Genomic DNA, 288,358 nt, shown 5'->3' with positions numbered 1-288,358 from the left:
CACAAACCAAGGAGTCAGGTCCAACAACATTGAGCTCCACATACAGTGGAGCCAAAGGTTTTTTGTTTGTTTTTGTTTGGTTTGGTTTCTCTTTATTCTCTGTCTTTCTTTTTATATTCTCTTATTGTTATCTTTTATTTTAGTCTATTTTTTCGCTTTCTCTTTACTTTTGAAATTTTTTATTTGTTTTCTTTTTCTATTCTATATTTTATTTTAAACAGTATTATTGTTTTTAAATTATAATTATTTTCTTTCTTTTTTTTTGTTATACTTATTCACGTCTTTCTTTACTTTCATATTCTCATTTCTTTTCTTTCTCCATTAATTCTTTTAGTCTCATGTCTTTTTCATATTCATGTGTGTATGTGTTTTATAGTATTTTTCTGTTTTTTTTTTTAAATTATTGTTATTATTTGGTTATTTTTGCATTCTTTTGGTTTGGTCTAGTTCTGTCTTGTTTTGTTCTGTCAGCAGCTGTATCATAGTTGACATGACATGGTTGGGATTGAGTCTCACAGAAAACAAGCCTGAGGGCTGAACCCACCCACAAATGGGATAACAGCTATCAGGAGCAAAATTAAACAAGAGAGCCCACATAACCCCACAAGGTTCATTCCTAGAGCACCCAGCTCAAAATATCAAGGAGACTGCACCACTGGGTCCCCCCCAAAGCCTCCCCACTAAGGCTGGGAGGCATAGCAGTCTTATTTGATACACAGAAAAAAACATAAAGGAACAGCAAAAATGAGGAAACCAAAAACAGGCCTCAAAATGAAAAAATAAATAAATAAAAGGGGAATCTCCAGAAAAAGAGCTAAGTGAAATGGAGGCAAGCAATTTATCAGATAGAGTTCAAAGTAATGGTTATAAGGATGCTCAAATAACTTAGTGAAAACTACAAGGAACTTAATCAGAACCACAAGAAACTTAGTGAGAAGTACAATAGCATGAAAAAAATATATAGAAACCGTGAGTAAAAATTAGTTGGCAATGAAGAATGATATAGCTGAAATAAAGAATGCTATGGAAGAAGTCAATCAATAGTAGATTAGAAGAAGATGAGAACCAAGTCAGTGAATTAAAAGGCAAGGTAGAAAAATTTACTCAATTAGAGCAGTGAAAAGAAAAAATACCGTAAAAGCATGGGGACAGTGTAAGGGAACTGTGATACAACATGAAATGGAACAAAAGTTGCATCATAGGAATACCAGAGGGAGTAGAAAGTGAGCAAGTGATAAGAACTTATTTGAAGAAGTATTGACAGAAAACTTCCCCAACCTGGTGAAGGTAAAAGTCATATAAGTTCAGGAAGCACAGAGAGCTCCAATTAAAATGAATACAAAAAACCCACAGCAAGACACGTCATAATTAAAATGGCAAATGTCAAAGAAAAATAAATAATTTTAATGGCAACAAGAGAGAGATACTCAGTTACTTACAAGGGAGCTCCCATAAAGCTGTTCTACTGATTTCTCAATGGAAACACTACAGGCCAGAAGATAATGACATGAAGATTCAAACCATGAAGACTATTTTATCAACCAAGGCTATCATTCAAAATTAAAGGTAAAATAAAAAGCTTCTCAGACAAAAAAAAAAAAAAAAAAAGGCTAGAGAAGTTTACTACCACCATACCAACATTGTAAGAAATGCTGAAGGGACTATTGTGAGAAGAAGAAGAAATATATAGAGAGAGGAACATAAGCATTGAGAATAAAAATGGCAGTAAATAAGTACCTATCAATAACAACCTTAAATGTAAATGAATTAAATGCTCTAAACAAAAGACATAAGGTAGCTGAATTAATTTAAAAAACAAAAAAACAAAAACATGATCCATCTATATATACTGTCTGCAAAGGAGCCACCTCAGGAAAAAAAAAAATTTCATATGAGATGAAAATGAAGGTTGAAAAATTTTTTTCTATGGAAGTGGAAATGATAAAAAAGTTAGGGTAGATATATTCATTTCTGACAAAATAAACTTCAAAATGAAGGCCATCAGAAGAGACAACAAAGGTTACTGCATTATACTAAAGGGATAATTTCAACAAGAGAATATAACCCTAGTAAACATATATCCACCCAATATAGGAACATCAAAATATATTTAAAAACTCCTGGAGGACTTTAAGGGTGAGATCAACAGCAATATAATCATAATAGAGGACTTTAACACCCCACTGACATCATTGGATAGATCTTGCAGACAAGATATCAACAAGGATACAGTGACATTGAACAACACAATATATCAGATGGATTTAATTGATATTCACATAACATTTCATCCAAAAGCTGCATAATATACATTCTTCTCAAGTACACATGGAACATTCTCAAAGACAGACCACATGTTAAGACACAAAATAAATGTTTACAAGTTCAAGAAGATTGAAATCATATCAAGTATCTTCTTGGATCACAATGGCATGAAACTAGAAATTAACTACAACAAAAAACTCTAAAACATTCATACACTCACAGGCTAAATAGCATGTTATTAAACAATGAATGGGTTACCAATGAGAACAAGGAAGAAATCAATAATTACCTGGAAACAAATGAAAACAAACATGTAACAACCCAAAATCGATGGGACACAGCAAACGGAATCCTGAGATAGAAGTTCATACCATTATAGGCCTAACTAAAGAAACAAGAAAAAGCTCGAATAAATAATATAGCATTACAACTAAAATAATTAGAAAGAGAACAATAAGGAAAGCCCAGAGTAAGTAAAAGGAAGGAAATAAAAAGTATCAGAGCAAAAATAAATGACTTAGAAACTAAAAAACACACAAACGATTCAATGAAACAAAAACCTGGCTCTTTGAAAGGACAAACAAGATTGATGAGCCTTTAGCTGGACTCATCATAAAACAAATAGAAAGGACCCAAATAAATACAATCAGAAATGAAAGAGGTGAATTGACACCTGACACCACAGAAATATAAAGGATTTTAAGAAAATACTATGAACAACTATATGTCAGCACAATGGACAACCTGGCCAAAATGGACAAATTCCTGGAAATATACAATCTTTCAAAACTCAATCAGAAGAATCAGAAAACATGACTAGGCTGAGAATAACTGATGAAATTGAAATAGTAATCAAAAACTCCCAGCAAACAAAAGTTCTTGACTGGATTGCTTCACAGGTGAGTTTTACCAAATATTCAAAGAAAAACTAACACTTATGCTCCTCAAACTATTCAAAAAGTTCAAGAGAAGGAAAGACTTTCAAGCTTTTTTTTTTTTTTTTTTTTAATGAGGCCAGCATTATCCTAATTCCTAAACCAGGTAAAGACCCTCAAAGAAAGAAAAGTATAGGCCAATATCCCAGATGAACATAGATGCTAATATCCTCAACAAAATATTGCAAATCAGAACCAGCAACACATTAAAAAGATCATACATATGACCAAGTGGCATTTTTTTCCAGGGATGCATGGCAGATACAATATTTGTAAATCAATAAATGTCATATACCACATAAACAAAATGAAGGGTAAAATCACACAATCATATCAATAGATGCAGAAAAACATTGACAAAACCCAGCACCCATTTTTATTAAAAACTCTTATCAAAGTGGAAATAGAAGGATCATATCTCAACATAATAAAGAACATATATGAAAAATTTACAACCAACCTCATACTCAATGGGTAAAGACCAAAAGCACTTTCTTTAAAAACAGGAAGAAGACAGGGATATTTACTTTCACCACTCTTATTCAACATAGTATTGAAAGTCCTTGCCACAGCAGACAAGAAGAGAAAATTAAAGGCATTGAAATTGAAAAGGAGGAAGTAAAACTGTCATTAATTCACAGATGATATGATATTGTACATAGAAAACCCTTAAGTCTCCACCCAAATACTACTAGATTTAATAAATAAATTTGGCAAAGTAACAGGATACAAAATTAACACTCAGAAATAAATGGCATTTTTATGCACCAATAATGAACTCTCAGAAAGAGAACCTAAAAAAAAAAAATCCCATTTATCATTTCATACCTAGGAATAAACTTAACCAAGGAGGTAAAAGACCTATACTCAGAAAACTGTAGGACACCGAAAAAAGAAACGGATGAGGATTCAAACAACTGGAAGCATATACCAGGTTCATGGATTAGAAAAATTAACATCATTTAAATGTCTATACTACCCAAAGCAATATATAGATTCAACACAATTATTAAAATACCAGTGGCATATTTCACAGATCTAGAACAAATATTTCAAAAATTTATATGAAACCAAAAAAGACCCCGATTAGCTGCAGCTATCTTGAGAAAGAACAGCAAAATTGGAGGGATCACAAAATCAGATATCAAACTATACTACAAAGCCATTGTAATCAAAACAGTCTGATACTGGCACAGGAACAGGCATATATCTCAATGTAACAGAACAGAGATCTCAGAAGTTGACCCGTGTTATTACAGTCAATTAATTTTTGACAAAGGAGGCAAGAGTATACAATGGAATAAAGACAATCTCTTCAATGAATGGTGTTCATAAATTGGACAGGTACTTGCAAAAAAATGAAACTAGACCACCAACTTACATCATACACAAGAATAAACTCAAAACTCAAAATCAATAAAAGACTTAAATGTAAGTCACATAATCATAAAAGTTCTAGAAGAAAACATAGGCAGTAAAATCTCAGCCATCTCACATAGCAGACTTTTCACTGATACATATCTTGGGGTAAGAGAAACAAAGGAAAAAATAAACAAATGGGACTACATCAAACTAAAATGCACAGCAAAAGAAACCGTAACAAAAATGAAAAGGAAACCCACCGTATGGGAGAACATATTTGTCAATGATACATTTCATAAGGGGTTAAATTTCCAAAATATATGAAGAACTCATACAACTCAACACAAGAAAGACAAACAATACAATTAAAAATGGGCAAGGGACTGAGTAGGCACTTCTCTAAAGAGGACATACAGATGGCCAAGAGACATATGAAAAAAATGCTCAACATCACTAAACATCAGAGATGCAAATTAAATGACAATGAGTTATCACTGCACATCTTCCAGAATGGCCACCATCAATAAATCAACAAACAACAAGTGCTGGTGAGGATGTGGAGAATAAGGAACCCCAGTACACTGCTTTTGGGAATGCAGACTGGTGCAGTCTCTATGGAAAACAGTATGGAATTTCCTCAAAAAATTATAAATGGAACTGTTGTTTGACCCAGTGATCCCAATTCTGGGACCATATTCTAAAAATCCCAAATGCCAATCAGAAAGAACATATGTATCTCTATGTTTATAGCAGTGTTATTTACAATTGCTAAAATCTGGAAACAGCCCAAGTGCCCACCAGTAGAGGAGTGAATAAAAATGTTGTGGTATATTTACACAATGGAATACTATGCGGTTATAAAAAGAAGTACCTCTTATGCTTTGCAACAGCATGGATGGACCTGAGAACATTATGCTAAGTAAAATAAGCCAGTTAGAGAAATAAACATATCACATGATCTCAATTATCTGTGGAATCTAATGAACAAAATAAACTGACAAAGTAAATAGGTCCAGTGGCATAGATGCATAGAACAGACTGACAGATCTCAGAAGGGAGTAGGGTGGGAGGGCTGGGAAGAGATTGACCAAAGAATTCAATGCATATATGCATTGCCCAAAAATACAAACAGTAGTGTGGTAAAGGCCTGAGGTGGGGCTGTGGTTGGGGGCTGGGGGATATGGGGGATAATACAGTACATCTGTAATAGTGTCAAAAATAAAATAAAAATGTAAAAAAAAATGAATTATCAAGGGCAAAGAAAAAAGAAAATGCCTCTATTTACATACCCAATATTATATTTATTTTCACATTCTGCACAACTTTGCTGTCACAAAAAGAGGTATATTTATCTTTTAAATGAAATTTATTATTTTGTAAGAATTCTATATATTTTCCTTTTTATCAATAATACACCATGGATATTTTTCCAAGTCAACTCATCATTTTAATAACTTACTAACATTTACTGTGCACTACACAATAGTTTATCTAACCAATGCCTTATTTTCTTTATCTTTAACACATTTACTTTGTTGCTTTTCTCTTTCATCCCCCAAATGGCCAGGCAATTATTACAATCCTATTTTTGACAGTTTCAAATTTTGAAGTTATACATCCAAATTTATTCGAATGACTTTTATAAAAACAAAACAAAACAAAAAAAACATTTCTCTGTCAATGCAAACCATTTTCAGTAGGCTCTTCCATAAGAAATTTATAATATTTTATTTCCCTTTACTACTCCCTCTTGATGTCTAATGTTTTTCTTAAATATTCGAGAAAATGTCCAGAGCTAATATACGGTGATATTAACACTACAAAACTTAGTCCTCACGTTTTTAAAACATATTTATTTTGTTCTTTTCCATGCATGTTATATTAGCAGGTGTCAAACCACTAAATCGCACACATGCAAATCTGTTTATTGTCTTCCAATAATTAGTCGTAGATTTTTTAAGTAATGCTGATTCTATTTTCTACCTAAAAGTCATTTATTTTTTCTTTCTAGAAGCTGTCAAAAATTTTTCTGTATTTTTGATATGAAAGTTTTATCCTATAAGAATACTTAGGCAGTAAGCTGCTTGACATCTGTCCTGTTGATGATTTTTTGGATCTGACTCCAAAAGCAAACTCAACAAAAACAAAACTAAACGCGTGGGACTACATCAGACTAAAAGCTCTACACAGCAAAAGACATCATCACAAAATGTAAAGGCAGCCTAAAGAATTGGAGAACCCTTGTGCATGATTGGTGGGGATGTAAATTGTTGCTACCACTATGGAAAACAGCATGGCAGTCCCTCAAAAAATTAAAAATAGAACTACCTTATGATTCAGTCATTCTACTTCTAGGTATTTATCTGAGAAAACAAAAACACTAAGTCAAACAGACATATGCACCTCCATGCTCATTGTAGCATTGTTTACAATGGCCAAGATATGAAAACAAAGTGTTCATCAATGAATGAATGAATAATGGATAAATAGAATACTATTCAGGCATAAAAAATAATGAAATCTTGCCATTTGTGACAACATGGATGGATCTTGAAGTCATTATGCTAAGTAAAATAAATCAGAAAGAGAAGACAAATTCCATATGATCTTACTTACATATGGAATTAAAAAAGAACAGCTAGAGATTCCAAAATGGCGGCAGAGGGAACAGAGCCACACAGACCGTCTCCCAGGACCAAACTGGAATTACAACTAAAGCACAGACAAATCAACAGGAAATATCAACAGAAAAGCAGCTTGGAGGACCATATAATGAGGGACACGGACTCGATCCCGGTAGGCTTGCGAAGGCGCGAAACGGGGCTGGGAGCCCACGGTCGGCAGCCCAGCAGTGGCCTCAGCTGGGAGCAGCGCCCTCGGGTCACACTCCCAGGCGGCCCCACAGCGCAGCCGGGACAGAGGCTGAAACAGCCACAGCCACTCACCTTGGGCTCCGGCGGAGGGAGGGCGGACTGGACTGGAACTGTGTCGGGACACTCGGGGTTTGGAGGGCGCTCAGAGCTTTTGCTGAGTTGCAGCCACGCAGGACGGTGGGCACATTGCTCCTTCCCAGGGCTCTGAGAGAGGCAGCAGCCCCTCCCTCGGAGATCCAACCCCACCCTGTGGGCCATTGAAGTGCTAATTGAGGCTCATTAACAACCAGCATCTGCCCCACCCTCGTGAAAGCCCCTTATGCGGAGAACCTGAGCGAGTTATTCAATCAACTAACAACTCAAAACTCTTCAAGTAACCTGGACTGCTAGCCTCCAGGCAAAAAGTTAGAGGATAACAGTACCATTCCTGGGCTAGCAACTCTAACCAGGAAAAGTAAGACTTGACAATGGTGTTTAACGTGGGTTCTACATCACTCATCTAAACACAGGAGAGGGAGCCACAAACAGCAGAACACCAACACCCACAGGGAAAACTTGGCAGGCTCTCAGAGTCTTGATTACCTCTTCAATTTCCTTAGTTGTTTTTGGTCTGTTCAAGTTTTCTATCTCTTCCCGGTCCAGTTTTGGGGGACTGTGTGTTTCCAGAAATGTGTCCATTTCACTTAGATTGTCGAATTTGTTGCCATATAGTTGTTCATAGTACCTCTTAACGATCTTTTGTATTTCTGTGGTGTCAGTTGTTATCTCTCCTGTTTCATTTCTGATTTTGTGCATTTGGGTTCTCTCTCTTTGTTTCTTGGTGAGTCTAGCTAAGGGTCCATCAATCTTGTTTATCTTTTCAAAAAACCAGCTCTTTGTTTCATTGATCCTTTGAATTGTTTTTTTGGTCTCTATGTCATTTATTTCTGCTCTGATCTTTATTATTTGCTTCCTTCTACTTGCTCTGGGGTTTTCTTTTTGTTTGGTCTCTAGTTCTTTAAGTTGTGAAGTTAGATAATCTATTAGAGATTTTTCTTGTTTTTTGAGGTAGGCCTGTAGTGCTATGAACTTCCCTCTCAGAACTGCTTTCGCTGCATCTCATAGATTTTGTGTTGTTGTGTCTTCATTTTCATTGGTTTCCAGGAAGTTTTTGATTTCTTCCTTGATCTCCTCGGTGACCCATTCATTGTTTAATAACATGCTATTTAGCTTCCATGTGTTCAAATGTCTTTGTGTGTTCTTCTTGCAATTGATTTCTATTTTCATGCCATTGGGATCTGAGAAGATGCTTGATATGATTTCAGTCTTCTTGAACTTGTAGAGACTTAGTTTGTGCCCTAACATGTGGTCTACCTTTGAGAATGTCCCATGTGCACTTGAGAAGAATGTGAATTCTGTAGTTGTGGGGTGTAATTCTCTGTAGATATCTATTAAATCCATTTGGTCTAGGGCTTCATTTAGAGTCTCTGTTTCCTTGCTAATTTTTTGTCTAGAGAATCTATCCATTGATGTCAGCGGGGTGTTGAAGTCCCCTGCTATCAATTTCTCTTCTGAAGCCCTCCAGAAGATTTTTAATATATTTTAGTGCTCCTATATTGGATGCATATATGTTTATCAAGGTTATATCTTCCTGTTGGATAGATCCTTTCAGTATTATGTAGTGGCCTTCTTTGTCTCTAGTTATGGTCTTCATTTTGAAATCTATTTTATCAGATATCAGTATTGCTACCCCAGTTTTTTTTTTTTCTTTCCATTTGCTTGGAAGATTTTTTTCCATCCCTTCATTTTCAATCTATGTGAGTCTTTTGTTTTGAGGTGGGTCTCTTGTAAACAAATATAGATGAGTTATGCTTTCTTATCCAATCAGCTACTCTGTGTCTTTTTATGGGAGCATTCAGTCCATTTATATTTAAGGTGATTATTGATATGTCCTTATTTATTGCCATTTTTGTTTAGTGTGGTTCTATTTTTCTTCCCATTTCTCCTGCTAATTACAGCAGTCCTTTTAACATTTCTTGCAGTGCTGGTTTGGTGCTAATATATTCCCTTAGCCTTTTTTTTTGTCTGGGAAACTCTTTATTTGACCTTCTATTTTGAATGATAGCCTTGCTGGATAGAGTAGTCTTGGATTTAGATCCTTGTTTTTTCATGACCTTGATTACTTTATGCCATTCCCTTCTGGCCTGTACTGTTTCTGTTGAGAAGTCAGCTGAGAGCCTTATGGGGTTTCCTTTGTAGGTAACCTGTTGCTTATCTCTTGCTGCTTTTAGGATTCTCTCTTTGTCTTTAATTTTGGCATTTTAATTACTATGTGTCTTGGTGTGGGTCTGTTTGGGTTCTTCTTACTTGGGACTCTCTGTGCTTCTTGAACTGGAATGCCTTCTTCCTTCACCAAATTAGGGAAGTTTTCTGTCACTATTTCTTTGTATATATTCTCTAACCCTTGCTCAGTTTCTTCTTCTTCTTCGGGGACTCCTATGATGCGAATATTATTACGTTTCCATGGGTACCACAGTTCTCTTAAGCTGTCTTCCTGTTTTTTAATCGTGTTTTCCCTTTGGTTTTCTGATTAGTTGATTTTTTTCTACCCTGTCTTCTAATTCATTGATCTGGTTGTCAGCTTCCTCTACTCTGCTTTTTAGACCTTCCAATGTGTTTTTCATTTCTGATATGTCATTCTTCATTTTATCCTTGGTGGTTTTTAATTTCCAACTGGTTGATTTTCAACATTTCTATGTCTTTATTCATGATGCTCATGTCCTTACACATGCTGTTGAGCTTCCTCAAGATCGTGGCTCTGAATTGTAGTTCTGTTAACTTGCTTAACTGCACCTCATTTATCTTATCTTCGGTAGAGGTCTCTTGTTCTTTCATTTGGCTTTTGTTTCTGTGTTTCACCATTTTGGCTATCACAGTGGGCTTTGGAGTCTGCCAAATTTTCCCTGTGGGTATTGGTGTTCTGCTGTTTGTGGCTCCCTCTCCTGGGTTTGGATGAGGCAGGGAGGACCCACTTTAAACACCACTGTCAAGTCTTAGCTTTCCTGGTTAGTGTTGCTAGCCCCGGGAATGGTAGCTATCCTCCAGTTTTTGGGTTTTTTTTTTTTTTTTTTTTTGCCTGGAGGCTATTAGTAGAGGTCACCTGAAGAACCTTGGTTTCTGAGTTGCCTGAAAAACTCCCTCAGGTGCTCAGTGTAAGAGGATTTCCCAAGGGTGGGGCAGATGCTGGTTGTTTATGGGCCTCAATTAGCATTTCAATGGCCACCAGGTGGGGTTGAATCTCTGAGGGATGAGCCACCACCTCTCCCCAGGGCCCTGGGAAGGAGTAAGATGACCACAGTCCTGTGTGGCTGCACTCAGCAAAAGCTCTGAGCACCTCCCAAAATCATGTTTTCCTTTTGGTTTTCTGATTGGTTGATTTTTTTCTATCCTGTCTTCTCATTCACTGATCCGGTCCTCAGCTTTCTCTACTCTGCTCTTTAGACCTTCCAATGTGTTCTTTATTTCTGATATGTCACTCTTGTTCTCTTCCTGGTGGTTTCTAATTTCCAATTGGTTTATTTTCAGCATCTCTATGTCCTTACTCATGCTGTTGAGCTTCCTTAAGACCATGGTTCTGAATTCTATCTCTGTTAACATGCCTAACTGCTCCACATTGATATCGTCTTCAGTGGAGGTCTCTTGTTCTTTCATTTGGCTTTTGTTTCCGTGTTTCACCATTTTGGCTATCACAGTGGGCTTTGGAGCCTGCCAAGTTTTCCCTGTGGGTATTGGTGTTCTACTGTTTGTGGCTCCCTCTCCTGGGTTTAGATGAGAGAGGGAGGAACCAGGTTAAACCTTAGTGTCAAGTCTTACTTTCCTGGTTAGAGTTGCTAGCCCAGGAATGGTACTGTTATCCTCTAGCTTTTTGCCTGGGGGCTAGCAGTCCAGGTTACTTGAAGAGTTTTGAGTTGTTAGTTGATTGAATAACTCCCTCAGGGCTCTGTGTAAGGGGATTTCCTGAAGGTGGGGCAGATGCTGGTTGTTAATGAGCCTCAATTTACATTTCCATTGCCCACAGGGTGGGGTTGAATTTCTGATGGAGGGGCTGCAACCTCTCCCCAGCGCCCTGGGAAGGAGCAATGTGCCCACTGTCCTGCGTGGCTGCAACTCAGCAAAAGCTCTGAGCGCCCTCCAAATCCCGAGTGTCCCCACACAGCTCCAGTCCAGTCTACTGTCCCTCTGCCAGAGCCCAAGGTGAGTGGCTGTGTCTATTTTAGCCTCTGTCCCGGCTCTGCGCTGTGGAGCCACTTGGGCATTTAACCTGAGGGTGCTGCTCACAGCTAAAGCTGCTGCTGAGCTCCCCACTGTGGGCTCCCAGCCCCTGTCTCGTGCCTTTGCAATCCTAGCAGGGTCGAGTCAGTGTCCCTGGTTATATGGTCCTTGAAAGTTGCTTTTTTGTTGCTTTTTCCCATTGATTTGTCTGTGTTTTAGTTGTATTTCCAGTTTGGTCCTGGGGGACGGTCTGTGTAGCTTTCATTCACTCCACTGCAAATGAGCAGTTGGATGAAGAGTATATAGGACAAAGTATAGCCCTGGCCGGTTTGGCTCAGCGGTTAGAGCGTCCGCCTGCGGTCGGGAGAGACCCGGGTTCGGTTCCCGCTAAGGGCATGTACCTCGGTTGCAGTTTGTCCCCGGCCCTGGTTGGTCGTGCGGGTGGCAGCCACTCGATGTGTCCCTTTCACGTCGATGTTTCCTTCTCTCTCTCTTCCTCTCTCTCCCTCCTCTATCTGTACAAAAAATGGAAAAATGTCCTCGGATGAGGATTAAAAAAAAAAAAAAAAAAAGTATAACGTGGAGCTTCTGTCCTCATGGAGTTTGGGTACAAGGATGTATTCTGGCTTGCCAACCTGCTTATGGTATTAATAACAAACAATTAAAGGACAAGAAAAAATACAAAATAATTTTTAATGCGAAAGCATCACTGTGGCCAGTTTGGCTCAGTGGTTAGAGTGTTGCCCCAAGGACTGAAGAGTCTCAGGTTTAATTCTGGGTCAAGGGCATCTACCTGGGTTGTAGGTTTCATCCCTAGCCCAAATTGTGGCACGCACAGGAGGCAACCAATTAATGTGTCTCTTTCACGTCAATGTTTCTCTCTCTCTCTCCCTCTCCCTCCCTTCCTCTCTTCCACCCTCTCTGAAAAATCAATAGAAAAAATGTACTTTGGTGAGGATTAACAAAAGAAAAAAAAAAAAAGAAACTACAAATAGAGAAAAAGTATGGAATAAGTTGAGATGAATAAATGGAGAAGAAATGGATGGTGGATAGAATTAAAGGAAGAAAAATTGACAGAAAGAAAAGAAAGTGAAGAGAAACCATAAAATGACACCGAACAGAAAAGAATAGAAAGGGAAAGAGGGAAAGTAAAAATACAAATATCTGTTAATTTAAAAAGGAGAAGGAAGAAAGAGAAGAAAGTTGAGAAAAATGGCGAGAACCTATAGTATGTAATACTAGTATGTCTTTAGAAATTAACTTTGTTAAAATATTTTTAAATTATATTAAAATCAATTCCTTAAAATTTAGTAAAGTTTAATAGTAGCACAAGACCATGGCAATAATATTAACTATTCTAAATTAAGGATGAAATATCAGAAATGGATAGAAATTTCTTCCATGAAAAATTCAATGAAACTCTTGACTGAATGGAGAATAAAAAATGTAGAAAGCTAGTAAAAAATGACTAAAGTTATATTATTCTATTGAATAATTAATCATCTAGAAATAACATATTTTGTCAAGTTGCAATTATTACTTTTAGATACTGAGGCACACTTCATAAACTGAAAGAATAATACACAAATGGTATTAGGGGCATACAGAGTCTACTCTGTTTCTGAATATGTCTAACATCTCCCAAAATATTCATGTAATGGAAGAATCTAGGCCATTAACTTTACTATCACAGATCAGAATGATTTAAATAAAATTAAGGAAAATAGAAGAGATCTATACAAAGGGAAGAGTGCATTTCAATTAAACTTCAAAGTCTATCACTCTGTAACAAAGTAAGAAACCATCTCCCCTATGTATTATGAGATTAGGATAAAATAATTAATGTGAAATCTTTGAATATAAAAATCTTCTGTAAAACCAAATGTTACAATGGCTAAGAAATAAATTTTGAGGAGAAATTTAGAATGTTTACTACACAAGATAACTGAACTGAACAAAAGATAAATAAATTACCATGTGGTCATTACACAGAACACTGATGGCTTATTGGAACTCTGAATCAAACTTCCGATGCATTGCTCATTCATTTCTAATTAATGATAGTAAAAAGAAATATTTTGAAATAACTCAAGTTTAATTTAAAAACTAAGAGCGTTGAAAGATCCTGTGGAATATCTGTCATCTGTGATGGGTACAGGAATATTTTTGAAGCATCCTTCTTGATACATTTGTTGCACCAATAAAATACCACAGAAATTGTATTTAACTTGAAGTTAAGTTTGGTTCCTGTGAATCATGATTTATAATATGGCATGTAGAATTAACAAGAAAATCATGCAGAATATACACAAAGAAAGCCATAAACCAATCAGGAGACTCTATTTTTGAGTCAGTACCAAGTGATCCATAAACTTGGGGAAAGTGTCCCAAATAAAAATTATTATCCTAGCAAAAGAAAGTGTCATTGTTAGAAACATAATAGAAGAGTCTACTACATGAAACCATCTAATGAAATCACAAACCATGTCTTTTTGTTTTGAAATTATGTAAAACTTGCTGAGTTTTTAAGACAGAAAATGAAAACCCAAGAATAAAATCTCATAAGCTTTACTAAACTAATTAATACCAGACAAGTTAAGTTCATCAATTCCAGATCTGTGTGGTAGATTGCATCATTGTTCTGCTCTATTATTCCCCTCCCTTTTAGTCTCTGAATAAAGAAATGGTGATATAACACCCACCTGGGGCAAGTGAAGATATGCATACACATCCAGACTCTGGTATTAGGCAGGTGACTTCCGTTGGCATAGGAATGTACTTGAGTCGACATCTACCAGGTCGGAACAGAAGCTTTGAGATGGTTTCTGCCCGCTGTCTTGATTTTCCCCTTCAGAATGACTTGCCCCAGTAAGAGCTCCCCCTCTACCCCAGTCGTCGAATGGAAACCTGTGATGCAGAGCAGCCGCCACGCTGCCATAGAGCAAGACAGAAGAGGAAATGTTTGTAAGTCATTGCCTTACAAGAAAAAAAAATAACCCTACTGTTAAAACCCGCGCTGTGCCCTCTCTTTTCAAGAAAAGGAGCAGAGAACAAAGTTCAGTCCACAATGGGAAGGAACATAACGAAAAGAAAACCAACAGGGGCTTTGCAGCAGCAACTGTCCTGGGCCCCCGCTGTCGATGCTTAGATGCTTCGGTGAGCCCTGACCCGGGGCTGCCCAAGGCAACGCAGTGCTACTTTGCCCTTGTGTTTTTGAGCTTTTAAACATTAAAACAGTTCCTTTGGGGGAAAAAATATAAACATAAATAAATACATTAATTAATTAAATAAATAAAACCCACCACTAATATTTCCAGGTTTCCCTACACCTCACCAATCACTTTTTCAAAACACACTGATACCCAGGATCCTGGAAGACCCAACGTGAAAATGTGAAAGTCACCTCGAAAGTCACTCCAACCTCTGCTTCTGAGACTTTAAAGGACACACACAAATTTCAGTCTGAAAAGTGAATTGCAAAACCCAGATTCAAAAATATACAGCCCACATGTGCACTGGCTACAACTTAGAACGAGATGTGAGTTCCCTTTCCCCCTCTGCCGGACATCAGGCCGAGTTCTTGGGCACCCCTGAAGGGCGGTCTCCTTTCTGCTTCCAAAGCGGCCTGTCAGCTGCAGCCTCGGCCACACCCCTGTGCTCCCAGCGTGCTGGGCGCAGCAAGGGCCTTGCTCAGAGAGCGAGATTCGGATCCTCAGGACCCCAGGACTTCGGTAAGGACCCTTCGAGGAGCGAGGAACTGCTCCCCAACTTTGTGTCCACTGGTACCTCGGTCCTGAAGCAATTATTCTTGGCCCATAGTGTCCCTTGTGAGTAGTTTCATCACTTTTCACCTTGAGAAACTTCGACACTATATGAATAAATGAGAGGGAGAAAGTCAAGGGAAACCTTTAATTTTTCTAATAGTCTAAGTTATTAAGTTCAAGAAATATTTTGAAGTTATTTCTATGACACATTTAGATATTAAAGTATCATTTAAATAATGGAAATTGTTTTAATGGCACCTTTTGGTAAAAAATAAATAAATAAAGATAACCCTATATGTAGTCCTGTATTATTAAAAATATTTTTCCTTTATTGATTTTTAGAGAGAGAGGGAGAGAGAGAGAGATGGAAACATCGGTGAGAGAGAATATCGATTGGCCACCTCCTGCATGCCCCACACTGGGGATCGGGCCCACAACCTGGGCATATGCCCTGACCCGGAATCGAACCGGTGACCTCTTGGTGCATGGGTCAAAGCTCAACCGCTGAGCCACACCAGCCTCGGCAACTATCATTTACTTTTAATTACCAAAGAAATAAAGATAAAAGCAGAGATGATGGCTACTTGGACCTATCTCTTTCCTGACTTTAATGCATTATTGGAGTGGGAATGGAATTACTATTTTTATTTCTATGAATTTAACAGTTTTATTAAAACATAATTCAGATACCATTCAAGTTCACTCACTCAAGGTGTACAGCTGAGACAGTTTTAACATACCATAGTAGTGTGTGACTGTAACCACAATTTCAGTAACATTTTTGTTATTCCCTAAATGTCTATTCTGGACATTTTTTATAATCTGAATCACACAATGCAATCTTCTGTTACCGGCTTCTTCCACTTAGTATGTTTTCCAGGTTCATCCATACTGTAGCATGTATCAGTACTTCAGCTTTTCAGAGCTGAATAATATTCTCTTATATTGTTATACAACATTTTATTGATCCATCTATCAATTAATAAATGTTTCAGCTGTTGATACATTTGAGCTATTCTGAATACTTCTATTATAAATACTTTATACAAGTCTTGTGTGAAAATACATTTTCATTCCTCTTGGAGTACTAAAAGAAGAAATGTCCCGCATCCTGGTTAATCTTACTGTTTGTCTTTTTTATTATGGCCTTTCTAGAAGGTATAAATGGCATTGCACAGTGTTTTTCCTTCGTATCTCCTTAATGGATAATAATTTTGAGCCGCTTACCAAGTACTTACTGGTCATTTGTATATTCTTTGGAGAAATATCTATTCATAGCTTTTGCCTACTTTTAATTGGGTTATTTGTCTTTCCACTACTGAGTTGCAAGAGTTCTTTATATATTCTGGATAAAAGCCCCTTATCAGATTCATAATTTGCAAATCGTTCCCCCCATTCTGGATGTTGTCTTTTCACTTGATGGTATAATTTGCAGCACAAATGTTTTTACTTTTAATAAAACCAGGTTTGTCTATTTTTTCATGTGTTGGTTGTGATTTGCCTAACTCAAGATCACAAAGATTTACTCTTATGTTTCCTTCTAAGAGTTTTGTAGTTTGGGCTCCTATATCGAGGTCTATGATTAATTTTAAGTTAACTTTTGTGTATGGTACAGAGAAGGGTCCAACTTCAATGTTTTGTGTTTGTTCATACATTTCATCTAAATTACCTATTTGTCAGTATCTAGTGGCTCCTGGTGTTCCTTTATAATCCTTTTATTTCTGTAAGGTTGGTCATGATGTTCACTTTTTCACTCCTAATTTAGGAATTTCAGTCATCTTTTTTTTTCTTGGTCACTTTATCCTTTTTTGTGTCTTTTCCTGATCTCCCTGTTAAACTTCTGGCTGGTCTGCCTCTATTTTCACACCTGGTTCTTACCCACCACTAATTGCAGTTGATTTCTCTATTATTTTTACAACACCTGGGTGCAAAGTATTCCACAGTTGGACCTACTTACACCCCAACTCTTTAATGGGTAGTCCTCAGGGCTACTCGGGGGCTTCCTCGAACCCCAGGACGGCCTTCTCTCTGTTTTGTTTTCCATTAAATTTCTAGTGGGTCTTTTATTTAGCTTTTTGCTATAAAAAGCTACCGGCCTTACTTATTACCAGGATATCTATTGTTTTCGACAGTGCCCTTAGGCATGATTTTTGCCATAATCTCTTCCAAATGAGTCTCCTTAGGAAGAGCGAGGATCTCTGCCTAACAGCCTGCCTCTCCTCCTGGGCACACGCGTGCCCGACTGCTCCGAAGCTGGAGGCAGAGACAGCAGCCTTCTCGGGTTGTGACACGTCCGGTTGACGAGCACTGGGGAGGGGCTGTAACCCTTGGTCTTCTCAGCTCTCCTTTCCCAGCGTGGAACCTGCACCCACAAGCAAGCTAAGCTGGGAGAGAAACGGTCCAGTATTCTTGGCTGGTGACACCTGGGGTAGAGCTCCCACCACAGAGGCCGTTGCTATGTGAAAAGCCCTCAACCTCTCAGCCACACTTGCCTGGAAAAGGTTATGCACACAGATGGAGGGAAGGGCTTGAGAACCTGGAGGTCTGTCCCTCCTGGGGAGAAAGCAGCGGCCTGGGCTGGGAACTGGAGGTGGAGGAGGCCCTCTTCTTGGTCGCATTCGTCCAGAGCAGGGGTCCATCCTACGAGCTGCACGGAGTGGCAAGGGAGAGGCATGGACCAAGTTTCCAGACTCTTGCAGTTCTTACCAAGATTTAGTAGATTTTCATGAATAAATGTTTCTCCATTTGTTGTATGTCCTTTGGACAATTTCCAGAAACTTGAAATGATAATTTTAAAGTAACTTTCACTATTTATGGTTGTTTCTTTGGGGAAAGCAGCTGCAGAGATCCGCATATCATCATTCCAATACTTTTTCTATGTATGTGAACATTTATCTCTCCTTTTAAATTTTCTATTTGTTTTATGATGTAAGTAATATGTCAATTTTCTGCATATAATATACAATATGTTCATAAATATAAAAATAAATATACTGGTTGCTCAAAAAAATTTTTTTTTATTGACAAATGCTCAATATGTTTGGAGAATTAACTCCTGGATTTTTCAATATACTACTTTGGATATATTTAGCTTTTCCATTGGGGAATCATGGCAAGTGCTCTGGATTCTCATCACCTGCAGCATGAAACTATCCCAGGTCTTTCTTTCTATGCCAACAAAAGTCCTGGTTCTGAGGTCATGTTAATTTTGGCAATTTTGGCAATTAAAATACATTAATCAGTTTTAAATTCTTTGACATAAATATATAAACAACCTCTCCTGGATAGTATAGATATTTTTAGAGGAACACTTTTTAAGTGAACAAATAAAACGGGTTCAGCTGCCTGCTGCAACGAAAGCCAAACTTGTGAGGTAGGTGCAGCAGGTGCTGGTGCAAAAGTAAAGAGCCAAACGACCTGAGAGAATGATTGATTCCTATCTCAAAGACCCACCTCTCTTCCTGCTCAAGTCCAGCCTTCTTACAGGGATAGGGAAGGGAGGGCATTTATTTTTCTATCTAATTATCTTGCTAGATTTTGACACGCGTGGGCCCTGTCCATTCATACATCTAGCTGTTGGCATGCTCAGTGAGGGAACCTCTTCTTGCTGCTCTCTTGGCCAAGAGGGGAGAGCCCCCAGGACTCCTTAGCTATCGACAGCAACAGTTCCCGCTTCAAAACTCTGCATCCTTGAAATCTTACAGGAGTCAATGGATAAAGGTCTCATCTTCCGTCGTTTCTTCTTGCTGTCGAAGGGCATAGTCTTATCTGTCTCTGGGTCCGAATCTTCATACGAGCTACTACAAGAAGAGGGGCCGAGAACAGAGGGAAGTCTTTCCATGAGGGAGAAAGATGGCAACATGCGTGGTGTGGAGAGGAAGGCACTGCTGGAAAAGCAAAGCCGTAGACTGCCTCACATTTCAAGAGATGGTGTTGCCGATGGGATTCCAAAGAAAACCCATTGTTGAGACAAACAACCAGTGTACGCTGAAGGGCATGCCTAGCAGTGCAAGGGGATCAGTGAAATCAGCAACAGGAGAGACTAAAGAACCCCCATTATGTAATCTGAGTGGGGCTTTGGTGGCACACCCAATAGCAGCATAAATTTGCTGAGGAAGCCACTGTCTGGGAAACACAGAATAATATAAAAAGCAACATTGTCACTTAGCTTTGGGAGACACTGTCCCTTTCTGAGAGAGGAAGTGCAGATCCAGGGTCCCTTGCGGTACCAATAGCAGCAGCAAGATCAGGGCCCTCCTCAGGCAGTGCCCGCTTTGTCTGTGTGTGGCGGATTCAAGGCTTGATTCCTGCGCGCTCTAGGAAAGAGTCTGTTGTCAGCAGGACGTCATGAGGACCGTCCATTGCTCAGCTAAGTGCTATTCAGGACCTTGAATCTTCTAGGTCTTTAGTAAGACAGTCTGCTGGCTGGAACCAGCGTGAGGGTCCATCAGGCGAATAGATGGACATGTAATGAGCAAACTTGTTGGTGTTTGTCCTGGATGCTGGACGTATTGTTTGGTTTTTGAATCATGTTGAAATCTAAAGGGGGGTGTTCCTAAAACAGAAACTTGGAAGGGTCTTCCATAAACTATTCCAAAGGGTTTAATTTAAGCTGGCTTCAAGGCCCTACCCGAATGCAGAGCAAGGCAATAGGCAGTACCTGGCCCATTTTAAATGTGTTTCTTGGAATATTTTCACCAGGATTTTATTTATTGTGTGGTTCATTTTCTCAGTCTTCCTCATAGATTGGGGTCTCCAAGATGCATGTAGTTTCCATGGAAACTATAGTGCCTGTCCTATCTTCTGGAAGATTCCTGAAGTGGATGTTGGTCCGTTGCTGTGAATGCTCTAAGGAAGTCCCAACCTCGGGGTTATTTCTTTGAGTAGAAGTTTTGTGACCTCAATTGCCTTCTCAGTTTTAGTGGGGTATGCCTCTACTCATCCAGAAAGAAACAGCTATAAAACTAATACAAACTTAAACTTTCCTTATGGTTATTTTTAAAATATTTTTTATTGATTGACTTTAGAGAGGAAAGGAGAAAGAGAGAGAGATAAACATCGATTAGAGAGAACATCAATTGGCCGCCTCCTGCATGTCCCCACTGGGGATTTGGCCCACAACCTGGGCATGTGCCCTGACAGGGAATCAAACCGGAGGACCTCTTGGTGCAGGGGTTGGTGCTCAACCACTGAGCCGTACTGGCTGGGCTCTTTACAGTTTTGGGCATCTGTGTAAAGTCAACGTGGCAGTTGTCAAATGAATATATCCCCTTATATTGTACTATTATTTCTGCTGGGGAATGTTCTATCTTAGGATTGTTTTCAGCACATGTCTGACAGGCTTGGATCATCTTCTGAATGATCCTTTGTAAATGAGGGCCCTTCAAATGTGACCTAATGTGATCCATTAAAACATCCCTTCCATTATGAGTCTCTTCATGTTGGTGTTTAGGGATGGTATATACTAGAACTTCAGGGAGTGAGATCATACCACGAGTGTGTTGATCTTCCATACAGAGTCAGGGTCAGTGTCAGAAAGTCCCTACTCATGGGACAATTCCTCATCTTGTTCTGTGTACTGCAATGGGGTTTAAATTCTGATAAGTCTAGGTGGGGAGTTAAATCCCAAGAAGTGGTGGCCCTCAGGCAGCTCGTCCTGCTGCTTTATTGGCAGTTTGGTTTCTCTGGCTTGTTTGGAACAGATTTTGGGTGTTCTGGGCAGTGCATTATGGCCATCTGGTTCAGTAGATTCACTGCCTCTTGCGGTTTTAAAATGTCTTTTGCATGTTTGATATTTGTATTCCCCAAGGTTAAGAGCTCTCTTTTTTGTATGTTGCCCAATTGACACGGACTACCATGAAGTATACTTTGAGCCAGTGTAGAAGTTAACACTTTTCCCTGGGATAATTCTTAAGCTCTGGTGAGGGCTTTCAGTTCAGCCTTTTGGGCTGCAAGGTCTTGGACTTCTATTACTGTGTCTGTGGTAACCACTGGTTACCAGGCTTGTCATTGACCATTCTCCTTGAAGCTGCTCCCATCGGTATGTAATTCCCAGGCAGGTTTTGTCGGCAGCGGGTCCAATAGATCTGGTCTGCTTGAATAAACTTTGTCAATGATCTCTAAGCAATCATGTTGAGGGTCTGAACTTTCCTCTGAGTTTGGGAGTAGGGTGGTCTTGTGAGATGATAATTTATATCCTTTTACCAAATGATTCAGGACTGTGATGGTGTTGAGCAAGTAGTCTTTGTAAGTATTTCTAGCTATTAGTAAGTTATCTACATATTGTAGAAGAATTCCCAATTTCAATGGAATATCCCTTAAATCTTTTGCTAATATTTCTCCAAATATGGTCAGGGAATTCTTAAATCTTTGTGGCAACACAGTCCAAAGTATTGGAGGGTGGCTTTAGTTTCTAGATCCTGCCACTCAAAGGCAAATAGTAGTTGAGCTTTTCATCTATTGAGATGCAGAAGAAAGCATTCGTTAAATCTAGAACTGAAAACCATTTGCTGTCCCCAGGCACTGTGGTCAACAAAGTATAAGGGTGGGGCACCCTAGGATGAATGTCCTGGACAATGTCATTTATGGCCCTAAGTTCCTGTACAAATCGATATTCATTAAAGTGAGGCTTTTTGACTGGAAAAATGGGAGTGTTATAATAGAGAGATTGGCCTGGTTGAATTAATCCTGATTTTAAGAATTTCTGCAATATTGTTTGAATTTTCTCTATAGCTTCCTTTTTAAGGGAGTATTGATTCTTTCATGGAATCTGTACCCCTTCTTTTAGGTTATTTTTTCAGGTTGGATGTTAACCACCCTAGTTGGTGTTTTGTCAGCTCAATCAACCTGCTCGTAGATCTTGGGTCAGAAGAGTTCACCTCCTGGTCCTTCCAGGCAAGTTAGGAGTACCTGGAGCTGGAGAGCATGTTCTAGTAGTACTCCTAAACATAAGTGCTGCTTCTCAGGGGAAAGGGGTATTTGTGCATGCAGTGTACAGAGTAATTTAGCTCAACAATGGAATGAGCAGTCTGCCATGTACAGAAACTAGGCGTAAGTTTTTGATCCCCAAGCTGGCATTTTAGAGGTTGAAGGAACTCTTGGTTTTGTAATTGTCCAGTCACTATTATAACTGTCACTGCAACTGAGCTTTTCTTGGTTAGTTTTGTACCTGAGTGTGTAGCTCCCTCATCTATGAGGAAGTCAACTAGCTTGTTCCCCCCTGGCAGTTGTACCTGGGGCTCCTGTGGGGAAATAGTAATAGGTCTGAGCTGTCTAGGGAGCCCTTGGCCTCCTCATGTGTCATCACATTTGTCATTCCTTTCTACATTTCTCAGAGAGGGTTTCTATCCTCTTATTTTTCTTTTTGAGTTCTGGCAGCCCCCCTCCAGTGCCTTCCTCTTTACCATGGGTGCATTGATTGGCACCTGGTGGGTCTCTTTTCCTTTTCCTCTTGTGTCCCTTCTCTCCTTCTGGTTCCCGTACTGTCTCTAAGGAAGACAGTGGCCTGCTTTAACTTCCTTGTGTCCTGGCCACGGTAAACTTTAAAGGCTCTGTCCACAAGCTGTGAGGGACTCATTCCCAATGCCCCATTTCAACATTGGAGCTCCCTTCTAATATCCAGGATACTTTATCCAATAAAAGTCATGTTTACCATCCAGATATTTTTTAGTGCTTGTGGGTCAGCATCAGTGTGCTTTCCATAGGCCTGATAGATCCTTTCTAAAAATTCAGAAGGATCTTCATTTGGTTTCTGCTGTAAGGCCTGTATCATACACAGGCTTGTTTGTTTAGGCATCCCTTTCTTATGTCCTTCCAATATGCCCCTTTTGTAATATTCTGGGTAGGCTAGGTCCCCATGATTTGGGTCCCAGTAGGGCTCTGTCAATGGAATTGCCCTGGCTGGCTGGAGGTCCCATTTGGATTCTCTTGATGAAGGTGATGAGCCTCTTCATTAGCCTTATTTATAGCTAGCTGCTTTTCACCCCCACACCCCTATTAGCATGATGATAAGGAGACCCTTTACATTTGTCACCACCATTTGGATGGTGAGTGGGAAAGATGGAGTTGTAAAGATCTGCCATTTTCTGAGACTCCTCCCTATATGAAGGATTGAAATTCTTCCAGTTTGGTAAACCTGAAGTAGACAAGGGAGTATGGACCCAGTAGTGGCCAGTGAGCTGGACTTCCTGGTTTATTCTGCTTATAGGTTATCACCTCAGAGGTAATTGTCTTGCCCCAGATAGGGATGCTGCCTGGCCAAATTGGGTGCCCTGTCAGGTCTTTGGGGGGGAGGCCATTCCTTCATCATATAGTGGTGGGGCCGTCATCCCTCTGGGCCTTATCTCGGGGGCATCCAGCAGTGGGGGGGTGGGGTGGGTGGAGAAAATCCTCCTGTTGCTAATCCTGGGTCTCCTGGGTTCAGACTTGTTTCCTCATTTTCCTTTTCTTCCTATGTCCTACTATCAGGGAGGGGTTTGAAGCCAATTCCCTTCTCTGCATCATTAGGTTGTTTCTTTTCTTTACCAAATCCTTATTGTGTAAAGGATAATGACTGGACATGGGTATTTTGTCCCATCTCCCTAACCATTGGCAAAACAGTTCCAACTGTATGATGGTGTAGTCATTCAGGGAACCACTGAGGGGCCATTTCCCCCCATAGTCTAAAGTACACATAGGCCAAGCAATATAACGATAAAAAACCAATTCCTTCTTAATCATTGTAATAGCTGTACATGGATCAATCTGCTAAAAATTTGGCCCACTGGGCTCCTTTCAGGAGTCAAACGAGAACAACTCCTGGTGGCACAAAAGTACAAACCCCAAACTATAACCATAGCAAGACCCCCGACAGAAGGAAAACATACATATAAAACCTAGATCCATAGTTCCATTATTCCAAACAAGCACTCACAAGCAAGTCTTAGCATCTTACCTCCTGCCAACCGATACTGTAAGCAGTCCTAAGTGGACTCAGATGGCATGAAGCCCAAGTGGCACAAAACCCGAGTGATGCCAAGTCCAAGCAGCAGAATCAGAGAAGTGCCAGTGTGCACTCTGGTTCTACTGACCCAGTCTTGGAGTTCATCTGCTTCCCCCAGAAAACCATTTCCTCTTACCAGCCAAGTGCTTCAGGTGGCTGATGCCTTGAGAAGTGCAGGGAAATTCCCCAAGAAAAGTTCTCAGCAGCTGCTGGAAAATCCCCACAGTACTGCTCCCCCAGAGTCAGCCTGCCACAGGCTGCTGGGACCCCCGCCTGAGCTCTCAGGACTTACCAAGATCTAAGCTGTCCCCACAGAGTCACTAAAAACTTAACAGAACAAAACAAACAAACAAAAAAATGGATATTTGGCTGCCTGCTGCAATAAAATTCAAACTTGTGAGGCAGGTGCTGGTGCAAAAGGAAAGAGGTTTTATTCAGGAGCCACATAACCTGGGAGAATGGTGGACTCCCATCTCAAAGATGATCTCTCTTCCTGTTCAAGCCTGCATTCTTATAGGGTGAGAAAGGGGAGGGCTTTTCTTTTTTCTATCCAGTTATCTTGCTAGTTTTTGGCATGCTGGGGTCCGGTCTACTCATCTTTCTAACTTTGGCACACTCAGTGTAAGAACCTCACCCCTGTCACCCTCTTGGCCAATGGTGGGAAACTCCCCAGTGCTTCCTGATTGTCTACAGTAGCAATTCACATTTTTTTTCATTATACTGACTGCAAAATATGGAGAAAATTATCAATATATCCTTGATAATATATCTCAACCCATATCAATCTTATTTGTGAAAGTACATTTTTTTAAAAAGATGGTTGTCATCATCATCTATGAGGTAGAGAATAATTAATGAAAAATTTCAATGGACTTTTCTTGAAATGTAGTCTGAGACTTGTAAATATTTCTGACTCTTAATTACTCATTTGCTACTTAAAATATATTTTTAACCATCCCAGCCTCGTTATCTCCATTTGTTTCCAAATATGTTAACATATCTCCATTTTAAAAATCATAAAACATACCAGTATGGTACATTCATCACACATCTTCAAATACCCATATCATTTCCCAGACACAAAACTGTTAAAACTAAGTCACTCTTTTGTGTGGATACCAATGGATAAATACATGGTTGACATAAACAATCATTAACAGGAAAACTATATGACATATAATCGCAATTAAAGGAAACTCTCCTGGTTTTACACACACACACCACACACAGTAAAAGCAGATTTTTAAAAAATGTTTTAAGGTTTTTAAAATAATACTTATTTTTAAAAAGTTAACATGAGCCATGGCCAGTTTTGCTCAGTGGTTAGAGTGTCGGCCCGAGGACCAGAGAGTCCTGGGTTCAGTTCCCGCTAGGGGCATGTACCAAAAAGAAAGAAAAAAAAAGTTAACATGTGCATATAATAGGAAACTGAAAAGCACAAGAAGCAAAGAACAAAGTCATCCATAACCATAGCAGTTTACAGTTTGATATGTCTTTCTAGGCCCCCTGTGAATCTACACAACTAAGCTTTCATTTTTTATGTAATTAAGATCATACAGTTATGAATCATGCTGTTTGTTTGTTTGCTTGTTTGTTTGTTTGTTTTAATCCTCACTGGAGGCCTTTTTCCCATTTTTTTGTTCAGGTAGAGTGGGAGGAAGAGAGAGAGAGAGAGAGAGAGAGAGAAACATCGATGTGAGAAGGACACATTGAGTGGCTGCCACCCTCCTGACCAACCAGGGCCAGGGACAAACTGCAACTGAGGCACGTGCCCTTAGCAGGAACCAAACCCAGGTCTCTTTGGACTGCAGGCTGACACTCTAACCACTGAGCAAAACCGACCAGGGCTGAATCATGCTTTTTTACACATCATGAATATTTACCATTTCAAAGTCCCAAAACTACATGGATTTTTTTTTTCTTTATTGATTTTTTAGAGAGAGAGGAAGGGAGAGGGAGAGAGATATAGAAACATCAATGAGAGAAAACATCGATTGTCTGCCTCCTGCATGCCCCCAACTGGGGATTTGGCCCAGGACCTGGGCATGTGCCTTGACCTGGAATCTAACTGGCAACCCCTTGGTGCATGGGTCCATGCTCAACCACTGAGCCACACCTGCTGGGCTACATGAGTATTTTGATGACCAAAAATACACTACACCAACTAATCTGGAAGAAAAAGTATATATATAAATATATATAATCTTGACTTTCTTTGTGACAAAAAATTTAATAAAGGACAAAAATAGCAACAGATCTCTAGAGATAAAGATATTGGCAAAGTTACAATTAAAACACTGCATTCCTGCCCAGCTGCTGTTAGTTGGTTGGAGGTCAAGGGTTGGATTCCCAAGTCAGGGCACATACGGGCTTTATCCCCAGTAGGAGGCATGCAGGAGACAGCTGTACATTTTGATGGATGTTTCTTATCCATGTTCCTATCTTTCTCCGCCTCTCCCTTCTTCTCTCTGAAATCAATAAAAACATAGTTTATAAAATACTGCATTCACTTAATGTTCAATTAAAAATAAGACACAAAGCAACGGAGTATACAAGATACAATGCTTCTAAGAGAATTCATTATGATTTGTACTTTTAAAATATTAGCAAGGAGGCAAGTTTCAGAGTCTTGAAAGTAACAGATCAGCACTCGCTATTTCGCTATTTCGGAGCGCAACTCAAAGAGCTTACGTGCAACTCTGTCTCCACAGTCAGGAGTGTTTGCGCGTCCCGAGGGGCCGCTCCCAGCAGCAAGAGGCCTTCTTTTCAGGATGTCTAGGAGGACTGAGTTGCTTCAGAAGTCAGGGGGATTCGCAAGAAGCAGAACAGGAAAGACCCCAGAGCCTCGCAAATGCAAGCCTCTCCCCACCCCACCCCCAGCAGGCTGCCGGAAACGCAGAGGCTGGAAGGCGCTCACTCCTCGACGGTAAGACTTCAAGCTGGGAATCAGGACTCCGCCTGGGCTCCAAGCCGCGATGCCTTAGGACCGGGGAGAAAAGGTGGAAGGACCCCAAGCCGGCGGCAGAAGAGGAAGTGGGTGGGAGCCGAGCTGGGGTCCAGGACAATGCCCCAGCCCAGTGACCCTCGCGCGTGCACGACCACAAGAGACTGCGGGCGGCGGGTGCGAGGCCTGAGCGGCGCCGGGTGCGCGAAAGGCCCGCGGCAGGCACTTGGCAGGAGGGGCGTGCAGGGGGTAGGCAGGGAATGGAGGGGCGGGGGTGCTGGAGGGGCGAGCAGGGGGTAGGCGGGGAATGAAGGGGCGGGGGTGCTGGAGGGGCGAGCAGGGGGTAGGCAGGGAATGAAGGGGCGGGGGTGCTGGAGGGGCGAGCAGGGGGTAGGCGGGGAATGAAGGGGCGGGGGTGCTGGAGGGGCGTGCAGGGGGTAGGCAGGGAATGAAGGGGCGGGGGTGCTGGAGGGGTGAGCAGGGGGTAGGCAGGGAATGAAGGGGCGGGGGTGCTGGAGGGGCGAGCAGGGGGTAGGCGGGGAATGAAGGGGAGGGGGTGCTGGAGGGGCGTGCAGGGGGTAGGCAGGGAATGAAGGGGCACGGGGTGCTGGAGGGGTGAGCAGGGGGTAGGCAGGGAATGAAGGGGCGGGGGGTGCTGGAGGGGCGAGCAGGGGGTAGGCGGGGAATGAAGGGGCGGGGGTGCTGGAGGGGCGTGCAGGGGGTAGGCAGGGAATGAAGGGGCGGGGGTGCTGGAGGGGGGAGCAGGGGGTAGGCAGGAATGAAGGGGCGGGGGTGGCTGGAGGGGGCGAGCAGGGGGGTAGGCAGGGAATGAAGGGGCGGGGGTTGCTGGAGGGGCGAGCAGGGGGTAGGCAGGGAATGAAGGGGCGGGGGTGCTGGAGGGGCTCAGCAGGGGGTAGGCAGGGGAATGAAGGGCGGGGGTGCTGGAGGGGCGTGCAGGGGGGTAGGCAGGGAATGAAGGGGCGGGGGGTGCTGGAGGGGTGAGCAGGGGGTAGGCGGGGAATGAAGGGGCCGGGGTGCTGGGGGGGTGAGCTGGGGGTAGGCGGGGAATGAAGGGTCGGGGGTGCTGGAGGGGTCGAGCAGGGGTAGGCAGGGATGAGGGCGGGGGTGCTGGAGGGGTGAGCAGGGGGGTAGGCAGGGAATGAAGGGGCGGGGGTGCTGGAGGGGCGAGCAGGGGGTAGGCAGGGAATGAAGGGGCGGGGGTGCTGGAGGGGCGAGCAGGGGGTAGGCAGGGAATGAAGGGGCGGGGGTGCTGGAGGGGCGTGCAGGGGGTAGGCAGGGAATGAAGGGGCACGGGGTGCTGGAGGGGTGAGCAGGGGGTAGGCAGGGAATGAAGGGGCGCGGGGTGCTGGAGGGGCGTGCAGGGGGTAGGCAGGGAATGAAGGGGCACGGGGTGCTGGAGGGGCGAGCAGGGGGTAGGCGGGGAATGAAGGGGCGCGGGGTGCTGGAGGGGCGTGCTGGGGGGTAGGCAGGGAATGAAGGGGCACGGGGTGCTGGAGGGGCGAGCAGGGGTAGGCAGGGAATGAAGGGGCGCGGGGGTGCTGGAGGGGCGTGCAGGGGGTAGGCAGGGAATGAAGGGGCACGGGGTGCTGGAGGGGCGAGCAGGGGGTAGGCGGGGAATGAAGAGGAGGGGGTGCTGGAGGGGCGTGCAGGGGGTAGGCAGGGAATGAAGGGGCACGGGGTGCTGGAGGGGCGTGCAGGGGGTAGGCAGGGAATGAAGGGGCACGGGGTGCTGGAGGGGCGAGCAGGGGGTAGGCGGGGAATGAAGGGGAGGGGGTGCTGGAGGGGCGTGCAGGGGGGTAGGCAGGGAATGAAGGGGCACGGGGTGCTGGAGGGGCGTGCAGGGGGTAGGCAGGGAATGAAGGGGCGCGGGGTGCTGGAGGGGCGAGCAGGGGGTAGGCAGGGAATGAAGGGGCACGGGGTGCTGGAGGGGCGAGCAGGGGGTAGGCAGGGAATGAAGGGGCACGGGGTGCTGGAGGGGCGAGCAGGGGGTAGGCAGGGAATGAAGGGGCGGGGGTGCTGGAGGGGCGTGCAGGGGGTAGGCAGGGAATGAAGGGGCACGGGGGTGCTGGTAGGCGGGGAATGAAGGGGCGCGGGGTGCTGGAGGGGCGCGCGGGGTGCTGGAGGGGCGTGCAGGGGGTAGGCAGGGAATGAAGGGGCGCGGGTGCTGGAGGGGTGTGCAGGGGGTAGGCAGGGAATGGAGGGGCGGGGGTGCTGGAGGGGCGAGCAGGGGGTAAGCAGGGAATGGAGGAGCGGGTGTGCTGGAGGGGCATGCAGGGGGTAGGCGGGGAATGAAGGGGCGAGGATGTTGGAGGGGCGAGCAGGGGGTAGGCAGGGAATGGAGGGGCGGGGGTGCTGGAGGGGCATGCAGGGGGTAGGCAGGGAATGAAGGGGCGGGGATGTTGGAGGGGCATGCAGGGGGTAGGCAGGGAATGGAGGGGCGGGGGTGCTGGAGGGGCATGCAGGGGGTAGGCAGAGAATGAAGGGGCGGGGGTGCTGGAGGGGCGAGCAGGGGGTAGGCAGGGAATGGAGGGGCGGGGGTGCTGGAGGGGCATGCAGGGGGTAGGCAGGGAATGAAGGGGCGGGGATGTTGGAGGGGCGTGCAGGGGGTAGGCGGGGAATGAAGGGGCGCGGGTGTTGGAGGGGCGAGCAGGGGGTAGGCAGGGAATGAAGGGGCGGGTGTGCTGGAGGGGCATGCAGGGGGTAGGCGGGGAATGAAGGGGCGCGGGGTGCTGGAGGGGCGAGCAGGGGGTAGGCAGGGAATGAAGGGGCGCGGGTGTTGGAGGGGCATGCAGGGGGTAGGCGGGGAATGAAGGGGCGCGGGGTGCTGGAGGGGCGCGCGGGGTGCTGGAGGGGCGAGCAGGGGGTAGGCAGGGAATGAAGGGGCGGGGGTGCTGGAGGGGCGCGCGGGGTGCTGGAGGGGCGAGCAGGGGGTAGGCAGGGAATGAAGGGGCGGGGATGTTGGAGGGGCGTGCAGGGGGTAGGCAGAGAATGAAGGGGCGGGGGTGCTGGAGGGGCATGCAGGGGGTAGGCAGAGAATGAAGGGGCGGGGGGTGCTGGAGGGGCATGCAGGGGGTAGGCGGGGAATGAAGGGGCGGGGGTGCTGGAGGGGCGTGCAGGGGGTAGGCAGAGAATGAAGGGGCGGGGGTGCTGGAGGGGCATGCAGGGGGTAGGCAGAGAATGAAGGGGCGGGGGGTGCTGGAGGGGCATGCAGGGGGTAGGCGGGGAATGAAGGGGCGCGGGGTGCTGGAGGGGCTCGCGGGGAGGTGGAGGGGCGAGCAGGGGTGGGACGTGGAAGTACCCACGACTCCTGGAAGGACCGGGGCTGTCGCACGAGGGGCAGAGGGACGCGGGGGTCTGAAGGGCTTCGAGGGTGCTGGGGACGGGGCGCAGGGGCTTCCGCCAGGCGCCCGATGGGGCCACGAATAGGGGGCGCCGGTGCTGGTCTGGCTGGCATCGCCCCGACTCCCTGCTGAGGGGCTGCCCCGGGGACAGGGAGTAGCCGGGGCGAGTTCCACGGGGCTCTCTGGCCCCCGCCTCCTCTCGGCCCGAGTCAGTGGCGCCCAGAGTCCGGGCGGGAATGTGGGCACCTGAGGCTGGGGGAGCTGCTCCCCCTCCCCGGAGTGGAGCTGTCGCCGTGGTCGTGGTCGCTGAGAAAGGAGCACGAAGCCAAGGCCCACGCTGTCCGGAGAGAAGGCAGTGGCCATCTGTCTGTAATGAAGGGAGATACTTCGGCTGTTTGCGCCCCTGGACCCCAAGAGGTACGGCAGGTGCAGAGAATGGGGGCACGATCCCCCACTTCGCTTTCAGTTCCAAAATCTCCGGGTCTTTCGTTCTCTTCCAATCCCCTAAACCATCCCTCGGTTGTGAGGCTTCTCTGTTCCCTTCTAGCCTTTCTCTGAACCCCCTACCGCCCCCCCCCCCAGGGTCCCCTACGCTGCCTTCTTCCCCCGCATCTTCTCTGCCCCCGAGGTTTCCTTTCTTTGCGGTTCCCGGGCTCCCGGGGAAATTTGCGGAGTGTGATTTAGACAATTTGGACTGTCTTTGCCCTGAAGACTTTGCTAATTGATTTGCCTTCTGACAGGACTTAAATAACTGTGTGTGTGTGTGTGTGTGTGTGTGTGTGTGTGTGTGTGTTGGCGGGAGGTAGGAAGTGGGGAAAGAGAGAGAGTGAGAGAGAGAGAAAGAGAGAAGAAAGAGAGAAAGAGACTGAATTTGTTTTCTGTAAATTGATTTTACCCAAAACAGTACCTGTCCCTGGCATGGAGTCAGCAGAGTGCCCGAGCCGAATCGTGCAAAGTTGCACAGGGCTTTCTGGGGCCCTTTAGGGGGAAACAAAGATCCCTAAAATCACAGAGGACTCACGTCCTCAATGGGATTATAGCTTGATGATCCTCACCCTATTATACCCACTAGTCCCTTAAATACCTTTGGTTGGTATTTACATATTTGCATGTTATCACTTGATTAAATCATAGTTAGGAAGTTGATAATAGCACTACTGGATAGTCTGGTGTTTCTGAATATTGGTACAATAACGATGAATGTTGTACAGGTAGAGTTCATAGCAATGGCATTCTACCTGCATGTGTGGGATTTTGTATTAATGTTGCTGGGTTTCCTTGAAGTGTGTAAGTCTGTGTTTGTAAAATGATGGAATTGCATTTTCTTAAAAGCAATTCTTTTTTTTTTCTTTTTTAAAAAATATGGCTCTTCTTGTGCTTTTCTTCCTTTAATGTGAGCAGGTTATTAAAAATTGTGAAAAATAGATTGTACAATATTATTCAGAAATATACTTAAGCTCGTCTCTGGGTTTTGGGTAATGAAATATTTTGCTAACAGGTTTAGTGTTTCTGGTATTAAAACTTCCTCTTGAGAAAATGTGCTTCCAGCCCTGGCCGGTTTGGCTCAGCGGTTAGAGCGTCGGCCTGCGGTCCTGAGAGACCGGGGTTCGATTCCCGCTAAGGGCGCGTACCTCGGTGGCAGTTTGTCCCCGGCCCTGGTCGGTTGTGTGGGTGGCAGCCACTCGATGTGTTCCTTTCACATCGATGTTTCGCTCTCTCTCTCTGTTCCTCTCTCTCCCTCCCACTCTACGTGAACAAAAAATGGAAAAATGTCCTCGGGTGAGGATAAGGGAAGGAAGGAAGGAAGGAAGGAAGGAAGGAAGGAAGGAAGGAAGGAAGGAAGGAAGGAAGGAAGGAAGGAAGGAAGGAAGGAAGGAAGGAAGGAAGGAAGGAAGGAAGGAAGGAAGGAAGGAAGGAAGGAAGGAAGGAAGGAAGGAAGGAAGGAAGGAAGGAGGAAGGAAGGAAGGAAGGAAGGAAGGAAGGAAGGAAGGAAGGAAGGAAGGAAGGAAGGAAGGAAGGAAGGAAGGAAGGAAGGAAGGAAGGAAGGAAGGAAGGAAGGAAGGAAGGAAGGAAGGAAGGAAGGAAGGAAGGAAGGAAGGAAGGAAGGAAGGAAATGTGCTTCCAAAATTATTCACAAAGAGGCATCCACTTCGCATGTGTAAAAATATCATACAATAAGCTTTTAAAATGATAGAATAGTTATGCTTTCAGTATTTTACTTTCCTTTTTTCTAGAATTTTATTGTTAGAAAGTGGTTTATATGGCCATGATAATCATAGCATAATAACCCAAATATTTAATTTTCTAAAGACTTAGGTGATGATGCTCTGTGATTTTTAAAAACGCCCATTTCATTATGTCTTTTGTAGTTAAATGTATATGAAGTAAACACACTGTTGTATATTCTGTGGTACAAATACAGTGTTATCTGTATGACATTCTTTGTTAGAAGTATAGTTGTATATAATTTTCTGAACATGACACCTAAATTAGGAAACAAAAAATCTACATATACCAACTTGTCTTTTTAGCATATCAGTTTATTGTATATGAGGGAAATACTTGTGCTGGAATAAGAGACACAGGAAAAGTAAGGGGACAGTAATTGACACTGCCTAAGTATTTTAAGGTCATGGCCCCTTTGAAAATCTCGTCATAGTAATAGATCTGCTATCCAGAAATACACCCAGATGTGTGTACCTAATCTGGACTGGATTGCAAGAGGTTCACATGTAGCTGGGCTTGGTTGCTGTACACAAAAAACCTGGAATCATTACACTATAACAAAATTATAACTACCTTAATAATTACATTAGTAACAAAATTACATTAATAGCTCAACTGAAAAGTAGCATGAACCAGGTATTAATATATTAAAAGCTACTTATGCCCTGGCCGGTTTGGCTCAGTGGTTAGAGTGTCGGCCCATGGACTGGAGAGTCCCGGGTTTGGTTCCCACTAAGGGTAGGTACCTCGGTTCCAGTTTGTCCGCAGCCCCGCATCGATGTTTCTCTCTCTTTCTCCTCCCCCCCCCTTCCTCCTGCTCTATCTGAAGATAAATGGGAAAAAAAAATGTCCTTGGGTGAGGATAAAGAAAATAAATAAATAAAATAAAAGCTACTTATAATTTTTGTCTAGTAGACTTTAATATTTACTGTTAAACTCTTTTTTCAAAAATAAGATACTGAATGAAAAAAATATAAAAAATTTATCTAAAACCATATCGCATTGAAAACAAAGGCCTAAGGACCAACCAGATATAAAATGGCTATGGCTATATAAACATTACCTTTTTATAAAAAATATCTATAGGAACCATTGCACCATTTAAGTGAAATTATGTGGACTGTGTTATAACTGAGGCTGCCTTGCCTTTGGGAAGCATGGTGATATATAGACATCTGGATTGCAAATGCCCCTTATAAATAAAGGACTGGTTGCATCCTCCCCTCCCCTTTTGCTAGGCTCTCCTGACCGATGGCCCTTTTTTAAAATTGAATTTAATGGGGTGACTTTGGTCAATAAAATTATGTGGGTTTCCAATACACAATTCTACAGGTCATCATCTGTATACTGTATTGTGTATTTACCACCTCAAGTCAAGTCTCCTTCCGTCACCATTTATCCCCCTTTACCCTCTTCTACCTCCCCCGTCATCCCTTCCAGCTGGCAGTCACCACACTGTTACTGTCTAGGGCTCTTCTTTTGTGTGTGTGTTTTGTTTTGTTTTTTGCTTACTCCCTTCACCCTTCTCACCCAGCCCACAACACCCTACCCTCCGATAGCTGTCAGTCAGTTCTCTGTATCCATGAGTTGGTCTCCACTTTATTACTTTATTTTGTTCATTAGATTTCACATATAAGTGAAATTATATGGTATTTGTCTTTCTCTGACTGGCTTATTTCACGTAGCATAATACTGCACAGGTCTGTCCATGCTGTCCCAAAAAGTAAGATTTTCTTTTCTATGGCTGAGTAGTATTCCATCATGTAAATCTACCACAGCTTTTTTTCCCACTCATCAACTGGTAGGCACAGGGCTACTACCAAATCTTGGCTAGTGTAAATAATACTGCAATGAACATATGGGTGCATATATTCTTCTGAATTAGTGTTTGGGATTTCTTTGGATTTATTCTCAGAAATGGTATTACTGGGTCAGAAGGCAGTTCCATTTTTATTTTTTTGAAGTAACTCCATACTGCTTTCCACAGTGGCTGCACCAGTCTGCGTTCCAACCAGCAGTGTGGAAGGGTGCCCTTTTCTCTACATCCTCACCAACACTTACTGTTCACTGATTTATTGATGATGGCCATTCTGCAGGTGTTAAGTGATATTTCTGATGATTGGTGATGTTGAGCATCCTTTCCTATGTCTGTTGGTCATCTGTATGTCCTCTTTGGAGAAGTGTCTATTCATGTCTTTTTCTCATTAAAAGAAAATTGATTGCTTGTTTTTTGGGTGTTAAATTTTGTAAATTCTTTATATATTTTGGATATTAGCCCCTCATTAGATATATCATTGGCAAATATGTTCTCTCATTCAGTGTATTGTCTTTTTATTTTTTGATGCTTTCTACTTTTTAAAAATATATTTATATTGATTTTTTAGAGAGAGAGGAAAGGAGAGAGAGAAACATTGATGTGAGAGAGAAACATCAATTGGCTGCCTTCTGCACACCCCCTACTGGGGATGGAGCCAGCAGCCCAGGCATGTGCCCTGACCAGGAATTGAACTAGGACCTCTCAGTCCATGGAACGATGCCCAATCCACTGAGCCACACTGGCTGGGTGATGTTGATGGTTTCTTTTGCTGTGCAAAAACTTTTTATCTTATCATAGTACCATTTTGTTTATTTTTTCTTTTGTTTCCCTTGCTTAAGGGGATATAGCAGAAAAAAATATTGCTATGAGAAATGTTCGAGATTTTACTGCCTATGTTTTTTTTCTAGAATGTTTATGATTTAGAGCCTAATGTTTAAGTTTTTATCCATTTGAGTGTATTCTTATGTGTGGTGTGAGAAGGGGGTTTAGTTTCATTTTTTTGCATGTAGCTGTCCAATTTATTTAATAGACAATCTTTACCCCATTGTATGTTTTTGCCTCCTTTGTCAAATATTAATTGACTATAAAGACATGGGTTTATTTCTGGTCTCTCTATTCTGTTCCATTGATCTGTTTTATGCCAGTACCATACTGTTTTGGTTACTATGGCCTTGCAGTATAGTTTGATATCAGGTAATGTGATTCCTCCAACTTTGTTCTTCTTTCTCAAAATTGCTGTGGCTATCCAGGATCTTCTGTGGTTCCATATAACTTTTTGGAATATTCTAGTTCTGTGAAATATACCATTGGTCTCTTCATAGAAATTGTGTTGAATCTATAGATTGCTTTAGGTAGTATGGGCATTATAATTATATTACTTCTTTCTATTCATGAACACAGTGTACACTTGCACTTATTTGTAAGGACATTTTTGGATATTTTGTTCAGATAGAATGGGAGGGAGAGAGAGAGAGAGAAACATTGACATGAAAGGGACACATCGAGTGGTTGCCACCCACACAACCCAACCAGGGCCGGGGACAAACTGCAACCGAGGTACATGCCCTTAGCGGGAACCGAACCCAGGTCTCTCCGAACCACAGGTCAACGCTCTAACCGCTGAGTCAAACCAGCCAGGGTAAGGTCTTTAGTTTTTTTTTTTTTCAGTGTCTTATAATTTTCTGAGTACAGGTGTTTTATATCCTTGGTTAAATTTATCCCTAGGTATGTTATTTTTTTAAGGAATGGTAAATGGGATTGTTTTCTTCATTTTCCCTTTTGATAGTTCATTATTGGTATATAAAAATGCAAATGATTTCTGGATATTTATTTTGTGGTCTGCTACTTTACTGAATTCATGAGTTCTAGTAGATTTTTGATGAAATCTTTAGGGCTCTTATATATAGTATGTCATCTGTAAGTAATGATAGTTTTACTTCTTCCTTTCCAGTTTGAATGTCTTTTATTTCTTCTTCATGTCTGATTGCTGTAGCTAGGACTTCCAATACTATGTTGAATAAGAGTGGTGAAAGTGGACATCCCTGACTTGTTTCTGATCTTAATGGAAGTACTTTTAGTTTTTGTCCACTAAGTATGATGTTAGCTGTAGGTTCATCTGTCATATATGGCTTTTATTATGTTGTGGTATGTTTCTTTTATTCCCCCCTTACTGAGAGTTTTTATCATAAATGGGTGCTGAATTTCATCAAATTCTCTCTGCATTTATTAATACAATTATGTAATTTTATCCTATATTTTGTTTATATGGCATGTTATATATATTCATTTGCAGTTATTGTACCAACCTTGCATTCCCAGAATAAATCCCACTTGATCATGATGAATGACCTTTTTAATGTATTGCTGGATCGGTTTGCAAATATTTTATTGAGGAATTTAGCATCTATGTTTATCAGGGATATTGGCCTGTACTTTTCTTTCTTTGTAGTTTGGAATTAGGATAATGCTGGCCTTGTAAAATGAGCTTGGGAGTCTTCTCACCTCTTGAATTTTTTGGAATAGTTTGAGAAGCATAAGTGTCAATTCTTCTTTGAATGTTTGTTAAAATTCACTTGTACAGCCATCTGTCCAGGGCTTTTGTTTGTTATGAGTGTTTTGATTACTGCTTCAATTTCACTAAATGTAATCTGTCCATTCAGATTCTCTGATTCTTTCTGATTGAGTTCTGGAAGATTGTATGTTTCTAGGAATTTATCCATTTCATTCAGATTGTCCAATTTGTTGGCACATAGTTGTACTTAATACTTTCTTACAATTCTTTGTATTTTTTTGGTGTCAGTTATTACTTCTCTGCTTTTATTTATTTGAGTCCTCTTTCTTTTGTTCTTGATGCAACTAGTTAAATGTTTGTCAATCATGTTTACTTTTTCAAATAACTAGCTGTTGGTTTCATCGACCTTTTATATTGTTATTTTAGACTCTGTTTTGCTTATTTCTGCCCTGATCTTTATTATTTCCTTCCTTCTACTCACTTTGGGCTTTGTTTATTTTTTTCTCTCTTTCCTTGAACTGTAAAGTCAGGTTATTTATTGCAGGCATTTTTGTTTCTTGAGATAGGCCTGTAATGCTATGGATTTCCCTTTTAGGACTACTTTCATTGTATCCCATATATTTGGGGTTTTTGTGGTCTCATTTTAATTTGTTTAAAGGTATCTTCTGATTTCTTCCTTGATTTCATTGTTGGCCTATTTGTTGTTTATTAACATGTTATTTAGCCTCCTTGTCTTTGTGTTTTAAAGGTGATTGATTTCTATTTTTATACCTTTATGTTCAGAGAAGATGGTTGGTAAGATTTCAGTCTTCTTAAATTTATTGAGACTTGTTTTGTGTTCTAATGTGTGGTCTGTCCTAGAAAATGTTCTATGTACAGTGATACCTCGGTTCTCGAACGCCTCGGTTTTCGACCAAATGGAGATTCGAGAAACTTTTGTCTCGCAATCCGAACAAATATTTGGAACTCGAACTTCCGAGATGAGCCGAGTTGAGCCGAATGGCGTTCATTCGGCCCAGCGCGCCTTGCTTGCGTCATCAGTGTGAGTGCAGAGAGAGAGTCACGCTTTGTGGAGTCACGCTTTCCTATTGGTTTCATTGCTTCGGTTCTCGAACAATTCGGTTCTCGACCGTCCTCCTGGAACGAATTATGTTCGAGAACCGAGGTATCACTGTACACATAAAAAGAATTTTTATATTCTGCTGCTTTGGGGTGAAATGCTCTGAAAATATAAAATAAATCCACCTAATCTAGTGTGTCATTGAAGGCCACCATTTTTTGTTGATTTTCTGTCTGGAAGATCTATCCATTGATGTCAATGGGGGTATGAAAATCCCTTATTATGTCTGTATTACTGTCAGTCTTTCCCTTTAGGTCCATCAAGATTTGCTTTGCAGCCCTGGCCAGTTTGGCTCAGTGGTTAGAGCATCAGCCTGTGGACCAGAGAGTCCTGGGTTTGGTTCCCGCTAGGGGCACATATCTTGGTTACAGTTCCTCCCCAGCCTGGTTGGGGTCGTGTGGGTGACAGCTGGTTGGTGTGTCTCTCTCACATTGATGTTTCTCTCTCTCTCTTCCTCCCTCTCTCCTTCCTGCTCTATCTGAAGATAAATGCAAAAATGTCCTCGGGTGAGGATAAAAAATAAAAAAAAAAGATTTGCTTTGCATATTTAGGTGTTCTTATGATGGTTGCATAAATATTTACAAGGGTTATATATTCTTGTTAGGTTGTTCCTTTTATGATTACGTAGTGTCCTTTGTTTTAAAGTCTATTTTTTTAGATGTAAGTATTTCTACTCCAGCTTTTTTTTTCCATTTCCATTTGCATGAAATATTGTTGTTCATTTCTTTACTTTTGGCTGTGCATTTTTTGTTCTCAGGTGGGTCTCTTGTGGACAGCATATATATATAAGTCTTGCTTTCCTATTCATTTGGCTACCCTATGTCTTTGACTGGAGCATTTAAGCCATTTACATTTAAAGTGATTATTTATACATTCATGCTTATTGTCATTTTATTCTTTTAGTTATGTTCTTGTTTTTTCTTGTGTTGTTGTTTTTTTTCTCCTTCTTTTTCTTCTACTTCTGAAAGTGGACCCTGGCCCTTTGACATTTCTTGTAATACTGGTTTGATGGTAACAAACTCCCTAGCTTTGTCTTGTCTGCAAAGCTCTTTATTTTTTCTTCAGTTTTAAATGATAGCCTTACTAGATAAATTAGTCTTGGTTGTAGGTCCTTGCTTTTTATCTGAGAAATCAATTGACAGCCTTATGGGAGCTCCCTTGTAGGTAACTAATTGCTTTTCTTTAGTGTCTTTAAGGTTCCCTCTTTGTCTTTAACCTTTGTAATTTTAATTGTGATGTATCATGGTGTGAGTCTCTTTGGGTTCATCTTGTTTGAGACTCTGCTCTTCCTGGATTTGTGTGTCTTTTTCCTCATCAGGTTAGGGAAGTTTTCAGTCATTATTTCTTCATATAGGTTCTTGATCCCTTGCTATCTCTCTTTTCCTTTTGATATTCCTATGATGTGAATGTAGTTATGTTTCATATTGTCCCATATAGTTCTCTTAAACTATTCTTATTTTTTTAAAAATTATTTTTGCTGCTCTGATTGGGTGTTTTTTTCTACCTGTCTTCCAAATCTCTTATTCAATACTCTGCTTCATCCAATCTACTGTTTATTCCTTCCAGTGTATTTTTTATGTCAAATATTGTATTCTTCATTTCTGACTGGTCTTTTTTATAGTTTCTATGTCCCTTTTCATGTTGTAGTTCTCACTAAGTTCCTTGAGCATCCTTATAACCATTATTTTGAACTCTATATTTAATAAATTGCTTGCCTCCATTTCATTTAGCAATTTTTCTGGAGAGTTCTCTTGTTCTTTCATTTGGGGCCTGTTCCCTTTTTTCCCAATTTTAGTTACTTCTTTGTATTTGTCTCTATGTATTATATAGATCTGCTATGACTCCCAGTCTTTCTTTGGGTGTGGCCTTAGTAGTAGTAGTAGGTATCCTGTAGGACCCACTGGCACAGTCTCCTTGATCACCTGAGCTGGGTGCTCTAGGAATGTCACTTCTCTGGGTTATGTTGTACCTACCTGTACTCAGGGATTACTACCTCTAGGCACCATCACCACCTTCTTCTGTGTTCAGACCTCATTGCCCCTCTAAAAGAAAACAAGTATCTTTTGGTTCTGAAGAAAAGAGATACCCTCCTTAAGTGGGAAGCAGTTACAGGAAAGACCCAGTACCCCTATTCCCTGAAAAAAATTCAGAGCCAAGATCCACGAGAGGAAAATATAGTATGCGGTTAGACAGACAAGATTAGAACAGGGGTGATAGGCCAGAAGCCCCCAGGTACAATTGACAGTGAAGAGTAAACCCATGAACTTTCTTGTACTGAAACAACCTATTTGGTTTTGAATAACAAACTGATGCAGAGAAGTTCCACCTCAGGTACAGTGACTGGCATTTCAGAAAAACCACAACAGCAGGCTTTTCTCAAGCCATTAGAGTGTCATCTGAGAGACCTTTAACTGACACATAGCTTTCTTTATATGCCAGACTGCCCAATTCCACTACTGCTTTGGGACTTACTTTGCAAGTCACATACTCAAGAGATTTTTCCTTCAGAGAGATAGCAGCTTCACCTCTATGTCCCACCGGAACATACACTCCAACTCTAGATGCTTTGTAAATGGTTTTTTTTTCTTAAATTGATTTGAGAAGAAGAGGAAGGGAGAGGGAGAGAGAGAAAAAACATCAATGTGAGAGAGAAAGATCAATTGGCGGCCCCAAACACACCCCCTGTGGGGTTGGAGCCAGCAATCCAAGCACGTGCCCCAATCTGGAATTGAACCAGTGACATTTTGGGAGCATGGGATGAAACTCAACCAACTGAGTAGCACTAGACAGGGCTCCAGATGTTTTAAACTTGATTGCTGCTTCTCCCTCACGGAAGAGCTGATGGAAGTTCCCCGCTTCCAGAAGACCCCATCAGAATGTCAAGGTCAGGGAAATATTCTGGTACAGGCTCAGACATGTGGCTCTGGTATGGGGGAACATAACCACCATTTTCCCTGAAATCTGAATGGAAGCTCCCTGTCACAGGAAACTTGGAGGTCTCATCTTCCTAATTCCGCCAAAAGCCCTTTCGGAAACATCCTTTCAGTGACTAAGTCTGATAACTGGCCGGCAGGTAGACGTGGATCTTGAGGTGCCTTGGAACATTTGCTGACCTGCCTGTGGGCCCTGCATTCCTAAAAAGCAGGCCTTTGAGTAAAGCCAGAACCTCTCATGTACAGCCATGCCGAGCAGAGGCAGCTGCAAACTATGGATTACCTGACATCTTGAATAGGTTGCTGAGAGCCAAACATGGACAGTTTCTGACATTGGCTAGCATCTAAGCATCACCTGAGGGTCTGGGAACTGGCATAGTAAACATTCAGCCTCAGACAACATAAGTGCAGGATCCAAATGGAGATCCCAGCAGGCACTAAACTCTGCAAAGATGAATTCAGCTGTGGGATTTTTTTTTTCTTTTTTTTAATTACTTTATTATTTTCTCTATTTTTTCTTTAATATTTGTAATTTTTCCTTTTCTTCATACACTCAGTTTTTTTTCTCATTCTCATTTTATCTTTTTTGATTTTTGCCCTTCTTTTATCATTTTCATTCTTTTCTTTTCTTATTGTTCTTATTTTTCTATTCTTTATTCTTATTTTGACTTTCCCCCCTTTCCTTTCATATTCTTTTTTCTTCCCCTTTTCCAACTCATAGTCTTTTTTTTCTTTTGTTATTCTTATTCTCTTTCCTAATCGTTTTTTATTTTGTGCTTGTTTTTGTTGTTGCTGTTGGGTCATTATTATTTTTAATTATTTTTTAAATGATTTTTCTTTATTGATTTTAGAGAGAGAGGAAGGGAGAGGGAGAGGGAGATAGAAACATCCATGAGAGAATATTGATTGGCCGCATCCTGCATGCCCCCCACTGGGGATTGGGCCCACGACCTGGGCATGTGCCCTGACTGGGAATTGAACTGGTGACCTCTTGGTGCATAGGTCAATGCTAAACCACTGAGCCACACCAGCTGGGCTGTTGGGTTATTTTGTATGTTGTTGTTCTGGTTCTTGTTTTGTTCTCTTTCACCAGCACCTGTAAAATAGCTCACACAGTGTGTGGGGTCGAGGCTCAGACTCAGCCAGCTTGAATGAAGATACCACCCACAAATGGAACAACAACAATCAAGACTCACTTACAACAGAAGAGTACAGATAACCCATACAAGGAACAGTCATAGAAAATCTATCTCAGCAGATCAACAGACTGGGTCCCAATGGACAGTTACTACAAAAGTTCACACTACAAAGACTGGAAGTCATAGCAGTTCTATATACTACATAAAATCAATCACAAAGAGACAACTAAAATGGAAAAACAAAGAAACAACCCCAAAATGAAAGAAATGGAGAAATCTCAGAAAAAAAGCTAAATGAATTGGAAGGAAGCAGTTAATCAGATGTACAGTTCAAGTAATGGTTATAAGAATACTCAAATAACTTAGTGGGAACTAAAAAGAAATTAATGGGAACTACAAGGAACTTTGTGGAAACTACATCAGCATGAAAAAGCACATAGAAACCATGAACAAGACCCAGTCAGAAATGAAGAATATCATATCTGACATAAAGAATACACCAGAAGGAAGTAAAAGTAGGCTGGATGAAGCAGGAGAAAGAATAATCATTTTGGTACACAAGGTAGAAAAAGACACCAATTAGAGCAACAAAAAGAAAAAAATAATTTAAAAAAATGAGAATAGCTTAAGAGGACATTGTGACAATGTGAAACATACAATTATCCTCATCACACGGGTACCAGAAGAAGAAAAATGTGAGCAAGGCATAGAGAATATGTTTGAAGAAATAATGACAGAAAACTTCCCCAACCTGTTGAAGGAAAAAGTCACACAAGTTCAGGTAGCATAGAGAGTCCCAATAAAATGAACCCAAAGAGACTAACACCAAGACACATCATAATTAAAATGGCAAAGGTTAAAAATAAAGAGAATATTAAAGACAGCAAATGAGAAACAGTTAGTTACCTATAAGGGAGTTCTAATAAGCCTGTCAGGTGATTTTTCAACAAAAATATTGGCATAAAATAATCAAAATAATGAAAAGCAATGACCTGAAACCAAGACTACTTCATCCAGCAAGGCTGTTGTAGAAAATTGAAAGTGAAATAAAGAGCTTCGCCCTAGCCGGTTTGGCTCAGCGGTTAGAGTGTCGGCCTGCGGTCCAGAGAGACCCGGGTTCGGTTCCCGCTAAGGGCATGTACCTCGGTTGCAGTTTGTCCCCGGCACTGGTTGGATCGTGCGGGTGGCAGCCACTCGATGTGTCCCTTTCACATCTATGTTTCTCTCTCTCTCTCTCCTTCTCCCACTCTATCTGAACAAAAAAAATGGAAAAATGTCCTCGGGTGAGGACAAAAAAAAAATAAAGAGCTTCCCAGACAAAAAAATAAATTAAAAAAAAGGCTAAAGGAGTACATTACCACAAAACCCATATTACAAGAAATGTTAAAGGGACTGCATTAAACAGAATAAAAAATCAAGAGAGAGAGGAATATAAGTATAAGGAAAAATGGCAATAAATAAGTATATATCTGTAATAGCCTTAAATGTAAATTGATTAAATGCTCTAATAAAAATAAATAGGGTAGCTGAATGGATAGAAAAGAGGATATAAAAAATATAATCTCTTGGCCAGAAGAAACCTACCTTGGAAAAAAGTTTCACACAAATTGAAAGTGAAGGGATAGAAAAAATGTTTCATGCAAATGGAAATGAAAAAAAAGCTGAAGTAGAAATATCATATCTGACAAAAATAGACTTCAAAACAAAGGCCATAACAAGAGACGAAGAACATCACTACCTAATACTAAAAGGATTCATCCAACAAGATTGTAAACATATATGCACCCAATATAGGAGCACCTAAATATATATATTTTAAAAATCCCTTGGTGGACTTCAAGGGAGACATTGGCAGCTATACAATTATAGCAGGGGACTTTAATACCCTACTGTCAGATTGATCTTCCAGACAAAAAATCTACAAGGAAACAGCAACCTGAAAAGACACACTGGACCAATAGGATTTAATCAATATTTACAGAACATTGCATCCCAACAGAGTAGAATATACATTCTTCTCAAGTGCACATGGAACATTCTGAAAAATAGACCACATGTCACACACAAAATAGGTCTTACCAAATTCAAGAAGATTGAAATCATACCAAGCATCTTCTTGGATCACAATGACATGAAAATAAAAATCAGCCACAAAAAAGAACTCAGAGCACTCAAATACGTGGAAGCCAAATAGCATGTTATTGAACAATGAATGGGTTACCAAGGAGCTCAAGGAAGAAATATAAAATTACCTGGGAATAATGAAACAAACACAAAGCAACCCCAAATTGATGGGACACAGCAAAAACAGTCCTGGGGGAAGTTCATAGCATTACAGACCTATATCTAGAAACAAGAAAAGTCTCAAATAAACAATCTAACTATACATCTGAAGGAACTAGGAATAGAGCAACAAAAAAAGCCCTGAGTATTCAGAGAAAGGAAACAATAAAGATCAGAGCAGAAATAAATGACATAGACACTAAAAAGACAATTTGAAAGAACAACGAAACCTAGAGCTAGTTCTTTGAAAACATAAACAAGATTGATGTAACTTTAGCTAGACTCACCAAGAAACAAAGAGAGAGGACCCAAATAAATAAAATCAGAAATGAAGGAGGTGAAGTAACAAATGACAACACCGTTGTAAGAAAATATTATGAACAACTAAATGCTAACAAATTGGACAACATGGGTGAAACAGACAAATTTCTGAAAACATAATCTTCCAAAACTCAATCAGATAGAATCAGAAAACCTGAATAGACTGATAACAACTAATGGACCAGATAGCTTCACAAGCAAATTTCACCAAACATTCAAAGAAGAACTAACACCCATACTCCTCAGACTATTCCAAAAAATTCAATAGGGGAAAGACTTTAAAACTCTTTTTACAAGGGTACCATTATTCTAATTAAAAACCAGATAAAGACACAACAGAGAAAGAAAAGTACTAGCCAACATCTCTGATGAACTTAGATGATAAAATCCTGAATAAAATATTAGCAAACTGAATCCAGCAATATATTAAAAAGGTCATATACCATAATGAAGTTGAATTTATTCTAGGATTGCAAGGCTAGTACAATATCCAAAAATCAATAAATGTGATGCATCACAAACAGAATGAACTATAACAATACATGATCATATTGAAAGATTTAGAAAAATTATTTGATAAAATTCAGCAATAAAAACCCTCAGCAAGGTGTGAATAGAGAAATCATACCTCAACAAAATAAAGGCCACATATGAAAAACTTACAGCCATATTATACTCATTGGGCAAAAACTGAAAGCATTTTCTTTAACACTGGAAATAAGACAGGGATGTCTGCTTTCACCACTCTTATTCAATATAGTACTGGAAGTCCTAGCCATAGCAATCAGACAAGAAAGAAAGAAGGAAGGAAGGAAGAAAGGAAGGAAGGGAGGGAGGGAGGGAGGGAGGGAGGGAGGGAGGGAGGGAGGGAGAAAGGGAATCCAAATTGAAAAGAGAAAGTAAAACTGTCATTATTCACAGATGACATGATATTGTATATAGAAAATGCTAAAAATTCCACTAAAAAACTCCTAGATCTAATAAATCAATTCTGCCAAGTAGCAGGATACAAAATTAATATCCAGAAATTTGTTGCATTTTCATTCACCAATAACCAACTCTCAGTGTTTTGTGTGGAACATGCCTATAATGTCTGGCCTTCCCTTTGCTCCTTTTCTGTTATTAATAACTAGTTAACTATGATGATATCACTTCTCCTTTAGAGAGAAGGAAACTCTTTGTAATCTTACAAAGAATAAATGGACGAAGGTCTCCATCTTCTTGTAACTTTTCCCGTTGTCAAGGGGCATAGCCCGGTCTATTCCAAGGCTCAGAGGTCCTCCCTGTCTGACAGAGGAAAGAGGAAGCAAAAGGGAAGGGGAGTCTTTATGCGGGGAAGAGGGATTTTGCAGAGTCCCAGCCATATGGTGTCCCTGAGAGGTGACATAAGTGACGTCCAGGAGGATGGCACTCTGGACAAGCTGCATTCTTGTTGCATTCTGGAAACGATAGACTTGGCAAGAAGGTTAAAAGGCAACATTCAAAAGTGAGGAGACTTAAAACAACTAAAGGTCTAGTGAGAGGTAAAAACCCACGTGGTAAATGGAAAGATTAACTCAATAGTGTCCCTGTTTAGGCTGGAGTCAGGGCTTCCCTAGGGGCAGGTGTGTCGCACCTGTCCGAAGCCCTCTGCCCATCATATTTAACTCAAGTTAAGCTAAGGGAAATATTCTTAGATTTCCCCCATGAGAAACTGTGGGTATTCTTTGTCTGAACCATTTGGGCAGAAAAGGGAAAGCAGTTTCTAGCAAAGTCAATTGACTGTCCAGAGTTTATTGACTCAAACATTAATCCAAACTGTTGAGTCTCATTTTCAGGACACGGAGATACCGACGGCTTCTAGTGAGGCTGGTACTGTGTGCATGAGCAATGAGGTCAATGAGAACATAAGCATACATTGTATGAAACAGAATCAAGAAAACAGAGCACAGAGGTTAATGCACACAGAAAGTCATAAACTAGTTGAGAAGACTCCCAGAGGCAAGGCTTCTGCCGCAATGAAATCACACAATAACAGTCTGATAGACTGTGCAGTCAGAACAGCCCTGGGGAAGCCATCGGGTGCTGAGGCCTGTAGCGCACACATAGAGCCAGTCTTGTAAACAAGGCTTTAAGACAGTTCATTGTACTGGAGTCCAGTATCCACACTGGACCATGGTAATTATCACTGAAACACAATCTTTCTCCTTAGGATTGCCCTAATTCTCAGAGACTGCCTCAAGTCCAGCTTTAGTTTAGCCTGATTGTTTACATAAAAATATTAAGAATTAAAATCTAATTGATAGGTTCTTTAAATCTGCTTTGCTGGAAATTTTGTAAGGAATCTTTGGATTGAGCTTAGTGGGCACTCAGCCCCTCAGGGTGAAGCCAAGCCAGGGTTGCCACCGAGCCTGCAATACCTGTAGGTTTGGGTCAAGTCCTCAGGTCCTTGAGGTCCCCAAAGGAGTCTTGAGGTTTCTTTCTTGCCAGCTTTCAGGAAATCAATCTGTTTCTTTCCTGGAAAGATTATCATGAACCATGTGCCTAAGCAAGGACCAGGCTCTTGACTGGCTTTGAAAGACACTCAGTTCCTTGAGGCTTTCCAGTAACATCCAGAATCCAGGCACGTCTCTTAGACATGGCTTCCCAGGCAATGCCTTGATGAATATGACCGCACTGTTTGGAACTGGTCTTACCGGATTTATGCAAAGAAATGTATTGTCATGATTCACTCATTAAGAACCTCCATATTCTGGTAACATTTAGAAACATAGGCTTTTTACTGGCAATGCACTGATACTTTAAGAGATATACTTCCATGGAGACGGGTGTATACAAAACTCACTGATTTAGTGAATCACAGGAGAATTGAATTCATTTGATTGGCTTAGATAGTTTAGGATCAGATAAGATCTATTTCTTAGAATCTGCATTCCAACAGATGGTTCAGATAAGAGTTCTTTGAGACCAGTATTAGCATTTCAGGGGTAGACAGTCCTTTCTTTGACAAACCCAGAATACAATTTCTTGTCAGAGTAGGCGCTCTCAAGGACTGGAGACTGTATTACTATTTATTTCAGGGAGGGGGGGGCGGGACACAAAGATTTCTTTTTTCCATCCTTTTAAGAAGGGGATCTGATAGCTGAGGGGAAATGTGATTTTCCCTGGGATTCATATACAACTCCCATTGCTAGTGTCTGTGTCCAGAGACTCTCACCTTATTCCTCCTGTCCAGGGTCTGGGAGCTTTCCAAGACAGTAATACATTTTCCCCAAGGTGTGTAGTTTACCCACAGTCACTGTTGATGTAGCACTGTTTCGATTGAGTTTATTTAGCTCCACATGGGTGATTCCGATGGCCTCTGACCTTACTGGAGGCTTTTACCCTTTACTGGCTTGGGTAGAAAAATGTTTGGCCTTTTAATTTGCCACTAATGGCTGGGCTAGCAACCTGTTATTGTTTCTTATGTTTCAAACAGCCTTGGTCCCTTAAGAGGCTTGGCAGTTTGAGACAGCTTCCCTTGAAAGAGGAACAAGTATTAATCTGACTGAACAGAGATTTAATATCCCAGGCCCTGGATTAAGTTTTGTTTCCAGTCAGTTTTCAAGATTAGGTAACAAAAACCTTTCATTTCACTGAGCACCTGTACATGTGAGGCTTTTTCTATGAGCTATGCCTGTGGAAGAAGCGTTAGTGACGAGCGATGTTTGCACGAACTGAAACATAGCAGTTGGGTCTGCAGTGGAAGCTCAGTGTCAGCAAAAGGAGTCCCAGTGCTTTCAGATCTATGGCCTGGTCACAACCTTTGTCCCCAGCAGCACCACTGTCAGAGGCAGGACTTCTGCCCCTAAACAATGTGTCTGCTAAGGTGATTACAACGACAGCTTTTGTCCTTAAGCAACATGGCTGTCATAGCAACAGTCTGGTCCCACCCCACAGCAAGGAGCAGGGGAGAAGGAGGGACCAGGGGAACTCACCTCTGAAGGAATACCTAGCTGGTGCCCCTCCCCCTCCCCAGCACACAGCCCTGGTGTCCAGGCCACAAGTCCTAAGCCTGCAGGGCTGCAGGAGAGAGAAATTTCCAGGTAGTGTTCTGGGGGGATCCAAGTGAGGTCTGAGCCGCCTGCACTCACGTTGTCTGCGCAAAGGGGGAAAGGCAGAGAGAGGCAGCAGGGAACTGAGCTGTGTTCCCACAGATCGGCTGGGCACTGTGGCTGAGAGACTCCCCCTCCTGCCCGCTGCAGGGGATGGAGACGAAGCTACTGCTACTGGGAGCTCTGGCTGGGGAATTGGCAGGGGCGGAGCTCTGTGCTCACAGCAGCAGCTTCAGCCGGCGTCCGTCCCCGCGTCCCCTTCCTCTTGGTGCTATGTGTCCACCAAAGTCAAGCCTGCCATGGCCGGTGCATGGGCGGTCAGAAGCAGGGGAGAGGGAGATGGCGCCTTAAGCCCCAGGCCAGGGTGCAGGCAGCCGCGAGGGCACACTGGCCCCGCCTCCTGCTTCCCTGGCGCCCATCTGCACTTGTTCTGCAGGAACATACGTCCTGGAACCAAGCCAGCAAGCGAAGGGTGTCCCAAGCCACGGTCAGGTGGGTGGAAACAGAGAAAACACAAACCACAGAAATGCAGGCGAAGTGTAGAGAGGTGGGGAAAGACAAGTCCTGAGACGGAGGAGAACTGGGGTGCTGGGCACAAACTCTGGGCAATACCGGGTTTGTGTGCTTCCCCAGCGTTTTCTGGAGGCTGTTGGGCTTTGGCACGGGGAACAGGGGACACCGCTTTCTCCTGGATCTGTGTCCCCAACAGCAGAAGCGATGTTGGGCAGAGAAAAGGAAGTGAAAAATCCAGACAACAACCAATATAGGAGACAGTGTGAGAAGTGAATCATCAAACTCCTAGGCTAGGGAGGGAGGCTTCTACAGCAGTCCAGGTGAGAGCTTCTTCCTTCCAGCGATGGCCAGGTGCAGGCGGGCGGCAAGGGCTGCAGGCGCACTGTGGTAGGAAAGGAGCAGAGAGGCGATGCCTTCCCCTCCTGCGGGGCTGCAGTCCTGACAGAGCCCCATCACTGGTCGCCATCCCCATTGCTAGTGGGAATAGGGTTCCTGGGGTGCTGCTGGAGGAAGCATTTCCGGAGGACCACAGGAGGATGAGAAGTGGTAGAGAGCGTTCTATTCGTGGAATTAGCCCCTGAGTTTGAAAGGCTCAGTTCCCTTGGTCCGGTCTTGAAAGAAGTGTAGCTGAGGTCTCAGTAAAGCTAGAGGCTAAGCCAGTGTCCGGAGTTTCTGTTCCACGTTGGAGCTGGGTCTGGTTCAGCACCAAGCCCGCAGCAGTCCGTCAGTCCATTTATGTGGGGTCCACAGGGCTGTGTGGGTGAATGCAGGGGAGCAGGCGCAAAAGAGTCATAAGCCCAGGGTCACGTGAGTCCCAAGTGGGCCAAGACCATAAGAGCACAAGAGCTTGAACTGCTCTGTTCAGGGAATTAAGGACCCAAATTTCCTCGTGCTTGCTGCGGCCACACCCATTCTGGCCAATGACCTCTGTTCCCAGATGTGACTGACATGCAGCACCTTCCCTGTCACCCCAAGTTTACTGGACACGCATCTCGTCCCTTTGCCCAGCCCCCTCCCTTCAGTGTTTGGCAGGGACCAGGCCTGGAACGTTTGGCCTCCCCTTTGCTCCTCCCTGGTCGATAAGCAGCTAATTACAGCGGCATCGCCCTTAGCCCGTGGGAAAGGACGCGCGGTGACAGACTGCACCTGGCAGACCAGTGTGAGGTCAGTGTTCACGCTGAAAGCGTTGCTTTCCTAACGTCGAAAACAACAGGCATCAGAACTCCATGGACACAAAAGTAGTAGAAAGTTCTCAAAACCAGCGTGAGGTTTGAGTAGGTGCCTGTCTGACAGGAGTAGCGAGAGAGGACCTGGAGCGGACAGCTCCGGCCCCGGGCAGTGTGCGCACCCCGAGGACAGGCCCTGAGCCCTGTTCAGAGGGCGGGAGAGGCAGGGCGCAGGGTCGGGAGAGGCAGGGCGGAGGGCGGGAGAGGCAGGGCGGAGGGCGGGAGAGGCAGGGCGGGAGAGGCAGGGCGCAGGGTCGGGAGAGGCAGGGCGGAGGGCGGGAGAGGCAGGGCGGAGGGCGGGAGAGGCAGGGCGCAGGGTCGGGAGAGGCAGGGTGGGAGAGGCAGGGCGGAGGGCCGGGAGCAGCAGGGCGCAGGGCGGGAGAGGCAGGGCGGAGGGCGGGAGAGGCAGGGCGCAGGGTCGGGAGAGGCAGGGTGGGAGAGGCAGGGCGGAGGGCCGGGAGCAGCAGGGCGCAGGGCGGGAGAGGCAGGGCGCAGGGCAGGCGAGGCCACGAGCAATTCCGGACAGGAACCCTGCGTCCAGAGGCAATATTTCCGTCATGGGCAAGTGTGGGACAGATTTTACATTATGATAAAAGAAAGAATGTAAACAACTGACTGAGAAGCAAAGTCTGAACAAACAAAAAACTCTGGGTCATGAGAAAAAATCCAATCCGACCCGAACATGTCCCTCCCTGCACAGCCCCTGAAGCAGCTGCAGAGACGGGAGCGGACAGCTCCGGGAGAGGACAGCTCCGGGAGAGGGCTCGCAGGAGAGGGGAGCAGTGGGCACTGATCCTGCCAGTCCTTGCCGTCCACATCCGGCCCTGTTCGCAATGCAGTCTTCCCTGCACAAGGGGGAGCTGTTCGCAGCAGTGGTCGTCAACCCTGCTGTCCTTTAGATCGTCCAGGAGCTTGGTAAACGCTGATACCTGGGCCCCTCCCTATTCAGACTAAGCCAGCAGCATCCTGGGGATGATCCTGGGCAGTGGTACCGTATGCGTCTCCCAGGTGCATGCTAACGTATGGCCACAGCTGAGACCCATAGCTCCTTGTGCCTGATCTCTCTGGCCTCATCTGTTCTTCGCCCCTACCATGTTCCAAACCTGGGCCTTGTTTGTTTCTTAAACATATTCCTGCCTCTGATCATTGCATTGGCCATCCCCTGCCTATATCCCACTATGCTCTGCTAATTTCATGATTGGCTCTTTCTCATTATTTCAGGTCATCTCACAAAGACCATTATATTTAAAATATTTTCCCATTACCTTATTTATTTTCCCAATGACTTTGCCACTATGGGAAGTGGTCTTGTGTATTTTCTCCCAACTAAAATATAAGCTCTAAGAATACAAGACGTCCTTGTCTTGTTCGTTAGGGCATCCTTAGTACCCAGAGAAGCGTTTAGCACTTCTAGGTGCTCGTTGGATCCAAAGCAGCAGAAGCAGCCCCACCAAAAGGATCCTGGTGGCCTTTCCATAAAGCTGACTCAAGTAAGGCAAACCAACTCAGCAGCCCAGAAAAAGTTTCAGAGTCTTTGATTCCATTAAATAGTCTCCATATTGCAATTGTAAGAATTTCCATACATCTACCTGAAAATGAAACTTTTCTAACTTACACAGGAACTGAATTTGTCACCTGTTCTAAAACAGAAACATAAAAGTAAATCAACAAACAAAAACAATTCATGTGTGTAACAGATAATTCTTGATGAATATTATCTAAGTAAATAACGATTGACAGACAACTGCTATTATCATTCATTCCATTATGCTATAATCATATTTCACCAAATCTATAATGGTTCTTTTTTACATTTAATAATTCTTAATTGGGTTGCATATTATAATCAGTGACATATTATAGTTTAATTTGCTGAGATATTTCCTTCCTTAGTGGCATATAAACAGTGGTGTTCTTAAATCATCAGTCTTAGCTTTGATAAAATATTATGGTACATGAGAAGGTCAAGGATTTTCTCCTGAGGTTTCCTAACATTACTATGCCTATACTTTTGTTACATGTAGAACTGCCATCTTAAATTTTCCCTGGTCTCTCATGCCAGGGTCTCTCATCCCTGGTTTCTCACTCTAACATTTGACCTCCCTAGAGCATCCGATAACACTGACTAGTTCCCTGATTCGTACATGCCACGTGGATCTCTGTAACTCATAAGTTCTCTTTGAACAACTAATGGCAGCAAGAATGTGAGGGCATTTGTGAGAACTCTTTGCTACCATGGTAGCATCACCCCTCATTCTTCCACTTATCAGGAACTAAGTACATGCCTGCACCACCACCATGTGCAAAAAAAGAAAAATTTTACATTATAGTATTGGTTTCACTAAAACTTGTATTTGATTATTCTGTTTCAAATGGTTAAATAGCAACTAAACAATTTTGAAGAAAAAAAAGGCAATTTCTTAACTAATGTTACTGAAAAATACAAGATTAGAGCTGATTTAGGCATGCCTTGATCCATGGACGCAAAATTACCATCAATTTTTCTCCATCTCTCAGTGCCTTCTGCTGTGAGGTCTTGTTTTCATGGCTGCTAACAAACCAGGCTCGAATCTCTATCCAGTTCTAGTTAAGTAGAAAGGAAAGTATGTCTTCCTGGTTACTGGAAGGAAAAAAAGGCTTGGGATTTGCTCTGCTTGAGCCTGACTGACTTGAATGGAGTCAATCTTAAGTAATCTCTGTGGCCAAGAGAATGCCATGCTCTGATTGGCCTGGCCTAAGTCACATGATCTCCCACTCAACTGGGAATGGTGTTGATTTGACTTGACTAAACTATGGACTGAAAATCTGTTAGGGATGTTTCCTCCAAAAGAAAATTTCAGTGTCATTACAAGAAGTAAAGTTAATGGATGTTGAGAAACGAACAAAAACCAAGCATGTATTTCTACCATCTGATTTGGCAATTACATTTCTGGGTATGTACTGAATGGAAATGAAAACAAGATCTTGAAGAGAGAACTACACTCCTAGGTCTATTGCATCATTATGCACAATAGCCAAAATAAGGAAACCACCTAAGTGCCCTTCAACAAATAAAAGGATAAAGAATATACACACACACAATGGAATATTGCTCAGCCCTGAGAAAGAAGGACATCTTACTATTTGTGACAACATGAATGGACCTTGAGCCCATCACGCTGAGATAAGGCAGACAAAGAGAAGAACTGTATATCACTTATATGCAAAATCTAAAACAGCCAAACCTGTTAAAACAAAACCAAAACGAAATAAAAAACCTCAACTAAGCATGCCTTTTGTATCAACATGTTCATTTATAAGACGGTTTTAAGCTTTTAATTTCTCATTTTTTAACACACAAAAAAATTTCTCCTTTTCATTTTTTTAAAATTTATCTTTATTATTCAATGTATTACAGATGTTCCTCATTTTCCCCCCATTGACCCCTCCTCCCAATCCCGCCCCCTTCCTGCCTTTCCCCACACTGTTGTCTATGTCCATTGGTTATGTATATATACATATAAGTTCTTTGGTTTATTTCTTCCCACCCCCCAAACCCCATTCCCTTTGAGGTTTGTCACTCTAACAACCAATTTGTACTTCTTAATCCCTTCACCTCTTTCAATCATTCCCCCAATCCCCCTCCCATCTGGCAAACAACAAAATTTCTCTGTATCTATGAGAATGTTTCTGTTCTGCTTGTTCATTTTGTTTGTAGATTCAATTGTTGATAGATATATATTCATTGAAATTTTATTTGTTCATATTTTTTATTATTTTCTTCAAGAAGACCCTTCAACATTTCATATAATAATGGTTTGGTGGTGATGAACTCCTTTAGCTTTTCCTTCTCTGGGAAACTCTATCTGTCCATCAATTCTAAATGACAGCTTTGCAGGATAGAGTAATCTTGGTTGTAGGTTCTTGCTTTTCATCACTCTGAGTATTTCTTGCCACTCCCTTCTAGCCTGCAAAGTGTCTTTTGAGAAATCAGCTGATAGCCTCATGGGAACTCCCTTGTAGGTAACTAGCTGCCTTTCTCTTGCTGCTTTTAAGATTCTCTCTTTGTCTTGAACCTTTTGCATTTTGATGATGATGTGTCTTGGTGTGGGCCTCGTGGAATTTATCTTGTTTGGGACTCTCTGTGCTTCCTGGACTTGTATGTCTGTTTCTTTCACCAAGTTAGGGAAGATTTCTGCCATTGTTGATTCAAATAGGTTTTCAATATCTTGTTCTCTATCTCCTCCTTCTGGCACCCCCAAGATGCGAATGTTGGCACGCTTGAAGTTGTCCCAGAGGCTCCTTACGCTATCCTCACTTTTTTGGATTCTTTTTTCTTTTTGCTGTTTTGATTGGGTGTTTTTTGCTTCCTTAATTTCCAAATTGATGGTTTGCTTCTTGGCTTTACCTACTCTAATACTGAATCTGTGTAAATTATTCTTTTTTTTATTTTATATTTTTTAAAATCTTTATTATTGGATGTAAAATGTATTACAGATGTTCCACATTTTTCCCCCATTGACCCCCTCCTCCCCACTCCCGCCCCCCTCCCACCTTTTCCCACACTATTGGCTGTGTCCATTGGTTATGCATATAAGTTATTTGGTTTATTTCTTCCTACCCCCCCAACCCCTTTCCCTTTGAGGTTTGTCAGTCTAGTAATGAATTTGTACTTCTTAATCCCTTCACCTTTTTCACCCATTCCCCCAACTCCCCTCCCAACTGGCAACCAAAAAAATGTTCTCTGTATCTATGAGAATGTTTCTGTTCTACCTGTTCATTTTGTTTGTAAATTCCATTGTTGATAGATATGTATTCATTGCCATTTTGTTTGTTCATACATTTTATCTTTTTCTTCAAAAAGACCCTTCATCATTTCATATAATAATGGTTTGGTGGTGATGAACTCCTTTAACTTTTTTTTGTCTGGGAAAGTTTTTATATGTCCATTGATTCTAAAAGACAGCTTTGCAGGATAGAGTAATCTTGGTTGTAGGTTCTTGGTTTTCATCACTCTGAATATTTCTTGCCACTCCCTTCTGGCCTGCAAAGTTTCTTTTGAGAAATCAGCTGACAGCCTCATGGGAACGCCCTTGTAGGTAACTAGCTGCCTTTCTCTTGCTGCTTTTAAGATTCTCTCTTTGTCTTGAACCTTTTGCATTTTGATGATGATGTGTCTCGGTGTGGGCCTCTTGGGGTTCATCTTGCTTGGGACTCTCTGTGCTTCCTGGACTTGTATGTCTGTTTCCTTCACCAAGTTAGGAAAGTTTTCTGCCATTATTGTTTCAAACAGGTTTTCAATTTCTTGTTCTCGCTCTTCTCCTTCTGGCACCTCCAAGATGCGAATGTTGGCACTCTTGAAGTTGTCCCACAGGCTCCTTACACTATACTTATTTTTTTTAATTCTTTTTTCTTTTTGCTGTTCTGATTGGGGATTTTTTGCTTCCTTATATTCCAAATCGATGGTTTGCTCCTTGGATTTACGTACTCTATTATTGAAGCTGTGTAAATTATTCATTATTTCAGTTAATGCCTCCTTCAATTCTAACTGTGTATCCATGATTTTTGACTGGTCCTTTGTTATGCTCTTGAGGCCCTCACTAAGTTCACTGAGGTTCTCACTAAGTTCATTGAGCATCCTTATAAGCAGTATTTTGAACTCAGTATTTATTAGGTTGCTTATCTCCATTTCACTTAGTTCTTTTATTGGGGTTTTGTTCTGTTCTTTCATTTGGGACCTGTTTCTTTGTCTCCTCATTTTGGCTGCCTCCCTGTGTTTGTTTCTGTGTATTACTTAATGAGAGGTATGGGGCTCGCTGAGACCAGATGCTGCTCGTTTGAAAGAATTTAGGAAAACCTGAAGCAGGATCCAAGACAGGCCAATCCGATGGTTAAGCAAGTGGCAACAGCTTGGGTGGGCCTGAAAGTTGTGTGGGGCGGGGCGGGGCCTCAGGGAGTCAGCAGGGCGGGGCTACCAGTGTGAGCCAGGTTGCTGGAGTCCCAGATATGGGGGCTGTCTGCCGCACCAGAGAAGGGCTCACCAAAGGAACAAAGGCCTCTGACACCACGTTTGTCCCAGAGAAAGCCCCCTCTCCAGCCCTCGCTCCAGTGCCAAACAGCTCAGTTCTTCCCTGTGTGTCTCTGGCGCCCCTCGAGCTGCCTCCCCTCCGAGCTTAGAGGGAGAGAGTCCGATAAGTCCGTGCGCGGCCCTTTAAGGAGCTGCCTGGGGCTCCAGCCGCCTCAGCCTCCCTGAGCCTCAGTCCCCACTGGTTTTCCAGCCAGAAGTGATGGGGATTCTCTTCCTGGCACTGGAACCCTGAGCGGGGCACCTGGTGTGGGACGGGGACCCCTCAGTCCTCAGGAAGGACCTTCCCAGCCGAGGTGTCCTCCTGATTTTTATCTGCCACACGTGGGTGTGGGACCAGCCCGTCCCCTCCGCCCCTCCTCACAGTCTGGATGCAGCTGCTGCTTTGATTCCATAGTTGTAGGACTAATATTCAGCTTGATTTCAGGTGGTTTTGAATGATGGTTGTTCTGTAGTTTAGTTGTAACTCTGATGTGGTTGTGGGAGGACATGATACCATGTTTACCTATGCTGCCATCCTGACCGGAGTCTCTCCTTTTTAAATATTACTGAACAAGGAGGATTTTTGTGTTGTAGTGGAGAAACTTGTGGAGTTGCAAGATCTTCTTGTTGCTGAAATTACACAGAATCCAATGCTTGACATCAGTGTTTTATTTTGTTCATGGTAAGCACCTGGGTTGAGTCATGTAGGTAATGTTTAGGCCAACATTCTTCATGTTTTCCTTCAATTGCAGTCCTCCTTTTTTTTTTTTTTTTTGTTATTCCTCATCTGAGGATATTTTTTTTCCATTGATTTTCAGAGAGAGTGGAAAGAACATAGGGAGGGAGGGAGGAGGAGGAGAGAGAGAGATACAGAAAGAGAGAGAGAGAGAGAGAGAGAGAGAGAGACATTGATGTGAGAGAGACATATCAATTGGTTGCCTCCTGCATACATCCCAACCATGGCCAGGGATCAAACCTGCAACCCAGGTACATGCCCTTGACCAGGACTCAAACCTGTGACATTTTGGTATGCAGGTTCACGTTCTAACCAGTGAGCAACACAACCCAGGGCAGTCCTTCTTTTCTAATTAAAAAAATAAGGACTCTGTGATCATTTGCTTATTGAGGTGTGAGTATACACAGTAGTTGTAATGATTTAAATCAAGTTATGTAAGAGTTCTGCACGGCCAGCTGGCAAACAGCAATGTCACTCGCTGAGAGAACAATGAAGAAGCAAGTTTGGGAAGAAGTGGGAGAAATGATACAGCCATGTTGTGTTTACACCTGATAAATTTTAAATATTTGTGCTTATAAGTCTTTAAACTGTTGGGATCCAAGCAACGTCATTGTTTTTTCTTCTTCCCTGCTGTTTGTTATCCTCCACTGTCTTCCCCCCCGGGGCCCCTGCTATAACCCTATGACCTCATGACAGCATTGCAGTTATCATGATCTCTAGTATCCATGTCCACATTTTCAGTAGAAAAAAAGATTTTTGAGAGAACAGAATTTTGAAGACTTATTAATAAACAGGGTTAGTATAGGAGGTCAAGAGCATAGGAGCTCTTAGGATGTGTCATGAGCAGAACAATGGTCAGAGAAGCAAGTCAATGTCAGCTACATGGGAATTCCAGTATCTTTAACTTTCAGACCATGAATGTATTCCTGTGTGTTTGTCAGAACTGTTCTATCTATCATCTATCTATCTATCTATCTATCTATCTATCTATCTATCATTGGTCTATTTACCCCATATTGAGGGAAGTTGTTGACAAATGATGTTGATTTGGATACCAGAAAGCAGAACTATAAGGGAAAAAAAGATAATTTGTTTGAGTGTATAAAAGTGCTATTGTATGGGCTGCATATAAAAGTTAATTACTAATTGAGCACATTAACAGCTAGGTATAACATTAACTCATAATGACCTTATCATTATTGTCTGTGTATCATTAAGTAAGCCAAAATGTCTTTATCACAAAGGATGAATGTCATAATCTGTGATTTGTGCATTTTATTTCTTTTTGATGAATTTGTTTTCAGCATTAAGAAATAATTGTAACAATAGATACCATTTATCTGTGTTTTACTATGGATCAAGCATCTTTTGTACATCATCTTATTTATTTACTACCCTTAAGGAGGGAGATGATATTATCCCCAACGTTAATAGCAAACAACAGACTGTTAAAGAAGAAATTAACTTACCTAACATTAAACAGCTATTAAGTGAAAAAGCTGAATTTAAAACTGAGCTGACCCCAAAGCCTGAAATTTTTGGCCATTTGTTTATATTATCACTAGGGAAAAAAGTGATTTAAGTAAGGAAGATTTAAAAATTAATACCATATCATATTAATCAGAATCAAACTATAAGACAGTAAACTGTCAAGACAGAGCGCCTCTCAGGAATCTGAACCTGACTTTCGGATCTAGGGAGCGGAGCCAAAGTCATCAACGCTGAAGACAAGATCCAGGAGCCAGGGTTGCAGCTCCTACCACAGAAATCAAGGAGAATCAGATTTCCTGTGGAGGGAAGGTTGCCTTTGGACTGGCATACCTGACCCCACCGCCGTCATGCCTACCTTACTCACGGGTTCGCCCCAGGGAATCTCTGCTTCCGTTCCCTGAAGCACCTCACGTGCAGCGTTTCATCCTTCAGGTCTGTCCAGGAGGCTTGGCGGGGAGCGTCCAACGCGCTCTGTGTCCTTGGTGCTGCTTCTCTTTCTCCTCTTTTCAAGCAGAAAAGTTTGTGTCTTTTTAAGGTTTTAGTTAGTGGTATCCAAACTTATTCCTGAGTTAATAAAAAAATAATAATAATGCTTAGAAAAGTTATGTGTTGACATTTACATGCTTATCAATTATGATTATGTATTATTACGTCAGTGTATTAAATACATGTGAAGTATGCACAAATACTGAAAATTTTTAAAGGTGGAATTAAATCGATCTGGTCAAATCACAGGAGATGATTGTTTCAAATGGCATGTAAATATGTCACTCGGATCTTGTAGAAGTAACAGTAAAGTGACGGAGGGCTGGAGACAGAACTGGCCGGCATTGTGGGTACAGGCAGGAAATGGGGCGGCCGGACGCTCAGGTGGAGAACGGGGACCACGAGATACTCTGCGTCATCATGGAAGAAGTGAGGATCTGAGTAGACTGAACTTTCCGAGGTGACCAAGGAAGAAACTGAAAGGAATGATGCAACCACGAAGCAAAAGGAGAAGAGGGCTACTGGATGATCCTGTGCAGGAATGAATCTGATAGGTTAAACCCAGAGAGAGCGATACAAGGTTATTTAAAGATGAGTAGTCAGTGTGAGAAGGAAAGTTTAAGTAGTGACCTCTGAGAGTGGAAGTAGTGATGGGCTGGGAGAAGCAGGGGACAAAGTTAGGGGTCGTTATTACAAGCTCTTCTGATGGCTTTCCTCTTTTACATGCACACATTTTGCTTTGGTAATTACTCCATGTGTGTCCTGTGATTCTGATCTGCACACGCCACAGTTTGAACCTCTGCTGCAGCTGAGACCACGGCCTGAGAAATCTGTGCTCAATGGAGTTACAGTATCTGGTCCCTATAAACTGTGCAGGGGTATGTTCCTGGGATAATACTTTTTAAATATCATGACCTTATTCAGTGATTATGAGTGGATAACCTTTGAAATTTCAGGTAGTACTCAGTTTTCTCTTATAACATTTTTTAAAAGAGTTTTTTTTCTTTTAGTCTTGTTTACCTATTATTTCTTCAGCAATCCAGCGGTTTATTTCCTCTGTCTTCCCTGGCAACAATGAATTAGCTCTGTGTACTAGAAACTGAGTCCTAAACTCCCCAAAACTGGTACCATGGTAATTAACTAGTTATTAACAATAGCAAGGGAGCAAAGGGAAGGCCAGACATTATAGGCACATCACTGGGGCGCTTCACCAGGAAGCTGCAACTTTGCACTCCCCAGGGGGCCACCAGTGTATTCCTTGCAAAGCACTAGGGGAAGGGATCCAACGAAGGAAAAATAGACACATGCCTAGTGAAGTTGGGGTGACTAGGGAACGTCTCTGTCCGTTGAACCTGGGGACAGAGATGGTTGGCCAGAATGTGCATGGTCACTGCAAACACATGGAAATTTGGAAATACATAATCCCCTAAACAAAGGAATCTCTCTCTCGTTGCGCTCGGTGTGCTTGGTTCGTGACTCTTGGTAAGTCTTGGCTGATGGGGCTCTTTTGCTCATGGCTCCCCTGATGGCCATGTGGCCTGCAGACCCCCCGTGCAACGGGCTGACAGACTGCAATGGGAAAACAAAGAGGAAGCTGGCCTGAGGCTGGATTGAACTGTGCGGGCACGGAAGGGAAACTGGACACTGGCTTTGCTTTTAGCTCTACTGAGCCCCAGCTACACTTCTTCTATGACTGGACTGAGAAATGGGACTTTGGAAACGCAGGGGTGTAATTCCAAGGAAGTAAAGCTTCCTCCCATATCTTATCCTCCAGTGTGAGTCTCAGAAATTCTTCTTCTTGGGATATCACAAGAAATCCACCCCCACTAGCAACCGGGGGAGATGAGGCTCTCTTCCCTCTGTTAACAAAAATATCATGAAATACCTACATTTAGTAGTCTAGAAATCAGTTTTATTTTTATTAATATGGCAATTCTAAAGAGAATATGAACTATCTTTGTTAAAATGTATGCACTTGGATGATCCCTATTTAAGAATAACCAGAGAATCTGAGTGAGAATCATCAAGGTAATTGCATTTCCCAGCAGAACCCTTTGGATTTTAGCTGTGTGTAGAATCCTCTGATCACTCACTTTGCTTACAGGAAAGGTGTGACCATCTATTTTGAAGAAGTGTAGCTACAATCGGAGGGACAAATAATTGGCAGAATATTTTTAAAAACATTCAAATGTATGCCTTCCAAAATAACTTTGTTTCGCATTTCATTTGCCCACTTTTATCACTGCCGTGCGGTATAAAAGCAGGTGCACACGAAGGCCATGCTGTCATTTGTGTACAGACCTCTCCTGTGCTGGGCAAGGAGCCCCCCGCTAGCAGAGAACAGGTGCGCAGACCTGTGGCGGCCATGTGAACACAAATAACTATGATATTTTGAAAATACATGAAAATCTGATGGTAACATGTGAATGGACTTAAAGTTACACAGTTCCCCAGCCCTGGCCAGTGTGGCTCAGTCGGAGCGCCATCCCGTGCACTGGAAGGTGGTGTGTTTGTTGCCAGGTCAGAACACACTTGGGCTGTGGGTTCGCTCTCCGTTCAGGGTGCGTACGGGAGGCAACCTATCAATGTTTCACTCTCACATCGACGTTTCTCTGTCTCCTTCTTTCTCTGAAAATGTCAATGAAAAACACCTCCTCAGATGAGGATAAAAAAAAAAGTTACACACTTCTCCAGTGAAAAAGATGGGAGGTAACACTACTCAGAGATATGGCCAGGCACCCAACGGCACAGTAAATTTTGTGTTTTCCTATGGAACCCAAAAAGCAAGGGACAGTGGAGATGGCCAACGTGCACTCATCAAGGTGCGTGTGCCCCTCAGGAACGGGCGCCCTATTCTGAGGGCTCGGCGAGGGCGTTAAGCAGGGACTGATATGGACAGGACAACCTGTTGTCGGCGTCCCTCGGGTGTCCCAGGAGTGAAGGTGGGGTGGGCAGGGCCTGGAACCGGGCAGCAGCTACCAGCTACAGCAGCGAGCTGGGCTTGACGGTGAGGCCCGGTCAGACAGGACCCAAGGCGGAGGCCCAGCAGGCGACACTGGGAGCTTAGTGGCTGGCCATCTTGTGTGAGGGAGGTCCCCACATCCATCTCTGTGACTTTGTGGCCAGAAACCAAGAGAGGAAGGATAGACAAGAGATGGCTTGGGGATTCAGTGAGTTGGTTTGGGAGGAAGCTGTGGTGTGGTTTGGGGAGATTTAGTGACAGGAGCTCACAGCTGCCATCAGTGCATAAAGTCACAGGAACTATTAGAGACGGGACGGCTGTCTACCCATCAGCTTCAGCTGGGCCCTGCACAGTCTAGTACCTGTGCTAGTCAATGTACACCCAGCCTTCACGGCAACGACTTTGAACTTCTCTGTTCTCCTCAAACTTGGAGCAATTTCACCCCTGTCACCACGCTACCATACCTCCCTCTTCATGTCAAAAACAAAAGTGATTTATTCAAAACTAACCATATCCCTGCCAGAAATGAACAATTCTTAGTAATTCTAAAAGCAACCTCTCAACCCAACTTCTCAAGCTGCACAGGTAGCAGCAGACTGTTGTCTGCCCCCAGGCAGAAAAGAAGAGGAGGAGGGCAGGAGGAGGGCAGGAGGAGGAGGAGGAGGAGGGGGAGGGCAGGAGGAGGGGGAGGCAGGAGGAGGGGGAGGAGGGGGAGGAGGGCAGGAGGAGGGCAGGAGGAGGAGGAGGAGGGCAGGAGGAGGAGGGGGAGGGCAGGAGGAGGGCAGGAGGAGGAGGGGGAGGGCAGGAGGAGGAGGAGGAGGGTAGGAGGAGGGGGAGGGGGAGGGCAGGAGGAGGAGGAGGGTAGGAGGAGGAGGAGGGCAGGAGGAGGAGGAGGGCAGTAGGAGGAGGAGGAGGAGGGCAGGAGGAGGAGGAGGAGAAGGGTAGGAGGAGGAGGAGGGCAGGTGGAGGGCAGGAGGAGGAGGAGGAGGAGGGGGAGGGCAGGAGGAGGAGGAGGATAGGAGGAGGAGGAGGGCAGGAGGAGGAGGAGGAGGGCAGGAGGAGGAGGAGGAGGAGGGCAGGAGGAGGAGGAGGGTAGGAGGAGGAGGAGGAGGAGGGCAGGAGGAGGAGGAGGGCAGGAGGAGGAGGAGGAGGAGGGTAGGAGAGGAGGGAGGAGGAGGAGGAGGAGGGAGGGTAGGAGGAGGAGGGCAGGAGGAGGAGGAGGGCAGGAGGAGGAGGAGGATAGGAGGAGGAGGAGGGCAGGTGGAGGAGGAGGAGGAGGGCAGGAGGAGGAGGAAGGCAGGAGGAGGAGGGCAGGAGGAGGAGGAGGGCAGGAGGAGAAGGAGGGTAGCAGGAGGAGGAGGAGGAAGGCAGGAGGAGGAGGAGGAGGAGGGCAGGAGGAGGAGGAGGAGGGCAGGAGGAGGAGGAGGAAGGCAGGAGGAGGAGGAGGAGGGCAGGAGGAGGAGGAGGGCAGGAGGAGGAGGAGGAGGGCAGGAGGAGGAGGAGGAGGAGGGCAGGAGGAGGAGGAGGGCAGGAGGAGGAGGAGGAGGGCAGGAGAAGGAGGAGGGCAGGAGGAGGAGGAGGGCAGGACTGCACACTGAGGGCGAGAGAGCAGGAGACAGGAGGAGAGAGGAGGCTGGACCCTCAGAGGACTTGGATGTGCGGACAGGTGGGAGCCAAAGGCTGGCAAAGCCACCTCGGTCCACGCCTCCCCGCCCCATACCCTCGCACAGACTCTCAGCCCAGTGGAATGGGAGGATTTCTGTGCGGCCTCCCGCAGCTCCAGGATGTTACAATTCGTTCAAATGATATGAGATGTGTGCCTGCGAGTTAGTTAAAACCTTTGAAGACACTGTTTTAATCATTTCAACTATTTTACAAAATTGAAAATATTTCTCTCTAAGTCATCCTCCTGAAGGATTAAAAGTAGAAGTTGACAATATTAAATCAATCTGTAAGTGGGAATATAAAAAGTCATCGTAGCCCTGGCCAGTTTGGCTCAGCGGTTAGAGCGTCGGCCTGCGGTCCGGAGAGACCCGGGTTCGGTTCCCGCTAAGGGCATGTACTTCGGTTGCAGTTTGTCCCCGGCCCTGGCTGGTCGTGCGGGTGTCAGCCACTCGATGTGTCCCTTTCACGTCGATGTTTCTCTCTCTCTCTCCCTTCCTCTCTCTCCCTCCCACTCTATCTGTACAAAAAAATGGAAAAATATCCTCGGGTAAGGATGAAAAAAAAAAAAAAAAGTCATCGCATATCATCATTGTGAAACGTTTTTTGTTAATAATTGATAGCTGTGCTATAATTTATGTCTAATTGAAATTTCATGATGTAATGTACAGAGAATTCATGAAATATTTTAAAATATCATATAATATATGCCTTATTAGTTGAAGTTGTATCAGCCTTTAAGGTCCACAGCTATTGTATAAGAAGCATCAAATTTCAAAATAAGTTAGAATATGAAGAAATAAAATAAGATAAAAGGTCTCCTGAGAATAAAATAAAATAAAAATTAAATATATGGATTATCATTACATTGTGTCTCATATTCAAGATTTAATACTAAAATACTGATTTCAAATCTATAATTTAGTTAGTTTTAGTTCAATCTGCTAACCAGGCTACATAAAAATGATACAAAATGAAAGATTAAAACAATTTAAAAAGGTAATATCTGTTCTACTTTCTTCAGGAACACTTTATAAAAATGGAATGATTTGTTATTCTTTTTAAATAAAGATATGACATAAAGATCACATTATTCCATTCACATAATTTGTTAGATATAATACAAATTTAGTTTACTAGAAAAAAATGCAATTTTAAGAGAGTTTATCTTCTGTTTACTATGATCATTATCGTAAGATTTTTTGCTCAAATATTAGAGTTTTTCATTTAAAAAGAGGCTTCAAGGAAGTAATTTTTAAAGAGTGACTATTGCATGATACACGGCTCACTTGGATGAGAACAGCATACAATTAATACAGATAAAGTTGTAAGTTCTAAATGTATGTTAATTTGAAGCGATTTTTAAGATTTTGTCAACATTAGATTCTACTGGAAACCATCTCAGAAGCTTTCTATTATTCATTTGAAATAAAGTTGATTTTGAAAAGTGGTATAAGGCTGTTACGATTCAGAGTTTAAACATTGGTTGTGTAGGAATTTTTTTGGCACAGTTATAACTGTGTCCTATAACGGGTGCTCAAACAAGTTTAAGCTGGTGTGAGCTGTGTATGTCACTGAGTAAAATTAGCTGCACGCCTGTTGCTGACGGGAGGGGATGAAACATGAGACCGCCAAGCACTTGAGAGCCTCTCTTTCCGGCTAGTTGGTGAGGCCAGTCGCCTGTCCCGCAGCGGTGGGAGCCGCTGAGACACTCCGTCTCCGTAGAACCTGAGCTGGTTGTGGTCAAGTCGCCAGTGTCCTTTTACTACGTCTAAGGTAAGCAATGTTTTTTCACTTGTATTTTATATTATTACAATGTACAACTTAAAAACCAAATATATGTAAGACTTCTTGATTTTTGTCCTTTATAGGTGACATAATAATTAATAAATAAAATGTAAAATGTTGAGTAAGTTTATTTCAAATGATTGATAAGTATCAACCGAATGTAGTTAACTTCTTATTTCATCTCTTTTAAGTTATTCAGATTGCTGATATGCTATATATTTTTAGTATAACTTGTATTTCTAATATTTCCATTTGTAAAATGCCATGATAGAATATGTATACCATCAAACATTTGTTTACTGTGGTTAAACTAGACAAGGTATAATCTTTAAGATCGCCTATTTCTAATTCTACTTTTAACTTTTTGTGAAGTTACATTGGGATTACATTTTTTCTATAGTTTTGTTATAGACATTAAAAAAACAGATTAAAATGAAAAAGGACAAAAGTCCAAGTCATTTGATAAATCGGGAATGAGCAAAACACCAATTTCAGCTTCCCAACTATTCTTGGAGTGAATAAAGGAAGACTATTTCTCTCTTTAAATCTGCAAAGAAATAAAGAGTTGTTCATCCCATATATATCAAAAAGTAAATGTGGACAGGGTAAAAGATAAACGTGTGCTACGCTGTGGCTTACAAAAGTTACCAGTTCTTTCGCTCTGTTTAGTAAGTTAACATGGGGCAATCCAAAAACAAGCTTTTAAAGGAAGGCATACAGAAAGATAATAAGGGAAAATATAGCTCAACTGGCTGAAAGATTTGCCAGCAGGATGAGTAACTCATTAGCACAAAAAGAACTACACAATGTACTGTGTTTATCTTTTGCTTATTTTCTTGGAAACATTGCCTGGAGGTAGGTACAAAGAGTCACACTTATAACGTTTCAAAACTAATGGTTCAAGTTGATATTGGTTTTATAGGTTCTAGAATCTATCTAAAGTTTTTTTTCAAACTCAAATGAAAAGTAATATTTTAATATATTTAAATATAAAATTCCAAAGACTAATAAATACAAGTTTCCAAAAAATGTTGGCTAAGTTTGCAGTTGAGATGCTGAAAATGATATTGTCCTATTTTGTCCTTTTAAAAATATACTTTCTAGTTATTACATGAAATTGCTAATATATCAGATATGAAAATCAAATAATAATGATAAATAATGATTGGGTCCCCATTTGGTTTAATCTTGCATACTTTGTAGGACCTATGGTTCTCCCCTGCTCCCTATTCTACTTGGCTCATCAAAGCTCCTTGCTGCTTCTCAACTAAGTCCAACATTGCTGTGGTTTCTTAACGAGAAGGAAAAACTAGTCTTCAGGCTGATTCTGCCGCTTTGCCGTTCCTTCCGAGCCTGCCTCTACCCTCAGAACCTGCTTCTGTGTTTCTGTCTGTCTTCTTTCCTCCTCTTCTCCTCTACCTGGCCAGCACCTGTCTCGCTTTATCATCCTCTGGACCAACCACAGGGCCAAATATTGCTATGATGTTCTCATTAGTATTGAAGAATTCCTCATTCCATACACTTGCCATTTCAGACTCCAACTTCATTTTTAAGCTTACATGTTATTGTACCTTAGAGAATTTTATGGGAAAATCGATACAGGAGTATTTAGTAATTTGTGGATTTGCAAACATCTCAAGCCTTCTCTCAAAACCCCTCTAACTGTCAGTCCAACCTCAGCATGACTGCTCTGCTGTACCACTGATGAGAAACGTGACCAGGGATTTCAAGGAGGGTTCTCTCTCTATTTCTTTTTTTTAATATTATTTTTGTTACAGATGTTTTTGTTTTTTTTCCCCCACTGACATCCTCCTCCCCATCCCATCCCCGGCTTTGTTGTCTGTGTCCAATGGTTATGCTTACATACATACAAGTGTTGTGGTTTATCTCTTCACTTCCCCCATCCACCCTGCTCTGAGGGCTGTCAGTCTGTACCCTACTTCCACATCTCTGGGTCTACTCTATTCCTCAGAATGCTATGTTCATTATATTCCACAAATAAGTGAGATCATGTGATATTTGTCTTTTTCTGCTTGGCTTGTTTCACTTAGGATAATACTTTCCAGGAACCTCCATGTCGTCTCAAAGGATAAAAGATCTTTTTTTCTTACAGCTGCATAGTATTCCATTGTGTATATGTACCACTGCTTTTCTATCCATTCGTCCACTGATGGACACTTGAGCTGTTTCCAGATCTTAGCTATTGTAAGCAGTGCTGCTACAAACATGGGGGTACATATACTCTTTCTGATTAGTGTTTCGAACTTTTTAGAGTATATTCCTAGAACTGAGATCACTGGGTCAAATGGCAATTCAATTTTTAATTTTTTGAGGTAACACCATAGTGTTTTCCACAGTGGCTGCACCAGTCTGCATTCCCACCAGCAGTGTACTAGAGTCCCCTTTTCTCCACACCCTCGCCAACACTTGTTGTTTGATGATTTGTTGATGGCGGCCATTCTGACACGTGTGAGGTGATACCTCGTTGTTGTTTTAATTTGCATCTTTCTGATGATTAGTGATGTTGAGCATTTCTTCATATGTCTCTTGGCCATTTGTATGTCCTGTTTGGGAGGTGTCTATTCAGTTCCTCTGCCGACTTTTTAATTGGATTCTTTGTCTTCCTTTTGTTGAGTACTATGAGCACTCTCTATATATTGGAAATTAACCCCTTATCTGATATATCATTGGCAATTATGATCTCCCATACAGTGGGTTGCCTTTCCATTTTGATAATTGTTTCTTTTGCTGTGCAGAAGCTTTTGAGTTTGATGTAGTCCCATGTGTTCATTTTTTCCTATGTTTCTGTTGCCTTAGGTGATGTATCAGTAAAAATTCTGATGCACATGATGTCCGAAATTTTGTTGCCTACATTTTCTTCTAGGATTTTTATGGATTTACAGGTTACATGTAATTCTTTTATCCATTTTGAGTTTATTCTTGTGTATGGTGTAAGTTGATGGTCAATTTTTTACATGTAGCTGTCCAATTTTCCCAACACCATTTATTAAAGAGGCTGTCCTTACTCCATTGTATGCTCTTGCCTCCTTTGTCAAATATTAATTGAGTACAGTGTCTTGGGTCCATTTTTGGTTTCTCTGTTCTGTTCCACTGGTCTATATGCCTGTTATTGTGACAGTACTAGCCTGTTTTGATAAGAGTAGCTTTGTAGTATAACCTGATATCTAGTATTGTGATCCCACCTACTTTGTCCTTCTTTTTCAAGATTGCTGTGGCCATTCAGGGTCTTTTTTGGTTCCATATGAACTTTTGAAGTATTTGTTCTAGTTCTGTGAAATATGTCATTGGTATTTTGATGGGGATTGTATTGAATCTATAGATTACTTTCGGAAATATGGACATTTTAATTATGTTAATTCTTCCAATCCATGAACAAGGTATGTGCTTCCACTTTTTTATATCTTCCTCTATTTCTTTTTTCAATATCCTGTAGTTTTCTGCAAATAGGTCCTTTACGTCTTTGGTTAAGTTTATTCCTAGGTATCTTAATTTTTTTTTGCTGCAATGGTAAATGTGATTGTTTTTTTAGGTTCTCTTTCTGTGAGTTCATTATTGGTGTATAAGAATGCCATCGATTTCTTGATGTTAATTTTGTATTCTGCTACTTTGCTGAATTCATTTATTAAGTCTAGTAGATTTTTGATGGAGTCTTTAGGGTTTTCTATGTATATCATGTCATCTACAAATAATGACAGTTTCAATTCCTCCTTTCCAATTTCGATCCCTTTTATTTAATTTTTTTTTACTGTGAATGTTGTGGCTAGGATGTCCAGTACTATGTTAAATAAGAGTGGCGAAAGTGGACATCCCTGTCTTGTTCCTGTTCTTAGGGGAAAGGCTTTTAGTTTTTGCCCATTGAGTATGATGTTGGCTGTTAAGTCTCTTATATATAGCTTTTATTATGTTGAGATATGATCCCTCTATTCCCACATTGCTGAGCGTTTTTATCGGAAATGGCTGCTGGATTTTGTCAAATGCTTTTTCAGCATCTATTGATATGATCATGTGGTTTTTATTCTTCATTTTGTTTACGTGGTGTATCACATTTATTGATTTGCGAATATTGTACCAGTCTTGCATCCCTGTGATGAATCCCACTTAGTCATGGTGAATAATTTTTTTGGTGTATTGCTGGATCTGATTTGCCAGTATTTTGTTCAGGATTTTGGCGTCTATGTTCATCAGGGATATTGACCTGTAGTTTTCTTTCTTTGTAGAGTCTTTTTCTGGTTTTAGAATTAGAATTATACTGGCTTCATAAAATGAGTTTTTTTGTTTGTTTGTTTGTTTTATTTTTATTTTTTTTTAATTTTATTTTTGTTACAGATGTTTCTCCCTTTTTACCCCATTGACATCCTCCTCCCCAGCTCCCGCCCCCCCCCCCCCCATCCCCGGCTTTGTTGTCCATATGCATTGCTTATGCTATATGCATATAAGTTCTGTGGTTTATCTCTTTTCACCCACCACCACCCCCTCTTCTGAAGGTTGTCAGTCTATACCCTAGTTCCGTGCTGCTGGGTCTTCCCTATTCCTCAGACTGTTATATTCATTATATTCCATATATAAGTGAGATCATGTGGTATTTTTCTTTTTCTGCTTGGCTTGTTTCACTTAGGATAATACTTTCCAGGTCCCTCCATGGCGTCTCAAAGGATAAGAGATCTTTCTTTCTTACAGCTGCATAGTACTCCATCTTGTATATGTACCACAGCTTTTTTATCCATTCATCTACTGATGAACATTTGGGCTGTTTCCAGATCTTAGCTATTGTAAATAGTGCTGCTATAAACATGGGGGTACATATATTCTTTCTGATTGGTGTTTCAGGCTTCTTAGGGTATATTCCTAGAAGCGAGATCACTGGGTCAAATGGAAGTTCAATTTTTAATTTTTTGAGGTAACACCATGTTGTTTTCCACAGTGGTTGCACCAGTCTGCATTCCCACCAGCAGTGCACTAGAGTCCTCTTTTCTCCACACCCTTGCCAACACTTGTTTGATGATTTGTTGATGGCGGCCATTCTGACAGGTGTGAGGTGATACCTCATTGTTGTTTTAATTTGCATCTCTCTGATGATTAGTGATGTTGAGTATTTCTTCATATGTCTCTTGGCCATTTGTATGTCCTGTTTGGAGAGGTGTCTATTCAGCTCCTCTGCCCATTTTTTAATTGGGTTCTTTGTCTTCCTTTTGTTTTGTTGTATGAGTACACTATATATTTTAGAATTTAACCCCTTATCTGATGTATCTTTGGCAATAAAATTTTTCTTGTTTCTTAAGGTAGGCCTGTAGTGCTATGGACTTCCCTCTCAGAACTGCTTTTGCTGCATCTCATAAATTTTGTGTTGTTGTGTGTTCATTTTCAATGGTTTCCAGGAAGTTTTTTATTTCTTCCTTGATCTCCTTGGTAACCCATTCATTGTTTAATAACATGCTATTTAGCCTCCATGTGTTCAAATGTCTTTGCATGTTTTTGTTGCAATTGATTTCTAGTTTCATGCCATTGTGATCTGAGAAGATGTTTGATATGATTTCAATCTTCTTAACTTGTAGAGACTTAGTTTGTGCCCTAACATGTTGTCTATCTTTGAGAATGTCCCATAGGCACTTGAGAAGAATGTGAATTCTGTATTTGTGGGGTGTAATTCTCTGTAGATATCTATTAAATCCATTTGGTCTAGTGCTTCATTTAGAGTCTCTGTTTCCTTGCTAATATTTTGTCTAGAGGATCTATCTAGTGGTGGCAAGGGGGTGTTGAAATCCCCTGCTTTGATTGTATTGCTCTTGATTTTTCCTTTGAAGTCCTTCAGAAGGTTTTTAATATATTTGGTGCTTCTATATTGGGTGCATATATGTTTATCAAGGTTATATCTTCCTGTTGGATAGATCCTTTCAATATTCTGTAGTGGCCTTCTTTGTCTCTAGTTATGGTCTTCATTTTGAAATCTATTTTACCAGGTATGAGTATTGCTACCCCAGCTTTTTTTTGCTTTCCGTTTGCTTGGAAATTTTTTTCCATCCCTTCACTTTCAACCTAGGTGAGTATTTTGTTTTTGGTGGGTCTCTTGTAAACAACATATAGATGAGTCATGCTTTCTTATCCAATCAGCTACTCTGTGTCTTTTTATCGGACCATTCAGTCCATTTACATTTAAGGTGATTATTGATATGTACTTATTTATTGCCATTTTTGTTTAGTTTGGTTAAATTTTTCTTTCTATTTCTTCTACTAATTACAGCAGTCCTTTTAACATTTCTTGTAGTGCTGGTTTGTCTGGGAACCTTAGCCTTTTTTTTTGTCTGGGAAGCTCTTTATTTGCCCTTCTATTTTGAATGACAGCCTTGCTGGGTAGAGTAGTCTTGGATTCAGATCCTTGTTTTTCATGACCTTGATTACTTCATGCCATTCCCTTTTGCCCTGTAGTGTTTCTTGTGAGAAGTCAGCTGACAGCCTTATGGGGGTTCCTTTGTAGGTAACCTGTTGCTTATCTGTTGCTTCCTTTAAGATTCTCTCTTTGTCTTTAATTTTTGGCATTTTAATTACTATGTGTCTTGGTGTGGGCCTGTTTGGGTTCTTCTTAGTTGGGGCTCTCTGTGCTTCTTAAACTTGAATACCTTCTTCCTTTACCAAGTTAGGGAAGTTTTCTGTCACTATTTCTTCAAATATATTCTCTAACCCTTGCTCATTTTCTTTTTATTTAGGGACTCCTATGATGCAAATATTGTTATGTTTTCAGCTGTCCCACAGTTCTCTTAAGCTGTCATCCTGTTTTTTAATTTTTTTTTTCCTTTTGGTTTTCTGATTGGTTGATTTTTTTCTACCCTGTCTTCTAATGCACTGATCCGGTTCTCAGCTTCCTCTACTCTGTTGTTTAGACCTTCCAATGTGTTCTTTATTTCTGCTATGTCATTCTTCATTTCTTCTTGGTGGTTTTTAATTTCCATTTGGTTGATTTTCAACATTTCTATGTCTTTACTCATGGTGTCAATGTCATTACACATGCTGTTGAGCTTCCTCAAATCATGTCTCCTCATTTTTCTCATCTTCGGTAGAGGTCTCTTGTTCTTTCATTTGGCATTTGTTTCTTTGTTTCACCATTTGGGCTATCTCAGTGGGCTTTGGAGCCTGCCAAATTTTCCCTGTGGGTGTCAGTGTTCTGCTCTTTGTTGCTCCCTCTCCTGGGTTTGGATGATCATGGGAGGACCCACATTAAACACCACTGTCAAGTCTTACCTTCCTGGGCAGAGTTGCAAGCCCAGGAATGGTTCAGTTATTCTCTAGCTTTATGCCTGAAGGCTACTAGTCGCAGTTACTTGAAGAGCCATGGGTTCTCAGTTGAAGGAAAAACTCCCTCAGGTGTTCAGAGTAAGGGGATTTCCCAAGGGTGGGGCAGATTGTGGTTGTTAATGAGCCTCAATTTGCATTTCAATGGCCCACAGGGTGGGGTTGAATTTCGAGGGAGGGCCCACCACCTCTCCCCAGAGCCCTGGAAATGAGTAAGATGACCACTGTCCTGTGTGGCCACAAGTCAGCAAAATCTCTGAGCACTCTCCTTATCCTGAGTGTCCCCACACAGTTCCAGTCTAGTCCACCCTCCCTCTGCTGGAGCCCAAGGTGAGTGGCTGTGGCTATTTTAGCATCTGTCCTGGCTCTGTGCTGTGGAGCCACTTGGGAGTTTAACCCAAGGGTGCTGCTCACAGCTAAGACCACTGCTGTCCATGGGTTCCAGCCCTCTTCTCATGCCTCTGCAATTCTATCAGGATCTAGTCAGTGTCCCTGGTTATATGGCCCTCCAAGCTGCTTTTCTGTTGCTTTTTCCTGACATATTGTCTTTATTTTAGTTGTAATTCCAGTTTGGTCCTGGGAGATGGTCTGTGTAGCTTCCATTCACTCCGCCACCATTTTGGAATCTCTCTGAGGAGGGCTCTCTTATGCCCAATGGGATTTGTGCATCAGCCTAAAGTGGGGTGCGGTGGAGATCCATTTGAGTACTTACAACAAAGAAGTAGCATGGATTTATTCTTTGGAAGTCACTCTGGTTGCCATGGAGAACGGATTAGCAGCATTAGAGAAGGGAGACAGGAGGAGGTGTAAGGCCAAAGATCACCCCAGCTGAGGACTGCAAAAGGAACTGACGAGAGAACTAGCAGGAAGAAGTCATGCTGTGGAGATGGGCACCTTAAAACCTAACCTCACTTCTGTGACTTTTAACTCTAGTGCAAACATTCTCAATTAGTTTGACTTGTGAGACATCTGAAAAGCATACTATCCATGAAGAGGCAGTGATTTTAACTTCAGGCTGTGGAGTCTGACTGCCGTCTTCTAGCTATGTGGACTTTTGTGGATTCCTTAACTGTCTCTGTCTTGTTTCCTCATTTGTACAGATGAGGATAATGATAGTATCTACCTCCTAAGTTTATTATGAGAGTCAAATTTAGTTCATACAATGCACTTAAAAAGTGTCTGACTTCTTGGTAAACAGCAGCTCCTCCTCATCTTCCTTCTCTTCATCATCATAAGTACCACCATCACCATTATCATCAACAACAAGGCAACATATAACCTTTTATTCCCGTTCCCCACTGATAGGGAGATCAGGAAAGAACCCGGAAATGGTGAATGGCCAGGCTCTCCAACCTGCTTCTCTAGAGCCCCTCAGAAGCACATGAGTGCTAAGCGGGAGACTCTGGGCTGAGGCTTTCTGTGCCCCAGCAGAGAATGTTCTCCACGGACGTGAGCTGTGGGGAGAGCATGCACACTCCAGAATACATATGGAAAATCCGCCCTGGCGTCCTCGCCAACTGACTGGGAAAAAATCCTTAACAGTGCCTTTAGTATTTACAAAGAAATAAAATTAAAGGACTGTTTAGGTTTCCTAAACATGTTAGATCTTAATAAAAATCGTATGTAAAATATTCTAAGGTGTTGATCTCGGTGAAACATGGAAGTGTAGTGTCCCCTTATTGGAATGATTTGAGTGTGTTTTCCTCACATTCGGATCCTGACTATAAGGATAGAGGTGAAACATGGTGCTGAATCCTCTGGAACTTTTTAAAAACTATCAACGCACCCAGAAAACTGCATGGACACCGCATTCGATAAGAAGCCTAATTATGTCTGCTCAAGGATTTCTTTTTGCTTTAAATCTTGTATATAAAGACTTGCAACTAAAAAAGAAGCTCAGCTTGGTGATAAGTTTAAAGAACTGTTCTTTTTTAAAAATTTGCTGTTAATTTTGTGTGGATATTTTTCATCGCTAGAATTTAGTTTGATGTTATTTTTAGGGATTAGGCAAATTGAGGTTTTGAGGGAATTGTGCATTGCAGTTAGTTTGCCTGAAAATTTCAGCTTTAGTTACAAAACTCCAAAGACATATTAAAGTAGATGACAGGCTACTTTATTCTGTTTCCTGAAATGTGGTTTTCTTGTGTAATTCTAATTTGAGAATATTCTACACCTGTCTTCCTTTGTAAATAATGTCTAACTTAGGAGTTCTGCCTACATTGGATAAATGACACTGCATATACGATGGCCACACTCACACAGCTAGTACATTAACTGGCTACTAAATGGCCAGTAAGGGTTTGCACACTTCTCTGGTGAATCAACCTCACCTTAACGTACGTCTTTGCCCGGCTTCTTCTCTTCCCCTCATCTGCTCTCTGACTGCCTGCCATGTACCTCTTGAGAGCCTTCCCTTGTACAGGAATCCTCTCAGGCTCTGCTTCTAGGGAATCTGACCTATTTAAGATAGATAAGGTTGAGCAGTATCCTGCTGAGAAGTCCATCAGTGTATCAGTAATTGTTCAGACAGGTTTCCTCAGGAAGCACTTCGAGCTGAGATTTGCATGCTGCTTTGTTAGAGAACATCTTCAATAAAAACACCTGTAAAAGATGGACGGCAGCAGATTTGGGCAGATGGAGACACTGAGTAGCAGTACAGCTGCAAATAGGCTAGGATGGCCTTTCAAGGTTGTCCTTGAACTGAGGAAGGGCGCTGGGCTTTTGCATACCGATACTAATCAGAACATGGATGGGGGTGCCCTGTGGGGAAGGTAGCCCCACAAGGTCCAAAGCAATTCTCTTTAACAGCTGTCACTCCTGGCAACTGGAGGGATGAGGGTCCGGTTCTGAAAAGTGACTTTTTACCAAGCCTATAGCTCGCCCCTTGCATAATCCAGGTTCTTTTGCTTCATATATGTAATTTGGTAATGCCTCCTTTAATATTCTGATTGGTCTCTTTTCTCAAGGAAGCCACAGGCAGAATGGCAATGGGATAAACCTCAGCCTCCATGGGTTCCACTGGTCTCCAAAAGGCAACTGATGCTCATCATCCCTCTTCCCACCCTCCACTCCAACCCTGATTCATGCTCACCTAACACCTTTGCTGGTCTAGGTAGCCAACCCAGTGTGGTGACTCTGACATTCAAGTCTGAGGAGTGTGAGCCATTGATCATCATACCATTATTAGCTTCTGGTTGAGTACTTACCATTTACTACAAAATAGGGGATACCAAGAAGTGCCCTGTTGGTCATCTGGGTGACAGACCTATTCTTCCCAGCCAAATACTGTCAGAATGATGCATCTTTTCCTTCCAACTGGTATCTTGGTATGAGGAGCTGAAGTGACTGGATGGCAGCTTGAACATTGATGGTATGCGTGTCACACCCTCTGATGGCAGCATTCCCAGGAAACCGACTCCTAGATCCACAGAACCCACAGTTGTGGGGCTGGAAGGCTCAATAGTTGTGGGGATGGGAGGCAAAAATTTCTCATCTGTGTCATTAAAAATTATGGTAAGAAAGACCACTCCTACTCTCTCCTTTGGATCCCAGGCCAATGTATACTACCCACCGGGGACACAGCACCATGCTGGTGGTTGATTTACGATATGCAGTCTGCATCCTGAAGCATCATCCATATTCATGGCATCTCCACGATGGGGCCCCAACAGCAACTTTAAAAGGCTGTCCCATCACCCTACCAGGATGGCAGCTTCTGGGGAATACAATAGGTGATAAAGGCAGTAGAATCCATAGTCAAGTGCTACGCTGCCTTTGTTGTAAAGTGGATCATTTGGTTCATTGCATTGTCACATGGGGTTGACATCAGTGAATCAAACATTCTCTAAGTTCTTGGACAGTGATGCTGCCTGAGGCCCTGAAAGCAGAAAAAAAAAAATTAGCCCATACTCAGCCTGTGTGTCAGTTCCAGCCACAATGAGGTAACCAACTCGCCACCAAGTGGCTGCTTGATTTGACTGAGGGATGGTGCTATGTCCACGCTCCACTTCGGTGTCTGTTGTTGGCAGCTTGAACAGTGAGCAGTGTCAGCCTTGCTGAGAGCCTTTGTTGTGCGGCCTCCATTCCAGCCCCCATAGTGCCGTTTCTCTCGGCCTGCCGAGGGTCGGCACAACACAATGAACTACAAACACGTGCTGGTAAGAGTGAGGAGGAGCATCACAAGGGAGCAAATGCTCCAGATCTCTGGATGCAGCCCAATTTATTTGCAGATTGGTTCCCCAAGTTACATGTGGATTTATGGAAATTATTTCCTTGAGATGGCATCTCTGTGAACCATACAGCCTAACCTTGTCTTTCGCTTTTTACAGCGGAATGAGACTTTAAAGCTAAAAAAATAACAAACCCAGAAGTTCTTGAATCCTACAACTTGTTGGCCACGCAAGGTGGTGTTCCAACCTTTGTCATGCAAACCTTATCTTACACACATGCAAACGAAGCATTCACATGCATCCAAGGTGGTTTTCCTGCCCTCCAGTCAAACCTGTCTGTCCACACAAACACTTTGATGCTAGGCTGGCCAGGTTGCAAGAATGCGTATCACAAGGTTACAGATTGTCCATCCACCAACCCCCTTCTCCCTACACCATAGCCACTCTGTACATGAGCCCATTGTGAGAGCACTTGGGTGAGGGGTGCTGGGTTGGCTGGTGTCCACTGGCTGAGTCATTGTAATTGTTTGATCTCTGTACAACAGATGTGCTGCAAGGTGTTAACATGAGACACAAAAATCTTCTCCCTTTGTGCCCAGGAGGTTCACCCATAAGCCTTTTCCCAGACTTCTTTGTCTTCCCTCTTTCAGACAGTTCCTTCCAGACGTGGAGGAATCGGCCAGGACATTCACCACCATCTGTGAGACCACATATATTCTAACCTCAGCTTATTTCATTTTCTGCACAGGGTTAAAAGCAGATGAACTGCCTGAAGCTTTGTCTGCTGGAAAGACAATCAGCACACCTTTCAGAATCACCCTGGTTAGGGCTGTGGTCCAGCACCAGGCCTTTTGTGGCTCGCACCAACCCCGAAGCAAGCCACCCTGAAAGCACACTAGGCCTTTTTCCTCCTCTGTAGGCTGGTCCTGGGGACACCTCTGTGGCCAAAGGGATGAGATAGGGGAGAGATGTCAGTGCATTAGTGTCACCTGGGTACATGTTTCTCTTTTATCGTTGTCAGTGTTACAGATGTCCCCCACAGTCCTTCCTTGGCCGCCCTCCACCCAGCTCCCACCACACTGTTGTCTGTGTCCACAGGCTATGCACAAATGCATACAGGTTCTTTGGTTAATCTCTTCCCTTCCCACCCGACTCCCTCCCCTGAGCTCTGTCAGTCTGTTCCATGCATCCATGCCTCTGGACCTGTTTTTTCCAACAGTTTATTTTGTTCATTAGATTCCACATATAAGTGACATCATGTGGTATTTGTCTTTCTCTGACTGGCTTACTTTGCTTAGCATAATACTCTCCAGGTCCCTCCATGTACTCTCAAAGAGTAAGAGATCCTTCTATTTTTACATCTGTATAATTTCTAATCTTAATTCTATATATATATTGAAACCACTTTCTTTTTTTCTTTGCATAAAGGAGAAAATTAGTAATTTTTAGAAATCTCTTCACAGAGTTGAAACTTTTTTTTTCTTGATCCATAATGATCTCTTTTTTTTTAATTTTATTTTTGTCACAGATGTTTCTCCTTTTTTACCCCACTGACACCCTCCTCCCCATCCCCCCACCCCATCCCCAGCTTTGTTGTCCCTGTCCATTGGTTATGCATACATGCATATAAGTTCTGTGGTTTATCTCTTCCCTTCCCCCACCACCCCCTCTTCTGGCGGATGTCAGTCTGTACCCTACTTCCATGTCTGGGTCTACCCTGTTCCTCAGACTGTTATGTTCATTATATTCCATATATAAGTGAGATCATGTGGTATTTGTCTTTTTCTGCTTGGCTTGTTTCACTTAGGATAATACTTTCCAGGTCCCTCCATGTCGTCTCAAAGGATAAGAGATCTTTCTTTCTTACAGCTGCATAGTACTTCATCATGTATATGTACCACAGCTTTTTTATCCATTCGTCTACTGATGGACACTTGGGCTGTTTCCAGATCTTAGCTATTGTAAATAGTGCTGCTACAAACATGGAGGTACATATATTCTTTCTGATTAGTGTTTCAGGCTTCTTAGGGTATAATCCTAGAAGTGGGATCACTGGGTCAAATGGTAGTTCAATTTTTAGTTTTTTGAGGTAACACCATAGTGTTTTCCACAGTGGCTGCACCAGTCTGCATTCCCACCAGCAGTGCACTAGAGTCCCCGTTTCTCCACACCCTCGCCAACACTTGTTTGATGATTTGTTGATGGCGGCCATTCTGACAGGTGTGAGGTGATACCTCATTGTTGTTTTAATATGCATCTTTCTGATGATTAGTGATGTTGAGCATTTCTTCATATGTCTCTTGGCCATTTGTATGTCCTGTTTGGAGAGGTGTCTATTCAGCTCCTCTGCCCATTTTTTAATTGTGTTATTTGTCTTCCTTTTATTGAGTTGTATGAACACTCTATATATTTTGGAAATTAACCCTTTATCTGATATATCATTGGCAATGATGTTCTCCCATACAGTGGGTAGCCTTTCCATTTTGATGATTATTTCTTTTGCTGTGCAGAAGCTTTTGAGTTTGATGTAGTCCCATGTGTTCATTTTCTCCTTTGTTTCTGTTGCCTTAGGTGATGTATCAGTGAAAATTCTGCTGCGTATTATGTCTGAAATTTTGTTGCCTACATTTTCTTCTGGGATTTTTTTGGATTTATGGGACACATTTAAGTCTTTTATCCATTTTGAGTTTATTCTTGTGTATGGTGTAAGTTAATGGTCTAGTTTCATTTTTATTGCATGTAGCTGTCCAATTTTTTCAACACCATTTATTAAAGAGGCTGTCTTTACTCCATTGTATGCTCTTGCCACCTTTGTCAAATATTAATTGAGCATAATGTCTTGGGTCCATTTCTGGGTTCTCTGTTCTGTTCCCTTGGTCTATATGTCTGTTCTTGTGCTAGTACCAGGCTGTTTTGATTACAGTTGCTTTTAGTATAATCTGATATCTTGTATTGTGATCCCACCTACTTTGTGCTTCTTTTTCAAGATTGCTGTGGCTATTTGAGGTCTTTTTTGGTTCCATATGAACTTTTGAAGTATTTTTTCTAGTTCTGTAAAATATGTCATTGCTATGTTGATGGGGATTGCATTGAATCTATAGATTGCTTTGGCTAATATGGACATTTTAATGATGTTAATTCTTCCAATTGAAATTTTTACTAAAACACCTACTTACTTAAAATAAGGAATATTTTCAAACATTTGTATGCATACATGTTATGGTCTTTCCTAAATAGGTCAATACTTGGAAACTTAATTATAGATAAAAGTTAGTGTGGTAGGTACCTTATAAAGAGACTTTTTAATTCTGAGTAATTTGGTAGCCGAAGAAAGACAATTTAATTATTTGACATAAAACTGAATCATTGGCCCTGGCCGGTTTGGCTCAGCAGATAGAGCGTCGGCCTGCGGTCCGGAGAGACCCGGGTTCGGTTCCCGCTAAGGGCATGTACCTTGGTTGCAGTTTGTCCCCGGCCCTGGTTGGGTCGTGTTGGTGGCAGCCACTCGATGTGTCCCTTTCACGTCGATGTTTCTCTCTCTCTCTCTCCCTCTCACTCTATCTGAACAAAATATCGAAAAATGTCCTCGGGTGAGGATAAAAAAAAAAAAAAACTGAATCATTGGATTCTATTTTTTAGAAGATATGTAAATACCAGTTTCATCTTCCTCCTACTGAATCTTTTAAGAATTTGATAACTTGATTATTTGAGGTTGATAAATCAATTACAAGTTTAACCTGCAGAATTTTGAAAGCTGTATATATACTGAATGTACTGATTAAAATCTGAAAATATGGCCATTGGACTTGAAATGGGTATGTCATATCTAAAATATTTTGCATGAGAAATTAAATTATGTGGTTGAAATATAGTGACCTGTTTGAAAATAATTTTACTTCTCTTTTTAAAATAGCAGTTTATTATTGGGATAAAAAATATTTTGTTGGACTCATTGTAAATCAGTATTGACAAACAAGTTCTCTCTTTCTGTCTGTCCCTCCCTCTTTCCCTGGCTCCCTCCCCCACAACCCCCTCCCGGCCCTCTTCCCCCCTCCCCGCTCTCCCCACGCCCTGACCCCACACCCTGGCAGATGGTGCGGGAACAGTACACTACCGTAACAGAGGGCACCCAGGTAGAGAGGCCAGAAAACCAGTGTGTCTACGAAATCGGCATCTACGGCTGGAGGAAGCGCTGCCTCTACCTATTTGTTCTTCTTCTACTCGTCATCCTTCTTGTGAATTTCGCTCTTACTGTTTGGATTCTTAAAGTGATGTGGTTTTCCCCAGTAAGTACTTTTATTCTTTCTAATTTTCTTTATCTTCTTCTTCTGGTAAGCATCTTGTTTTGTTCGCGCCATCACTTCATCCATGTTGGACACTGCCTTTAATGTAATTAATCTTTGTTTCTTGTCTGAATCAGAATTTTCAGTAGCAAAAATCCATATAACATTCACCTTTTTTATCTTTTCTAAATAATTTCAGTCTGAACTTTATACTTTGTTGCTTTTTGTTTTATTATTATTTTTTATTAGTTGTTGTCTTTACATGGGGAAAATTATAATAACTTTATGGTTGATTGAGTCATGATTGCTCAGTGATTATTTAATTAATTAATTGGTAAAATGTTATGTCATGTTTTTCTAATCTTATTTAATTTACCATTCAGATGCTACTTTCTCATTTTCTAAAAAGCTCCTTGCTGATATGCAATAAATTCATTTTTACACTTCAACATTTAACATGGATTTTAGTAAATAAAATATCAGGAGGCCTAAGGAATTCATATTTTTTAAACACCTCATGTTTCCAAGATAGCTAGGCAACTGTATGTACTCTGACAACATTTTGTGTACTTTTGGGAAAACATTACGTAATGTGCGTGCACAGTGGCTGCAGTGAGGAGACGTGCCGCTGGCTGCCACGGGGGCGGCCCGCTCCTCACGCTGCTTGCGGGTGTGGTGCGGGCGCGTCTCTGAAGAACGAGAGCTGTAGCATTTGGTCTGAAACGCCTTCTACTAATTAGCATCCTCCCGTTTCTGTGCAATTATTTCTTTCATGCCATAAATCTATACCAGTAGATACATTATTTCTTTTGTTGACATAATAAGTATTTATATTTTCACATATTCAAAGAAATAAAATACCAATCTAATCAAAACAGGCTAAAATATGTTAATATATTTAACATATATTTAATATAAATGCATTCAGAACACTCAATATAAGTATATAATATATTATATATAAATATTTTCTTTAGGTTGTGACTTCTTAAGAATTTACAATGACGATATTTTTACAGTATCACAACAGTGCACAGTTCCATGGGGCAGCTTCTCTTTATGATGCAGTACAACATAAGGTATACATGTCTGGTACATCACCTGCATTTTATGTCTAAACTTAAAATGTCTTATTTTAACATTTTTGGAGATGGAATCAAGGTTGAACTCAAAGTATAAGCTAAGGGATTTGTCAGGGAAGCCTCCTGACTAGAGGGCGCTGCATCAACCTCCGAGGGCCCCTCAACTATGCAGAATGCTCAGAGAACGTTTGCTGCAAGAGGACCCTGGCAGGGGCCCGGGAGAAAGAGCAGGCCTCTCACGGCCTGCGCCTGCGCGGGCAGGCAGCCAGCTTTTAATAGTCCCTTGCACCAGTGACTGAGCTCCATCAGTTACCTTGTGATCCTGGCACGGGATTGGCATTCAGTAAGTGTATCTTGAATAAATAAAGATGTGCATTATATTAGAAATATGTGTGAATTGATTTTATAAACTGTACACAAATATAAAGTATGTCTAGTTTGTGCTCATGTCTTGCAGTGTAGCATTTAAAACAACTATGAGGTCTTATAATTTAAATTAACTTAAATCGTGCCAGCAGCGGTGTCCACCTTGCCAGCTCAGGCTAGCTAGTCAGAGACCAGCGGCTCTTCCTGCCGTCGCTCAGCTTCATAGCCTGCACTTCCTAGTGAGACTCGGTCACTAAGTGCGCTATTTCCTTCAACATCAGGAGCCTGTTGCTAAGAGGTGAATGTTCAGGGCTCTTTCATGCTGCCCATCAACAAAATAAAACAAACAAACACTAACATTTAAGGAATCAAAGGGCAAGATCCACTGAAGGATTCTCCCACCCAAAGTGCAAGACCTTAATCAAAAGATGGAGGTAAACTTTGGGGCATTATTCTCAAAGCGGGATAACTTAAATGATGTATTCTCGTATGTGGGTGGGCTGGAGTCCTCGCTTTTGTAAACATTCCATACATTAGGAAGCTTTAAATTGTAGATTAATTTATGCTTTAATTTTTTCCTGGTTTGAAAGATCTCTATTTACAAGATTTCACTTTCTTTTTTATTTTATTCATGTCTAAACCAATATCCTTTCTTGAATACATACATGCCAAGGGAATAACATGATTCTAAAAGAACCTTTCAGAGCCTTGGTACCAAAGTGATAAAAAGTCAAACAGGGTTTTCAACATTTTCAAAGAGCTATAAAATTTTGATCATGAATAACTAGTATATAATTCTCAGCCTAAATTCAGTGTAATAACTCATCAATCACCCACACAATCATTAATCAGAGTAGAGGGAAAACCATAATTTATCAAATTAGCAAAGTTTAACAAGGCTTTTTCTGCTTATATTCCCAACAGTATAGCAATGGCATGTTTATTATTTTATATAGAGAGTTGACCCTTGAACAACAAGGGTTTGAATTGCACGCATATGTAGGTTTTTTCCCTAAAAAATTACTGTAAATATGTTTTCTATCCTTATATTTTCTTAATAACATTTTCTTTTCTCTAGCTCACTTTACTATAAGAACACAGTATTTAACAAAATGTGTTAATTGACTGTTTATGTTATCAGTAGGACTTTTGGTCAACAGTAGGCTATTAGTAGTTAAGTTTTGGGGGCATCTAAAGTTTTATGTGGATTTTTCACTACACGAGCATCAGCATCCCTGACTCTGCATTGTTCAGATGTTAATTAGACTATCATTTTAATCCACTTCTTCTTCTCATCATACTTTAGATTTCACTGAAGAAAACAGTAAAGCTAACTACCAGTAATATACTTTATTTTATTTTATTTTATTTTTATCCTCACCTGAGGATATTTTTCCACTTTTTTTTTTTTCAGATTGAGTGGGAGGGAGAGAGAGAGAGAGAGAGAGAAACATCAACATGAAAAGAACACATTGAGTGGTTGCCACCTGCACGACCCAACCAGGGCTGGGGACAAACTGCAACTGAGGTACGCGCCCTTAGTGGGAACCGAACCCAGATCTCTCTGGACCACAGGCCAATGCTCTAACTGCTGAGCCAAACCGGCCAGGGCCCAGTAATATATTTTAAAATGCAAGATCAAATTATGGAGCAAGTAAAACATCACAAAATGAAAAAACAAAGATACCAAAGAATACTAGGACTTCAATAAGATAAGAAAATAGGAGACATGAGTTACAGGTTGACAAGAGAACTAATCTGAACTCAAATAAAACTGAACCTTAAACAGCTCTTATGTGGCTGGAATGGATGCTGAAGACCCCAAACCATGAGTATCTCACAAATCCAGTTCTACTCTTGAAATTTCAACTTTATGTAAGAGAATTTTATTAATTTCTATAAATATCATCTGTTGAATATAAGCAATATTTGGGAAATTATAAATGATGCTAAACATAAAGGTTCTAGAATATTCCATGTGAGTCATCATAATAGTTAAATCAGTGCATAAAGTAACTAATTATGATTTTTTCCTATTATACTTTCTTTCCGTAAAACTAACATGCAATATTACTTTTAGTTATAGTTGCTCACTGGTCTAGAATAATATCCATGAGCCTTATAAGTAAGTATAATTAAATAAGGCATCTTTAATTTTCAAGGACCTAGATTTTTTAAACCCCATTTTTAATTACCTAAATAGAGTTTTTAAAAAACAATTGTATAGTTGCTGATATTTATTTGCATATAAAGTATTTTAGTGAATTTAATGAATACAATTATAGGAAGGTAAAAATGAATGATTCTAAGCTAACTACATTAACTCTGGAAGTTAAATTGTTGGGGGAAACTTTCATTTGGGGGGAAAAGGATATAAACAATCAAAGAAAAATTGTAATATTGAATATTAGAATTAAGCTTATTGTTGTACTATAAAATGTTTGTGGATAAATTTTGTTTGTTTTCCTTTACTGTGGTATTAGGCAACATTGTTCCTTTTAGGTGGCCAAAAACCCTAAGCACGTTTACCCTTTTATTTAATTAAAAATATTTTTACTTTTTTATTAAATCTATTGAGGTTACATTGGTTAATAAAATTAAATAGGTTTCAAGAGTACAATTCTATAATATATCATGTGTATATTGCATTGTGTGTTCACCTCCCAAAGTCAAGTCTCCTTCCATCACTATTTATCTCCCCTTGACATTTTTCTACCTCCTCTCTTCTCCTTTCCCTCTGGTACTCACAATGCTGTTGTTGCATTTATCCTTAACAAGGATTTAAAATTAATTAGTTTATGGAAACCAGCCAGTAGAAGTCTTCCATAAAGGACTTTTCCCGTTAAGAATCTTTCATTTAGCAACAAAGTAAAGCCCTAGTGGACCACTTCTGTGGACATTTCCTTAGGTAAATGCTTCCCCCTTGAGCAGTCAGTGATCATTCATGGCAAGATGAGACAGTGATATTAGATGGCATCTTCATGATATTTATTTTAGTCCTGTGAACATATAACTGTTTGAAGAGGATTTCAAAAATTCAAAATGGAAGGCACATCCACAAATGACCGTAGGCTGTCTCTGAATGCACTCTTGTCGTGTAAGGTCATTAAAACATTGCTTTTGTAGTGATATATTCTGAGATCTCCATTTGTTTTTTTGTTTTGTTTTTTTGTGTGTGTGTGGTACGTGCCCCTAGTGGGAACCAAACCTGGGATTCTCTGGTCCGCAGACGGATGCTCAACCGCTGAGCCAAACTGGCCAGGGCTCCCTTTGTTAAATATTACATTTTATAAACTCCCAAAAGCTGAAGAAAATGTATTTGTACATATAAAACCTTTAAAACATTGTTTATCTCATTGACCTTTATTTTCTTAATCTCTAAAATACTTCTGCCCTGGCCAGTTTGGCTCAGCGGTTAGAGCGTCGGCCTGCAGTGTGGAGAGACCCGGGTTCGGTTCCCGCTAAGGGCATGTACCTCGGTTGCAGTTTGTCCCAGGCCCTGGTTGGGTCGTGTGGGTGGCGGCCACTCGATGTGTCCCTTTCACGTCGATCTCTCTCTCTCTCTCTCTCTCTCTCTCTCTCTCTCTCTCCCACTCTATCTGAACAAAATATCAAAAAATGTCCTCGGGTGAGGACTAAAAAAATAAAATAAAATAAAATAAAATAAAATAAAATAAAATAAAATAAAATAAAATAAAATAAAATACTTGATTTATACCTGATGATACTCAAGTCCTTCCTGATGTAAAATTTGATGACTATGTCTAACATGTTTTATTCATGGGTTTTAGACAAGTATTGTCTTATTTGGGAGGATCAAGATTCATAAACTTACTTTTGTCACTTTGGATATTTCATGATAATCTAGACTATATAATGAAAAGTCATATTTGATGATAGTAATGACTGTCACTAAAATGTCTTTATATTGTTAAATATTTTTATTCCCCTCCCCCCCCTTTTTAAACTACCTGTTTTACACTGTGGTAGGCAAAATTCTATAAAGGCTTTTCCTATGACCCCACCCCTGGTGCTGTCCTGTGCAATCCCCTCTCCTTGAGTCTGGGCAGGACCTGTGACTGGCTTCTAGCCAACACAATGTGGCAAAAGCAATGAGATTAGGTTACATTGTATAGCAGAGGTGAAGGGACTTTGTAGGTGTAATTATGGTTCCAAATCAGTTGATTTTGAATTAATCAAAGGAAGATTATTTTGAGTGGACCTGACTTAATTAAGTGAATGACCTTAAGTCCTTTTGTTTTTGTTTTTGTTTTTATCCTCACCCGAGGACATTTTTCCATTTTTTGTTCAGATAGAGTAGGAGGGAGAGAGAGGAAGAGAGAGAGAGAGAAACATCGATGTGAAGGGATACATCGAGTGGCTGCCACCCGCACGACCAACCAGGGCCGGGGACAAACAGCAACCGAGGTACATGCCCTTAGCGGGAACCGAACCCGGGTCTCTCTGTACCGCAGGCCGACGCTCTAACCGCTGAGCCAAACCGGCCAGGGCGCCTTAAGTCCTTTTGTGAGAGATTCTCCCACTGACTTTGAGGTATGAGCTGTCATGTTATGAGAGGGTCTATGAGGGGGCCACTTGGCAATGAACTGGGGGTAGCCCCTAGAAGCTGAACGTATTTTTTCTTTTTCTTTTTGGTGACTCCAATGATAGTTGTATCTCAACAAATACCTGGATCCATGAAAATCAATAGCACCTAAGCTAGGTCTTCAGAGCTGTCCCACACTCATACACAAGTATTCAGATTTTGTGTTCTTGCATCATATCCAAAAATGCCCTGTTGGGGTCTTATGGGACCCAATACATACCATTTCCCCCAGCCAATCAGAACCAACTGAAAGGGAGAAAAATTAGATAGGTAGAGATCACAATAACATCCATACTACTGATGAAAACTGATTGTATAGCTTTGGAGCTGGCCGAACATCTTGCACCTAATAGAGAGGTCACCAAGTCATTTCAGCCTCTGATGCAGGGGCAGGGACCTGACCCCTTGCTGCACTTCCTGGTGGGCCTTCCTGTACCAGCAGTGGATGGGAACCTGGGAGGCAGGTGGATCCCCAAGGAGGAGGTGCTCAACCAAGAATCGGGTGCTTTTCCTAACTCACCACCATGCAGGTCACTCCTACTGCCTTGCAGGACAGAACAGGGAGTGCTTCTCTCACTGGAAGTCCCTCCTGCATCCTCGCTCAGGTGATCTAATGATTTTTTTCAGACTACCAAAGAGGGGCAGTCAGGATATAAGTTAGAAATCGGAGAATATGGAGGAGAGGGGAGCCCACTCAGCCACTCTGGGAACCTAGTGATTTCTGACTGGTTGTACCAGCATGCCACCTCCAGCTGTTTCGAGGCTCTGTCTTCATGAATCTGAGAAGTGCCTTCAGTGTGTTTGTCTAACCTGACTTACTGAAAATTAATGAGTGGATTCCCTTCCTATTGCACTAAAAACCACATCAGCTCTTAAAACAGTTCTCTTTTAGCTTAGTGTTTAGTATAGTGTATACTGTTTTCCTCTGCCTACAACAATCCAACACACACACACACACACACACACACACACACACACATCATTAGAGACTTAGCTCAAAATTACTGAGAGGTATTCCTCAACCAATCCCATCACAGTTTAAGACAGGCTCCTCCTCTATTCTCCTTTCTAGGACTCTGGCTTATTTTCCACATCACAGCAGCATCAGAATTGGTGGTTATACATTTCTCATGGTGTTGAATGTCTGCTTACCCACTAGGATCACATCAGTTAAGCCTAGCAGACCCAGTGCCTAGCATAAAATAAACACTGTATAAATATTTCTTGAATAAATGAATACCTGGTTGAATGACTAAATGGGAGCATTTTTCTTATCTCTTTTAATTAAATAGTTGTTATATGATTTTATCAAATGAATAGAGAAGGAGGCAAGGCAAGCCAGAAAAGGCCAAGGTGATTAAGGAGGAGCAGAGTAAGCCTGGCCTAAACTCCCCCTTGAGAGGGTCCTAGAAGACAAGCCCGAGGAGGCGAGAAGAGGGGTTCTCAGGCCGTCCCCTGGGAAGGCTGTCAGACATGCACAGTGCTCAGCTGCTCTCCAAGGGGTGCTCACCAATGGAGCCTGGGGAAGGTTGCAAGATCCTCTCAGAGACCCAAGTAAGTATGAGTTAGGGACCAGGTTCAGGGATACACTGCCTTAAGGTCAACTGAGGTTTAAATTACATTCAGGGAATACGGCGTTACCTGGGGTAGTTTATCCAGACCTCACAGTGTTCTAGATATGTCATTCTTAATGTTCTCTGCTGACACGTGATGAATGTGGAAACATTCTCTTCTCAACCGGTGAAATGAAAGCAGAAGAAGGAGTGTGCCTAAATGAGATAACACAAAGCGAGACATTGAAACTTCCCCTGAGTGTCAACCTCATTGCTCATATCTCATAGTGTTGAGTAACATTACATTTTATAAAATTAAATTAATTCAAAGAGAAGACATGCAGGCTACTTACAATGAAATTATTTTTGCCTCTGTCAATCCTTGCTCATTTATTGAACTTAGATCAAATTTAGCCAAAACAAAAATTACTTTGACGTAAATACTTCCTGCTAGACTATTCAATATTTGACAAATAAAATTTTTATTAGATTGGACAGTGATTTACTTTAAAATATCTTACTGAAGTAGCTAGATGGGTGACTAATGTATACCATACATGTAGTAACATGTAGTAACTCATACAACAGTACATCTTAAGAAGGCTCTGTTGCAAACAAATTTCCTGAATGACCGAGAGGCTGCACCACGTGGGTGCCCCAGCCACTACCAGGCCCTGGGTTTGTTCCGCTAGCACCGGGCTCCCAAAGGAACAGTCTCAATCCACAGGAGAACAACATGTAAGAGTTAAGGCACTCAAATTTCTTCTGGCCCATAGATTGCGGAGGAGATTTTCACTTCTCTGTGCCTGTCTAGCACGTTTCAGGCCCCTGCGCAGCGAAGTCGGCCGCCAGTCCCTGCCTCTCGCAGCAGCAGCGCTGGGGGCACAGGCGGGCGCCGGGTGCGGGACGAGCTCCCGCCCGTGTCTTCTCGTCTGGCCTTTGCAGACGCCGGTCCACGTGGCCGGCTCGTTTCCAGCCATCCCCATTTATGTCCTACCCTGCCTGCTCCTACTTGGTTCTCAAACTAGTAGAAACTATGATCAATGACATTTTAAACCAGTAGCTTGGCTTTTTTCCCCTTCAAATTATTTATAGCTGCTTCTTCTTCTTTTTTTTATCCTCACCCGAGGACATTTTTCCATTTTTTGCAGATAGACTGGGAGGGAGGGAGAGGAACAGAGAGAGAGAGAGAAACATCGACATGAAAGGGACACATCGAGTGGCTGCCACCCGCACAACCAACCAGGGGACAAACTGCAACCGAGGTACATGTTCTTAGCGGGAACCGAACCCGGGTCTCTCTGGACCGCAGGCCGATGCTCTAACCGCTGAGCCAAACCGGCCAGGGCTATTTATAGCTTCTTAAAAAAATTAGATTAGTGCTTTATCAACTGTCAAATGGGGATATCATCTGAAAACCAAATTGAAATATTTGATTTATAATGTTACTCATAATAGAGTGGGATTGATCCAAGGTCACAGACAGTAAGAACATGCAATAAGTTAATGGCATTTAATTTCTAAGAAGAAAGGTATTAGTAAGCCTGAGTTCAGAGAAGGAAGATAACCCTACAGCCCAGAGGAATTGTGTTCTTCCTGATATCAGTGATACAAATCCTATTATTCTTGGTGTCTAGGGATACAAATAGCACTATAGTTTTGATTTTTATCTCAAGGCTATCCCTTTAATTTTCTTTTTTATTTTAAATTTTCTATGAATGATTTAACAATTGGGAAAGAAAGAAGGCAAACATACACAGTGTCATAAGCCACAGGTTCTTGCAAGCAAAGTGATATTGCTTGAACTAGAAATATGATTAATATTTTGTCATGTGGAGTATTATTATAACAAAACAAATGTACTTTACATGTAAATGTATTCATTTGCTTTCCTTTTCTGCTAATACTATAAAACTAATAATGTCTTTCGGAAACATAATTTATTTTTTCTCACAAGTGCTAATTAAAATATCTTGTAATTATAAACCTAATCTCATTTACTTGTTTAAGTTTTATTTGTTTTTTAAAAAATCCTACTTTAGAGATACCATACGATAGTGGGGAGAACATTAGCTTAGGAGTCAGTCTGGGTAAGAATCCTAGTTTCAATTAGGATGATGTTCAATCTGTGATTTTCTGATGGTACACACAAACAAACAAGCTCTGTGATTTTGTTAATTAGGTGCTTGGTTTAAGTTTGGCACAAAATTATGAAATCCTTTGGACAAAGGTGTTATTTACTCTATTTTCAGTATAAAATGAAAGTACCTACCCATCACCCTGTTGAAATTCTCATTGTAAAAATAATATGGAAAGTCACAGTCAGACAAAAATCATTATTTTGTTGGTAATATACGGGGCTCTGCATGGACAGTTTGGTAGATATTAATATAATTAGTATAAACTGTAACTAAAACAATGTGGTCCTAAAAGTTTGAGAACAAATGAAAGATGACCAAAAGGAGTGGCACAAGTTTAGTCCCAGGTCACCACCACAACATGTAGGGTTTGCAGATAGGTTGATGGCGCCAATATTACCATAAAAAATTCACTCATCTATGCCACCTGCTCCAAATAGCAAATTAAGGGACTACCATTCAGAATATTCCATATGAAGAGAGGTTTTAACCTGATTTCTATCCCCAAATAGCCAGTTTTATGAACACCATTTATTGAATAATCCTGTTTTTTATTTTTATCAATTTTATTTTATAAACTTTATGTACATTAAAAAAAAAAAAACATGAGAAAGAAACAAAAAATATTTCTATTATAACTATTCAGGTGCCTATCACTTTTGCTGCATATCCTAACCCAATAGCCCTGTTTCCCAGTAGTTATGCTTTCTTTCTCATATGAGCTTGTATGAGTTGCTCTATATTATAGCTATATGATTTATCTACCTGTTTGTTATTTCTTTTGACAATGTGTTAGGACCCATATTTCAATTAAAAATTTTTTATTTATCCTTACCCAAGGACATTTTCCCATTTTTTGTTCAGATAGAGTGGGAAGGGGGGAGAGAGAGAGAAACATTGATGTAAAAGGGACACATCGAGTGGTTGCCATCCACACGACCCAACCAGGGCCGAGGACAAACTGCAACCGAGGTACGTGCCCTTAGCGGGAACCAAACCTGAGTCTCTCTGGACCTCAGGCCGACGCTCCAACCGCTGAGCCAAACCAGCCAGGGCCCATATTTCAATTATAATAAGTTTAGTACTGTTTTTATAGGTATAAAAGGGAAAATCATTCCTCATTCCTTTTAACTTCCCAAGTGTTCTCAGCACTGTGGCCTGATGATTCTTTTTGAATATTATACAAATTTCAAACACATATTTTGAAAACACAAAATTCTTTATCAGATGCCATGCTAATCTGTTCTGGTTTTTCCAGTGGTCTGACCTGTGCGGCTGACCGAACATACTGTTTAATAATGCTTGAGGCTTTTCTGGTCATTGATTCTCTCCCTGTCTCTCAAACTGGTGTTGTCTTGTGGTGGCTTCTCTCCGATTTCCTACCCTGGGTCCTTTGATTAGCTCTACTTCACAAGATAGAAAAGAAGCCTGTCTTTATTATTTTTTCTAGGACATAGTACATTGCTACTACATAAGAGGCACCACTCAATAAATATAGGTGTACTTTAATTGAATTATCAAAAATTAAATAATTTTCTGAGATCACAGAGCCATAAAATGAGAATTAAGATTTGCATCCATTCCACTTGATTTGAAATCAACCTTTTCCATTCAACCACACTCCATGGAATATTATAAGTTGTGCTAGTAAAAAAAACCAGTGGATTAGTATACTTCCCTAACATGATAAAGAATGTCTACCACGAACCAGCAAGCAAAAGCACACGGTGCTGAAACCACAGAGGCATGCCTGTTGAAGCCAAGAACAAGAAGAGCACATCAGGTATCACTACCTCATTTAGCATTTTTCTGAAAATTTAACAAATGCAAGAAGACAATTTATTAAATAAGGGATAGAACTAGATAAATAGCAGACAATTTGAGAAAAAAAATTGCTTGCAAATAATTATAATGTTATAAACACCAGAAGAAGTGAATGGAAAACTACTGAAACAGTAAGAAAGCTTACAACACGTTAAGTAACAAAGTGAGGTACAAAACACAGTGTTCGCTACACACCACCTCTCAGTTCAAACTAGTTAGAAAACGTATTGGAAGAAGAATCCTACTTTATACAACGATAAATATATAAATTCCTAAGAACTCTCAATTTGACAAGATATACTTTGCTGGTAGTCCTAAAAGGAATTCCAAATAAAAGGGTTTATAAAGCTGGCTGAAAAAACGTAATATTTACTTTATTAATAATAGCATGGGTGGACCTAGAGAGCACCATGCTAAGTGAAATAAGCCAGTCAGAGAAAGACAAGTGCCATGTGATCTCACTCACATGTGGAATCTAATGAACAAAATAAATTAACAGACAAAATAGAAACAGACCCATAGATAGAGAATGGACTGGAAGCTGTCAGAGGACTAGGGATTGAGGGGCAGGGTGAAAAAACTTGAAGGGATTAAGCCAAGGGAAAAAAACAACAAAAAACCTCAGACACAGACAACAGCACTGTGACGGCCAGTGGGGGAAGCAGAGAGGGTATAGTGGGGGATAAATGGTGATGGAAGGAGGCTTGACTTGGGGTGGTAAACACACAATACAATATACAGATGATGTATTATAGACTTTTACACTTGAAAGCTATATAATTTTATAATTTTCTAACCAATGTTGCCACAATAAATTCAATTAAAACTATTTTTAAAGAAAGTAACAGAAAATAACAGGAAAAACTTGCCCCAGTAAATATCAAAACATCCTATAAAGCTTGAATAATTAAACCATATGGCACATAAACACCAAATGGAAATAAAGAAAATTAAGAAACAGTGAAAATGTGAATTTACTAATTCAGTACAGTTATAATTTGTTTATCTTTCTGAAGATGTTATACTTAATGAAAAATATTTTATAAATAAATTAAAACATTAAAATCATGTAACTTGTTTTGTTAAATTAAGACTGATAAGTATAAAGATATTGTTAAATTGATAAATTAGAAAACTAAAACTTGGTTGTTGGGAAAGGTAGTAAAGTGAAATGTGTTCTATTAATTTAGAAGTCATTATCGACAGTAACCAATATGTCTTCATGTATGGGATAACTAAATGCTGATGAAATAAAGATCGGATGTGTCCTATTTATTTGTGTTTATTTCCTCTCATGAAAGAGAGTATGCTGCCCACTTTCACCACTCTTATTTAACATAGTACTGGAAGTCTTAGCCACAGCAATCAGACAGGAAGAAAAAATCAAAGGGATCCAAATTGGAAAGAAGGAAGTGAAACTGTCATTATTCGCAGATGACATGATACTATATGTGGAAAACCCCAAAAACTCCGTAAAAAGTTTACTAAACTTAATAAATGAATTTGGCAAAGTAGCAGTGTACAAAATTAACATCAAGAAATCGATGGCATTCTTATATACCTATAATGAACTCACAGAAAGAGAACCTAAAAAAGCAATCCCATTTACCATTGCAGCAAAAAAATTAAGGTACCTAGGAATAAACTTAACCAGAAAATTAAAGGACCTATTCGCAGAAAACTACAGGTCATTGAAAAAAGAAATAGAGGAAGATATAAAAAAGTGGAAGCACATACCTTGTTCATGGATTGGAAGAATTAGCATCATTAAAATGTCCATATTACCCAAAGCAATCTATAGATTCAATGCAATCCCCATGAAAATACCAATAACATATTTTACAGAACTAGAACAAATACTTCAAAAGTTCATATGGAACCAAAAAAGACCTCGAATAGCCACAGCAATCTTGAAAAAGAAGAACAAAGTAGAGGGATCACATTACCAAATTTCAGGTTATACTACAAAGCCACTGTAGTCAAAACAGACTGCTACTGGCCCAAGAACAGGCATATAGACCAGTGGAACAGAACAGAGAACCCAGAAATGGACCCAAGGCAATATGCTCAATTAATATTTGACAAAGGAGGCAAGAGCATACAGTGGAGTAAAGACAGCCTCTTTAATAAATGGTGTTGGGAAAATTGGACAACTACATGCAAAAAAATAAAACTAGACCATCAACTTATACCATACACAAGAATAAACTCAAAATGGATAAAAGACATAAATGTGACTCATGAATCCATAAAAATCCTAGAAGAAAATGTAGGCAACAAAATTTCAGACATCATACACAGCAGAATCTTCACTGATACATCACCTAAGGCAACAGAAACAGGAGAAAATGAACACATGGGACTACATCAAACTCAAAAGTTTCTGCACAGCAAAAGAAACAATTGTCAAAATGGAAAGGCAACCCACTGTATGGGAGAGCATAATTGCCAATGATATATCAGATAAGGGGTTAATTTCCAATATATATAGAGTGCTCATACAACTCAACCAAAGGAAGACAAAGAACCCAATTAAAAAATGGGCAGAGGACTAAATAGACACTTCCCCAAACAGGACATACAAATGTCTAAGAGACATATGAAGAAATGCTCAACATCACTAATCAGCAGAGAGATGCAAATTAAAACAACAATGAGGTATCACCTCACACCTGTCAGAATGGCCACCATCAACAAATCATCAAACAACAAGTGCTGGCGAAGGTATGGAGAAAAGGGGACTCTAGTACACTGCTGGTGGGAATGCAGACTGGTACAGCCACTATGGAAAACAATATGGTGTTACCTCAAAAAATTAAAAATTGAACTTCCATTTCACCCTGTGATCTCACTTCTAGGAATATACCCTAAGAAGCCTGAAACACCAATCAGAAAGAATATATGTACCCCTATGTTCATAGCAGCACTATTTATAATAGCTAAGATCTGGAAACAGCCCAAGTGTCCATCAGTAGATGAATAGATAAAAAAGCTGTGGTACATATACACAATGGAGTACTATGCAGCTGTAAGAAAGAAAGATCTCTTATCCTTTGAGATAACATGGAGGGAACTAGAAAGTATTATCCTAAGCGAAACAAGCCAAACAGAGTATGATCTCACTTATTTGTGGAATATAGTGAACATAACAGTCTGAGGAATGGGATAGTCCCAGAGACGTGGAAGTGGGGTACAGACTGACAATCCCCAAAAGAGGGTGTGGTGGGGGAGAGATAAACCACAGAACTTATATGCATGTATGCATGAACAATGGACATGGACAGCAAAGCTGGGGACAGGTGGGGAGGGAGGGAGGGGGGAATCAGTGGGGGGAAAAGGAGGAATATCTGTAACAAAAATAAAATAATTAAATAATATAAAAATAGAAAGAAAGAAAGAAAGAAAGAAAGAAAGAAAGAAAGAAAGAAAGAAAGAAAGAAAGAGAGAAAGAGAGAAAGAGAGAAAGAGTGCTCTGTTTCTATTGTACAGCTGTGCCAATACATTTGAATGATAGTCAATGCGGAGGAACACTACGTTATTGAAACAAGGACATCAGTTGAGACAAACACATCAGTCTGAGTCTAGCAAAAACTCAGGAAAATTAATATGCTTTTAGGTATTGAAAAGTCTATAGTGGGAAAATTATGAGCCAAATAATAAGTATATTGTAATATTGCAATATTGCCAGAGTATTTATATATTGTATACTTTCACTTACAGGTTTTTATTAGTTAGTATTCTAGATCATTCCTAGGGTTATTTTTAATGTCTGAATAGAATTATTTATTTCTATCAGAACATAAGTTTTCTATCAATAGTTATTTTCAGGAGAATATATTTTTTACTTGTTTCTGAAAGTCAATTAGAAGATATAATTTATTTGAAATTAAATTTGCTTGTGCAGCAAACTGCTGGGAAATACTAATTTCTTTAATAAAGCATATACCCAGAACTGGTTTTCACACATATTTCTAGAGTCTCACAAATTCCTACTCTTCACAATTTAGATGACCACCTCGACCATTCTTTGTCCTTCCTTATGCTGAACCAAAATAAAATTTATTTTCCAGTTTTCCACATGATTCAGAAGAAACAAAGATCAAAATCTCACAAAATATAAAAATGACTGTGGAAAGAGAATTGAGAAGTGAGTCTTTGTGGGTATATAAAAATAGATATGACAATCATCGATTATTCTGACACTACTCGCAGAATCCATCTTTCCACAAAATATACTTACTTTAATCTTATTAATAAATTATCGGCGTTCACATCTGCAATGTGAGCAATCAATACCACTGTAAAATTAAAAGAAAATTTTATAAAATCATATCATTGAAGAATGAATTTATGTCACTGGTCTATAGCAATGATTTAGAGTATAGTCAGATAAAAAACACATAAGTATTCCTTTATGAAATAATTCTTCCTGCCCTGGCTGGTGTGGCTCAGCTGGTTGGAGTGTCTTCCTCTACACCAAAAGGTATTGGGTTCCATTTACTATGTACCATTTATCATCCTGTGAATTCTGAGGTCATACCAATTATTAACCTATTAATTTCAAAATGTAGACTGAGCACCAAACATCAGGAATGTGCTATGTATCATGGATCTTACAGTTAGAAAGGCTGTTCAACCATTGAACACACTTTTGGTAGGTTCCACTGTATGAACAGCATGGTGCTCAGTGCTATGGATTGGAATTATAAAATTTGGTGAATTTTATAAATGTTCAGCTCTAGAGCCATGAAACACTGTGATAAGGTGTCTCTGAGAGACATGGTCAAACTTTTGTAGGAATCCAGAGGAGAGAGTTATGATGGCCTAAGGGGGTCAGACAAAACTTCATAGAGGACTCAGAGGATTTGGGCTGCAGTACAAGGATGAAGGCAGGCTGTTGAGGGAGAAGTTTACTGTCACTAAAACAGAAGGTTCAGAGAGTAAGGGCAGGATGCGAAGTCCGGAACCAGACGAGAGCCTGGTGTGCCAGTAACTCATTTGCATTTTATTACTACACCGGTTGAAAGCCACATAGGTTTCTAAAGAGGGAAGTAAACTGTTAGATTCGTTTTGAGAACAATTATTTTAAGACCATGAAGGAGGGTAGTAAAGTGTAAGAGTCGTGTTTAATGTGTATTAGATGTCTAACAGCGCCACGGCTGGAACTTCAAGGAACACCAGCATTTTGTTTGTTTCTTCTTATTTTTCCATTGATTTTTAGAGAGAGTAGAAGGGAGAGAGAGAGAGAAACATCGATGTGAGAGAGACGCATTGGTTGGTTGCCTCCCGAATGACCTCGACCGGCGGGGGACCCAACCCACAATCCAGGTGCGTGTCCTTGACTGGGAATCAAACCCACAACTGGGCTGATGCTCTAACCACTGAGCAAAACTGGCCAGGCCAAGCATTTAAGAGGAAAAAATAGGAGGATATTGTTTCTGGAGATGTATTTTGTTCTTTTGTTTGGAACATAATCTTTTTTTTTTTTTTTTTTCATTTCCTTGACTTTCTGTGTTGGTCTCTGCGTATTAGTGAAACAGCCACCTGTCTCAGTCTTGACAGAGTTCACCTGTGCAGAAGATGAACCCCATCAATCAGCCCGGCCAGAGCTCCTGGTCGTGTCTCAAAACTTTCGTGATTGTCCAAACCGCCACCGTTGTTCTTGCCAGTAGCTGAGGATGTGCCAGGACCTGTCAGTGCCCCAAACGGAAGGATCACAGTCAGCAGCAAGATTCAAGCTGATCAGAAGCTGGTCCTCCAGCAGCAGCAGGGAACGTGTGTAGCTAAGCCCTTTCCAGGACAACATGGGAGACGGGCAATTTTGCCTGCTCCCTCTGAGCTGGACCCAGGTGTGCAGCCACTAAGGGGCACCCCTGAGCTTGGGAATATATTTTCTTCGCTGGCCCAGTCCTGTGGGACTTGTGACCGCCAGCCCCCTTGTCTCTCAGAGCAGGGAGACCTGGGTGCCCAGCCTCCAGCTGTGTGTAAAAGCCCTTCCAGGGAGACACTGGCAACTTGCTTTTATTATTTTGGGAGACTGGAAAGGGAAGGTGGAAGAGGTGTCCACTGCTTCTTCAGTCTGTGGGGAGGGTCACAGCCAGCCCCTAGACGTGTGCTACCTTTGCAGTCTGGCCCTCAGGAAGTAGCTTTTAAAGGAAGCAGATACCCCTTTCGGGGCAGGAGTGGAGATGGCTGGTTTTGCCGGCTCCTCTGCACTGAGGTGCGGGAGAACCCTCACCCTCACACGCTGGTTAACAACTGCTTCTTTGTTTGCTCTATCGTAGTCTTGTGAGTCTCACGGATGAAGGCCCACTGACTTTCAGATATAGGTATTTGGGGGGCCCAGAACTCAGGTGAGGGTCTTAAAAGTTGAAGTGCTAGATGTGGGGACCAGACCCTTTGCTCCTCAGAAAAAAGCTGGAAGTGGGGGTTCCTCCCTATCACATGGCACTGTGCCAGGGGTAGGGTTTAGGGCGAGAGTGTGTCTCAGCCCTTCCTAGCCATTATGAGGTGCTTATTTTTTCATGTGTCCAGCGTATCGGAGTTGCGACGCTCAGCTCTGGGTCTCTTTCAGATGAAAGTGGTTGGTTTGTAGCTGTGTACTGGCTGCATCTATGGGAGCAGAGGAGCTCAGGAGCCTCTTACATCATCCATTCTCTCTTCTATATTGTTTTAGCCATTCGGGTGTATTGGTTTGTATTTTATCTTTTCATAATGACTAAAATATTGGACTTTTTAAATATGCTAACTGGATTTTTGTATACCCTCTTTTATGAAGTGCCTGTTGGTTGTCTATCTTTTGTCTTGCTGTTTTGTAGTTCTTTACATATTCTGAATGCTAGTCTTTTCTTATGTATATGTATTGCAAATATCTTCTTCCTCTCTGTAGATTAAGTTCTTACTCTTTTAAAGGTGTCTTTTAGTGAACAAAACTTAAAATGGTTTTCTGTGGCCTGTTTAAGAAAACCATCTTTGCCTTCTTCAGTAATGCAGATTCTTCAGTGTTCTTTGCCAGGAGTTTTGTTTATAAATGCCAATCATATTGAATTTATTTTTATGTATAATGTGAGTACATGTCAAGATTCAATTTTTCCATGTAGATATCTGATTGTCTAGTACTGTTTTGTAAGCAGAATGGGTCCCCATCACAAAGCACAATATGCGGAACATCTGGAAGGACTGAATCTCCGATCTATAGCCAGTTGGTGAGAAGCACAAGTAAGAACCTGGCTTGTGACTGGCATCTGAAGTGTGTGTGTGTGGGGGGGGGGGGCGGGGGGTCAGTCTCATGGGACTGAGCCCTCAGTCTGTGGAACCTGATGATATCTCTGAGTAGATGGTATCAAAATTGAGTTGAGTTCTTAGACACCTTCCCTTGTCCAAGAATTGCTTGTTGGTGTGGGGGAAAATCTTCACACATTTGGTGACTAAAGTGCCAGAAGAGAAGTGCTTTTGTGAGTAGTCAAGGAGATTCACATCGTTTTCCCTGTTTCAACCAGCTAGACCTTTAAGGTGTCAAGTGGCACAGCGTTGACAGAGAGGGAAGACAGAAGAAATTTAATGTATACAAGATGAGAAGGTTATCAATGTTAGTTACTTTAAAAATAATTAATTTGGAAAATTAAAAAAGGTATATAGGTTCATTGAAACATAGGAAATAAAAGGAAAAAAAAGAGAAATTTGTGACACTAGAGAAATTTGTGCAGTCTCTTGACATTTAGAGTGAAGAAAGAAGTTAAGATTTCAGGAAAAGTTGATTAGTCCATGTTCTACTTCTAGTTGTTAAATCTCACTTGCAATTAAGGGTGAGAGCAACACATGACTTGCTAACTCCAGTTTGGAAAGATGAAGGAGGGACTGGAAGGGTTTGTGCTACAGTTCAAGGTTCAGGCTGTAAGGAGAAAGCATTGGCATTAGGACACTGTCCTGCTTGTTCTACCTACTGTCATTCCATGGGAGGGACTCGACTGCTGACCTTGTCCTCACGATGCTCCATGTAAATTGACATCACTCTGCTGGACATGCTCTCCCTGCCCCTTGCTATTGCTCAGAAGTGTTGAGCCCATTCAGAGCTCATAGGAGCAGAATAGTCAAAAATTGGCACTTGATTGATCCCTGCCCCCCAAATAAATGAATGTTAGTGCAGTCACATTAGAATTGACACCAAATGATGCAAGGAAAGCCAGTGTTGATATGTTACATAAACATTAAACTGACAATATGGCATAATGTAGGATCTTGATGATACTGAATTTATTGACTGATCTTCTGATTTTTTCCTACAAACAGAATATTTAACAGTTCAACAACCATGTAATAAACACATTTGTATATGAGACATTAAACCAAGAGGTGAGAATAGATATGGTTAAATCCTGACTTCAAGAAGTGTTCCAGGTACCTATTGCTGCAAAACTTATCACTCCAAAAATTAATGGCTTGAAGCAAAAGCCATTTTATCATAACTCTTGATTTTGTAGGTCAAGAAAGGGGGCAGGGCTCAGCTGGGCAATTCTTCTGCTCCCCCTGTCAACTGAAGTCACTCAGACATAATCCACTGGTATTGGGGCTCTTTTGGAGGGTCCAAGAGGCTTCATTCACATATGTGGTGCCAGCGCAGGGAAGGGTGGGAGGCTGGGCCCAGCTGAAAATGATGGCTAGGTACCCTTGGCCTCTTCAGCATGTGATCTTCTAGCTGGATTTCTCACAATGTAGGTATGTTCAGGGCTTCCAGAGTGCGCCAGGAGACCTGAGTAGAAGCCTCAAAGGCTCTTTCAATGTCATTTCTGCTGTATTTTATTAGCCCAGATTCAAGGGGAGAGGATTAGATTCCACCTCACAAAGAGAGGAGTAACCAATAGTTTATGGTGGAGATAAACAGGCTCATGTATCAGTAATCATATATTTGCTGACATAGAGGTATGCACAGAGTACAGGAATAACTGAAATGAGTCTTGAAAATTAATAAGAAATGACCATGTAAGTTATTCTAAGTCAACAACTTGAGCCACGTATGGCAGCGTGAAGGTTCTTGATGTGCTCAGAAAACTGCAGTTACTATGATAAGATGGAGTACAAAGAGGGAGAGCCACAATGCAATAAATGGGGGTCAAGGGAGACCCCCACATATCCAGAGCTAGTCTTCACCATCTCACTAGGGTCAAGAATGGACCTGTGTCCAGAACTTGTGGTCATACTGCTCCAGATCCTCCCCTTAGATGATGGTCAATAGAGAGCATCAGACATGCCCCCCCCCCACCTTCATAGGTTTACCTCTACTGTCTGCCTCAAGTCTACAGCAATAGGTGCCCATTTTTTTCATTTCTCCTAATGTTGGTCACCATAGGACACCCTCGCCTCCCTGTCCTCATCTCCTGCACTCAGGCTTTGCTCATGCACCACCCTGCTTCCTGTGTCTATCCTTCCCCAATTCCTAAAACCTGTCTGTCTATTCAACCTTCTGGAATTCAGGATTTTCATCAGTGCAGGAAATTTTTTACCTGGTGCATTGCTTTGAGCCAGGCACCTTCTCTGTAAAACTATTATTTTCTCATTTATGGTTATAACTATTTTGTAAGAAGATAGCTTCAAACTATATAAAATCCCTGTGCAGAAGAGTAGGGAGCTGTGGTGGCCCAGCTTGGTAAGTAGGGCATCTATGAAGAGGTGTGATCCAGCACTGGGTGTCAGGACCCAGAGGGGTGAGTAGAACCCTCATCACTGGAGCCCCTGAGGAATGGGTGTAGAGCTCTGGGGGTTGGTTGGATAAGTAAATGAATGAGCAATGGGAGTCAAGTTTCTCACTATGGATGAAGGAAGGTGCAAATATGGAAACAAAAATCATGTAAACCCTGTGGTGATAGATTGAAATCAAAATTTGTATGAACCAGAGGAGAAAAAAATGATGGTGGAATGAATGGAAGCTACACAGATGATCTTCCAGGACCAAACGGGAATTACAACTAAAATAAAGACAAATTGTGGGAAAAAAGCAATAGAAAAGCAGCAGGACAGGACCATATAACCAGGGACACCGGTAGGATCTGCAGAGGCATGAGAGGGTGGCAGGCTGGAAGCCCACAGACAGCAGCAGACCTAGCTGTGAGCAGCACCCTTCTGGTTAAAATTCCAAGCTGGCTCCACAGCACAGAGGGCTGGACAGAGCACCTTGGGCTCCGGCAAAGGGAGGGCGGACTGGACTGGAACTCTGTGGAAACACCCAGGATTTGGAGGGTGCTCAGAGTTTTTGCTGTGTCATGGACACAAAGGATGGTGGCCAGCTTGCTCTTCCCGGACCTGTGGGGAAAAGCAGCAGCTCCTCCCTCAGAGATTAAAGCCCACCCAGGTGAGCCAAAAGAAATGCAAATTGAGGCTCATTAACAACCAGCATCTGCTCCGCCCTCTGGAAATCCTCTTATGAAGAACATCTGAGGGCTACATTCCAAGGCCCTGAGTAACTGAGCCTCCAGGCAAAAAGCTAGAGGATAACTGAACCATTCCTGGGCAACAAATCCCAAATGAAAGAACACGAAAACTATACTAAAGATGAGATAAATGAAGTACAGTTAAGCAAGTTATCAGAGGTAGAGTTCAGAGCTAGGATCTTAAGGACGCTCAACAGCATGAGTAAGGATATCAACACCATGAGTAAAGATATAGAAACACTGAAAACCAAATCAACCAAGTGGAAATGAAGAATGACATAGCAGAAATAAAGAACACATTGGAAGGACTAAACATCAGAGTAGAGGAAGCTGAGGACTGGATCAGTGAATTAGAAGGCAGGGTAGAAAAATCAACCAATCAGAAAACAAAAAGGAAAAAACAATTAAAAAACAGGAAGACAGCTTAAGAGAACTGTGGGACAACTAGAAACGTAATAACATTCACATTATAGGAGTCCCCAAAGAAGAAAATGAGCAAGGGTTAGAGAATATATTTGAAGAAAAAGTGACAGATAACTTTCCTAACTTGATGAAGGAAGAAGGCATTCAAGTTCAAGAAGCACAAAGAGCCCCAAGTAAGAAGATCCCAAACAGGCCCACACCAAGACACATAATAATTAAAATGCCAAAAATCAAAGACAGAGAGAATCCTAAAGGCAGCAAGAGATAAGCAACAGGTTACCTACAAAGGAACCCCATAAGGCTCTCAGTTGACTTCTCAACAGAAACACTACAGGTCAGAAGGGAATGGCATGGAGAACATAGCAGTCTGAAGAACAGGGTAGTCCCAGAGACGTGGAAGTAGGGTACAGACCGACAATCCCCAGAAGAAGGCGTGGAGGGGGGAGAGATAAACCACAGAACTGATATGCATGTATGCATAACCAATGGACATGGACAACAAACCTGGGGCGGAGAGGGGGGGGGAGGAGGGTGTCAATGGGGAGAAAAGGAGAAATGTCTGTAAAAAAATAGATAAATAATAAAAATAGTACATGCACGTAATATTTTTATAAAATAGTATGACACGATTCATGGGAATAAATTTTATGACTCAGAAAAAAATTTGTATCAACTTATGGTTTTCCATGTATATACAGACACAAATGCCCACTTTCTTATTAACCATATGACCCAACAATCCTATACCTAGGTATCTGCCCAACAAAAATGAAAACTGTGTGCACACAGAAACCTGTACATAGAAGTGGATAGGGGCTTGTACATTCATCCAGTGGAATACCACTCATCAGTGAAAAGAAACAAAACAGCATGGATGAATGTCAAATGTATTATTCTGGTGCAATAAGCCAGGTTGAAAAGGCTCCATACTGTAAGATTTCATCTGTATAATATTCTGAAAAAGGAAAAACTACAGGGACAGAAAGCAGTGGTTGCCAAGGAATGGGAGTGTGGGGGTGGTGTGACTAGAGCGGGGCACTTTTTATGATCTCTGGAACCGTTCTGTATCTTGATTGGGTTGAGGTCCATGGCTGTGTAAATTTGTGAAAACTCAGAGAAAGGCTTACTTAAAAGGGTAGATACTATTGTCTGTAAATTATACCTCAACATACCTGACTTAAAAAAAAATCCTAAACAATTAGGCATATGCTTCTGTTTTCAAGCATTGTATAAGAGATCTGTTGTTTGCAGAGGTTTGTAATTTATTTTATTAAAATCATAGGCTATTACAGGTGAAAAGAGACTGTAAGACATCTCATGTCACCCTGGTCGGTTTGGCGTAGTGGTCAGAGCACTGGCCCGTGGACAGAGTCACAGGGTTTGATTCTCGGTCAAGGGCATGTACCTGGGTTGTAGGTTCGATCCCCAGTAGGGGTATGCAGGAGACAGCCGATCAATGTTCCTCTCTCACATTGATGTTTCTCTCTCTCTCCCTTCCTCTCTAACAAAGAAAAATCAATAGAAACATTTTTTAAAAACCCACAAAACTTCACTTTACCTCTAGGATATAAAATTCCTGACAGAATTGTATGCTAAAAATTGTCTTATCCTGTTTTGTATGGCTCAGCCTATCAATTACCAAGGCTGTGGCTGGACCAGCCATGGTGGTTCTTATGACTGCAAGATGCTCTTCAGCAATAACCATCAGGAAATTTTGTTACTTAGACCTAGAAATTCCACAGAACATCTGGGGCCACACAGCAAGGTTGAGAGCTCACAGGAGCCTGGGGCTCTGCTTTTATTGGGATGGAGGCTAGGGGCCTAGGGTTTTACCTGACCCACCCTTTATTGGTTAATTTAAAACAAAGGAGCAGGAATTTAAGTACAGGAAGAGAAAGCAAACAAGTGGAGCAAATGGTCACTTAATGAAATTAACCAAGAGCTGGAAAACAAAAGACACTCCGTGGGGAAGGCGGCCTGGCTCCTTGTGGCTTAGTGTTTACCGGAAATGGCTGTCTTTGAGGCGGATGCCTGGGCAGTCAAAGCTGAAGTCAGCCACATGCATCACAACAACAAAAAGCAACAATTGTCAGGGTTTACACTACTTAGCCACATGTGATGAATCTTGAAAGGTTAAAGTCAGTGGCTTAAGGCATGCAGGCATGCTAAATAGCAACCTCAGACAATGAATAAAGAAACATTGGCTTTATTTAAAGAAAGGGGGTGGGGGTGGGGATCCAAAGGAAGGGCTACACATCACTGAGCCATGAGGAATTGGGTGGATGACGGCAGCCCTTGGGAGCTGGAGTTTTGTCCTTACATGCACCCACTGGCGGGAAGCTTTTGTCAGTCAGTGGGTTTTGGGGTCTTGGTTGGTGGGTTTGGTCGGGGGGCTGGGTCTACTGGAATATGGGTGCTTCTTTGCAGTTTTGGTTCCTTAGATGGTTTTATTCCTGGTGTCTGGCATCTCTTGTCAGGGCCAGTTCTCCTGTGGCTGGAAGTTTGGTCTTTGTTCTCCTGCAGTGAGAAGGCTAGCAAAATGGTCCTTAGGAATTATATTGCTGTGTAAGTCCTAACAAATCTTATAATATTTCTAATGTTGGTTTAACTTTGTAAACCATGCTTTACGAATGCGTAATTGGATCCTGTGAGAGGCTATTTATCAACATTGGAGACTTCGATCCTTCTCTTCAAACCACCTGCACACTGAATCACACTGTCAGAGACCGCAGAGGGCGCCCCCTGCCTGTGGGGGCTCGGCCCAAGCCCAGCGCACCAGGGGCTTCTACCAAGCACAGCGTGAAAACCACTGCTCCCAAACCCAGCTCTGGGAAGAGCCCTAACAGTGGTTCTCAGATAGACAACCACGCAGAGGATGTAATTACACGTTGATTCGGTTCTTGACGATGGGCTTGTCAACCAGAGACGTCCATGGCGCCAGTTCAGAGTAACATATCTGTCCTGGAAACCACTTGTCACTGCATGAAAGTCTCTGAATATCTTTGCTCATTCTCTCAATGCTTCTGCTCTGCCGTGTTTTTGTGTGTTTTTTTTTAATCCAAGTCTATCCTGGGGAAATAGAGGGAAAATCAAGATTCCATATGCTGAATTTAGGTGCTTTGGAGACATTCAAAAGGAGAGGACAGATTGGCAACCACATCTGTGTGGAGCTCAGAAGAGAGATCCTAAACTGCAAATCAAAAGGGTGTGTCTTCAACACTGAGGTGGTGTGGCCAGAGAGGGGGTGCGGGAAGGGCCCCGGACTCAGCGTGGGGAAGCCAGCTATGAGGCCTGGGCAGAGGACGGTGAATGTGTAATAGGAGGGGAAACGTGTCCCCTCCAGCGGGAGAAAAGCCAGAGAGCATGGAATCATGGAAAGCACATGAGGACAGCATTCCAGAAGAACGAGATCGGCATTGAGTGCTGCTGAAAATGCAGAGGAAATGAAATTTCGAAATGTCCACAAGGTGTAATGGCATGATGGCGGGATGTGATCTCCAGAATCAAGTCCTCTGTCCTTTCTGATCATTCTTCGAGCCTGGAAACGCTCGGGAGCAGACACGGTGACTGGAGCCCCACATCCTCCTTCACTGCTTTCCCGTGAAGAATGCTCCGTAGGTGCCGGCTGTCTGGTGACCCGCCTGGTGCCCCTGAGGTGTCCTCCAAAAAGCAGTTAGGGTACTTGCGGGTGGTTGTGAGAACACTGTTCTGCATCCTGGTTGTGTTGGTGGATACACCTGTTCACACTCATAAAACTGTACACCTCTAAAGAGTCCATTTTATTGCATCATAATTAAAAAATTTTTTAATAGCAGTGGTATAATTCTTTGTCTTAACGTGGTGGTAAGCTCTTGGGTGTTTATTGTAAAGAGATCATTTGAATCTTATATGTAGTTCCTAAATAGGGCTCTGTATTTACACAAGACTTAAGAAAATAGTATATATTGAATAAAAAGAACTAAAGCTTAAATAAAGAATTTAAAAGAAATAAAGAAAAATGCTGATAGGAAATTGATGAAAATGCATATGTAATTCAAGCTGACAATGAAAGAAAGGAAAAAGAAAATTGTAACAAAATCTTTCTGTCTCATCTTTTTGACAGACAGGAATGGGTCACTTGGGTGTTACAGCAGATGGGCTTCGCCTGGAAGGGGAATCAGAATTTTTATTCCCGTTGTATGCCAAAGAAATATGCTCCAGAACGGTAAGACAGTGATGAAATGTTTCAACCATTTGTGTTTGGTGAAAAACAAATAATGGTTAAGCACAGAAATTTCCAGGGAGAGTTCTTAAAATGTACACATGTACACACATTCATGACACACTCTTCGTAAAAGGCTTGGCTCTGAGGCTGGGGAACTTATTTCTGACATTACTTTCTAAAAAGCCTCTATTTTCATGCACTTCAAAGCTGAACTTGGCCTCAGTAATTTAGACCATAATAAAGTTTGGTACTTAATGCCTTAATCAAAAACAATCTAAACTTCTTTCCATTAGTGCATGTAATTTAATACTTCTTTCAAGGCTTTTAGGATTTATCTGAAAAGCTTAGCAAGAAAGTAGTGTCATAGTGGTATGTTCTGTAGTAATTATACTGATTGTGATCTTGTAGGAGTCTCCATTAAGAAATTAAATGTCACTGTTATTAAATAATTGTGTGACTTTAAAAGTAAAGCTACCTCAGTATTATATTCATTTAACTCCATGAAATTTATAACAAATAGAGCCAAGCACAAAACATAGTCAAACAGTTTTTGTAATATGTTCTATTTGTTCCTTATGTGATACTGTGGACTTTGAAGTGGAGCTAAACATTTTGCTAGATTACTGATTAGGTGGAATTAGCTAAATAAAATGTTAAAACTGCATCCAACTATAACTTACCAGTTGCTATTCTGGAGCAATTAAAAAGGAAACGAAAGGCTGACCCCTGAGAAAGACGTGGTCTTGTAAGAGAGAGAGTACTCCCCAGCTAGACATCAGAGTGACCACCAAACTCTGCCACCAACTGCAAACGATGCAGCATAAAACTTACCCAGAAATACTGACCACAAAGGAGAGCACAGAGCGTGAGCAGTGATGAGACGTTACAGGAACCATCTCTGCACAGCAAGAACAGACAAATGACCTGCAGTGTCTCAGGCTGCTGCCCCACGAGCCCGATTCTGAGTGTACCCAGATAATCACTTGCGTCAGTCATGATGGCCTTTCCATGTAGAGCAGCCCTGTCGTATGGGGACATGGGGGATCCACACAAGCTTTTATAAAACGGAAAATAGATGTGAACAAAAAATTTAAATATTAGAATTTAGCGTTGTCTCCCTCAGCGCTATGTTAGATAAGATTGGTAGAATAGCCTGGTGACTAAAATCAGATAATTAGATTATAGTAAATTTAATATTCTGGAATCAATAATATTTTTAGTTATATCTTATGAGACTCTTTCATCTACAGTATACTTTAAAGAATCATGAAGCAAAATTATGTAAATTATTTTAGATAATCACATATTAAAGTCTCACAATGATGCATTAATGTGATATGCGAATCAATACACAAAATTACACAAACATTTGGAATAATATTATGTGATAAAAGAGCTGTAAAGTATTTTGTATCTAATATGACTTTTAATAATAGGATTAACTGAACAAAATTATGTCTTGTACATTTCATGTGCACTGTATTGGTTATATTTCCTTTTCAAAAATGATTCTAGAAATTAATTTTTCATATACTTGCAGAAGTTACTTTATGAATTTGCAAGGTATTTTTCTGTATTGCTGGGCTGAGAAAACTTTTTTATTATTTATAATTAAATATTTAATTATAAATATAATTCAACATGGTACTCTAGCCTCTATCAGTGTGAAAAGGGGACCTCTCGAAATTAATGCATGAGATCTTGTCAAGACTGAGCTTGGACTTTATAATTTAAACCCATCCACCCTGCCTGTTAACCCAAACACATAGCAATTATATATGATAAAACAAAAGGATGTATTTAAAAATTAATCAAAGAATTTATATGCCTATATGCATAGCCCATGGACACAGATGATAGAATGGTGAGGGCCTGGAGTGGGGTGGGAGCCAGGTGGAGAAGGGGAGAAGGAAAATGTGGGTCATCTGTATACTCTCAACAATGAAATTAATTTAAAAATATATATACACATACATATATATACATATATCATATATATATATATCATAGTCAAACATGAAATGAAACAGAAACACACAGAGGTAAAGCTTTGTTTGAAATTATTGTCTTTGAAGTTCACAACCCTGAAAAGAGGCAGGGATGGCTTACAGTCAAAATCCACAGAGGAACAGAGACCAAAATGGCATCAACATGATTGGGACCTCAGATAAACCCACTGCATGAGACAGCACTGAAAGGCAGAAAATAGTTGCAACTATTGCCTAAGCTTGAATAAAGCTGCGTGTCTGTGGGGAGGGGCCCACAAAGCGGTCAGAGCAGGACCTGAGTACCGCTGAGGACAGCAGCCCTGAGCCACCATATACAGCGGAGAGACCTGCGGTCTGAATGGAAACAGCGCTAAAGCCTTGGGGAGGGCGCAGGTGGCCAGAGTGGGGAGGAGGGCATCAAAGAGGGAAAAAGGAGGGACATCAGTACTAAAAAAAAATTAAGCATTAAATAATAATAATAATAATAAACAAATAAAGCCGTTAGGCAGGCTGGGTAAGTGCAAAACTTAAAACACATCTGCACGGGAGCTTGAGACAAAAACTTCAAACCACACAAGGTAAAGCTATCAAATAAAACACTGCAAAAAAGAGAATTCACTTCCAACTAAGTAAAAATAATCAACCTGAAAATGATTAGAAAAGCACAATTAAGATTCTCAAGGAGATAAATCTGTTTTTGAGTAGCTTTCATTAAAAGAACAATTACAAAGTCAAAACAGGTAATATATGGCAGAAACAACAGAGAATAAATTTACCCTCTCTCATAAAACAGCTAAAACCTTGAGAAAATAAAACAATGATTGTTGCTATGGGCTGAATGTCAATATGTTGAAATCCTAACACACATTGAGTCTCTACAGAAGTACTTACAGTGCAGGTGTGTGAGGAAGCCGCCGCAGGCTGAGGAAGTAACCACTCAAGGAGAACAGGAGAGAGTTCCCACAGGTTTGGTAATAGCTTGTATTTACACCAGCCAGAATGGGAAAACTTCGTAAGTCATGGTAGAGTACTCAAAAGGTGTTGGTTCAGGAGCGGCACAAGATCAGCAGTAGAATAAATTCTGGTCTGGTACCATATAACAAAGGTTAACAAGAAGTCTTGAAAGAGTCATACTTTTTCCAAGTGACTTAGTGTGTCCTAGAATGAAGCTTAAGAAAACTATATTCCATCTGGGCACAAAGGTCAAGAAAAGCATAAACATGTTAAGGAGAGATATGAAAACACAGAAGAAAAAAACACACACAAATTAATATTCTAGAGATGAAAAGTATAATGCCTGGAATTTTTTTAAGTCAATTGATGGAATTAACATATGAACAATAGACTGAACACGAAAGAAGAAAAGATTACTGAATTTTAAAATACAGCAATAGATAGATACTAACCAAAATGAAACAAAGAGAAATAAGACAAAAAAAATTACCCGAGTATCAGTGAACTGAGGGACAATGTGAAGGGGTCATATATGTTTGTAATTAGAATCCTTGAAGGAGAATAGAGGGAAGAAAGGACAAATATTATTTGGAAAAAAAAAAAAGTATGATATTTTTCTCCAAGTGTAATGAAAACTTTAAACCCACAGATCAAACAAGCTTAATGAACCCCAAACAAAAGAAACAAGAATTATATCAAGACACATCATAATTAAATTGCTTAAAACTAAAGATAAAGAGGAAATCTTTAAAGCAGCCAGAGGAAAATGACAACTGCATATTTAAAAAAATAATAAAAAGAGGAAAGGAAGACAGCAGACTTCTAGTCAAGAACAATTCAAACCAGAAGACAGTGAGAGACCAAAATATCTTTAAAAAACAAAGCCAAAATAAAATAATTTTTAATATTTTCTAAAGCTGAAAAAAGTTTTTAGCAGACTGGAGCTACAAGAAATATTAAGGGAATTACTTCACAGGGAATATGATATCAGATGGAAATATGAATCCTCACAAAGGAATAAAAAATACCAGAAATAGTAAATACATGGGTAAACAAAAATAATACTTTTTATTATTTTAAACATTTCAGAAGATACTTGATCACTAAAGCAGAAATAAAAACAATGTATTTTAGGGTTTATAATAGAAGTAAAATTTATAGCCACAGTAAAACAAAGACCATGAGAGAAAACATGGAAGTACTGTTATGGTGTTCTTAAATCATACATGAATTCTCATAAAATTATTTGAAGACAGACCATGCTAAGTGAAAGATATATAGTATAAATCCTAAAGTAAACACAAATTATAGCCAATATGTCAACACAGAAGAGTAAGTAAAACCACAAATTATATTCAATCCAAAAGGAAGCCAGCAAAGGACACAAAGAGCAAATGGAATAAATATAAAACAAATGCACATTAGTAGATTTAAACCAAGCGATATCAATAATCACATCAAATATAAATGGTATAAATACTCAGATTGAAAGCCAGAGAGTATTAGATTAAATAAAAAAGCGAGATCAACTATATGCCACCTACAAAACCCACCTTAACTATAAAGACACAAATAACTTAAGAGTAACATAGTTTTTGAAAGATATGCTATACTGCCCTGACTGAGTGGCTCTGTTGTTTGGAGCACCATCCCACACCCCAGAAAAACAAAAACAAAAGAACTTTGCAGGTTCAATTCCTAGTCAGGGCACATACCTAGGTTGCAATTTCAATCCCTGCTGGGAGTGCACACAGGAGGCAACTGATGGCTGTTTCTCTCTCACATCAGTCTCTTTCTCTTTCTCTCTCTCTCTAAAATCAATAAACACATCCTCGGGTCAGGATAAAAAAAAAAAAAAAAAAGATATGCTATTCTAAAACTAACAAAAAGAGAGTTGGAGTGAATATCTCAGACATTTCTCCTAGCAATATTTTTTCAGCTATATCTCCTCAAGGCAAGGGAAACAAGAAAAAAATGAGCTACATTAAATGAAAAAATTTTTGCACAGCATAGAAAACCATCAACAAAACAAAAAGATAACCTACTGATCAGAACATATTTTCCAATGATACATGTGATAAGGGGTAAATTTCCAAAATTTGTAAAGAACTCAGACAACTTAATACCAGAAAAGCAAACAACCCAATTAAACAGTGGGCAGAAAACCTGAATAGATACTTCTCCAAAGAGGACATACAGATGTCCAATAGACATATGAAAATACGCTCAACATCACTAATCATTAAAGAAATGCAAATAAAAACTACAATGAGATATCACCTCACACCTGTCAGAATGGCTACCATCAATAAATCAACAAGCGAGTCATTGGCAAAGATGTGGAGAAAAGGGAACCCTTGTGCACTGCTGGTGGGAATGCAGATTGGTACAACCACTATGGAAAACAGTGTGGAGGCTCCTAAAAAATAAAAAATGGAACTGCTTTATGACACAGCGATACCACTTTTGGAAATATATCCAAAGCAACCTGAAACACTAATTTGAAAGAATATATGCACCACTATGTTCATTACAACTTTATTTACAATAGCCAATATATGGAAGCAACCCAAATGCCCATCAATAGATGAGTGATAAAAAAGCTGTAGTACATACACTCCAGGGTTGGGGAATGTCTGTTCCATGGGCCACATAGGCCCACGAAATCAATCCCAGCTAACATCAAACACCTCACCAAAGAGAAGTAGTTCCAGCCATCCCATTAGGGGTGTTAATTGTTTGACCAAATATAGTAGGCTAATTTTTAAAGTATCTTTTTTCTTTATTGATTTTCAGAGAGAGGAAGGAAGACAGAGAAAACATTGATGAGAGACAACATCAACTGGCCTCCTCCTGCATGCCCACCACTGGGGATTGGGCCCATAACCTGGGCATGTGCCCTGACCTGGAATTGAACCAGTGACCTCTTGGTGCATGGGTTGACGCTCAACCACTAAGCCACACTGGCTGGGCTAGGCTAATTTTTAAGTTGATAATTTTGTATGGCCCAAAATTATGTTATAAGTATTCAAATGGCCCTTGGCAGAAGAAAGGTTCCCCACCCCTGAACGTTAATGCTACTTGACCATACCACAGCATGGATGGACCTAAAGGGTATATGCTCAGTGAAATAAGTAACTCAGAGAAAGATAAATACCAAAAGATTTCACATATGTGTGGAATCTTAAGAAAAATATAAACAAACAGCCCTGGTCAGTGGCTTAGTTAGTTCGAGCATCATCCTATACACCAAAAGATTGCAGGCTTGATTCCCAGTTAGGGCACATACCGAGGTTGCAGGTTTGATCCCTGGTGAGAGCGTGTTCAGGAGGCAACTGATCACTGTTTCCCTCTCACATCAATGTTTCTCTCCCCCCATTTCTCTCTCTCTCTCAATCTCCCTTCCTCTCTCTAAAATATAAACATCCTCAGATGAAGATTAAAAAATAAAGAAATTAATTAATTAATTAAAATAAAATAAACAAATGAACAAAATAGATACTAAATCATAACTACAGAGAACACGCAGACAGTTGTCAGAGTAGAGGAGGTTGGGGGGCTGGGTGAAAAGGTGAACGGATTAGGAAGCGCAAATTGGTAGTTACAGAATAGTCACAGGGATGTAGATTACAGCACAGAGAATATAATCAATAATATCATGAAAACCATGCATGGGGCCAGGTGGCTATGTAAAGCATTGGGAGAACCACTCTGTAAAGTATAATTTTCTAACCAAATTGCTGTATGTCTGAAACTGATATAGAATAATATTGAATATAAACTATAATTTTTTAAAGAAAGAAAGTTGGAGTGGCTATACAATTGACCTTTGAACAATGCAGGGGTTAGGGATATTGACACCCCCCAACAATAAAAATCCACATATAACATTTGACTCCTGCAAAACTTAACTACTAATAGCCTACTGTTGTCCAGAAGCCTTACTGATAACATAAACTGTTGATTAATACATATTTTGTATATTACATGTATTATATACTGTGTTCTTACATTAATGATAGAGGAAAGAAAAAGTTTTTAAGAAAATAATAAAGGACCAGCTGGTGTGGCTCAGTGGTCGAGTGTCAACCCATGCACCAAGGGGTTGTTGGTTCAATTCCCGGTCAGGGCATATGCTCAGGTTGTGGGCCAAATGCGCAGGGCAGGGGCATGCAGGAGGTGGCCAATCCATGTTCTCTCTCGTCACTGTTTCTTTCTTTCTTTCTTTCTTTCTTTTTTTTCACCCTACTTCCACGTCTCTGGGTCTAACCAGTTCCTCAGATGGTTATGTTCATTATATTCCACAAATAAGTGAGATCATGTGGTATTTGTCTTTCTCTACTTGGCTTGTTTTGTTTAGGATAATACTCTCCAGGTCCCTCCATGTCGTCTCAAAGGATAAGAGATCTTTCTTTCTTACAGCCGCATAGTACTCCATTGTGTGTCTGTACCACTGCTTTTTTATCCATTTGTCTACTGATGGACACTTGGGATGTTTCCAGATCTTACCTATTGTAAATAGTGCTGCTACGAACATGGGGGTACATATATTCTATCTGATGGTGTTTCAGGTTTCTTAGGGTATATTCCTAGAAGTGGATCACTGGGTGAAATGACAATTCAATTTTAAATTTTTTGAGGTAACACCATATTGTTTTCCATAGTAGCTGCACCAGTCTGCATTCCCACTAGCAGTGCACTAGAGTCCCCTTTTCTCCACACCCTCGCCAACACTTGTTTGATGATTTGTTGATGGCGGCCATTCTGACAGGTGTGAGGTGATACCTCATTGTTTTAATTTGCATCTCTCTGATGATTAGTGATGTTGAGCATTTCTTCATATGTCTCTTAGCCATTTGTGTATCCCTTTTGGAGAGGTGTCTATTCAGCTCCTCTGCCCATTTTTTAATTGGGTTCTTTGTCTTCCTTTTGTTGAATTGTATGAGTACACTATATATATTGGAAATTAACCCCTTATCTGATACATCATTGGCAATGATGTTCTCCCATACAGTGGGTTGCCTTTCCATTTTGACAATTGCTTCTTTTGCTGTGCAGAAGCTTTTGAGTTTGATGTAGTCCCATGTGTTCCTTTTTTCCTTTGTTTCTGTTGCCTTAGGTGATGTATCAGTGAAAATTCTGCTGCGTATGATGTCTAAAATTTTGTTGCCTACATTTTCGTCTAGAATTTTTATGGATTCATGGGACACATTAAAGTCTTTTATCCATTTTGAGTTTATTTTTGTGTATGGTGTAAGTTGATGGTCTAGTTTCATTTTTTTGCATGTAGCTGTCCAATTTTCCCAACACCATTTATTAAAGAGGTTGTCCTACTCCACTGTATGCTCTTGCCACCTTTGTCAAATATTAATTGAGCATATTGCCTTGGGTCCGTTTATTGGTTCTCTATTCTGTTCTACTGGTCTATATGCCTGTTCTTGTGCCAGTACCAGGCTGTTTTGATTACAGTGGCTTTGTAGTATAACCTGAAATCTAGTATTGTGATCCCACATACTTTGTTCTTCTTTTTCAAAATTGCTGTGGCTATTTGGGGTCTTTTTGGTTCCATGCAAACTTTTGAAGTATTTGTTCTAGTTCTGTGAAATATGTCATTGGTATTTTGATGGGAATTGCATTGAATTTATAGATTGCTTTGGGTAATATGGACATATTAATGATGCTAATTCTTCCAATCCATGAACAAGGTATGTGTTTCCACTTTTTTATATCTTCCTCTATTTCTTTTTTCAATGACCTGTAGTTTTCTGCAAATAGGTCCGTTACTTCTTTGGTTAAGTTTATCCCTAGGTATCATAATTTTTTTGCCACGATGGTAAATGGGATTGTTTTTCCAGTTTCTTTTTCTGTGAGTTCATCATTGGTGTACAAGAATGCCATCGATTTCTTGACGTTAATTTTGTATCCTGCTACTTTGCCAAATTCATTTATTAAGTCTAGTAGATTTTTGATGGAGTCTTTAGAGTTTTCTATGTATAATATCATGTCATCTGCAAATAATGACAGTTTCACTTCCTCCTTTCCAATTTGGATCCCTTTTATTTTTTCTTCATGTCTGATTGCTGTGGCTAAGACTTCCAGTACAATGTTAAATAAGAGTGGCGAAAGTGGACATCCCTGTCTTGTTCCTGTTCTTAAGGGAAATGTTTTTAGTTTCTGCCCATTGAGTATGATGTTGGCTGTAGGTCTTTCAAATACGGCCTTTATTATGTCGAGATATGATCCCTCTATTCCCACATTGCTGAGTGTTTTTGTCAGAAATGGATGGTGGATTTTGTCAAATGCTTTTTCAGCATATATTGATATGATCATGTGGTTTCTATTCTTCATTTTGTTTATGTGGTGTATCACAATTATTGATTTGCGAATATTGTACCAGCCTTGCATCTCTGGAATGAATCCCACTTGGTCATGGTAAATAATTTTTTTGATGTATTGCTGGATATGATTTGCTAGTATTCTGTTCAGAACTTTGGCATTGACCTTCTATTTTGAATGATAGCCTTGCTGGATGATGTAGTCTTGGATTCAGATCATTGTTTTTCATGACCTTGATTACTTCATGCCACTCCCTTCTGACCTGTAGCGTTTCTGTTGAGGAGTCAGCTGAGAGCCTTATGGAGGTTCCTTTGTAGGTAACCTGTTGCTTATCTCCTGCTGCCTTTAGGATTCTCTCTTTGTCTTTAATTTTTGCATTTTAATTACTATGTGTCTTGGTGTGGGCCTGTTTGGGTTCTTATTGCTTTTGGCTCTCTGTGCTTTTTTTTTTCCTTATCCTCCCCCGAGGACATTTTTCCATTTTTTGTTTATACTGAGTGGGAGGAAGAGAGAAAGATCTACATGAAAGGGACACATCGAGTGGCCACCACCTACATGACCCAACCAGGGCCGGGGACACAGCGAAACTGAGATACATGCCTTTAGCAGGAACTGAACCCAGGTCTCTCTGGACCACAGGCCAATGCTCTAAATGCTGAGCCAAACCAGCCAGGGCTCTCTGTGCTTCTTGAACTTAAATGCCTCTTCCTTCACCAAGTTAAGAAAGTTTTCTGTCACTATTTTTTCAAATATATTCTCTAACCCTTACCCATTTTCTTCCTCTTTGGGGACTTCTATGTTGAGAATATTATTACATTTCCAGTTGTCCCACAGTTCTTTAAGCTGTCGTCTTGTTTTTTAATTTGGTTTTCTGATTGGTTGATTTTTTTCTACCCTGTCTTCTAATTCACTCTTCTGGTCCTCAGCTTCCTTTACTCTGCTGTTTAGTCCTTCCAATATGTTCTTTATTTCTGTTATGTCATTTTTCATTTCCACTTGGTTGGTTTTTAATGCTTCTATAACTTCACTCATGGTGCTCATGTCCTTATTCATGCTGTTGAGCTTCCTCACAATTATGGCTCTGATCTCTACCTCTGATAATTTCCTTAACTGCATTTCATTGATCTCGTCTTCAGTAGAGGTCTCTTGTTCTTTAATTGGGGATTTTCTTCTTTGTTTCACCATTTTGGCTATCTCAGTAGGTTTTGGAGCCTGCCAAATTTTTCCTGTGGGTGTTTGTGTTCTGCTGTTTGTGACTCCCTCTGTTGGGTTTAGATGCGCATGGGAGGGCCCATGATAAACACCACTGTCAAGTCTTGCTTTCCTGGGTATATTTGCAAACCCAGGAACGGTTCAGTTATCCACTAGCTTTTTGCTTGGAAGCTATTAGCTTTGGTTACTTGAAGAGTCTTCAGTTCTCTGTTGCATGAAAAAACTTCCTGAGGTGTTCAGCATAAGAGGATTTCCTGAGAGTGGCTCATCGATGTTTCTCTCTCTCTCTCTCTTTCTCCCTTCCTCTCTCTCTAAAATCAATAAAGAAAACATTTTTAAAAATTAAGAATTCTTTTTAAGAAAAAAAAGAAAAGAAAATTATAAAGTAGAGAAAACACATTTGCAGTATTTATTTTTTAAAAGCACATATAAGTGGACCCACATAGTTCACACCCATGTTGTTTAAGGATCGACTGTATTAATAATAGACAAAGTAGATTTCAGAGCAAGAGATAAAGGTCTCAGAGATACAGAGAGTCATTTCAAATGACGCAGGAGTAAATTCATCAACATATATGTAGCTAAAAATTTATATACCTAATATTTGAGGTTTAAAATATATCAACAAAAGCTGATAGAACTGCAAGAAAACAATAGCATTATTCACATTTATATTCAGAGATTTCAACATCCCTCTCTCAATAACTGATATAAGAAACCCACAGAAAATCAATAAGGATATAAAAGATTTGAACAAACTATCAACCTATTTGATACAATTAACATTTATAAAGCATGCCCACCGACATCCAAATATAAGTTATTTTCAAATGTACAATGGATATTTATTTAGATCATATTTTGACTATAAAACAAATCTCAATAAATTTAGAATTATTCAAATCATACAATATGTTATCTAACCACAATTAATTTAATAAAAAAGCCAGTAACACAAAAATATCTGAATATCTTCCAAATATTTGGTAATTAAATAAAACATTTATATGTAATCCATGGGTCAGAGAAGAAATCAAAGAGTATTTTGAACTAATTTAAAATTTTTTTTTTCTTTTTTTTTTTTATGAATTTTTTATTTATTTTTTTGTTACAGATATTTTACCTTTTTACCCCATTGGCACCCCCCACCCCACCTCCTCCCCATCCCCGGCTTAGTTGTCCATGTCCATTGGTCATGCATACATGCATATAAGTTCTGTGGTTCATCTCTTCCCACCACCCCACCCCCTCTTCTGAGGGATGTCAGTCTGTGCCCTACTTCCATGTTTCTGGGTCTACTGTATTCCTCAGACTGTTATGTTCATTATATTCCGTATATAAGGGAGATCATGTGGTATTTGTCTTTTTCTGCTTGGCTTCTTTCACTTAGGATAATACTTTCCAGGTCCCTCCATGTCGTCTCAAAGGATAAGAGATCTTTCTTTCTTACAGCTGCATAGTACTCCATTGTGTATATGTACCACAACTTTTTATCCATTCGTCTACTGATGGACACTTGGGCTGTTTCCAGATCTTAGCTATTGTAAATAGTGCTGCTATGAACATGGGGGTACATATATTCTTCCTGATTGGTGTTTCAGGCTTCTTAGGGTATATTCCCAGCAGTGGGATCACTGGGTCAAATGGAAGTTCAATTTTTAATTTTTTGAGGTAGCACCATATTGTTTTCCATAGCGGCAGCACCAGTCTGCATTCCCACCAGCAATGTATTAGAGTCCCCTTTTCTCCACACCCTCGCCAACACTTGTTGTTGGATGATTTGTTGATGGCGGCCATTCTGACAGGTGTGAGGTGATACCTCATTGTTGTTTTAATTTGCATCTCTCTGATGATTAGTGATGTTGAGCATTTCTTCATATGTCTCTTGGCCATTTGTATGTCCTGTTTGGAGAGGTGTCTATTTAGTTCCTCTGCCCATTTTTTAATTGGGTTCTTTGTCTTCCTTTTGTGGAGTTGTATGAGCACTCTATATATATTGAAAACTAACCCCTTATCTGATACATCATTGGCAATGATGTTCTCCCATACAGTGGGTTGCCTTTCCATTTTGACAATTGCTTCTTTTGCTGTGCAGAAGCTTTTGAGTTTGATGTAGTCCCATGTGTTCATTTTCTCCTTTATTTCTGTTGCCTTAGGTGATGTATCAGTGAAAATTCTGCTCCGTATGATGTCCGAAATTTTGTTGCCTACATTTTCTTCTAGAATTTTTATAGATTCACGGGTCACATTTAAGTCTTTTATCCATTTTGAGTTTATTTTTGTGTATGGTGTAAGTTGATGGTCTAGTTTCATTTTTTTTGCATGTAGCTGTCCAATTTTCCCAACACCATTTATTAAAGAGGCTGTCTTCACTCCACTGTATGCTCTTGCCACCTTTGTCAAATATTAATTGAGCGTATTGCCTTGGGTCCATTTCTGGGTTTTCAGTTCTGTTCCACTGGTCTATATGCCTGTTCTTGGGCCAGTACCAGGCTGTTTTGGTTACAGTCGCTTTGTAGTATAATCTGATATCTGGTATTGTGATCCCACCTACTTTGTTCTTCTTTGTCAAGATAGCTGTGGCTATTCGGGGTCTTTTTTGGTTCCATATGAACTTTTGAAGTATTTATTCTAGTTCTATGAAGTATGTCGTTGGTATTTTGATGGGGATTGCATTGAATCTATAGATTGCTTTGGGTAGTATGGACATTTTAATGATGTTAATTCTTCCAATCCATGAACAGGATATGTGCTTCCACTTTTTGATATCTCCCTCTATTGCTTTTTTCAATGACCTGTAGTTTTCTGCAAATAGGTCCTTTACTTCTTTGGTTAAGTTTATTCCTAGGTATCGTAATTTTTTTGGCGCAATGGTAAATGGGATTGTTTTTTCAGTTTCTCTTTCTGTGAGTTCATCATTGCTGTACAAGAATGCCGTCGATTTCTTGACGTTAATTTTGTATCCTGCTACTTTGCCAAATTCATTTATCAAGTCTAGTAGATTTTTGATGGAGTCTTTAGGGTTTTCTATGTATAATATCATGTCATCTGCAAATAATGACAGTTTCACTTCCTCCTTTCCAATTTGGATCCCTTTTATTTTTTCTTCATGTCTGATTGCTGTGGCTAAGACTTCCAGTACAATGTTAATTAAGAGTGGAGAAAGTGGATATCCCTGTCTTGTTCCTGCTCTTTTTTTTTATTTTTTATTTTTTTTATTTTGGTTTTTTATCCTCACCCGAGGATATTTTTCCTTTTTTTTTTTTTTTGTTTTTGTACAGATAGAGAGGGAGGGAGAGAGAGAGAGAAACATCGACGTGAAGGGACACATCGAGTAGCTGCCACCCGCACGACCAACCAGGGCCGGGGACAAACTGCAACCGAAGTACGTGCCCTTAGCAGGAACCGAACCCGGGTCTCTCCGGACCGCAGGCCGACGCTCTAACCGCTGAGCCAAACCGGCCAGGGCTTGTTCCTGTTCTTAATGGAAATGTTTTTAGTTTCTGCCCATTGAGTATGATGTTGGCTGTAGGTCTTTCATATATGGCCTTTATTATGTCAAGATATGATCCCTCTATTCCTACATTGCTGAGCGTTTTTTATCAGAAATGGATGCTGGATTTTGTCGAACGCTTTTTCTATTGATAAGATCATATGGTTTTTATTCTTCATTTTGTTTATGTGGTGTATCACGTTTATTGATTTGCGAATATTGTACCAGCCTTGCATCCCTGGAATGAATTCCACTTGGTCATGGTGAATAATTTTTTTGATGTATTTCTGGATCCGGTTTGCTAATATTTTGTTCAGGATTTTGGCGTCTATGTTCATCAGGGATATTGGCCTGTAGTTTTCTTTCTTCGTAGTGTCTTTTTCTGGTTTTGGAATTAGAATTATGCTGGCCTCATAGAATGTGTTTGGAAGTCTTCCTTCTTGAATTTTGTGATATAGTTTGAGGAGAATGGGTATTAGTTCTTTTTTTGAATGTTCGGTAAAACTCCCCCGTGAAGCCATCTGGGCATGGGCTTTTGTTTGCTGGGAGAGTCTTGATTACCTCTTCAATTTCCTTAGTTGTTATTGGTCTGTTCAAGTTTTCTATCTCTTCCAGGAATAGTTTTGGGAGACTGTGTGTTTCTAGAAATGTGTCCATTTCGCTTAGATTGTCGAATTTGTTGCTATATAGTTGTTCATAGTAGTTGTTAATGATCTTTTGTATTTCTGTGGTGTTCGTTGTTACTTCTCCTCTTTCAATTCTGATTTTGTGTATTTGGGTTCTCTCTCTTTGTTTCTTGGTGAGTCTAGCTAAGGGTCCATCAATCTTGTTTATCTTTTTGAAAAACCAGCTCTTTGTTTCATTGATCCTTTGCATTGTTTTTTTGGTCTCTAGGTCATTTATTTCTGCTCTGATCTTTACTATTTCCTTCCTTCTACTTGCTGTGGGGTTTTCTTTTTGTTTGCTTTCTCATTCTTTAATTTGTGAGGTTAGACAGTCGATTAGAAATTTTTCTTGTTTTTTGAGGTAGGCCTGTAGTGCTATGAACTTCCCTCTCAGAACTGCTTTCGCTGCATCCCATAGATTTTGTGTTGTTGTGTGTTCATTTTCATTGGTTTCCAGGAAGTTTTTGATTTCTTCCTTGATCTCCTCGGTGACCCATTCATTGTTTAATAGCATGCTATTTAGCCTCCATGTGTTGAAATGTCTTTGCATGTTCTTGTTGCAATTGATTTCTAGTTTCATGCCAATGTGATCTGAGAAGATGCTTGATATGATTTCAATCTTCTTGAACTTGTAGAGACTTAGTTTGTGTTCTATCATGTGGTCTATCTTTGAGAATGTCCCATGTGCACTTGAGAAGAATGTTTATCCTGTAGTTTTGGGGTGTAATTCTCTGTAGATATCTATTAAATCCATTTGGTCTAGTGCTTCATTTAGAGTCTCTGTTTCCTTGCTAATTTTTTGCCTAGAGGATCTATCCAGTGCTGTCAACGGGGTGTTGAAGTCCCCTGCTATGATTGTGTTGTTGTCGATTTCTCCTTGGAAGTCCTCCAGAAGTTTTTTAATATATTTTGGTGCTCCTATATTGGATGCATATATGTTTATTAAGGTTATATCTTCTTGTTGGATAGATCCTTTTAATATTATATAGTGGCCTTCTTTGTCTCTAGTTATGGTCTTCATTTTGAAATCTATTTGATCAGATATGAGAATTGCTACCCCAGCTTTTTTTTGCTTTCCATTTGCTTGGAAAATTTTTTCCGTCTCTTCACTTTCAACCTATGTGAGTCTTTTGTTGAGAGGTGGGTCTCTTGTAAATAACATATAGATGAGTCATGCTTTCTTATCCAATCAGCTACTCTGTGTCTTTTTATGGGAGCATTCAATCCATTTACGTTTAAGGTGATTATTTATATGTACTTATTTATTGCCATTTTTGTTTAGTGTGGTTCTATTTTTCTTCCTATTTCTTCTGGTAATTACAGCAGTCCTTTTAACATTTGTTGCAGTGCTGGTTTGGTGCTAATGTATTCCCTTAGCGTTTTTTTGTCTGGGAAGCTCTTTATTTGATCTTCTATTTTGAATGATAACCTTGCTGGGTAGAGTAGTCTTGGATTCAGATTCTTGTTTTTCATGACTTTGATTACTTCATGCCATTCTCTTCTGGCCTGTAGTGTTTCTTGTGAGAAGTCAGCTGAGAGCTTTATGGGGTTCCCTTTGTAGGTAACCCGTTGCTTATCTCTTGCTGCTTTTAGGATTCTCTCTTTGTCTTTAATTTGTGGCATTTTAATTACTATGTGTCTTGGTGTGGGCCTGTTTGGGTTCTTCTTACTTGGGACTCTCTGTGCTTCTTGAACTTGAATGCCTTCTTCCTTCACCAAATTAGGGAAGTTTTCTGTCACTATTTTTTTGAATATATTCTTTATCCTTTGCTCATTTTCTTCTTCTTCAGGGACTCCTATGATGCAAATATTATTACGTTTCCAGTTGTCCCACAGTTCTCTTAAGCTGTCTTCCTGTTTTTTAATAGTTTTTCCTTTTGTTTTTCTGATTGGTTGATTTTTTCTACCCTGTCCTCTAATTCACTGATCCGGTCCTCAGCTTCCTCTACTCTGCTTTTTAAACCTTCCAATGTGTTTTTCATTTCTGATATGTCATTTTTTATCTCTTCTTGTTGGTTTTTAATTTCCAATTGGCTTATTTTCAGTGTCTCTACGTTCTTACTCATGCTGTTCAGCTTCCTTAAGATCATGGCTCTGAATTCTAGCTCTGTTAACATGCCTAATTGCTCCACATTGATCTCATCTTCGGTGGAGGTCTCTTGCTCTTTCATTTGGCTTCTGTTTCTGTGTTTCACCATTTTGGCTATCACTGTGGGCTTTGGAGCCTATCAAGTTTTCCCTGTGGGTGTTGGTGTTCTGCTGTTTGTGGCTCCCTCTCCTGTGTTTAGATGAGCGAGGGAGGACCCACGTTGAACACCACTGTCAAGTCTTACTTTCTTGGTTAAAGTTGCCGGCCCAGGAAAGGTACTGTTATCCTCTAGCTTTTTGCCTGGAGGCTGGCAGTCGAGGTTACTTGATGAGTTTTGGGTTGTCAGTTGATTGAAAAGCTCCCTCAGGTGCTTAGCACAAGGGGCTTTCACGAGGGGGGGGCAGACGCTGGTTGTTAGTGAGCCTCAATTAGCACTTCAATGGCCCACAGGGTGGGGTTGGATCTCCGAGGGAGGGGCTGCTGCCTCTCTCAGAGCCCTGGGAAGGAGCAATGTGGCCACCGTCCTGCGTGGCTGCACTCAGCCAAAGCTCTGAGCACCCTCCAGATCCCGAGTGTCCCCACACAGCTCCAGTCCAGTCCGCCCTCCCTCCGCCGGAGCCCAAGGTGAGTGGCTGTGGCTGTTTCAGCCTCTGTCCCGGCTGCGCTGTGGGGCCGCCTGGGAGTGTGACCCGAGGGCGCTGCTCCCAGCTGAGGCCGCTGCCGAGCTGCCGACCGTGCGCTCCCAGCCCCGTCTCGCGCCTTCGCAAGCCTACCGGGATGGAGTCAGCGTCCCTCGTTGTATGGTCCTCCAGGCTGCTTCTCTGTTGCTTTTTCCCGTCGATTTGTCTGTGTTATAGTTGTAATTCCAGTTTGGTCCTGGGAGACGGTCTGTGTAGCTCCGTTCACTCCGCCGCCATTTTTCCTCCTCTAATTTAAATTTTTTTTTTTTTTTTTATCCTCACCCGAGGACATTTTTCCATTTTTTGTTCAGGTAAAGTGGGAGGGAGAGAGAGGAACAGAGAGAGAGAGAAACATTGACATGAAGGGACACATCGAGTGGCTGCCACCCACACGACCGACCAGGGCCGGGGACAAACTGCAACCGAAGCACATGCCCTTAGCGGGAACCGAACCCGGGTCTCTCTGGACCGCAGGCCGACGCTCTAACCGCTGAGCCAAACCGGCCAGGGCTCTAATTTAAAATTTTTTAAATAATATATTAAATTTGGGAGGATGTAGTAAAAGTAGTGCTTAGGGGAAAACTTATGGTACTAAATGCCTATATTAGAAAAAAGAACATCAATGACTTCTGCATACACCTTGAAAAACTAGAAAGCAAAAAACAAATTAAACCAAAGATAAGAGAAGAAATGAAAGAACAAAACTTTAAGAAAGTAGAAAACATAAAAGCAATAGAGAAATCAACGAAATCAAACACTCCTTTCAGATTAGTCAAAACTGATCAACCTCTACCAAGATTAACCACTGAAAAGAGAGGACACAAATGACTGATGTGAAATTGTAGAGGGGCACCACCTAGGGATCCTCCAGACATTCAAAGAAGGGTAAGAGAATATTGTGAATAACTTCATGTCAATAAATATATTTTTTCCACAGACTATTTGGCAAACTTCCTAACATACACATGCTGTTTCAACAACTAACTAAGCCTCTGCCAATCCCATATAGGTTCAAATCTGAAGTACTAGTTCAATTATATTCATCCATGAAGTGGCCAGAGGGGTTATTGAGAACTCTCCAGGCAGCTGGGATCTATATTGGGCCCTACCGACACATCCTTACATGTTGAAGGGTCTTTCTGTGCATCTTTCGTATAGCTCCTTCTCTAAGTCACACCATGTCCTTTGGCTGTTTCATCTGCTTCCTAAGGCTAAATATAGTGGTGAATGAAACATTGTTTTTGTCTAATAAATACAATCCGAATTCAATTCAGATGAATGGAAAAATTAAATATTTACTTTCTACCTTGCTGTCATTTTACAAATGACATAAAATTTGTCAAAAGGATATTACTAGCTAATTATGAAAACTAAAAACTCATTCACAATTTTTAGATCTCAGATTCCTCACCTGGAACATGGAAATGCACAATAAACGTTATAGTTTTAAAAAAATGTATCTGTTCATTGTTTCAAGGCACTTATCAAAAATCTAGATTAAAGCACAAGTACAATTCAATATAAGAGCTTTTTTTAAGTACTAGAGGGAATATTTATATCTCTCATTTTGTTGTTAATATTGTTACAGAGCAATGTCTGCTTTATGGTATAACAGAAAACCTAGCTAGTAGTGGTATAAAGTAGTGAGAACTTGTATTCTCACATAAGTAGAAGCTAGAAGGGGCAGCTAGGACATCAGCTCAGCACTGACCAGTGTTGGAGCCGCCCTCCAGCCTTCCCCAGGTCACTGGACGTCTGCTAGAAGGCATGTGGCCAGGGAAATGGGCCAAGACAATGCACACATTCTTTTCATCAGGAAAGCAAAAGCTTGCTCAGAACCCCCACCCCACTCTCAGCAGATTTTGGTTTATGTCTCATTGAGCACAACTGTGTCACTTGGGGTCCCCTAGCTGCAAGACAAGCTGAGAAAGCAATTAGCTTTTCCTCTCCTGCAGTGAAAGGCAGAGAAAGAAAAGGTTTGAGCATGCCCGTCGGCTCAGACAAGCAGAGTGGTTCCCAGAAGAGCTTATGCTGTCCAGGCACAGGACGGCCTCACCACTCTAACCTGAGCGCTGTCCTCCCTCTCTAGGGGAACAGGAGAAAAGGGCATGGATGTTGCAGCTAAAGGTTGGGGTCTGTCATGACTCTCACTTGCTAGCTGTGACTTTGAGTGAACTGTAATTTAGTCTCTTTGAACTCAATTTCCTCATCTATATATTAGAAGTAATGGTACCTACTTCAAATATGGAGGATAACATAAGAAGACAGATGCTAAAATTGTAGGTAAAATTTTAACTCTTATCATGGTATTTTATGACAATTCAAAAACAAGAATTAAGGTGACATCATTAGATAAACCATGAAAGGCTGGTAAATCCATCTGCTCCCACAAAGCAAGTTGGAGAATTTCTGACCTGCTAGATCAAATTCCCAAGCACTCCTAAAACTTCTTCACTTCTGAAAAAATCACATTTTCCCCACAACTTTGGAAGTTATTTGGTTCCCTTTGAGTGAACCATAAAGTCCCTTGAATCCAATAGCCAGATTTCTGCACCCCTTCTGAAGAGAACTGTCTCCGTAAAACAAAACTCCCCACTAAAGCCACTTCATCGTCCAACAAAAAAACTCAAAGAAATAGGCATCCAAGAAATTTTAAAAGCTCTTTTTGCAGTTGTGAGAAGCCTTTGCATTTTAAATGTAACATGGTATTTGTTATAGAAGAGCTAACCACTCTCTGATTTATCTCCTTAAAATAGATCATGTCCTAAATATAAATAAGAAGAAATGGAATTTCAATTCTTTGGAAAAGAAAAACAGCACACATTGAAACTTGATTGTTTAAAAAAAAGAACTTGATTGTTTTAGATCTCCACCTTGAGAACTGACTTGGCACATTGTAGCCAATATACAGAAGTATAAGATTATTGTAATTTATGAAAAAAGTTAAAATATTTACCCTTAACATAATATAATGCAGGGTTTTAAAATAATGTCATAAAAACAATTATTAGGCTCACAGGATCTGTGACTATGGGGAAACTATTTTATATAAATCTTAAATTTGTATACAAATAGAAAATGTAATCACTTTAAGCAGTATACATTAGGTTGACTTCTTAACTCCCTTTCTAGGACTCGGGTCTGCTCCTGCAGTCTGCTCGGAACGTGACCGTGAATGCCCGCAACTCCGAAGGCGAGGTCACAGGCAGATTGAAAGTGGGTGAGTCAGGCTTCAGCACGATGCTTTGCATGTGTGTGGTCCGTGAACAACGTGCTGAATGGACGTTCATTTTTTCTTCTCAAGAACTCAAAGTTATTTAGGAACAACCAATGTATGAATTTAGAAAAATATCATGCTGTGTTGACCGCAGAGAATAACAGTCTAAAGTATTTTAATTAAAGTTATTTTGATTCCAAGAAACAGAGGAACATACCATAAGAAACATAATGATTATTGCAGGATACAAAAGAATCTCACGGAGACAAAAGGAAAGTAAGCAAAGTAGTTGGCCTCAGGAGAACAGAGACCAGGGCTGAGCCAAAACTGTTCTCTCCCTCTCCCCACTCCTCTGCCCCCGTTTGTCCTTCTCCCCCTCTCTGCCATGTACCCCTCCTTTCCAGTGTATATTTGCCTACCTCTTTCCCTTGGGTACTACGTGTGCACATGTTCCAACTCTATAAAACCTCCAGGACCAGAGACTCTGGTTCTTCATCTGATTGGCTGTAGTTCTCAATACCAACCAACTTAGTCTTCAATTTCATGAATTCTAAATTCACAACAAAGTATCCTAAGAGGCCCACCTAATCTTCAACCAACTGCCCTTGGGTGGGCTATGTACATCTATCCAGTCCGCTAGGACCAGAGAACCAGGTGACATGGGAGCGAGGTCACATGGGATCTTGCACAGTGAGAAAAAGGATTCAGGTGAAAAAATATGGATAAAAGAAATAACAAAAGAGCAAACCAGCTGGTAAAAGAAACGTGCTTATATCCTCTACACTATCAACGTCATACAGGTTTGCTAAATCTAAGAATTGGATGGCCTTTTTGATTATGGGAAATAGATGAGAGAGACACTGCCAACACAAACTGGTAACTTTCAGTGTTTCTTTTTGTTTGGGGTGTGTGTGTGTGTGTGTGTCTGTGTGTGTGTCTGTCTCTGTGTGTGTGTGTGTCTGTGTGTGTGTGTGTCTGAGTGTACTGTAAGAAATGGTGAGAGAAAATGGGGTTGCAGAAAGAAACAGGTGGAGACAACTGGCGGGGGGTTCTGCTCTGGGCCCACCGTCCGCAGGCCTCGGCGGCCCTTCCACGGGCCAGCCAACAGGTGCTGTCGCGCGTCCTCTCCGTGCCGTAGCCCCTCCGGCAGGTCGCACGGCCCCCCTCTGTCGTCAATGGCAAGGCTTCTGGTAGGACCGCGTCGCTCGGGGTCTTCCGTGAGCCCGTCCCTGGTGAGGAGTCTGTTCGGGGTCGGTACACCCGCCCACGCTTCCTGCACGCAGCCCCGCCCGGGCAGCGAACCGCGCAGGCTCTGCCCAGCCTTCAACCGGTCTTCACTCTGCAGGACCCGAGCCCGGGGACCCCGCTGGCCTGGCGCCTACTCACGACCGGAAGTGGGAAAAACACTCTTCAAAAGGCTGATTTTACAAACAGAATAATGTTACATGGAAAATACAGCCATATATTAGCCTGATGATTCCTTTTTATTATGCCAATACAAGAACTTCGTATTTTATGTTCTGTTTTAATCTTTATAATTTATTTTAAATAATTAATTGTATTTCTCTTTTGCTTAGAACTTTGTTTGATCACTATGTCCATGAAATTCTTGGTGGATCTAGAGAGGAACCTGACTTGAGCACACGTTTTTGAAACTTGGCTAAATCATATGTTCTTGATTAATTATATAGTATTATAAGTTACCCTTACAATCATTTCTTAAAATTCTTTAAATGAATGTAGCTTTTAGATGTTTCAGGGATTTTTGCCCATTTTTGTCATTTATTCAACAAACATTTACTGAATGCCTCCATACTAATTTCTATATGCTGCCAAGTAATTAATAACATATAAATGTTATTATTTCTTAGGAATTCCAAAAGTTAAAAAAAATAAACTCCTATTATATTCTTAAAAAATAATTTAAAACAAATCTTCATTTCCTCACTTAATTTTTGGTTAAATGTGGATTTTCATGAATCATACAAGGGAGTTAGAGATAATGTAAGATTGTTAGCAATTTTATGAATGAAAAAAACTGAAGCACTGAAAAGCTAATCTGCTCAAGAGGCTCAACTCATTAGTCAAAAGCCAGACCAGGCCTGAGCCAGGACTTGCCTCTCGGGCCGGGGTGCTTCCCCGGCCCTCTGACCAGATTCCCTACAGCAGGCATGTCAGGAACTGTTCTACTTGTTGCAAATAGTTACCATTTCTGACTAAGAACTGACTCAAAAAGAAAAAAAAGTTTCCCATTGCAATTACTTTGGTTTAAACTGTTAGCCTAAAATCTTGAGTTTTAACCTTAGTTTCCTGCCTAATCACTAGAATTAGTGATGTCTATTAAATCTTTGGTTGGAAAGCCTCCCACACTGATAACCCTGAGAGAGGGAATGTAACTCAGCTTGCCAAATCGCAGATCATTTTCAGTAGATGACTTCCCACAGTCACCCCAGCTTCACATTTTCTAAAAAAGTTAGATTTAACCAATCCAGGTATTAAAGTATAACTTATGTGAACTAGCCAAATTAATCCCATTTAATTAAACGAATAATTATTTATCACTAAACCACTGAAAAATATGGCAATAAATATAGTCAAAACCAAAAGTCTTAAATTCCAAAAGAAATCAAGCACTGAAAAGCAAATACTAATAGCTAGCATTTCAAATCATGGAACTATATTTTTTCTTTTTATTTTATTAAATTTACTGGATGACATTGGTTAATAAGACTATGTAGGTTTCAAATGCACATTTCTATGATACATGATCTTCATATTGCATTGTGTGCCCACCACCCAAAGTCAAATCATCTTCTGTCACCATATATTTGACCTCCTTGAACTAAAAGGTATCAAGTCATAGAAAATAATAACGGACTCTTACCATTTATAAATTCAGCTCTGGTTACTATAGTTATTTATTTTTATTTTTTTCAAATAACAGAAACCCATTCTGGTTAGCTTAATAATAAGAACCGTGGAAGTATGCCAGTTGTACTCAGATGGGTTTGCAGGGCTTGATATTTGTTTTTAAATGATGGCATCTTAAATTCAAGCCATCACAGTGGAGTGGGGAGGGCTGTTCATGAGGCATATTGTATGACAAGAAGAATTTGATTGTATTTTCACTAGAAAAACCTTTAAGCCAATTTCACAAATTCATCAGATTATAAAACCTCCGTTTATTTATTTCCTTTATGTTTTATTTATTTCTTTGTTTATACAAAATCTTTACATTAAAAGTTAATTTTACCAGATAGGTCTTTCATTTATCACCAAGATAGAATTTAAATTCTGTTTCTCAAAGAACTCTTCTACCAAAAAAGATTATTTGCTCAGCTTTAATCCATGTCCAGTAGGTAATAAAAGCTAGTATAATATTAATAAAAATTAAAAGATTAATTACAAACTTAATTATTTAAGAGGTAATTATCTCTGCTTATTATGGGCTTGTTATCAATGGAGAACAATTTCTTCCGAAGTGAAAAATATATTTAAATTTAACATTCAATGTCTATATGTTTTAATAAAATGAGGGTGAAATTGTATTCCCCACTATCCTTCAGTCAAACAGCAGGCTCTCCCTGGAGCTTTAATCCTCATCAACCTTCTCTCCTCATCGGGGACCATGGAGTCTTCGAGGTGAGCGCGCATCATCTCCCCCGGGTTCTGTTCCCGGCCCCGGGGGTGGACATGAGGTTCTCACTGACTCTCCCCATGCCTGTATCATGTCACACATCGAAGTGTACTGGACCGAAACTTACATGCTTTTTTTATTCTACTAACTATGAACTTTAATAAGTTGTGAGTTACATCTCGCTCACTTATCTATCCTCAGTTTTCATAGTGCAGGTCCTTGAACATAAGAACACCACGCGATGTTTGTGTTGAACAGAATGGATTCACTTTCCCGCATTTTCTTTTATCTCAGCAAGTGTTTGTATGGTTACTAATAAAAATTATGCAGCTACTTTCATTTATAATGATTACAAAAGAGTCATTAATTTAACACTTTAACTTAATAAAACCTCCTAAAAGTGTTATATGAACCTCCAATGAGCAAAACTCTTTGAACTCTTGCTGGGTAAGTTATTTTGGGTTTTGTTCCTCTTAATTTTAAACTCAGATAACTTTACATTCATCATTTACTGCAAATCAGTGTTTATATAGAAGATGTATCAGTGACCCAGAAGTAAGGATGAGGCTGAAACACTGGGCGACCGAGTCCGGCAGAAAGCTCAGAGCAAAAGTGTAGTCAACAGTCCGAACAACTAAGACAGGCAGCCTTCAGAGAAAGAAGATGAAATGGGTAAAATGACTTCTGCTTTACAAGTCACCCCCCCCCCCCCACACACACACACACGTGAAGAATCATTGAAGCATTTTGAGGTATAAATTAATAAAATAATTTAGGAATATGCTGGTGACCATGTCCAAAATTAATTCATGTATTAATTGAAAAGCTATCTATTTTCTCAATAAACTTACTTTTCTAGATGAGCATATAAAGCTAACATACAAAAGAACTAGAGAACACGTCTAGTTCCTAAAGGAAATGCTTAAAGCTGCATTCTAGAGAGATTAATCTATTATGCTTCCAGGGTTAGAAAAACTGGAAGTACAAAGTTAAATTACAGAACAAAAGATGAGTACAAGGTCTCGTTCACCCCACGAGGGCTCCAGCATCCCCAGTGCCTGGCCCACAGCAGTTTTGACTAAACATTTGCTGAATGCAGTAAAGATTTGAAAGGCCGTCGTCTAAAGCTTATGTGAAGGAATTAAACTTGGAGGAGAAAGTGATGCCTTTGTCACTAAAATAAAAAGAGAGGAGAGAGGAAGATAAAAATGCCCCGGGGAAGGGCAGGAACATGAGGGTGCTTTTCCATGGTGATGTCTGTTTCTTCAATGGAGTAAGAGCTGAGGACCTCTTCCGAGGATAAGGGCAGAGGAAATAATCTGAGCGTGCGTCATTTTCTGGGTTAATTTTAGCCATTAAAGTGAGCCATTTATAAGATGGACTTTCATAAATCTCACATTTTAGAATACAAATTCTGCCCTGGCCAGTTTGGCTCAGCGGTTAGAGCGTTGGCTGCGGTCCACAGAGACCCGGGTTCAGTTCCCACTAAGGGCATATACCGTGGTTACAGTTTGTCCCCGGCCCTGGTTTGTCCCAGGCCCTAGCGGGAGGCAGCCACTCGATGTGTCCCTTTCACATTGATGTTTCTCTCTCCCTCTCTCTCTCCCTCCCACTGTATCTGAACAGAAAATGGAAAAATGTCCTTGGGTGAGGGTAAAAAAAAAAGAATACAAAATCCTTATTTGGTTAATACCAAAAGATGCAGATTTAAATAATATGAGTGGCAGAATTAAATTATTTTTGGCAGTGTCAAAAACCTAAAAAAAAACTTTAAAATAATTTATACATACATATATTTTATATAGATTAACACAGGTATGATAAATTAACTTTAATCATATAATAGATTTAGGCTTAGAACTTAAAAAATCAATCATAAAATTTAAAAAAAACTATTGATAACAAATCCTAAAAATTTAGTAATTTGTTATTGCTGGATAATATGGAATGTATAAAAATAGAGATTATGACATTGCATGTAGTAAACATTTTATGATACTGTTTTTATTAATCTTTCAGATGCCAAAATGGTAGAAGTTCAGAGTCAACAGTTTCAGATCAATTCCAAAGAAGGCAAACCACTGTTTACTGTTGATGAAAGCGAAGTTCTAGTTGGTACAGACAGACTTCGAGTAACTGGTATGTAGTAGCTCATTTTATTTTAATTGAGATGTAATTGACATATAGCATTATATTCATTTTAGATGTGCAACATAATGATTCTATGTTTGTATATATTGTGAAATGATCACCACAATGATTCCAGTTAATATCCATCACTGCACGTACTTACAAATTTTTTCTTATGACAAGAACTTTTAAGATTTACTCAAAAGCAACCTTCAAATATAAAATACAGTATTATTAATTGCAGAAATACAGTATAGATGACCTCTCATGACTTCATAGCTAGAATTCTGTGTCTTTGGATTTCCTTCACCTGTTTTGCCCATTTCCTACCCCCTCCCTCTTGCAACCACTGTTCTCTATGTCTATGAATTTGGGTGTTTGTTTGTTTGTTTGTTTAGATTCAACATACAAGTGAGATAATAATGCATTGTCTTTCTCTGTCTGGCTTATTTCACTTAGCATAATGCCCTCATGCTCCATCCATGTTGTTGCAAAGGACAAGATTTTCTTCCTTTTTAAGCCTGAATAATATTTTATATCACATCTTCTTTATCCATTCATCTGTATGTAGTAACTCTTTTTTTTTTTTTTATCCTCACCCCAGGACTTTTTTCTATTTTTTGTTCAGATAGAGAGGGAGGGAGAAAGAGGGAGAGAGAGAGAAAGAAACATCAACTTGAAAGGGACACATCGAGTGGCTGCCACCCGCACGACCAACCAGGGCCGGGGACAAACTGCAACCGAGGTACGCGCCCTTAGCGGGAACCGAACCCGGGTCTCTGTGGACCGCAGGCCAACGTTCTAACCGCTGAGCCAAACAGGCCAAGGCTGTAGTAACTCTTGAGAAGAACAAAACAGTATCTCATGGAGTGCACTTCTGTAAAAGGAAATTATACTTTTGGAACATTTACTCTGGAACCTTTCAGGCAGGTAATAGTTTGGATTTGTTCACTTTTCTTCGTGGCGTTTCCCTGGTGCTCTCCTGGAAGAGGGCACCCTCCTCACAGACCCCCCCCCACTACATTGCTCCCTTTCTCCCTCTCCAACGGGGGTGACCCAGAAGCTTGTCATAAATCCCTCCGTCGTCTGAACAATGCAAGCATCTCTTTTCCCCGACGACTTTTGCAAAGAACCTTCTTTCCAGTCTCTTTCATTCCCTTTATATCTGGTAGTTGGATTCTCTATATTTTTACCAAAAAACAAGATCTTTCTTTGAAATAAAGACAAGATGAGGTTCTGATATGACTAGTTTTTAGGACTGAAAAGAAGGTATTTTATTGTAAAAACTGTTCACAACATGTTCTAAGTTGACTTGCTGAGCTTCTGTAAAGACTAGAAGATGCGCCCAGGCTGGTGTGGCTCAGCAATAGAGCATCTTCCCATGGACCAGAGTCACAGGTTCAATTCTGGTCAAGGGCACACATCTCGGTTGCCGTTTGATCCCCGGCTCTGATCGGGTTGTGTGGGAGGCAACGGGTCAGAGTGTCTCTTACATCGATGTTTCTCTCTCTCTCACTTTATCTGAAAATCAGTGGAAGAATATCCTGGGGTGAGGACTAAAAACAAAAACAAAAAACTAGAAGATTTACAAAGGCAAACGCTAGTTTAATTCATCCCGGTACTTTTAAAAATCCTCACCTGAGGATATGCTTATTGATTTTAGAGAGAGGAAGGACGAAAGAGAGAGAGAGAGAGACAGACAGACAGACAGACAGACAGACATTGGTTGCCTCCTGACCAGGAAATCAAACCTGCAACCCTTTTGGCATGTGGGACAATGCTCCAACCAACTGAGCCACCCAGCCAGGACATCCTGGTACTTTCACACACTATTCTGAAACCCAATAGCAACTTTGTTCTCTCATATATTGTTACCAATACTCATAAATGAAAAAAAAAATAATGTTCCCTTAAGAAATAGACTCAACTCTCACAGAAAGTTTTATATCATATGTAGTTACTAACAAAACAAACTATAAAATCATAACTATGCCACAGCATACTACAAGGCAGTAGAGTCCTTCCCTTACTAAAATAGAGGACTCTGGGAAATCTAATGGAAGGGGACTGATTATGGCCTAATAAAAACGCACAGGTTGACAAGTGCCTCCGTCACCGGAAATCACGTCGCACAGAGCAGAGAACGTTGGCTGGTGGGTGGAATGTCTAATCCCATCCGAGCAACTGCTAGCTGAGTGACCGCAGGCGAGTTCCTTCATCTGTTTTGGCTGTTTTCTCACTTTTAAAATTGGATTTATAAGCCCGTCAGAGAAAGACAAGTATCACTTGATCTCACTGATATGTGGAATCTAATGTACAAAATAAACTGATGAATAAAATAGATCCAGAGACATGGAAGGGTGGAACAGACTGACGAATCTCAGAGGGAAGGGGGGTGGGCAGGGCTGGAAGGGATCAACCAACGAATTTACATGCCTGGATGCATAGCCCATGCACACAGACCACAGTGCTGTGAAGGCCTGGGGTGGGGGTGGGAGTGAGGTGGAGGGTGTCAATAGGGGGGCTAAAGGGAGAATATCTGTAATATATTCAACAATAAAGATAAATTTTTAAAATAAATAAATAAATACTTTTTTACAGTAGATTTATAATGTCTGCTTTACTAATGTTGCTAGGTTAAGTGGATTAATGTATGCAATGACCCAGCTGGAGTGGCTCAGTGGTTGAGTGTTGACCCATGCACCAAGAGGTCACCGGTTTGATTCCCAGTCAGGGCACATGCCCAGGGTGTGGGCACAATCCCCAACGAGGGGCATGCAGGACGTGGCCAATCGATGTTCTCCCTCATCGATGTTTCTGTGTCTCTCTAAAATCAATAAAGAAAAAATATTTTTTTAAAAAAGAGTATTGGTGCTTCTTTATTTAAAAAAAAAGAAAAAAAAAAAATATATATATATGCAAAGGACAGCGAAGGTTTTGGTAGAGTGTTACTGCACTGCAGGCGATAGCATCTGTAGGACAAATAGTCTAAGACACAGTTCCGGTTCAGACCCCAGCCACCTGACAGAGCATCAGTGAGATGCACCTTTTCCTACCCAGGGCCCCTTCCAGGCCATGACACCAGTCAGTGAGACCAGTAAGGAAAACCAGTAAGCAGCTATGTTATTTATCACCGACGTGCATGCATCAGAATCACCTGGAGGGCTTGTTAAATATGTTTTGCTGGGCTGCAACCACAGGGTTTCTGATTCAGCAGGTCTGGAGTGGACGTGAGACTCTGCGTGGCTTAGTGGATGCTGCCGTGCCAGGGACCACACACTGGCAACTTCTGTCCTACACTGATTTGACCGGAGTCAGAGGGGAAGCAACATGGCAGCAACACACAGACACACTCTCTGGCACCTGCGTTCAAGTTGCCCTTCATAAAGATGTCATGTTCTTCTCTTTCACAGGTTGATCGATCAATTTATTTATTTATTTACTTACTTATTTTGTCTCAGGCACAAATTTCTTCCTAACTCCTCTTCTCTCCAGTGAAACTAACCAGAGCAAATATACCACACCTGCAACCACCATATTCTTCCCTTGTCATTAAAATAATAGAGTACTGGTTGCCAAGGCAACCATGAATTGTGTATGAACAGTAAAATTTTGAGCCATAATTTAACTCTTGTTAGTTTTCCAATTTGTGACTAAAGAAATTCCACAATTCTGACTTCTTTCCTTGTTTTCTCTATCCAAGGATCCAAGTTCTGACTCTCTCTATATGTATCTAGCTTAGGTTTTCTCAGCCTTAACCTACTTTTTAAATTCTCACCCAAGGATATGTTTACCGATTTTCAGAGAGAGAAGAAAGGAGAGAGAAACCTCAATGTGAGAGAGAAACATCGATTGGTTGCCTCCCTTACATGCCCTAACTGGGGATTGAACCCAAAACTAGGTATGTGCCCCGACTGGTAATCAAATCTACAACGTTTTTGGTGTACTGGATGATGCTCCAACCAACTGAGCCACCTTAACACTGTGAATATTATGGGCTGGATAATATTTTTGGTGTGAGTAGGGAGCTGTCCTGTGTTGCAGGGCATTTACAGCATCCCTGACCTTTATCCATAGTCCCCATTAGCACCCGCCATCCCTGCCTTGAGTTGCGACAATCAGAGTGACTCCATACATTGCCAAAAGGCTTTTACTTGGGCCCTGGCCAGTTTGGCTCAGCGGTTAGAGCGTCGGCCTGCGGTCCGGAGAGACCCGGGTTCGGTTCCCGCTAAGGGCACGTACTTCGGTTGCAGTTTGTCCCCGGCCCTGGTTGGTCGGGCGGGTGGCAGCCACTTGATGTGTCCCTTCACGTCGACGTTTCTCTCTCTCTCTCCCTCCCACTCTATCTGTACAAAAAATGGAAAAATATCCTCGGGTGAGGATTAAAAAAAAGGCTTTTACTTGGGGGTGAGGGGGAAAGCGTAAAATCACCTCTAGTTGAGAACCACTGGTCTACCTTAAACCTATACTATTTCTCTAGAATTTATTAACACTTATTTAATGTTTACTATATGTTAGTAATTAAGCTAAATACCTATAGTACACAATAATTAAGACATGTTTCCTTTTAGATGATGTTTCTATTTCAGCTGATAGGTAAAACATTAACTGTTGAACACAGTCTGCTAAGGACCGGGATAGGTTTTTGGGCTCCAGGAGGAGCCTGGAGAAAGGGCCCCGGATCGGGCCCCATGAGACCCTGAGCATACATCCCAGCCGAAGCCACGGGCAGGACTCCTGCCCTACAGACTGCAAGCTGACAAGTGGGGGTCGCTTTAAGCTGCCGAGTTTATCATAGCTTATACCATGGGCATCACAGAAACAGGAAACTAGTACAGCCGTTACACGATTTCAACTGTGTTGGAGACACTGCACTATCAACAAAACTTGATTTCTTCTTTATTTCATATAATGTCATAGTTGTTACCATAATGACTAAGGTCTGTGAAATATAAATTACAATAAGAATATTTTTATATATTTTAATTTTTCAAAATAAATTCCAGTTGGAGCTGTCATCCACTACTTACTGTAGGAGTTTGGTCCTTGTCTTAAATGGACTGACTCCAAGTTGCCTTTGGAGTTGTTGGATCAGCAAAAGCAGCTGCAGCTGACAGCCAAGGGAAGAAGAGCGATAAGAGAAGAGACGGCAGCCAGCTCCACTCGGGATGGGAGAGACGAGTCGATGCTTTGCCTCTCTCTTCCCCCCTGCTTACGTGCACAACTGCCCCAAGGATGGAATCTAAGGGGGCATGAAGTGGCGCTTTCTTTAAGGTGGCACACTCCAAATTTCTGACTTGCACTAAATCCTGATCTTGACTCAGATAAAGAAGTGGTTTCTTGCTATTACCTGTGTTCTACGGACCCCAAGAATAAGATAAAAATCTCTTTAACTCTTACACAGCTTTCATGTAGACTTTAATCAAGTAGGAAACTGAAGAATCGTTTTAAATCAAAATTATGGAGGAGATTAAACAATTCAACCAACTCATTTAGAGACTGATCTAGGCCTTTAAGAACCTCATTTTCCTCCCTATAAATAGAATTGGTCACCGAGTGACCAAAGTTAGCCTGCTTTGCTAACCATGGTTACAGAACACATTATTGGAATAGCATTCGAATGTCATCTTCAAAAAATAAAATTCTATTTCATTGCCAGGGCTGACTTCTGGCAGATGATAAATTGTTAGTTTGCCCCAAATGTATTTTAGTTCTTGGCAATGATTTGCTAGGCTGGGTCCATTCCCCAACTTTTAGTAAGAAAAACAGAATCCTGTAATCGTATCCATTTTCTTATCACTAATGAGGAAACAAGCCCAAGGGCTAAGCCAGTCAAATTATTTCATAATTTTAATTTTTTAATATTATTACATTTTAGTCTGAAATAAGCCTGGTGTAACAGGAGATAGAAAGGGGCCAGATTTTGCAGGGACTTGTAGACCATCGTAAGAAGTTAGAATTTGTTTTAAGGGCGAAAGAAAGACATTGGATTGTTGGGACACAGTACTCCTTAGTTTGTTATACATGTTAAGGTCAATATGACCATTACATGGAAGATATATTGTCTGGAGGGAAGAATGGAAGCAGGAAGACCACATAGAATGATGTCAGTTACAGTACAGGTAATAGGTGGTGGTGACCTGGCCCCCGACGGTAGCAATGGTCTCCAAAGACCACTGAGGGAACCTAAAGACTCCAAACTGAAACTGACATGCAGGGACACAGATCAAATCTGTGGCAGGCGCCCGGGAGGGAAGCAGAGATGAAAAGCTTGTATTTGTGTCTGGATGATGGCATTACTCTCTGGGTAATGGAGATGCCTACGGAAGGGAAGACATCTGAAACGCAGAGGGAACTGACAGTTCATATTTTAATTAATTTTTTTCTTTATTGATTTTAGAGAAGAAGTGAGGAGAGAGAGATGGAAACATGGATGAGAGAGGACATCGATTGGCCACCTCCTGCATGCCCCCCACTGGGTATCAGACCCACAACCTGGGCACGTGCCCTGACCAGGAATTGAACTGGTGACCTTGGTGCATGGGTCGACGCTCCACCACGGAGCCACACTGGCTGGGCACAGTTCATGTTTTAGATATAAACTGCAGATACTTGCGAAAGAGCCAAGTGAACATGTGGAGCCAGTTCTTGGATAAGTGAGCTACCTGTGTTTGGAGCAGAAACCTAGAACAGAGACATAAATGAGAACATCATCCGCAAAGTGAACTCTGAGGGATGCCAGCATCAGAGCCCATCACAGGGAGGACAGTCACCAGGGAGAGTTGGTGACAGACTGTGTGGGAGAGGATGTCACAAGAGCTCACTCCTGGTACCAAGAGACACTTCCCAGAACTTTGGGTCCAGGAAAGGTGAGGAATTGCCCTTGGATTGATTATCACGGGGGTCACTGTTATATTAACGAGACTTTCTGTTGGAATTTAGGCGAAGGACAGATTTTGGTGGTGGCAGAGTGAGGAGAACAGGAGGCAGTAGACACATTATGAGCAACTTTGACTGTAAAGGGAGCAACGGGATTTTTCTCACCATTTAAAATGCCCATTTCAGTCCATAAATGCTCAATGAATATGTGGAATTAATAGTTATCAGTGTAAATACAAAAATCTCACAGATGTCTGGGTATATATTATCTATTGTTTGAACAGAAATACAGTAAACCCTCAATTTTGCGGACCTCGATTTACAGACTTCAGATTTGACGGACAAAATTTCCTGTCCACGTGTCATACATGAAAATCAACACCCTGTTAGTTTTTAAATGCTTTTAACCAAGACTTGGTTATAATTAAATTAGGTTATTTTTCTGTTAATAACTCAGTTATTATTTTTAACAAATTTTAGCAAATAGGCCATATGTTGGAAAATTACTGTAGTAATTTCGCTGACATAAATAAATATTACACACCTACAATTATAGTTTCCATATTTAAACCCGAGTCGCCGCTGGTAAACAGTGTTCTGGGAATGATTAGCACAGACCACGCCGCTTCTCCCGCCGGGACTGGTCCTGTTTTCCGTGGGCGACTTTCCGCAGCAGTGCTGTGTGCTGCCCCCGCCCCCCCCCCCCCCCCCCCCCCGCTCCTGCCGCTAAGCCACGCCCCCCACTAAGCCACGCCCCCGCTGTGTGCAAGGGTTCCTCGGGGTGACTGGAGGCGGCAAGCGTGTACCAGACCTGTTCAGTGTAAGTGTGGCATTATATGTGTACAGTAAATCACACTGCTGTAACCCTTGCCTTAAAACACGGACAGCCCTGGCGGTTTGGCTCAGCGGTTGGAGCCTCGGCCTGCGGACCAGAGTCCGGGGTTCGGTTTCCACTAGGGCAAGTACCAAAAATAATAATAATAATAAAAATAAATAAACATGGACAAGCAAAAAAGTTTTTAACGCTAAATCAAAAATTAGAAATCGAACAAAAGTTGGAGTCGGGAGTGTCTGCGTCACGTGTATGTGGACAGAATGGCACAAAAAAGCAAAGCATATCAGACGCTGGAAAAGGCAAAGACAGCATTTGAAAACGTGCGTTAATACGTGATGTGGGTGCCAACACCAGTCCCGGAAGCGGGAACTCAGCCCAAGAGGCACGTGCAGCGGCCACACAGCAGGTCCCCTGGCCCCGCTGGGCGGGGAAGTGCAGTCCGCAGCAACGAAATGAACCGGTCGCGTGAACCCCACTCAAAGCAAGTGATGGGCAGGGTTAGTGCTCCCACCAAAGGCACAGGGTCATGAACAAACTCATGCTGAAGCATCAAATGCTCCAAGAGAAGATACTGAACCCTTTAGGAAAAAATTAATAGAATGTATGAATAAGGAAATGGTATTATAATCTCAGGTTTACAATGCTGATGAAACTGGATTGCTCTGGCATTCTGCACCTGAAAACACACAAGCCTCCAAATATGACAAATCGACCCCTGGAGGAAACCGCAGCAGGGACAGGATCTCAGTGCTGCTCTGTGCCAATGTCCGTGGATCGCGTAAACTGGCACCTGTAATTCCTGGCAAATCTCGCAAAGTAGAGTTTTAAAAAATATCATGAATCATCTTCCCGTTTTGTACTATAACTCTGAAAAGGCATTGGTTCAACTCGGACTTTACCAAGACTGGCTTTTTGAAGAGTTTGTCCCTGCAGTCAGAAAATGTCAAGGCGAGGAGCTTGGAAGGCCACTGGAATTTACAAAATGTTTACTGCTTTTAGACAATGCTCCTGCTCATCCATCTGAAAATATTTTATGTTCAGAAGATGGCAAATTTAGATGCATGTTTTTGCCAAAAAATACATCACTTATCCAGCCTATGAACCAGGGGATAATTCTGGCAACCAAATGAATATACTGCAAAACGTTTTCATAGGAAGTTATGCTTGTATTGCTGGATGAAGATAATGAAGAAGCTACAAGCGGACAGCAGACCTTACAAGCCTTAAAGAGTTACCCTCGCCCGAGGACATTTTTTCTATTTTTTGTTCAGATAGAGTGTCGGAGGGGGAGAGAGAGAGAGAGAGAGAGAGAGAGAGAGAGAGAGAGAGAGAGAGAGAAACATCGACGTGAAAGGGACACATGGAGTGGTTGCCACCCACACGACCCAACCAGGACTGGGGACAAACTGCAACTGAGGTACATGCCCTTAGTGGGAACCGAACCCAGGTCTCTCAGGACCGCAGGCTGACGCTCTAACCGCTGAGCCAAACCGGCCAGGGCAAGAGTTACCCTTTAAAATGGGCAATTTTGAATGTTGCTGCAGCATGGGAAGAAGTGAAAGTGCAAACATTGGGAAATGGTTTGAAGAATTTGCTTGACGACAAAGGTGCAGACTTGGATTTAGAAAAGCTAGAGGTCACTAATCATTGTAGGACTATACAGAACACAGTGGAGAAGAAGGAGCTGAGGAAGATGTTTTACTGTGGTTAGAAGATGGCGGTGACCCTCGGTATCATCATGACTGGAAGTGAAACAGCAGATGAAGTTATGACTTTGGAAGATGAGGATGGGAGTGAAGAGAACGAGGAAGAAGAAACAACACGCCCAACAATGAAGTTATCAGTGATTAGATCTCATCTCCACAATCTACTAACATTTATTGACAATTCTTCAGATAACAAAATTCAACTTTATTGCACCCATTTTTGTAATTTTAGAGAGTTAATGAGTTTTTTAAAAAGTAGCAGATTTCAAAAGTTCAAACAAAACTTGATGGTTTTTTCAAAGCAGGAATACCTACAGCAAGTGCCCGGACGTCAAACATGATAGAAAATTTTTTGTGTTTTTATAAAATTAAAAATTTTTAAGAACATTGTTTATTTGTTTAGTTAAATATGATAAAAGTGTATTTTCAAAAAATGTTTATTTTGATTTAGATCACATACTGGTTTATTACAGTCTTAAACTATGGTGGGTACATAGGCAATACATATAGAAATATTGTCTGTGAAATTAAGCTTTTCGTACATACTTAAAATTACACAAATGTGTTTATATAAGTAAAAACAGGTAAACTAACTAATTTGTCGATGTTTTAACATACACATTCGGAAAACCTACCTTATTATATAGCAGACTTTCAGCTTTAACAGACACCCCCTCGCCCACATCAGTCTGTTATATCTAGTTTGATTGTGTTAACACTGAACTCTGGGTTTCTGTAACTGAGGGGACCGGGCAGTAGCCGTATGTTAGGAAGAATGGGGCAGCTTGGAGCAATTTCCCCTGCAGCTGCTGGGCTCTATCCATGACCTAAGAGTGCTGGGCTCTGCCCCGTGACCTTTCAAATGCTTCACCGTTTCAATCCATCTTGTACTGCAGTCTGACTATAGGTCCTCACATGAGTATCATTCGTCATAAATTGGTCTAGGTGTCATTCAGATTTTACTGATACTTTAGAGTAGAAATGACCAGACCATTTATCAAGTCTAATCTTGGTGATATATTCTTTAAACAGTGCTAACATTCTAAGACTGGGCTTTTTTTCTTTTGGTCTGTTTTATCACACTTTCTTATATATATAACATCATATTATACAAGGTCATTTTACTACATGATTTATGTGATGAAATTTTATAGTAGACTTTTTCCCCACCTACAATTTAGATTATACAACTTCAAATAATATGTTTTATTTTTCAAAGAAGCAGGTGCTACACCAATTATATTTTTATATATAGTCTTAGTTGGGGATATATAAATGTGAATGAAAATATTAAAAAAATTCAATTACATTGAAAATCAACAACCATTTACTGAGAAATATTTTATGAAACCATTTAGGAGACATCTATTTTATTATATGCAAATAAGTTCTAAAGAGTATTTACTTTGAGGCTAAAGAGTAATGATATTTCCATTTCAATGATAGAGAAACCACTACTCTTATTTGAAGATAATACATATTAGTTTGTAGACTTTATGTCTGCCCACAAGTACATTACCATTATCACATTACTAAAACATCACTGACTCTGGTCACATTAGAAGGTAATTGGCATGCATTTAAATCTAATTATGGCCCAGCCAGTGTGGCTCAGTGGTTGAGCATTGACCCATGCACCAAGAGGTCACTGGTTCAATTCCCAGTCAGGTAACATTCCCAGGTTGTGGGTCAAATCCCCAGTGGCAGCCATGCAGGAGGCAGCCAATTGATGTTCTCTCTCATCGATGTTTTTATCCCCCCTCCCTCTCCTTTTCTCTCTCTCTCTCTCTCTAATATCAATAAAGAAAAAAATTTTTTTAATTTAATTATGGAGTTATATTTTCTTATAAATAGTCCCACTGACACTCTTAGGATAATTCCAGTTCTTAGAGGAAGAAGAATTGAAGCTGTGTTAAAATAAAATAAAAATTGCAAAAAAATACATTGTAGTTTCTACCTTGTTTTAGAAAGGGTGTGTGTTTATAGACAGTAAGATGTGTTGACTCTTTTTTTTCAGTCATATCACTTTATTTATATACAAATTAAGAGGTAAAATAATTATACAAAGTGTATGGCCCCATTTTTTAATTATTCTACCAGCCTACCTATAGAAATAAGCCTTTTTCTAAATTTTTACTTATTGATTTGAGAGAAAGAGAGCAAGAGACATCAATTTGTTATTCCACCTATTTATACATTTATTAGTTAAATCTTTATTATATTTTATTTTATTTTTTATTGATTGATTTTTTAGAGATAGAGAGGAAGAGGAAGAGAGAGAGAAATACCGATTTGTTGTTCCATTTATTTGTGCATTCATTGGGTGCTACTTGTATGTGCCCTGACTGGAGGTCGAACCTGAAACCTTGGTGTATCGGGACGGTACTCTAACCAACTGAGCTACTCGGCCAGGGCCTAATGATATATGAAGCTGACCCCAGATTCCTCATAACAAAGCACTACTCATGTTTCAAACAATGCTATATAAACCACAGACAGTAAATCTACTTAGTGTGTAACTATACTTAGCATATCCCTACTTGTCGTGATGATTTACTTAAGATGTATTTTGCAAGTCAGGAGAAGCAAGGGAGAAAGAAAAGGATACGGGGAATACAAGTATCACACAAATTATTGTGTTTATTTTTTTCCCTCCCCACACCAAACAGAAAATGTTGTCTATATTTCAGGCAAACCAGACATTGTATTTCAAAATTTGATTGGCACAGTTAGTTTATTGTGGAAACTCCAATGCTTAGAATAGTCTTACTTTACATGATGGTCATCATCATTATTGAAGTTTGCTTAAGTGGTATTTTGAAAAGTGTGTCATACCCGGCTGGTGTGGCTCAGTGGTTGAGCGTCAACCTCTGCACCAAGAGGTCGCCAGTTTGATTCCTGGTCAGGGCACATGCCCAGGTTGTGGGCCAAATCCCCAGTGGGGGCATGCAGGAGGTGGCCAATTGATGTCCTCTCTCATCAATGTTTCTATCTCTCCCTCTCCCTTCCTCTCTTTCTAAAAATATAGAAAGAAAAATATATATGTAAAATAAATAAATACTAGAAAGTGTGTCATGTATGAGGATCTGTTCTCATCTGAATATAATTTCCATGAATTGTAATGTAGATTTCATGAAACATTGACCATCACTTTTGTGTTCCTTTATTTCAGTTGATTATAGTTTTTGTGCTGATCATGCTACCAAATCTGGTTTGTTATTTTGAATTTTCATTTTTTACTAATTTCAATCTCTTTTACTTATTTGCCACAAACTTTTATTTCTTGAATGAGAATGTGTGCATTTGTTTTATATATAGATATATAGATATATATAGAATATATATATATATATATTTTTTATCCTCACCCGAGGACATTTTTGCATTTATCTTCAGATAGAGCAGAAGGGGGAAGGGGGAGAGAGAGAGAAACATCAATATGAGAGAGACACATTGAGTGGTTGCCACCCACACGACCCCAACTGGGGCCGGGGACAAACTGCAACTGAAGTACATGCCCTTAGTGGAAACCGAACCAGGGACTCTCTGGTCCGCAGGTCGACGCTCTAACCACTGAGCCAAACTAGCCAAGGCTATGTCTTCATATTTAAACAAAACTACTGGAGAAGCAGTAAATGCAATGGCAAAGCTAATACAGGTAGTATTGTTGTGGAGAAAATGCGAGGGTGTTATGAACTGTTAAGTCAGGAGAGACTGCTGGCAAGTCCTCTGCTCCAGCTCATGATTGCTCAACTTGGTGTCTGGGAAATGTTCACCAGGTTTTTAATGGCAAGTATCACAACTAGTACAAAAATAAATTCAAAAATAAACATTTAAATTGTTTTCAGTATTCCCTAAAGAGGAAAGTCTGTACAATGTAAAAACGTTTGCTGAGCTCCTTTTGGGACCAAGAGGGAGAGAAATAAATTATTTGCAAACTGCAGCTGCAGACTCTAAGTCTGGGATGGGACCTAAGCCATGGGCAGACCCTAAGACATATCTTGGGGTGCATATTTGGAATTGCTTTAATAATCATATTTTTATAGGAACCTACTGAAATTGTGATATCCTTGGAAAAGCAAGAGAGGGATTTTCACTATGTTTTCTTTATCCTCACCCAAGGATATGTTTTAATTGATTTGAGAGAGAAAGGAAGACAGAGAGAGAGAGAGAGAGAGAAACATCAATGTGAAAGAGAGACATTGCTTCACGTATGCGCCCCAACTGGGGATAGAACTCACAACCTGTGTATGTGCCCTGACCAGTAGTTAAACCTGCAACCTTTTGGTGCATCTGACAATGCTCCACCAACTGACCCACCCAACTGGGGTGTGCCTATTTTTGTGTGTGTGTGCACTTCAAACATCTGCACGAATTCACCAACAAAGATCAAAACCTACTTGTGCTGTAGTATGTAGTCTAACTGCGTATTCTGTTTCATGTGCTTTATTTTACTTTTGTAAAATGATGCATCTTTGTTTTTTGTTTAGGGCCTGAAGGGGCTCTTTTTGAGCATTCAGTGGAGACTCCCCTTGTAAGTGCCAACCCATTTCAGGAGCTGAGGTAAAAATTTTGTTCAAATATAAACATACTTTCTTATAGAAGATAACCTGGATGGGTGCTAGAGTGGTATTTTAGCAGTTGTTACCAGATCACCTTTTTTTTGTTGAAAGCTGTCTCCCCTATTCCCCCCCGCAATGACCCACACCTCCCTGCTCCTGTGCCCCCCCCCACCTTTACCATACCTTAACTTGTGTGACTTTTTCCTTCACCATGTTAGAGAGTTTTTTGTGTCATTATTTTTTTCAAAAAGTTCTCTATTCCTTACTCAGATTCTTCTCTTTTTGATACCTCTGTGATGTGGGTGTTGTTATATTTCATATTGTCCCAAAGCTCCCTTAAACAATACTCCTGTTTTTTTGTTGTTTTTTTCCTTTTTTAAGTATTTATTTATTTATTTATTTATTTATTTATTTATTTATTTATTTATTTATTTTTTTTACTGATTAATTTTTGTTACAAATGATTCTCCTTTTTTCCCCCAGTGGTTCCCCCCTCCCCCTTCCCTCCCCGCCCCTTCCCCCGATTGTTGTCCATGTCCACTGTTCATGCCTATATGCATATAAATTCTGTTGTTCATCCCTCTCTCAGCTCCCCACTCCTTAGGGGATTGTCCTCAAACTGTTATGTTCATTATATTCCAGAAATCAGTGAGATCATATGAAATTTGTCTTTCTCTGCTTGGCTTGTTTCACTCAGGATGATACTTTCCAGGTCCCTCCATGTAGTCTCAAAGGACAAGAGATCTTTCTTTCTTACCGCTGCGTAGTACTCCATTGTGTATATGTACCACAGCTTTTTAATCCATTCGTCTACTGATGGGCACTTGGGCTGTTTCCAGATCTTAGCGATTGTAAATAGTGCTGCTACAAAGATGGGGGTACATATATTCTTTCTGATTGGTGTTTCAGGCTTCTTAGGGTATATTCCTAGAAGTGGGATCACTGGGTCAAATGGGAGTTCAATTTTTAATTTTTTGAGGTGACACCATATTGTTTTCCATAGTGGCTGCACCAGTCTGCATTCCCACCAACAGTGTACTAGAGTCCCCTTTTCTCCACACCCTCGCCAACACTTGTTGTTTGATGATTTGTTGATGGCGGCCATTCTGACCGGTGTGAGGTGATACCTCATTGTTGTTTTGATTTGCATCTCTCTGATGATTAGTGATGATGAACATTTCTTCATATGTCTCTTAGCCATTTGTATGTCCTGTTTGGAGAGGTGTCTATTTAGTTCCTCTGCCCATTTTTTAATTGGATTCTTTGTCTTCCTTTTGTGGAGTTGTGTGAGCACTCTATATGTATTGGAAATTAACCCCTTATCTGATATATCATTGGCAATTATGCTCTCCCATACAGTGGGTAGCCTTTCCGTTTTGATGATTGTATCTTTCGCTGTGCAGAAGCTTTTGAGTTTGATGTAGTCCCATGTGTTCATTTTCTCCTTTGTTTCTATTGCCTTAGGTGATGTGTCAGTAAAAATTCTGCTGCGTATGATGTCTGAGATTTTGTTGCCCACAGTCTCCTCTAGGATTTTTATGGATTCATGGGTTACATTTAAGTCTTTTATCCATTTTGAGTTTATTTTGGTGTAGGGTGTAAGTTGATGGTCTAGTTTCATTTTTCGGCAAGTAGCTGTCCAATTTTCCCAGCACCATTTATTAAAGAGGCTGTCCTTACTCCACTGTATGCTCTTGCCACCTTTGTCAAATATTAATTGAGCATATTGCCTAGGGTCCATTTCTGGGTTCTCTATTCTGTTCCACTGGTCTATATACCTGTTCTTGTGCCAGTACCAGGCTGTTTTGAATATGGTGGCTTTGTAGTATAACCTGAAATCTGGTATTGTGATCCCTCCAACTTTGTTCTTCCTTTTCAAGATTGCTGTAGCTATTCGAGGCCTTTTTTGGTTCCATATGAACTTTTGAAGTAATTGTTCTAATTCTTTGAAGTATGCCGTTGGTATTTTGATGGGGATTGCGTTGAATCTATAGATTGCTTTGGGTAATATGGACATTTTAATGATGTTAATTCTCCCAATCCATGAACAGGGTATGTTCTTCCACTTTTTTACATCTTGCTCTATTTCATTTTTCAAAGATCTGTAGTTTTCTGCGAATAGGTCCTTTATCTCTTTGGTTAAGTTTATTCCTAGGTATCTTAATTTTTTTGCCGCAATGGTAAATGGGATTGTTTGCCTAGTTTCTCTTTCTGTGAGTTCATCATTGGTGTATAAGAATGCCATCGATTTCTTGACGTTAATTTTGTATCCTGCTACTTTGCCAAATTCATTTATTAAGTCTAGTAAGCTTTTGGTGGAGTCTTTGGGATTTTCTATGTACAGTATCATGTCATCTGCAAATAATGACACTTTCACTTCCTCCTTTCCAATTTGGATCCCTTTTATTTTTTCTTCCTGTCTGATTGCTGTGGCTAAGACTTCCAGTACTATGTTAAATAGGAGTGGCGAAAGTGGGCATCCTTGCCTTGTTCCTGTTCTTAAGGGAAATGCTTTTAGTTTTTGCCCATTGAGTATGATGTTGGCTGTAGGTCTTTCATATATGGCCTTTATTATGTCTAGGTATGATCCCTCAATTCCCACACTGGTGAGCGTTTTTATCAGAAATGGATGCTGGATTTTGTCAAAGGCTTTTTCAGCATCTATTGATATGATCATGTGGTTTTTATTCTTCAATTTATTTATGTGGTGTATCACATTTATGGATTTGCGAATATTGTACCAGCCTTGCATCCCTGGGATGAATCCCACCTGGTCATGGTGGATAATTTTTCTGGTGTATTGCTGGATTCGATTTGCTAGTATTTTGTTCAGGATTTTGGCATCTATGTTCATCAGGGATATTGGCCTGTAGTTTTCTTTCTTTGTTGTGTCTTTTTCTGGTTTTGGAATTAGAGTTATGCTGGCTTCATAAAACGAGTTTGGCAGTCTTCCTTCTTCTTGAATTTTTTGAAATAGTTTGAGGAGAATGGGTATTAGTTCTTCTTTGAATGTTCGGTAAAACTCCCCTGTGAAGCCATCTGGGCCTGGGCTTTTGTTTGCTGGAAGAGTCTTGATTACATCTTCAATTTCCTCTGTTGTTATTGGTCTGTTCAAGTTTTCAATCTCTATCTGATCCAATTTTGGGAGGCTATGTGTTTCTAAAAATTTGTCCATTTCGCTTAGATTTTCGAATTTGTTGCCGTATAATTTTTCATAGTAGTTGTTAACGATCTTTTGTATTTCTGTAGGGTCAGTTGTTATCTCTCCTGTTTCATTTCTGATTTTATGTATTTGGGTTCTCTCTCTTTGTTTCTTGGTGAGTCTAGCTAAGGGTCCATCAATCTTGTTTATCTTTTCAAAAAACCAGCTCTTTGTTTTATTGATCCTCTGGATTGTTTTTTTGGTCTCTATGTCGTTTATTTCTGCTCTGATCCTTACTATTTCTTTTCTTCTGCTTGCTCTGGGGTTTTCTTTTTGTTTACTCTCTAGTTCTTTAAGTTGTGAGGTTAGGTAGTCTATTAGAGATTTTTCTTCTTTTTTGAGGTAGGCCTGTAGTGCTATAAACTTCCCTCTCAGAACTGCTTTTGCTGCATCCCATAGATTTTGTATTGTTGTGTCCTCATTTTCATTGGTTTCCAGGAAGTTTTTGATTTCTTCCTTGATTTCCTCGGTGACCCATTCATTGTTTAATAACATTCTATTTAGCTTCCATGTGTTAAAATGTCTTTGTATGTTCTTCTTGCAATTGATTTCTAGTTTCATACCATTGTGGTCTGAGAAGATGCTTGTTATAATTTCAATCTTCTTGAACTTGTAGAGACTTAGTTTGTGCCTTAACATGTGGTCTATCTTTGAGAATGTTCCATGTGCACTTGAGAAGAATGTGAATTCTGTAGTTTTGGGGTGTAGTTCTCTGTAGATATCTATTAAATCCATTTGGTCTAGTGCTTCATTTAGAGTCTCTGTTTCCTTGCTAATTTTTTGTCTAGAGGATCTATCCAGTGATGTGAGCGGGGTGTTGAAGTCCCCTGTTATGATTGTATTGCTATCGATTTCTCCTTTGAAGTCCTCCAGAAGATTTTTAATATATTTTGGTGCTCCTATATTGGGTGCATATATGTTTATCAATGTTATATCTTCCTGTTGGATAGATCCTTTCAATATTATGTAGTGGGCTTCTTTGTCTCTAGTTATGGCCTTCAATCTGAAGTCTATTTTATCAGATATCAGTATTGCTACCCCAGCTTTTTTTTCTTTTCCATTTGCTTGAAAGATTTTTTTCCATCCCTTCACTTTCAATCTGTGTGAGTCTTTTGTTGTGAGGTGGGTTTCTTGTAAACAGCATATAGATGAGTCTTGCTTTCTTATCCAATCAGCTACTCTGTGTCTTTTTATGGGAGCATTCAGTCCATTTACATTTAAGGTGGTTATTGATATGTACTTATTTATTGCCATTTTTGTTTAGTGTGGTTCTATTTTTCTTCCCATTTCTCCTGGTAATTACAGCAGTCCTTTTAACATTTCTTGCAGTGCTGGTTTGGTGCTAATGTACTCCCTTAGCCTTATTTTGTCTGGGAAGCTCTTTATTTGACCTTCTATTTTGAACGATAGCCTTGCTGGGTAGAGTAGTCTTGGATTCAGATCCTTGTTTTTCATGACCTTGATTACTTCATGCCATTCCCTTCGAGCCTGTAATGTTTCTTGTGAGAAGTCAGCTGAGAGCCTTATGGGGGTTCCTTTGTAGGTAACCTGTTGCTTATCTCTTGCTGCTTTTAGGATTCTCTCTTTGTCTTGAATTTTTGGCAGTTTGATTACTATGTGTCTTGGTGTGGGCCTGTTTGGGTTCTTCTTACTTGGGGCTCTCTGAGCTTCTTGAACTTGAATGCCTTCTTCCTTCACCAAATTAGGGAAGTTTTCTGTCACTATTTCTTTGAATATATTCTCTAGCCCTCGCTTACTTTCTTCTTCTTCAGGGACTCCTATGATACGAATATTATTACGTTTCCAGTTGTCCCACAATTCTCTTAAGCTCTCTTCTTGTTTCTTAATCTTTTTTTCCTTTTGGTTTTCTGATTGGTTGATTTCTTCTAGCCTGTCTTCTAATTCACTGATCCGGTCCTCAGCTTCCCCTACTCTGCTTTTTAGACCTTCCAGTGTGTTTTTCATTTCTGATATGTCATTCTTCATTTCTTCCTGTTGGTTTTTCATTTCCAGATGGTTTATTTTCAACATTTCTATGTCTTTACTCATGTTGCTCATGTCCTTACACATGCTGTTGAGCTTCCGCAACATCATGGCTCTAAATTCTAGTTCTGTTAACTTGCTTAACTGCACCTCATTTATTTCATCTTCTGTAGAGGTCTCTTGATCTTTCATTTGGCTTTTGTTTCTGTTTCTCACCATTTTGGTTATCACAGTGGGCTTTGGAGTCTGCCAAGTTTTCCCAGTGGGTGTTCGTGTTTTGCTGTTTGTGGCTCCCTCTCCTGGGTTTGGATGCACCAGGGAGGACCCACTTTAATCCCGCCAAGTCCCCTGTTCTCCGGGAGTCTGTGTGGCTCCAGCGGAGAGTTTAGCAGGCTATAGCGTTAGGAGGGCCCATGCAGGGTGGCAAGGGAGGTGGTGGGAATAATTTCCAGCCAAGTTCCCTGGTCCCGCCCAGTTCCCTGGGGGCCGTGAGTCCGTGGGGCTTCAGCGGCTGCAGAGTTTCCAGGGCCGTGCCCGGCGGGGAGGGAGGCGGTAGAATTAATTTTCCGCCACGTTCGCAGGTCCCACCGAGTTGCCTGGGGGCCAGGAGTCTGTGTGGCTTCAGCGGAGAGCCTAGCCTAGCCGGCTACAGGGTTTCCAGGCCGTGCACGGCGGGGAGGGAGGCGGTAGACTTAATTTTCCGCCGCGTTCCCCGGTCCCACCGAGTTGCCTGGGGGCCAGGAGTCTGTGCGGCTTCAGCGGCTACAGGGCCTTGCACAGCAGGAGGGGAGGCAGTAGAATTAATTTTCCGCCTAGTTCCCCGGTCCCTCCGAGTTCCCTGGTCCCGCCCAGTTCCTTGGGGGCCAGGAGTCTGTGCGGCTCCAGCGGAGAGCCTAGCCTAGCCGGCTGCAGAGTTTCCAAGGCCGTGCACGGCAGGGAGGGAGGCGGTAGAGTTAACTCTCCACCGCGTTCCCCGGTCCCACCGAGTTGCCTGGGGTCTGCGAGTCTGTGCGGCTTCAGCAGAGAGCCTAGCCTAGCCGGCTGCGAGTCTGTGCGGCTCCAGCGGAGAGCCTAGCCTAGCCGGCTGCAGAGTTTCCAAGGCCGTGCACGGCAGGGAGGGAGGCGGTAGCGTTAACTCTCCACCGCGTTCCCCGGTCCCACCGAGTTGCCTGGGGTTTGCGAGTCTGTGCGGCTTCAGCAGAGAGCCTAGCCTAGCCTAGCCGGCTGCAGAGTTTCCAAGGCCGTGCACGGCAGGGAGGGAGGCGGTAGAGTTAACTCTCCACCGCGTTCCCCGGTCCCACCGAGTTGCCTGGGGGCCAGGAGTCTGTGCGGCTTCAGTGGCTACAGGGCCTTGCACGGCAGGAGGGGAGGCAGTAGAATTAATTTTCCGCCTAGTTCCCCGGTCCCTCCGAGTTCCCTGGTCCCGCCCAGTTCCTTGGGGGCCAGGAGTCTGTGCGGCTCCAGCGGAGAGCCTAGCCTAGCCGGCTGCAGAGTTTCCAAGGCCGTGCACGGCAGGGAGGGAGGCGGTAGAGTTAACTCTCCACCGCGTTCCCCGGTCCCACCGAGTTGCCTGGGGTCTGCGAGTCTGTGCGGCTTCAGCAGAGAGCCTAGCCTAGCCGGCTGCGAGTCTGTGCGGCTCCAGCAGAGAGCCTAGCCTAGCCGGCTGCGAGTCTGTGCGGCTTCAGCGGAGAGCCTAGCCTAGCCGGCTGCGAGTCTGTGCGGCTTCAGCGGAGAGCCTAGCCTAGCCGGCTACAGGGTTTCCAGGCCGGGCACGGTGGGAAGAAAGACGGTAGAGTTAACTTCCCCTCTAGTTCCCTGGCCCCTGCCCAGGCCGCTGCGGACCCTGGGCTCTTGGTCCCCTCTCCCGTCCTCGCAAGCCTACCAGGACTGAGTGGGTGTTTCTGGTTAAGTGGTCCTCCAAGGTGTCCTTCAGCTGCCCTTTCCTGACGGTTTGCCTTTGTTTTCGTTGTAAATCCAGTTTGGTCTTGGGAGACGGTCTGGGTCCCTCCATTCACTTCGCTGCCATTTTTTTCTCCTCAATACTCCTGTTTTTAATTCTTTTTCTAATTGATGCTCTGATTGGGTGTTGTTTTTTTACCTTTTCTTCTAATTTGCTAATTAATAACTCAATTTCTTCTAATGTGTTGTTGATTCCTTCAGCTATGTCATCCTTCATTTCCAGTTGATTTTTATTCATGATTCCTACATCTTTTTTCATGCTGATATAGTTTCCACAAAGTTCTTGTAGTTCTCATTAAGTTTCTTGTAATTGTCACTAAGTTGTTAGAGCATCTTTATAACTTTGAACTCTATATTTGATCAAGTGCTTGCCTAAATTTCATTTAGATCCTTTTCTGGTATTTCCTCCTTTTCTTTCATTTGAGGGTTGGTTCTTTATCTCCCAGTTTTAGCTGTCTCTTTGGATCTGGTTCTATGTATTATAAAGAACTGCTCCGCCTCCCAGTCTTTGTGAGGCAGCGTATGTTGAAAATGTCTAGTGAGACCCAGCAGTGGAGCCTCCTTCATCTCCTGAGCTGGATGCTCTCGGAACGACCTTGTGTGGATTATTTGGGCTCTTCTGTTGTACTTGGGTCTTGATTGTTGATTCCCCACTTGAGAGTGGGGTCACCCCTCAGGCTTGCTGACTGTAAGTCTCAACCCTGACCACAATGTTCCAGCTGTTATACAGGTGCTTAGATCTGCTGTTTGTGGAGTTTGCTGAATATTGCTCTGATGTTGTTGATTTTGACCCCTTGGTATGTCAGTACCAATCCTCTAAAAAGTTCTCTGGTGTAGGCTACTGTGAGTCACTGTCAGATCAGCTGAAAGTGCTGGTTTTGTCAACAGATCCAGGCATGCCGTTTTGCAGTGGCAGGTCTGAATGTCTGGTGGTTCATGGATGCAGTGCTGTTAGGTGTGTTAGGTCATGGTGGCAGGTCCTGGTGTCAGGGGGTGTTGGGTCATGGCTGGGTATGCAGGGTTCCGGTGGTGGGCCCTGGCGTTTGGGCGCACCAGGTCATGGCAGCAGCCCATTCATCTGGAGTGTCAGTTGGTGGTGGAATGTCCGGGAATGCAGGGTCGCAGTGATGGGCCCAGGTGTCTGGGGGAATCAGGCCATGGAAGTGGGGCCAGGCACACCTTGTCACAGCACCAGGTTTGGGCAAGTAGGCCAGGTATGCCTGGCCACAGTGGCAGCTCCAGTTGGCTGGGGGTGCCAGATTGCGATGGTGGTTCGGGCAGCTGGGCAGATGTGCCTGGTTATAGTGCCTGGTGGTCTAGGTGTGGCCAATCACAGCAGTGGGTCTGGGCATCAGGGGTGTCAAGTCACAGTGGCTGAATCAGGAGCGCTGGGTTACAGGCATGTGGGAGAGTTTTGGCCTTTCTTGAATGAGGCCATTAGTAACTTCAGGCATGACACTGTGGGATCTGCTCAATTTCTTTGCCAGTCTCTGATGGGAAGGTGCTTTGTGAGGTCTGACAACTGCATGGAGCGGATGATCCACCTGGGCCTCTCAAAGCTGTGCCCCTGCACCACAGTGACCCGTCCCGCAGGTCGAGCAACGAGGACTCTAGAGGGGGAGTGAGGATGAGGAGGGACAAGAGACACGAGAAATGGAGACAAGACAGGATTCTGATCAAGTCTCGTTTATTCTGGGGAGATCCACAGTATATATAGGGCAAGAAGCAGAAAAACAAGAACATTTGTTGCCAAGCATGTCTGTGGTGACCACCCCAAAGCAATTTCAAGTAAACATCATGTAAATATCACAGGTGGAACAAAAGACAAACAGCATAACTGGCTGAGTAAATGGTTACTTAAAGGAATGCAGAAACATTGTATGCAGAGATGCAGACAGAGATATCCTGCCTTGGGGCAGGAGATGGCAGAGCAGATTTTTGCAAAATGGATGCCATGCAAACCGTCTCCCACACCACAGCATCGCCTTCTTCTGCCACAGGAGGGAAGCAGCCTCCCCACCCAGCTCCATCACCCTGGGTGGGGGCTAGAGGCTCGGGAACACTCCTGGATCAAAGATGTAAATATAAGACCTGAACTATAAAAGAGCTAGACAGAAACATTGGTAATAAATTATATGTTAGTCTTACTAATATTTTATTGGATATATCCTCTTGAGCAAGGGAAACAAAAGCTAAAAGAGAGAAATGAGACTTTAATCAACCTAAACAGCTTCTGCACAGTAAAGGACAATATCACCAAACAAAAAGACTACCTACTGAATGGGAGAATATATTTGCAAATGATATATAAAATGAGGTATTGATACCCAAAATATATAAAAAACACATACAATACAACAACAAAATAAACAGTCCAATGATAAAAGTGGCCAGAGGATCTGCATAGACGTTTCTCCAAAGAAGATGGCCAAACAGACATATGAAAAGATTGTCAACTTCACGAATCATCAGGAAAATGCAAATCAGAACTGAAATGAGATACCACTTCACACCAGTGAAATGGTTATAATAATAAAAAAAAAAAATCAACAAATAACAATTGTTGGCAAGAATGTGAAGAAAAGACAACACTTGTGCACCATTGATAGGACTTCAAATTGGTGCTGCCACTATGTAAAACAGGAGGTTCTTCAAATAACTAATAATAGAGCTATCGTAAAACCCAGAAATTCAATTTCACTTGTGGGTATTCATCCAAAGAAAATGAAAAAACTAATTTGAAAAGAAATATGCACCCTATGTTCATTGCAGCATTACTTATAAGAGTCAAGATATAGGAACAATGTAGATGTTCATCAGTAGTGAGTGGATAGAAATGTTATACACATTCACAATAGAATATTACTCAGCAATAATAAAAGAATGACATTCTGCTATTTGTGAAAACATGGATTGACCTATGCTAAGTGAAATAAGTCAGATAGAGAAAGATAATTATATGTTAATTTTTAAAAATGAAAACAAACAAACAGTCACAATCAAAGATGGTAGTGGAGTAGGTAAAAGTTACACTCACCTCTAAGGACTAATTAAGATTACAACTAGATTACAGAACAATAAACCTGAATAACCAACCGAAGACTAGCAGAACAAAAGTTTCATAACTAAGGCTATACTAAAGAAACCACCCCAAGACTTGTAGAAAGGGTGGAGACACAAAAAGGCCTGGCCCCACACTAACATGCAGCAGGTGAGAACCCAAGGGGATATCTAAACTGTATATGTCCCCACCCCTGAGGAGCAAAGTGTCTCAACCTCATGCCAGGCTCCCCAGTCCAGAGCACCAGTGCTGGGAAGAGGAGCCCATATAACATCTGGGTGTGAAAAACAGCAGGGATTCCATATACCAGAATGAGACCAGAGACTGCTCGAAACCCAGGTGGGATTGTAAGGAGCCAGTGCACAAAATATTTTCATGCGTACTCACCCTGGGCTTGGGTGAAGACATGGCAGCTCACAATGGACTGGAGTCACACAGGAAAAGAGTGGGTTGTGTCACTTTCGAGAGAGGGCTGGAGGGACAGCCACCTGTGCTGTGCCCTCTACCACACTGGCCATTGATGCCTTCTTTCCTGGTTCAAGTACTTTTCTCCCTACGACATAGCCTGCACTTCAACACCCTATTACCCAGCCCCAACAAGCTCCCACCCTGTGGGAGAATTGGCCAGCTGAGACCAGCCTGGGCCAGTGTTGTAGACTTTCTTGGAAGGCTCATGAAAAGGTTTAAGCAGACTTGGATGGTGGGGTCAGAAATGCACAGGAATTAGCTATGTTGTGTGGCTTTAGTGCGAGGGCCATTTTTCCTTGCATGCCCTAAATGGTGCCACTGATCCTGTGCAGACCCTTCCCTCCAGAAAGAGAAATATCAATCTGTTTTAGCCTAATGAACTCTACTGGTCCCACTCGGGTGACTCCTTAAGACTGCCCCACACAAATTTCCATAGGCCCAGGGTGGTGACTGGCATTGGTGTACCCTGTGACTTTTGTTGAGTGGCCTCAGACCCAGCATTGGCACAGAGTTTGAATCTGTATTAAACTACTGAACACCACTTGCCCCTGACTGGTTACTCAGAACCTGTCTCATGCAGCTCGTGTGCTTGCAGAGGCTCTTTCAGTGGCTGGGCCTAACAGGCAGCTGTAAAATGTAGGCAGCACTCAGGTTGCCTAGGGCCTTTGCTGACTTGCCCCAGGCTCAGTGCTGATGGAAGCCATCTACTGTATGTAGCTTGGCCTCTCCCATGGACACCCATGCCCAGCAAAGTTATTACTTTGTAGCTCCTAACAGATAACCCAAGACCACTCACAAGCAGTCTGACATTGACCTGCACTGGAGTCCCTCCCAAGAGGTTCCAGAACAAACACATCTGGTGGCTGACTTCAGACCACATCAGAGCACAACCTAATTAGTTCCACAAGAAGCACAATCAAAGGGAGATGTTGGCAGGCACCATATCCTGCTGGGGTAAATTCTGCTTCCTGGGATCAGCCCCCACATAGCAGGATGTACATTGTGGTTGGGATAAGTCTTTACACTCAGCCAACCTGAGGGCCAACTCACCCATGTATTGGCCAAAAGTGATCAAGGCTACAACAGGAAGGCTCACATAACCCCACAAAAGACATTTCTGGAGCATCTAGCTCAGATGATCATGAAGACTGCATCACTGAGACCCACAAGACACCTACTACATAGGGCCACTCTACCAAGACTGGGAGACATAGCATATATAACTAATAAACAGGAAAATATAGAGAGAAGCAACCAAAATTGGCAGACAAAGAAATATGCCCCAAATGAAAGATCAGGAGAATTCCCCAGAAAAAAACTAAATGTAATAAAGGCAAGCAATCTACCAGATACAGAGTTCAAAACAATGGTTATAAAGATATGCAGGAACTTAGTGAGAACTTCACATAGAGATAGCAAGAATGAAAAGGCATAAAAACCATAAAAAAGAACCAGTCAGAAATTATGAATACAATATCTGAAACAAAAAATACTATAAAGCCGTGGTTCTCAGCCTTCCTAATGCCATGACCCTTTAATACAGTTCCTCATGTTATATGTGGGCGTATCTGCCTGTGTGCAGACCCGCCATGTCTTGGTTCCTAAGACCATAGGAAATATGTATTTTCCTATGGTCTTAGGCGACCCCTGAGGGTGAAAGAGTCGTTCGACCCCCAAAAGGGCCATGACCCACAGGTTGAGAACTGCTGCTATAAAGAATCAATAGCAGATTAGATGAAACAGAGGATAAAATCAGCAATTTGGCAGACAAGGTAAGAGAAAACACCCAATCAGACCAGAAAAAAAAAAAAGAATTTTTAAGTGAAGATAGTTCAAGTGATCTCTGGGACCACATCAAGCATAACAACAGCTGCATTATAGTTTTATGAGAAGGAAAATAAACAGAGCAATAGATTGAAAACATATTTAAAAAAATAATGACTGAACACTTTTCTAACTGGGTGAAGGAAAAATACACTCAAATCTAGGAAGCACAGATCCCAAAAGCAGACTCGACTCAATAAGATCATACCAAAACACATTATAATTAAAATGGCAATGGTTAAAGACAAAGAGAGAATCTTAAAACCACCAAGAAAAATATTAGTTACCTACAAGAGAGCTCCCTTGTGTAAACTGATTCCTCAACAAAAACTTTGTAGGCCATAAGGGATTGGTACAAAATATTCAAAGTGATGAAAAGCAGGGGCCGACAACTAAGACTACTCTATCCAGTAAGGAGAAATAAAGAGATTTCCAGACAAGCAAAAGCTAAAAGAGTTCATTACCACTAACCAGTATTGCAAGAAATGTTAAACGGTCTTCTCAAAGAAGAAGAAAGAAAGAAAAAGAGAAACATAAATATGTATAATAAAATGGCAATAAATAAGTAACTAACAATAATCACTTTAAATGTAAATGGATTAAATGCTCCAATCAAAAGACATAGGGTAGCTGAGTGGATAAGAAAATAATACCCATAATGTATGCTGTGTGGCAAGAGACCTACTTTAGATAGAAAGATATTCACTGGCTGAAAGTGAAGGGATAGAAAAAGATATTTCATGCAAATGGAAATGAAAATAAAAGCTGGAGTAGCAATACTTATATCAGACAAAATAGATTTTAAAACAAAGGTTATAGTAAGAAACAAAGAATGACAGTACATAATGATAGAGGGATCAGTCTAACACAGGAGCACCTAAATATGTAAAAGAATTATTGATGGACATAAAAGGAGAGATTGACAGTAATACAGTCATAGTAAGGGACTTTAACACCCCATTAACATCAATGGATAGATCTTCCAGACAGAAAATCAACAAGGAAGCAGTAGCCTTAAATGACACAGTAGACCAGATAGATTTGATATTTGAAAAGCATTTCACACCAAAGCAGCAGAATATACATTCTTTTCAAGTACACATGGAACATTTTTCAGGATAGACCATGTGTTAGGCCACAAATACATCTCAATAAATTTAAGAAGATTGAAATCATATCAAGGATCTTCTCTAGTTTGAAACTAGAAATCAATTGAAAAAAAACACACCAAAAACCAACATACAAACACATGGAAGCTAAATAACATGTTACTGAACAATGAGTGTGTTAACAATGAGTTTAAGGAAGAATTAAAAAGATACCTTGAGACAAATGAAAATGAAAATGCAACTCAAATATCTATGGGGCATAGAAAAAGTAGTTCTAAGAGGAAAATGCATAGCAATATTGGGCTACCTCAAGAAATAAGAAAAATCATGAGTAAATTAATCAAAATTTGCACTTAAAGGAAAGAGAAAAAAGAACAACAAACAAAGCTCAAAGTGAATTGAAGGAATGAAACAATAATGACCAGAGAGGATATAAACAAAATGGAGTCTAAAACAATACAAAAGATCGATGGAATTCACAGCTGGTTCCTTGAAAATATAGACAAATTTTAACTAGACTAATGAAGAAAAGAAGAGAGAAGACCCAAATAAAATCAGAAATGAAGAAGAGAAGTACAAAGGCTTACAGAAAATATTATTAACAGTGTGCTAACAAATTGGACAATCTGGAAAAAATGGATAAATTCCTAGAAACATATAATCTTCCGAGACGGAATCAAGAAGAAACAGAAAATCTAAATAAACTGATTACAACCAATGAAATCAAAGTAGTAATAAAAAAAAAAGTTCCTCAACAGTCCTACCTAGTGTGGCTCAGTTGGTTGGAGCATCATCCTCTACACTGAAAGGTCACAGGTTCAATTCCCTGTCAGGGCACACACCTGGGTTGTGGGTTTGATGCCCCAGTTGGGGTGTGTAATGGGAGGCAACCAATTGATGTCTCTCTCACCTCTCTCTCTCTCTTTCTCTCTCTCTCCCTTCTCCTCTCTCTAAAATCTATAAAACATATCTTCAAGTTAAGATTTAAAAAATAACAACAAAATACTCCTAATTAGCAAAAGTCCTGACCAGATGGCTTCACAAGTGATATATATACACATGCACACACACACACATATGTATATATACACACACATATATGTATATATACACACACATGTATGTATATATATACACACATATATGTGTGTGTATATATATATATATATATATTTTTTTTTTTTTTACCAAACACTCAAAGAAGTAACATCTATCCTCAAACTATTCCAAAAAATTTAAGAGGAGGAACAACTCCCAAGATCATTTTATAAGGCCAGCATTATCCTAATTTAAAAACCAGATAAAAAACTCTACAAAGAAAGAAAATTGTATGCCAACATCCCTGATGAACTTAGATGCAAAATTGTTCAACAAAATTAATAGACTCCAACAATATATTAAAAATATGTACAACATGATTGAGTGGGATTTATTTCTGGGATGCAGGAATGGTACAATATCGTCAAATCAATTAATGTGTTACACCACTCTTCCCTGCTCCAGTCCTGCAGAGGGTTCTTCTGGCTGCACCCAGTGGGGACCTTTTGGGGACTCTTTCTGGAGAAGCTCTTGTTGGATACTCAGTGATTGAACCATGTGGCTTTGGAAAGGGGACCATTCCTCCCCACCTCAAGTATACAGCCAACATGCAGCCCCCTGACTTATTGAATCACTGGGCCTGCCCTGCCACGCTGTGGCCCCTCCCTGATGATGCAGTTGCACAAGCAGATCAGAGCACCATGCAGCACTGAAACTTCTGGAGTGTCTTCTGGGGAGGTTTGCGTCCGGCAATCAAATGGACAGGTGTTAGGTGTGTAGCTACATCATGGGGAGGCCACTCCTATCTCCCCTGTGGTCTCAGCCTGCTCTGTCCTGGGAAGGGGAAGAGGTGCCTGCCCTACTCCTGTAGGTTTGCTGGCAATACCCCAATGGGAGACCGTTTGGATCGGCCTCCCAATTCCTGGTGGCCCCACCCAGCTGAGCTCATTTCCATAGGGGGAGGGTGTGCTGCTGAAATCTGGGGCGCTCTGAGTGTGCCTTCCCCAAAGGCTATTGTCTGGGTCCAGGACAAGTTCATGGCCCTTTCTGTGGGTTTGGCTAACTTAACTGGAGACTCTTTGATCTGTCTTCCTGAGCCCTGGAGGCTCTGCCCTTTTGAGCTTGGTGGTGCCAAGGGGACCGCTGGCGGCACCCAAACCGAACCTACAGCATGCTCCTCCTGGGTGAGCTAGACTGAGACTGTGGCAGAGAATGAGCGGTTTGGCTCTGGGGTAGGGGCCACTTTCCCCTCGCTGAGTTTCTGACTCTGTGACCTCCAAGTAGGGTATCCACTGGCCCTGTCTTCCTTATCCTGGTCACCCCACCATACTGAGCTCATGACCTGTGGAAGTCTGTGAATCGTGCTTGGCTTGGGCCCACTCTACAGTCTTTCTGTGGAAGGTTCTGGAGGAAGACCAGGCAACCTCTGGGGGAGGTGGAGTAGCTTACAGTTGGAGGCAGAATTCAGGGAGCCTTGGACCTTTTGTAGATCTGCCCCAAGCAACAAGCTGGAGGAAGCGGACTCTTGTACACAGATTGGTCCCTCCCGTGCTCACCCAAGCTCAGTAGATGCAGCCACAAGCAGTGAACAGTGTGGTAGGTCCAGACAGGTAGCCCAAGGCCAGTTACACACAACGTCTGAAATTGATCTGTGCCTGAACCTTGCCCGAGTGGAACCAGAACCAATACAACCAATGGTGGGCTTCAGGCCATACCAGAGCTTGACCCAACTAGCCACACAAGTGGCACACCCAAAGGGGGATTCCAGCAGGCACCAGACCCTGCTGGGAACAACTCTGCCTCAGGGGCAGCCTTGCGCAGTGACTGATACACAATGACCAAGGCTCACCCTTATAGTCAGCCATCTTAAAGGGATAATTCAACTCACAAAAGGGGCAACAGCACTCAAGATACAACTGTGACAGGAACGTACACATAACTAACAGGAAATGTTCTATGCCCTGGCCAGTTTGGCTCAGTGGTTAGAGCGTCGGCCTGTGGACCAGAGAGTCCCGGGTTTGGTTCCTGCTAAGGGCATGTACCTCGGTTGCAGTTTGTCCCCAGGCCTGGTTAAGGTTGTGTGGTGGTGACCAGTCGATGTGTCTCTCTCACATCCTAGTTTCTCTTTCTCTCTTCCTCCCTCCTGCTCTATCTGAAGATAAATGCAAAAAATGTCTTGGGGTGAGGATAAAAAAAAAAATTCTTGGAGCACTGAGCTCAGGTGACCTGGAAGACGGTGCCACTGAGCTCAACAAGACACCTACATCATAAAACCACTGTAACAAGTTTGGGAGTTACAGCAGATCCACCTACTACACAGAGAGAAAATGGGGAGACAAAGAAATGTTCCCCGAAGGAAAGAACAAGACAAACCGCAGGGAAAAAAAGTAAAAAAATTGGAAGCAACCAATATAACAGATGCAGTTTAAAACTATGGCTATAAAGATGCTCAAGGACCCTCAGGGGAGAATGGATGATCTCAGTGAGAACATAAAAAAAGAGATAGCAAGCATTAATAATAACATAGAAACCATAAAAAAAATGGTCAGAAATGAATACACTGGAAGGAATCAACCACAGACTAGATGAAGTAAAAGATTAAATCAGCAGTTTGCAGGACAAGATAATAAGTACCCAAGCAGAGAATAAAAAAAAAAACCAGAATTTTTTTAAATGAGGAAAGTCTGGGGTTTCCAGTCAAGACAGTGGCATAGATAGTAAAGGTGGTCTCGCCTCCTCCCACAACCACATCAAACCTACAGCTAAATACAGAACAACCATCATTCAGAACCTCCTGACAGCGAGCTGAATGTTAGTCCTACAACTACGAGATTAAAGCAGCAGCCACATGGAGCCTGGTAGGAAGGGCGGAGGGGACGGGCTGGTCCCACACCCACGTGTGGCGGATAAAAATCAGGAGGACACCTCGGCTGGGAAGGTCCTCCCCAAGGACTGAGGGGTCCCCGTCCCACACCAGGTGCCCCGCTCAGGGTTCCAGGGCCAGGAAGAGAATCCCCATAATTCTGGCTGGAAAGCCAGCGGGAACTGAGGCTCAGGGAGACTGAGGCAGCTGGAGCCCCAGGCAGCTCCTCTTAAAGGGCCCACGCACGGACTTACTCGGACTCACTCCTTCTGGGCTTCAGTGTTGGGGAGGCAGCTTGAAAGGCACCAGAGATATACAGGGAAGAACCGAGCAGTTTGGCACCAGGCAAGGACTGGAGGGGCAGCTTTCTCCCAGACAGATGTGCTGTCGGAGGCCTTTGTTCCTTTGGTGAGCCCTTCCCTGGGGCGGCAGACAGCAGCCACATCAGGGACTCCAGCAACCTGGCTCACACTGTGTTCCCTGCCCCGGTGATTCTCTGAGGCCCTGCCCCATACAACTTTTGGGTCTACTCAGGCTGTTTCCAGTGGCTTTACCAGAGGATTGGCCTATTTTGGCTCTTGCTTCAGATTTTCCTAAATGCTCTCAGACAAGCAGTATCTAGTCTCAGGGAGCCCATACCTCTCATTAAGTGGCCCCAGACCTGGCACTAGAAGCAGCCAACCTTAGTTCACAACTTGGCTCTACCTGGGCACCTCCAAGCCCAGCACAAGAAGCAGCCATCTGCAGATCACTTTGTAGCTTATGCCTGGTGGCCCTGGGTAGAACACAGGCAGTGGCTGACCTTGCCCCAGAGCCAGCACACCCAGTGGGCAGCTTCATACCACTGAAGCACCACCACCAACCACCTCCACAAGTGACACACTCAATGAGTGGACTCAGTGGGTACCAGAGCCCTGCTGAAGTGAGTCTTGCTCTGTGTGGTGGGCCCTGCACAACTGATCCTCCAAGGTAGTGGCTAGTGGGCACAGCCAGTCCTTGCAGCTGACCAGCCTGAGTCAATCAAGGCTCAATTACAACAGAAGGGTGTACAGTCCTTCCCATTAACATGTCAACAGCAATCAAGGCTCAATTACAACAGAAGGGTGTACAGTCCACATGAGTGGTGCACCTCTAGGGCCCAGGGGTGATCAGGCAGGCTGTGCCACTGGACCCTACAGGACACCTACTACAACAGTCCACCCTAGGAAGCCTAGGAGACACAGTAACTCTACCTCATACATAGAAACAAACACAGGGAGGCAGCCAAATGAGGAGACAAAAAAACATGTCCCAAATGAAAGAACAGAACAAAACTCCAGGGAAAGAACTAGATGAAACAGAAATAAATAATCTAACAGATGCAGAGCTCAAAACACTGGTTATAAGGAAGTTCAAGGAACTTAGTGAGAATTTCAAGAGCATAAAAAAGGACCAGTCAGAAATGAAGGATGTATAGTCAGAAATGAAAGAGGCACTAACTGAAATAAAAAATAATTTGCTGGGAATCAATAGTAGAGTAGGTGAAGCCAAGAAGCAACCATCGATTTGGAATATAAGGAAGCAAAAGACACTAATTCGAAAGAATATACAGACCTCTATGTTCACTGCAGTGTTATTTACAATAATCAAGTTATGGAAGCAACCCAAGTGCCCATCAATAAATGAGTGGATAAGAAAGCTGTGGTCCATATATATAATGGAATATTATAGGGTCATAAAAAAGAATGAAATCTCACCATTTGCAATAGCATGGATAGACCTAGGTGGTATTATGCTAAGTGAAATAAATCAGACAGAGAAAGACTAATACCATATGATTTTACATATATGTGAAATACAAAAAGCAAAACAAATGAACAAATAAAACAGAAACAGACTCAATGACACCGAGACCAGATTGATGGTTGACAGGGAGCTGGTGCGTTGGGGGCCAGAGTGAGAAAAGTGAAGGGATGAAGAATTACAAATTTCTAGATAGAAAATAGTTACAGGGATGTAAAGTACACAGAGGAAATATAGTCAATGATATTGTAATAACTATGTATGGGGCCAAGTGGGTACTTGAAATGTCAGGGGGTCACTTTGTAAAGTTTATGATTGTCTAACCACTGTTCTGTACACCTGAAACTGAGGCAAAATAATATTGACTGCAAAGGTTAATTGAAAAAATAATTTTATTTTATATAAATGTATTATATGAAAGAACAAACAAACAAAACAAAACAACAGACTCATAGAAACAAAGAACAAGCTGATAGTTGCTGGGGGGAGGGCGGTAGAGTGATGGGGACAACAGGTGAAGGGGAATATATGTAACCAATAATAGTGCGATGATTTTGCATGGTGACAGATGGTTACTAGACATAGTGTGGTGAGTATATTTTAAGATAAAAATGTCAAATCACTATGTTGTACACCTGAAATTAATAGAATATGGTATACCAACTACACCTTAATAAATAAGTATGTGCAAATCTTTGGGAAATTGATGAATTCTATTATCTTCAGCCAATACAACTTAAAACTCACCTGCTTTAGCAACCAAATTATCTTAATCGTACTTTTATAAACACAGCTTGTTTGTTTATTTGCACAGATTTCTGTATGTGCTCAAAACTTTTCACTCTATATAAGTAATTGATAAATATTTATATATTCACTTATTTGAAGAAAAGAGTAGATATCTAACTAGCAAACTAAAATATAACAAAGAGAAAAAAATTAAATCAGTTCATATCTGACTCCTCGTCAATGAGTTTATAGAAATGTATACTTCAGACCATTTTAACCACAGTCTTTTTGGTAAAAGGAGTCTTTTTTTATTGTTGACACTATTGCAGATGTCCCCCATTTTCTTCCCCTTTATCCACCCAGCCCCCGCCTGCCCCTCCCTCTGGCCATCACCATGCTGTTGGCTGTGTCCATGGGTTGTGCATACATGTTCCTTGATTAGTGAGTCTTAAGCTGTGCTGAACGGAACATCTTCAAGGGTAGAAATGATGGCAAAGGGGAAGAAATTTGCTCTTATAGAAGCATAATATTATGATATGGTTAAAAAATGAGGAATTGAACCCAGCCAGTGTGGCTCAGTGGGTTGAGCATCATCCCATGGACTGAGAGGTCCCGGCTCGATTCCCAGTCGGAGCACATGCCCGGGTTGCAGGCTCAATCCCCAGTAGGGGGCGTGCAGGAGGCAGCTGATCAATGTTTCTCTCTCACATCAATGTTTCTCTCTCTTGCCCTTCCTCTCTCTCTCTCTAAAAAAAAAAAAATCATTAAAAACTTATTTTAAAAAAATAATTTTTAAAAAAGAATATTTGGCCCTATTGAGGCAATTTTGTTGACAACAAATCTTTGAAACAGACTCACCTTTACTAGGATCTTCAAGTTCACAAACAGTTTGCCTGAAATGGACCAGACCTTTATAGATTGCTTACATTTCTTCTTCCCTTCTTTTCTCTCCTCCTTCAACTTTCTATCAGTCCAGGCAGGAAAACAGTAGGCAATTAGCAAACGTCAAAATAGCAAAATGGACAGTCAACTAGATTAACAATTTTCAACCTTTTTCATCTTATGACACACATAATCTAATTACTAAATCTCTATGACACACACAGAAATTTTTTTTTTTTGGTCTATCTGACAAAAAACAGGTATAATTTTGATTCGTTCACACAGGATGGCTATTGTTGTGACGGCTGTTGTCATTGTTTTATTTGACAGTCTGGGGGAAAAGAGCTCAGTGCCCCTGACCAGTTACTCGGGTATTGCATGTTTTAAAATCCTCACAGCACACCAGTTGAAAATCACCACGCTAGACCAAGTGTTTCCCCGTGGCCTAAACCCACCATAATTTAGCCAATAAATTTCATAAATGTCTCTAAGGGTTTTCTTTTACTCAGCCTAAGATTTCAAAATGTGTAACATCAACTTTCACCTACTAAAATGTATATAAGTAAATGAAACCTTATTCACTATAGCAAATGGTGGTAGACAAAAAACTTGCCAGTGAGAGGGGGCAACCATCTGACTTAAAATTCTGTCAGATAAATATTCAGTCAAGTCACACGCAGATGCATTATCAGGGTCCTTGTCTCTTCTGAGTCCTTCCCTCTCTCTCTGGCCGCTTCCCTCTCACCTTACCTACAGGAGGACACAGGTCTTCTCCGTCCTGTTCCCGCTCTGGAGATCTGAAAACATTTCAATCAGCCTCTCCATCTTTGCGGTTGGGTTAGGTTGGAGCAATTAAAAAATCTGTCAAGTGATCACATTGTGCCATCTGGTGGAAATTCAGTGTTTTCCAGACAGAGCAAAATGAGAGAATTTTTTCTGGTCCATACATTCCTAAAACTTCTGTATTATGTTTGACTTAGTCACAAAGAGATTCTGATAAATTTTATGGGGGAAAAGCCAGCTGAGGTCGATCTCCAGCCTGTGTATTCATTCCATCAGTTCAGCATTTTTCCAAAAGAAATGTTTGCATCTGTTCTATAATCTTCCTAAATTAAAAAAAGAAGGCAACCAAAATCTAAAGGCCAAGCTTGCATTCTAGTTTTTGAACATGTAGCAAATGCATGTGGTGTCCTTAAATTTGTCTTTATCCAAACGGTTTGTGCTTTAACTAAAAAAAAAAAGCTGTACAGTTATTCACAAATAGCATTTTCTTCGGGTGTGGAATGCCAGAGTGCTTCACCATGCCGTCTGAAGCCACTGCACAGGGTTAGGGCTTGCTACTGTTTCATCTGTTCTTAGAGAATACTAATTTCATAGACTCTCACTAATAGGAAGTCAGTTTCTTTACTGCACATTATTTCTGAATTTTTCAATGAATAATGTACATTTTGTTAGCATTCAAGAATGATGTGAAGATACCATGTACTTTGTTAGCTATATTTTCTGTGCTGAGCTCTTCGTTGGATTCCTGGGGTGGCTTTTTAAAGTACTGTTTTCCCTGGTTTCTTTCTCTGGTCAGGTTGGAGTCTCCCACGCGCAGACTCGGCATGGGCGCCCCGAAGGGTGTTCACATCACCGCTCACGCTGGGGAAGTCCAGGCCCTGTCCCAGATGGACATCGTTTTCCACAGTAGTGATGGGACGGTGAGTTCAGTAGTCAGCCTCCTATCGTCTGTCCTGACAACACACATGTCCCTAAGGCGTCAGCATATTAAGTTTACGGTGGTTTGTAAGGAAACGTTGGGAGAAGTGGAGAGAGGAAAAGGTGAACAAGGGAAAAGTTACTTTAGCACGGAAAGGAGGTCCAAGGAAGTTCAAAGTAATTCTGTGTTGGATCCACACAGCTTTCTTTAACGAGTATTTGTGCCATCAAGTTTCTTGTTATTTTCAGCTTTGGAAAAATACTACCGACTTTCCGAGTTTACAAAGAATATCAACTCTGCCATTTCCCAGTGATACATCTGTCACTGGAAGGTACCTGTGACAACCATTATCTGTCACCACTCAGAGCACTGGGCTTTCTTAGGCCAAATTATGTTTAAATGAAAATAAGATCTTTAAAAGTCAACTACAGCCCAGCCGGTGTGGCTCAGTGGTTGAGCGCTGACCCATGCACCAAGAGGTCATGGGTTCGATTCTCAGTCAGGGCACGTGCCCAGGCTGTGGGATGATCTCCAATGAGGGGCATGCAAGAGGTGGCTAATCGATGTTCTCTCTCATCGATGTTTCTATCTCTCTCTTTCCCCCTTCCTCTTTCTCTAACATCAATAAAGAAAAAAAATTAAAATATGGAAAATAAAAATTTTGTATTAAAAAAATAAATAAAAATAAAAGTCAACTACAATAAAGTCAACTACAATAAAGATAAAATCTGGAACTTCAAGTCCAGAAGTAAAACATCTCTGAAACAGGTCAGAGTCGCGAGGAGGCAATGGAGTTGCCTGCGGTTGTTCAACACTGATGGTTCTGGTGCTCGACCAATTCGCTGATCCCCTACTGGGATTCAGGGGCCATAACAGGCCTCCCTGGGCTTTATGTTCCCATCTGGCGAGTACGGGAAATAATATTTGCTTAACTATGTCACAGGGTTCCGAGACACCAATATGGTGATATGGATGACAACATTTTGAAATCATATCAGTTTAATATTAAGAAGGTGTAGTTGAGGCCAAGGGGGGCCGAGAGGGCAGCTCGCGGGCATGGGCAGGACCCGATGGCGGCCGGAGCTGGATGTAAGGTCGTCTGGCGAAGCTCCCACAAGTCTCACCTTGAAAGTGATGACACCCGGAGCAGATAAATGCAGAAATGGAAACCAAGAATTTTGGAATATTATTACAAAATCATAATGTCACTACATATTTAAAGTGTATTACCTTGAAAAAATTTATACTGACTGTAATTTTTAAATAACATAAACTGTTTCCCATGAATTAGGTGTCAATTTATAAATAGCACAGTCTAGCCCATCATTAAAGTTCCTCTCTCTTATTACTGGGGGCCAGTTCATTGTGAAGTGTTGTCTGCCTCCCACAAAATATTGTCCTACCAAAGCAAAGAAGATGGGCAGAGGAGCAGTATATAAACTACCAGTGACTAGCGTTTGCTGGAAAAGAAATAACAACTAGAAAAAAATTGAGCAATTATCCATAAAATAGGACAGAGAAGCAGACAAGTTAGAGAAAATCAAGAGCACACTGGGAAAGGCAAGCACCCCCAGCACCCAAAGCATTTGGCAATAACATAAATAGGTTCTGCATTTACAACGTGATACCCATTGATTCCTTTACTCTGGGAGTCCCAGACCTCAAGGGCCAAGCTTTGCCCCCAAAGCCACCAGCACTGATCCACTCGCTGCAGCGGTCGGTGTTCCCGGAGCGAGGATGCGCCAGCCAAGTTACTAAAAGATTGGAGCTCATGGATGAAGGCCACATAAAACAGAGGAAGGATCTGACTTGGTTGGCGCGGAAGAACGTTATGCCTGCTCGCAATGTATTTAATTCCTTCAACGAGTGAGCATCCGAAAACAGCAAGGTTCGGAGCTCAGTGCGACAATTCTTACCATCTTCAGTTACCAAAAAAATGTCCAAAACTCAACCGATGGCCATTGGTTTGCATTTCAGTTAACTAAACTGTAATAGGAACACACAATTTAGTAGCTTTTGTTTTATTTTCGTTGGCTTTGATCTGGTGTCTACTGCTTTTCTGCATCTAATAGAAGGCAGCAGTTTCAAATATTCTAAAAGGTAGGGAAATGCTTGATAGCTAATGGGATGAATTTAATTGCCTTTCACAGGAAAATAAAATCAGGAGAAATTCCAACATCCACAGGTAAAAATAATTTAGATGCATCTATTTCTGTGACTTGTGATTTATGTTAATGGAGAAGAGAAGATGAATTAACATAAAGTCAAAGTGGTTCACAAGATAAATGTGAATCAGCAAAATAGTCCTATTGTTACTTTTGTCAGGAAATTCTGAAAGGTATTTTGGGGAGTGCAGCATTATAAATTTTCCTAGTGAAACTAGCACACTGAGTAGGAGTAGAAATGACATCCCTCCAAATTAGAGAAGGAATTATTAACACCTTGCCTGAATGTAAAACAGACACAGACTTTAAAAGATTTGGATAGTTATAATATGACAAGTAAAATCAGGTGCTTATTTCATATTCTATGCTGAGAAAAAACTAATTTGTTTAAAACATTTTGAGAATATGAGTTTTATGTGTATCATGTTCATTCCTCCTTTACCAATTAATCTCTCATTTTCTCCCGAACAGCTTGTGCTTGACGCTGAAACGGTACGTTTACCCAAGTTGGTTCAGAGGGCACAGGGTGCTGCTGGCAACTCACAAAGACTCTATGAAATGTGCGTGTGTCCAGACGGGAAGCTTTACTTGTCTGTGGCTGACACGGGTACTACGTGCCACGAAAACAGTCACATCTGTCTCTAAACCACCCACATCTTCCATGGAGAACCTGCCTTGTTTCAGGGAACCTCAAAATAGTGACCTCAAGCCTTCACACTTGAAGCAACTTGACACCCTGGAAAAATGAGATGGCAGCCGAAAGAATACTTTCAAAAGGAGCTCAGAGAGGAAACTGTGCCGATGACAGGGTGCAGGGGAATGGTGAGCGGATTTAGATACGAAAGTCAAAGAAATAGCAAAATGACGTGTTTATTCCACTAGATTGATTTTCATCAGAACCACGTGAATTTTCTTTTCCTTTCTTGTACATGTCAATCTACAATGAAGTATCAAACTGCTGTGCGGAATCAGCTTATGATGTTCAACTGACTCCCCATAAAACGAGCATCGGTCAATACTAAAATGCCCCAAAGTTCTATGAGGCATTTTCATTAGATCACTCTGATCTGTGAGTTCTCGCTTTATTTTCATGCTAAGTATGTCAAGTTTCACAAGAAAAAGTTTCGATTTTAAAAGGACTTTAAAGTTGATCCAATTTTCAATATGTAATCAAAGGAATAAATTACACAAAATTAATCATGCTTTCTTAATAGTCAACAAGCAATAAAAATCAACCTACATTTCCCCAAACTTCAGTTTGAGTGTCTTACTCTTTTTTTTTTTTTTTTTTGCAATTTAAAATGTTATTATACTTTATTTTTTTTTTTAATTTTGAATTTTTATTTATTTATTTATTTTTTTGTTACAGATATTTTACCTTTTTACCCCATTGGCACCCCCCCCCCTCCACCCTGTCCCCGGTTTAGTTGTCCATATCCTGAGTGTCTTACTTTCTTTAATCCTTACAACTCTTTGAGGTAGGTATTATTTTCCCCAACTTACTGGTGATTAAAAATGGTTCAGGAAGAACAAATGCCAAGGTATTAACAGTAGCTACTAGAAATTAACAGCTGTTTCCACTTGGAAAAACTTTGATATGTTGTTTCATTCCATCCCAAACGCCAGCCTACAGGATAGCTGTGAAAATGGGATAATACTCTTCTGACAAGTGAAGAAACTAAAGTCGAAATGGGTTTTGTCACCCACCAAGATCAAACAGCAGCTGGTGGGCTCCACACTGCCCGTCCCGCGCGCTGAGCCCTACACAGTAGGTAGAAGCCCCATGTGGCTGCACAAGGAATCAGACTCTCAGTTTGTGGAACGGTACTTAGTACCAAGTGGGTGTATAAGTTGCCACATAACCCAAATAGGACATGTAAGGTTTCTCGCCAGGAAAAAAGAGAAACAGCCGCAGAAGCGGGCAAGGAAGTTTTATTGGAGCGCTCTCGGGCGAGGTTGGCTGGTCCGGGGTTGGGCCAGGGAAGTCGCTGTTACGTCCGCCCAGGAAAGTTTCAGAGGGGAGGTGGAGGACCGAAGAGGGGAGATATTTAATTGGCCGAGGGGTAAGGCGGGGTGATTCTGCATAACGAAGAGGGGTGGTACTTGATTGGCCCAGGGGTAAGGCGGGGTGATTCTGCATAACAAAGAGGGGAGGTACTTGATTGGCCCAGGGGTAAGGCGGGGTGATTCTGCATAACAAAGAGGGGAGGTACTTGATTGGCCGAGGGGTAAGGCGGGGTGATTCTGCATAACAAAGAGGGGAGGTACTTGATTGGCCGAGGGGTAAGGCGGGGTGATTCTGCATAACGAAGAGGGGTGGTACTTGATTGGCCCAGGGGTAAGGCGGGGTGATTCTGCATAACAAAGAGGGGAGGTACTTGATTGGCCGAGGGGTAAGGCGGGGTGATTCTGCATAACAAAGAGGGGAGGTACTTGATTGGCCGAGGGGTAAGGCGGGGTGATTCTGCATAACGAAGAGGGGTGGTACTTGATTGGCCGAGGGGTAAGGCGGGGTGATTCTGCATAACGAAGAGGGGTGGTACTTGATTGGCCCAGGGGTAAGGCGGGGTGATTCTGCATAACGAAGAGGGGAGGTACTTGATTGGCCCAGGGGTAAGGTGGGGTGATTCTGCATAACAAAGAGGGGAGGTATTTGACTGGTGGTTTCGATTTCTCCTGGGCGTCTCTTTCCCCGCCTGAAGTCATGTGACTCCTCGTCCTGGAGCCCACCGACCTTACATTCTGACCTTTTGTGTTAGATATGGGCACCGTTTTCTGTCTGGCTGCTTCGCGCCAGGTAGGGGCATCATGGGGAGGGAAGGTCAGTGGTCAGTGGCTCAGAAGGGAGTCGCATGTAGGGATGAAGTAGCATCTAGTTGACAGCTACTCAAGAGACGTCGCAAATGCGGCTTTGTAAAAATCTGAGGACAAAAGGAGCAAACATCAGTAACAAGCAGATAATGAGGAGAGGGCCGAGGATGGGTGCAATCCATGTAAATGCTGGTGATTGCCACTGTCCTGAGAAAGGGTTATCCGTTGTCTGCCTCCTGCAGAGCTCATCTTGCAGGCGATTCAGGACGTTGATACTTTCTTCTACTAGACCAGTCTCATTGATACAGTAGCACAATGTTCTTGGAGGAAGAGACAGGTCCTTCCCTTGCCTGCTGTCAATAGGTCTAGTGCCCACGGATTTTGGAGTGTAACCTGAGCAAGGGAGGTGACCTGGCGCTGGAGAGAGGCTAGGGATGTTGCTGACGTCTCTACAGCTATGTGGAGTTTTCTTCCAGCTGGGAAGCGGTTGTTATGCTGTGTCCTATGGCGCCACCTCCCATACCTGCGGCAACGAGGGAGGAGGCTAGAGAGAGCCCACCAGGACCGGGAGGAAGACTGCCCCTTTCTCCCGGCGGGCCGGTTGGGACAGCAAGGAGAGGAATTCCGCTTGGCCTTACATCATAAGTTGGGGCACTAGGGTAACCAGTAAGTAAGGAAAAGGGGATGAGGTGTTTATAGATTTAGTTAGGGTTTCATTGCACCAAAAGAATCCTCCAGGTGGCGCATTAAGTAAAGCAGTGACCACAATAGTGGAGTTGCACGGGAGACGAGATGAGGAGGTAGAAGAGCCTCTGTAACAGACAGAGGAGTTTGGGGTGAGGAATTCCCGGAATAGGGGTCCCTCTGTTAGTGGAGGAAGGGTGGGCTGGGCAGTCGAGTCGTTGAAGCCCTGGATTAGGGGAACTGCCGTCAGGGGTGAACGGCCAAGAACAGCGCCCATGAAGCAGCCGGTAACACTGCCCAGCCCGGGGTGAGGCAAGGTTTCTGCCCCCTGACGAATCAGGGCCAGCCCGGGGAACGGGTCTTCTTGGGGTTGCAGGTGACTGTCCAGGGCAGCTTCATTATGTAGGATGGTATTGGACATTTGTCCCAGTCGTTCTGTGGGTTCTGGGATGATGCGGGTATAGGGCCGGAAGATTTTTAAGGTTCCTGAGGGGTAGCTGACACGTGCCTGGGGTAGCTGTAGACTTTTTCTTCTACACCTTTTACCCATTTCTGTCCCAGGGGTCTTTGATGATGAGTTTAAATTTGGACGGCCCGAGGTAGTTTATGGCACAGGCCCAGTAGGGGCAGCTTCCAAACACCTGGGGCCACCGGCGGCCGTGATCCCGGGTCTGTTCGTGCAGGAAACAAACGGCGGAGATACGGAATTAGGTGCGCTTCTCATTTCTGACATCTGGGCCGGGATGGTAATGCTGCCTGGCAGCCCCCAGGCTGGCAGCCCACTGTGGTTAGGAAGTGGGTGTGGGTTGTCCCACCTTCAGTCCAGCTTTCTTGTACATAGAAACATCAGACATAGGCCTGGATCTGCTTAGCTGTACTGGGAATTCCTGGAATAAGGATCAGGAGAAGGGCGAGGAGCCAAGGGAGCCGGGCTCCGGGTAATCCGGAGGCAGGTGGGGCTCAAGGGTTCGGATTGCCAGTGGTCTTGGGCCAGGGCCAGTTTGAGGCAGAAAACATGGTACCAGGGTGTCTGTCCCAGGAGTTTGGGGGCCATGGGGGTGGTTAATATTACTCTATGGGGTCCCGTCCACAGAGGTTGCAAGGAGCCGGGCTTGAGTTCTCGTAGGAGGACGCTGTCTCCCAGCTGGAGGGAACCATGGGCTGGGCACCGTCGGGGCCCCATACAGGCGGGAGGGTCTGATCTGCATGTTTTCTCAAGAGATGGCGGAGCAGCGATAGGGAAGGGAGGTATGTGGCCAGAGGTGAGGGGTTTATGGGGAAATTGTGGTTAGTTAGAAACGGTCTCCCATCAAGCAGTTCAAAGGGGCCGAGCCCTGTAGGGCCCCCGGAGTAGCTCTAGTCCTGGTGAGAGCGAGAGGGAGAGGACCGGCCAGGAGAGTTTGGCCTCAATAGAAAGTTTGGTCGGGTGGTTTTTTAGGATACAGATGATCTGGGATGACATGGTATGTGGGCTTCCAGGTGATGTTCAGGGAGTTCACTGCCTGCTGAGCCACTTGAGCAGTAGAGGCAGGACCGTTGTCTGGTTGAATGGCCATCGGCAGTCCAACACGTGGGACGACCTGGTCAATGAAGATAGAGGCAACGGTGTCGGCTGTTCCCGGGGGTGAGAAAGGCCTCGATCCATCTTGAAAGGGTATCAACAAAGGTAAGAAGGTAGCAGAGTTTTTTGTGGGGAGGCCTATGGGTGAAATCAATTTGCCAGTTTTGGGCTGGCTGATGTCCTCTCATGTGGTGGGTGGGAATCGGGGGTGGAGACCCCCTTAAGGAGAGGTCTTTGAACAGATAGCACAGGCCGCGTGTACTTCTTCAACAGCTCGCTGGAGGCCTGGGAGGAAGAGTGGCTGCAGAAAGCGGTCCAGGGTTCCAGGCCCTACACGTGGAGAGCGCTGGATGTCAGAGCGGAGGGCCGCAGCCTGCTCCCCCGGCAGGGCAACTTTGTCTCCGAGGAATAGCCATTCCTGCTCAGTTTTTCTTCCTCCTCTTTGTATAAAATTCTCTTCTCCCTGGTAGTATAAGAGGCCTTAATGGGAGTGGAAACATGATGGGAGTAGAGGAGGTGTCTGAGGTGAGACCCCGAGCTACTGTGTCTGCACCAGTGGTCCCTAGAGAATCCGGATCCGGCGGGCTTGATGTCCTTTGCAGTGTACCACTGTTACCTCCGCGGTAGCAGGAGGGCGTCAAGGAGCTGAGAGCTGAGGGCAGCGTTGATAATGGGGGAGCCCTTGGTAGTGAGGAATCCCTGTTCCCTGCAGAGTACAGAGTGACTATGGGTGATGAAGAAGGCATATTTAGAGTCAGTGTAGATGGTTACCCGTTTCCCCCGGACTAGAGTGAGTGCCCGGGTAAGGCTGTGAGTTCAGCCTTTTGGGAAGTGGTGTCATCTGGAAGGCGCTGGGCCCTAGAGTAGAGGAGTCAGTGACCACCGTGTAGGCCGCCCGCCGCAACCCATCGGGCCCCAGTGCTGAACTCCCGTCTACCAAAAGGATAAGGTCGGGGTTTTCCAAAGGTGAGTCAGATAGACCCTCCCGGGGTCTGCTGAGAGAGTCTATCAGTTCCGGACAGGAATGGGTAGGTTCCGGTGGCGTCGCCAGAATCGGAAGTAAGGGGGCTGGCTTGAGTTGGGGGGAAGGTAAGAGAGAGATGGATGGAGGCTGGCCGGTGAGATGTCAGTTGGATGGTGGCTCCAAGGCTGTGGAGTATGTCTCAGCCCAAAAGAGGTATTGGGCAAGAGGCATGAGTAGAAAGGACTGTGAGAATGGGTGGCCTTCCAGAATGCATGAGAGAGGCCGAGTTTGAGGGGAGAGGAGGGTGTCCCATCAGTTTCCATAACTGAGACCTGAGAAGGGACTAGAGGCCCGGAGTGAGATGGCAGAACAGAGAAGGTGGCCCCGTGTCCACCAGGAGTGAGATAGACTTACCCGCTACCTGCAGCCTTACCCTGGGCTTGGCAGGGTGACTGGGGTCCTCGAGTCCGGGCCGCGTCAGTCGTCCATGAGGCTGAGGAGCTCAAGCAATGGGCCTGCTTGGCTGGCTTATCCCCTGTGTGGTGACACTGAGGATGAGCCTGTCACCCAGAAGGGGCAATCGCTCCACCAGTGACCAGGCTGTTTGAAGTCTGGGCATGGTTTTGTAGGTGGCCGGGGACATGGGCACTGATGAGCCTCGTGGCCTTCATTGCCACATTTGAAGCAGGCCCCTGGTGGGGTTCCCTTCGGCGGCCCAGAGACGTTACGTCTCTTAGGTCTGGCGCCCCCTGTACCCTGCCCGTGCTGGGCTGCCGGCCTCAGGGCTGCCACTGGAGCCTGGGTTTGGAGATTCACCTTCTGCTGCATTCGGGCCTGACGAGTGGCCTTAGCCTTGTCCTCTCGGGCATTAAAGACTTTAAATGCCACGTTCAACAGGTCTCGGATAGGGGTCTCTTCTTTTTTTAGTTTCTTTCTAATGTCTGGAGCTGACTGGGAGATAAAGTGCGTAGCTAGGACTGTAGTCCCTACCTCTGAGGTAGGGTCTAGTCGGGTGTGGAGAATCATAGCATCGGTCAGATGATTCAGAAACAGTGCCAGATCACTAAGAGTGATCTCCCTTAGTCTGTCATAACTAATTATCTTCTGGGCTGCGTTCTGCATGCCTGCTAAGAGGCATTGACCATCTGATCTCGTCTATGTCTACCGTCCTATCCTGCTTGGTAAGTCGAATTGTGTTCTGCCACAGGGACCGCCAGAGTCCTGATGGGCATTTGGTTGTCTGTGAGGTATATCTGGTCGGCATAGGCCCGTGCCTCCATTCGAATATGGCACATTCGCCAGGGGTGGGAGTAGAAGACATAATGACATAGAGATCATGCCAGGTGAGGTCATACGCTTGAATGAGGTATCTGAGTTCTTTGGTAAAGGCAGTGGGGTTAGTTGAGTAAGACCCTAAGCATTTTTCAATGGCAGATAGGTCAGAAAGAGAGAAAGGAACATGGACCTGAACTACCCTTCTGTTCCCGCCACTTCACGGAGAGGGCAGAGAAGGTTGACTTCTTCCGGTGAGGCACAATGTGAGCAGGTGTGGGCGCTGACAGGGGAGGGGAGAGCGGGGTCAGAGGCTGGAGGCAAAGAGGGGTTAGGAGAAGATGGACCTGGGTATGGTGGTGGAGAACTGGGAGTAGGATCAGGCTAGATAGGGGGCGGGGTGGAGAAAGTTCTTCTGGGGTCAGCAAAGGAGGAAAGGTCAGGAGCGGAGGGGTTGGAGGGGTGTCCTTGGCTAGGAGGACCTGAGCCATGGAGCAAGAGGCACACAGGTTAAGATGGGACCACAAGTACCAAAAGGCCTGAATGTAAGGGACTTCTGGCCATTTCCCATTTCTTTGGCAAAAGTTTTGTAAGTCAGTGAGTATGTTAAAATTGAAAGTCCCCTCAGGAGGCCATCTAGATAGATTGTCTAGTGGGTATTGTGGCCAGTCCACAGTGGAGAAGAAGGTAAGTTCTTCTTTAGAAAGGAATATATTTTTGAGAGATTTAGTATGAGACACCCTAGAGGCGTCTCTGAGTCCAGTAGAGATTCCTGATTGCCCATGGTCGGCCCCAGCCCCGGAGTGATCAGAGATGAGAATTGGCGTCCGAAACTCAATCTCTGGTCAATGAACAGATAGAGTGGGGGGCAGCCGGGACGTCTCCCCGGAATCCCATGCACCCGGAATGGATAGGAGGTCCCTGACGCAGCTGTGATTACGGACAGGGAGCTCCGGAGGTGGAGGGAACTGAGGAGCAGCCAGAGGCAGGGGGACTCACCACACTGTGCGCCAGCTGGGTGGAAGGTTGGTGGTCCCTGGTCTTCCTCGGGAGGGAGGGAGAGGAGCGGCCCAGGTGGGCTCAAGCTCCTCCCAGGTTTCGGCACCAAATGTAAGGTATCTCGCTGAGGAAGAAAGAGACGGAACTGCAAAAGCGGGCATGAAGGTTTTATTGGAGCGCTCCTGGGCGAGGTTCACTGTCCAGGGTTCTGGCCAGGGAAGTCACGCTGTTATGGCCACTCAGGAAAGTTTCATAGGGGAGGTGGAGGAATGAAGAGGGGAGGTACTTGATTGGCCAAGGGGTAAGGCGGGGTGATTCTGCATAACGAAGAGGGGAGGTACTTGATTGGTCAAGGGGTAAGGTGGGGTGATTCTACATAACGAAGAGGGGAGGTATTTGATTGGTGGTTTCGACTTCTCCTCGGGTGTCTCTTTCCCGAAGTCATGTGACTCTGGAGCCCGCAGACCTTACAGGACACACTACACCTTTGAAAACAAGTTAGTTATATGCAAGCCACTCACTTTTTAAATGCCTTCATCACAAAGATTGGTGGGTTTGGTTTGGGTTTGTTCTGTTTTACCAGCCCTTGTCGTTAGAATCCCCCAACAGCACAAGATGTGGGGGGATCAACAGCACCGCAACTTTCTAATGATAGCATTTATAACTATAAACACACGTTCCTATTCATTTTCTACAGTCTCAAAACTGAAAATAAAGAAGTGAACTTATTTTTAAACCTGTTTAGACACGGTGTTCATTTAACAATGTGTAGCCCACTTATCACAACTTCATTTTTAAGTTGCTAGTGTGCATAAACATCTGAAATTACAAAATAAAAGTACTGTGCTTCCTGAGCAGTTAAGAGCAAACTCAACTCTAAATATAGTGCTCCTACAGTTTCACAGGGGTTTGGGGTCATTTTAGATTAGAACTTGTTCACCTTTCCCATTTAAGTCCTGATTTAAATTAACGCCTGCTTTCTTGCTATGCCAGTCCTCTTGTCATAGTAAAATGTTGCCATTTTGAGGGTCATATTTACTCTCTGGTTCCATGTTTGTTCAAAATAAATATCTTCAAACTGACATAACACAGAATCTCCATGGAACATTTATTAGCTTGGTTCTAATAGTACATGTAAAAAAATAACATATATGGTGCTTAAATGATAAAGTGAGGTCAAGAAAAAACATCAAGGAGAAAGCATGAATAACACCTTTAAATAAAAGGTGTAAATTAGATGTTTTGCTCCTTTGTTAAGGATATCTGCATTCTCTAGAGTGAGGTAAGAAACTTCTTGGTTAGAATGAAAACTTTTAGATATGCTGTATTCTCAAATGTATTACATAAATCTGCCTTCTTAAATACTTTATGCAATGTGACTTAATTTTCATTAAGGGTCCAAGTCATAATTATGCACGTACACTAATGCTAATGAGGTAGATACACTGACATTGCTATATACCAAGTGACTATAGACCATTGAATGTTGATATTTTTAGTAATAATCCTTACTTTTTTCCAATTTTCAAACTAATTGAGCAGGCACAGAAAAAACAACAAAAAAACTATGAGTAGTTTATTATGAATAGTCAAGAACTGATTTGCAGCAAAATGGATTTCCTAAGACTTGACAGCTGAATAAAACACGAATTCTCTCATCCTGGGCAGAACTGTAGGTCCCAACGCCTTAGGGGTGGACAGGTGCACTTCTTCTAAAGACAAATTCAAACCAGGAAGGGGTGAGCTCCACGTGTTCAGATCCTTCCTTTCAACTCACCCACCAAGTCCATCTCTCTTCCTTTGGGGAACAGTGCAGGAGGGTGGAAGTTCCCCTTCTGGAATGGCAGAAGCCCTCACTCTGGGCTATCAGATTGTGTCTGCTTTTAGTCCCCATTTAAAACATCACTTCTTACTCAGCTTTCGCAGTCTTCTCCATATATTAAATTCCACTTCAAGTTTGCTGTGGTTTGGAAACCAAACAAACTTTGTATCAAGTATAAACACATAGGAGGAACGAGATCTTTGGGCACTGCTAAGTAACACCATCTTGAACTGAATACACGGTGAGCTCAACTTCAACCTAGTCTTCTAGAGACCCGGGCCCCATACTCAGAGTAAATGAGGGTACTTCCCAAGCTACATATCAAAAGAAAGCAGAATACATTTTAAACACATTTTTTATTTAATTTTGGCTTTAGCATACAGGTAATAGGTCCATAGTATAAGGAGACACACCTCAGTAGTCTCATCAGTGGTTGATGGAACTGACAGCCAGGATGGAGTGCACTCCTCCATAGCCCCAGCAACCGCCATGCCTTCTCAGGGTGCCAAGGAAGTACTACTCTAAGCCATATTTGTTAAAATAAGATCAATGGGGAAGGGGGGTTACTTTAGAAGCCCAAGATTTAGAAAATTCCACCTGCAGCCTGCAGCTTCAGCCCCTACCGAGCATTTCCAGCCTGTGCTTCAGGCCTGGCCTGTGGGTTAACTAGCCAGTTCCACAGTCTCAGTTCCTGGAAAGAGATCTCTTCACGTATCTATCTATACTTATCTTCTACTGGCTCTGTTTCTTGGGTAGAACCCTGATTAATACATGACTAATTCAGCTCTTTTCTAATTCTTATTTTCTACCAGTACTATAAATTTTATTCTTTTTTCTTTCTTTATTTTTTTGTGGTATGTGCCCCAAGCAGGAACCGAACCCGGGACTCTCTGGCCTGCAGGCCGATGCTCAACTGAGCCAAACTGGCCAGGGCTATTCTTGACATTAATAAAACAATACAGAAAAAAAAACTGAATTGCACAAATAGAAGAAAATCCCACCCATCCCCAAATCAGACCTGGAACAACTTTATTAAGCCCAATTTGTTCATTTTACCAACTTTGTTCCTGGACTCCCCGCTGCCCACCAGGCTGGTTTTTAGACAAATGGGACCGTGCAGGTTGTTTGCTGGCTTCCTGGGGAGGCTGTGAACAACTCGGCCCTTCTGCCCAGGGCACGCATTCCTCCCTCGCAGGGCACGCATTCCTCCCTGCTGGAGGGCAGCAGCCTGCCCTGCCCTGCCCTGCCCAGACCGTGCTGCTCAGGAGCGGCTACTCCACACATTGCGGACAGTTTCCATTTCCTTTTCATACAAAAAGCAAAACGGGGAAGAAAGAAAAAGGGTAAAATAATTAGTTCAGGTCCAAAATTCCTTACTCCAAATTTCAGAATCTTAAAAGCTCCCCGAAATGAAAACTTTCCAAATATGTCAGCTGCAAAACCTGACCTAAATTTAGATGAGGCTATTTATCAGGTTTATGTATTCAATTCAGTGTGAATATTCACAGGTTTCACTGCAAAAATATCAACTCTGATGAGAATGCTTCATTAAAAACTTCCTAAAATCCAAATTCTGAAATACATTTGAATCCGAGGGTTTAATACAAGGGATTGTGAACTCATAACTCTTTTCAAAATTTTTTAAATTAATTTTTAGAGAGAGGGAGAGGAAATGAAACATCGATGTGACAGCAAAACACCGATCAGCTGCCTCCTGCACACCCCCTACCTGGGATGGAGCCCACAACTTAGGCACATGCCCTGCCCGGGAATCCAACTGGCCCCCCATCTTTCAGTGCATGAGACGGCACGCAACCAACTGAACTCAGCTACGTTTTTAAAAAGAAAGTAAAAACAAACAAACAACCCCCCTCCCCGCCAAAACAAAAAAACCTCCAACTGGATCAACTATCACAACCAGACAAGGTTTCCTGTGTACATTTTAATACTCAAAAGCAATAAAATATATTCCAAGTGCTGAAACTGAGTTCCAAACTAGCAAGTGCTTCTTCAAAAAGGTCCAGAAAGCTGAAGACCCAGAATTTGGGTAGTTCTGGAACACAGAACTCTTAGTGCTGAAACACCAATTCAGCCTCTACCTACAGAAGAACCATATTTAAAGTATTTATTTCCAAATACATACATAGATATATATGTATATATGTCTATATATGTATGTATGTATATATATACATACAGGGTGGGGCAAAAGTAGATTTACAGTTGGAAAATAATACAATAATAATACAATAAATAGTGTTTCACGTACTCACAACTGTAAACCTACTATAGCCCCACCCTGTATATACCATATATATCAATCCTAATCCCTAAAAAGGTAAAATAAGATAAACTCTCTAATCAATAAGCACCTAATAAACCTAGTACTTTATATTCAATCATAAAAAAAAGAAACCTAGTAAAATTCCAGTATAAGAAAATTCTATATTTCCAATAAACACACATATACACATATATCAAAACTTAATATAGAGAGATATCAAGTTTGATCGTCAATGAATTATTTCTCAGGAAATACCAGTTACAATGATTTCATATGTACATTTGCTTTATTAAAATTATGGCACTTAATATAACAGCAGAAATAATTACATGGCTTCACATCCAGAAGCAATAGAACCATGGAGGTGCAAACATTCCTTATTACCAATAAAAGTAAAAAAGTTTAATGTTCCCTAAGCCCTTAGTTGCATAAAATATTATATTTAGCATCATTGACAGCCAACACACATATATAAACTAATTATCATTACCTTTCATTTACATTCTGTGAAATATGTTAAAATACCTATAGTAGGACATTTAAACACAATAAAAATTAACTGTCAGTTCTGAATCATTCATGGGGAAAATACAAGCTGATAATTCCTCTTTTATAAACTACTGGATATTGTCACAATGATTTTACAGTTTTTCAGTATTTTCCAAGTAAAATCCAAAAGGCTCTGCTAAGTTCCACGTTGAAAGACAAAATATTTAACTGCAGCACCATTGGACAACAAACGATTGCATCCTGTTCAACCACACTACATAAACTATGTCATCTGTGGAAAACGTACAAACAAAGCAAATGTTCTAACAGTCGATAAATACTGTTTTGGCAAGCAGTTCTTGGAAGCAATATTAACATCTGGTGATAAGAACTGTCGCAATTTTGAGTTTTCCATATGCTATCTTCATGAAAGAGGAAACCTGTAAACATAAGGTGTAAAAACATTTAAAATAAGGATGTAAAGTGCACTCAGTGCACCCTAGGAAGTACTATCTGCCTATTCCTAATCAAGTAATATTCAGGATTAAAATACGGCACATTTTTAAAATGTACTGAATATTTAAGATGTAAAATTGCAACAAATTCATAATCAGATCCAGCTGATAAGAAAACAGCACATCCAAGAGATACACTTAATTAAATAAATGATCAAATCCCAAGACTGAATTCCCTGTATTTGTTTAAATCAATGATATTCCAGTGTTTCACTAGCCCCTTAAAAATACCATGTTAGAAACATAAAACTAACTTCATCCTAACCAGAGACTCTTCTCTAACAAGCTGCTAAACTTTGGTTAAAGTGCAGTTCAATACTGTGCCATCCCTGCCATTCAACTACATCTGGCATCTTTCAGTTCACCACCATCTTAAAAATAATTTCCTTTTAGATTCATTCAGTCAAGATCCTCTATTGATATTCACATTCAAGACAACTCCAAACGTCTTCCCGAACCATCTGCGACGTGCTTCACAGTTCCTAAATGAGTGGCAATGAAGCTCAAGGAAGGACAGCAATTCATATTTGTGCTATAACACATTCAAGATCTAACTACTTTTTCTTTACTTTCACACTTTTTGTTGTATAAAATTTTCAAGTTTTATTATGATACAGGCAGTGCATTCCATCACCCTCATAGCAACCTCAGAAGTGAACCTGTCGTTCGGAATCTGTGGGAAAGGAAGCAAATCGGGATATCTCGTTTTCAGACTGTCTACACCATAAGCTTCCAATGTGTGGACGTCATTTGTCAGTCCTTCCAGCTGCTGACTATATTCCTCTATTTTTTGTGCAAGTGCAGTTGGCTTTACATCTTTATCAGACTTCCCCCTCACAGCGTAGTCAGCAGCAATCAAAGCTAATTTGGTAGAAAGGTAACATTTAAAGCACACCCATTCATTGGCATTTTTATGAAGGTCATTTCTGGCAGCTGAAAAATTTGCTCTGGCTTGTCTCAACCACCTGCGTGCTTCAACTGGATTACCAACTGATTTGAAAGTGGGAGGGACAAAGAACCGTTGAGAGTAAGTCTGTCCAGCCGAAGGTGGGCATTTTTCTTTATTTTGTTGTTGCCTTTCAGATTTATGACTTGTTGCTTCTTGATTCCATGAAGTATAAAATCTTTGAAATGAATACTTGTCTGACTGAAATCGGGATGCTGAGGTTGAAAACGTCCGCCTTGAGGCTCTGTCTGCATTTTGATCTAGAAAAGCCTGTTTCTCTAATCTGTTAATTTCATTCTGCAAATGTTTAAAAACTTCATTAGCAATGTCATGATTCTCCGGATTTTTGTCAGGGTGCCATTTCAAATATAACCGTCTAATTATCTTTTTTCTTTCAGATTCTGGAAGCTTCCAAGCTTGCTCTACCACTGTTGTCACTTCTTTTAAAATTTCTGGTAAAGAATTCACCTTGAGCTTTTTGGGGGAATGGTGTTTCGAAGATGAGGTCTTGTGGCCCTCTTTACTAGAGAAAAGAGGAGGAATGTTTCGTACACCAGGCGCTAGGAACTCTGTAGGGCTGGTTGGGGTAGAAGGGGCACTGTCTCTGCTTTGAGAGCTTTCCTCAGGCCTTGAAAACTTATACAGATCAAGAGAGCTAACTATTTTATATTCACTATAACCAATATCAATCTGATAGATCTTTCCTAGAAAACTAGAATTGTCAGCATCTTCTCTTTCAACTTCTTGTACAATAATTGCATACGTATATGTTGGCTGGTACGTTCCATAGATATCACCACCTTCAGCATCAACAAGGTACCCAACATATTCACCTGGGTAGAAAACATTCATTGGATCCATGAGCAGAGTATAGTGAATTTCAGCAGGTATTGGAGTGCCAGGCATTGGAAGTTCAAGTTTTGATGTTTCCGAAGAGTCATATTTCACTCCTAAACTATCAAGTTTCTCATTGATTCTGTAAATATCATTGCATCCTAGCATAGCAATTAAATATGAAGTGTCAGAAATCAAATTGTCAGTCGCTGACTTAAGTGTCATTGCTAATGCTAGTAGAAAATTAATGTCCTTACTGTCCGAATGTTGTATGTAGAGCAGGATGACAGCATTACCAAATCTCTTTAAAAAAGCAAAAGTTTCACTTCTACTGTGGGGAATAGGATTAAATCCTTTAACTCTTAATGTTGTTTGAAGCTTTTCGAAACAGGACACTTTCAATCCTTCTCTTAGGGCTTTGCAAAGTCTTATGGCTTTTTCTTCATTGGCCAGGAAAGCATTATCATTTTCATGCTTCATAATTCTAATAAGTCCTGTAATAAACTGTTCAGAAGACAAAAGTAACTGCAGTCTTCCCTGAAGAGAACACAAGGCTCCAAACTGACAAACTTTGGGTGTTTCTTCGTCTAACTGCTCTTCAAGTATACTGCTCAATAATCGAGGTCTGAGTTTTTGAGGAAAAAGCATTATCAACTTAGTATGAAATCCGTGGTCTTTCCCTAAATAGCACTGGCTCAGATCAACCAACATCTGCACACCAATATTCCCCTGGATTCTACTTTTGTAATGTGGTGCATCATCAAACACTAAGATGCTGGACTTGACCAATCTACCATCCTGGCTTGGAAGGTAAAGAGCAAGGTCACGTACATTCTCAAGATCACTCCTCACCTTGACTGAATCATTTTGTAGACTCTTGAACAAGCCAGAAACTACTCTCTTAACCGTACGCATTTCATTAGGATCTAACTGTTTTCCTTCAGAACTTTTGAATATGCGGCTCAACACTTCAACATATTGCTTAGTTGAAATAATATCTTCAGTACCTAAATGTTTGAATAACTGATGAAAGGTGCCAAGTTCTAAAGGCAGTTTGTACAAATAAGGTTTAAAATCAGATTCATATTCTAGATTTATGACTACCTCTTCAGGCTTCAGAAGTTTCCAACCATCTTCTACCATCACAAAAGCAACCCCCCGCAGCTGAAAACGAAACTCCCTTTTTTCTGCACTGAGAAATTCATATATGCTCCTTAAGACCTTTGCTCTAGTTTTAACCATTTCTTCATCCAAAGTTGTAATGTTGCATATGTTTCTGCAGTTATTAATGACCTTATCAAGAGGGGGATCCAGGTTAACATTAAGCATACTTAAGACTTGTTCAAGCTGTTCTTGTGGACCAAGGTCACTACCTTCCTGTTCTTTGATACTCAAGGGTGTGGCTTTCTCTGGAAGTATAGGGCAGGAGGTCCATAACAGCTGAAGCACATCACATTGCTTGAATTTTGGGTTCACCTGTGCTCCATTGAATTTTATTAGAGGAAGTGTTCCATTTACCTCTTGATATTGAGGGTGAAATCTAATGAATTCAGCAGGGGCCCGCTCAGGACATAAGAATGGTATTAAAGACAGTTCTTTCAAAAAATTCCCAGATAACAAATCCATTCGTTCTTGGAATATATGATGGAGAAGAATATCAACTGTATTTTGCAGTGTTTCTTTAGACCAGTTTTCTGTATTAGCTCTCACACTGATTTCCTTAGCAAACTGTAACAACTGCTGCTGAGAAAGTATGTATTTTAGTCCCATATTTCTTAAGAATTCCACCCAGGAGGTCATAAATGCAACTTGATTTTTGGGTTTTATAAGTTGTTCCAATTTTTTAAAGAAGTCCTTAGGAATAAATAATTTTTCAGGAAGCATAACTTCAAAAACTCTCACAGTTCTATCATAGAAATATTTTGCTTGCTTCAGTCGACTGTTAGCATCATAGATTATCAGTAAACTTTCCAGTTTTTCAAAAAGTTGTTCCTTGATCTCTGACAATTCCTCAATATTTGATAATCTATTCTTAAGATAGATCAAATGTTCTAATTTTGCATCATATGAGAGGTTTTCAATTTTTGGTAAGAGGTGTTTCAAATACACCTCTAGATCATCTACAGGTACACAACCAAGCACCTCATATAGTTCTTTTAAGTGTATTTTTTCTTCAAGAAATGCAGATGATGATGATTGTGTCCATTTTTCCACTTCAGCTGAAGGAATATTCTTTGTAAGTACATAACTTGTTCCAAATTTGGCAATGCTCATGTAACGACCACTGATGGATTTGTAGCATGGAAGTGACTTTAAAATTTTTATGTCATCTTGGGACATCAAGTGACTCAAATTGCAGTTGAAATACATCAAAAGTGCTTCAAAGTCATTTTCTACTAGTTTTTCAGTTCTAAATGTTGATGTTTGAACCATATAATGTACAGCCCTCAAAATGCTTGTGGGGCTCTCTATGTTTGCTGTGTGACATGACAGCAGAGGAACAAATGCACTGTCTTTTGAACATATTTTGTTCAAAGCGAGCTGAATACAGCCAGCTTTCATGAGAGCATGAAAGACTTTATCACTTTGGGCATTTGGAAAGACTGCAATGTGCATGAGGCTTAGAGGAAGCAGAACATCCCCTTCAGGAACTACAAGCTGATTGGCTGAAACAGTAAACTTTGTTCCTGGAAGCAATGCCCAGTCTTTTAGGGTATCAACAACAATGTCAAATGTTGGTTTTGTTTCTTCTTGATCTTCTTTCACACTTACAGATTCACTGATAAAGTGCCAAGCATTCTTAAGCCAGGACTCACTTGCAAAATTATCTTTCCACTTTGTACAATTTTTGGTCTTATATTCTCGAGGCAATACAGAAGACAACAAATCAGCAAAGGTGGAAATGTCAAACACTTTTGCAACCTCACAGTTCAATAAAACATTACTGTATTTCAAATACAATGTATTCATGAACAAGTCTTTGCGGGATGGAATCAATTCATGGTATGTTGTTAGAAACTTGGGTCGTTTTGCATCAAAAGTTTGCAAAACACTGTCCAGTGTAATGAGAAGAGGAAGTCCCTCCACTTCCATCTCATTTTCCTCTGCATCCTTAAAACAATAATCAACTAAAAGTTTTAAACTATGAAAAAGTTTTAGGTTCGTCTGCTGGAGACGACAAGGCAGCTTCCCAATATGGCAATTAGTATCAGGAGAGGAAAATGTCATTAAAAAAGACCTCACGTCAGCAGGAGTCACATAACTAACAGGGATATCTGCATCTATAAGACAGTGGTACAGATTAGCAGTTTCATCACAGTTGTAAACCAAGTTGAAACCAATTTCTAAAAGTAGGTGTTTCAGTCTATAGACATTTTCTGCTACTGTTTTTCGTGTTGTGATATTATAGTCTGCATTTTTAAGGTGTTGTAATTCATCCTGCAGTAAATTGTCAAAAAATGGTCTAGTTTTATTTGAAGTAGACATATTAATCCAAGTAATTAGAACTGCAGAATGCAAATCAGAGCCATCAATATTTGGAGCCCGTACAACAGGTAAAAGGCGTTTCATATCTTCATGAATGCAGCTATAAAGTGCTTTCACTAGACAATATAAATCTGGCTGTAGATCAAGCCTGTTAACTGGGAAAAATGATAAAAACTTCTTTAAAGTGTCCTTTACAACATGAATAGGAGTGCTCTGTAAAACTGATAATGTTGGGTCAGAACCAGGGAAGTATCGCTTTTTTAACTGGATTAGTAATTCAACATATGCAGGGGCTATTAATGCTGTCATTAAGCTGTTATTCCAGTCACTTCGAACACCAACTCCATTATCATCACGCCACAGATTTCTTCTGGCCGAATCTAGAGCAAAGTGGCCATTCATATGAAATGGTAATCCTGTCTCTAAAGAAAGCGGCAAAAAACAGAAGGCTCTGTGGGGTTTTTTATAGTTGTGAGTAATGCAGGCAGCCACTCCACCCCGTGGGAAGAGAGTAATATCTTGGTTCTTGTGAGCTGATATAACACTCTTAGATACTTTTTCCATACTTGAAAAACCTGATCTATTACAAATTAGCCATGTAGTAAGATTTCCTTCAGAGTCCTCAGTATCCATAGTATAGGTGATCTGTTGAACTGGTATGTCTTTGAGCTGTCTCTTTTTAGTAACACTGTCAATTACAGATGCATGAAATTGTTTCCTTTTCAATCTGTCTCCATCAGTGACTTTGCCCTTTACAGAATAAAGCACATTTAAAGCTCCACTAGTTTTATCTATTTCACAAATAGAAATTTTTTCCATGTGATTAAGAAACATTAAAAGTTCTGCCCCATCTGATCTCAATTTGTCCAATAGATTCTGGACCATTCTGTCTGATGATGGTACTGAAGAAATTTCTGAAACTTTTGCCATTTCTGCATTACGAAGAGGGAATCTAAACATTGTGCAATTATCCAGTTTAAAGTGGGTCCCCAAATAAAGATCCAGAACATCTGAGAACTGTGTCCTGAAATCTGCATCCAAATCTCTAAACATGCGTCCAGGACTAATGGATGTGGCTCCTGGTGCGTATCTGGCATGAGGATCAAAAATGCACAGGATATCATTGCCAGAAATAAAAGAAGGGCAATCTGTAATGTGATACACAGAATTGAATCCTATTCCATACTGCCCAGTTTTATAAGGATTTCCTTCTTTGGTGCCTTTTCCAAGATTCTGAATTCCTCTGACATCGTCTTCTGTAAAAGGTTGGTTGTTATACACACAAAGTGCGGGCCCCTGCAGTGGGGCCCACTTATCATCAAATATTCTATCCACTGGATGCTGTCTAGGATCAAACACAAAACAGATTTCTGTGGCCTTTGCATCATCAGCATTTTGAAGAAGTTCTTTCAACATTTCCTTTTCTGAAGGATAGGCATTAAGGATACTCTTAATTCTGCTGGTGAGTTTTTCTTTCTGTCCAAATTCCGTGCCAAGCGTTGTGAAGCAGATGTTGGATGCATACCTTTCTAAGGCTTTATGTCGCTTTGGTACTGCTCCTAGCTTTACAGCCACTTCCCTGGGTATGTCAGCATGACAGTACTTCACAGTGCTATCCTTTACTTTTATCCAGGGACAGTCATTGTAGCATAAAGACTGAGCAGGAAGAAGCTTGAGATTAGTATCTGGCAATAATATTTTGCCATAATTTTTCTCACAAAATTCTTGTTTCTTTTCTCTAATGAGACTCCATATTCCTTCACTAATTATTCGCCGACAAAGCTGAAAATTCTCTTCTGTTATTTGCTTTGTTCCCCTTTTTTTATCAATGGATTCCAAAACAAGGGCAAAATCTTCAACAGTAAATGACTGTCGTACACCCACACCTTCAAAAAGTTCACGGAAATTATTTTTATATTTATTAGGCAATTGATAAAGGTATGGTGCTGCTTCAAAATTCAAATGAAAAGCAACTTTTTCTGAGTCAACATATACATTCTCAACTAGAATGAAGCTAAAGGGTTTTAATTTTTCAACAATTGATAACTTAGTGGTTTCATTTTGCATCATTGCTTCATGAAGGTATTTGTAGCAAGCATTGGTAATATTCTCTTGGTATAATGTGATTCCATCATTAACTGACTTTGCAACTTCTTTCAATTGGTTTACAACCAGGTCAACTGTTGGCTTCCTGAGTAATCCCAAAAACTCCTTAACAGCTAATGGCACTGAACCACAACCTCTGAAGGAATGGGAGTTTTCATTTAGAATGGGCTGCAAAAGACAAACTACATCTTGATGCTCAGCCGTATAAAGGTCAGTTGCTGCAAACATTGTTTCAGGCTTAAAACTGTTACCTTTCCAGTCCAAAGAAAAACCTGCTGGTTTTGTCAGAAATGGAAGGAAGGGGATTGTTTGATACTTTGCAGCAAAATCCTTTGCTCTAGGGTCCCTTATTTTTAGTTTTTCATCAATAAGACTTAATAGGATACTACTTCTTAGACAAGCAGCAGCATGATCACTTTTATTAATTTCAGTTATTGACTCTGCACGTTCTAGCATGTCATCCCATAAAATATCATCTTTTGCCATACCTAACTGAACTAGTTTAATCAAAATAATAGGATTAAGATAATCCTGAGTCGAACCATAAGGAAATCGTCCATCTTTAGTATCAAATAACTTTGCAACTCGTCCTTCAGGGTGAATTAATCTTGATGGTAAAACCAAAGGATGTCCCTCCAAAGAGCAAGGAATACATGGAGTAACACGAAGAATTCCTGAGAATTCATCAACTTTTTCATTTAGAACAAAATTCATTAAAGGGTCTCTGAGTTCTGATTCAATTTCTTGAATATTTGGAAAAAACACTTCTGAAAAAAACTGTTTCTCTGAAAATGTATTTTCAAGCAGTATCTGTTTGCAGCCAGCTTCTTCAAATCCCAATTTTACTGAAGAAGGAAGTTCAACCGCACAAAGGTTTTTTGACCCAGTCTTCTTGAGGTATTTCAAAAATATCTTGAAGGCTGCTGAACCAACATCTTTTCTTTTAAGTATAGAGTCATCTAGAAATCTCACATTCTTCATGGAAACCCATGTAGATCCATCAGAGAAGACTCTGGTCAATTCTTTCCCTTTTCCATGAGCTATATCTTCATAAAATCCTTGACAAATTACAGAAAAATCATCATGAACTAAATTGGGATCAGGCCACACAGCATAGTAAGTATAATCCATTAACTCCCCACTGGTGGCCAGGTCACGTAGGACACTGAGTGCCTCTAAATAAGCTTTCACAATAACGTGTCTCATGAAGGTGGTATTCCATCGTCCTTTTGTATCTGTCTTCCAGATTTCTTTTCTATTGGAAGTTACAGCAAAGCACCCATTGATGTGAACTGGCAGTCCTGTTTTTATTCGTAAAGGTAAATAGCAAAACACCTCTCCAATGTGTGGTTTCACAGCCCACTTCTGGTCCTGGACTTCAGAGAGCAGAACTCCTACTGCCCCACAAGGAACCAGCCCTAGTCTTCTTCCACTTTCATTCATAGAAAACTTCAGAGCCTCTCCTGTATCCATGCAGGTACATATAAGCCATGTGGTGCACTCTACTGTTTTTTGTGGCAACTCATCTGATGGCTTTTTTGATTGGCCAGATTTAGCCATTTCAAAGAGAGCAGCTGGGTCATCATCTGGACCTCTAAAAAGTGGTGACTGTAAGTCAGCAATCCTTCTGAACACATGGTGAAATTCTTCAACAGTGATCTGAAGAATGCAAGATGACTTTGGCGCATCAGCAGGAGGCTTTTTATTACTGCTGCTGCAAGTTTTCATGAGCTCAGCAGCTTCTTTTAAAACACTTATGAAAGGTGCAGTCAATGCTTTGGAAGAGCAGAATGTTTTTTTAATTATTATTGTATCTTGTGCTAAGCTGGGATTGCTTTCCTCGATTTTCAAGTACTTCAAATACATTGAGTTTACACTCTGAGTAAAAATGATAAGCCTGTGTCCACAGAGACTAAATTCATCCACAAGAGAGTAAATATCTGCTGTATTATAGCAGGTATTACTAACTTCACTCACTTTTGCTTCCTGCTGAGTTCTGAAGGACAGCCGGAAAAGAGTTCCACTGTAGCTGTAAGGTGTTTCTACAGTCAAGGGTAACTGACAGCCAAACACGTCTATAAATGGTTTGAACTGATTAGGAAATTTCCTAAGTCTTTTCTGTTGTTTACTCCAATTAATTTTGATCCCAGGATTAGATTTGTCTTTAATGTGTTTACTGATATGGTTTATGTTTGGATCAAACATTATCATGAATTCTCGACTCATAATGATGGGAATGTCAGTAATATGATACACAGAATTAAATCCAAGACCAAATTTCCCAACTTTGTCAACTTCTCCTCTTTTTAAAGATTCTCCTAACCTAGTTATGTTCACAAAATCTGAATCTGAGAATTCAGAATTATTGAATGACCACAAAGCAGGCCCATGACAAGCTGCCATCCCTGGGTCCAGGAGATTCTCTCTAATGTCCATATTTCTTCTCATATCAATCATGAAACTGCATTCTGTTGCATTTGCATCATCAGCATTTTGAAGTAGTTCTTTAAAAATATCTGAAACTGAAGGATATTCTTCCAGAATATTTTTAATTCTTACAGTAAGTGGCTCTCTTTGTCCTGACTGCTCAAATCCCATGTTTTCAGGATTGATCAATCTTGTACTAAGACATGGGACTTTCAGCCATTCTGCAGTTTTCATGGGTATGTCCTCATGCACCAAAATGATTGGTTCCACTGAATCTTCCAATAAGTCATTAAGGTCATCAACTTTGATGTCACAATAACAGCATTCATGAATTGGCTTCATGATTAGTTTAGAAGGGTTTCTGTTATGATGTATAGGAACTGGTGTGTTGGGGCTTACTGGAATCTGATTGCTATATAACCATCTGATAATAGTCAACATAAGATGAAGATTTTGTTTGCTTTCCTGTTCACTGAGATCTTGATCACTTTTGAGATACACCTTCTGAATAACCATGGATATATGATCTGATGTCAGCTCCTCTATTGAACCACAGACCTTAAACAGTTGGTGGAATTTTGCCATGGTTTTAGGTACACTATGCAAATAAGGCTGAAGGTCAAGATCATGGAGTGGCTTTATCACAGCTTGGGCAAGGGGACAAAATTTTTTGCCAGTCCAAACCCATGGAAATTTTAAGGCTCTGAAAGCATCCTTCCCTTCATCTAAATGATCATGCATGAATCCATAAATTTCAAGCAAAATATGTTGGAATTGGTAGTAGTCTTCATCACTAAAAGTTTTCGAAGTATACCAATCAACAACAATTTTAAAGTGCTTTAAGACAGCACTGATGCTAGGTTTTGTGAAGATACCTAAAGCTTTTTCCAAGTTTATATGGATACTTTCAACAAGAGGAAGTGCTGAGCCAACCAGAATCGCATGGGCTGCATCACACATATCTGGTGGTGCACAGAGACTGCACAGATCCCCTTTCCACACTAAAGAGCCTGGGTAATTCGGAGGCCTTTTCTTGCAGGCGGGAGCCCACTTAATTTTCTTCAGTGCCATCTTCCCCTCAGACGACTGCAGCAGTGCGTGATTCTTATTTAAGACCAGTAAGAGTGTTTTGGCTTTCTTTGTAAGCACCTCCTGATTTGGACCAGCACTGACCTGTAAGGCTTCAATTTTTTTTGCCACTTGCACCACATCTTTTTCTTTGAGACTGGCTTCGTTTTTCAAACCAATCTGTCTTAAAGAGTGAAGAATATCTGGTGAGGTAAAAACTGAAGGTGGGAAGCAGGTTTCTTCTTCATTATAAAAGAGATCTTTTAGTACTTCTATATCAGGATCAAAGAGTTCACTGGCTGATACCATTTGTCCCTGTGAAACCTGAATGAATTTTAATGGTATTAACCAATCAAGCACATTTGGATTCTCATTTTTAAGAGAGGATAGATTCTCAAGGATCCATAACATAAGACGTGTTATCTCTTCATGTGAATAAAACTCATTTTCAATGTCTTTTAAAACAAACTTTAAGCAGGTAGTGGTCTTTAACTTCTCGATTTTCAACATGTTTGCCAAGAGAATAGTAGCCTCATCACTGCTGTCTATCACTGGAACAGAGAGGCGCAGATCTGGAGGAAGCTTGGCAGTATGGTGCAAGACTTTACAACCTTTCAGTTTTGTGTAAGAGGAAACCCCCTGACCAGATGAATGGTTAATTCTCTTGAATATTGTTAATTCCTGAATTATTCTTTTCTCCTTTTCACTGCTATCCGTTAAGCTGGCTAGGAACTTCCTCAGGGCATCTTTGTGTGTTGGAAGCAGCGAGGCTACCTGATTACACAGTTTCTGCAATGGCATCTTCTCCATTATCTGCAAAACAGCACTTGGTGATGGCGAATGAATGTATTTTTTAATAAGTGGATGTTGTATGGAGGCATCTAATTTTTTAAGGACAATCCCTCCAAGTTTTTGTACAATGTCAGCTAAAAATTCTGGAAGCTGTACTTCAGATTCATCATCTAAAATGACTACTGATGGAATCCTGAGTCTAATGAGCTCCACACATGTCTGACCTTCTTCAAGTGTAGTTCTGGGTATAAGTGGCATCTCATCAAATAAAGTCAAATTCTCTGAAAAATGTATATAGAGATTCTTCCAAACCATTTTAAGCCATGAAACAGGTGGATGATTTCTGTCTTCATCCAGTGGGTACCACTGAACAACCAGGTCTCTGCCAGGCCAGAGTGTGTTCATGACTTCCTTGATAAGACGTGCAAATCGTTCTTGATTTAGAAGCTGCAGTTGAGTGCATGGTCTTCCTGAAACCATATACAGACACGTTATAAATATGTAATTCTACTATAACTTATTTAGCTTTCTATTTCCTGCAGATTAGATAGTACCAGAAAGTTATTTTGAGAGTTTTAAGTACACTGTAAAAATGCAAAAATTCAGCATAACTGGGCTAAAATGCTTTTTATATAATAGAGAATCTATTTTTATAGATCCATTTTTATAATAATCTAAAGGAGAAATAATTCTCTCTGGAAAGTGCTTATTTTAAATAAACATATAAAATGGCCTGGTCAGTGTGGCTCAGTGGTTGAGCATCGACCCATGCACCAAGAGGTCACCGGTTCGATTCCCAGTCAGGGCACATGCCCAGGCTGTGGGCCAAATCCCCAGAGGAAGGGGGTGCATGCAGGAGGCGGCCAATCTATGTTCTCTCTCATCGATGTTTCATCTCTCCCTACTTCTTCTTTCCTCTCTCTAAAATCAATAAAGTAAAAAACAATTTTTAATGTATTTTAAAAATTATTCTATAATGTTCTACAAATGGAATCAACATGAAAAATAAGTTTTAGTGATTGTTTGTCCACAAATAGTAGTACCAAAGAAAAGTAGATAAAGCTTAAATAAGTACCATTTTATTTAGGGGTAATTTATAAGCAAACCCAACATGAATTTCTTTTGTTGCATGTTTGCAGAAGCCATACAGCTACACCAGATAACAAGGGCCTGAAATAAAAACATAGAGGTTGGGCCCTGGCCGATTTGGCTCAGTGGTTAGAGCATCGGCCTGCGGTCCAGAGAGACCCAGGTTCGGTTTCCGCTAAGGGCATGTACCTTGGTTGCAGTTTGTCCCCGGCCCTGGTTGGGTCATGCGGGTGGCAACCACTCGATGTGTCCCTTTCATGTCAATGTTTCTCTCTCTCTCTTCCTCTCTCTCCCTCCCGCCCTCCCGCTCTATCTGAATAAAGAATGGAAAAATGTCCTCTGGTGAGGATAAAAAAACAAAACAAAAAAAAATAGAGGTTGGAGTCCCAGTCTCAGTTGACTAACACTTCCTAAAGCTGAGACAGCAAGGAGACGTACAGTTTCCTCTCAACCACTAATATATGTGTCACTTAATCTTTCTGGCACTTGCATGCTCTCATCTCCAAAAAGGATGAGGATGAGGTTCTAGGTCTCAAGACCGCTCTATAGCCCTGGCCAGTGGGTCTCAGTTGGTTGAGAGTCGTCCCAAGCACCAAAAGGTCATGGGATTCCTGGTCAGGGCACATGACCGGGTTACAGGCTCAATCCCCAGTAGAGGGCATGTAGGAGGCAGCTGACTGATGTTTCTCTTTCCCTCCCTCCTTCCCTCCCTCCCTCCCTCTCTCTCTCTCTCTCTCTCTCTCTCCACCTATAGGTATGTATTTGCCTATATAGAGAAATAAAAAGCATCTCAAATTCAATCCTATGGAAAACTAACATCATTTTCTCCCTATGTACATGCAATTTCTAAACTCTTCAAAGATTAATTTTGAAAAAAGATTTGAGGGCACCGCTCAAGCCCTTGAGATTTCTGTCTACCATGATATTTTAACCAAGGAAGAAGGCCCCTGCTTCTCAGTCCTACACATCAGGTAACTGCACCTTTGCCAAAAAATTTGTGTTACAGTAGACATTTTTATTTTTTTATACATGCCCCTAGCGGGAACCGAACCCGGGGCTCTCTGGTCCGCAGGCCGACGCTCCAACCACTGAGCCAAACCGGCCAGGGCTACAGTAGACATTTTTCAATGACTGCCACAGAAGTTTAAACAAGGGCATACTTTTGCAACTTTTGGAAGCTGTCAATACCCAAATTCTGAATACTTTGTTTCCACATTGTGTGATTTAGGGTAAATCAAGTAGTAATATTTGAGAAATCATAAAATCTTATCAGGAGTCTAATTAGTACAGCTTCCTTGGTCTATGCATCCTATTAAAATATAATTTTTATAATTAATTTTTAACAATGTTTTAAACAAGTGCTTACTGAATTAACAACAGAATATCCAAATCATAAGAAACACAAAGACAAAACACCAAAGATACAAACACTAGTTAGAAATTAAAATTCACAATACTCAGAAAACAAAAAATTAAATATGTACCACACTATGTTCTAGGTTAATAATTGCCAAATAATATGCATTTTTGTAGGTAATCCGATCCAATATCCTTGCATGAAATTTGGCAATTTATAAAACACATACTTCAGGAAAATTATATAATATTAACATATAAACAAAGTGTCAATAAAACACACACATCACACATAACATGCAACTAACACACCAGTCATGCTCAACTAAAAAATGTAATAGAAAATAAAGGAGAGAGAAAATTTAGTAAGACACAATTCTAAGTACCCAAGTCAATTCAATCTGGCTCTCATTTCTATTTATTATAAATGTATGCCTTTAAAAAGCTTTTAATCTTAAATTATAAATGTTAACCCAGAAAAAAGTCTTCATGTTCTAGTTTAGAAAGTCATTGAAACTGCAAAGCACCTCTAACAGGATGAGCAAAATAATTTATAGCATTGTGATAAATGACTTAAGTTTCTGTGGCCTAGCCTTTCAAGTTATCAGTACTGTCAAAGTAGTTACCTATATAGTACTAAAAGTGTTCCTAGAGACAGAAAACCTTTATCTACACTATTATTAAATACATTATTTAATTTAGAAATAACTATTCTAAGAGTAGTTTCTGCTTTACTATGGATCAATTCAAAATAACATCAACATTCTGAATCACTACTGAAGACTGCACTGTTTTTTATTGGATACATTTATGTGTTTATGTTCAGTACTAACTTTGAGTAAGATTTTCAATGTGGATGGAAACAGAATATTATAGTCTACTTCAAAATTTACTTAAACAAAAAACTCCTGGTCCTTACTGCTCTTACTGACTAGGAGCTGACACCTGACCAGACTGCTTCAGCGCCACAGCCGAGCGACCCCTGCTGGCCAGGCGTCAGGACAGCAAGTTCCTGTGCGTTTCCTCGCACGGAGAGCGGCAGCGGCAGCTTGGGTGGCTGATGAGCTCTAACGATGCCCACTGTGTAGAGCTTTCCAAATCTCTTTGTAAACACGTATGTGATCAAGTGAAGGTTCAACGGAATGGTAAACAGTAAGTCAATCAAATCTTCAAAAAAATAAATAAAAAAAAGGAAAACAGAAAGCCTGCCTGCCCACGAGGCCTCCACCCGGCACTCCACAAGTGGGCAGCGTGGCACACACTGCGCGGTCCAGCGGAACCTCCCACTGCAACGTGGATGGAGCACACCAAAGGGGTTCGAACCCAGCACTGGGGCCAGATCCCAGGCGGCCAGCACGGGCGCGGGGCTGCCCTCCCCACTTTCACTGCAGTGGGGGTGCAGCGGCACCTGGGAGCTCCCCAGAGCCGCCCGGGGCAGGCAGGGCTCCGTGTGCAGCCCACTCCCACGAGACTTTGTTTTCCTCTGTGATTACACCTTTAAAAAATGAGATATATTAAGTAAGGTCTAAGAATATATATAATAGTAGCTGTGAATGCTAAACCATGTCTAATACAAGCTAGAAACCAAATTTATTATTTATATGAATCATCGGTATAACAATACCTTAGTTTCTAAATTAATTTTAATATAGGTGTAGCCTGCTTCCAAGAATAGATTGACTCCAAAAACATTATTTACCAAAAATTTCTGTAAAGCAAATCTTGTACTCTCTAGTTTTCCAAGTGAAAACGAACTAAGGGAAAATAATACAAATTAAGTAAAAAACTTTTATTTTTTTAAAAAGTCAACAAAATGACACGCGAGGCACTATGAGCACAAGCAGCCAACTGTCCTAATGAAAGCCCTGAGGCCCTGGGCCTTCCCTCCGCTGCCCCCTGCGGCACACGAGGCCGGAGGTCCCCTCCCCCCACAGATCCTCGGTGAGCCCCACACCCTCTGTAATCTCAGTATGTGTGCGTGTCATACACAGGGGTGATTTTCACTCTCACACTTTCCCACTAAATACCACAGTTTGAAATACAGATTTCAGCATAATTCTTTCCTTTGAGACTAAATGTTCTATGAACTGAATGATTCCAAGCTATTTAAATATGGTTTTATTGTGGTATGTATAACAACCACCTATAAACCTATATCAATATAGTTTCCTCTCTCCTTTAATAATTATTACTACTACAAAAAAAAAAATGTTGACATCATTTCTAACTACTTAGGTAAATGAAAAAAACAAGATTCAAAGAATCAAAAGAACAAAAGCATCAGGCTACAAATGAACACAACATTGAGTCAGTCATCATACCTGAATATCCCCAGAGAAGTTGTTGTGCTAGAACATAATTAAATCTTTCCTTAGAAAAAGAATTGTCACACTTTTCACGTGATGGCTACGGAAATTATCCTGTATCTTAAGATAACACTGTCTTGTATTAACACTATTTGATTTAATACATCATCATGTAAAAGAAAAACCATAAACAAAACTCCATAGTAGGTTATTCATTTCAGATTTAAAGATGTATTTCAATGCAAAATAAATCCAAACTACATAAGGAAGGGAATCTTAGTTTAGAACGAAAATAAATTACACTACAACAACAGAAATAGTCATTTGATAAATATCCAATGGAATTTTTGTACAGGTTACCATCACATAATATTTAGATACTCTAGGTAAGAATTAAGAAAGGGAACACATCTGATTTTCTAAAAGTTTTGGAGTATGTCTACAAAGGATGTATACAATTAATTCACTAATTCTGACTTTATAATAAAGAAAGGGAGATTTTTGATCAGTAGGTGTAGCTCAGTGGTTGAGTGTCGACCCATGCACCAAGAGGTCACTGATTCAATTCCCATTCAGGGCACATGCCCAGGTTGTGGGCCTGATCCCCAGGGGGAGGCATGCAGGAGGCGGCCAATCAATGTTCTCTCTCATCAATGTTTCTATCTCTCTCTCCCTCTCCCTTCCTCTCTCTAAAATCAATAAAAAACAAACAAACTAAAAACAAAGAAAGAAAGAAAGATTTTATCATATATTTCCACTGCTTGCTTGCTTATGGTAACCACCAATAATTAAAAACATCAGCCCGGTCCCTGTGGCTCAGTGGGTTGAGCATCATCCCATGCACCACCAGGAGGTTGCCAGTTGGATTCTGGTCAAGGCAAATTCCTGGCTTGTGGGCTCAATCCCTAGCAGGGGACATGGTGGAGGCAGCCAGTTGATGTTTCTCTCTCATCAATGTTTCCATCTCTCTCTCCCTCTCCCTTACTCTCTCTGAAATCAATTAAAACATATTTTTAAAAAATCAGCCCTGGCCGGTTTGGCTCAGCAGTTAGCACTAGCCCAGGGACCAAAGAGTCGCAGGTTCGATTCTGGTCAAGGGCACGTACCTTGGTTGCGGTTCAGTCCCCGGACCTGGTTGGGGTCATGCAGAAGGCAACCAATAAGTGTGTCTCTCTCACATTGATGTTTCTCTCTCTCTCTCATTCTCTTTCTCGCTCCCTCGCTCCCTCCCCCCCTCCCTTCTCCATCCTCTGCCTAAAAGCAAGTCATTTATTTAACCAAGTACATCTCTACAGCTCTACACTACAACAACAGAAATAGTCATTTGATAAATGTCCAATGGAATTTTTGTACAGGTTACCATCACATAATATTTAGATACTCTAGGTAAGAATTAAGAAAGGGAACACATCTGATTTTCTAAAAGTTTTGGAGTATGTCTACAAAGGATGTATACAATTAATTCACTAATTCTGACTTTATAATAAAGAAAGGGAGATTTCATATACTGCTGATCCATTCACCCAAGGCTGTGAGATGTTTGCATATTTGGGTGCCTCTGGCTAAAATTGGCATCAAATACACCATTGGTCTTACCAAAGGAATTTAAACTCTTCATATCTTAACATCCTTTCAATGACCTTAGAGGCATTCTGTCAATCCATCAATATTGACTGAGTGCTAGCTATATAGAAATGAACAAAGCAGACATGCCCAGACTCTGCCTAACAGACTAATGAAAAGGCAAGCAGTAGATCCCTTTTTATAAATGACTGAACAGGTACAAGAGTGGGAGCGTCACGAGGAGCTGGGGACTGTGTCCGCGCACGAGCGCTGCGAGAGATGAGCACAAGGGAGCCAGATGGAGGGGCGGCAAAGGGAACCACGTGCGCCACCCCGAAAAGGACAAGGACGCGCTGCCTTCCGAGTGTGAGAAGCATCAGGAGATGATAAAGGATACAGGAAGGAGACTGTTAATGATGACCATATAGCAGACAGTGGCGTGCCCTCTCCAGGTTCAGGCATCTTTATAACACCCAGAAAACGCAGCTGGATCATGAGGAGTCTCCGAGGAAAGGTTAAGGATTTGGTCTTTGTTCCAAGGAAGAAGGGGAAGCCTTTGAAAGATTTTCAGATATGAGGTGGGAAAATAACATCTTACAGATACTATAGCAGTACTGTGCTTTATTAACCAGAGACAGGAAGGGACGTGGGGACATTTTCGAGATTATTTTTGCGTTCCTGGTGAGTATGATGGTCGCCTGAATGGGCTAAGGGTGGGGCTGAGAGGCAGAAAGACTTCCTAACACACGACGACCCTGTTGTCGGACAAGCAGCTATAGAATTAGTGACCCAGAACATCCTATTGGCACAAATCTTTGGAATAGTGCTGATCCATTCACCCAAGGCTGGTACCTTAAACTGTAACTTTCTAAAGATTTCTACACAAGTAAGATGTCATTATGTCTGTGACGAACACTGTAAATCATCACAAAGTGGCAAAGAGGACAATGTGAACACGCTATCCCTCCGGACATGAAGTTCAGCCTTTTTCCAGAACGTTGAGACACAACGTGGGCCAGCTCATCTGCGTGGCCCCCGACCGCCACCCGCCAGCAATGACTCTCTGCTCAGTGTTCGGTGGGGGACAGTCCATGCGAAACGGCAGCACAGCTGACACCGCTGTCCCTGTCGTCTCTGAGCTCCTTCAGTTTATCCATCTTTCCATCTTTCCATCTAGCTCGACACCTCATATATGGGGCATTCAAACATGTTTACCGAAGTCTTTGGTCATGAACTGGAACAAGGCACAAGGCCACATGTAATAAATATGTAGGGAAAATTCTGAAATATAAATAGCATCTTAGTGCCAACCTATTAAGCTTTCCTACCATTTGTCTGACTTGACTGCTTTTTTCTATTTATTTCCTCTGAAACACATTTACCTGCTATTCTAACTATTCCTCAACTTCTGACAGTCACCCATTTGCCCTAGAACAGGAAAGAGGAGGGAAAGACAGTCAGAGTTTCAACTCTGCGACTCAAGTGAGCCGTCAGCCCTTCCCACTCTCGGCTACACTGTCTCCAGCTCTCAAAGGAAGATGATAACACAGGCTCTGTGATGTCATGACCACGAAGAACAAATGCGATAATACTTATTTGAAAAAGAAATACTAGCCCTGGCCAGTTTGGCTCAGCAGTCAGAGCCTTGGCCCGCGGACCAGAGAGTCCCAGGTTCAGTTCCCGCTAAGGGCACGTACCTGGGTTGCAGTTTGTCCCCAGCCTGGGTTGTGGTCGTGTGGGTAGCGACCACTCAATGTGTCTCTTTCAAGTCGATGTTTCTCTCTCTCTTCCTCCCCCTTTCCCTCCTGCTCTATCTGAAGATAAAATGGAAAAGTGTCCTCGGGTGAGGATAAAAAAAAGAAAAAAATACTAAGCCACAGGCACCATACCAGAGGTTTGCCTTTTCATCTTTGTGCCCGTCCCTCCTGTGCCATCCTACAGAAGCACTGACATGTCCAACTGAATTTGTCAACCAGGCACTAGGAACACAAAATAACAGGCTGCCCGATCTCAAGGATTCCAGGCTAAGACAGTGGAAATATGAGAATAACAAGGCAAAGATTGAATGGACCACGTGCTGAGCCCCAGGAGCAAAGCAGAGGCGTCTACCCCAGGCCGGCCCACAGGGGCAGGAATGGGAGACAGTGACAGACAGCCTTAGAGGAGATCTGTGGGCTGAACGTTAAAAGAGGAATAAAACTCGGCAAGACAAAGTGGAGAATTAAAAGAGAGTATTCAAAAGGAACACTATGTACATAAATACAGATATAAAATATTTCATGTGGGTAATTTACGAAAATGGCCGAGCACGCGCCTGAAGGCAGGCCCTGTGCTCCTGCTGGCGCCGAGCTGGCGGCCCGCTCTCAATAGGTGACCGAGCACCGCGGTATTAGTCTCCAGTGCTTGGGAGGACGGAGGAGGGACACCGAGTGCGTGTCAGCCAATGAGACGGCGCCTTCACAATCACACCAGCATGTACTGAAAGCTCAGTATCTCTGCGAAACCTCCCGCAGGGGAGGGACAGGAGCCCAGGAAGAGCGAACACTGGTGGAGGGGATCCGACAAGGGTGCCTAGTGGGGGTGCACTAGGAGAAAGGGGCCGATCCAGAGCACTTAATCAACAGACCTGGACACTGGAGAACAAAGGAAACACTGAGGATTCATTCTTGAGCAACTTTATGGATAATGAGTACCTTTCCCATCAAAATCACTCAACTGCAGAAACAGCTTTGGGAAGAGCATGAGGACTCAAGTGGTGAAAATGTCAACTTTGAGATACTTATGGAACTCCAAGTGCAAAATGGTAACACTGCCATTTTATCAGTATTTATTATGTGCCAGGTATCACTTTAAACGATATGTATTATGCATAGATCATCTGAGGTCCAGAGGAATGCCTACCATGAATAAAATATTACAACAAAGCTTAGCAATAACCTTCCCTGCTGTGACAATGAAAATTAGATAAAATTCAATTAGTCAGTTGACTGCCTGACATCCTCCACTCAACCCTTGTTCTTATTCTAACTCCATCAACCTTGTAATAAAGCAATCTTGTATTCTATGCAGCTGAATCTTGAGGGCCTCGGATATATTCTCAGGGAAGGATGCTACTGTATCACCATGTTATTGATGAGACAACGGGCTCAGAGCGGTCAGGTAGTTCTTTCAGGAGTCCCGTTTGAGCCCAGATGTGCATGACTACAAAGTCCAGGCTTGTGACCACTGCTCAGCATGAGGCTGGGGTGGCGACAGAAGAGACGGAGACACGTGCAGGACAGTACAGGCCTCAGGAGCCCATGAGTGTACTCAAGAAAGGAGGAAACAAAACAAAAGGGCTGAGCAAGGAGCTTCTAAACTAACCCATGTTTAGGAAGTAAACTGAATACAATTAATAATATAATTCTGAAAAGCAGGCAAAGAAATATAGGATACCAAGTGAAATGAGTTGAAAGAAGTGATCAACAATATCGAAGCTTCAGGAAGATCGAGTAAAAAGAACAAAAAAAGTCCATTGGATTTAATAATTAAAACAACAAACCATTAATTCGTGACCCCAGCCAGGCAATTTTATTGGAGTGATAACAGAGGTAACAGTCTGTCTGCACTGATGTCTGATGAGGTGTAGTGCTCCCCTCTGCCTGTAGGGATACATTCCAAAACCCCGGTGGATGCCTGAGTCGGGACTAGTACCAAACCCGCGTATCCTGATGTCCCCACGCATACTCACCTTTTCACTTCAGGGAAGCACCCACACCCTGTCTTTGACAGGTCTGCACTGCCAGCATCACTACTCTTATGCGGTGAGGCCATGATGAAGTCAGATAAGGGTGCCTTGAGCACAAGCCCTGGGACCGTCTCTCTGATAACCGAGGTGGCTACTGAACCGCAGGGTAACCGAAACTGCGGATGAGGGAGACTGCTGCACAGAAAATAAACACACTGCTCCTTCTGGAAACTGGACCAGGACAAAATGCAAGAAAGGAAGTCAACGTCAAGGTTTGCTTTGTCTCCCCCAAATGAGAAGCACTGGCCATGCTCGGCTGCTGAGAGGAAAGGAGCAGCCGACGAAAGAAAATACAAGCGGTGACTCAATATTCAGCTCGTGATTTCAAACGTGACACAGTAGGAGGCAAAAGTATCGAATGACGAGACAGATGTTCTTTGCGCTACAGAATCAGAGAAGTGCTCACTGCAGAGGGAAAACAGGTCTCAATTTATGCAGCAGTCCTTTCAAAACCAGCCAGTTCTTACTGATAATCAGTAAAGAGAAGTTCACAGTGCTTTGTGTCAACAAAACAATTGCATAATCATTATTTAGAGCAAAAATGTCAAATGTTATATATTTGTGATGTTTCCTGCCATATAAAGGGAGCTCCATGAACACAGTGCTCTTGACTTCCCTTCTCCCACATTAAATCATACCCTCCTTGCGCACCACTCTGGCAAGGGGCTGCCATGCCTGACTGGTAAGCACAGAGAATCTGGGCCTGCTCGGTCGCCCCAGGGGACAGCTCCTCCACGCTCCGCTGCATGGGGGGCCCCTGTGGGGAGCCAGTGCTGCCGGAGACTAGCGGCTGAGCTCATGTTTTATTCTGGAGTCGAACTGTAGAAGTCCAATGCTTGACATGAGCCATGGTCTCCAACACGATTGTCAGTAACGGGTGATTTCTGCATCCATCTGCTAGACTCCATCCTATGCATCTGCACTGACTCAGATCTCAGGAAGCAAAGTCAGGGTCATTTGTTCACTTCCCATCAGCCCCTAATTAGAATGCTCCCAAAACATTAAAACTGTTCATGGCAATCAAGTCAATTTTGTCTGGAACAAATTTAATTTTTTCTGGAACAATATAAAAATAATAAGGAAGATGCCCAGAACACAGTTACCCGTCACCCACATAGTCAAATAAAAATATTGAAAAGGAGTATTAAATAAGAATAGTAGCCTAACACTTAAATCAAAGTTAAAAAAATAAAGGTGACCATGAAGACAATGGAGACAATTTCTGGGAGAACCAAGCCACAAACTATGGGCAACAAACAAAAACAGTGAAGACACCCCATCTAATGTAACAGTCCAAAAAAAATAAACTAAGAGCCAGAGACAAAATCTAACTCATAAGGTATAATCCCAAAATAACAAATCAGAATACACAGAAGATAAGAAAATGAAGACATACAAAGTGGGAAGACTCAACTCTGTAAAGATGTCAAATTACCTAAATTAATATACATGTATATTTAATATGTTTTTGTTGATTTTTTTAGAGAGATAGATAGAAACATCAATGGACTCCCGCAGGCCCCCCCCCCCCCCCCCCCCCCCCCGGGGAATGAGCCTGCAACCCAGGCCTGTGCCCTGAGGGGAATTAAACCAGGACCTCTCAGTCCAGGACAACGCTCCATCCACTGAGTCACACCAGCCGGGCAGTTAATGTATAATTTTTAACTCATCCCTAAAAATATAACAACAGGTACTCTTATCCACCTAAAGCTAAAAAAGTACATTGTTGCCATATCCTGTGCTGCAGGGTATTTAAAACTCTTTGAGTAAAAGAAGTATTATTCTGTTGGCCTTGTACCCTTTTCACCTGATTGGTTCTGAATAACTTTTGACAGATTTCTAAATCCACATCCACCTCAGAAATTTTTGGCCATTAACAAAAAGAAGGCAATTTCATTGCACAATGAAACACCACAGCACGAGAAAGGCCTATAGCCCCATGCAACCACCTCGATGACCTCACAAATACCGGGAGGTAGGAGCAGACACAAAGAGCAGGCACTGGGTGATTCCTTGTGCAGAGAGTACAGGTAACCAGCTGAATCGGTCAGTGCTCTGCACGGTCAGAATCATGGCTACCCCCGAGTGAGGGGGGCTGCAAAAGGCATGAGAGGCGTGTCTGAGTGTTGACAATCTTCTAGTTTTGATCTAGGTGTTTTCGGTTTGCAAAATTTCATTAAGCTTACATTTATAATATGTATACTTTTCTGTACGCATATTTCAATGTAAAGTTTTTATACCAGAACATAATAAAAATGTGAAAACTAAGGGTTTCTAACACTTTGGACAAACACTGGCAGGGTTACAGAAATGCACGTTCGGACCCCAGAAAGCTCCTCTGAAGATGACAGTGCCGTCCAGGCCGCGCCACTGCTCAGCCACCGACCCCTTAGGGCGAGCCGCATCCACACGCTCGTTTTCCTTCAGTCTCCCTCAGACACCACCCTTAACTGCCTCCCCATTCTAATTCCTTTCACTTATATTTAAATGAATTAAGATGTACAATTATTGTAACTTTTCCATCATTATCTTTGAAAAGAAAACAGCATATTCTATAAAAGACACATCACAAAGAATATGCTTTACAACCTTAATCAGTGAAACAAATCCAGAATCTTCAGGCCAATATCTAACTTAGAAAAAGTCTCGACAATAGTCTCACAAGGGAAGAGACGCTTGTAAACGTTACAAGTTGATATCGAACTTAGAACCATAGTGACTTTTCCCCCAAAACCATTCTGTCTTTCCCTAAAAAGAAGACTCAGTGAATGACACCCATCCTTTGCTAGGACCCCGGGCCCCTTCCCCGACACTGGCGAAGTTCATTTTATCTGTGGCATTTCCCCGAAGCAACCCAGTGCAACCGCACAGACGTGGCAGGGGTGCTGGGCAGTGGAACAAGGCTGACAGGTGGCGACCAGAGGTCCGCGTGAGCTGGGCCTGAACGTAGCCTCCTTCTCCCCTCATCCATGCAGTCTGAGGCAACGGCTGTCCTCACCGCCGCACACGCTCAGTGAGGAAAGAAAGGAGAAAGCAGGGTGCAGGTGTGAGGAATGATTTCCATCTATGCACACCCCGTAATATGACAGCAGCTTCTTAAATACAACTTTGGATTCTTTTAGATGTCAGAATCCAGTATTGAAACATCTTAAAATACAATAATTATATTAGGTTGAACCATATGAAATTGTTGACTTACAGGTCCAAAATAGAAAACTGTTAGCAATTTCATATTGGTTCAACTTAATAGAAAACTTAAAGAACTGTTTATATTTTATTTAAATAGGTTTATTTTAAAAAGTAACAACTGTAGTACCTCGGGTCTGGGCAGCCTCCTTTAAAGCAGCAAGAAGGTGGGGCTTCAAGTTATCCAGAAGAAACCTGCCTTCAAGACCTGGGAAAAGGGACCTAAGGAACGAAAGGACCACAGTGATTACCATCTTCTAACAATTCTAAAATAAATTAAATCATTCCAAGCCAGTTAAATGTGCTATTTGTACAAGTCAATGCACACATCAAATCACATTGCAATACTTTTTGACCAAGTATTATTGAGCTTTCCCTCTAAACCACGAGGGCATCAGACACGCATATCCAGAAAGTCTACACACCTCAGAATAAACTTCATTTCACTTTTTGAAATGTCAGTATACATGCTTAGTTATAAAGAATTACGTAGGCCCTGGCTAGTTTGGCTCAGTGGTTAGAGTGTCAGGCTGCGGTCCAGAGAGACCTGGGTTCCGTTCCCGCTAAGGGCATGTGCCTTGGTTGCAGTTTGTCCCCGGCCCTGGTTCGGTCATGTGGGAGGCAGCCACTCGATGTGTCCCTTTCACGTCGATGTTTCTCTCTCTGTCTCTTCCTCTCTCCCTCCCACTCTATCTGAACAAAAAATGGAAAAATGTCCTCGGGTGAGGATTAAAAAAAAAATCAAGAAAAGAATTACTTAGTACTCTATTTTAATCCATTTAAATTTCATGAAATAACTCATTGACAACTCTTAGTTATTTTCACTTAATAACTTGATTTCAGTGTTTTATTATTAAAATTTCCAATAAAAACAACTGCTTAGATAACTTTTTCTTTTTCATTTTAGAGAAAGAGGTAGGGAAGAAGAGAGAGAGACAGAGAGAGAGACAGAGACAGAGAGACAGAGACATCCATTTGTCCCACTTGTTCATGCATTCACTGCTTGATGTGCCTGTCCTGCCCGGGGACCAAGCCTGCAACCTGGAGTACGGGGACAATGCTCTAACCAACTGAGCACCCGGCCAGGGCTCAGATAACTTTTTAACTGATAAACATCTGAATATTTTTCACTTTAGAATGTAAAAATGTACCCATTCATATTCTAAAAGTATTACATTGGCGCAAAAGTCTTTCTTAGTATAAAATCTATGTTGATAATTGATGAAGTTCATAATAAAGAACTGTAAATGTGGGCAGGGCAGAGGAGACCTGAGTAAACCCGTATTTGTAAGTGTGATCTATACCTTGGAAAGTCTTCTGAGGTAATATAAATAACATCTTGATCTGACACAGATGAGGAGAAGGGAACAAAACGTCCATTCTGTAAAGGTAGCAACTCCAAGCCCAGCAGCTCACTATAGGCCTGGTCGGAGAGCACGAATTCTAAGAGGTGCAGCTTTTCCGCGGCGCTCCCCAGGTGCGCACACTTCCGCAGCACCTGCCGCACCCAGGCGGGCGCCACCTTGCGCACGGGCTTGTCACTGCAGGCAGCGAGCTGCACAGCCGCGGCCAGATTCGGGGGGACCTTGACAATCTGCTTCCCAGAGCTGCTGAGGTAGCTGAGCACAGTCTGCACGTGTTCCACACTTTCATCAAGCTCTGAGAAGTAGGCCTGCTCCAACGTGACCCAGCGGTCGCTGAGGGAGTAGAGCACTGCGTTCTGGAACAGCTCGCTGAACAGCGGCCCTAACACCGGCTGCCAGTGCACCTTGACTTTGCTCACGTCGGGCCAGAGCTTATAGATGATGTCGACTGACAGCGGGGAATCAGAGTTCGCCGTTGACTCCAGGCGGTTTATCGAATCTAAGATCAGAGTAGCGTAGGCTTTGGGGACAATATTCACGACCAGAAACTCATTCCACAAGGCAGCCGGGTCTCTCCACTGGTCCAGCTCTCTCCATTTTATGCTTCTGCGATTGTCAGTCAGGCCGAAGAACCCGCTGATGTGAACTGGGAGGCCCGTTTTGCTCTCCTCGCCAGGCGGCAAGGGAAGAAAACAAAATGCTTTTCCTGAGAAATCAGATGTTGCTCCTTTTTCTTCAGCGTCTCTGCTTGATAAAGACATGGCTATTCCAATGGTTGGGATGAATTTCAATTCATCCGCTAAAGAATCAAGTTCACTACTGATCCCTCGCCCACCCACACTGTTACACACCAACCATGATGTCTTCTGTGTGTCCTTCGTACTCCCGTCTTCTAAAACTATATTGATATGGTATGTTACACACGTTATGCTATTGCTTGGAATCTTTTTACAATAGTTACTTATAGCAGTTTCCAGAATCTTGATAGAATCCGGCCGTTCCTGTTTCAAGGCCTTATTCTCACTAGCAGTCACTCTAAACACCAGTTTCTCTGTCCCATCAGCCTCCCGGACATGTAAGGAGACGTCCTGCACACTCTTCAGAAAGAGCAGCACTGTGTCTGCATCTGCTCTAAAAGACTCAAACAACTCAAGAACCTTTTGCTTATTGTAGAGGTTACTACTAAGCTGGGAAGGTTGTAGGCGAAGAGGGAAACGGAAAAATGTTCCTGGAAAATTGCCGTCTATAAACGTGTCCCTGGTGCTTCCAAAAATGCCAATAAATGGCGCAAACTGGTCTGAAAGTTCACTAATTTCTTTGCTGTCATCTTTGAGATTCCAACATTGACCTGATTCATGTGGACCAAAAAGTGTTTGATGAGGATCTAACATTCCAATTTGGTTACCACTAAAAATACAGGGAACATCTGTAATAAAAAAAAAAAGATTCAACAGTCATCAACTCTGAAATTTAATGAACAGTTATAATTACACTTACAATGCATAATTACTATAAAAATATTACACATGAAAAAGCATAAACCATAAAATGACTGCAAAACAGATCTTAAAACCCTAAATTTAGTTCAGAAAATGTAATTCTTTGAACATGAACAATAGTTATTTCTCTTTTGATTCAATAAGCACCAGGCATAGAATTTACATGATTTTTATGAAGATGTATCTTCATAATATTAATGTATAATAAGATATATCTTTATTAAACAATTAAAATATGCAAAGAATAACTGGATGTTTACACTCAGCCCCACAGGATGTGAACCCAATTAAATAGAACAGAGTTGCATCCTATGCTCAAAATGAGAACTTTAATGGTAGACCCTCTGAAGAAGAGGGGCAGAGAAGTAACTCGGGCGATTCTGACCACCACGCTACCCAGGAAGCATCTGCCCTGGGTGAGTGTGAACTGAGCCTGGATCGATGGGCGTGCCTATGCGGCTCGATGGGCGTGCCTATGCGGCTCGATGGGCGTGCCTATGTGGCTTGATAGGAGTGCCCATGTGGCTCGATGGGCGTGCCTAGCTTCTCACTGTGGATGCGCCCCTCAGGTTGGGAGCATCTCACCATGCTAAACCTAAGGGTAGTGTTCCCGGACACATTTTTTTGTATAGCATAGCCCCTACATTGATACCAAATGCCTCACCTGTTCTTTAAGCAAAGACAAAGTGATTATTAAACACTGGCAGAAAAACCAGACACATCAGAAATGCTGTATTGTGAGAAATTCTTCAACATGGAGCCTTTAAGGACTTCCAAGGGTGATTTGGACATTTTGCCTTGCATGAGGACGAGAGCATTTAACCTTCGTGCACGATGCAACCCCAATGAAGTCCACCTGTAATAACTCTGGTCATCAACTGCAGGACATAAGCAAGAAATGTTATGTCCACCAAGCCAGCTGCTAAATCAATCGGAAGTGTGGTCTGTGACACCCTCATCCATAGACTGTGTACACACTCCCATTACTCATGCCAGGGAGAGTCCTGACAGTTGTGAAGCATGACCCACAACCTTCAGGAATCCTCAGATTAGAGAACAGCACACCAGTTAGCACTGCTGCATGTAAGTGTGCTCATTCTCAAACGGGGAACACAGCCGCAGGGAGAGGCACCTGCTGGCAGTCGGCCAACTCGAACCAAGCAGTTCATTCCTGTGCACGGTCTCCACACCGCTGCCCTTCACACATGTGCCCCCATAACTGAAACTGATCTGAGGGGTAGTTTGCAAATAGTTTAACACATGAACATTAACATGCATGTGTAATAGTTTATAATATTGTGACTTATGAATTAAAGTAATTGTATTATATAAGTATATAATATGACTTAGTACAATAGTACACAATATGTAATAATGTAAATGCAATACAAAAAAAATGGTTTACTAAAATTGGGCTATAGTGAGGGTGACCCTAGGTCCAGTCACCAAGGGCAGTCCCAATTTAGGCCAGTTATTTGAGAATAATACACTCTCATGAGTGTCCCAGTTTGGACGACAAATTACATGCACCCTAGCTATAGCGACAGCTCTGCCAGCTCACTCTCTCCTTCTCCTGCAAGTTCAAAATGCAAAAACAATTTGTAACTAAACCATAACAAGGGCCAATTCCGTTTAAAAAATGTATCACAAACTACAGTAAACACTAAGAGCTTTGATTCTGGAAGAACAGCCATATACTCTTGGAGATCTCTACACTACGTGTCATATTTCCTGTTGTAATCATGAACCAGAAACCTCTATTCTTTCTAGATTTAAAACATGATGTCAAAGTAATCTGTACAATACGCATAGGTTTAAAAACAAATTTTTATGAGACAAATGTAGAGAAACCAAAATTCCCTTAATGATCTTCACTTTCTCAGTTGATACCAATGACTATTATACTTTCCTCCTTGACCTTATGATATTTAAAAATACGTATAAGGAAATCTCTGGGAATCAGTTTCTCTGACTCAAACATTTCCAGTGCAAAATATCTTAGAGTAACTGAGGCATTTCAGTGCCTCTTGTGAGGCATTTCAAGAGCGACATTTCACCCCCCTCATAAAATGACTTATGTATCACACTGATCACACTGCTTCATAACGACATTGACTTTTAGCCTCATACGATGGAACTTTGGCGCAGTTACCATGGTAACTTCTGAAAACTCAAGACACTCAGACATTGCATTGACATATTTCTTGCCACTGAGAAAAAAAATTGGAAAAAAATGCCTTTCAAAACAATATCATCTCTGAAGTTAACCAAATAAATGACAAACTACAGGCTAAAATAATTTTCGATATCAAGACTGAAACCACATCGTATACCTGTTATGTGATAGACAGAATTGAAGCCAATTCCAAATCTTCCAACCTTCAAAGGGTCATCCTTCTTCCTGCTCCGTGCGATTTCCTGAATCCCATGCCAGTCCTCCGGAGTGAAGACAGCATTGTTGTACACATAGAGGGCCGGCCCTGGGGGAGCACACGCGATTCAGAGAGAGGTGCACCAAGGTGTGCAGCTCTCCCGAGAACTGCCTCCATGACGTGCTTATTTGATGGGAAGATGTAAAGAAGGAATGGAACAACTGAATTCTGCATTATAATTCCGAAGGGTTTCACAATAAAGATAAAACGCAAATTAATTGTAAAAATTTCCAGCAGAAGGAATATAGCACTATTGGCCAAAAATTCAAAAAGGAAAAATTAAGGGTGTTGTGGTACTTAAACACCCAAAATATAGGGCAAACAAGGAAATCAGTCATAGTGTACCACTTTGTAAAATTTGTTTCTAAGTAGCATACTAATTGTTTTTTGCAAATAAGATTAGCTGTTAATGTACTAGGGAGTCTTTCTTTTTGAAGAAACCTTGTTAATATATTATTTTAAAAGGTAAACAATAATCCTTTAATAAATTTAATAATCACCTTATAAGTGTTTGTTTTTGTTTTTGGCAGCCTCTGAGTTTTCTATACAAGGTAATTCTTATATAATTTTAAAAATCACTAATGTGACAGATTTTAAAGTAAGCATGTCAGAAAAATACCACCCTGTCTCTAAAGTAGTTCCTTTAAAAAGTTATAATTATAATTCTACACAAACTATTTTTGGGACTCTACTTTCTGAGATTTATCTTCATAATCTCTAATATTCTTTGAATATGTTCGGTGATAATAATTCATCATACTTTAAAAATAATTAATATTTTTCTTTGAAAATGTTACTGAATTATATACAGTGCAGGAAAAGAAGGTTTACAGTTGTGAGTATGTAAAACACAGAGTTGGTTCTTGTATTATTATTTATTAATTACTGTATTGTTTTCCATATAAGCAACTGTAAACCTACTTTTGACCCCCTTGTACATACAATAACGTACCAAGTTTTAAGTGTGCAGTTTGAGGAATTCTCACAAAGTACGTGAACCTTGTTAGGTCCATCCAAGTGAATTATAGAGAACATTCCAGCACCCCAGAAGCCTTTCCTCATGTGCCTATAATTCAAAGAGAGATATGGGGATACAGGCCATACACAGTTTGTTTTACAGAAGTGGTATGACGCCCGGCTGGTGTGGCTCCGTGGATCGAGCGTCGCCGCACAGACTGAGCAGTACCATTTGATTCTGGGTCAGGGCACAGGCCTGGGCTGCAGGCTCGCTCCCCTGTAGGGGGCGTGCAGGAGGCAGCCAATCGATGTTTCTCTCTCACATGGATGTTTCTCTCTCTCTCCCGTCCTCTCTCTTTAAAAAATCAATAAAAACATATTTAGAAAAACAAAAATAGAAGTGGAATGACTGCTATCTGTAAAATAGTCAAAGCAGAAATATGAAAACACCAAGACTGCTGAGGCTCTTTGAAGACAAAGAAAGCACACAGTGGGTAGAGAGTGGCTTCTGGAGCCAGGTAAGTTTGGGTGTCAGACCCAGCTCCACTGTTACCAACTGTGTCACTTCAGAGGAAGCGGAAGCCATTGAGGCTCGGTTCCCTCGTCTGCACAAAGGGGACGAGAACAGGATCTGCCCGCAAAGTGCCGAGGATCAAATGAGAGTACAGATGAGGGGCTCAACACAGCACCCCACACAGAGAAGGTACCTGGAAGGTCAGATATCATTACTGTTAGAATTACTGGTGGTATGACACTGCAGTCTTTACAATCAACAAAATAAATATTACAGGAATAATGATAAAATAAATATCTTCTTGTGCAACAGCTAACTCCAGCTAGTTTAAAGTGGCATCAGCGAGCAGTGCCTGGTTCTGCCTGCTGCAAATGTCCATTAGAAATACCTAAGGAGACAGAAACTCACAACACTGACACCAGGGCTGAGAAAACACAGCACAACTATGAGGCCCACGGAAGGGACGCAGGAATCCAGAGGGGGGACACCAGGGAGCCAGGGACCCACCTTCCTTCCCGCTGTGAACTGGAAAACTGGGCAGCAGACCCTTTGATGCCCAACTACTTTTATAAAACATCTGTTAAATTACAAAATAACAGTTGCTTGGCTTTTTTCCAAATAAAGTATTTCCTGTGAACAAGAATTTCCTCCTCGCATCCCCACTCTCCATGGTTTTCTGAAGTGTCAGAACCGCTGTTTCCCATCCGAGACATCGGTGCAACTCCTGGCAAGGAGGAGCAGGTGAGAACACCTGTAGGCGGTGCTGCCCTGCCGCGGGCCGGCGGTTCTCACGCCCTGGCCCTCACGACCACACAAGCCCACCTCAGCAAGCAGACCGCTGGGAGAGAGGCAGCAGACGCAGCCCTCTTCGCTGGCTTCTGCAGCAGGCAGGCATACTCCAGTTATCATTTAAGGTTTTTGATCAAGGTAAAATTCTGATCCTACTCATCCTGGAATAAAGAGGGAAGCGGTATATTTTGCCTTTGCTCCAATCCACTGGCTTCTCACCGAATCTCTGCCTCCCTCCCTGAGATCAATTTCCAAATGCTCCACGTCTACCCTGATCAAAGGGTGTGCCCTGGTGCTGAGAGCGAGATGGAAAAGAACAAACCCCTAAGGGAAAAACAGAAGATCATCTGGGGAGGAAAAGGTCAGCACAGGCTGCAACCTATTCCCTCCTTTTAAAAGGGGACTCCCGCCCTGGCCGGTTTTGCTCAGTGATTAGAGCGTCCACCTGCGGTCCGGAGAGACCCGGGTTTGGTTCCCACTAAGGGCATGTACCTTGGTTGCAGTTTGTCCCCGGCCCTGGTTGGTCATGCGGGTGGGAGCCACTCGATGTGTCCCTTTCACATCGATGTTTCCCTCTCTCTCTCCCTCCCACTCTTTGTCTGTACAAAAAAATGAAAAAATGTCCTCGGGTGAGGATAAAAAAAAAAAAAAAAAGGGGGATTCCCAAGCCAAAACCTCCTTGTAAACGTGCTGGCAACTGATCTCTGGACAAACACATTAACAGTCTTTACTAGCAGAAGAGATCTACCCTAGTGGATGCTTTTAGAAGGTTACTTATTGTAAATGAATCTAGAATTTATAGATTTTCAAGGCATGATTTGCTGAAAATATCCCAAGCTATATAATTATCAGGAAAAAAACAAAACAAAAAAAAACCATGAGCATGTTCCATGACTAACACAGCTCCACTGTGTACGTGAAGGCTGCACGCATCGCTGAGCTCACTTCTGTTCACCCTAGGCCACGCTGTGCCCCAGAACAGCAAGGAAGAATCTAGAAGGAGGTGCTGGGAATCCAAGGCGTCTCCATGCCGCCTTCCCTGTGTCTGTCTCTTCCTTAACCATATCCTTGAAATCCTAGGGAGTGTGAAGTTGGGTAAGATCTCTTATTCTTCTGCAACTATTTGACAAACTAAGCTTTTGTCATCTGATTATATAAAAAGGAAAAAAGCAAGTGGGACTCAAGAGTTCCCACTTGCAAACCTATATCAATAAAGGGGAAAAAACTGGAACCCAAGAAGATGACACCACCCAAGACAACGTTCATCCCTGAATGCAAGAGAAAGACATTCTTAAATATGTAAGTGTGTGTGGCCCTCAATTAATATTTGTTACATAAAAACATCAAAGATCAGTTCTACCTACTTTTATATGTCCTACTTTTCATTTTAAATTGGCTACTCTGGTATGACTTTAAAAAGCCTATCTCTAGCCCTAGTTGGGTGGCTCAGTTGGTTAGAGTGCTATCCCATACACCAAAAGGTTGAGGGTTCGATTCCTGGTCAGGGTACCTACCCAGGTTGTGAGTTCAATCCCCATTTGAGGTGTGTATGGGAGGCAACCAATCAATGTTTCTCTCTCTCTCCCCTCCCCTTCTCTCTAAACATATATATATCCCCTCAGGTGAGGATTTAAATAAATAAATAAATAAATAAATAAATAACCTAGTTCCAAGTATACTTATGCACAAACTCAGAATAATCTTGTCTCAAATATCTTTTTAAATGAAGTTAAGGCCAGAGGCAAAATATAACAGAATTTAGGTAGTATTTTGAAGTAAAATCTTGTAGGATCTCTTCACTCTGCCTTTCATGGTTCTCTAGTACACACTGATAGTATCAGTACCACACAGACCTAAAACAGTATCCCATGATCGATCTGCTGTAACCCACAACAGAAGTGGAGGTAAACTGTGTTCCTGCATCTTACAGGGGAGCGGGCAGAGTGCCGAGGCTCAGACGGCTTAGTCACACAGAGTCAGCACGAGGAGCAGGGCCGCGCTCTGCACACCGCCCTGGGACAGCGCGAGGGGCGGGGCCGTGCTCTGCACACCGCCCTGGGACAGCGCGAGGGGCGGGGCCGTGCCCTGCACACCGCCCCTGGGGCAGCGCGAGGGGCGGGGCCGTGCCCTGCACACCGCCCCTGGGGCAGCGCGAGGGGCGGGGCCGTGCCCTGCACACCGCCCTGGGGCAGCGCGAGGGGCGGGGCCGTGCTCTGCACACCGCCCTGGGACAGCGCGAGGGGCGGGGCCGCGCTCTGCACACCGCCCTGGGACAGCGCGAGGGGCGGGGCCAAGCCCTGCACACCGCCCTGGGGCAGCGCGAGGGGCGGGGCCGTGCCCTGCACACCGCCCTGGGGCAGCGCGAGGGGCGGGGCCGTGCCCTGCACACCGCCCTGGGGCAGCGCGAGGGGCGGGGCCGTGCCCTGCACACCGCCCTGGGGCAGCGCGAGGGGCGGGACTGTGCCCTGCACACCGCCACTGGAGACACGCAGCATGGCAGCCATGTGGGATCAGGACTCCGGCAAAGGCCCCTCACAGCCGCACTTGGCATTTTTCAACAACAGTTCCATTAAATCACAGAATCCAACCAGGAAACCTTACAGGCTCAGTCCTCTCATGGCCAGCAGAGATGAGGACATGCCCAAGACCACAGGAGGCAGGAGGCAGGACTAGAATGGAAACCTCTGAGGTGTTATGTCTCACCACATCTCTTTACACAACAAAAAAATGCAACTTTCATATCACAAATTTGACCTAAAAATAAATAATTAGCTATAAGAAATGCTAAATATTAATGCTTATCTAGCAATAATACTGATTACCCTAACTCATAAAACATCTTTTTAAAATACATGTCTTACATCTCTTTAAAAATGTCCAGCCCTGGCCGGTTTGGCTCAGCGGTTGGAGCGTCGGCCTGCGGTACAGAGAAAAATGTCCAGAAAAGTCTGAATTGATCCTCCCTTTTCTCAATAACTTTCTATATACTACAGTCGTTCGTCTTTTGTCTTTTTGTACTTTTGTCTTGCTAATGATATAAACTCACAAGTGACTAAATAGAACCAGAGGCTTGTGTACAGTTAACCCTTGAACAATGTAAAGATTAGGGACACCGCAGTTGAAAATCTATGTATATCTTTTGACTCCCCAAAAACTTCAGTGGTCCCTCAATCTCCATGGGGCACTGGTTCCAGGGCTCCCCACGGACACCAAAATCTGAAGATGCTCAAGTTCTTTGTATAAAATGGCACAGAACAGTGCACACAGAAGGTCCTTTGCACTCACAGATCCCCAACTTTGGATCAAAATTATTATTTTCAATCCACAATTGCTTGAACCTGAGGATGTGAAACCCAGGGATAGAGAGGGCTAACTGTGTATTTATTGAAAAGAATCTGCATATAAGTGGACCCTCGCAGTTTAAACTTGTGTTGTTCAAGGGTCAGCTGTATTTACATTGCCAGTTACTTTGAATTGAGATTTTTTTCTTTGTTCTCTAAAAATACCAACTAGCAGAGACACCTGACCACCAAAAGCAGAAAAAAAAAAAAAAAACATCTGAAATGGAATAAAATATACCAAGAAATCAAGTGTAAATGGTAGAGTATTTATTAGAGTACTGTAAATCACTAAAAACCACATAAAACTTATTTCTAAATATTGATTCTTACCCTGATATTGCGTCATATCTTTTGACCAAAGAGTCTCTGTTCCATATTGAGTTTCATCATATAAAAATTTAACTTCTGTGGCTCCAGCATCTTCTGCATTCTGAATTAATTCCTAACCAAGAAAACACCAAAAATAACATTTCATAATACAGTAATCTACTGCCCATCATTATATTTACCTATATAATATTTTTAAAGTAATTACATTTAAATAAAGAAAACCCACTACTTGCATCATTACCTTTAAGATCTGGTGAGGGTATAATGAAAAGGATTTTTACACACACATGAGTATGGTTGAAAAGACCTTGAGTCCTTCTTCAATTACACATACTTACAGTGCATATTTTAACTTGCTACGCTTAGCCTATAATACAAACCCTGAGACTATTTACAACTCTGCCTCTTATACACTCTACCTAAAGCCTTCAAACAAAAGAAATTAGCCCTGGCCGGTTTGGCTCAGCGGTTAGAGCGTCCACCTGCGGTCCGGAGAGACCCGGGTTCGGTTCCCGCTAAGGGCACGTACTTCGGTTGCAGTTTGTCCCCGGCCCTGGTTGGTCGTGCGGGTGGCAGCCACTCGATGTGTCCCTTCACATCGATGTTTCCCTCTCTCTCTCTTCCTCTCTCTCCCTCCCACTCTATCTGTACAAAAAAATGGAAAAATGTCCTCGAGTGAGGATAAAAAATAAAATAAAATAAAAAAGAAATTATTCTAGTTCCAAAGCTGAGAGATGGTTCTGTCATCTGGGACAAGTACCCACTCTCAAGCAGTTACCAAAATAGACCTTTATCTTTTGCTTACCAAACTTACCTTTCTCTTAGGAAAAAGAATGTATCGGTCTATATATATAGTATGCTGCATTCGTGAGAACTTGAGGTATGCGCCTGTCTTTCTACTGTGCTAAGATAAAAGTTTCTCTACAGTCAGCACTGACTTACTCCTTTCCTAAAGAAGGTAGCAATATTGCCCTGGCCGGTTTGGCTCAGCGGTTAGAGCGTCGGCCTGCGGTCCGGAGAGACCCGGGTTCAGTTCCCGCTAAGGGCACGTACCTTGGTTGCAGTTTGTCCCCGGCCCTGGTTGGGTCGTGTGGGTGGCAACCACTCGATGTGTCGCTTTCATGTCGATGTTTCTCTCTCTCTCTCTCCCACTCACTCTATCTGAACAAAATATCGAAAAATGTCCTCGGGTGAGGATAAAAAAAAAAAAAAAAAGAAGGTAGCAATATTGTTTGGTGGATAGTGAGTGGACGGGCGAATGGGTGGTCAAAGGTCTGTAATGTAGAAAGGAAGAGACAAACTTCGAGATTTACACCCATCAGCAGCCTCAAAGAAATCCCCAGTCAACAACTCCAGCCCCTTTGGCATACCTACCAAAATCATGTTGGGAGCTCCAAACTCTAAAGTGAGAGTCCAATTTCTAGAGCCAACCTCATAATCATCAGAACTTCAAACATACTCCCGAGCTATCCCTAGTTTATTTTGGATCTTGTCTAAAGTACAGAAAAGTCCACACATAACAGCTGTCAGGATGAGCTGCAACTTAGGCTGAACCAAATCAGGTTTAAACGGATGGATCTTTAGAAACACAGTAATTCACCTTGTATTTTTATACTCATGAGCTTCTAATTTGGGGAAGAAGTGTATTTTAACTTTTCCAGCACCTTGGTATCATTAAACGTAGGGTGTGTGGAGGGTGTAGGAATGGGCAAAACTGAAGAGAACAAGGCCAACAGCAAAGCCGTTACCAGAGCAAACAGGTGCCGGAGCCCACAGGAGATGAGACGACTGTGACCCTGAGTAAGGGCACAGCAGAGGTGAAGAGCTGGTTCTGAGACCAGGTAAGGCCTGAGCGCACTGGTGCGGACTCTACCTGAGGCCTTGTCTCCCAGTAGGAGCTGTCACTGCCTTTGAACTGACAAGACTCTACTCCGGTCACCACTAACTGAATCTTCATTTTTAATTCATTCTTTTCACCTCTCTACCCCCGTCACAACTAATAACCATACCCTTCCTATCTTCACTCTGAGAATCACTGAGCCTCTTCGGAAAGGATGCACCATCCGCATGAAAATCACCGAGCATCAGCAAGCCCCATACGGCACCGGAGTGACTATTTAAGACAAATGAGCCTAGTCCTTATTTCTAAAAATTTACCACCTAACTGGAAAATATAATGAGGACTAAGAAACTGGAGGTAATAAACACTAAATAAATTAATGAGAAGAAAAATGCATATCTTATCTTTTATAACTAAGGTTTCTTATGAAGCCTAAATACAAAATCTAATCTTTGCAATATCTTCTGATTGCTTTCTTTTATGGTTGTTTAGTTTTTTTTTATGTGTGTGTTCAAACTAAAAGAATACATATAGCTTTAAAAAAAAAAAACTGAGCCCTGGCCGGTTTGGCTCATCGGTAAGAGCGTCGGCCTGCGGTCCTGAGAGACCCGGGTTCGGTTCCCGCTACGGGCGCGTACCTTGGTTGCAGTTTGTCCCCGGCCCTGGTTGGTCATGCGAGTGGCAGCCACTCGATGTGTTCCTTTCACATCGATGTTTCTCTCTCTCTCTCTGTTCCTCTCTCTCCCTCCCACTCTACCTGAACAAAAAAAGGAAAAATGTCCTCGGGTGAGGATAAAAAAATAAAAAAAATAAAAAACTGAAATAATTACCCGATTAAACACTGCCCAAACCAACCCTCTAAATCCAGGGGTCAAATGAGCACAGGTACATGGCCCTGCATGTGGATTTTGTATTATTTTGTTTGTATGGTCGTGGGTTGGTAGATTTAACACCATTGTACAATGTTTTACATGAAATTCACAAAATTACATTATAGAATTATATATAGTTACAATAAAGTGTTCCTAGAGCAACACTGCGTGGGTGGTTACAGCAGCTTAGTGAGTCCTTTGCCTCTGAAGCCTCAGGTTTATGTTGCCTGCATTCTGAACCGCCACCCAGCGCCCAGCGCATGCCCTGCTGCCCCAGGGGCAACAAATGCAGCTCCACATCTAGACAAAAGTCTAAAAAATGTAAACACTAACAAGACTTCTATGTAATTTTACTTCATCTCATTTCTATCAAAGTGAATTCACAGACGTACACAACACAGGCCCTACCTTAAGAATCTGTCCTCCTTCTGGGTATCTTCTTAAAATGTCCTTGAGAAAATCAACAAGTGGTGGAGTTGTCTGACCAAATCGACCTAAAATATAAATCCCGTTTCCTGTTACTGATGTGTTATTTGGTTCCAAGACAGAGTAAAATGCTACAAGTTACAATTTCATGTTTTACTGCAGCACTTAGGTATGAAATTCCAAACAGAATTCGGTGGAAAGTAATGCAGATTCTGCCCTAGCCAGCTGGCTGGAGCATCATTCCATTCACCGAAGGGCTAGGGTTTGATTTCCAGTCAGGCACACACTGAGGCTGCAGGCTGCATCTCTAGTCAGGGAGCACGTTAGAGGCAACAGACTGATGTCTCTCTGTCCCTCCCTCTCAAACAAACAAAAATCAATGAAAACATATCCTCAGGTGAGGATTAAAAAAAATTTTTTTTTAAAGTGAAGTAGATTCAATTTTATCAAATCTCAAGATTTTTCATTAACTACAAATTTGGTGTTAAAAATATAGCAAAAGTTACAAAAGATTATTAATTAAAAAATAAAGAGAATGGGGGAAGAGTTGCTACAACCAAAATAAACAAATGGTGCTTTGCTACTAAATTATAAGCCAGAGATAATGGTGCCGATCATGACGCTCTTATGTTCTGATTGTTCTGAAATTCGGCACAATCACTGTCTCAATGGCTGTCCAGTCAAATACCCGTAGCCTTTCCAAACCAGAGTCTCAGAACTGACTGACCAGGTTAACTTCAGAGAGGTAACAGGAAGGCACAGGGAGAACGGTGGGAGGGGAAGTAATTTCTCAGGTGCACAGAATAAAAAAAAATCTGTATATAAGTAAAAAAAGAAATCTGTGCTTAAGAAACAAAATCATCACTATACATTTATTTGCATCACTTTTGCACAACTATGCACCAAGTCCAAGCCCCAACTGTCCCACAGACTACGATCCCCACACATTTTCATAACTCACTTCCTCCATCTGTCCTGGTTTCCCTCCGGCCCTGATATCCCCTCATCACATCCCAGTGTTACACACTTTCATTTCGCTTTTAAAACCTATTTTTTATTCAACTAAAAATGGTATAATCTCCTGGTAAAGTCAATGTTATACCTCCCCCTTTTAAGCCTTTTGATTGAAGGTTTACAAAAAGATGACAATTTTTGCAAGTCAGATCTCCAATCTTGATCCAGTCAGGTAACTGAAAAAACAAATAAATAAAATGTATAAGAAGCAATATAGTTCCTAATACTGTAAATTAAAAACTTTACCATAATTTTTTTTTTCATTTAAGATATAATGCTTGTTAACTGTTCTTAAGTTGTTCTGGAGAAGTGAGTTTCAAAGAACAAAAATTTAGTCAAAAATTTTATTTAAATATTTTAAAGATTTTTCCTTAAACAGTTACAAATAGATAAAAGATACACATTTCTGCTTTAAAATAATTTAAATTCTTTTATGATGAATTGGGATCATCAGCGTAAACAAAGTCTTTCTTTTAATCAGTATTTCCAAAGTGCACTGCTCAGAGTACAGCTCTACGAGATGTCAACAGAGACCAGAGGACAAAAAAAATGTTTTTAATTAATTAGAATAATTTGGGTTTTAGGGCACTTAACATTTAATATGTACTATAACTTTCTAAGCAGTATTTCACAAATTTTATCAGTGATTTTTTTTCATTTATTTTTGAAGAGCATCTGATAGGATATTGTTCCTAGAAACACAGTTGGGGAAACACTGCCATTGATGTTGCTACAACGAAGGTATGATGCAGAAGGAAGGGACAGATAAGGACTCCAACCTCTGAAGCTGCTTTGGTCTATGGCTCCCCCGAAACTAGCTTTCCCGAACAACGCCCTGAGAGTCACTGTCCTTTCGGAGTTTGTCCTGTTTCTCCTAAGGGCAGGGTACAGTATGTGTGACCACGAGCCACAGGAGGGGTGGGATTGAGTGCCTTTTGGGGAAAATAAAGTAAATATCCAAAGCCAGGTTGATCAGCCTTGTCCACCCGTAAGTGTTGCTATGGAGTGACTCCTTGCAGGTCAGCAGTCTGCAAACCCTGACTCAAATCTCACTGAAGAACTGCCTTTGCACTTTCACGTCCTCAACACGTGAAGAACACCATTTACCACGTCAAAGGTCAGCATTTCCAGTTGTCTACTACATGTCACAGTGATCCCCTCCAGGGTTTCTAGAGCTCAGCTCCAAGGGTGACATCACCAGCTTCCCTTCCATCACCATCCCTCACCCTTCACTGCATCTGAGTCACTGGCGGCACCTTCTATCTCGTCACTTTAATGGGAAAGCTGGGGGAGGCTCCTCTCTCCAAACCACAAGCCAGTTACCTGCTCCCTGGGTCCCAGCCTGTCCCTCCCAACTCCTCTCAGAGCCAACTCGGATGTTTGTGACACTCTCCACCTGGTGTCCTTACTTCCTGTGCCTCATCTTCATTCTAGGCCCCATTTCTGATGCACAAATCTGAACACATACAGTTCTCAGTTTCTGAAGCACTTTCCATACACATTCCTGCTGAATCTTAAAGCCTGGAAACTCCCTGCACAGGACACACGGATAAGAATACGCATAACAGTACTGTTGTAACAACAAAAATTTAGAAACAACCCAAATTCTATGATATATTGATACAATGGAATATTACACAGAAGTAAGAAATGAATTAACTGAATTGCACATAAATCTGGTTGAATATTTATAACATAATATTGAGTATGAAAAGCTAATTCTAGGTTACTACCTACAGAATAACAAGCTTCTGCCCAGCCAGTGTGGCTTAGTGAATTGAGCGTCGTCCTATGACTGAGAGGTCCCGGTTCAATTCCTGGTCAGGGCACATGCCCAGGTTTCGGGCTTGATCCCCAGTAGGAGGCATGCAGGAGGCAGTCAATCGATGTTTCTCTCTCACATTTATGTTTCTCTCTCTCTCTAAAAAAAATATCAATAAAAATATTTTTTACAAAAAGAATAATAAACTTCCTATAAAGTTCATAAATAACTAAAAATAGTATATTATCTAGACTATATATTCAGGTCATACACACAGACACATACATACACATATATATATACAAACATAAGTAAGCATATATATACATACACACATGATTAAACTATTAAAACAACTACAAAAAAGTTAACAGAATAATAAACACAAAAGGGTGAGGGAAGAGACAGAGGTATACAGGCTGGGGAGAAACACAGGTAAGTAAAGTTCTCCAGCTGGATGATATCATTATGGTTGTTCATTCTGTTGTTAGTTAATTAATTACCTACTTAAAAAGAGCCATGTATGAGCCAAGGATTACTAGATCAATTCAGTATAGCCAAGATGCATTTAAAAAAAGAAAGGGAGGAAGGAAGAAAAACTATAATGCAGTTTCCAAGTCTTACAGAGAACTTGAAAAGAAAGACAACACATAGTAGAACCATGTTAGTAAAAACAGCTGTAACTGGCTATGTGAGTTTCACAATGAATGCTTTTGGTAGATAGTTATCAGTGACCTATTTAGGAGGGAGTGATTCTCCCAAAGAGAAAGCGAGCAGCACAGATAACCTCAGCAGTGGGATCTGTCTCTCCTCTTGAGCGTGCCAAGATTTGGGGATTTTGCTTGGGCCTCATTCTTTCCTGGACCTTAAACTACTCCAACCAAGCAAAAAGTAACACTGACCCCATTTGCATCCAGAGGCAATGAAATCTTAAAAGTTGTCTACTTCAGTCTTTATATTTTGGTTCTAAAACAAAGTTATTATAAAATAATTTGAACATCTACATTTGTGTCCATGCCAGCCTCAATCTCCCTTAAAAACCTCAGAGATGTTCATTTTCATTTAATATGAAACAGTAACTCCAAATTATTAAGCAAATAATACAACATTAATTGCAATCTGGATCTCCCAACACTTCTTCCTTTGTTCAGTTGTCAAGGACACATGAAGGTTTTTCAAGATTCAACAGTTGACAGGGAGGACATTTTTGATCAATTAAAAGACAAGAAAGTGGCCCAGCCAGTGTGGCTCAGTGGACTGAGTGTCGTCCCATGCACCAAGAGGTCACCAGTTCGATTCCTGGTCAGGGCACATGCCCGGGTTGCAGACTCAATCCCCAGTGGGGGACATGCAGGGGGCAGCCAGCCAGTTGATGTTTCTCTCATTGATGTTTCTATCTTTCTTTCACTTCCTTCCTCTCTCTCTACAAAATCAATAAAATATTTATTTTTTAAAAAAGACAAGAAAGTGAAGTGATATTTCAAACCTGGCTTGAGGCTCAAACACATTTGGTAAGAATCAGAAAGATGCACAACTATAATGAATAGCTTCAGTCTCTGCATGGGACAGGAAGTAAAGAATTTACAAATGCCGCCCTGGCCAGTTTGGCTCAGCAGTTAGAGCACTGGCCCATGGCCCAATGAGTCGCAGGTTTGATTTCGACCAAGGGCACATGCCTTGGTTGCGGTTCATCCCCGGCCCTGGTTGGGGTCGTGTGGAAGGCAACCAGTTGATGTGTCTCTTTCCGGTTGATGTTTCTCTCTCTCCCTTTCTCTCATTCTCTCTCCCTCCCACTCTATCTGAGGATAAATGGAAAAGTGTCCTCAGGTAAGAATTTAAAAAAAAGAATTTACAAATGTCACCTCCAGGCCAGGAAAAGCAAAAGAGAAAGATAGAAAAAGGAAGACAGGTGACCCAGAAAGACTGGGACTCAGTGCCTACTGCTAACTATGTCCAATACCAACTAAAACCAGTGAGTAACAAGGAGATGTCGACAGCTTTTGTCTCCTGCCTACCCTATAATATTTAGAATTCTTGCCAATAATTCAAATCTAAATGATCTGAACAGCATTAAATCAAATAGGAAAAGAAAACTACCTCTGTGAAGATGTGTTTAAGTAAAAGTGACCCTTTAATGACACATATTAGCATTACTAAGTTCACCAGTTGAGTAGTCACAAGCCTGTCTCCTCTGAATCAGGAGAGAACTGTGCCCTCTGCTTGTTTTCTAAGGGAGCTCCATCCTTGACTTTGAAGTTCATACACACACACACATATATATATAAACATATATGTATGTATGTGTGTATATGTATATTGTTGACAGTATTACAGATGTCCTCCAATTCTCTCCCCCTTTGCTTCTCCCCTCCTAGCCCCGGTCCAAACCCAGGCCTTCATCACACTATTGTCTATGAGCACAGACTATGCACACATGTATGTAAGTTCTTTGTTGGTATCTTCCCCTCTTCCCACCCCACCCCCTCTTTTATTTTATATGTCATTCTGTTCCATGCATACATGCCTCTGGACCTATTTTGTTCATCACTTTATGATGTTCATTAGATTCTATATATAAGTGAGATCATATGGTATTTGTCTTTCTTTGACTGCCTTATTTCACTCGGCATAATACTCTCCAGGTCCATCCATCCATCCATGCTGTTGCAAAGGGCAAGAGATCCTTCTTTTTTCTGTGTTAACATTTATAATTTAAGATTAAAAGCTTTTTAAAGGCTTACATTTATAATAAATAGAAATGAGAGCCAGATTGAATTGACTTGGGTACTTAGAATTGTGTCTTACTAAATTTTCTCTCTCCTTTATTTTCTATTACATTTTTTAGTTGAGCATGACTGGTGTGTTAGTTGCATGTTATGCGTGATGTGTGTGTTTTATTGACACTTTGTTTATATGTTAATATTATATAATTTTCCTGAAGTATGTGTTTTTTACAGCTGCATAGTATTTCATTGTGTAAGTGCACCACAGCGTTTTTATCCACTCATCTACTGATGGGCACTTGGGTTGTTTCCAGATCTTAGCTATTGTAAATAACACTGCTATGAACATAGGAGTGCATATATTCTTCCTGATTGGTGTTTCAGACTTGTTTGCATATACTCCTAGAAGGGGAATCACTGGGTGAAAAGGTAGTTCCATTTTTAATTTTTTTGCGTAAATTCTATACTGCTTTCAATAGTGGCTGCACCAGTCTGCATTCCCACCAGCAGGGTACTAGGGGTCCCTTTTCTCGACATCCTCACCAGCACTTGTTTGTCGACTTACTGATGGTAGCCATTCTGGCATGTGTGAGGTGATACCTCATAGTTATTTTAATTTAGATCTCTCTGATGATTAGTGACGTTGAACATTTTTTCATATGTCTATTGGCCATCCGTACGTCCTTTTTGAAGAAGCGTCTATTCAGGTCCTTTACCCAAAGCATTTCCCTTAAGAACAGGGACAAGACAGGGATGCCCACCTTTGTATTTTTATTTAACATAGTACTAGAAGTCCTAGCTACAACAATCAGACAAGAAGAAAAAATAAAAGGCATCCAAATTGGAAAGGAGGGGGTAAAATTGTCATTATTCACAGATGACTTAATATTATACACAGAAAAATCTGAAGAGGTAGCAGGATATAAAATCAACATAGAAATGTATGACATTTTTATACACTGATAATGAACTCTCAGAAAAACTAAAAAAAAAAAAAAAAAAAATCCCATTTACCATTGCAACGACAACAACGAAAAGAACAAGATACCTTGAATAAACTTAACCAAAGAGGTAAAAGATCAGTTCTCAGAAAACTATGACATTGGAAAAAGAAAATAGAGGAAGATACAAATAAGTGGAAGCATATACCATGTTCATGGATTGGAAGAATTAATATTAAAATGTTCATACTACCCAAAGCAATCTATAGATTCAATGCAATCCCTATTAAAATACCAACAGCATATTTCACAGATCTAGAATAAATATTCCAGAAATTTATGTGGAATCAAAAAAGACCCTGAATAGCTGCAGCAATCTTGAGAAAGAAGAATAAAGGTGGAGGGATCACAATACCAATAACAAACTATACTACAAAGTGGTGTGGAATAGTAAAAAGTCCACAGACTTTGGAATTAGACAGACCTGGGTTCCTATCTTGATTTGATACTTCTCTCTGAATCTTGGCTTTACTAGTCCACAGAATAGAGTAGTAATAACTAACTCATGAGATTTTCAATAGTAAATGAGATGATATATACACAAAATACCTAGAACAGTGTACGGAATACAGTTAGATGCTCAATATTAATAATATTCCCAATGCATATATGAAAGACAAAAGGAGAAATGTGTTGAAAAAGTTACATCCCAAAATTGTATCTCTAGCCTTGACATCTATCCCTTGAACTTCAGACCCAGATCTGCTTGTTGAATATCACTCTCTAGCCTAGACTCTTACATAACAGAGACCTTAGAATTGGTTAGAATTTATTTATCCCATTCCTATTAGTAACGGGAAAGCAGATTCTAACATGGCAGTTAATCTGGCCTCTATTACCCACTGGCAGTACTGGAAGTAGGATCTATCTAGGTAACCTACCTCTTCGTGCATTTGCCTATATGTTTCTTTTATGTTCGACCATAAACAGAAACAACTGGTTACCTCCTTTCCTCCAAAATTAGATCCCTTCTGTACATGTTTATCTCTGCTAAATGAACCATTATTTTCCTGATCTCATTCAAGGATTCTGAACATCCTTGGCACGGCCTTATGCCTTATTCTACATCTCACCACCTCCCCGGCTCTGCCACCCCCAATCCCTTTGGTATCAAACTGTGATAATTTTATGTTTTTCAAATCCTCCTGTATATCCTTTCCTTTCAGTGTTACCTATACAGTCATCGTCTAGAACCTCATTATCCCGTATTAGCGTAAATGTCCTAACTTGATGCCCCGCATCGACCACCCACTCAATCTGAAACGGCTACACACCACTGGCATCCCATCCCATACTGATACTTTGCAGAGACACCTCCAAATACGTTTCTAATGGCAAGACGAAGCCACAACTGAGCCTTTGGGTATAACCCACATTTAGGGGTCAAGTGGACAAAGCAGAGCCAGAGGAGTAACCAAGGAAGTGGGGATAGAACCAGGAGAGTATACATGGGAAGATTAGAAGACAGAAGTAGGTATAGGAAAAGAGGTTAGAATGATGAACTTTGCTCCTCAATTATGTCCCAAGTCCTCAAGTCACTGTCTGCATGCCACCAAACACCTTGGGGAACTGGTCAGGAGGACTGATCCATGAAGGAACTTGTGAACAGATTAGTGGGAAATCTGGGTCTAAGTGAGCAAGTGACCAGAGAGTGGACCCAGGTACACAGGTCAAGATTACAATGAGGGATTAAAAATCACAGTTACCAAGTACTTCACCAATATCTCTACTAGATAGTAACAAAATCTAATACTAAAAATTTCATTCGGTATGCCTCAAGTATTCCTTGTGTATCTGTTCAACTCTTTTTTGGGGGCCGCCTTTAAATCCTGGAAATGATGTGCTTGTTTTTTTTTTTAATCATATAAAAAGTGAAGACATTTATTAGGATAAAAGAGTAAGTTAATTTTCAGTAATATGGCTCCAGGTAACTCCTTACTTAAGTAGTTTCACCAATCTTAAAGGGCACATACGACAATACAAAATATTATTTTCCATAGTTTTGATCTGCTAGGTCATTCGTTCACATGTTAGAAGTTGTAATATAACTTTACTCCTTAAACTAATAGCTTCTGCATTAAAGTATGTCTGAAGATCCTTTCAGTATAAATTTCTTGGATTCAAAACTGAGGGAGGAACTTCTAAGACATAAAAAGGTTAACACATTTATCAATGTGAAATGTGTAACAGAAAAATATGAGTAATGATTAAGTCACTTCAATGATGATGTCTCTAAACAAGGAAACAAACAAAACCCCTCCCGCTTTAATGCCATCAAAAAGAGCACCTTAATTTTAGGAAGTGAAGATTCAGACAAAATAGGAGAGGGGGTTGAGATGGTAAATCAATCAAGTCACCACGCAACATGCCCGCGTCACTTTGCGCACGTTAGCTTCAAAGCGTGTGTCCGGGTGACCCTTCGGCCGGCACCCGCCCCCCGACACGGGCCACCTCCGCCCGCGGCCCCCGCCCTGCGGGCCGGCGTACCTCCCTGCCGCCGAGCCACAGCCGCTGCTCCGCCGCCGGGAAGCCCGTCTCGGCCAGGATGCATGCCTTGAGCTCGCGCACGGTCCAGCACTCCCGCACGGCCACGGTCCTGCAGCCCACGCAGCCGGGGAGGACGGTCACCCGCAGCCACCTGCGAACGGCAAAGGACCTTCAGAGGGGGCCCGGGGCCCGCGCCCGCCCGCCCGCCCTAGCTCCCGGGGCCCGGCGGCAGGGACCCTCGCGGCCCGGGCCCGCCGGCGTGGTTACCTGTCCCCCATCGTCTGCGTCCGCCCAGCGGCGGGAGCCGGGTCACCGCCGGCCTTGCGGCGCGGGGAGGCCCGGAGCGGGGCCGGAGGGCTGGATCCTCATCGCGCAGGAGCCGCCCGGCCGCGCTCCGCCGCAGCCCGGGGCCGCCGGGGCCGAGGTGCAAACGCGAGAGGAAGCCGTGGCCGCGCGGGAGCAGCTCACGGAGGCGGCGGCGCGCTCCCGGCCGCCAAGGGTCTCGGAGGCCGGCCCGCGGGCACGCGCCCGCCTGCAGGACCGTTAGCGGAGGCCCCGCCCCGCCCGGGGAGCCCTCCCGCCGGCCGGCCCCGCCCCGCCCGGGGAGCCCTCCCGCCGGCCGGCCCCGCCCCGCCCTCGTCTGCAGCCGCGCGGAGGCGCCTTGAAAGATGTTTCCCTGGCGGAGTTCTGCGGTTGCGTGAGATGCAGCTCTAGGGCCTACGCGTCTTTCAACGCCAGTGACTTTTAATCTGGGGTACGAGAGGGGAACGTGATCATTGCACAACAGTGTCGTCTATCGTTTCATTTCCTGCTAGTTTTTAAGGCACAAAAGTAGGGTCAGTGATTCGGTTTGCTGGAGGAGGAGTGCCAGTAGGAAAGTAACAGATGAGAATACACATAGACATATACTGACATGTAAAAATTTGCATGTGTGATTTATTTTAGCAATATTATCCTATGTCGTCTGCACCGTAAGTTTTTCCATCACCCCTGCAAGCTCTTTGAAATCACAAACCTGAGCCTCAGAGTTTATGAGATCGGCCCAGAGTAGTTAACGGAGCTTGTAATACGGAAGTGTATGTGGTTTGATGAAGCTTCAGAGAATGTCCCTTCCTCTGGCTTATTTCTCATAGGTATGAAAGAGACACATTGCAAAAAGTGGCAACATGTATTACAACAATTAAAAGGCTATGTTGCGAACAAGTAAATTGTTGTGCTTCTTGTTTGAATACCTTGAATAGAATTAAATTTTAGTGTTGATCCAAAAGCATCGTATTAACTACTGTTTTTCAATTACCTCTTCCCTCCCTCCTCCACAAAAAATATAACTCAGAACTCGTTATCAGTATTAATATACAGAATACCCTTATAGTGTCCATCCCTTTCTTCTAACCATATTTAAAAGGGAGAATACTTTAAGTCAGGCAGGTCTTTCCTACTTAAAAAAAATTAAGCACGTTTAATCAATTAGAAGAGAATATGCTATTTCAATATAAATACCAGACCGGAAAACCCTCATGAACAAATATTACTTTCAATCAGACAAGACTGCGCAAGCAAATGTATTAGAATATCAACAAGTGGAAAGAATATGAACTGTCACTCCTTGCTATTGTGTCACAGCTCACCTACCCCAGGACAGGTCTTTCACACCTAATTCCTTTGACAACCCCCAGACCTACCTGCTTCCTTATGCACTCTCCTAGGATGTGGTGACAAAGGAACACAGGTGCTGAGTGGAAGACTTGAGAGACAAAGAAATGACCTTAATGGACAGGATTTCACAAGAAGCAGATCTGCAGATTTAGTAGGGGAAGGAGGCTGATCATAAGAAGCTTGAACATCTGGAATTCAAAGTATACTCAGGATTGCTGTCAAAGGGTTAGCTGGCATGGGAACCACAAATCAGGAGCTTAGGAGAGACATCAAAGCTAAAGCTAAAGACTCAGCAATTGTTTGTTTTATCGTTCAGATAATATTTATTAAACCTTCCTATGTCCCAGATGGGCACATTTCTAACTGATAGGAATACAACAGTGAACAAGGTCCCTATCTCATGCTTATATTCTAGGGAAGAAAGATAACTATAAACAAATGGACCAACAAGATAAAAGTTCATCCTGTGGTGTCAGCCAGATAGGAATAAATACTATTTAAAAGGGGTGGGGGTCGGGTATTTGGGGCAGGACAAGGTAAGAGAGTAAAGGAACTTAAGTGGTTATAGAGTTCCTTTCTAAGAAGTTGCATTTGAGCAGAAGCATGAATAAAATACAGGAAGATGGAATTACCCAGAAAGAGCTTATATTAGAAGGAACAGGGCAAAAGAACTGGTGTAGTGCATGCTTCCATTATCTTTGACCTGGATTTGTTACCTCTCCTACTTGTTCTCCATCCTCTGCTTAGCCCCTCTCTAATCCAGTCCCCAACCTGCCACAAAATCGGATTTGGAATTGGTGTCTGTTTTGTTTACTATGGCCTCCCAGGGCCTGGAAGAGGTCCTAACATATAGTAGGTGCTCAGTAATTAGGAAAGAAGGGAGGGAGAGGGGAAGGTAGAGAGGGAGAAAAGAATGAATAAATATCTGGAAAATACAGAAAAGTAGAAAGAAGCTCTAACATTATTCATAACCCTAACACCCCAATAGAAACAACACTTATACATTGCATTAATTTGAGGGTTTTTTAATATAATGGAATTATAACATGGGTACATAGTATTTTCAACATCTTTATCACTGTAGAAATCTCGTTTCTTACAACTGCCTAATTTTCCATTGAGAAGAAATGTCTTAGGCTGCTTAATCCTATTGATACTTACACGAGTATTTTAATTTTTCAAAAGTTCACAAACTTCAGTAAATACCTTTGTTCATGAACTTTGCCACTATTTAGGATGAGAAGAAAATTTGCCAAAATTTTAAGAAATGTTTGGCTGAGCCTTGATCCGTTCTTTAGAAGCATGTTATCAAATGTAGTAACAGCAAGAAACCAAAACTCAAGAGTCCAAACTCAGTAAGAAATGAGGAGTCATCCAACCACCCTTTGAGCCTATTTCAGTTGTAGAGATGGGCTAATAAAATTGTTTTATTGCACAAGCTGAACTCAGCACAAAGAAGCAGAAGACAATGTTATTCCTTCTTAGGACTGCTGATTTAACTTGCCGTTCTTTCCATTTTCCTGGATGACATTTCTGACATGGCATGGACCTAGTTTTCCCATCACTCCTAGGAGATAAAGATCTTTCCGTCCCTTCCAATCCCTAAAATGGACTCATTTTTGTAACTGAAAATCCCATGTAGGCTAATAATCAAAATGCCAGTCTAATCCAATATGAAAATTCTTTCTTTGGATTTGGGCTTCCCTTGTTCTGTGGTCCATCACAACATGGCCCCAGTCAACCTTGTCAGATTCCTCCAGGGCCACCCCACCATCCATTACACAGTCCGCCTCCAGACCAGCTGATCCCTCACATTATGGAGTACTTACTACGTGCTAAGCACCTACTAAAAGCCTGATGTGATTTAGCTCATTTGATCTTCTCAACAACTCCTCAAAGTACATAAAACCTCAATTTTCAGATAGGGAAAATGAAACTAAACATCTTGCTCATAGTTCTACAGCTATAACTGGAAAAGCCCAGGTTTGAACTCCAGAGCCCAAGAACTATTAAATATTAAATTATAATATTTACAAAATACAACCACTTCAAACTGCCTTAGCTGTTCCCGCGTGCTCTACCGGTCTTGTCCCCAGCTACCTGCATGCTGTTTCATCACCCTCCATCTGATGCACCGTAAGCCCCAGTCCCTGAGTCACCACTTCCCCAGATTCTTCAACTCTTCCAGGCAGTACTCTCTATATAACTCATGCATTGTATATTTGCATTACTATTATAGCATGTATCACATTTTATTAATTAAAATTAATTTTTCTTCTTTGCTAGGGGGGCAGTTTGCATTTCTCTTTGCACCTTAAGGGCCTAGCATAGAGTAATATTGAATAAATGTTACTAAGATGTTCGAGAGTTGAATGAAAGACTGCATATCCATAAATATCAACTCCACTCAACATCAGTCAACAAGTTTCGTTTTGTTTTTTGGTTCTGTTCAAAATGCTTTTGGCTGCAAGTAACTGATTACCTCACTAGCAGCAGCTAAATTGATAGGGCTTGTGTTTCCCATAGGTCAGGAGGTCTGCAGGAGGCCTTCACTCAACGATGTCAGCACCAGCATGCCACACAGGTTTTGGAACTTTTCTTGTCACAAAATGCTTATACAGCTGTGCTATATCCATAGCCCATGTAGGAAGAAGGGGTGAAGGGAACAGTTCTATCTGCTTTACCAAGAAATCAAGAATTTTCTCAGAAGACTTCTGTTTCTCTCCCATTGGCCAGAATTTCTTCCCATGGCAGCCCCTTGCTGCCAGAGAGGCAGGGAAAACAAATAGTTAGCTTTTCAAGCTTATATAAAAGAAAGGTCCATGCCCTGGCCGGTTTGGCTCAGCGGTTAGAGCGTCGGCCTGCAGTCCAGAGAGACCTGGGTTCGGTTCTGGCTAAGGGCACGTACCTCAGTTGCAGTTTGTCCCTGACCCTGGTTGGTCGTGCGGGTGGCAGCCACTCGATGTGTCCCTTTCACGTCGATGTTTCTCTTTCTCTCTCCCTCCCACTCTATCTGAACAAAAAATGGAAAAATGTCCTTTAATGAGGATAAAAAAAAAAAAACAAGAAAGGTCAGCAAGAGAGTAGGGATGTGTGAGTGGCTTTTGGTCAACCAGCAACACTCTCTACAACATAGCTCTGACCTACATGGCAAAATTATTTTTAAAGTGTCTGCAGACATATTAGAAAAAAAAATGTAACTGCTAAGTTTTTTAAAGCCTAATTTGTGACATATCAAGACATCTTTTTAAAAGAATAGTGGGGGGAAATATTTTATGCAAGGAATCTTTCTTTGCCTTGACATGGGAATTTGGGTAAATCCCGTAATTTTTCTGCTCACTATATATCCTGCTTACTCTTACATAATGATAATCCTTAGGTTACTTTAAATTACAAAACATAATTTCATTTCTAAAATCACAGTAAGTTCATCCAAAGTCATTAAATAAATTCCAACCTTCAGTCTTCATTGAAAGGTCAGTTTCCTCCTTGCGGCTGCCCTCACCACCCACTCTCGGCCTGCAGGCAGGGAGGGCTGGGCTGTTCCCTCTCTCCCTGTTCCCCAGGTAGTAGCTCACATGTGGCCTCACGCAGACCAAAACCATGGAGACAGGAAAGGGAGAAGGATGGGCTATTCCTACTTGGCTGGGCGGCTCTGAGCCCTCTGGGTCTGGCAGAGGTGTAAACTCAATCTTTCTCTGTGGGGCTCTTTGAAAAGTCCCATCACACAGGACTTCTCTGCCAAAGTCCTCATAACCTAGATAAATGCATTTCTGTACCACGTGGTCACTCATGAGTCCTTCCACAACCTCGAGGGGTTCCAATGGCCTCCCACTTTCTGTTGCTCTGGCCCTGGGCCCCTAGAGCAGACCCTACTGAAGAGGTGCCAGTTCAACCCCAACCTGACATTCTGCAGCTTCGTTCAGATGTGGTCTCTGGGCAATTCTCTCACGCCCTCACCCCACGAGCTCAGGCAGCAGGCTGATGTCACAGGCTGATGTCCTCGGAGTGCTGTGTACAGTATTCTGTGAGCATTTATGTCTTGAGTTCACAGGCCTGATGTGAAGGAGGTGAACCCCTCTAATCCTGGCCACTTGGCAACATCTCTCTCCAAAGAAATCTCCACCAAACTTCTCTTCCCTCACTACTCCGCCTAAGGGGGTCTCAGTCACACAACTCCCCCTGGGGCCCTTTGTAACTGTGTACATGAGGGCAGGTCTGTTCCCCCAAACACTTTGGTACATGACATCACTGTCAAAGCAGAGGTGGGAAGCACTTTATTTAAGCACTTTTTTTTTTTTGCCTTAGATACACATTTGCCATCAGAACAATCCAAATTGTGTCCTCATAGAGCCTCAGAGAAGAAATAATATAACTAACGTGTAAATCAATGAATTAAATATATGTTAATTCAAAGTTCAGACACCATAGTATGCCAGGGTTATAGCATTTAAGTAAAGCAGCACCCAGTTCCTATGAAGCTTATATTTTCATAATTGGGAGGCAGAAAATAATACACGGATACATAATATGCAAAGTAGAAGTAAGTCCTATGGGGAAACATAGTGGGCAAGGAATAGAAAATGACATGGTTTGGGAACTGTATCACATGAAGGTCATCTGAGAACAGAACCAGCTATGGTGAGAGAGAAAGCGTAAAAGCGGATGGAAGAAGCTTTGGGATGATGCTGGTGACTGAGAAAACACAAGCCTTACCCGAATGTAAATCATTAGGATATAATTTCTTCTCCATAAAAAAGAAAATTTGCTATTCTAGTTCATTCCCCTTACCTCAAGTTATCACTGCAACTCTGCATAAAGTGTTTACATTTAAAGTGGTACTCACATGAGAATCCTGTATACTCTACCCACTCCAAATTTCTAAATAGAGTATCTGTTCTAAAGTTAAACTACCTATTTAATTGAAGCTTTCTTCATACTGATAAGTATATTGTGAAATATTTGCTTTGTTCTTCAGTTCCCTCAATGAGACCAGTGCTTCAGGGGAGCACCTCACTTCTGCCCACACGTCTGCCAGGGCTGGCGTGGACACTCAGGACTGCACGTGTGCTCAGGCACGTCGAGGCCATCGGGGCCATCCTCTCAGCACACTCCGAGTCTCCATGAACATGAGTGACCCCCGATGCCACCAGCTTCAGGCTGCCCGCTGTCCATGCCCAGAGAGCTTCTGCCCACATTCTGATGGGGAAACCCCTGTGCCCGCTCATCTGCTGTCACCTCCTAAACGTTTCTTGTGATTGTGGCAGGATAGCGGAGCCATCGGAGCAGAGGGGTGGCAGGTGGCACCCAGACCCGTGACGCCAGGGCGGAATGGCATGTTAGCTGCTACACCAATAACACTTGACCTCAGCAAGCAGAAAGCCACGCATCTCTGTGCTAACCTCATGCAGTCTCTCCCTTTCCCCTTCTCTCTTCCTCGCCCCTGAAGTACTTATCTTGTTATGTCTGACAAAACCCTCCACCACGACCTCCTATCGGAGTCGCCTGGCCTTGGAAGCACACGATAAACACGTTTTCCTCCACTGGCCCGCCCGCTCTTCCCCATCTTCCCCAGGGCGTCCCCCAGCTTCCGTGCGCCTCCCCACAGCCCGCCCACTGCCCACCTGTGGCCACTGTCCACCTGCGGTGGCAGCGCCATCGGACTTCCTCGTCCGTCTCCCAGGCCTTCTAGAAACAACTATTCAAATACAAATATTGTTTTAACAAACAATTTTGAATTCAGACATGACTGTGTGCATGCGAAGTGAATTGCTGACCCGATGTTTGAATAGAAACAGTGAGGGACTGCAGCTGGCAGTAGGGGACTTGTAGGCTGTGTGACTACAAATCAGGGGCAAAATCAAGGTCAAATGGTGAGCTGAAGATAAAATGTCCTGTACCAGTGGCTTCCCAGGTCCCTCAGAGGAAAAGTCAGAGCCCTTAGCCTACAAAGCCTTAGTGGAAAAAGCCCCATGTGCCCGGCCCCATCTCCTTCTCACTCATTGTCCCAGTTACTGCCTCGCCTCCCTCTGGCTCACTCCAGCCCCCTGCACTTAGCAGGCTTCAGCTCTGAACACCAAACCACACTCCCCGCCCCAGGGTCTTTGCACTTGCTTTCCCACTTGTTTGGCATGATCCAGACATTTCTTACTCCCTCACCTCCTTTATGTCTGCACTCAAATGTCATCTTTTTCAGGAGGTCTTCCAAGCACCCTATAAACAACAGTACTCCTAAACCATCACAACTTCTCATCCCCCTAACTTACCTCATCCTTCTCCATAGCACCTATTACCAGCTGATAGTCAATGGTGTAGTTGCATAATGTTTATCTCAACGCACTATTGTGTTTGCTCCAGGGGAACACCGCTTTGTCTATCCAGTTCACCCTAAGTCCTCAACAAATATTGTTGAATAAATACTTGAACTTGCTCTGCCGGCCACGCGATGATGCTGCAACCAACAAGCCACCTGGCTAAGACGAATTTTATTTCTTTAATGAAGATTCTTAAAATGTGAGTGAGAACTCACAGCTGAAACCCTCAGGGAACTGACATCTTTGCTCCCAAATGCATACATGAACAAATAAAATGCATACGAGAACAAATAAAATGCATACATGAACAAATGAAATGCATACATGAACAAATAAAATGCATACGAGAACAAATAAAATGCATACAAGAACAAATAAAATGCATACATGAACAAATAAAATGCATGCATGAACAAATTAAATGCATACATGAACAAATAAAATGCATGCATGAACAAATAAAATGCATACGAGAACAAATAAAATGCATGCATGAACAAATAAAATGCATACATGAACAAATAAAATGCATACATGAACAAATAAAATGCATACGAGAACAAATAAAATGCATATATGAACAAATCAAATGTAGCACGAACAAATGAAATGCAAACTTCCGCTCAGAACATTCCAGCTCTACCTTGGCTGTGGTCTTTCACTACCCCCGCTTTCCTGCCCCCTCCAGCCCACCCCCACGCTGTGCTCCAGCCTCCGCATGCGCACTCTCCAGCCCTTTCACGAGGCCTTTGCAGGCACAGTCAGCCCTTTGTATCCGGTTCAGCATCCAGATTTCAACGAGAGATTGGTCGAACCTGCCGATGTGGAGGCTGAGAGCCTGAGCATAAGCAGAGTTTGGTATCCGAGGGGAGCCCTGGAACTGGGCACTGATCGAAACTGCATCCTGCTCCCTTCCTCCCGTCCCTCCTTCAGACTCACCGGGGAACCTGGTGCTTCCCGCACCGCGGCTGGGAGCCCACGGCCGCTCCTGGACGTGCCCCCCCCCCTCCTGCTGGCTGCGGGCAGGGCATGGTGGGTCCCTTCAGAGGAAGGGGAGCTCTTCAACCAGAAATGCCCGAGGCCCAGGCACAATTTATCCACAGGACACATGCAGTCAAAAGGCAGATAAAATGATACAACTTTCCTTCCTTTGTGCTAAGTAGATGCGACTGCTTAACTTTATTTTTAGTTACACTAAACATGCTTTGGGCAATGAAGTCATGTTTCTGAAATGACATTCCTGCTTTTCCCACCAAAGGGGCATTATGACTCCCTGAAGCGCTGTAAAGGTTGTGAGAAAATAGGACTGAACAAAACTTATGTGCTGCTTTTGAAGCTATTGTTAATTTTAATGAGAACTAGTGGTTTTGTTGCCGAAAATCCCAGCTTATTCACAAAACAGCTTTGCCAAAGCAAAATCAAGCCTTGTGTAGTCTGCTGTAGTACCAACTGCCTAACCCAAAGGGACCAGGGCCTTGTAAAGGCAACACACCGTGAGCTGTAGTAGCCATTCAGGGAATAACAGGACCCCGTGTGGTGTTTGACTTCCTTTTCCATTTATAATGACCTTGGATTAAGTGCTGTTTCTTGGAACAGTTTATAGAAAATACGGAGACAGTGAACTGGCTATCACAGGATATACATTAAAGTACATTTACCGCATGCTAATAATAGAATGTCTGGTTGGAGTCTCAGGCCTAAACACCACAGTAGGGGACTTATGACCAAAACCTTTGAAACACTGTAACATAGAATTGATTACAATGAACATAAGAAAGGAAATAGTATGAACAACAAATACATTCATGCACATCCTTTTTCCTGTCTCTTCCAACTCTTGTTATTATTGCAGTTGATTAACTTTTCTACTTTGTCCTTTACTTTCCCGAATTGTCCTTCCCTTTCTGCCCTTCTCTGTTCTCTGCCCCTTGTGGGGTAGGGACTTGACAGTACAAGCCTCCGGCTGTCACACCTGCCAGCGGGGTGACCTGCCACTGCTCCAAGCCCCTCGCTTACCTGTTCGACTAGACTGGTAATATCTTCCCCCTGGTGATTATCAGGTGAAAGGGCTGCCGCTGATCTGAGGGTGCTCATTTATTCACATGACAGAAATGTGCAGTAGTCACGATACGCTGGCACTGCATCATGATAACGGAGCACAGGTCCCTTGTGGGGGAGCACTCCAAAGACTACAGGGTGGCAGCCTCCATATTCTGTTCTCAGCCTCAGTCTCTTTCCTCACCCTCTCTCTTGCTTTGGCATCTGAATAGTCAAGATCAATGCCAGGGGAAATGAGAATCGGGCAAAGGATGCCTTGGCCCCTTTATTTAAACCTCACTTCCTTTTCCTGAGGTGCCCCCAGCCTTTCCCCCAGCACTTCCCAGCTCTGCGGAGCTCAGTACACATTGCCTGTGCACATTCGACGTGCAAGGGCTCTGCCGGGATGCTCAGAAATCACAGACAACAGTAATAACAACTCCACTGGCCGAGGACCTCGAGGAATGGAATGATACACCATGTCGAACAGAATTTCAACATAAAAAAGAAAGTGCTAAAATAAAGGAAACCTACTAGGTCGTTAGTTACTACAAATGCCAAAATACTGTCTTCCATTAACAGAGCTTTGCTGCCCTAGCACCCTGGCTTCGTACCCCGTCAGGAACGAGCGTGCGTTCCTGCTCGGTCTGTATTTGGAAGGAAATCTGGTTTTTCTTTTCTTCCCGCATTAGCTCTATTCCCAAGCATACTGCAGGGTTCAGCTCCCAGCCAGATTATCATATTGTTATTGGTTCTACTTTCCATCTAGGCCACACTTCAGTTCCTCCAGATCTTTGCAGAGTAGCCCTGGTATTCTCTTCTTGTGTATTTTCATGTGTCTTTCATGTGTTTACACATAGAACTTATTTTTATTTTCACCTCTTAAGACTTCCATTAACTACATGTCTAATCCTTCATGTCCACTATTATTTTATTTATTTATTTATTTTGTGGTACGTGCCCTTAGTGGGAACCAAACCCGGGACTCTCTGGTCCGCAGGCCAACACTCAACCGCTGAGCCAAACTGGCCAGAGCTCCACTATTACTTTTAATTCACAGATAAATCTGCAAAGGAGACATCATCAACCACAATTACAAGTCAAGATTCAGGACTGAGAGAAAAAGAATTGGCCTAAAATTTCCTTGCAAATGAAAGTGTCAGGATTGGCACCCAGGTCTCCATTCATTTTCCCTTATTCTGTGCTGGTCTGCAGAACTGAAGAGAAGGGGAAATACTTGGCTCAGGATTCTAAAAATCATGCAGGGTCAGCCTGTCTTAGGACAACGGTGACCTAAGTTCTCTCCTGGGAGCTAATTACAAACTTGTATTTTCAAGCATGTGGCAATTTTATGGTTTGGCTGGATGTAGAAAGGACACAAACCCCCTACCTCAACACTGGAAAATACTTCCAAATGTACGTGCCAAATATACAAGTATCAATTACTAAAGAGATATAGACATGCAACAAAAAGGAGATTTTATAATCAACTACTTCTAGTCAGCTCATTATAATCAATTGAGTTACTTGTTTAAAAATGCACTCTTCTAGTCTATCCAGTGTGGCTCAGTGGTTGAGCGTTGACCCACGCACCAAGAGGTCACAGGTTTGATTCCCAGTCAGGACACATGCCCAGGTTGTGGGCCTGATCCCCAATGGGGGGCATGCAGGAGGCAGCCAGTGATGTTCTCTCTCATCAATGTTTCTCTCTCTCTCTCCCTCTCACTTTCTCTCTCTCTCAAATCAATAAAGGGAAGAAAAAGCACTCTATTTAGTTTAGAAATGGTGTCCCAGATAGAATCCTTAGACCATCATATGATTAAACTAACACGTTCTGTGAGAAGTATTTGTGAAATATGAGCTTATTTATGAAAGGCAAAAGGAATCGTATTTATTTTTAATATTTCCTGCTTATATTCACTAAGATTTTTTAAAAAACAACATACTCTTATGCACCCATGTCTAAACACCTGCTCTTGGGTGGCATTGCTGATGGACGGTTCAGAGGGTGGTCATTGTTTTACCCCTCTGCACAGCCAATGCCACAAGAACTTGGAAATGTGAATAACAGAAACCATGTCCACAAAATTACAGATCTGTGAATTTGTGAAAAATAACACTATTTTTTTTTTTTACTTTATATTAAACAAGGAACGTGTATGGTCTTCTTCATGGGGAAGGGTTTATGAATGGTGCACGCGTGTGCATCTGGGAGAACAGTTATCCTGGTTGGCAGGCAACCCCCACTGGAGGGCACACAGAGAAAAGGCTAGTTCGAAACAGGTCAAGAAAGTTTTTTATGGAAAATTGGGGATGAATCCATAAAATCAAAACAAAACTGGATTTTACATGAGTACTACAATTCAATACAAATTTCATCTGCTAAAATCCTACATTTAGCTCATTTCCTAAATCTCTTCAAATTTTCTCTTGATACGATTTCATTAGATACATTAGTTATAAAGCGGAAAAAGAAATGTCTACTTACTCACTGGTTATAAGACTACTTCTGAAGCTGTGTCGCGAGAGGCCACTCTGACGCACAGGTGGGCTCTCGCACCTGTGTACCTACACTCACTGCATCCCCAGCCCACAGCAAGGAGGAAGACGTGGCTCTAAGTGGAATTAAACACTCGTTTAACTCACTGGAAAAAATATTTCTGAAGCTCCAAGGTTAGAATTCTTAAGTAGAGAAAGCATAAAATGTTCAAATGTACTTTTTTTTTTTTTCAGAACTAACCCAAATCTAAATCTAAGCAAATCATTTGATTGTTCACTATTTCTATAATCTTCATAAATATAATGGGTAAGAAATCTCCATTAAAAATGCATCAGTTGGCCCTGGCCAGTTTGGCTCAGCGGTTAGAGCGTCTGCCTGCGGTCCGGAGAGACCCGGGTTCGGTTCCCGCTAAGGGCACGTACTTCGGTTGCAGTTTGTCCCCGGCCCTGGTTGGTCGTGCGGGTGGCAGCCACTCGATGTGTCCCTTCACGTCGATGTTTCTCACTCTCTCTCCCTTCCTCTCTCTCCCTCCCACTCTATCTGTACAAAAAATGGAAAAATATCCTCGGGTGAGGATAAAAAAAAAAAAAATGCATCAGTTGGCCCTGGTCACTGCGGTTGAGCATTGTCCCATGCACTGAAAGGTGGCCAGTTCAACTCCCAGACAGATTGCAGGTTCGGTCCCCAGTTTGGGTGCATGTGGTCAGGGTGTGTACGGGAGGCAAGGGATGTGTGTTTCTCTCTCATGTCGTTGTTTCTCTCTCTCTCTCTCTCTCTCCCTCTCCCTTTCTAAAATCAATAAAAACATATTTTAAAAAATTTGTAAATTGGAAAACTATTTACAGCAAATGACTGTAGTTCAGAAAACATTTTTATTTTCATTGGTAATTAAAAGTATATGTGCATTTGTCTTTGTTTTTTTTGTTTGTTTGTTTGTTTTTATCCTCACCTGAGGACATTTTTCCATTTTTTGTACAGATAGAGCGGGAGGGAGAGAGAGGAAGAGAGAGAGAGAAACATCAACGTGAAAGGGACACATCGAGTGGCTGCCACCCGCACGACCAACCAGGGCCAGGGACAAACTGCAACCGAAGTACGTGCCCTTAGCGGGAACCGAACCCGGGTCTCTCCGGACCGCAGGCCGATGCTCTAACCGCTGAGCCAAACTGGCCAGGGCTGCATTTGTCTTTGAATACTTTGGTTACTTTCCTGTTTTCTAAATATTTGTTCATTTTTGGTTAAACAGTCTACAGATATTATAGATACGAAACAAATATTTCAAGAAAGAAATGTTGGTCCTCGGCAAGCCCTCTGCTTGACAGCCGGTCGGCCACCATGTCTGCATGCTCGCCACGCCAGACATCTCTCGAACCCATCCTCTTTCCTGCTTATGCATGCTGTTCGGGTCCTCATCCTCTCCCTCGGACCACTGGGCCAGAGGCCCAGCTATGCTCACCACCCAAATCCTTCCCCTCCAATCAACCCTTCATTTGCCACCAAGTTACCGCATAATGGAATATGACTAAACCTCTCTGTGTCATAACAATATTCAGTACTTCAAGTTACCTACATGACAGAGTCCAAATGCTTCCAAGTCAGGCTCACCTTTCCAGCCTTGTCCCCACCCCGCCTTCCTGCCCCTCCCCCACACTTAGCTCTGCAGACATGTTCATCTCTTTGTACTTATTTTTGCACATTCTATTTCCTCCTGCAGCAAAAATCACTGCCCTTCTCAAGAAGTTTTGCCCTGCAGTATTATTCCTAGTCCATCACATTTCAGGCAATTTCTCCTATGCCCCGTCTCTTGGGTCTTGAGAAGTAACAAAACCACTGTTTCTAGCTTCAGGTTCCTTAATGAGTTCTCATGGTTCCTGTTCGTCCTTCACCTAAATCCTCGGGTTTCCTAAATTGGCTGAGGGGACCCTAGCTGATGGACCACTCAGTGAGGCGTGGTCGCCTGTCCATGAAAAAGAGGGTAAATCAAACTCACTCTTGGGAAAAGCAGCAGCATGCCCGATTGGCTAACAATACTGCAAGGTTCCCTCCTTCCCTCAGCAAATTCCTTCCTTGCACAGTGGAGAGGACTCCTGGCCCCTCTGAAGCTGACGGCACTGACGAGAGCCGCCGGCTGCAGACCAGCATCCAGGCTGCTAGCGCCCCACGGAAGAGCTGAACGTCACCCACGCGGGCTGAGTTTGCGCTGTTCCAGGAGCCGGTGGGCAGGAGCTACAGGGAGCTGAGCTGGTCGTTCCATGACCACTCCTGCAGGACCACCAGTTGTCAGGAGTCATCCTGTCAGCTTTGGATGATTTTTTTGATAAAAATACTATGTGGTCACCAGGATTCTCCCCTAACCCTTCTCTGCATCTTGCATTTTGTATCTGATGGCCAAAGAAACTCAGTAAGCCTCCCCAAAACAGATCATGACATACTGGACAAATTGAGGGGATAATAGTGGCAGAAAGAAAAATCCCCAAAACCAACCAACAGGGATGAGTCAAACTGATTTGCAACTGCTCATCAGGCTGGGAGAGTGGTGGGCAGCACCCCTCCTGTTACAACCACACGATGACAGAGACTCTGAGGTGTGGCAGTGGAAGCTGTCAAGAAATGGCCAGACTTTGTGCCAGTTTTTGGAGAATAGAGTAATAATAATAGTTTCCTTTTGGGGGGTACTCTGTGTCAGTACTTTGCTAAGTATTTTACATTCATGATCTCTAATCTTACATAATTATAGGCATGATTTTACCCATATTATGAAAATAAAAGTAACTTATTTGAAGCACATGACTGGTAAATAGCAAAGCTAAGACTCAAAACAAGTATGTCTGACTCAAAAGTTTATACTCCTCCCATTACACAATTTGTTCGCTCTTGAATTAGGTGGTAGAATATTTGTTGAGAATTTTTCTTTTGTTTGGATACAGAGACATCTAAGGAAAAGAGGGGAGAGAGAGAGTAAAGACGGAAGGGACAGGACAGGACCCATCCTCCCCTCTCTGGCCACACATGAGAGACTGGTTTTGAGCCTGTGAGGACAAAAGGTGAAGCCACAGTGTTCATGCAATACGGGATAAGACTAAGTCCATGCAGCCTGCTCCATCCTACAAAACCATATCAGCATGGGCTTGAGGAGAAGCCGTTCATCCCCCTCACCACCCCAGCCACAGGTGGCAGTGTGGTTTTGGACTTGAGGGGTCTAGCAGGTGCAGAGGATGACATCTGACAGAGGCCCCAGCTGCAGAAGCCGTGACAAGTGCCCTTGACCAAGAGGCTCAAGGGGAAATAACATGAGCAAATTCATTTCTGAGGCCATATGAGATGTCACTGCCCTGAGGATGCCCAGAAATAGCCGGGGAAGAATCTTTCAGAAGAGAGGAAGGAACATGAAGGTTAAGGTCTTCTCAAGTGGGTGAAGGTTTGGTGCCATGGAGATACGGGTGCAAACATGAACTGCCCTTGTGAACGACTGGGACCTGGGAGGAGTGGAATACTTTCCGCTCCGCTTGTTCTGTCTTGGGGTGCCTCGCCCTCTGGCTCTTTCTGGGTCACTGCCACAGACTCAGGGTTCCAAGCCTAAATCCATCCTGTCCCCACAGAAGGACAAGGCTGCCTGATTTTCTTGGCCCTCCCTATTGTCCCTTGCTCTTCTCCGTCTGGGCTTGGTTTTCATACAGCTGGACTCAGCTAATCCGCCTGTTCTCTTGAGGACTGGACTTTGCTCTCGCATCTGATGTGGTGAGTAAAAAAAAAAAAATACACATTTGGTCTTTGTTTTCAGGTACTGGTACAGAGTTTCTAAAAACACTTGAAATTTGAATGGTGGGAGTATTTTTTGTATGCTAATGAGATAACTTAAGATGGGGGATGGTCACCGAAGGGCCCGACCACGAGGTGAGAGGGTTTGGTCTTTGGACCCCACCCCCTGACCGTCAGGGAAAGGAGAGGGGCTAGAGACTGAGTTCAATCACCAACGGTTTTATCAGTTTAATCAGCCATGCCTACATCATGAAACTTCGAGAAAACTGAAATGAGGCTAAGGGAGCTTCCAGGTCGGTGACCACATCAAGGTGCTGGGAGGGTGGTAAACCTGGAGAGAGCAAAGAACTTCTGCACACCACCTGCCCCAGATCTTAACCTGTGTGTCTCCTCCCTTTTCCTCTTCTTGAGTTGAACCTTTATGATAACAGTCATCATAAATAAAAGCGTTTTCTGAGTCCTGAGTTGTTCTGGTGAATTACTGAACCTGAGGGAGGGGGTCGTGGACGTCCCCACACTGTAGTCAGGGCCCCTGGGGATCCTATTTGTGGCTGGCACCTGAAGTGGGGGCATTCTTGCAAGGCTGAACTTTTGACCTGTGGGGTCTGTGCCAACTCTGGGCAGTGTCAGAATTGAACTGAGTTTTGGATACCCAGTGTATTCAATATTCCAGTACTGCTAGATGGTAAGGATGTTCTCACAGCCTCGCTGACAGCCTGACCCATGAGCTGCCACAGAGCCAACAGGTAAAACACCCTGGCCAGAGCCACCCTCGTCTGGATGGTTACAATAATGCATATGGGTGTCCCCTTATCTACCCCTGCACTTCTACACAGAAGCTAAAGGGATCCCTTAAAAATGTAAGCCAAGCCCTGACTAGTGTGGTTCAGTTGGTTGGAGCTGCATCCCATATACCAGAAGGTGATGGGTTTTATTCCCAGTCAGGGCACGAACCCAGGTTTCGTGTTCAATCCCCAGACGGAGCGCATGTGGGAAGCAGCCGGTCGATGTTTCTCTCTCTCTCTCTCTTTATATATATGTATATATACATATATATATACACACACAAACACACACACACACACATCCCTCTCTCTCTAAAAAAAGTCTATGAAAATATATTCATTAATTAATAAATAAAAATGTAAGTCAACAGATGATTACTAGAATTATGGGTTGATCACACTGTAAGCTATAAAAATGCTGAGCCACTATATTGTACACCTGAAAGTAATATAACCAATATAATATTGTATACCACTATATTTCAATTTTTAAAAAATTTAACTGAAAAAAAAACAAACATAAGTCAGATCATGTCACTCCTTAAAACCCTCCAATAGTCCCAATTTCCTTCACTGTGGTCTGGTGCCCGGCTACCGCGCCCCCTGCATGCCCCTTCCCTGGCCCTCACCCACTTCACTCCAGCGTGCTGGTCTCCTCCTTGTTCTTGGAACTTGCCGAGAAGCCCCCACCTGGGGGCTCTGCACCTGTTTCCCTGTCTGGAACATTCTTCCCCTAAACAGCCTATGATTAATGCCCTTACCTTTTCAAGTGTTTGCTCAGATGTCTTCTTCTCCAGAGATCTATCTTTACATCCTGTTTAAACTTGTGACACATGTTCTGACAGCACGCCCTGGACCCCCACCTCATTTTCCATGCCTACCATTTCTTTTGTTTCACCATATAAGGTAACATATAATTTAATTATCGATCAGATTTATTGTTTGTTTTCTGTCTTCCCCTGCTAGAATGTAAATCCCACAAGTCAGCATCTATGTCAGTTTCATTCCCTGATGTATTCCAAGGACAACCTACCCAATAATAAATGCTCAATACATGCGGTTGAATGAATGCTCTTAAGGACAAAAGTTTGTTTGGAGAATCCTAAGTGAAAATACTGCACTGCGGTCCCAGGTTAGAGGTGGAGTCGGACGCACTGGACAGAGCCTGGAGGGAGACAGGACGTGCAGGCCCTGTCCTGACTGGGCCTGAACATGAACAAAGACTCTTCGACCACATTTCAGAAGCTCCTCTGGGCCCTCCTTTCACTGGGCCTTGTCCTTAGGCTCTGTCTCTGACCTGCCAAGCCCAGTGTTAGCAAGAACCTGCTCAGTCAAGTTAGCGAGAATCCCTTACCCTCGAACTCTGATCACCCTCGATATCTAATCAAATGCTTTATCCTCGCCTTTGGCACCTGACCCCCGGGCCTGCCTTCTGTAACAATCCTATCATGTTGGCTTAAACATCTGAAACGTTAAACAAATTTGAAACTTGAAAAAAACTCATTATTTGTTTTCCTCTTTACCTTAGAAAAGTTTTATTCATTAGACGGGAAGTGTAAATTTTTAATAGAATTCACCTCTTCACAAATCAGAATTAATTTTGTGACTGACTGTTATTTAAATATGTGAACACACACAGATATTGACTAATTGTTTTGATTTTTATTGACAATTTGAATATTTTACTATTTTCTGCATTTTTGAGTATTATGAGAAATCTTCGACACTTGATGCCTCCTCTTACTAATTTGCCATCCACTGATCCCCTCACTGCTCGGGTGGCTATAAATTCCCAGCTGTCTCTGCTGTTCCTGGGAGTGAAGTCCTGTCTCTCCCCTCTTGCCATGGTCATAACACCTACTGCAACAGCCCTAACCAAAGTCTTCCTTAGCATTTACAAGTGTCAGAGTAATTTATTTCTTTAGCAAAACTTATGAGTTTGAGCAAGTCACATAAGTTTGGTTTTCTCATCTATTAAATGAGACTCATAAAAGAGGCTCTTGGATATTGCCACTAGCTTTAAACCATCCCAAATATGCCAAGCCCCTAGCTCGCTGACCCTGGAACTGTGTCCTGGGCATCTAGGAGGAGTTTCCCCAGTTCCCATCCACCCTCCATATCCTGGAATTTGATCTCTGCCTTGTCACATAATGAGTTCCACAATCTTCCCTAAGGCAATGGAGGGGGATCCCAAAGTGGCCTTCAACAAGTGAGATTGTCTTAAATTTTACCTTAAATATCCAGATGGTACACTCAATGATGTATCTGCTTTTATTTTAGCAATACTTATTATATTGCTTATCAGATAGATTACCTAGGTCCGCCCCCCCCCCCAAAAAAATGTACGTGAAGCCAGGGCTGTGGGAAGGCCCTGCACGTTCATGCTGGGGCTCGGAGAAGACCTCTGCCAGCCCCCACAGACCCCGAGAACTCGGGACACAACACCCAGAGGTCAAGAAGCACACTAGATCTTTTTTACCTTTAAAAAGTATTACCTTGACCTAGGAACAAGGCAATCAAGTTTTACATGGTTATGGTTTTAAAGGACAAGTTTGAAATGTCTTAATAAAATTGTGTTTATAAAAATAATCTTACATCGATGATTTGACTCTCAACCCACGTATTCTATTCTATGTATCCATAAATAGTGCTATATCCCATCACTGATATTTTAACTTTAAGTAAACTATAATAGTTTTGAGGAAATTCTAAAGTGCCCAACCCATATAACAGAAATCTCTGCAAAGAAGCTTTCAGTTAATTTCAATAAAAATTAGTCTTAATACCTGTATGCATTCACATATTTAAAAAACTGTCACAAAATTAATCCTGATTTGTTAAGGAGCAAGTTTTATTGAAAAAGTTACACTTACTTCCTCTGTCTAATGAACACTTTTCCAACGGTATAGAGAAAAGCAAATACTGAGTTTTTTCAATGTTTCAAATTTGGAAGGAAATGTCTTTTCTGTTGATCTCATTAGGTTACGGGCTGTGAAGCCTTACCTAGTGTCCATGGACCAAACTTTTAATTATTGGACATTCACCTTAAATATGGCAGTCAAAAAGTATATTTTCATATATGTAAGAAAAAAATAAAAGCACATAGAAATTTAAGAGGTAATTATAAATATATTATATTTGTGCATAAATCCTCAAGCTTGTAAAATAGCAATATGTTCTTCTAAAAGAGCAACTGAATTTGAGAAAAGGAGCATGACTTTTAATCATTGTAGTTTGAAAGGAAAACAGAGTGCTCTCTCTTTTCTCAGGTTGATACAATTCCTAGTACTTCACAGTTGTTTATTTAATACTTTCCAAATAATCATGTGTCCAGAAAGAGGCACTAACATATATATTTGATGAAGGAGAAAGTGTGGTACATCTAGTCAGTCACACTAGGGGACAGGAAATCCAGCACCTGGACAAAGGTAAGGAATGATTTCCAACCTTGGCTTGAAATGTTTCTTACACGATTCCAGTTGGAACTAAAGTATCCAAAGCTGATACACCTTCACCCCTGGAGACCTTTCACTTGTTTTCACCTACTTACGTCTCATTTGGGAAAACCCAGCAAACCTTAAAATCTCAACGCAACTTGCTCTAACTTACAACATTACTCATTTACCGATTATCCTTGGACTCCATTGTCACTTCTCCTGGAATACTTGTGTGTGAAAATCATGGAAAGAGTTTTCTTTCTTCTGTTTGTCTCTCGTTTGTGTTTCCTTTAAATGTGTCCTCCAAGTTCAGCGCTTCGAGGCCAGTGGGAGCCTGTTTTTCCCCTCAGTGTCCATTCATCATCTGACGTCCAAAAACATCGTTGTGTTTTGTCTTTGTGTTCCTTAATGTATGACTCCCCAGTCTGAAAGAGGTTGTCCCCTTGGGTTATGTCTCCTGATCCAACAATGTTCTTAAGGTAAAAAAGTATCGATCAGCTAATGATTTGTGGCTTTTCTCCAGAACAAAAACAATCTATTTCCATGCAAGAATCTCCTGTATCTCTTCTTGAAGGAGGCAGGGGAAGATGTTGTAGATGTTCTTGGGGTTGGTGTTTCTCACTGTCATCTCAGCAAAGTCCTGGTTGGCAGCACCTGTCTTCTTGCTGGGGTGACTCCTGCATCTCAGCATCACAGCTCTTCTGAAAGAGAAACCGAGACGGGGTAAAGGCAGGAGCAGGGGACATACTCAAAGAAAACACCCCGAAACGTCGCTCCTCGTGGCAGGCAGCCTGGTTCTTACTCCACTGACTCTGCAGTTAGAAACTGCTGTTTGCACACCGCCCTGCTGAAGGGCACAGCGCCTCCCCCTCGCCTCACACCAACGGTTCCCATGTCCACCGAGACGCAGTGGCATCTACGAGCAAGAAACACACGACCTAGCTTCACCTTCTCACTCCCTGTCCATTTCTTCTCACTGGCTTCTTCCCAGTGGAAATGTGTGCTTCCCACACATGGCATTTTTTCAGGAACAACACACTTCAATCTAAACCTATGACTTGACAGATAACGTAACACGTTTGAAAGAGAAACATGCTAGAAAAGAAGAGGAAATGTGCCTATCAGAAAGTCTTTATTTTCTAGTAATATTCTCAATAACCATCGCTGCCTGCAACAATCTACCGTTTTAAGAACTAAATTAGAAAAAAATGACAACATTTTATAACAACAATAAACCAGAGGGACATATGAGATTGAATTTTATGCCCATTCATAAAAATATCATAATTATAAATACTCTGCAACTCTCAAGGTGCTCTCTAGACAAGACCACATTGAACAGTTCTTTGATGGAGACAGAATGAGGGAGTTAGAATTGCTAATACATTAGGGAAACTTAGAAGATAAGTAACTGTTTTGAAGTTCACTCAACTAGGAAGTGGGGACTGGACACTGAAAAGCCAGATCCTGCCTTCCTACGTGTTTTATTGTGGAGAAAAGGAATGTAGAGATAACCGTCTAAGCTGCACTTACAACACGATAGCTTCTTGGATGTTCAATAAAACCCAGAAAAAGAACTCAAAACTCACCGGAAACGCTTCCCTCAGAACACTTTCCCAGGAACTGCCTATAAGAAAAATATTACTAGGCATCATGAGTGAGAGTCACTGAAACAAACCAATCTAAAATATTTTATTATTTCATATAAAATATATATTATGAAATTTTGATTGTCATGTATTAAGAATTAAAGTCTAGATTTAACCTTAAAATTAAGAGTTAAAATTAAAGAATTATATTAGCAAGAGGATGAAAGCCTTTTGCATGATAGATTTTTCAAATTGGACTCTTCAGTTTATATGTTTAGATTAAGAGAGGCTGTGTATAATAAGGTATAAGATTGGGTTCCATTTCTTCATCTGTAACACAAGGGGACTGAAATACATATTCTGAATTCTGTGATTCTAGATAAGTATATATATATGGTTTAACTCATCTACTTTTCTGAGAATAGGAATTAATTCAAATATGTCTTCTATTTTTTTTTTTCAAATCTTTATTGTTGGATGTAAAATGTATTACAGAAGTTCCACATTTTTCCCCCACTGACCCCCTTCTCCCCACTCCCGCCCCCCTCCCGCCTGTTCCCACACTATTGTCTGTGTCCATTGGTTATGCATACAAGTTCTTTGGTTCATTTCTTCCCACCCCCCCCAACCCCTTTCCCTTTGAGGTTTGTCAGTCTAGCAATGAATTTGTGCTTCTTAATCCCTTCACCTTTTTCACCCATTCCCCCAACCCCCCTCCCAACTGGCAACCAACAAAATGTTCTCTGTATCTATGAGAATGTTTCTGTTCTACCTGTTCATTTTGTTTGTAAATTCCATTGTTGATAGATATGTATTCATTGCCATTTTGTTTGTTCATACATTTTATCTTTTTCTTCAAAAAGACCCTTCATCATTTCATATAATAACGGTTTGGTAGTGATGAACTCCTTTAACTTTTTCTTGTCTGGGAAAGTTTTTATATGTCCATCGATTCTAAATGACAGCTTTGCAGGATAGAGTAATTTTGGTTGTAGGTTCTTGGTTTTCATCACTCTGAATATTTCTTGCCACTCCCTTCTGGCCTGCAAAGTTTCTTTTGAGAAATCAGCTGACGGCCTAATGGGAACTCCCTTGTAGGTAACTAGCTGCCTTTCTCTTGCTGCTTTTAAGATTCTCTCTTTGTCTTGAACCTTTTGCATTTTGATGATGATGTGTCTTGGTGTGGGCCTCTTGGGGTTCATCTTGTTTGGGACTCTCTGTGCTTCCTGGACTTGTATGTCTGTTTCCTTCACCAAGTTAGGAAAGTTTTCTGCCATTATTGTTTCAAACAGGTTTTTGATTTCTTGTTCTCGCTCTTCTCCTTCTGGCACCCCCAAGATGCGAATGTTGGCACGCTTGAAGTTGTCCCAGAGGCTCCTTACACTATCCTCATTTTTTTGGATTCTTTTTTCTTTTTGCTGTTCTGATTGGGCATTTTTTGCTTCCTTATATTCCAAATCAATTGTTTGCTCCTTGGATTTACATACTCTATTATTGAAGCTGTGTAAATTATTCTTTATTTCAGTTAACGCCTCCTTCAATTCTAACTGTGTATCCATGATTTCTAACTGGTCCTTTTTTATGCTCTTGAGGCCCTCCCTAAGTTCACTGAGGTTCTCACTGAGTTCATTGAGCATCCTTAGAAGCAGTATTTTGAACTCAGCATCTGTTAGGTTGCTTATCTCCATTTCGCTTAGTTCTTTTCTTGGGGTTTTGTTCTGTTCTTTCATTTGGGACCTGTTTCTTTGTCTCCTCATTTTGGCTGCCTCCCTGTGTTTGTTTCTGTGTATTACTTAATGAGAGGTATGGGGCTCGCTGAGACCAGATGCTGCTCGTTTGAAAGAATTTAGAAAAAACCTGAAGCAGGATCCAAGACAGGCCAATCCTATGGTTAAGCAAGTGGCAACAGCTTGGGTGGGCCTGAAAGTTGGGTGGGGCGGGGCAGGGCCTCAGGGAGTCACCAGGGCGGGGCTACCAGTGTGGCCAGGTTGCTGGAGTCCCAGATATGGGGGCTGTCTGCCGCCCCAGGGAAGGGCTCACCAAAGGAACAAAGGCCTCTGACAGCACGTCTGTCCCGGAGAAAGCCCCCTCTCCAGCCCTCGCTCCAGTGCCAAACAGCTCAGTTCTTCCCTGTATGTCTCTGGTGCCCCTCAAGCTGCCTCCCCTCCGAGCTTAGAGGGAGAGAGTCCGATAAGTCCGTGCGCGGGCCCTTTAAGGAGCTGCCTGGGGCTCCAGCCGCCTCAGCCTCCCTGAGCCTCAGTTCCCGCTGGTTTTCCAGCCAGAAGTGATGGGGATTCTCTTCCTGGCACTGGGACCCTGAGCGGGGCACCTGGTGTGGGACGGGGACCGCTCAGTCCTCAGGGAGGACCTTCCCAGCCGCGGGAGCCTCCTGATTTTATCCGCCACACGTGGGTGTGGGACCAGCCCGTCCCCTCCGCCCTCCTTCCAGTCTGGATGCAGCTGCTGCTTTAATCCCATAGTTGCAGGACTAACATTCAGCTTGATTTCAGGCGGTTCTGAATGATGGTTGTTCTGTAGTTTAGTTGTAACTTTGATGTGGTTGTGGGAGGACGCGATACCGCGTTTACCTACCCGCCGTCTTGACCGGAAAGTCTCAAATATGTCTTCTAAATAAAAATGTTTTTGTCACCCTGGCTGGTTTGGCTCAGCAGTTAGAGTGTCGGCCTGTGGTCCAGAGAGACCTGGGTTTGGTTCCCACTAAGGGCACGTACCTCGGTTGCGGTTTGTCCCCGGCCACGGTTGGGTTAGCATGGGTGGCAGCCACTTGATGTGTCTCTCTCACATCATGTTTCTCTCTTTCTCTCCTTTCCTCCCTTTCTCCCTCCCTATCTGAAAATAAATGCAAAGAAAAAAAAAGTCCTCAGGTAAGGATAAAAAATATATATTTTTGTCAATTAAAATGTAATTTAAAATATAACCTGACATTTTTTTGTTATTGTGTTAATCCTTATCCAAGGATATTTTTCCATTGATTTTTTTAGATAGAGTGGAAGGGAAGGGGAAAAGAGAGAGAAACATTGATGTGAGAGAGACACATTGATGCGGCCTGGGGGGGGGATCAACCTGCAACCCAGGTGTGTGCCCTTGACCAGGGATTGAACCCACAACCCTTCAATCTGCAGACTGATGCTATGACCTTAAAATCTGAGTATATTGTAGAACCGATGAGGGTTTCGTGTGAATATTTATAATAAAATATAAGACTCGAAGGGAAGTCTAGAATTACTCGTTCGTGCGGTTCGGTCTCTGTGGAAACATCAGAGGGGAACGGAGGTATTGATCTAAGGTGGAGCCCTGCATGTTCAGGCTCATCAGCCTCACTGAATGAGTTTCCATCCCTGATTCTAGTTCACCAATATATTTTAAAAATACGTATTCCATAATCTGAAATGTTCATTAGCTTTATATCACCCTGCATTTTTGATAAAACTGCTGAACAGCATAGAACCGTGTGGCGAGTTATTATAACTACCTTCCAGATGGGCAATGATACATTCAATACAAAAAAACAGTCTTTGGCCCTGGCCGGTTTGGCTTCAGCGTCGGCCTGGGTTCAGTTCCCGCCAAGGGCACGTACCTCGGTTGCTGTTCGTCCCGGCCCAGGTTAGGGTCATGTGGGTGGCGACCACTCGATGTGTCTCTCTCACATTGATGTTTCCCTCCCTCTCTCTTTCTCCCTCTCTCCCTCTTGCTCTATCTCAAGATAAATGCACAAAAAAAAACAAAAAAAATGTCCTCGGGTAAGGATAAAAAAGTCTTTGAATAGTTTTCCCTAAATAACTCTTAGCTCTTATGAATGTACTATTTATTAACAACCACATTTATTTCTGTCATTTCTAGCAGGATATAATGACTTGCCCAATGAGGTCTTTCTCCTGACCTCCCCTGAACTGCTGTGTCCTTGAACTAACAGCTCTTGAACTCTAATACTCCGATCTTCCATTCGATACCACTCTACAGTTAACATCTAACTCACAATTTAGAATTCCCAAAACTGTTCATTTCTTTTATGGACAATGGAGTGTTGTACATGGTCATCTCCCCAGACCTGTCTTATTCTCTGATTATTCAGAAGTCACCCCTGTGACTGAATAATTGCCTATGTCATGAGATCATGCCTGTGGATGAGCGCAGACAGTGTGTTGCCCAGAACATCAGTTTCCCAAACTAGTCACTAATGACCACATGATCTTCATCATATTTGAAGTACAGCACAGCACTCTGGGGATCTTCGGCCTACTTGTGTACCAGCTGCTTGAATTTTTCATTAATATTTTTCCTTAAGATGACTCTTTACTTAAATAAATGTATTATAAAAAAGAATTTTCCATTGACACCATAAACAGAAACCCAGTACCATGTGTTACAAATAGATGGTGTGTCTAAAAATAATTACTAAAATGAGTGCCCATGAAAAACACTACGTCCTTCTTCATTAACAATGGGGACGAGTAGCTGTGCTGTGCACCTGAAACTAATACAACATTGAATATCAACTGTAATGGAAAAGTAAAAATTCTCTTCAAGTGCGGATTGGTAAATGTATGGGGACATTTAAAGCCTTTAGTAATTTCATTCAGAAAGAGGAAAGGCTGAAAATTAAGTGTCTATTTCAAGAATTTATAGAAAAAGTTGATGGGGTAAACCCAAAGATAATAGGAACATAAAGATGATAGCACAAGTGATGAAATAGAAAACAAAGACGCAGTGGAAAATATCAGTGAAAACAAAGCCAGTCTTTAGGAAGACAAATAAAATCAGCAAACTTGTGACACGACTGGTCAAGACAACAGCAAAGAAGTCACACAGAGAAAGTAGTGTTGGAAATAAAAAATAGAATGCATCAAAATTCAAAGGATCAGAGAATAAGAACTTGGTAATAGATTTGAAAACTTTGAAAATGGATAAATTCCTGAAAAAATATAAAGTAAGAAAACTAATTCAAGAAATGTCACTCCATTAAATGTAGTAAAAATTTTTTAAAAAGAAAAAGTAAAAAAGACCTCATAAAACTAGTTTTAATATTTTAAACCCAGTATGTTTATAATATTTCAACATGTGATTAATATTAAAAACTATTTTTGAGAAAAATGATCAATAGTAAGAAAAAATAAGTTACCTTGAAATAATTATAATAAAATAACTTTTATAAAAATTTTAGGAAATCTAGAAACTTTAACAAAAGACATTATTAAAAATGGAAATATGTATGTGATGGGCAGGAAGGCTCAATATCTTTTAAAAGTCAACTCACCTCAAATTGATCTTTTAATTTGGAGGAATTCTAATCAAAATCCTGACAATCAAATAAATAAACAACTTCATTTAAAAAATAAAACCTGACAAGCTGATTCTAAGGTTTTTTTATTTTCTGAAGAACAAAGTGACACAAATAAAGAAAGATACTCTTTCAGAAATATATGGGAAAAAACTTGCTTTACTTACAAACCTTCATATAAACAATAATAACCAAATAAGTGTACCACTCACACAGGAATAGTCAAGTAGAGAACAATGCTTAGAGGTGGGTCCATGCATTATTGGAAACACGACAGAGGTATTTGCAGAGTTCAATGGGGAAACTCATGCCACACAAAAAGTATTACTGGGGCAAGTGATTATATACATAGAAACAAAAATGTATCATTTGTACTTCACACTGTGCACAATATCAACTCCAGATGCTTAAGGGCAGAGTAAGAAATAACAATATCTTTATGACTTCAAGGTAGAGAAGAAATCCTTAAACAACAAATAGAAAGCACCAAACATAAAAGAAAATATGGTCACATTCAAACTGCACTCAAATGAGAAACTTCTGTTCACCTGAGGCAAGCCAGGTAACTCAGGACAACATATTTACTACACAGATAACCAACAAAGGTTTGTATCCAGAATTGATAGAGAACTCTTGAAAATAAAATGAAAAAAAGAAACAAACTAAAAGAAAAATTGGCAAAATACTCAAATTTATATGTGCTGTTTTGTATGCATTATATTTTCCTTTAAAAATAATAAAAATTAAATTTATAGTATAGATTGTGTCTTGTGCTTAGGATAAAGTTCAAAACAGGTTTCAAAACCGGCTGGTGTGGCTCCATCATCCCATGGACTGAGAGGTCCTGGTTCAATTTCTGGTCAGGACACATGCCCAGGTTGCAGGCTCGATCCCCAGTAGGGGGTGTGCAGGAGACAGTCAATCGATGTTTCTCTCTCACATAGATGTTTCTATCTTTCTCTCCCTTCTTCTCTCTAAAACATCAATAAACACACACACACACACACACACACACACACACACACACACAGCAGGTTTCAAACATCTTGGTTTGAAATAGGGTCTTTCTCCAAGTAATCCCATGAGTACCGTAGTGCAACTAATCCAAATCGAGTGTTCTGTAAGTATAAACTACCCTAAATTTGGAAGATTTTGTATGAAAAAAAGAATGTAAAATACCTGTTATAAGTTTTATACTGATTACATATTGAAATTATCACCGTTTGGATATACTGAATTAAATAAAACATTACTAGAATGATGTTATCTATAAAACTGTCTTGAATATCTTTCATTTATTATCATAATAGCTGTTAGTGTAAGGACTAACAGCTAGTGTAGGTACAGATGGAATAATAGAATCTACGTATCAAAGTCTTTAGGGAAGAAAGGAGAAGAGGAACTGGGAGGAGACCAGGAGAGAAGAGGGGGCCACGGGGGACATCTCCTCGCTGTGCACTCTCATCTTTTCAATGCCTGCCTGAGTTGAACCAGCTTCTTCCCTGAACACCATCCACCCCCTCACCAGTATCAGGGAATGCATCCTACACCTTGTGAAACACCATGAGAACTTACTCCCCAAACATTCCTACGTATTCCTTCGTCTTCCAAAGCTCCACATGGTTCTGGTAAACCCTTGTTAATCCATATGAAATTCTGTACATGGTACTTATATGTGTGTCATTCTTTACATTTACATACACTGTCTCATGTAATTCTGAAGACAACTTTATAAAAGAGGTAGACCAGAGAGTACCTTATTTTACAGGCTGAGAGACCCACTCCCCAGGGGGTCAGGACATGCCCAGGCTGCAGGGGCACCGAGAAGGGTGAGAGGTAATGGAGTTCTTAGGGCCAGTCTGCAGGGATCTCACAAAGATGCTTGTCACTGTGAGGGAGACGGAGCGTGCCCCCACCACAGGCCTCGTGAGGCATCATGCCACTGCAAGGTCATATGAGAAAGTGCCACCGCTCCCGCCCTGGCTCCAGACCCCTAGTTCTAACAAACCAGACTGTCTTTCATAGAATAGTATAGAAATGTGTAGAGCACACCCACAAAGTATTTACCTACATTAGTTTATTTATTCTCATTAAAAAAAAAAAAAGCCCAGCTGATGTGGCTCAGTGGTTGAGCATCAACCCATGGATTAAGAGGTTGCCAGTTCGATTCCCGGTCAAGGCACATGCCCAGGTTGTGGGCCTAATTCCCAGTGCGGGGCATGTGGGAGGCGGCCAATCAATGTAGCTCTCTCATTGGTTTCTATCTCTGTCTCCCTCTCTCTTCTTCCCTCTCTAAAAAATCAATAAAAACTTATTATTTAAAAGATAAAAAATATAGACTAAAGAAATATTAAAATGTCTATTTTCATTCCCAATTTGTGATTTCACACACACACACCTTTATTCAATTGAACAAATATCCATTTATAGGTGTGCCATAAACATTCTAAATATGCAAAGAATATCTCTGCTTATGATTAAATATATATTTAGTTCTATTTCATTTTTAATATTTTAAACCACAAAAATGTTTATTCCCTACTGGTTATATAATTAGCAATATAAAGGATTTTTACACTTATATGCTTAATGCTTCTCTTGTATATAATGCTCATCTGATAATGCATCTGTTTTAGGGAGGGGTCCACTTTAAAATTTGTTTTATTAATTTTTCAATGACCTACTATTTTATCAGTTTCCAATGTACAACACAGAGATTAGACATTTATATAACTTATAAAGTGATCACCCCAATAAGTCTAGCACGCACCTGGCACCATACATAGTTATTATTTCATTGACTATATTCCCTATGCTGTACTTTACATCTCTGTGACTGTTTAATGTGTCCATTTTTTAATATCACAAAGGTAATTTTATTCATCCTTAACAATGACATTGCATGAAACAGAAAAGCCTTTATTGCATCTAATGTGACTGAACAGCAACTAGTGCAATTTAAAAATAAGAAATGTGAGCGTTCAAACTAACTATTACTAATAAATTTAAGACAGTTCCTGAATAAGGCATCAAATTAATCATGATGTGATTATTCTGGCAATTTTTCCTGCTTCCATGATAATTTTGTATTTATGTAGTTCATTAACATGGCCAAAAATATTACTATTTCCTAAATTTATATACAGTTGAAATGTTACAAACAGTAAAATTGAAATACGGTATAATATGATTTTGTAGAGATACAGTGTTTTTAACTTATTAAAGTGATTTCATAGAGATCATGACAGCTTGGTGATTTGGTAGGAAATTGCGAGTTCCATGTTACAGATAAGAAAATCGGTATCCAGAAAAGTCCGGCAACATTCCATCCGGGGCTCGCGCACAGGTGCCCGACTGCCAGCTCCGGCGCCCCCGCCGTGGAGCGCCTGACGCAACGCAAGCATTCCCACACTGTCTCTCTCTCCCGAGGGAAGAAAGCTGCCTCCGCACCCCCACCATTTGAGGGCGGTGCGGCAATCTGGAGACCACAGTTGAGAGTCGCATGGCTCTCCGTGCCCAGTGTCCCTCGCCTGTGAAACAGGGCCAGCCTGCCCCGTCCGTGCCTAGGATCTTCATAAAGACCAATGAACTACGTCTGCAAGGACTTGGGGAACTGCACACAGGGTTTGCAAATATTGGAGACACTCTCCTTTGCTCTTGTGATATTCTTGAACACACGCAGGGACATGAAATGTGTCCATGACACTCTCCGCCCATGGGTTCGTGTTGTCCCCATGCACATCATAGACCCAGAAAGGGGACGCTGTGTAGTTCCCTTAGGGGACGGGCCTGGACACACACACACACACACACACACACACCCGCCAGCTCTGAAACCTGAAGCGCTGCCCGTGGCTAGCACAGTGTGACCATTCAGTGACCTCGTCACCTTCCCTGCGAAAATATCCTACTTTGGCAACCTGGACTTTCCCACAGTCGGATTTGGCACTACATACAACCTCATCTAAGGACTAGGCATGAACCCACCTGCTTCTCTTACTCTGTGAAGTAAACGTTTCTTTGAGTTATCGTACGTGGAACAGAAACAGCCTGGAGACTCCGGGCTCACACGTAACCACTGCAAAGTGCCTGGGGATGTTCCCTTCACCCAAGCCGGCACTGGTAGAGGTGGGCAGGGGAAAGAGTGTGGGGAGATGAGGGGTTCCTCAAGGGGAAGAAAATGGACCCCACCTGGAAGAAGGGGACACAGCAAACGTCCCAGGATCTAGCACACAGGTGCCTGGCTGTCACCCAAGAGAATGAAAAGGCAGGTGTTTCTTGTGGGGATTAAATACAAGTATAATAATGAGCTTTCTGTAGTACTTGATCCTTTTCATGATGTTCTTGATGTCATGTCACAAGGATGTACAGTACAGCACGGGGAATATGGTCAAGAGCATTATAATAGTTGTGATGGTATCTGGTGGGTACTAGACTTACCGGGGCGATCAGTTTAGAAGTTATATCAATGTCTAATCTCTGCATGATGTATGATATCCTTGCTCTCTGCTTAAGGCCTCTGTTAAGTTTCAGAACGGCATTCTTTCTGTATAGACTTAGAACTAGAGAAGCCCTTCCTCGGGGGGCGGAGGGGGAGCCCTGTTCTGGAGGAAGCAGCTGCCTGGGCCAGCCCTCCGGCTTCACTGTCCGCAGTGCCACGAATTCTCAGCACAGCCTTGCAGCCCTGCCTGCCACACAGTGTCCTCACTTCCCTTAGAACAGTCTTTACACCCCTTTAGAGCAAAACTTACAACCAGACCTGCCTTTATCAATCTCTCGAGAATGAGATACACATTCATCTAGAGGAAGAATTAAAGATCAGTGTTGCTTTTTATCATATTTGACCAAACACGTTCCTAGATGGCTGAATCCTCTGTGATGTAGTGAAAAGTTACCCTTGAATGTCCCTAACATTACCAAACAAGAAGCCGAATACAGACGCACTCCGGCCCACAGAAGCCTCCACGGAATCACCCTCAGAATAATCCTCCTGCCCTCTGGAACAAACACAACTCAGCAAGGACTTTAAAACGGCATCTCTGCAAAATGGAGAAGTCAGATTAATTCACCCTATATGTCAATAGAAGGCAAGAGGTAGAAAGAATTGCAGATATCGTAACGGCAGAACTGAGTCAGCACAATCTGTTGTAGAAAAGGTCATGGTCACTGCAGCCACTATTCGATGTCAAATATACATGCTCATAACTGAGTATGTACATAAATGCACTTTCTAGAGCACCAAGGCGAAGCCAAAGGGGTGTGTGTCTGTAATGAAATATTTCCATGTAAAATGTACAAGAGAAAATATATTTCGAATTTAATTTTTAAAATGTGTAGCATCCCCTCAGTGCTCCAAATGGCTGCTGTGTCATACGAGTCTTCCTGAACTACTGAAGTTCCTCAAGGTTGTCCTATTCATCTTTGACTCTGCTGCTCGGTCAGATTCAGGGCCGTGGATGCAGAAAGCATTCAATACATAGTGAATAATTTAGTGACTTTGGGCAACTTCCAGGTAACAAAAATACACATACACGTTTACATTGAGTTGAGCCGGCCCAGCCTCGGCTTGCAGTCTGTCAATCAGCAGAGCGAACAGGGCGGGGGGGGGGGGGGGGGGGGCAGGGATCCAGGGGCAGCAAGAGACACTGCTCAGTCGTAGATCTACCTTTAAAAGCTCAATTTGTATCTTCAAAGATAAAATTTATTGTTTTTTTAATCCTCATCTCAGCCTATGCTCATTGATCTTTTAGAGAGAAGAGAAGGGGGAGAGAGAGAGAAATATTGATATGAGAGAGAACATCTTACCCACAGCCTAGGAATGTGCCCTGACTAGGTATCGAACCTGCAACCTTTTGGTATCTGGGACAATGCTCTAACCAAGTGAGCTACACCAGCTAGGGCCAAAGATGAAATTTTACATAAAAATAATATATTATAGGGGAAAACTGTGTGGTATATCAATTGCATCTTTTAAAAAGGAATACATTAGAAATAAGTTACATGATTAAAATACATTTCATCTTACTAATATTATCTGTCTTTTTTTTAAAAAAAAGAATTTTCTTTCATTTACTTATAAAACCAACATTTCTTTGGGGAGCCTGCTATGGAAAGCCATGCCCAGAGGCGACCCTGCCTGTCCTCCGATCTCTGGACTATTATCTCATTATCAGTCGCATTTAAGAAGGAGGAAACTGGGGTTCCGAGAGGTAAAGTATCAAAGCTAGTATGATATAGAGCCAGTTTTCAAAACCAAGTTTATCTGACTCCAAAAAATATATTTAAAATCTTGGGTTTTTTGTTTGTTTGTTCACACAGGGAAATGTGAAGGTGAGTTGGACACACTGTGCTTTTCAGAATTTCTTAGGATAGTCACTCATGTTTAAGCTTAAAAATCCAACAAATCAATATCCTTAAGCTCAAAGTAACTATGATTTAAATAACTAATTAAGGTTCTGTTTACATAAGGTTGCCAGATTTAACAAATAAAAATATGCCTAGTAAAGTTTGAATTTTGAATAAATAACAACTTTTTTGGTGTATGTATGTTTTATGCAGAATTTCCTGTGTTTTATGTGATAATCTTATTAGGAATTTAAAAAAAATAGTAAGTGTATCATTGTATTAAAAACAAAGAAAAATGCTAAATAAATGTCTACTACTATGTAAAAATGTGCAAAAATTTAGATACCTAAAAATTCAAATATGTACTGTAGCACTTAGTACTTTAATGAAATGAGGTCTGTGATGTTTAAATGATCACCTATAATGATACTAGAGTGGCTTTCACATGTTTTAAAACGTGGTTTCACAACATGTGCAAAAGGTATGTAGGCTGCCAGGCCCACATTTTCTGGACAAGACAGGAGAGCAGAATATTTGAAACCACCGTTTATCTGGATGTAAAATGTTGCTGTAAGTGGGACAGATTTCTCCTTACAGAACTGAGACAGTGGGAAAGGACACCGAGCTCGGGGCTTGCAGTCTGAGGACTGACTCACCAGTGTTCAGCAAGAAAAGCAAAGTCAGATATCATTTAGTCAGCACCCTATTTGTACGAATGAAATAGTCTCTCAACGTTATATTTTGTGATCTGCTAAGTGGGTGCCTGTTTGAACAGCTGCTGTGAGAATGGAACAGACAACATACGTGAAAGCATGTTTTTGATCGAATAATTGTTATAATGTGAGTATAGCCCAAAGAGGAACATATGAATTGTGTACCCAGAACTGGAAGGAAATTAGGGTTCTCCACTCCACACCTCTTATCCTAGAGACGAGGTTAAATGACTTTTCACCCAGCACGAAGAAAAGCCAAAGCAAAGTTCAGCCCCTGCCCTGGACTCCCAATGCAGGGTTCCTTCCAACTTCATGGCATTGCCCCTTAGTCACGGGGAGAACAGCTCCATCCTATATTTTTAAATCTGATGCAATCTGCTACGCAGAGTTTAAGGAAAGCAAAGGTAACAAGGAGAAAGGAGAAAGGCATATAAAACATAAACTGAAATAGTAACAGAATTGACAATACAAAGAGCAAATTGCCACCCAAATTGTCCAAAATCACAACAGCCCCGGGGATTGTTCTGACTTCCGGTCTAGTACCTGTGCATCAATCAGTCTCCACCTGAACCCGCAGCAGGCTGGTCAACATCATCGCCCCCGCCTGTCACCATACGGGATTTCACAGGAGCTCAGCAGGATTGGCCTTCCCTCCTTCGAGAGAAGGCTCTTATGGCAGTATGGAAATAGCAGCTTTTCTTTCAGAGGTAGGAGATCTTTTGCAAGTACTAAATATGTATTTTTTTTACTTGGTCAGGGCTAATTATTTGGTGAAAAGTTCATTTCAAAAGTAATTCCTTTAGGGAAATGGTATGAGAAACCACCTTAGCCTGCTTCCCTGTGAATGGGTGGATAGGAAGATGAGTGGACTGAATGGGAAAATGACAAAACACCTGCTGAACAGGCTACATTGTGCCAAGTCTGTGCTAGGTACTCGGCCTTCCCAGCCATCGCCGCACCCCAGCCGCACGCTGTGTGAACAGTGACCCCCACCCTATCCGGCACAGGAAGGACGAGCCTTCCAGGAGGTGAGTGAAGGTGAGGCGGCTACAAAGCTAAGATACAGCCGAGCTGAGACTGGAACCCAAAGCTTCTGAGAGAAAAATCCAGCGTAAGAAACACTACACGACATACTTCTGATGTAAGCTAACCCTGACCTTAAAAAGCTGTAATTGGGCTTTTCTCCCTGTTAGGCGAAGAACAGAAAACACCACATTAATCATAGGGATGATCTCACAAACCAGGCGAGGCACGAGGAAAGTACGGGAATCTGGAGTGTTTAGCTAGGCTTGGCTGGGAAGCAGACCGAAGGATCCTTGATCTAGACAGAAAGGGAGGAAATGGGTCAGCCCCAAAGTCAAGAGAGGTAAAGACAGGATGAAAAGAGCAGCCACAGAGGAAAAAGGAATAGGAACTGGGTGTCATCAGGCCCTGGCATGAAGTAAGACTTCCAGGCGAGATTGGGGGAAAGCGTTGGCTAGTCATAAGTAAAACCACTGGTGATAATGACCGTGCATTCACATAGTATGTATCTGGGTTTCAGTGGGTAGCTTAAAATAATGTAGAACATTTACTTTTCATACTTTACTTTCCATGTGACAAGTAAGATGGGATTAATTGTCAATGACATGTCTCTGCATTGGTGGAGAAATAAAGAGTCCCCTTCAATGTAACTCCCTCGGAGCTGTGCGGGGAGCCCCCAGGAATGAACTTGCTCCCCATCTTTTACTAAATAGAGCAGGCTCTTCTCCCCCAAAGAGGATAAATAAAGCCACAACAATTGACGTGTTAGAAACAACACTATCAGTCTTCACCGAAGTATCCACTTTGTTTTAAGGACAAAAAAAAAAAATCAAGAGATTTTCATTGTTAAACTGGAATACTCTTTCCAATAATTCACCGATCACTTAGAATACAATTAAATAAGTAAAATACTTTTAACTAAAAGCAGGATTTTCAAATAGTATTACACAACTATAAGATATGGAATCGTGTAAGGGCCTGCTGTTTAAACGGAGAACAATTACTATAAATTAAACTATAAGCTACTTTGAGAACCCACTTTCTTATTCAACAGGACTCGTGACCCCAGCCTGTGGACAGGGGGAGACGGCCCTCTGTGAGCAAGCAGGGCGACCCGACCCAGGGGAGATGAAAAGGACACAGCGGCTGTCTGAGCACCGCGGATCCCTGCCAACACGGGGCTGGCCCGCACCCACCACCCGCAGCCTGCCCGCCCCGCTGCACGGTCCCGGCCCGCGTCTCCGCGGCACGCACAGCACAGAAGAGCCTCCCTGCTCACGGAGCCAGGCTCCCAGGACGGCGGTCGGAGGTGCGCACAGACCACTGCAGTGCCGCCCGGCGCCCGCCCAGCCCGCAGCCCGCAGCCCGCAGCCCGCAGCCCGCAGCCCGCAGCCCGCAGGCCAAGCCGACCAGCCCGCCGCACGCGTCCCGCCCTGGCGCTCGGCACTCACCGCGGCGGCCCCAGGCTTCCGTTCGCCTTTGTCCATCAGCAGTTCGGCGTGACTGCCGCCGCAGCTGCGCTGGGGCCAGGCTGACTCCAGGCGATGCCGATGCCGCAGTCAGCAGCAGCCCCGGCAGTGGACATTTTTTTCTTCTTAAAGAGACACAGCTCCCCTCCACCTTCCGTTCCAGCAGCGCAGCGAAATGCAGCGCGTCGTTCAGGCTGACGCGGCGAGCACCGAGAGGTGCGTTTCTCCTCCTCTTCATAGTGCAGGGATCAGTTTAGGAGCAGGCATGGCTGACCAAAGCCTGCTCTGTTAAACACTAGCCGTGCACCTTAGTCAGCCACTCGTGAGTCTCGTCCACCTCGTGGAAAACAGAGTTGTGACAATGTCCAGTCTGAAAATCCTGTAATTTCCAAAGTGAAATGAAAACACATTAGCTACACACTCATTGATAAAATATAGTAACATTGTTTGCATTGCAAGAGATAGCTCACCAAGGACTTTTTGTATTTTATTTGGATTTGGGTATGAGGTTCCAAAGATTTAAACAGGCATTCACTCAAAATGTCTCCTAATCTGTGAAATGCTATGCAGTTACAAAGTGTTCTAAGTTGTCATTGTTACTGCCAACCTCATAATAAAAAACTGTAACAATCAATTAAATAGAACTGTATCTCCTCTTTCCTATAAATGGGGGTGTGACATACCAAGAGAGCCTGTTTTTGTAAACAGCTGTCCCCTGACTCCCTGTGGCGTGATCCATTCCCTGTGCTAGTCTCTGTAGCTCTGCCAACCTCATCAGTAGAAATCTGGAACGGAGCTCATCTAGAACTACTAGAACCTGAAGCTTCCAGTGCATTACCTCTGAGAAAAATACGGAGCTCAGTTCGGCAAACTCGGGCAGACAAAAGCAGGCCCCAGAGGTCAGCACTCACTTCAGAAAGTCACCACCTCTCTGCGGCATGGCCCTACCAGACACCAAATTCCGATGCTGTTTCCTCCCATTCCTGACTCACAGACCAGATATACACATACTTTCCCAGGAGAGAGCTGGGCAGTGTCTTGTTCTAACAAAATGATATATAACAACAAGTTTTTAGTGAAGGAAATAGTATCTTGCAGAGCCTGTTACCTGGTTCTCACCATGGTGCCCTGAGGGCTCCTGGTGGCATGCACCTGTGGAGGTGAGCCTGTCTCCTCCAGAAGCTACCTCCATTCGAACATCGCCATTAAGTTGTCATCAAATTAACTCAGCACTGGCACTCAGCTGGCCTCCGGGACTGAAAAAGGAATCTTTAGTTTCTTGTTTACTTAGCATAGTATCTACTCATAACTGAAGTATCAGAGCCCCACAGAGGCAAAAGTTCTCAATTATAAGAATTCATAATTCCCCCACTTTCCTAGAAAAGTCAGTCCCTAAAAAGATCATTTTGTTTTGCTGACGGTAGGGGTGTTGAGTTGCAAACAGCAGAAGCCTGGGGAAGAATTAGATCATGCTGTTTACAAGAGCTGACCCAGCTAGAAATATCTCCAGGAGCAAGGACCCCAGGAGAGTGAAACCTGTGTAACTGGGAGGCTTTGAGGGGTTGAGGGGAGCTGCAGTGTGTCCATGATGGGTGACACTTCTGGGAAACAGACTTAGAAAGTGAATTTTTCAAAAATCATACTGTGGATTGTGCAAGGTAATTCTGCCTTCAGTACCCTCATCAAGAGAAAACCTTTAGTAAAAAAAATCTTGTTTCTCCTCTGGACTTTTGTAGCTAGGTTTAAGATCCTTCAGAATGTGACACAGTGCTGAGTCACATTCAGCTCTGGTAGAATGAGACATGTTTGCGTGACAAAGAAACGACTGTAGGACGAATGTGGAGCTCTGCCATCCGGGCCACAGGCCTCCGAGGTGTGGACCACCCCGTGGTGTGGCCTCCGCTCCAGGACCCTCTAACTTCTCATTCCTCTGTATCAGTTTTGCAGCCACCCAGAGGCAAGCTTTCTTTACCCCAGGCCTGGAGGACTGCAGTTTTTCTTTGCTGTCTCTTAAATGCATTCTTTTTTCCTCAAAGGTGGTTCTTCAAACTGTTCCCTGCTTCCTAGTGGACCCATGTACAGGCAGGAGGATGGGTCATGGGCATAGCCTTCCACCTATGTCCACATGGTGCAACTAGCTACACTAGTCCTGTGGTTTTGTGCGGTCACTCATTTGGTGGTGCTTTTGCAATTAAATAACAAAACCTAGATTTTTCTTAAATGACAGTTATTGTTTTATATTAATTAGAAAAGCAACATCTTTATTTTAGAAAATATGAGAAGTATAACCTATAATCCTACCATCCTAAATAACTATAACTACTCTTCATCTTTTAATAAATATAATAGATACAATATTATACATATATATCAGTTTTGTATTGGTTTTCCCAATTAGCATTATATTGAGAATATTTTCCTCTTTCATTTTTTGGGGAACATGCTTTAAAATACCTGCATGATAATCCTTCCTACAGTTACACCATAATTTATCCCACCAACTTCCTATTGGTCAACTTTTAGGTTCATATATATATTGTTTTCCGAAAGGTTATATCTTTTTACCCACCTGCTCCCACTGTATAAAAGTAAATGACAGGTTATGCAGAAATAGCCTAGTAGAGTTTAAATTTCAGTACCGTCATGAGTATTGCACGTGATATGCCTTTTTATTGTCACAATAATTTGCACATGTTAACAGTGACTTTACACCCATTTGGAAGGTGGTTTCATGTGCACCACAAGCACCTGACCCGTGCACTGTCCAGATTCACTAGCATACTCAATAAACCATATGAATTCAGTTAAATTCATGATACAATTTATGGTATATCAGCACTGTTATCAAAAGATTTAGACTTTGTCCTAGAAGTGTTAAGAAGCCAATGGTTTCTGGATAATTACTGAATCATGAATCTTCCACGGTCTGGTCAAAGACTGACTGTTGATGTACATAGGTTAGAGGCCAACACATCTTTATGGCACGTGCAGCTGACCCTGAAAATGGTATCAGAAAGTATTACCCAGCGCCAGCCTTGCCCAGCACCACAGATGCTTGCCAGAGGCATAGACCTTTGCCACTTGTTCCGGGCTTTGAAGAGCAGGCAGTACCAGCCTTCTGGCTACTTCTCCTGAGACCCCAGCTGTTACTCTCACTGTAACCCACTCCCACTCTCTCGTTCCAGCCCCAGCAGGTGGCTTTAGCTCTTCCAACGTGGCCTGGAGACCACGCGGCCTTCAGGATGTGCTTCCACAAAGTTGTGTGAGTGTCCGATTTTATTCAGAAATACTGCTGTTCAACCGAGAGATGTCCGCTCAGTCTGAGCGTCCACTCATATTCTGGAGACTTAGCTTCAAAATCTTTGTCGCAGAGTCTGTCAATTCACGTGTGTATAATTCCAGTACTCTCTCAATCTCAACAACTGCTTTGAGCAGTAAATGTCTAGGCAAGTTGCTTATACTTATTGACCTTCAGTTTCATTTGTACAATGGGAATATCGTCTTCCGATATGGGAATAGACAGTACTTGGTATGGAATAGATGTTCAAATTATAGAGGCTATCGGTTTTGCATGTTAATCTTCCTGCTTTAGGGCACTCTTCTAAGTTAAGAAGTATGATTTTAAAGGTGGGAACAAGACATTTGCCCTTAAAAACTAGTTACGTAACCTCATCTCAAGACTTTTGGAAAATTCCAAGTTACATTTCTAATAACAGCAGAAAAATGATCTCATGACATGTCCTAAGGACACATAAACTCTTAAGTTATGGAAATATGAAGGGCATCAGGCAACTACCAACAGAACATGCCCTCGTGAGCATTGTGGCTCCTGGTCTGGCTGGGGCACAGCAAAGGCACCATGTCGTAGACTTCCTTCACGTTCCCCCAGCTTCTAGCGCGGCGGCCAGGGTTAGCTGAACAGAAGGGACTCGAGAAAAAGCCACTTCTGCCTCAGGCCAATTTTGTTCGCATGCCTCACTCTATTATATGAGTGAGACCAGAATGTGTCACCCTAAAATACGCCACTTTGGCATATGGATTATTTTGCGCTGAAAGCAGTTGTTTCACGGTAAACACTGAAAAGCTCTTAATTTTCCTCTTAATCACCAGAGAGGACTTCGGACTTTTATCAGCCCAAAGGAATCTACATAGGAAGCCTTGTTAAAACAACCGTATCTCCCATTATTTTCCCCATATATTTACACACACAGTTTACCACCCTAAAAGCCCAAGTCCCCCCTTTTTTTGCCTTGTCACATCTCTACAAACTTACGGTTCTGTGTTAAGACTCTATATAAGCTCCAAGTTCTAACCACCCCTTGAGTTACTCTCATTATTTGGTGCGTTATATGAAAATATGACTATTAATATTAATGTGTGCACATTGCACACATTATTAAAATTTGCATGCTTTTCACTTATTAATCTGTCCTTTGTCAGTTTAATTTCCATCCATCTGCAGAACCTGGGAGGGTAGAGGAAAAAGGATGTTCCTCCTCCTACAGTTGCAGACTTGCCACTGGCTCCCTGAACTGCTTTCTAAGAAGTCAATCCCTAGAGCTTGACTTTGACTTAACATTCCCCGCAGTTTTCCAACACTGCGATGTTCCAGAATAGCCGGGCCTTCTGAGGCATACTCACCTAGACATGCAGACAAAGGGCATCACTGCACAGCTTCCTTGTAGCAGTCTTCTGCACAAAGCCCGAGTCATGCTCCTTTCGTCCCTGCTTCGCAATACAACAATGCAGACTTGCAAACTTTATTCACCTAATTACAATGCACCCAATTCTGCCACATGCTGCAGTGTGGGCAAAATTATAATCAACTTTTAATGTAATGCATGATGCCACCTTGATCACCTAAAAAAAAGAATGCACACCATTTTACAGGATCATCGACTCACTAAAAAAGGAATATTATTGTCAATAGCCCTACTAAATTCCCTGAGGTCACGAACAAAACAGAATTTATACAGCTAAGAGTTGTCTTAAATGAGTCTCCCAGCTCCCGCATTTAAAAACAAAAATTTGGCAGGTGGGGAGAGAAACCACAGAACTTATATGCGTGTGTGTCAGTGAGGACATAGACAATAATGCTGGGGGGCAGAGGGTGCGGGATTGGGAGGAGGGTGTCAATGGGAGAAAAAGGAGAAATACCTGTAACAAAAATAAATAAACATTAAATAAATAAATAGAAGAATTTGAAAAATAGTTTATTTAAAATCTATAAAAATCAACCATTATTACATTACTAGTGAAACTACTGGTATTTCAGTGAGTGTAACTTATTCCAGGTTATTTCCTGGGAACATGGGTGCAGGCAACAACTATTTACTTACTGCATGTCGTGTACGCATCGGGCCTCATCCTGCAGTAAACCAACAGCCACAGGGGCTTCTGTTCTAGTGGGGTCACCAAACAGATACAAACAAATATATCTGCCAAGTGGTAAAGTAAATGGTTTGAAGAAAGTTAAGCATTGGGGAGGTCTCATTTTAGACAGAGATGTTCATCAAAAGTTATTTACTGGACAGTTACCATATGCAAGGGTTATCAAATATAGAATTTTAGAACTAGAGCTACAATTCTTAATTTAATGACATTAAAATCAATGTATCAAAGAAAAAATCAGATACAAAGACAGTCCCTCTTAATATTTTCAATATATTCCTTTCTTTAATACTCAAAATGTTAGTTTACTTTTGATTGCACAAGTGCCATATAATTGCATTCTTGTAAATAATTCAAGTCCCACAGCTAAACTAAACCTTCCTTTATGACCAGCACATCCCGTTTCTCATCTCAGGACAAGCGGCTGTTATCACACCTGTCTCCCGGAGCAAGCCTCGGTCTCCTCAGTGATGCACTCACACAAACACAGCAGCAGGTTGTGTTGAATCTTCCGAAGATCATAAGTTATATTTTTGGTTCTGCAGCTTGCTTTTTTCACCAATAATCTCTCAGAAAATATTCTTATATTTCCATGCCAGTGCCTGATTCTTTCTGGCAGTTGCACAGTGTCCCGTAGTTCGGAAAATCAGTGTATGTGTGTCTTCCTTTCCTGATGGATAGTAAGGTGATTTTCAGTTTGCCTCTTTATGTTCATGTGACTATTTCCTGCAGGAGGGTGATATGGAATTGAATTGTTGGATCATAGGATTTAAACATTAATCTATACTGTGTAATGACTGTCCATTTAAAGTGCCTGTATTGGTTTAATATTCCATCAAAACTATATACTTTGCAAAATTAGAGTCACAATATACTTGATAAAGACTGCGTTTTCTCCCATATAACAAAACACTGGGCACATTTTTCTATTTGTGTCCTTTAAAAAGATAGTTTTTAATGGAGGCATATTATTCCATCTCAGTTGTATTATAATAAAAATTTTAAATCACCTCGCCTACTTCTGCACATTTCAGATATATCCAGCTGTAGTTCTAATCTTTGCATGTGTTTAGGATAATTTCCTTATGCTCTATTCCTTGGAGTGAATACTGGACCAAAGAGGATGAACATTTTTAAAGCATTTTACACCAGGGTTGCCAAATTGCCCTTCAGAAAGACTTCTCCAGTTAACATTCCTACCAGCAGGGGCAAGAAGGACCACATTCATGTTTAGATGAGTGTTCCACGTGTCCCTCGGGATTTACAAGGGGTGGGGAAGTCGTGAAGGGCTTTCTGAAAGTAGGGGTCCCTTCTGGGGAAGGGACTGAGCACCACAGCGTGGGGCAGTGGGGCAGGACAGGCGGGAACGTGCCGACTGTGCTGCAGCCCTGCCTCCCACTTCCCACGTGGGCCCCGGAAACACGCCTTGTCCCTTTATGCTCCAGCTTCCTCAAATATAAGACGCGTGTTTCTGTGGAATCAACAAGCCTACGTCCACAAAGCTTTTTGCACAGCTCTCCCATGAATGTTAGCAGGAAGCTCTGATGGCACTGCTGTTTCTATGGTGCTCTTCCTGTGACCCAGACGCTAGGATGGGTAAGGTAGGCGGCATCCTCAGCCATGTGACTGTGCTAGAAGAAGCACTGTCTCTTACAAGCAATGGGGATTCTATGCGCACGTGCGTTTGCCTTTTGCCCTTGTTCTGGGAAATTCAGAGCGAAGTTTAATGCCCAGTTACCATAATACTGATAGTGTTGGCCTACTGATTCAGTATACTGATTTCTCTCTCATTCTGATACTGTTCTCACTTTCCTTTTTACTATCATTGGCCTTGCTTTGGGTAGGTTTTATATAAATATATAACCATAAAGTTTTATTTAAAAACCTGTCCATTCTAAGTTATAAGAGCTTTGTCCTTTAAACAGATATAGAGATTTCATAAAAGGGGTAAAACCAGAAAGTACAACAAAGTGCAAATGATAAAGAATACTAAATAAGAAGACACAGAAGTGTTGTTCGTTTGTTTTTCTTTTTTCTGTGTATCTATGTAAGTTTGGAAAGACAAAAAAGGTGGGTGAGGGTGGTTGGAAACTCTTTGACCTTTGGTTTCTTGGGTACCTGAGTAAATAAGTGAAGGAAGTCGATCTTAAGAAAGATGCGAACAATGATTTATTTTGCATCCCAGGCATTATGCTGGTTACTCTAATGCTTTTCTGTATTATTATTGATGTTTAGAGAGGAAGGGGAGAGAAAGAGAAACATCGATTAGTTGTTCCACTTATGTATGTACGCATTGGTTGATTCTTGTATGTGCCTTGGCCAGAGATCAAGCCCGCAACCTTGGCGTATCAGAACGATACTCTAACCAAGGAACTACCCAGCCAGGACTTTAATGCTTTTCTTAATCTTCATACCAGTAGCCCTTCTGGGTAGCCTTATTCCCCCATCATGTGAAGAAGCCTATGTCCAGAGTGACTCATCCTGGCTCTGTGATGCTCGCCCTCCTTCTCAGTGAGGAGCGAGCACGGGACCTCTTGTCACCCCGTTACCCCAGGCTGGGGAGAAGCTGGACAATGGATAGCTTCAAGAGGCCTGAGCTGACTCATCCTCTTGTTAGGTTAAAAGAGTAGGACATGTCATACTTTTTTATACAGATTATGGATGGAGAAATGTAGGTATCATATCAGAATATGGTAACGTGAGACATAAGAGACTCTGAATAGCCACAGCAATCCTTTTTTTATTTATTATTATTTTTTTATTCTCACCCGAGGACATCTTTGCATTTATCTTCAGATAGAGCGGGAGGGAGAGAAGGAAGGAAAGAGAGAGAGAGAAACATCGATGTAAGAGAGACACATCGACTGGCTGCCACCCACACAACCCCAACTGGAGCCGGGGAAAAACTGCAACCCAAGTACGTGACCTTAGTGGGAACCAAACCCAGGTCTCTCTAGTCTGCAGGCCGACGCTCTAACTGCAGAGCCAAACAAGCCAGGGCTGCCACAGCAATCTTGAAAAAGAAGAACAAAGTGGGAGGCATCACAATACCATATATCAGGTTATACTACAAAGCCAGTGTAATCAATACAGCCTAGTACTGGCACAAGAACAGGCATATAGATCAATGGAACAGAACAGAGAACCCAGAAATCGACCCAAGACAGTATACATAATTAATATTCGACAAAAAAGGCAAGAGCATGCAATAGAGAAAAGAGAGTTTCTTCAATAAATGGTGCTGGGAAAATTGAACAGCTACATGCAAAAAAAATGAAACTAGACCACCAACTTACACCATATGCAAGAATAAATTCAAAATGGATAAAAGACTTAAATGTAACTCATGAAAGCACAAAAATCCTAGAAGAAAATGTAGGCAGAAAATCTTAGACGTCATACTTAGCAGAATTTTCACTGATACATCCATCACCTAAGACAAGAGAAACAAAGGAAAGAGTTAACAAGTAAGACTACATCAAACTAAAAAGCTTCTGTTCGGCAAAAGAAACCAGCATCAAAATGAAAAGGGAGCCCACTCTCTGGGAGAATATATTTGCCAATGATACATCGGATAAAGGGTTAATATACAAAATTAAAGTACTCATACAACTCAACAAAAGCAAGACAAACAATCCAATTTAAAAATGGGCAGAGAACCTGAATAGACACTTCTCCAAACAGGACATATAAATGCCCAGGAGATATATGAAAAAATGCTAAACATCTCTAATCATTAGAGAGATGCAAATTAAAACAATAATGAAGTATCACCTCACACTTGTCAGAATGGCTGCCATCAACAAATCATCAAATAACAAGTGTTGGCGAGAGTGTGGAGAAAAGGGGACTCTAGTACACTGCTGGTGGGAATGCAGACTGGTGCAGCCGCTATGGAAAACAATTTGGTGTTACCTCAAAAAATTAAAAATTAAACTTCCATTTGACCCAGTGATCCCACTTCTAGGAATATACCCAAAGAAGCCTGAAACACCAATCAGAAAGAATATATGCACCCCTATGTTCATAGCAGCACTATTTACAATAGCTAAGATCTGGAAACAGCCCAAGTGCCCATCAGTAGATGAGTGGATAAAAATGCTGTGGTACATTTACACGGTGGAGTACTATGCAGCGGTAAGAAAGAAAGATCTCTACCCTTTGAGACAACCTGAAGAGTATTATGCTGAGCAAAATAAGCCAATCAGAGAAAGACAAGTACCACATGATATCGTATTTATGGAACATAATGAATAAAATAAGCTGTCCACAAGTAGAGAGCCAGAGTCATGGAAGTGGGGAACAGACTAACAAACCTTGAGTGGTGGGAAGAGATGAACCTAAGAACTTATGTGCATATATATATGCACAAGCAATAGACACAGACATTAGGTTAGGGAAAGCAGGAGAGGGGGTGGGAGCTGGAAGGAGGGGAAAAACAGGGGGAAAAGGGGGACATCTGTAGTACTTTCAACAAATAATTAATTTATATATATACACACTGTGAGCCATAAAACATGCAACTAGATAGCACCTGAATAATTTAACAATACAAGACTCTATACACATAAAGATAATTTTTGTGATTATCTGTATTCATTACAGCTTAAATGAGCATAGAATAAATGATGACATAAGATAGTCATAAAAACAAAACAAAAAGAGAAACTAAGACCAGCTACATAACTTGCGGGTCCCAGTGCAAAATAAAAATGTTGGGCATCATGTTAGAAATTATCAAGAACGCCAAGATGGTGACAACAGAACCTTAACCCTGGTGGGGGGCCCTTCTGATCGTGGGCTCTGTGGGATTTCATGAACCTGGTCTTGATAGAAACATGCCAGATGTTTAGGATATGGTACGTGGGAAACAGAACACCTGAAGTCAGTGCACCGGGAACCTGTACGCACATGCTAGAAGTCTTGGACTTAACTCCAAATAATCAAAACAGGTGTTAAGGTGGTAAGATCATAGAGTTTTAGCCAAATCTTCTATAATATTTTCATTCTATAATTTTGGGGACACAATGTGGGTTTTTTTTTGTTTTTGTTTTTAAATAAGGCAGATAGGACAGGAATTCCTACCTGTAGAAACAGGATCATGAGTGATGAGGTACAGGTCTCGGCAGAACTCAGTGTCTCCTATGACAGGGTCCCTGCCCTTCCACCTGCTGGCGGCAGTGTGGCCAGTGGTCACAGGGAGAGACCTCGTCGGGTGCATCTGCGCGCGGCTGCCATGTCGGTGAACATCACTGTCCGCGCGGTCTTGGTCTTTGGAGCCTGTGTGGTCCGGGTTCTTCTTTCTCACTCAGGTCCAGTGAGACAGCAAAAACGATCGGTCAAGAGTGATCAGCACAAACTATGAAATCAACTTCAGTTGTTAGTATAAGATGTGAACTTAATAGTTCAAAACAAGTGTCTCAGTCCTGGTCCTGAGCCTCCCGGTTTGGTGCTGTCAGTGATCCCTCTGGGCCCCTTGCAGGGCTGCGTCATCTGTATGCAGGCTCTGCGGGCCTTGCGATTCGGGGGCACGTGCCCTTCGGCGTCTCTGGTTCAGGGAAGCCCAGAGTCCAGCGGGGGGCCCGGCGGCTGTGCCCTGGGGCTGCCGGCTCGTCCGGAGGTGAAGGAAGCCTGGAGCCAGCCAGGCCTCTCGCCTACCACCTCCCCACACGAGCAAAGCCAGGGGCGGAAAACAAGCACCGTGGTGGGGAAGGCTGCGAAGGTGAGGCCAGAGGTGCGGAAGCTGTGCGGGCATAGGCTTTGCCAGCGACCAAGGCCGGCGGCCAGGGCCCATTTCACAAGCCGCTGCCGCAGGGCCGGGCCGGGCTCGGCCGCCGCCTTCCCGGCGGCAGCCAGGGCCGAGCACAGCGGCTGCTCATGGCCACGCAGCGGGGCCGGGTTGGGCTTCGCAGGGGATTCGATTTTTACCACAGGACACTGCGCAGGGTGCCGACACCGCGGGTGGACCAGCAGCCGGCAGTGTGCGCGCCGCTCGGGGAAGCCGTCCAGGTCGCGGGAACCGGAGGGCCAGGTCCCGCCGCCACCGCGCAGACTGCGCCCGTCCACGGTGCGGCCACCTCCCGGCCCGCTGCACGGGGCACGGCTCCTCCGTCAGCGCACCCTCGTGGCCTTCCCTAGCGACTGCTCCTGGATAGGCCCATTTTCTCTCCCTGCCCTGGGCGCCCTGTTGAAGGGAGACACTCAAGACCTTTTCAGGCCAACACACGCCCTTCGGTGCCAACACACGTCCGGCTACAGAGCCCAGGCCCTGCGGCGGAACCAGCCCCCTCGGCGCTCGGTCTCGTGGCCACGACGCCCCTCCGCGGAACCCCGGGTGCCGGTTCGCGGGAACCACCTCCAGACTTGGTTCTCTTGATCCTTAGTGAGGTCTGAAGTCAAATGAATTGGATTTTTCATCTTTCATTAAGAAACTGCTGAAACAGAAACAGGGTAATTTTCTATTATACATTTTTGAAAAATCTTTGCATATCTCATTTAGTCTTCAGGCTCACTACTGTAGAATCGCAGGTCTCCTAACTGCCTACCTAAGGGAGTGTAGTCATTACGTGTCAGATGATTAATATCCACAAAACGCTAATCAGAATCTAGATGTCATGATTCCTAGTGCAGGACATTTTTCTTTTATTGCTCCAAGATGCCGCCACCCACAGCCATGCAGTAAAACAGGCAATGTTAGGTACTTATTGTAACATTATGGCTGATATTTACCTGAAACATACATGTGTTTTGTTGTTTTTAAGCTGAGCCATGGTTTTCAATCATGAACATTTTCGAATATAATTACAGAGTTTTGCAAAATAGTTCCATAACTTTTAAAATTTTTTCTGTGTCCTTATTTGTTTGGCTTATTTCTAATTATGCTTGTACTTTCTCCCCCTTTTCCTTAATGATCATCTAAGTTATCTGTATTAATTGTGCAAGGGAGGTGCGAGGGCAAGGAGGTTTCTGAGCAGCCTCTGAAGGCAGTGATGAAATGCAAGGATGCTCTCCGGTCAGATGCACCGTGTCACCCCCCTCGAGAAAACCTATAATAATATTCGACATTATTCTTCAAGGCTTTGGAAGTCAGATTTGAATTTCATTTAAATGTGTCAACCAGGGGAGAGGACCCTCAAGGCACTCCAGGTATATTTTAGTTTCACTAACAATTCTTCCTGAAACTCTAACCTCCCTGGAGGAGAAGATAAAACGAAGAAGGAGCAGGGGAATCCAACATTCAGGAGTCCCTCGTTATCCATGATTACTTACAGCCAACCACCATCTGAAAATATTAAACAAAAAATTTCATAACAAAAAAATTCATCAGCCCTGGCTGGTTTTCTCAGTGGTTAGAGCGTCGGCCTGTGGTCCAGAGAGTCTCAGGTTCGGTTCCCACTAAGGGCATGTACCTCGGTTGCAGTTTGTCCCCGGCCCTGGTTGGTCGTGCAGGTGGCAACCACTTGATGTGTCCCTTTCATTTCGATGTTTCTCTTTCTCTCTCTCTCTCTCTCCCACTCTATCTGAACAAAAAAAATGGAAGAAATGTCCTCTGGTGAAGATAAAAAGAAAACACAAAAAAAACCAATTCATCAGATTGAAATTGCATGCCATTCTGACAGCATGAAAATCTTGAAGCGCCCTGCTCTGTGACTCGACTCTTCCCTCTGTCCAGTGTGTCAATGCTGCATGAACATACCTCGTTTTATTGAACTTTGCTTCATTGCACTTTGAAAATACTGCCTTTTTTTTTTTTTTACAAGTTGAAGGTGAGACCCTCCACTAGCAAAAAGATTAAGACTTATTGAAGACTCAGATGATGGTTAGTTGTTGTTGTTTTTAGCAATGAAGTATTTTTCAATTAAGGCATGTATATTTTTTAGAGATAATGCTATTACTCACTTAATAAGGTAGAGTATAGTGCAAACACAACTGTTATATATACTTGGAAACCAAAATATTTGTGTGACTCACTCTCTCGTGATATTGGCTTTATTGTGGTGGTCCGGAACCAAACCACGATATCGAGGTATGCCTGCACGTGCTCCCTGCCCTCGTCACCTAGTGGCCAGCTGTTATCAGATCGCTGTCATGTGTCACAGTTCTTGTGCTCAAGTCACCCCAAAGTTCAGGAGTAGAGATGCTGGCCATTCAGATTCGCCGAAGAGAAGCGGTGACGTGCTTCTTCCGAGTGAGACGGGGGGGCGCGCTGGAAGAAGGCATTTTAGAGGGAACCACACTCACATAACATTTATTAGTTGTCATCGCTAATCCTTCATTGCACCTCGTTTATAAATTAAACCCTATCATAGGTTTGTATGTATAGAAAAAAACAATATACATATAAGGTTCAGTACTGTTTAGGCATCCACTGGGGTCTTGAAATGTGTCCCCCATGGATAAGGGGCAGCCTACTGTACACCAATACTCTTAGCTACTGTGGACGTGTTATGGAGGGAAGTGGGGCAGGGCTGTCATGGAAGGCGAGGACTGTCCCAGGCTGGTCCTTCTCCGGGAAGGCCTGTGGGAGTAGCAGCAAGACCCCTAAGGCATCCCCAAGGGACACTTAGAGACTGCAGATCATAATCAAACATCATGAAATAACACTGGTGACCTACAGAAGAGCAGGAGACTCTGGAACTGGGATTAACAAGAGTGAGGTTAAAATTACTCCAAGCTGACAACTCTAACTTTTTCAAAAATGCTATTCTTAAGGTAAAATGAAAGACTGATATTGAATTAATTACATATTTTATTTAAATTAACATCAAACAAAACTCAGTTTGTAGAGAAGAATAGACATTATTATGATTAACATGTATGTTTATGCTTATTGGTATACTCATATGTCTGTATTTTCAAATGTTTGCAAAATTAAATTAGTGATCTTAAAACAAATAACTCATGCCAACAAAAAAAAGAATGATTAAGTCACGGATGCTCAGATTCAACTCTTCACATAATTGCAGATTCTCTAGGAAATTACCCCAAACTGAAAGCTGCATGTAGTCAGTAGAACGATAGCTCCTCCCAAAACGTAGTCCTGGAATCTGTGAATGTGTATTTGGAAAAGGGCCTTTGCAGATGTAATTAAATTAAGCTCTTGAGATGCAGTTGTTTGGATGGATCCTACATCCAATGATGAGTGTCCTTACAAGAGACAAAAGAGGAAGAGGCACGACACAGAAAAAGACCTTGCGAAGACAGGCAGAGAGGGGACTGCTGATCTACAAGAAGGGACATCTGGGTCCAGCAGAGGCTGGAAGACGCAAGGGAGGATCTACCCAGAGCCTTCGGGGGCATGTGTCCCTGCCAGCACCTAGACATCACACGTGTGGCCTCCAAGTCTGTGAGAAAATAAATGTTTGTTCTTCAAGCCACCAAGGTTGTTGTCATTTGTAAAGGCAGCCCGAGGAAACTAACACACTCTATGTGAACAACAGTGTTCAGGCTTATATGGCTTCCCAGACACTGTATCAGTCAGGGTTCAACCAGCAGGAGATAACGTTAAGAGATTGTTGGGAGGAATTTGACTGTAGGGGCTGGCTCAGCAAGTCTGCCAGCAGAGGGCAGGCCAGAGCCCTTGGCACAGGCTGCTGCTGCTGCCCAAGGTGGGACTGTGTCCTCCTTGTGAAAGCCCAAGGGCTGCTTTTACGGCCTTTCCACTTAGTACAGCAGAGGGAATAGGGTCAATAACGTTGTGATCACCATGTGTGGTGCCAGGTGGGAACCGGAAATATCAGTGGGAACACTTTGCAAAGTATATTATTGTTAACCACTATGTTGTACACCTGAAACTAATACAAAATAATATCAAATGCAAACCAAAATTGAAAAAATTTAAATTGTTTAAAATGTAAAAAAAAATAAATATAAAGTTTAGAAAAGAAAAGAAAAAAAAAGAAGAAGAAGACCTTTCAGCTGTTTGAATCAGGCCCATCAGATTATCTAAGATGATCTCCCTTACACTAAATCGGTAGACTTTGGACTTGAATCCCATCTGCACAATACCTTCCCCGCGCCCCGCGATCAGTACTGAGACTGGGCATGGAGCCTCACGGAGCTGACAATGGAAGAACCAGCACACCATCGCTGAGCCACGGCTCGGCCACTGACTGCTGCTGTGCCGTCTGTGCCCAGCTGCCCTCGGGCTTTCCAGTCCAGAAGTCAGTGTTTCTGCCCAGCCTTCTCACTGGAGCTTTGTGGCTCGTGTCCCCACGGAATGCAGTCCGGAACAAAGCCTGGTTAAGAATGGAAACGGTACATGAAGAGAACTCGAACCAAAAGGAATGCTGAAGAGTGAACGTGGAAACAACCTGTGGTTCCCTCACCCTCCACAGCGGTGCACTTTTCAGCTCAAGGGTAAAAAGGCCACGTACCCTCCCGCTCCCTCCTCATGGGCCTGAAAGCTTGGGTAACACATCGCCTGGATTCATGGACATCATACCATTTTTATTTTCAGGGCTAAAAATAAAGAGCTGTTGCCCGGGAGGAAGGGGTCAAACAACATTGATTCCTGCCAGGGTTCTCGGTGTAGAATTCAGACAAGAGGTTGCAAGTTGGCGGCAGTAAGCCTGGGGACACGAGCCAGCTCACTAAGGAGCACAGAGCAGAAAGCTGCAAAGAGCCAGGACCGAAAGATATCACGGAGCAGCCAGACTAACGCCAACCACTGCCCCACCTTCCAACTCTGCTCATGTGGGGAGAGCAATGGGATCGCACTGGGACAAGCCAGTGTTTGTGAGTTTTC

The 288,358-nt window shown here is 41.9% G+C and overlaps 2 protein-coding genes across 8 annotated transcripts; one reads left to right on the top strand and one right to left on the bottom strand.

Moving 5' to 3' along the window:
• The first annotated feature begins 65,971 nt into the window (after positions 1–65,971).
• Positions 65,972–174,557, top strand: SGCG (sarcoglycan gamma). Its single transcript, XM_036250229.1, has 8 exons — positions 65,972–66,057; positions 81,635–81,829; positions 108,345–108,446; positions 128,996–129,083; positions 134,737–134,856; positions 148,758–148,830; positions 171,309–171,432; positions 174,068–174,557. The coding sequence occupies exons 2-8, from the start codon at positions 81,635–81,637 to the stop codon at positions 174,239–174,241; spliced, it is 876 nt and encodes a 291-aa protein (XP_036106122.1). The 5' UTR covers positions 65,972–66,057; the 3' UTR covers positions 174,242–174,557.
• Positions 174,558–186,260: 11,703 nt separating this feature from the next.
• On the bottom strand, positions 186,261–235,443 carry SACS (sacsin molecular chaperone). Of its 7 annotated transcripts, XM_036249597.1 has the most exons (9): positions 235,295–235,384; positions 227,410–227,497; positions 226,290–226,375; positions 223,170–223,281; positions 217,140–217,286; positions 213,248–214,733; positions 212,074–212,165; positions 203,423–203,449; positions 186,270–199,126 (listed from the first exon to the last, which is right to left on the bottom strand). In XM_036249597.1, the coding sequence occupies exons 4-9, from the start codon at positions 223,183–223,185 to the stop codon at positions 187,569–187,571; spliced, it is 13,326 nt and encodes a 4,441-aa protein (XP_036105490.1). In that variant the 5' UTR covers positions 223,186–223,281; positions 226,290–226,375; positions 227,410–227,497; positions 235,295–235,384; the 3' UTR covers positions 186,270–187,568. The 7 variants fall into 7 exon arrangements, with proteins under 7 accessions (XP_036105496.1, XP_036105490.1, XP_036105494.1 ...); XM_036249603.1 differs by lacking the exon at positions 203,423–203,449 and having other exon boundaries at positions 186,261–199,126; positions 235,295–235,443; XM_036249601.1 differs by lacking the exons at positions 203,423–203,449; positions 223,170–223,281; positions 226,290–226,375; positions 227,410–227,497; positions 235,295–235,384 and having other exon boundaries at positions 213,248–213,287; positions 217,186–217,286.
• Between the last annotated feature and the right edge of the window lie 52,915 nt (positions 235,444–288,358).

The sequence above is a fragment of the Molossus molossus genome, unplaced genomic scaffold (assembly GCF_014108415.1).
Source record: "Molossus molossus isolate mMolMol1 unplaced genomic scaffold, mMolMol1.p scaffold_m16_p_9, whole genome shotgun sequence".
NCBI lineage: Eukaryota > Metazoa > Chordata > Mammalia > Chiroptera > Molossidae > Molossus > Molossus molossus.
Note: the sequence above shows the minus strand (reverse complement) of the source record. Positions and strands in the feature narration are given on the sequence as shown.

What these genes read in the sequence shown, in the direction of transcription:
- SGCG (XM_036250229.1), top strand. Translation starts at nt 81,635, where the DNA reads ATGGTGCGGGAACAGTACACTACCGTAACAGAGGGCACCCAGGTAGAG. An exon ending in AAGTGATGTGGTTTTCCCCA is followed by an intron (nt 81,830 to 108,344) that starts GTAAGTACTTTT and finishes TCTTTTTGACAG; the next exon opens with ACAGGAATGGGTCACTTGGG. An exon ending in AAGAAATATGCTCCAGAACG is followed by an intron (nt 108,447 to 128,995) that starts GTAAGACAGTGA and finishes CTCCCTTTCTAG; the next exon opens with GACTCGGGTCTGCTCCTGCA.
- SACS (XM_036249597.1), bottom strand. An exon ending in TTCTGTCTATCACATAACAG is followed by an intron (nt 214,734 to 217,139) that starts GTATACGATGTG and finishes TTTTTATTACAG; the next exon opens with ATGTTCCCTGTATTTTTAGT. An exon ending in GGAGGCTGCCCAGACCCGAG is followed by an intron (nt 203,450 to 212,073) that starts GTACTACAGTTG and finishes ATTATGTTCTAG; the next exon opens with CACAACAACTTCTCTGGGGA.